This window comes from Aphelocoma coerulescens, chromosome 18 (assembly GCF_041296385.1).
Source record: "Aphelocoma coerulescens isolate FSJ_1873_10779 chromosome 18, UR_Acoe_1.0, whole genome shotgun sequence".
Classification (NCBI taxonomy): Eukaryota; Metazoa; Chordata; class Aves; order Passeriformes; family Corvidae; genus Aphelocoma; species Aphelocoma coerulescens.
Genome location: NC_091031.1, coordinates 10,053,857 through 10,298,855, shown reverse-complemented (window position 1 = coordinate 10,298,855; position 244,999 = coordinate 10,053,857). Strand labels below are relative to the sequence as shown.

At 46.6% G+C, this 244,999-nt stretch overlaps 8 protein-coding genes across 15 annotated transcripts; 4 read left to right on the top strand and 4 right to left on the bottom strand.

The window, feature by feature from the left end:
• The first annotated feature begins 1,591 nt into the window (after window positions 1-1,591).
• Window positions 1,592-28,215, top strand: LOC138120172 (myosin-13). The gene is made up of 39 exons (XM_069032643.1): window positions 1,592-1,795; window positions 1,890-2,033; window positions 2,125-2,281; window positions 2,813-2,840; window positions 2,930-3,041; window positions 5,845-5,937; window positions 6,034-6,097; window positions 6,186-6,284; window positions 6,381-6,484; window positions 6,699-6,837; window positions 7,253-7,371; window positions 7,472-7,621; window positions 7,702-7,872; window positions 8,213-8,522; window positions 9,782-9,861; window positions 10,413-10,500; window positions 11,155-11,272; window positions 12,614-12,737; window positions 13,580-13,716; window positions 15,010-15,265; window positions 15,870-16,112; window positions 16,780-16,956; window positions 17,567-17,712; window positions 17,799-17,889; window positions 18,659-19,048; window positions 19,141-19,267; window positions 19,667-19,785; window positions 20,370-20,566; window positions 21,055-21,238; window positions 22,108-22,273; window positions 23,057-23,181; window positions 23,590-23,898; window positions 23,984-24,187; window positions 24,282-24,407; window positions 25,537-25,707; window positions 26,863-26,967; window positions 27,047-27,142; window positions 27,561-27,695; window positions 28,067-28,215. Exons 1-39 carry the CDS (start codon window positions 1,592-1,594, stop codon window positions 28,079-28,081), a joined length of 5,823 nt encoding a protein of 1,940 aa, XP_068888744.1. The 3' UTR covers window positions 28,082-28,215.
• Window positions 28,216-41,001: 12,786 nt separating this feature from the next.
• On the top strand, window positions 41,002-126,673 carry GAS7 (growth arrest specific 7). Of its 4 annotated transcripts, none has more exons than XM_069032547.1 (14): window positions 41,002-41,228; window positions 73,525-73,645; window positions 86,226-86,297; window positions 87,822-87,907; window positions 91,252-91,305; window positions 98,724-98,813; window positions 100,991-101,106; window positions 105,816-105,890; window positions 108,414-108,492; window positions 111,208-111,336; window positions 113,158-113,281; window positions 115,001-115,080; window positions 117,482-117,580; window positions 118,340-126,673. In XM_069032547.1, the coding sequence occupies exons 1-14, from the start codon at window positions 41,046-41,048 to the stop codon at window positions 118,451-118,453; spliced, it is 1,422 nt and encodes a 473-aa protein (XP_068888648.1). In that variant the 5' UTR covers window positions 41,002-41,045; the 3' UTR covers window positions 118,454-126,673. The 4 variants fall into 4 exon arrangements, with proteins under 4 accessions (XP_068888648.1, XP_068888647.1, XP_068888649.1 ...); XM_069032546.1 differs by having other exon boundaries at window positions 73,522-73,645; XM_069032548.1 differs by having other exon boundaries at window positions 73,522-73,645; window positions 118,344-118,404.
• A 3,606-nt stretch (window positions 126,674-130,279) lies between these two features.
• Window positions 130,280-156,388, bottom strand: GLP2R (glucagon like peptide 2 receptor). Its single transcript, XM_069032601.1, has 13 exons — window positions 156,263-156,388; window positions 150,642-150,735; window positions 148,205-148,309; window positions 146,166-146,287; window positions 143,978-144,084; window positions 143,230-143,386; window positions 142,564-142,723; window positions 140,502-140,562; window positions 139,238-139,307; window positions 138,702-138,790; window positions 137,977-138,115; window positions 134,005-134,046; window positions 130,280-133,037 (listed from the first exon to the last, which is right to left on the bottom strand). The coding sequence occupies exons 1-13, from the start codon at window positions 156,359-156,361 to the stop codon at window positions 132,720-132,722; spliced, it is 1,563 nt and encodes a 520-aa protein (XP_068888702.1). The 5' UTR covers window positions 156,362-156,388; the 3' UTR covers window positions 130,280-132,719.
• Window positions 156,389-158,770: 2,382 nt separating this feature from the next.
• GSG1L2 (GSG1 like 2) lies at window positions 158,771-167,206 on the top strand. Its single transcript, XM_069032604.1, has 5 exons — window positions 158,771-159,080; window positions 160,634-160,681; window positions 163,067-163,219; window positions 165,404-165,515; window positions 166,903-167,206. The coding sequence occupies exons 1-5, from the start codon at window positions 158,771-158,773 to the stop codon at window positions 167,156-167,158; spliced, it is 879 nt and encodes a 292-aa protein (XP_068888705.1). The 3' UTR covers window positions 167,159-167,206.
• A 2,367-nt stretch (window positions 167,207-169,573) lies between these two features.
• On the bottom strand, window positions 169,574-179,126 carry DHRS7C (dehydrogenase/reductase 7C). Of its 2 annotated transcripts, XM_069032602.1 has the most exons (7): window positions 178,969-179,126; window positions 178,313-178,468; window positions 175,484-175,596; window positions 173,437-173,647; window positions 173,064-173,156; window positions 171,109-171,264; window positions 169,590-170,589 (listed from the first exon to the last, which is right to left on the bottom strand). In XM_069032602.1, the coding sequence occupies exons 2-7, from the start codon at window positions 178,464-178,466 to the stop codon at window positions 170,381-170,383; spliced, it is 936 nt and encodes a 311-aa protein (XP_068888703.1). In that variant the 5' UTR covers window positions 178,467-178,468; window positions 178,969-179,126; the 3' UTR covers window positions 169,590-170,380. The 2 variants fall into 2 exon arrangements, with proteins under 2 accessions (XP_068888704.1, XP_068888703.1); XM_069032603.1 differs by lacking the exon at window positions 173,064-173,156 and having other exon boundaries at window positions 169,574-170,589.
• Window positions 179,127-183,263: 4,137 nt separating this feature from the next.
• Window positions 183,264-184,649, top strand: BLOC1S3 (biogenesis of lysosomal organelles complex 1 subunit 3). 2 transcript variants are annotated; one of them, XM_069032382.1, is made up of 2 exons: window positions 183,264-183,315; window positions 183,594-184,649. In XM_069032382.1, the coding sequence occupies exon 2, from the start codon at window positions 183,597-183,599 to the stop codon at window positions 184,071-184,073; it is 477 nt and encodes a 158-aa protein (XP_068888483.1). In that variant the 5' UTR covers window positions 183,264-183,315; window positions 183,594-183,596; the 3' UTR covers window positions 184,074-184,649. The 2 variants fall into 2 exon arrangements, with proteins under 2 accessions (XP_068888483.1, XP_068888482.1); XM_069032381.1 differs by lacking the exon at window positions 183,264-183,315 and adding an exon at window positions 183,412-183,512.
• Window positions 184,650-184,939: 290 nt separating this feature from the next.
• Window positions 184,940-187,899, bottom strand: CCDC61 (coiled-coil domain containing 61). 3 transcript variants are annotated; one of them, XM_069032429.1, is made up of 14 exons: window positions 187,842-187,899; window positions 187,217-187,376; window positions 187,054-187,136; window positions 186,801-186,958; window positions 186,599-186,727; window positions 186,426-186,501; window positions 186,249-186,331; window positions 186,048-186,160; window positions 185,875-185,953; window positions 185,704-185,768; window positions 185,532-185,610; window positions 185,398-185,461; window positions 185,225-185,291; window positions 184,940-185,136 (listed from the first exon to the last, which is right to left on the bottom strand). In XM_069032429.1, exons 2-14 carry the CDS (start codon window positions 187,362-187,364, stop codon window positions 185,039-185,041), a joined length of 1,242 nt encoding a protein of 413 aa, XP_068888530.1. In that variant the 5' UTR covers window positions 187,365-187,376; window positions 187,842-187,899; the 3' UTR covers window positions 184,940-185,038. The 3 variants fall into 3 exon arrangements, with proteins under 3 accessions (XP_068888530.1, XP_068888531.1, XP_068888532.1); XM_069032430.1 differs by having other exon boundaries at window positions 187,877-187,899; XM_069032431.1 differs by having other exon boundaries at window positions 185,398-185,455; window positions 187,217-187,899.
• Window positions 187,900-188,819: 920 nt separating this feature from the next.
• On the bottom strand, window positions 188,820-191,902 carry LOC138120237 (ADP-ribosylhydrolase ARH1-like). The gene is made up of 7 exons (XM_069032735.1): window positions 191,892-191,902; window positions 191,602-191,825; window positions 190,783-190,881; window positions 190,605-190,710; window positions 189,936-190,015; window positions 189,682-189,865; window positions 188,820-189,192 (listed from the first exon to the last, which is right to left on the bottom strand). The coding sequence occupies exons 1-7, from the start codon at window positions 191,900-191,902 to the stop codon at window positions 188,820-188,822; spliced, it is 1,077 nt and encodes a 358-aa protein (XP_068888836.1).
• Window positions 191,903-244,999: the final 53,097 nt, after the last annotated feature.

Below are 244,999 nucleotides of genomic sequence, written 5' to 3'. Positions count from 1 at the left end.
GATATCCCTTTTCTGGTGGCATTTTCTGGTGTTCTGCTTCACTTTTTCATGGACACTCTGAAACAGCTTCTCTCTTTCTTTTCTGTTGCTTCTCTCAAGCCCTTCAGATGCAAGATCACAGAGGCAAAACCCCTGGGCTCTGTATACGCAGAATAATAGTTTCTAAGTAAGCTAAAGGTTCTGGATTTTGTGCTTTGAAATTCCTGGCTGTTAAAAGCTCTTGTGTGAGGCCATCCCTCAAAGTCCTGCAGGGTGCAGATCCCATAGCAGATAGCTCTTGCTGAGAGAGATCAGCACTTCTACTACAAAATGGCCAGGAGAAGCCTTACAAATGCCTTCATACTCCTTTCATCATTTTCTTGCACATAAAACCATTCTATTTTCACTGTTTCAGTACTTTGATACCTTGGATGTACACATCTTGCCTTTTCAATTCTGTCCTTTTCTCTTCTTTACTCTTCACAGTGCATCAGACAGCACACGAAGTAGCAGGAATTTAGAAGTTTTTTATTATTTTTTTCTAGCCTATATATTAGCCTGCCTGGGGAAGAACATTCTATTTATGCTAGTTCCTGCCTACATTATTTCTACTTGTGCTGTTTCCAGATGCTCTTGAATTATCATGACAGTTCTTTTGACCATAGCAAGGAATGGCATTTATTTGTGTTGAAGAATTTTTATTAGATATTTTTAAAAATGCAAATTTAAACAGAGCATAAATCAGTTTTCTCAACTATTTCTACTAGACAAACCCCTAACAATGTCTGGTACATAAGATTTCTCTTTTAATGTTCCATAGCTAATATTACTCTGTATAAAATGTTCAAGCTATAATATGTTCAAGCTATAATTGAAATTCTTTGAAATGTTATATCACATACTTATTTACCAAGATACTATGTTATTTAGCTAATTGGTCTTAATTATTATCTGTAATATATGTTCTATTCCTTTATTGGCTAGTTTTGCAACATAACTGAAAAGATGTTTTATATTTGGCTCATACAATAAACAGGTTTGGCTTTAGACAGGTGATGACTGACATCCACAGTTTGTTCCATTGCTTGGTACAGACAGAAAGTAGTTGAGTCTCCCCTGTTTGGTGTTAATACATCAAAACCAGAGGGTGTTAAACATACCTCCACCTGGAAATCACACGTGGGAGCCAGTCTACATGACTCACAGAGCTTACTTTTGCCTAAATCTTTAGATGTCCAACGAAACGATCTCAGTGGGTTTGTGTATGTGGCTTTGAGAAGGATGTGGCTGTGCAGGTCAGTGAGCAGCAGGTGAAGACAGAGCAGGACCAGCTTTTGAAGACTTGGAGCTTGATATTCTCTTTGCTCTCATTTGGGCACAGAGGCCGATTTAAGGGGGATGTCTCCAAAGGCCATACATCTCTGTCTACAAAAGGAACTTTCTTTATTAGCGCTTCTTCAGTGGATAATTAAAATTGAGGCAGAAGTTAAGTGCCTGATTAGTCCTCCTCTTCCTATTAGTCATTGAGCATGACCACTGTCTGGATAAATGTAAATTACAAATGCACAGACTTTCTGCAACTTTTCTGTATTCCTCCAGAGCAACTGCAGGCATGAGTTCAGATGCAGAGATGGCAATCTTTGGAGAAGCTGCTCCCTATTTAAGGAAGCCAGAGAAGGAGAGAATTGAAGCCCAGAATCGCCCATTTGATGCTAAGTCAGCCTGTTTTGTAGTAGATGATAAGCAAATGTATGTGAAAGGTACCATACAGAGCAAAGAAGGTGGCAAAGTCACCGTTAAAAAACATGATGACACAGTAAGTGATACCAGCTGTTACTCCTATGTGATCATCCACTTCGGGCAGTTCCCTATTTTAGACTTCTCCTGTTGTTCCCTTCCTTTTTTGCCAGACTGTGACTGTAAAGGACGATGAAGTCTTTCCCATGAACCCTCCCAAGTACGATAAAATCGAGGACATGGCCATGATGACCCACCTCCACGAACCCGCTGTGCTGTACAACCTCAAAGAGCGTTACGCAGCCTGGATGATCTACGTAAGTGGCAGCAGCAGCTTCCTTTGGGCAGCGGCAGGAAGTGCTGGGCCAGGCTCAGGGGAAGCCAACGTGCTGTGTCCCTTCCTTGCAGACCTACTCGGGTCTCTTCTGCGTCACCGTCAACCCCTACAAGTGGCTGCCGGTGTACAACCCGGAGGTGGTCACTGGCTACCGAGGCAAGAAGCGCCAGGAGGCCCCTCCACACATCTTCTCCATCTCTGACAACGCCTATCAGTTCATGCTGACTGGTGAGTCATTTGGCAAGAGTGGAAAGCCCTGATATATGTAAGGCTGGCTGGTCAAGGAACACTTGCTAGTTCAGGCATTTTGGGTTCTACTCAGTGGTCCCATGGTCCTAGAGCACAGCGCAAGATCAGACCATGAAAATCTTGATGGTGTCTGGGCTATCAGATAATGAAGTAGCTGGCTGTATGGTTTTGTGCCCCCTTTTAAAGACATGGTAAAGAAACACAGCAAATAATCGGATTACAGTTAAACAATAATTAAGCCAAGGTCTCTACATAAAAGAGAACAAATTGTAAGTGGGAAGCCTTGTAAAGAATCAATGCTTGAAGTTAAATTTTGTGCTATTTCATCCCTGTCTGTACAAAAAAAGTCCAGATTCACAATATTGTATGTTAATGCATCATTTATCTTATCTTGTAAGAAAGTGATAAATACTAATATAGTTCTTTCCCTTGAAGTCAGTTAGTTGTGTCTGAGGAACTGATGCCCTCCACATCTCACTTGAACAGCTCTTTCTCTGATTTTCTTTTCAGACCGACACAACCAGTCAATCCTTATCACGTGAGTATGTTTTGGTACGAGTGACAAAGCTGACAGCAAGTGACCATGTTTCCTGTTTCCTGTAATAATTAACGTTTTTATTTCAACAGCGGAGAATCTGGTGCAGGGAAGACTGTGAACACAAAGCGTGTCATCCAGTACTTTGCAACAATTGCAGTCACTGGTGAGAAAAAGAAAGATCCACAGCCTGGCAAAATGCAGGTATGACATCAGCTCCCCCTTCTAGTATTTGCCCACACTGTGCCTGCTGAAGAGAAAGTACCAATGTGTATTTTGGGGTTGCAGGACTATCTAAAGGCAGAAAGTGTTGTGCAGGTGAGAAGACAGTCAGGATGCACAACCCAAGCACACCTGTGCTCATTTACCCCTGCTGCCCAGCCTCCAAGACCATTTTGTCAATGTAGGAAAGGCCCAAACCTCCATTTACACAGGGGAGTCTTTACCAGAGAGGGGAACATAATGTCAGACAGCAGCGTTCTCTGTGCTGACTGTCCATCTATGTACCTATTCATCAGCATCCTCTGAGATCAGCCACATCCACAGCACCTGACTGGCTGCACGTGAAAAGAGAGCAGTCAGTTCCCACTGGAACATGGATGTGCCATTCCTGGTCCCTGGTTCATTCCTATTGACAGTGGAAGTGCAGGAACTCTGGACTCCAGAATGGCTGTGCTGAAGTTAAAGCATCATTTCATTTGCAGCAGGCAGTAGTTTCCACTGGCTGGTTTTTCTGTCTGTGGTCAACAGAACAGCCCTGAGGGACAGCATGAGAGAAGGGATGGATTTGGGACAGCTGGAACCACTTGCCTGGCAGTCAGAAAGTAACCTCAGAAAGGATCCTTGCAGAAAAGAAAGTGCATGCCTCGATGTCCCTTTGCTGAGCAGCACAGCTGCTGCAATCTGAGCCCACTGGTGCATTTGCAAGGCACAGGCTTCATTCCCCAGCACAGAGCAAGCAACAAACACCCTTGTGGCACAAGTGTGAGGCACCACAGCCTGTGAGATGCTCATCAAAGCGTGTGACATGTGTCAGCATGTTATTTGAGTACCCGAGGGCATAGTGGAGCTTAAGGAGATTCCAAGGCTGAATATTCTTTCACTCAGAGGCAGGTGTCTGTGATTGATGGGTTGTTATGGCCAAGGCAAGTTCATCACAAGCACTCTTTCCATCAGCACCATGTTAGAATCTCCTGGGCTCAGCTTTCATCAGCTGCTCACTACACCAGGACTGATCTCAGAAAAGCTTCAAGATAGCTGAGACATGTACAGACCATGTGTGATAGAAGGAAAATCACCTGGCTCTCAGACTGACAGTAATCTGTTCTGCCCTCTTCTGAGTATTCACAGAATACCCTATTTTTTTAGCATTTCAGTCTCTGTGACAATAGTATGTTCTTCCTTATGAGAGCATTAAATGAAACACTCAGGTTGTTCAGCCCAGCATTCAATGGCAGATACAAGCTGAAATCAGATGCCAGGCAATGGGATAGGAATAAGGGAAACATGTAACAGCATTTCCCCAAAATATGGTCTCAGCCTCCAGCACTTTGTCACCCAGCCTGTAGACAGGACTCCAGAATGAACTTGTGTAAAGAATTGCCATGTCTTCTTCCACACTGTTATCCATGTACAGTGGTACTGTTTTAGTTCCCTGGTTTCAGCTGTGCACTCAAAAGAGGCTTGGTGTTGGTGTAGTCAGCTGCACTGACACACATTCCTCTCCTCTCCTCTCCTCTCCTCTCCTCTCCTCTCCTCTCCTCTCCTCTCCTCTCCTCTCCTCTCCTCTCCTCTCCTCTCCTCTCCTCTCCTCTCCTCTCCTCTCCTCTCCTCTCCTCTCCTCTCCTCTCCTCTCCGAAAGCTGAAAGATACATGTGAGAGGGCATTGTTCTATGGATTTAGGATTTTTTATTTTAAAAAAAAACGATTTAGAGCTCCATACAGTACTGTGTTGCCTTAATTTTAGAGGTCCCCCTTCACGGTGGACTAACAAAAACTAATTTAAACCTGCTGTGCCATCTGCAGACAGTGCTGGGAATGGCAGCCCCTCTCCCCTGCAACGTGCTCAAGGCTGCACTGAGCACTACACACACAGAGACGCAGTAACTGAAACAGTGCCGCTCACCTTTCATCTGATATAAACCAATTTATCTCCTTTTTTCCCCTTATTCTTTGATTTCCATCTGTCTTGGAAATTATCCCTGGCAACACATTCATGCCCTGATTATGTAGGATCAGTCATGACTTTGCTAGAGTCACACTAGTGACTCTGCTTCCTGGACTGTATTGCACCAAAAAGGAGAGACATCATGTCACAGAAGCTTTTCTCCTTCCATATTTTTGTGCCTACCAAGAGAGATACAAGACAGTGTCAAAACTTTACATGTTGATCATTCCTTCTGCAACAATGCAGCGAAAAAAGAAAAAAAAAGAATCTAAGAGTCTGTGTCCTCTGCTTATCTAAGCTTGATATTTGAGCATCAGGCTTTGTCCATGTCCCAGTCTTCAAAGCATGCTGAGAGCTGTATTCCTGCATCCTGAAAGGCTGCTGCTGCTTGAATGCAACTGCAACATTTTACATTCTCCCTTGGTAGGTGTTTCCTACCAAAGTCTGTACTTCTTTCTGTGTGTTGTGGGCTCAAGCAACCTTCAAAAATATTTCCAGAATTCTCAAATTTTCCTTAGCTGCCAAGGCCTTTGTGAACAGGAATGTGGAAACACCTCTCATACAGCCCTGAACTCCACTGCAGTGACTTTGTATGTGATATCCAATATGTGGTATCAGATACAAGAAGCAAGCAAAAGACAGATCTGTCTTTCAGCACACTTCCCTTTGAAACCATTGGCAATATCCGTCAGTGCTGGCTGATGAGTGCTTAAGAGCTCTGTTAATTTTTAGGTGTAAATCACATGTGATATGTAAAAATTATCTGCAATATTCCTTTTGCAATATTTGTTATTTGCTAAGCAGTAAAGTTAGATAAGAAGCATTTTCTTCTGAAACCAGGGAACTCTGGAGGACCAGATCATCCAGGCCAACCCACTGCTGGAGGCTTTTGGCAATGCCAAGACTGTGAGGAACGACAACTCCTCACGCTTTGTGAGTTCATTTCAGATTTGTTGGAATGAAGATATTTAATGCAAATCTCATTCATTGATTGTCATAACCAATGGTTTGATCTGCACTCCTTGATAGGGAAAATTCATCCGGATTCACTTTGGACCTACGGGCAAGCTGGCCTCTGCAGATATTGAAACCTGTGAGTTGGAGCACGTCAGTGCAAGCAGAATGTATGCTATTGCAACCTCAATTTATCAGGAGACTAACAACACCTCTCTTTTGGTTAGATCTCCTGGAGAAATCCAGAGTCACCTTTCAGCTGTCTAGTGAAAGGAGCTATCATATTTTTTACCAGATAATGTCCAACAAGAAGCCAGAGCTCATTGGTGAGTGCCAACAGTGCTGGGCTTGGCTCAGTGAATGCTTTCTCTTCCCACTGTGACCTGCCCCAGTGCCACTAAAGGTGACCCATATACCTGCAGATCTCCTCCTTATCTCCACCAACCCCTATGACTTCCTCTATGTGAGCCAAGGAGAAGTCACGGTTGCCAGCATTGATGACAGCGAGGAGCTGCTGGCAACAGATGTGAGTAGAGCAGAGCAGCCCTGCAGCCAGCCCAGCTGCAGCCAGGGAGGTCTGGCCAGCCAGGCCCAGCACTGGGCTCTGCTGCCCAGTGCCAGGGGACTGGGATGGTGCTGACACACTCAGCACAGGCAGGGACAGAAACCCCACCTGACCCTTGCGCTTCAACTTGCCTGAAGAACTTTGTGCTTTCCCAACCTGCCTGTTGCCTCTGCAGAATGCTGTGGACATCCTGGGCTTCAGCCCTGATGAGAAGGTGGGGATATACAAGCTGACAGGGGCTGTCATGCACTATGGGAACATGAAATTCAAGCAGAAGCAGCGTGAGGAGCAGGCGGAACCAGACGGCACAGAAGGTAGGGCTGATTGCAGAGTTTGCTTGTGAGCTGCACCAGCAGAGAGCAGCAACCCTGCCCCAGAAAGTGCCCAGCACTTTGAAAATTATTTTCCTTTCCAGAAACTAGTTTTTTTTAATGATCGTTTCAAGTTTCACAAGGCCAGTGATTTAATTTATGCTCTACAAGGAAACAGAAAAACATAAAACTTAAGCATTGCTGGAGCCCTCCAGGCACAGACACAGGACTGTGTTGCAGCTGAGACATTGCCTTTGGAGCAGGGGGAATATTCTCCATGAGACTGGAGAGGAGATTCTCTTGACAATAGATCCATTTGAGTTGCACCAAAAATAGGGTCCTTGTAACAGAAACATCCCAGAGGACCAGGACACCTTTCTTTGTCTCTACTGAACTTGTTTGCTGTCTCTGATCCTAGTGGCTGACAAAGCTGGCTACTTGATGGGTCTGAATTCTGCTGATTTGCTCAAGGCTTTATGCTATCCCAGGGTGAAAGTTGGGAATGAATATGTAACCAAAGGACAAAATGTCCAACAGGTACATAAACAGCTCATCAGCTTTTCAATTTCTTCAGAGTGTTCTTTCAACTTTAAAGCTAACCCAGCGTTGGTTACTGCCATGTCTGTGCTTCTTACAGGTGTACAATTCAGTGGGTGCATTGGCTAAATCAGTCTATGAGAAGATGTTCCTGTGGATGGTTCTTCGCATCAACCAACAGCTGGACACAAAACAGCCCAGACAGCATTTCATTGGTGTCCTGGACATTGCTGGCTTTGAGATCTTTGATGTGAGTTCCTGTAGGTACACTTACCCACTGAGGACTGCTTCAAACTAACCGGCATCTTTTTGTGTATTTTGAATTTGTAGTTCAACAGCCTGGAGCAGCTGTGCATCAACTTCACCAATGAGAAACTGCAACAGTTCTTCAACCACCACATGTTCGTGCTGGAGCAGGAGGAGTACAAGAAGGAGGGAATTGAATGGGAGTTCATTGACTTTGGCATGGACCTGGCTGCCTGCATTGAGCTCATTGAGAAGGTAGAAGAAATCTTTTCATTGAAGGAGAGCACATTTCTTTTATGATGATTTATTTTAGTTCATTCATTCTTGATAAAATGACACATTACTGTTGAATTATCTTCTCATATCAAAATAAGCAGCTTATAAAACCAAAGCTTTTGGAGCAATGGGCTGTCTCTGCACAAACAATGGTTTCCTGAACAACATGTCTGGGGTGGAAGGGAGAATGCCTACACAATATTAATCTGATGACTTTAACAACTGCCTGTAACAGTGAGGTGAACCTCAAGTCTTACTCGTGCAGTAATGGCTCCCCTCCCCACCTCTTACTTTCCTTATGTATTCATATTTCTCCCAGCCCATGGGCATCTTCTCCATCCTGGAAGAGGAGTGCATGTTCCCCAAGGCAACTGACACCTCTTTCAAGAACAAGCTCTATGACCAGCACCTGGGCAAGTCCAGCAGCTTCCAGAAGCCCAAGCCTGCCAAAGGCAAGGCTGAGGCCCACTTCTCCCTGGTGCACTATGCTGGCACAGTGGACTACAACATCTCTGGCTGGCTGGACAAGAACAAGGACCCTCTGAATGAAACTGTTGTGGGGTTGTACCAGAAATCATCCTTGAAGCTGCTGTCCTTCCTTTTTTCTAACTATGCTAGTGCAGAAACAGGTAAGTGCTTTTTTGGTGATAACCAATAAGGGAAAAATCAACTAACACCTACTTCTGCTTCTCCTGTCTCTGGCTACCAACCCCTAAGGTGATCCTGTTCTTGTGTGCAACCAGATATGCCAAAAATAAGACACTAACATGCAGAACTGCTGGAAACACCACATTTATGTGCTGCACAGAAGTAAAGCACAGCAAGTCCAAACCCAAGTGACAGGAGGTGTATGTTTCCTGACTGTGTTGGGAATCACCTGCATGCTTACTCAGCCACTAGACGGGGCCAAATAAATGTGCAAAGTGCAAGCATTTTAGTCTTTGTCGACAGAGTTTTGTTTCTGGAGGGGTACTGGAAGAGCTAAAAGGAGACCATGGATCTATTTCATATCCAGCTGAGCAGTCCTGGTGTTATGACAGAAAAACAGAGAGTCAGAGAAAAAATTTAGAAGTCCTCTGTGGGTATCAGAGCGCAGTCCCATCTCTTGCCCTTTTTTGTGTGTGAAGACCATCAAGTTAGACAGTCAGTAGGTCTGCCTTACTGAAAATGGCCACCCAGATTTCTACCAAAAAACCCCAATATTCTGGTAGCCTGGATGCTGGGCAAAAAAGCAGAGGCAGTGTACAGCAGTAGTCTGTGTGACAGACAAGGTGTTTAAGTCTATCAGACTTACAGTTCACAGGGTCTGAGGCTCAAGAGACTCGATTTAATTGGGTTCACAGGTGTAGCAAATATGGAAAGACACTGAGCTGTTTGGACTTGTATTCCCAAGACTAAAATTTGCATCCTGCCATAACTCAGAACAGAGCTGTATTATTCACCTGGAATATTGGATTAGGAGATTTTTTTTTTTTTTATAGAAGACTTCCCTGCACTGATAAATTGATGCCTGGTGCTGAGTCACATTCTTGTGGTCTTCCACCTAATTAATTTTTTTTTTTTTTTAATGGGGATTTGTGTAATAGTGAAAGCAATATGTGACCAGTAGCACAGAGCACACCATCAGGAAACTTACACCAGGCCAAAATGTCCTTCCATACCAGCAAAGCCACATACACCGTAATGCAACGTGAGTCTTGCATTTGAGACCAAGCACACTGCCCTCTGATCAACAACTGCCCAGCAGCACTTCACTAAACTCTCAGGGAGCTGCATGTCAGTATCTAAAATTAAGTATTTTATTGGTCCATAGCCCAAGCAAGGAAGGTGAGGCCTACAAAATGTACTGCTTATTCTAACTGTTCACCTCCCATCTACTTCTTCCAAGGTGATAGTGGTGGTGGTGGTGGCAAGAAGGGTGCTAAGAAGAAGGGGGGCTCTTTCCAGACAGTGTCTGCTGTGTTCAGGGTATGTGAATTTCTTTTTACATGAGCCATGCTTCCACAAAATGATCTGAGGGCTGGAACACCTGTCCTATAAAAAAAAAGCTGAGAGAGTTGGGGTTGCTCAGCCTGGGGAAGAGAAGATTCCAGGGCAACCTTATGCTGGTTTTTCAATATATAAAAGGGGGATTATCAGAAAGACAGAAAAAGACTTTTTACCAGGGCCTGTAGTGACAGGACAAAAGGCAATGATTTTAAACTGGAAGAGGGTAGATCTTAATTGGATATGAGAAAAAAATCTTTTCACTCTGAGGGTGGTGAGGCCCTGGCACAAGTTGCCCAGAGAAGATGCGATTGCCCCGTCCCTGGAAGTGTTTATGGGCAGGTTGGATGGGCCTTGGAGCAACCTGGGACAGTGGAAGGTGCCCCTGCCTAGGACAGGGATGCTGGGCTCGATGACCTTCGAAGGCCTCTTCCAAGCCAAACCATTCTGTGATTCTATAACTCCCTGAAATTAAATAGGAATGCAAAAGCTTTGTAGCTTGAAGCCGAAACCCTTGTTTCATTCTATCACAGGAAAACCTGAACAAATTGATGACTAACCTGAGAAGCACCCATCCTCACTTTGTGCGCTGCCTGATCCCCAACGAGACCAAGACACCTGGTAAGTCCACCATTATATTCTGAAGACATGGGGCTGACAGGAACTGGCCTGTTAAGCTTCCACACCCATTTCCCAAATAGCTCCCTCTGCATGTGAAGTCCTTTTGGGGGTTGGCCTGCAAGACTGTAACAAGGGGAACTTTTTTGTGTTGTCTACTGTGACTGAAAAATTTTGGGCATTACATGGTCCACAAGTTACCTATCCTTGCTTAATGTGTGCTCAGAACTGAAGGTGATAAAGATGTGCTTGATTACAGCTGATATAATTGTCTGTTGTGGGTAACAGCATTAGAAAATCCCTTGTCTGGATGGCACTACACTGTGTCATCTTTGCCTACATCCAGTGAGGAGGCTGATGCTGTTGGAGATTTTCCAGTTGGTCTCCTAAAGCACCATCCTATCATTTTTTGAGAAAAGTGGCCTGATGCCTTTTCACAAGCACTGCTAGCCCTTGCATTCTTAGCAAAGCTCACTGATGCAACTCTCCACAACTTGTATGAACTGAAGGCATGTTCTGTCTGCACTTCCTGCATCTTTAATCATGAGCTGCTTGAATTTAAAAAAAAAAAAAAAAAAGAGATCATTCTGGAATGCTAATACATACGAAGATTCCTTGGAATAAAAACGGAATCATGATGGATGTATTTTGTTTGAGGTGTAATGGACCATTACTTGGTGATGCATCAGCTGCGGTGCAATGGGGTTCTGGAAGGCATCCGAATCTGCAGGAAGGGGTTTCCAAGCAGAATCCTTTATGCAGACTTTAAGCAACGGTAGGTCCCCAGTCACTACTTACTGTCTGTTGAGAAAAGGCCTCAGTAAACACACAGCTCAGGTGACATGCCTGGTGACACCATGGAGAGACACTTTCCCAGTCAGACGAGATTAATGGCATTGGAGGGAACCAAGTCATTAATACTGTTTTGAGGTCACTCCAGTGTTTCCCTCTCTGACCAGACCAGAGATTTCTTGATACATCAGAACCAGTGTAATTTCTAAACAGAAGCCAATGCCTGATGATTCAAAGAGATGCAAAACACTTGCAGTGTAATGAATAAGGTGCCATTGTAGACTAGTCTTTGAAGCCTTCCAGAGTACAGATACAAAGTCAATCCACACAAGCCTCCTCAAAGTGCTCTGTCTCTGGCCTTGATTTCTTCGTCTTTAAAATGGAGACAACTAAACTGGTTCATGTGGGCTCAGTTGCCACAGAATGCTAAACCAGAACTGTCTGCTGTTCTAGTTACATGTAGCACCTCTCATGCTGCACTGGTGTGAAAAGGACCCAAGATCTCTCTGAAGATGTCCTGCAACCTGGTGTTCAGTGAGGGATTAGCTAGTCTCAATTGTCAAATTTTAATTTGAAGTGACAGCTGAAAGAATCCGTCCATAATGGCCATGGTCCAGAACCACAGAGTGCTTTAGGAATGATAATGGAAGCCAAAAATAGAGACAATTATCACTGTCATGATTTTACATACTCTTTTTCAAGGTAGACTTGAGAATAAGTACTCCAGTGTACAGTCACACATCCACATTGCTGTATCAGAAGAAACCCCTTTAGAAGGATTAGATAGTCCTGCCCACAACACAGGATTACCTTATTCATTGAACAAAATGCTAAGATTTCTGTTAGCACTTACACATTAATACCATGTCATTTTCCATCCACTCAAGCATTCAGTGGCACAACTTGTAGAGACTGAGCTGTGCAAGATCTGCATTTGGAATATAGCTGATCTTTGTCAGTAGTTTTAATTAACCTTCAACTCTAATTTGAGTAGCATTCCTCTGATCAATGAGACAAGTTGAGAAGAGGTTGACATGTTCTATGCTCTTCCTAATTTCTGGACCTGCAGACACTCTTTAAGTATGTGCCTTAGATTTGTATGTAGCAGCACACTGTGTTGTTACACAACCAACAGATTCCTCTTAAGAGTAGATGTGTCCCCTTTTCATCATGTTTTGTTCAACCAGGCACCACTGTCTAGATTTTAGATGACATATTCAGCTGCTTTTAGGCAGCTCAGTTTTCATGTATTTTTATGACATACAATGGATCCCATTTTCTTCATCCTCTTTGCAACCAGTTCTTGCAACCTGTCTTACCACAGGTACAAGATCCTTAACGCCTCAGCCATTCCAGAAGGCCAATTCATTGACAGCAAAAAGGCTTCGGAAAAGCTTCTTTCCTCCATTGATGTGGACCACAACCAATATAAATTTGGCCACACCAAGGTAAAGTCCTTGTGGAACAGTAGGTATAATTAAGCAAAATATTTTGTTTGTTGAAAGTGTTTCTTGCATGCTAAATCAGCCTTCATGATGATTATGAACAAAGCACACCACTAGCAAGATGGACTACAGAGAACTTGTGTGGTTCTTGTGTGAGGGGCAGCACTGCCAGCCCTGGGAGCACCATGTTATCAGAATGACCCAGTGTGGCTGCAACTAGATTTTCTGCTGCTTCTTTCTCAAGCCAATGGGACGTATTTATATCAGTGGAGGTTAGATGGGCTCAGACAAGTCCCTCTACTACTCAGGGGATTCAAGAACACCAAGTGTATCTTCCATATCCAAAGCAGTGTTAGGTGAGACACTGTTCTTTGGTCAGCACAACCCAGTCCATGCTATCTCTGGATAAAAAACCAATTGCCTACATTACTGAACAGACATAGAATCATAGAATCACAGGATGGTTTGGGTTGGAAGGGACCTTAAAGATAATCTGGTTCCAACCACTCTGCCACGGGCAGGGACACCTTCCACAATCCCAGGTTGCTCCAAGCCCCATCCAACCTGACCTTGGACACTTCCAGGGATGAGATAAATTTTCCATAAACTACACTGGAGCAGACATCAAATAACACCACAATAATATGGTTAGGTCATGCACAGAGTGAGTTGTCATGAATCACAGGAACACTGAGGATTTAAATACTGACAGAAAATTTCCCTAGCTCTTAAACCCTTCCCCTGCAGGCATTTTTCCTAAACTACCTTGTACTACCCTGCATCAGCTGTCAATGGCCATGTATCTACCTAAGCCTCAAACTGTTTGACCCTTTTTTATGTTCTAGGTGTTCTTCAAGGCAGGTCTCCTGGGACTCCTAGAAGAGATGAGAGATGAGAAGCTTGTGAGCCTCATCACTCATACACAAGCTATATGCAGAGGGTATCTCATGAGAACTGAATTTAAAAAGATGAATGAAAGAAGGTAATATAAGCAAATATGAGCGATTTTACTGTGTCAGACCAAAGCTCCATCGGTGTAGTACATTGCCTCAGGCAAAAAGCTGTCCTTGGGATAGAACCTTAGAAATCATTGGGGAACAGAGCAAGTACAATCAGCTTCCTCTTGAAAAATTCTGGCAGTGTCTGTTCAGCAATGGGACTGTGCAGCTGGACCACAGCACTGAGTTTTTAACAAGGAACCTTTCCTCCAGGAATGCACTTACTGTTTTCAACCTTTAAAGAATCCTGTGGCAGAGACAGCCAACTGAACAAGGGCTAAGGTTTTTCTGTTTTCAGCATGTTGTCTCATCATTTAATTGGATCACATTGATTTTGTAAGGAACGACGTGTAATCACTCTCTGCTCTCCCTTTCTTTAACTTCCTTCCCTGGCTCCATCATCTAAGATGAACAATCCTAGCTTGGACAGAGAAGTACTCCATACTTTCAACTATTCCACATCCCCTTCAGCTTTTCATTCATCCCCTTTGAGATGGGGTGAATCATGCAAAATTTAGAGTTCAGGAGTGACAGCACTGGACAAAACAAGCAAACTTTGTTGTTGGCAAGTGAAAGTTTTAGGGGGAGCAAGGCGTGCATAAATGTACAGGACACTGCCAAATAATTGTTTTTATTTATAATACTCTGCAGCATATATTTAGCTCAGGTGTTTCCTGAGCCAGCCATAGTTTCTAAGAATTCAATAACCCTTACTGGATTTCTCTGCAAGGAATTGTCTAATGTCCCTTTGCACTATGGGCATTAACAATATCCTTTGTATTCAACACCATAAAAGTGTTTCCTTTTTTTTTTTTTTTTTCAGTTTCTGTCTTAATAATTTCTAATATGGTATTTTGAGTGACCCAAAAAGCATCAAGCTGCTGTTCCCACAATTGGCAGTAACTTCCAGCTTTGTAATCTTAGCAGCAGTACTTGAAGGATGTCTGTTTTCACTCTGGTATTTACCTGAGCACTTGCATTTTCCTTGAGACTGAGGAAAGTCTCAGAGAATCCCAGTCAATATGCCAGAGAAGTCTGTCTGTTTTGTATTATTTCCTCCTCATATATTCAGACAATAGATATCAGTCAAGCTACTGAACCAGCCATTCTGCAATAAGAGCCTCAAAATGACTCTTTAATAAAAGCAAGGGAGGTGAGGAAAAAAAGTCTTGTGCAAATGTTCTTGAGGTAAATGCTGATGCCATGTGGCAAATAATCAGAGTATGTTTCCAGCTCAAGTCTCACCACCCTCACAAACTGGTTTCATGTGTTTTCAGAGAATCTATTTATATCATCCAATACAACATTCGTGCATTCATGAATGTCAAACACTGGCCATGGATGAAATTGTACTTCAAGATCAAGCCCTTGCTGAAGAGTGCAGAGTCTGAGAAGGAAATGGCCAACATGAAGGAGGAGTTTGAGAAAACCAAGGAAGAGCTTGCAAAGTCTGAGGCAAAGCGGAAGGAGCTGGAGGAGAAAATGGTGAAGCTTGTGCAGGAGAAAAATGACCTGCAGCTCCAGGTTCAGTCTGTGAGTAACCTCCATCTTCAGATTCACTCCACTTCCTCTGCTGCTCTTTTTCTCCTCTTTTCCATTGTCCTCTATAAACAGGCATGCAATAGGGACAAAGCCTCCCCTGCTTTGTCCCTGGTCGTGTCACTTCCACCTAAGCAAGGTGCAAAGCGTACACCAAATATCAGTAGGAATACAGGAAGTTCCAACGCCCTCACCAGTGGAAGAATCAGACATTCTACAGTATATATAATGTGCTCCTCGTAGTGGTGTCTGATTCAGGATGAAATATAGGCCGTTTCCACATCTGCTGCCATTATAATGCAGAGCCAGGGCAGGAGTGCTTTTCTGTCAGAGGCAGGACTGAAAACTGTGGAATCTGCTTTTCTCTGGAATACTGCTGAAAAGAGACTGAAATTGCACCTGTCAGGTTCTGAAAGATAATAAAATATTACATGGCCAAGAGCAGTCTGGTGCAAGTGGACATGTCACTTGCTGTCTGAAAGCATCCAACTTTCAAAGCAGTCGAGTTTCAAACAAGCCCCTGTATTGTTTCACTCACCAAGGGTGTCTTTTGTCGTTTTTCTGATAAATATAATGCACCTTCAATGTGTTCTGACAGGAGAGTGAAAACCTAGCTGATGCTGAAGAGAGATGTGAAGGACTCATTAAAAGTAAAATTCAACTAGAAGCTAAAATTAAAGAACTAAATGAAAGACTGGAGGATGAAGAAGAGACAAATGCTGAACTGACAGCAAAGAAGAGGAAACTCGAAGATGAGTGCTCGGAGCTGAAGAAAGATATTGATGACCTTGAGATGACTCTGGCCAAAGTGGAAAAGGAGAAGCATGCAACAGAGAATAAGGTGACAGAGGAATCAGGGAATTATTCTTCCCCACACAGCACTCCTATACAGCTTGTCAGTTTTGTGGAAAATTGTAGTCACCTCTAAGTGCTCTGAATAGAAGTGAGATGTGTCCAATGCATAGGAGAGGTATTTTCACTTAATCAATCAGCTGACAGAATTGTTTCTGTTAAGGTTCTTTGTGATGTTATCATAGTTTGTTTCACTTTTATGGAAAACCTAACATATTTTTGGCTATGCTTAGCACTTGATCATCTCTTTTTAAAGAATCTGACTTGCTGAGAATTTACAGCTGTTTTCATAGCAAATATATCCTATGCAGGAAAGATATTCCTTGAGCAAGAGCAGCTCAGAGGGCTTTTGTAAATCCCAATGGGAAAAACTTGCAGAGGCAAATGAAAATCGAGCATGTTTCACTATAAAATTTAGTAGGAGAGGGCTGGGGATCAAAAACAACTAAAGCAGGAATTTCTACCACTGCAGGATCAGAGAGATGAGACTCTCAGCCATGATAAATGCTGCTGCCCTCATTACAATCAATATAAACATTCTGCAGAGAGCATTTGGACTATGTGCATGCAAGGTTTTGCAAAGATGCACTCACTGTGTTCTCAGTCTGCCTTTCTCAAGGCATCCCCTCACGGGATGGATGCTGGCTGTCTAACAGGTAAAGAATCTCACCGAAGAGATGGCAGCTCTGGATGAAAATATTTCTAAACTCACTAAGGAGAAAAAAGCCCTCCAGGAAGCCCACCAGCAGACACTGGATGACTTGCAAGTTGAGGAAGACAAAGTCAGCACCCTTGCCAAAGCCAAGACCAAACTGGAGCAGCAAGTAGATGATGTAAGTAAAACTTTTTGGGCTGTGTGTATGTACACTGTGACAGATTGCAGCAGACTAAAAATCTGTAGTTGGGAGCATAAGCAACACCTAAAGCAGACAAGCCAGCTCTAATAATTTCAGCTAATAAATCGTTGCTAATTGACAGGGAATTGTGGAATCCAGCACATCTTTGATGTTCATCACCAGGTATTTCAGCACCGTAGACTTTTGTGATCTGATTCAACCCATTAGCTGGAGCAGGAGACCTGTGACAGTTCGAAGGCTGCTGCAGAGTTGTTTGTGTGTGCATATACTCCAGGAAGTTATGAATACTGGGAATTTGTCCATATTTAGCAGTCTATATGCTAGAAACTGCAGCTACTGGAAAAATTAAATTTCTGTTTTTTCAAACACTGGTATTTCAACTGTGCACAGCCAAGCTGTGGACAGCTCAATGTCTGAAACTAAATCACCACGGCAGCTCTGGTCCCACGGTGAGAGTGCCACACGGGGAGATGCCCTGATTATTTTCTCTATTCATCAATTTCCAACTTAGTTAGATTTTTAAATCAAGTATAGTTACTTTTGAAGTATAATTCATGTATTTCAAAGTATGTTTTATGTGTTTTAGCTTGAAGCATCTCTGGAACAAGAGAAGAAGCTGCGAATGGACCTTGAGAGAGCAAAGAGAAAGCTGGAGGGTGATCTGAAAATGTCTCAGGATTCCATCATGGATCTGGAGAATGATAAGCAACAAATGGATGACAGGCTAAAGAAGTATTACACGGACTTATTGTGCTCTGAATTCTGAAATTAATGTTTTATCTTAACCATATTGAATTTGCCTTCTTGTTCTTTAACAGAAAGGATTTTGAAATTAGCCAGTTGCAAAGTAAAATTGAAGATGAGCAGGCTCAAAGTTCTCAGCTGCAAAAGAAAATTAAGGAGATTCAGGTAAAGTCTAGGAGTTATTAATAATTTTAGTAGCAAGCACAAATTTATTAGAATTAACTGGTATTTATTCTTAGATCATTCTACAAAAATATTTTCCCTCACATTAATAAAATGATGAATATGGGACTCTGGGTGCTGTTCCCATCTCAGGGCACTTTTACAGAAACTCTGGCCTCTAATCACACATGACTATGTAGGAAATTTCTTAGTGAACATTGTGACAGGCTTTGAAAATGTCACAGATGTGCAGCCACCGAGAATCACTTATCTAAGAAAACAACAGAATGTGACATAATGAGTCATGATCAGGACAAAGATCACCTTCTAAATGCAGAACCAGGAAGAGAGCTCTCTTCAGTGCTATTACCCATGATTGCTCATCTTGAAGTTCCTTCCACCCTGTTTGCTGATGGAGAAAGGACACTGCTTTGTTTTGGCCTGACTTCTGGGAAATTTCTAAGAAATTCACATTCCTTTATATTTTCCAGTGACACTCCCTCTATTTCTTCAGGCAAGGGCAATTCTAAAGCCTTCAAAAAATAATAAATCCATTCTGACCTATAACATAAAATAAAGTATCAGATTTTACATTCACTATTGTTCCAAAACTGAATACTACCTCTCCTAGGACACGATACAGTGAAATTTCCAGTGGTACTTCTCTTTCTATGCCTGTATTAATGGATGTGAATGTTTGCTCCTTATTCCTTAGTGATAATTTTAAACCTGTCCATTTAAAAGTCCTTTTTTAACCAATTAACTCTCACAGGCCCGTATTGAGGAGCTGGAGGAGGAGATTGAGGCAGAGCGAACCTCTCGCGCTAAAGCAGAGAAGCATCGGGCTGACCTGTCGAGGGAGCTGGAGGAGATCAGCGAGCGCCTGGAAGAAGCAGGAGGGGCGACAGCAGCTCAGATTGAGATGAACAAGAAGCGTGAGGCAGAATTCCAGAAGATGCGCCGTGACCTGGAAGAGGCCACGCTGCAGCACGAAGCCACGGCTGCCGCCCTGCGCAAGAAGCACGCGGACAGCACCGCGGAGCTGGGGGAGCAGATCGACAACCTGCAACGCGTGAAGCAGAAGCTGGAGAAGGAGAAGAGTGAGCTGAAGATGGAGATTGATGACTTGGCCAGCAACATGGAGTCTGTCTCCAAGGCCAAGGTCGCTGCACAGGAAGAAGTATTTCTCGTTGTTAGCATTGCTCTTCTGAACAACTAGACGAGCTGAGGGATGTGTTTTCTATCTCTTCACAGAGCAATCTGGAGAAGATGTGCCGAGCTCTTGAAGACCAGTTCAGTGAAGTCAGAGCCAAAGATGATGAACATGTGCGGCTAATTAACGATCTGAACACACAGAAAACACGCCTGCAGACTGAGAACGGTACGTCCCTTGATGAAATACTCCAGTGTCAAGTAATTAAATATGCTGCCTGAATGTCTGTGTGTTTTGTAACATATTCCTCACTTGGTGAGCTGAACAAAACTCAGAATGTAGAATCTCCTCCTGGTGGCAGTCATAGAAACTCTACCCAAGGAAACATACAGCCAAACCAGCAGTGCTGTCAGTCAAAATGAACATGTGAGTTTGTGCTCCCTTCTTTTCTTTGATGCCAGCACAGCATCTCCCTTCAACAGCTTTTCCTATGGGGATGCAATTGCTACTCTCTCTTCAGTTTACCACGTTGTATCTTGTAATCCCTTTCTACGTGGCCAGCTGCTGTCATTCATTTGTTTTATGTCTCATATCTCTGTATTTAAAAAATCAATGTTTTCATGTTAGGTGAACTCACTCGGCAACTGGAGGAGAAGGAGTCCTTGATTTCTCAGTTAACTCGAGGCAAACATACTTTCACTCAGCAGACTGAAGAGCTGAAGAGACAACTAGAGGAAGAAAATAAGGTGACTTGCTTTCAATTGGAGCAACAAATTTTAAAATAAATCAATGCACTAAAAAAATAAATTTGATTTCTCCTCAGAGAAGAGACATCAGAACAGTGAAAATTTTGAACTTTGACTTGGAATACAACACAGAGAGGAGACACTAAAAATTAAATAGGCAAGACAGTTTAAGCCCTTCTCATCATGACTTCTGAACTTCAAAAACCATGAGAGAAGTGAATGAAAGCAGCTCTGTGCTCATACCTAGTGCTGCTACTGGAAATCCCTGAAGCAAAGCAAGGGGAAAAAAAAGGAAATAGAGCAGGAGTGCTTTCACCTTGTCTGTTGGATTTATTTTGCCTCTGCCTGAAACACTTGGTGCAGATGCGTTTGAGAAGTGTTATCCCAGACAAGATGGGCAAGCACCTGACCTTGTTTAACAACATCAAGTCTGAAACACGGAGTCCCTAATGTTACTCATTTTGCTCCTTCTGTTTCCCTAGCAACTACAGCACATGGATAGGGAGATAAGAATATTTTACTGGAAAAATATCCAGTCACAAATTATTAGCGTTCTGACAATTTGTATAATTTTAACTACCAAGGCCAAGAACGCCCTGGCCCACGCCCTGCAGTCCGCTCGCCACGACTGTGACTTGCTCCGGGAACAATATGAGGAGGAGCAGGAGGCCAAGGGGGAGCTGCAGCGCGCCCTGTCCAAGGCCAACAGCGAAGTGGCCCAGTGGAGAACCAAATACGAGACGGACGCGATTCAGCGCACGGAGGAGCTCGAGGAGGCCAAGTACGTGGGGAGATGGCTTGGAGGAAGTAGAAGGATATTTAAGCATAATGAGCAAAGAACTGAAGGAAGCCAGAATATGTTTGTAGTGGGAATATGCAGAGCAGTGTGTTTTGTAACTTATTGGAAGTGAAAAGGGGAGTGAGTAGATATTTAAAGGAGGAGTAGGGGCAGAGGCTTAGGGGTGTCTACATAAAGGAGAATTCCAGTGCATTGAGTTAATCACAGTAGTTGAAAAGGCACATTCTTTACACTGTTGGTACTGAAAGCATATTTCTGGTCCCTCTCCACATTGGTACAGTACATTTCTGGGTACGTATTCTCCCATTCCATGCACCACTTCAGAGTGCTGTGCCACCCCAGGCTCCTGGCACCACAGCATCATCTACTGCTCTCTCTGCCCATCTTTCTCATTCCAAACTCCTTTCATGTCCATTTCTTGAGAAGGTCAGAATTTTCCTTTTCTCAGTGCTGAACGTCCCGTCCTGCAGGAAGAAGCTGGCCCAGCGCCTGCAGGAATCAGAGGAGCAGATTGAGGCTGTCAATGCAAAGTGTGCTTCACTGGAGAAGACAAAGCAGAAGCTGCAGGGGGAAGTGGATGACCTCATGATTGATGTGGAGAGGTCAAATGCAGTCTGTGCAGCATTTGATAAAAAGCAGAGGAATTTTGACAAGGTTTGTTCAAAAGACCATGCCAGATCTAAACATCCTTAGATGTTTGATAGGACAGGACAAATTCTGAAGTTATCAAAGTTTTGCACTCACAGTAAAATAAACTGCATCTTACCCAAAGCAAAGTTATGGTAAGGACCCCATAATGGGACATATGGTAAAGAAAGAGTCACTGTGTAAGTAACCCCAGGTGACCACAGCAAAAAATAAAGTAGCCTTCTGATAGTTTTAAAAAGCATGAAGTCTTCACAAGGGAGACTGGTCAAACAGACTGAGTGAGTACTCACATGCAAGCTAACAAGCCCTGCTGCTAGTCTGCTAGCCTAACCTTGGGGTTAGGCAGAGCCTCAGACTCATGTAAAGTTCTGGCCTTCAACGGCCCTTGCTAACACTTAAAAGAATCTGCACTGTTGGACCAAGTGATGTTGCACAGCCCTGTGTCTTGGCCTACCCCTGTGGGAGTGAAAAGACTGCTAAAAATGGATCTCTCAGGTCTGTGGTATCAAACTCAGGAGAGAATTGGTAGAATATGACCTTTCTTGGTGGGCTTAGTCCAGGACAACTGGCTCCTGCAACACAATGAAGTCTCACACATCCTTTTTTCAGACCAGCCACATGATGTCTGGGCTGGTGTCAAACCAAACTTCTTCCTGATAGCTTGGGACATGCACTAGTGTTGGCTGAAGAGGCAAATTTAAGTAGCTCCCACCAAAACAACCAGAGTATGGATCACAGGGAGTTGATTGTCACAGGCAGAGGACAGTCCAAAGCAAAAGACTGTTAAGATAGGCCAGGCCTCTTGGGTTCTTGTCATATAAAGGTGCAGAGAGGGGAGTGCTTCTGAATGGGCCATTCTTCTCCTGTCCTTCCAGATCCTGGCTGAATGGAAGCAGAAGTACCAGGAGAGCCAGACTGAGCTGGAGGCTGCCCAGAAGGAGTCTCGCTCTCTCAGCACCGAGATCTTCCGGATGAAGAACGCCTATGAAGAAATGCTTGACCAGGCTGAGACTGTCAGACGGGAGAACAAGAACCTCCAGCGTAAGTTCATGAGTCTGTCAGCTTAGATTCACCATGAGCCCTTAGCTGCTTCCACATTTCTGGACTACCAGAGCTCTGCCTCTTCCCAGGGTTTTGCTCTTTATGATTTTCCCGTGAGGATGGTGACTTTCCTTCCTGTGCAGCTGATCATAAAGTCACCTTCAAGCACACGCTTACAGCTCATTACAGCATGCTGCTTCCTCAGGATGTTCCCCCTCCTCCACACTGCTGTAATCCTATGCATGGATAGGGACCAAGTTAACAGAATAGACAGAAATTATGGTGATACTCAGTTTTTTCAGATTTCTTCAGTCACTGCCACTAGAAAAAATCCAGAGGGCTGTTGTGTGTCTCCTGATTATTGGAGGATCATGCAGCTGTGGCACAATGTATTGGCATTTAATAAGCAAACTAATCATATAAAGGAAGTACAACTCAGATCCTTTTTGTGAACTGAATGATCACTGGGGGTTATCTAAGCATAAAGAGATCAATCAAACACGACTGTCTCTGGAGATGTAATTTCACTACCTGGAGGAAGATGACATTATTTTCTGAGCTCACCTTCAGTTGGTCCCTCTCATTTTCAAATTTCACACTGAACTGGGATGTGCAGGTTATCAGAAATAAAGACTGCACACAAGACAAGACGTATTATTTCTTCTCACTGTTACATCCCATTACATCAGAGCCTCTTCTGTCACTCCCGCTGCCAAAGAGCAATTGCAGGTGCCACTGATCACACTATCTGAGAGGAGCTGAGTATGTGTTTTCTGGTTGCAGAGGAAGTTTCTGATCTGACTGAACAGATTGCTGAGTCTGGAAAAGCAAATCATGGGCTGGAGAAAGCAAAGAAGCAAATTGAGCAAGAAAAGTGTGACCTCCAAGCAGCATTAGAAGAAGCAGAGGCAAGTGTCCTCAATAAGGGGCTTTCTTTTAGAGAAACCAAGAATGGAGAAAATTTGGGTGTATGTTTTATATTCCTGCTTATCCTGAAACTGTCCCAAAGGTGCAGTAAGACAGCACAGACAGACCAAAAAGCACAGGGACTGCTCCTCTGCCATGCCAATGTGGCATTCCTTGCTATGCTACCATGCACAAAAAAACCCCCAGTCCTGGTCTAAAATTGAGCTCATTTTGCACCATCTGTTTGAATTTGCTCCCATGGAAAGCTTTTTCAGTGCTTGGTCTTCTCTAAAGGTCCACAGTAAGGTAAATACACCTGCCCTCCCAGCTGCTGAGGGTCACATTTCTGCATGGCCATTTCCCAGCAATGGACACTGCAGAGACAAATGATAACATTTCAACCCTGACAGGGCTCTTTAGAGCACGAAGAGGGGAAAATCCTACGTGTTCAGCTGGAGCTGAACCAGGTGAAGTCAGACATTGATAGAAGGACTGCAGAGAAAGATGAGGAAATTCAACAGCTGAAGAGGAATCACCAGAGGGTACTGGAGTCTATGCAGACCATGCTGGATGCTGAGGTCAGAAGCAGAAATGATGCTTTGAGGCTGAAAAAGAAGATGGAAGGAGATCTGAACGACATGGAAATACAGCTGAGCCATGCCAACTGTCAGGCAGCAGAGACACAGAAGCACCTTAAAGCTGTGCAAGGGCAACTCAAGGTAGGGACCCCAAGGCTACTGTGCCGTGGGTCTTTGCCATTGGCTCTGCTTGCTTCTGGGTCTCACGGTGCTTTCACCTTTTAAGGATTCCCAGCTCCATTTAGATGATGCCTTGAGAGAGAATGATGACCTGAAAGAGCAGCTTGCTATTGTAGAGCGTAGGAACAATCTGATGACAACAGAAATGGAGGAGATGAGAGCTGCCATGGAGCAGACCGAGCGAGCCCGGAAGGTTTCTGAGCAGGAGCTGACAGATGCCAGTGAGAGAGTTCAGCTGCTCCACTCACAGGTATTCGGCATCTCCTGGTACAGGAGATTACTGCAGGCATGTGGGAGTGGCACAAATGGGGTGGGAATGACCTGTCTGCTGACTGTCCCAACAGAACACAAGCCTCCTCAACACCAAGAAGAGACTGGAAGTGGACATAGCTCATTTACAGACTGAAGTTGAAGACAGCATTCAGGAAGCCAGAAATGCAGAGGAGAAAGCAAAGAAAGCAATCACAGATGTGAGTCCTCTTGCTTGCCTCCCTTGCATTTTGTACTGCCACAGTCACTTCTACACTTTAAAAAGGCAGCAGTCAGATGAAAGAGAACCAATTCTTCAACAGAAAATACCTGTGACACACAATCCCTCCCACACGGGCCTCATACAGCTATTTCCCTACTACTTGTCACAGAAGACCCTTTCAGAAAGGGTCCTCATGTCCTGCTAGCTGTCTGTATTGCAGAGGCATTCTCTCTCCCCTTCTCCATACCCATTCACTTTTGCTTCCAGAGTAAATGCAATAGGCAGGATAGGACAGATGGTGGCAAAATTGTAATAGAAAAAGAGTAGATTGAAACAAAGGCCTGTGTAGACACAGCACAGAAAATCAGAAATTAGGACTAAAATCATACACAATTCTATACAAATACTAGTCATGTAAGAAATAAGAAGTGAGAATATAAATGTTTCATTTAAATAAGGCTGCAGGTTCCACCCTATCAGAAGTAACAATACAATGGGAGCATCTAGGAAAGGTATAGGAATATTAAACAGAAAATGGTGACGCTATTGCATCAAGTCCTGGTGCACCAGTGTGTAGTCCTGATTGCCCACCAGCAGCAGTGCTGCAGGATCCCTGACCTCTCTGCTCTGCCACGTTGCTGACAGCCATTTATTTCACATTCTGAGGATCTCAGCAGGCATAAGCTTTTCAGTGCAGTTTGAGGTACTCAGGGTCACCTCATTGGCAAAAACTGCTTAGAAGTCTGACTTTGGCAAATTTAGGCACCAAATAGCCAGATACACAAAATCACTAGGAAACCCAGAGACGCAGAGTGCTAGCTGGTGATACTTCAAGATACTTCAATTTTGACTAACTTAAAAAATAGAACTTTGGTACCAAGCCACTCACGTGCGTTGATTATTTTTTTCTTTCTATCAACCCTGTCTGTTCTCTAAGGTGGAGCAGTTTTAGAAATACAGACCTTGAGAAAGAGTGATCCTGTTTGTATGTCAGAGCCATAGCAAGGCCATGGGCACTGACTGAGAATGTGCAGAGTCACTGACCAGTGTGAAGCTGGGCATTGCTCCCAGGCACACAGAACTGCTGGGATGGGGATATTTGTGACATAACTGTGCACCACAACCAGGCAGCCATGATGGCAGAAGAGCTGAAGAAGGAGCAGGACACCAGTGCCCACCTGGAGAGGATGAAGAAGAACCTGGAACAGACGGTGAAGGACCTGCAGCACCGTCTGGATGAGGCCGAGCAGCTGGCACTGAAGGGAGGGAAGAAACAACTGCAGAAGCTGGAGGCCAGGGTATGGTGAATACTTGGGTAGACTAAGGTGAAGTTTCTGACTGGGCCCTTGGTTGCTGGAACCTCTTGGGAGGGTGAAAGCAGGGAGAACCCCAGGTATTCCCAGCAGGTTTGATGAGAGCTATGCTGAGTAGCCAAACTTTGCACTGTGGGTGAGGAACTTGAGAATGACCTCAAAAAAACTGAGTGGGTAAAAATGGGGGCAGATGGACATCAGGAAGGCATAGATGGTAATTTTGTCTAGGGAAAAATAATTTAAAATATATTTACTTGGGGATGGACTTGGAACTGGTAATGGGCACTTCAGAAGCTGTTAAATGTGCAATAGAAGAAAAAACCTAAAACAGCAAAAAAATTTGGCTTCATTAGGAAAGGCACTGAGAACAAGACAGAGTTGTATGGCAACAATTCTTGCCACTATAATAAATACACCATGTGCAGTTCTGGTCTCGAGAAGGATCTGAAAGACAAAGATTTATGAGTATTGACAAACAAGACTGGGACTCTGCCATTTGGAGACACCAGCACATCTTCAACTTTAAAACAAATAAAAATAAATACTTTACTGAGTAGGCAGTGAAATTCTGAAACCTGCTGCCATGGAAGGCTGTAGAGGCAGCTGGTAAAAGGTTCAAAAAGTGGGTAGAAATCAGCAGGTTTACAGAGGGGCACAGGCACACATAAGCCACCTTACACCTCTGATTTAATGCCTGTGGAAGTTGGACAAGAAGAAAGGGAACAGACAGCAGCCAGGTTTCCATGCTGTCCCTGAATAGTATATGCCACTGACACTCTCAAAGATAACAAATGAAAGATGAAAATGAAACAGATTTTCCCCGTTTACCTGCTGAACATTCATAGAACCCTCCCTTCCTTGTTTCAATTTCCTTTCCTGACAGATTTAAGCCTAATTTTGACCATAAATGCTCTAGGTATGCACAGCTAAGTTCCTTTTATAAACAACTGTGGATTCACACGCTATGTCACCACTAACTTAAGATAGTGAGCATATTTTAGCTAGTCTAGACCCAAGAAGCAGCTGCAGAAGCTGCCCTGCTCTGCCACTTTCTCTGCAGCCTTGGTCCACAGAACCTTGCAGCAGGATCAGCAGCCATTCTGGGCAGCTTGCCATCTTCACTGTGATTCTGTGTTTCAGATTAATGAGTTAGAAAACGAGCTTCATTCCGAGCAGAAACGAGGAATAGAATCCCTGAAAGGAGCTCGCAAGTACGAACGGAGGCTGAAGGAGCTCACTTACCAGGTACTGCAAATCCTCTGCCCTCCTACATGGATCACCTCTGTTCATCTTCCAAGGCTGACTTGAGTTTCACTTCCTACAGTCTGAAGAAGATAAGAAAAATATTCTTCGGCTCCAGGACCTGGTGGACAAGCTGCAGTTAAAAGTGAAAGCGTACAAGAAGCAGGCTGAGGAAGCTGTGAGTGGAGGACTCTTTTCAGTGGGGCCTGGGTAGAGATTTCTGAAAGGTGGGCTCCCTAGATCATTAAAATAATTGAATACTGAGTTTGAAAGGACAGCTATGGCCACTGACTTTGAATATTCTTTACCTTATAAAGACTTATGGCTCACAACAGAGTCGGCATAGCTGTAGCTCTCCCGGAACTGTTGCACTTTTGGAGCCACAAAAGCCAATTTTCCCATTTGGAACTGAGTGGGGTGATTGTTCTGTGCCCCGAGTGGTCGTGCTGTGGATGGTACTGGATATAAACACACAGAGCACTGGCAGTGCAGGGATGTACCTGTGAGGCCAACACGGGTGATGTTACCGTGGCACAGCCACAGGTGTCAGTGGCAGCAGGGCAATCTCATTTATGACAATGCTGTCTGGCTTCCAGGAGGAACAGGCAAACATCAATCTCTCGCGGTGCCGCAAGGTCCAGCACGAGCTGGAAGAGGCAAAAGAACGAGCTGATATTGCCGAAGGTCAGGTTAACAAGCTGCGAGCCAAAAGTCGAGATATTGAAAGCCAGGTGAGTTGGGGGGCTGCAGAGAGGGACCATTCCTGTGCAGGCAGTGTCACAGAGATCACTGCCCTAACGCCCAGAACACAGCCACAGCTGCGTTCCTCACACTCTTTCACCGGAGTGCCCTCATAAAGAAAGGCCAGAAATTGTCACTTACTCAAAACCAGCGTGTTTTGAAAGTCCTTTCGGTGCCTCACAGGAGTCAGACCAAATATGATCAACTCTAAGAATCCAGGTCTTTTCAGCACAATTGGGAGATAGGACTTCTTCATCATAAAATGGCAGAACATTTGCAATAGCCACAGACCTGAAACAAGACCACAAATAATTCAGTTGCTCCAATACCCTCTGCATTATTTTCCTTTTTCTACATTTAGAAATCAGAGAAATGAGGTTCCTGACCAGAGATGCAGCAGGCTCCCTCCTGATAGAGACTTCTGTGTATCCAGCAGATTCCATTACTCTGTTCAAGTAACCCAGTGTGTGTGTGTGTAACTGATATATTTAGCCAACCTTAAGGTAGAAGCTGTGGGAAATTTTATTTATATATACATAAATATATATATATATGTTTATATATATATAAAATAAACCTGAGTGATGCTTTAGCGACTATGTGGACTGTTGATTCGCTATGAGATTGACAAGTGTCTGTCAGTGTTTGTGTATGAGTGTGTGTCTGTTTGTCCGTGTGTCTGTCCGTCCATGTCTGTCTGTCCGTGTCCGTCTGTCCATGTCCGTGTGTCCGTCTCTCAGTCTGTGTGTCCGTGTCTGTCTGTGTGTCCGGATCTGCGTGTCTCTGTCAGTCTGTCCGTGTTCGTATGTCCGTGTGTTCGTGTCTGTGTGTCCGTGTCTGTCCGTGTCCGTGTCTGTCCGTGTCTGTATGTCCGTATGTCCGTGTGTCTGTATGTCCGTATGTCTGTATGTCCGTGTGTCCGTGTGTCCATGTCCGTCCAAGCCTATCTGCCCGTGTCCATCTGTCCGTGTCCGTCTGCCCGTGTCTGTCTCAGTCTCTCTGTCTGTCCGTGTCCGTCTGTCCGTGTCCCGCCGTGCGCTGCCAGGCGCAGCTGCTCCAGTGCGGCACAAGGGGACGCTGTGGCACCGCCGGCCCGAGCGGCTCCGGAGGATGCGGGGTTTGGGGGGTGCGGGAGGGGTGTGCGGAGTGCGGGGCTGCGGAGTGCGGGGGTGCGGGGGATGCGGGGGTGCGGGAGGAGTGTGCGGAGTGCGGGGGTGCGGAGTGCGGGGGTGCGGAGGATGCGGGGGTGCGGAGTGCGGGGGTGCGGAGGATGCGGGCAGTGCGGGAGGGGTGTACGGAGGATGCGGGGGTGTGGAAGATGCGAGGAGCGAGGGAGGGGTGTGCGGGGTGCGGAGTGCGGAGTGCGGGGGATGCGGGCAGTGCGGGAGGGGTGTGCGGAGTGCGGGGGGTGTGGAAGGTGCAGGGGAATCGGGCAGTGCGAAGTGTGAGTTGCGGGGTGCGACAGGTGGGGGGTGCGGGGTGTTCGGGGCGTGGGGAGTGCGAGGTGTGCAGAGGGTACAGGGTGTGCGGGGTGCTGGGGATCGGGGTGTGCGGACTGCGGGGTTCGGTGTGCGGGGGTGTGCTGGGGGTGCGGTGTGCGCGGTGTGCAGGGTGTGGGGTGTGCGGAGTGCGGGGTGTGCAGAGTGCGGGATGCGGTGTGCAAGAGGTGCGGTGTGTGAGGCGTGCAGGCTGTGGGGTGTGCGGTGTGCGCGGTGTGCGCGGTGTGCAGGGTGTGGGCTGTGAGGGGTGCGGTGTGCGGGGTGTGGGCTGTGAGGGGTGCGGGGTGTGCGGTGTGCGGGGTGTGCGGTGTGCGGGGTGTGCGGTGTGCGGTGTGCGGGGTGTGGGCTGTGAGGGGTGTGGGGTGTGCGGTGTGCGGGGTGTGCGGTGTGCGGGGTGTGGGGTGTGCGGTGTGCGGGGTGTGGGCTGTGAGGGGTGCGGGGTGTGCGGGGTGCGGGGGGTGTGGGATGCGGTGTGCCCCACATACACCTTTGCTGAGCTGCTCCTTATTGTCCGGGAGAGGACGCGGTGTTCAGAGCACGCTGTCAGCTCCAGGGGCTCACTGTAGTGTCCCTGGAAACGCTCCTGCACTGAGACAGGTGACCCTACACTGCATCCTCCCTGCTGCTGGCCAGTGTGCCACGGCACAGCTCGTGCTGGCTCCTGGGCCGTGCTCCTGCTGGGCTGTGCTGGGTGGCTGTGCTCAGCCGGGTGGCCCAAGTGACAGCCAGTGGCTCTGGCTGCTCTCCTCAGCCCCACTTTTGTCTCCAGGCACCAGTGCCATCACCCCACACCTGCTGGTCACCCCAGCCAAGGCTCCTGCCTCCTCCCATGCACATGCAGCACTCTGTGTCCCTTCCTCCCATGTCATTCCTTTCTCCTCTACTGTGTATTCATCTGCTTAAATTGCTCCCGTATGTTGTTTTCCATTTAGGTTTCTGTCTTTCTCGTCCTGTGTTCTGTCACACCATCGCAGCTGGCTGTTACCCATGCTTCCTGACTGGCCACTCACCCTCCTGTTCATATTTGGGGTCCTTTGTGCCAGCTGAAACTCTCTGGCATGTTGCTTGCTGACGCCCCGCTGGACAGTGGTCTGCCATCAAGCAATGGTCTGTCTGTCAAAGCTGACAAAAATCCCCTCATTGTTTCATCCCCCAGCTCCATGGCTACCTGCCATCGCTGGCTCTGGCTGGCCTGCCCTCCAGCATGGCACGGTCTGCTGTCAGAGATGGATGGGGACAGCCTGATCACAAACACAGCAGTCTGTGACTTGAACAGTTGCTGTGTCCAGCCCCGCCGAGCAGCAGGTCCTGCCCACACTCTCACATGACACGGTGCAGTTTTCAGTGCACAGCTGTGCACATTAGGACTGCGTCTGCCCCAGCCAACAAACAGTGCTGTGATAAGCACGGGGCTAGCTGACAAATCAGTAGATTAGCAGGGTTTATCCTTTTGTTAAATGCAAACCTATTTGTACATAAAGGAAGTAAAAAAACTGAACGAATGAGAAATAGCTCTTGCATGGGAGTTTAGTTCTGCAGGGGTGTTCTCAGGGGTATTTTTTGCTCTGTTATGATGATGGCTGAAAACATATTTATAAAGCTGAAAGAAAAGCCTTTGTCTGAACATTGCTTTGCATTCCCAGAAGCTTCCTGATGTGCTTTTGTAGTTGTCATGGAATCTATAAAGCCCTCTGAGTCCTTTGCTTGTCCCTCAAAAAAAGTGTGGAAGGCTGGAAGGATGTTGAAATGAGATAAGTGCTAGGTTTTCAAAATGAACTTTATTTATTTATTTAAGAACAAGAAAAGTACTATTTTTCATTTAGTCAAACCAGAGGTAACATGAAATACAGTTATCTCCTGTACTAGGAAATAAAAAAAAAGGACAAGACTGTTTATTTTAGAAGAGTAACAAAGTAGCTGACTAAGAGCGATGGAGCTGTGTCCTACCTCAGTGTATAGAAAGGATAATTCTCGCTAGTTTGCCTATCTGCAAAGTCAAAAAGAGGATTAAAATGCTGATTTAAAACCACACCATGCACACACGGAGCTCATCCCCTCTAGGCATGGTGCCTGCTCCTCCTTTGAGGTCCTGGGGAAATGGATACAAGTGGGATTCTTTCCAGTGGCCTACAAGATTCTCTTTCAAGCCTGTAGGAGAAGGGTAATTTGTGCTGAGATTTAACAGCCCCTTTCCTTAAGTCTGTGACTGACATCAGAACTTTCTGCAGAAAACCGAGATTTCTCAGGTTGAAATGGTGCTCCCCTGTGCCACTGCTGATCTCTGCTTGTATTAGCATCACCCTCAGCACAAGAGGACTCAGGGCTTGACCATTTTCAATCACATGATAAATTTGCTCTAATTCACCTCATATATTTGTTCTAATTCTGTGAAAAATACCTGGGACAAAACAACTCCATGTATTAGTGCAGACTGGGGATTTACTGTAGAGTGCAGCCCTGCAGTAAAGGCCTTGGGATTCTCATGGAAAACAAGTTGGACCTGTGTCAGCAGTGCTCCCCTGCAGCAACAACACCCACCAGTCACGGGATTGCATTAGTAAGTGGTCAGCAAGTGCAGGGATGTGGTTATTCCCTTCTGCCTGGCTCTGGTGAGGCTGCATCTGCAATACTCTGTGCAGTTTTTAAACACACACACACCCTCGTATGGGAGATGCTGACATTCTGGAGAGGCTCCAACACAGCCCAGGATCAGTCAGGAGGAGCATGTACCCTGTGAGGAGATGCAATGGGAATCAGGTTGGTTTGGCTGGCAGAAGGGAAGGCTGGGGGATCTCACTGCAGAGTCACTGCTGCAAAGGGCAGGGATAAGAATTCCAAGGCAAGAATTCCAAGCTTTTCCTGCAAGTGCTCAGGAACAGGACAACAGGCAGTGGTCTCGTGTTGCCAACCAGGGAAATCCCTTTCCAACAAAGGGAGCACCTTATTTACCACGAGAGTGCTGCAGCCTCGGGACAGGCTGCCCGAAGAGGCTGTAGAATCTCCATCCTTGGGATTTCCAGGATGCATGTGGACAAGGCCTTGGAGTGACTTTATCCAGCTTGGAAGTTAGCCCTGCTTGGAGTAGGAGATGGGATTTCAATGCACATTTTTCATAGATTCAGCTTCACTCACTAATCTAGCAGGAAGCAAGTTGCATTCTGCAGTTTGAGGACTGATCAATTCACTGGAAAGGTTGAGAAGCACAGACCTGGTACCTAGAGAAATTTCAAAATCTAAGAATAAAATTTCTAATTAAATTCTAGTCTAACTGAAAAACTGTTTATTCTGTGTATTTTTTGTATGTATGGTTTACATATCTGGAATTTTCTTATGAGGATATGTCACCATTTGTTTTCAACTTTCTTGATCATCCTAATCTACATTTCTCAGACAGTTTCCTTTTTGGGTCACTGGAATATAAGAACCCTGCAATCTTCTCTTTCTATGGTGTTGGACAAGGTGCCACAAATCAGAACCTTCCCCACTAGTCAGAGGAGCTCGCTTGATCTTCAGAAACTCTCCTTTCTGCATTCATTCTGGCCACAGGAGACTGTCTGACAAAATCCTCTGGGTATTTCCTTGCTTTCAGCTCTTTTCCTGAGCACCCAAACCTGGCTAGACATTTGAAGTGAAGACTGTTGTGATTTTTTGATACCAGTACAGATCCCTACCCCAGATAGTCCCTACAGCCTTCAGAGACTTTTGGGCAGCTCCAGGTCCAGGTGAAGCTTGCAGGGGGTCAGGAATAGTGACCCTACTTTTTCCCACTCACCAACTGCTGTTGGCAGAAGAGTAGAGTAGCCTGGAAATACAAGAAAAGGGACTGGAGAGAACAACCTGTGGGAACTCAGAAGAATATGGGAGATGGAAGAGCCACTAGTAGAATCCTCGCTGGAAAATGGAGTGAGAGAAAGTTGCTCCCAGTGAGCAGGGCTTCAGAGGCCAGTGGTGGATATGTGATGCCCACTTGAGAGACAGTTTGCTGCCAACCTGCTGTTTGGAAACGTGTGTCAGCAACAGCAGATTTTAAAGATTAAAGCTGTCAAGGCAAAACTAACGCTGAGTTTCCAAGAGTTTACGGGATTGGATCCTCATCTTCAATACTCCTCAGGATGAACATAGTTCTTGCCTAATTCTTCGAGACTTTCCTGTATGAGTCATTGTTCATGACAGAATAGCAGCTTTATACACAGATGGTTGTAGAACAGAGGCACCATTGAGAGGCAAACACTGAGACATCTATGTCCTGCAGATACCGGCACACACACACACAGATCAACAACTTCATCCACAGAAAGCAGTCAGTCCTGCTCAGTGTGTTCAGGCAGAATCTCTACTCTTTCATGACAGAAGAAATCCCTGATGGAATTCAAGTAATGAGCAATTCATGCTGAAGAGGAAAGCTCAGTGTCAGGGAAATATCAATGTCCAAACTAGCACACCCGGAGGGAGTTTGGCCGGAGGGCTGCCTAGCTGGATTGTTCTTCTTAGCTGGCCAGAAGCCTGGTTCTCCATGAGCTCAAAAGAGAAGATCAGACGCTCTGGGATCCAGCAAGCTGTTGTAGATTATCTGGCAAGCCCAAATCATACCACTAAGATTGATACTAAGCCAGAGAGAAGGACATTTGAAAGAAAGTTTGGGTGCTTTCCTCAGAGTCCTCTTGGGATGTTTTCCTGCTTTTCCAGTGCCTCTCCATGTAATCTTGGACAAGTCTCTTATGAGCCTTAACGTTGGTTCAAGCCCACATCTCCATGTGCAGGTAAATTTCAGTTTAATGGTTTGGGTTTGGACTCCAGTGCAGCTCTTAGGGAATAAAGGTCACTGAGGGTGGGTTGAGCCTATGACTGTGGGCCAGCACAAGCCTCAAACAAAACAGGCAAGGAACAGGTTCCAAAATACCATGCCTGCACTGGAAACCCTTGCTACAGAATGTTATGGACGCCAAAAGTTTGCATGGACTCAAAAAAATGACTACCTTAAATAATGGAATGATGTGATACCACCTCTAACTGGGGAAGGCATGAGCTGTCACTTGTTGGAAATGAAAAGGGTGTTTTCAGAAGTGTCTTCCTCAACCTGAGCTTTTCCCTAAATTTCTGCTGTAAGATACTGCTGGAGACAAGTCAGATCCAGAACTATTTGTGTTATGTTGTTGTCTAACACTTAGAAGCTGAGATCCAAGTAGTCACACCTTGCTTGTTATCAATACTGTAATTATATGATTTATGGACAATGCCTTTCTTCCTTTCAGTGGCCTTCCCATTCAGCATGAAATAGTTAAACCCAATAACTGGGTTTATTATTTGGGTCAATAAACCCCAAAACATTAAACATTTAATGACCTAGTGTTTATAGAGCTGGAAGAAGAGAGGATAAGGCTACAGTGTCTGCTTCAACAAATATAAATGCTTAGGAACCATTGAGGTGGTCTAAAATGAGGGCTATCCTCTCTTTGTGAGCATACTGGCCACAAGTGAAGTGTGAAGCGCCCTGGATGCCCCGAATGTTTAGTTTGCAGCAAGAGAAACAGCAGCAAGACAGAGGGAAACTCACATTTGAAATTCTGCAGCCATCTAATAGGAGCACACAGCTGTGAGTGAGGCTTTTCAGAGCCCCAAGAAGTCAGAGATGAACACTGAACTGCTGGAGAGAAGGCTTGGCATCACCCTTTCAAACAGAGGTTTGTGACAACTGGCTGCTGCAGACACCTAACTCTGAGGCAAAGTGTCAGGGTTATGAGTCACATTTCTATGACCAATTACGTGCCTGTCATGTAACAGGGTGGGGCCTGCCCTGCCTCTCAGTAGGAAATATGTTGACTGGAAATAGGCTGATGTTATCGGAACAGTTTGTTATTCTCAGCCTGCTTCCAAGAAAGGAAGTGAATGGAAGCAGTCATCTCTCCAGGTGAATTATCCTGGCAGAAGAATCCAGTTTATTCTCATGTGAATCACCACAAGCTGTTTGTTCATGTAATATCACTGTCCATTTATAGACAGAGAATACGTTTATGTCTGACTCTAAAATAGTAGATACAGCTCTGGGCACTGCTAAGACAAGGATGACTAAACCTGCCCTGGAACATCATGAAGTTTTACTATGACCACAGCCAGGCAGGGCACTGCACATGTGATTTCATTTTCAGAGTTGATCTTGCACAAGGGGGGGTTCCAAGGTCAGCAGAGACATCTGAAAAACTCCTAAAAGCAGAAATCAAAGGTAAAGCCATGCTTTTGTCCTTCAGTGCTTCTTTTAATTCATGTTTGAATCACATATTTGATCAGATGAACATGACTCATAAATCCAAGTCCTCTGCTTGGAACCTCTGAAGTCCTGGATGCCTACATTTCCAGTTGTGATGCTCAAGAATAATCTGGTCTAGGAAATTCATTCTCTGTGAGTTGCTGACCAAAAGGAGAATTTTTTTTTTGGGAGCTCCTGTATCTGTTCTGGTATTTTGGCTGTTTAAAGCACTGACAATTGCCCCTTCCACCAAAAAATAGTGCTTTTAAGCATTTTAACAACTGAAAAGATCTTCTGTGTACACACTCAGAACATTTCCTTTCCAAAAACTGAATTAATTCCTGCCAGTCATTTAGACATCACAGGTCATTTAAAGATCCAGTGCTACCTGTGGTTTCTTTTCAATCTCCTTCTTTCCTGGTTCCTGGCCTCAGGAGACCTGGTGGTGCTGTCTCTTGAGAACAGGTATGGCAAATCAATTATTCACATGCATCTCCAATCCACCATGGTTATAAAGCTCTCCCACACACCTCTGATAACCCATTCTCATTGTGAACTCTGCAGGATCTCTTCAGTGAAGACAGCTGGAGTAATTTAGATCTTTTTCACGGGCTAGACAGATTGTCAAATACTGCCTTAAACAAAAAAAATATTGACCATGTTTCTCCTGCAGCTGTCAGGTGTGAACTTCTTCTGGTACTCCCAAGGTGTTCTTAGGTCTCTCTTCAGGGAATCTACCCATCTGTGCAGGACTTGTTTTAGTGGTGTCATTTTAAGGCCCAAGCACAAGCTGTGAAATCGTGGAATGAGCTCTCTCACTGACTGGATGACCATAGTGGAGGCTTTCTGCAGCATTATATGAAGTTGGTTCTTTCTCATTCAAAGATAGCATTTCTTGACACTAAGACTTGTTAAAAAGCTGGCCAGGACTTAGGTCTTCACCCTAGGCTCTTTGGTGGCAGCCAAGAAAAAAAGGTGTCCTTTCAAGATCTCACACTAACACAGAACATGTGCATGTGATACTAATTCAGAATTGGTTTCTCATTGCTAAGTGGCATACCCTGCTAGAAGAACAGATGGCAGAGTGAGTATGACAGTTGTGATGGCTCAGGAAATACAGGCAGATCTTACAGCCAGAGGGACAGTTTTGAACATTCAGTCAGACCTGCTGTGTATTGCCCAGGAAACACCTGCATGCAGCTGAGATGCTTTAGCTGAGCTGGGACAGATGGTAGGAAAAAAGGCTGAGACTGAAAGCTGACCAGTTCATCCCAGTGCCGGGCACCCCTGAAGTGGCAAATCTGCATGTTTCTGGGATGGCTTCTGTATCTCACCGTTACTTTGGCTCTGATATCTTATGCTAGATAAAAAGGATGCCTTTGCTCAGAAATCATTTTCCTCACACAGCAAACTCGTCCCCCTTTAATGTCCTTCACAATACAGACATTACATGATGCAAAAGCAAGCACAAGTCCAACCAAGCCTTTGGCAAGAGCTGCTCTCTGTTCAGGAAGTAAATCCATCCTGCAAGGTGAGGAGAAGGACTAGACACAACTCAAGAGAAACCAACCTGCTAATTATCTGCACAGCAAAAAGAGGATTATTTATGGAACTGGTCAAGGGATATTTACCCCTAGTTACTAAAAGGCATCCTCTGACAGGAACAGAGCCCTTCTGTTTACAGACTGGACATTTGTACACATGCCAACGTCCAGTCGTAGCAACAGGCTTAGAAAGAAATTTTAAAATAAAAATTAGGCAAGTGTTTGCATTTGGGCTTGCCTGCTAAGAAGCTGAAGTTTGCAATTGCTTCAGGAAGGAGACAACCCTAGGACTGAAACCTGGCTAGAGGCTTTTCCACCAAGACAGTTCATGCAAAGAAGAACAGGAGCATGCAAAAATATCAGAAAGGGAGATAGTGAGAAAAAACAAGTTGGAAGTAGAGGAAAAAAATATCAGAGAATACACCAAAGAAAATACAGAAGCATTCTGTCAACAAACATCAGAAAAGCAAAATTTAAACCAAAATTAATTATTTTACATGAAAACTCAGAACTATTTGGATCTGAGTTGCAACATGGAAAAGCTGGGTTTGAATACGCTGAAGAAAAATACAGGATTTTGTTTTGATTTCAGTTCTTGCCATCTACAAATGGCAGTATTAGAGAATACTGCTGATAGATGTACCTGGATGTGTGCCATGGTATCAGGTCTGTGGGGTTTTGCCAAGCAAGGCACAGCTGGTGTGATAATACCACATAATGGATCATAGATCAGTAGTTACCAGCTTAAATACTTAGCAAAAGGGGGTGATTTTAAGCAATTTACCACAATTCAGAGAATCAAAAATAGAACTGTGAAAAGTAGGCTGGAAATTGTTGAAAGAATCCTAAGAAAAAACCCTGAAGAGCTCAGCTCCGATGAGTGCTGTCTAAATGAAGGACAGGTCCATTGAAAGTCACCTTCTGAAAGGTCTAGGAGAAAGGCTACAGACAGGCTACCTGAGTGCTCACTCAAAAAACAAGGTGGTGTAAATTTCTAAAACTTCAGGAAGAGAGGGAGAGAGAGAAAACTTCATTAAAATGTCACATTAATTTCCCTGTACAGGCCAGGGAAACACACAGTGTCTCCTGTGATGATAGTACATTATGGGCACAAGGGTGGTAGTTGTTCTGAACTTGCACCTCACTAGTGATTGCAAAGCAAGAACAAATTAGAAGGAAAAATGAGAGACTCTTCCTCCATGAAAAAAGATGGAAGAGAAAGAAATCTGAACCTTAGAAACAGGACAGGTCCTATAGGAGGTAGTACCCATAGGGGGTCTGTGAAAAGGACTGATCTCCCAAGCAAATTGTGGAGAACTCGTGGAATGGCTCATAGAGGCAGTCAACAGAGTGAGCCTCAGAGGAGACATGGACATGTCTGCTAGGCATGTTTGGCTCCCCTCAGCCAGCAGGGTGAGGGACCCACTCATCTCAGTGTTGTCTGACCCCAGCATCAGGTTTGTGCCCTTCCTTCCCCTCTCCATTAACTGCCTACAAATGGATGATGGGCGGCAGGCAGATCCAGCGCCTTCGGCCTCATCCCTGTCACACACATGCTGCTGTGACTCTTGCACACAGAGAAGTGAGCCTCTCCCTTTTCTCCACATGCCACACACACCACTGATGGGTCCCACATGTGCAGGTCACCCTGCAGAGGTTGCACAAACACGGGTAAGACCCTGACGCACGCCTGTGACGCAGTGAGGCACACCAGTCACTAATTGTTACAGGTGCTCTGGGATGAGTGTCTCACGCACAGGTGTACACAGGCACACACAGAGCCAGCTTACACGCAGCTGTTGTCCCACAAGCACACATCCAGGTCAGTCTCCTGTATGAGCACGGCCTGCCCATTCAGGGCAGGTTACACACACACATGGCACAGGTGTGACTCTCAGACAGCTCAGCCTCAAGGTGTGTGCTCACATCAGTCACATTCACAGGTGAGTCTCTAACACGCACGCAGGTGTCTCCTTCCACAAGCATAGGTACACTTTCATACAGGGCTGAGTGTCTCACACACACAGTTTTGGGAGAGTCTCATACACAAACACACAGGTACTTATCCCATAAGCACACCAGAGGTAGCACAGTCGCTCAGCTATGCATGCCCTGCCTTTCAGGTGAATGCAAGTGTGAAGACCTCAAGTACTCTGTGGGCAAATCTCATGCTCCCTTGCAAGTGGAGGGGGTCAGGCAGCTGACCCTGAAGTGAGTCACATGTATTTGTACCTGGGTTTCACATACACACAGCCACACCTGTGCTTGTACACACACAGGCAGGTGTATGTTACATATGTGCAGCGAGTCAGGCGTGCATACCTGGACAGAGACACACACACACGTTCATACACACCAAAATACAGGACTGGCAAAGAGAAAAGTCAGGACCTCCATACACAGACAGATGTGACTTACCCAGACAAACACACAAGTCACACACTTGCTGCAGAGTGAGGCAGACAGGCACACCAAGAGCAGGCTGTGCACAAAGTGGGTACTCACAAACAAAACACAGGCTGGTGATTCACACACACACATATGTACAAGCGTCACCCAGATGAGAGCATTGCACAGACAGCGCATCTCTCACATACACAAGAGGTGTTGAACAGACCGAAGTGCCACACAAAGGTGCAATTCACACACATGCTACAGTCAGACACACACATGAAGCAAGGTGTGCACTCAGACAAGTGTTGCAGAGATACACGCACTTGAGGATGTGCCACACACGCTGCATATGTGCTTAAGCGTGTCACATAATGTCTTTCAGGAAAAATGGATCTCACACCTTTGGTTGTGTGTAACAAATGCACACCCAGTGCCCCAGACACACAGAGATGTCTCACACTCACGCAGACACGAGTCTCTCCAAATGCAGGCACGGTGTCTCGGACACAGAGGGTCATACATGTAGGTGTTAGACATGCACAGTGCTTCACCCACCCTCTCACAGACACACAGGTGTGTTGCACACACACAGGTGACAAACAGTGTCTCGCACACTCAGTGTCTCACCTGGTGCCTTTCACGGACACACACACGGGTGTCCCGTTATCACAAACGCGGTGACTCTCATATACACGGCTGCCTCTCACCGACCTACACGTGGGCATCACTAACGCACCCACGGGGTGACACAGCGTCTGTCCCCCCACACACGGCGTCCCTCACACACAGACACACACACAGAGGGGCATCAAGGACACAGAGCATCCCTCGGAACAGTGTCTGTCACACACACACACACAGGGGTGTCGAGCGCACAGAGCATCCCTCGGAACAGTGTCACACACAGAGGGGTGTCGAGCGCCCAGAGTGTCCCTCGGAACAGTGTCTGTCACACACACACAGAGGGGTGTAGAGCCCACAGAGTGTCCCTCGGAACAGTGTCTGTCACACACACACACAGGGGTGTTGAGCACACAGAGCATCCCTCGGAACAGTGTTACACACAGAGGGGTGTAGAGCACACAGGCATCACACAGAGCGTCCCTGGAAACAGTGTCTGTCACACACAGACACAGGGACATCGAGCACACAGGCATCGCACAGAGCGTCCCTCGGAACAGTGTCTGTCACACACACACAGAGGGGTGTAGAGCACACAGAGCGTCCCTGGGAACAGTGTGTGTCCCACACAGACACACAACCGGTGCTCCCCGTGCACTCGCACACGCGCTGTCCCCCCGCCTTGCCTCTCAGGGTCACTCACACGCGGTCCCTCTCGCCGTCCGGCCGACACGAGCGCCACACGCGCAGCCCGCCCCGCGCACCCGCACGGCCGCTCCTCCCGCCGCTTCCTCCCCCTCTCCCGCTCTCCCCCTCCTCTCACCACTCCTCCTCCCGCTCTCCCCCTCCTCCCCTCGCCCTCCCCGTCCCGCCTCTCCCGCCCCACCCCGAGCCGGCGGTGCCCGTGGGCGCCCGGCGCCGGGGCTGCTCGGCTCCCGCTGCCCGCGCTGCCCGCGCCTGGCGCGGCCCCGGCCCGGAGCGGGGCCCCCTCAGCGGAGCGGGGCGGGCGCGGAGCGGCGGCGGCTGCGGCCAGGAGGGATGTCGGGGACCCGCTGCCAGGCGTTGTACCCCTTCTCCGGGGAGCGGCACCGGCAGGGGCTGCGCTTCGCGGCGGGAGAGCTGATCACGGTGCTGCAGGTGCCAGACGGCGGCTGGTGGGAAGGGCAGAAGGAGGACGGGCTGCGCGGCTGGTTCCCGGCCAGCTACGTCCAGCTGCTGGAGGTAGGACCGGGGCCGGGGCCGGGGCCGGGCCGGGCCGAGCGGGGGACGGGAGGGGCCGGGCCGGGGATGTCCCGCGGGGGCACCGGCGGTCCCGGGGGGGACACGGCGCCGTCGCGGCGCTGCTGGTGGGGACCCCCCTCGGCATCGCTGTGCCCCTGCCCCGGGCAGTGCCCCGGCACCCCGGGCTGAGGCTGCCGGGTGCTGTAGGAATCCGCTTGCCCTGCCTCGCCTCGGCAGCCAGAGCCTTTGGTGCTTGTAGTTGTAACCATGGAGCGGCAGAGCTCAGGTGCGCGACGAGCTGCGGACTGCTCCGGACGCTTGGGTTTTCGCAGTCGCTGAACTGCAGCAGAAGTCAGTGTCTGCGGTGATGCAGCCCTTGTCAGTCACTCACGAGGGCCAGATGCTGGGCAAGTTCCGCTCCCTCCTCTCTCCCTCGCCCCCTCCCACTCGCTGTCATTTCCTTTCCCTGAACGTGTCATGGCTTTATGTTGTGGACGAGGTAATTCAGGTACAGAATCATGGAATCACAGAATGGTTTGGGTTGGAAGGGACCTTAGAGATCATCCCATTACACCCACTCTGCCATGAGCAAGGACATCTTCCACGAGACCAGGTTGCTCCAAGTCCCATTCAACCTGACCTTGGACACTTCCAGGGATGGAGAAGCCACAGGTTTTCTGGGCATCCTGTGCCAGGACCTCACCACCCTCACAAAGGAGAGTTTTTTTCCTAATACCTAATGTAAATCTGCCCTTCTTCATCTTGAAGCCATTGCCCGTTGTCCTGTCACTCCATGCCCCTGTCCAAAGTCCCTCTCCAGTACCTGTGGGTACTGGATGATTCTCTTGAGTTCTCCCTGGAGCCTTCTCCTTCTTGCAGCAGCTCCCCAGCTAGCTGCAGACACCTCGCTGCCATACCTGTGCCATGGCTCAGGGAGCCCCAGCAGGGTTAAGGCTGGTTGTGCAGACCCAAAGGCCATGGACCTTCTGTCAGGACGCTGAGAAGTTCTGTCAGCTTCAATCATTTTCAGGGCCCTGACAGCTGGGGTGACAGTTGGATTCCCACCTCGGGACTGCTTGTGCCTGAATGTGTTTATTGCTTCCAGTCCGTGCAAACAAGACACAATGTGAGGGTAAAAAATATGTCCATGAAGAGAGCCTTCACAATCTCTACATGTGAATTCTGAAACATCTTGTGCACTAAAGCAAGAACTTGCCACGACCCCATCAGTCTTCTCCTCACTGGCCATGCCCTGTTCTCATTTGGAGCTTACACTGAGGCTGTGGGCATGGCAATGGTCCCTGAGAGCATCTCCCTGCCGTGACTGGGCTGCAGCCGTTCGCAGCCTGTTGCTCAGGTCAGCCTCTGTTTTTCCTCCACCCTAAGGGGAATCAGCCAGCCTGCTTTGCTTATGTGCAAGGCAGGCAATGCCCATCCCAGGTTTTCCATGCACACCCTCCAGGGAACCCAGAGAGGCAGGAAGCAGAGTCCTGAGCAAAACTTGTCCACCAGCTGCATGTAGAGCAGTGTTCTGTGAGCCAAAGATTCTGTGCAAAAGGACATTTTGCCCACAGATCTGGTGCTGCCTTTTCATTTCTTCTGTCCAAATAAATTTTAAAAATCTATGATGTTTCCATTGACTTCCTGTTTCTTATTTTTACGTGGAAAGACAGGAAAGTCAAAGCAAGAGTTGCCCACGTGCTAAAAGTGGTGAGGCTACAAGAGTGCTACAAGAGTGAGGCCACGGACTTTCCTACAAGTGCTACCAGAGTGAGGCCACGGACTTTCCTGTGAAACTGACACACTTGGGATTTCTTTTGTTAGTTTTAGAATGTTGGAGTCCTATTGCTTGTCAGTTTTGTCACCTACAAGATCTTTTATTGAGATGTGTGAATGTTTGTGGTTTCACAAATTGCTAAATGTTTACATATCTAGGAATTTAGGAATCGTTTGAGGAAAAATGTGTCATGAGATGTGAAAGATTCTGCTCAGCAAAGGCAGTGGGGAATTGCTTCAAAATACCGTAACTTCGCTTTCCTGTCATCTCCTTCTCAGAAACTCTCCTTTTCCCTCTTAAGTCTGAGGAAGTTCCACTGTGTTTGGATCAGTGCCCACAGCCCCACAGATGTGCCTTTCTGACCCTTGGCTCGTGTACCACTGACAGCTTTGATGGAGACTGCTTGTCCACACAGCCTGGCCCCCTTTGCCCTCTCTTGGGCAAACCTTCAGAAAGAAGGCAAGAAAAATGGCAAGGGCTGCGTGTGTTTACTCTGACATGTTTTTTCCTTTTCTCCAGAGATGGTACCTAATAAGGACTATGAGCCAGAGTTAAAAAATATGTCAAATGAGAGCTAATTAACCAAATCCATGGGATCACAAGTTCTTGGCACACATCACAGTAGATGTGTGAGAAGGAAGAAGCTCTGTGTGTGTCTGTCTCTCATGGCTCTGTTCAGGGAGCCTTTCCCTTCTCTCTAGGTAGCTTATCCCTTGTGTGCAGGTAAGCAGCTTGCTCAGGGACCTGATCTAACTGAAAGGCACCACAACAGAAATACTCTCCTTCCCTGCTCTTTGATCCAAGTCCCTGCTCAGCTACACTGACATCCAAGCTGATATCAGGGAGGTGGTCACAGTGCATGTCCAGGTGGGGCCATGGACATGAGTCTCCTTTCTGTACCAGCCAGCCCTTCCTTCCATGGGCTTTGGGTGGCCCTGGCCCTGCAGCTCTCAGTAAGGTTCAGTGCTCTGTCCTCAGCTGAACTTGGCCACACACTGTTGTTTAAAGAGGATGATGTTACCCTCTCTCACTGTCCTGCCCTTGTTTCCCTGTGCCCAGTGTACCCCAGCAACTACTTGTACTCTCTCTGGAGCCTGAAGGAGATCTGGCTGCATTTTCTGCCACAGCAGTGACTGAAGATGGCTCATGGCATCTCCCGAGGCATGCCAGGGCTGGCAGCATTTGCCCTCCACAGCACACACCCTTTCTTCTCTCAGAAAAGTCTGTTGGGTGGCTTGGAGCTGCCAGAAGGAGGTGGCCTTCTTCTGAAGCCTTTGTGGCTTGAAGCCTGCACCACGTTTAGACAGGAAGGCTGGATTTTCTCATTCTCTTCACATTTACCAGCACTGGGATCTCCTCTGACAGCACTGGTTCGAAAGTCTGTGCTGAGTTTTGATCCTAAGCTCAAAGAGGGAAGTGAGAAAGGTGTGAAGAACAGCAGAGAGGGGAAGCTCTCCCACCCTTGAGAGGTGGTTGAGCAACCAGTCTGTGGTGTGCTGGTTCCTGACAGATGAAGCAAAAATGTGCTTTCAATTCATTCATCACAGAACGTCAAGGAAAGGACCAAAACTGTGGTAAATGTGGGGCAAGAGAGACACAGAGAGGTAAAGAGATAAAGACATTTGGCATGCTTTGTTTCCTGCTCCTGTGGCTGCTGCAAGCACACAGTGGAGGGTTAGAGGTAAGCAGTGATGGCTGGAGGTTCCTGCTCAAGGCAGTGATGGAAGCAATGAGAGCTGGAGGAGGACTGGAGGAGCTCATGGTAGGGACAAGCCAGAAACGACACGTCTCTGTGAGCTCTGGAGAGGATACTGCTGTCATAGAGCAAAAGTGGTAGCATAAACCAAAAACACTATGAAAAGCAGAGAGCAAAGGGAGAAAGGGAGGGTATCGGCTTCGTGGTGGGGTTCCAGATGGATTCCCTGAGGCTGGGCTGGTTGGGAGCAGTTGAGGAGGCTGCTGGGTTGGAAGGGACCTTTGGAGATCAGCCAGTCTGGTTTGCCTGGCTACGTCTGTCAGGTTTTGAATGTGTGCAAGGGTGGACACCACAACTGCTCTGGACAATGTATTCCAGTGTTTAACTGCCCTCACAGTTTTTTGTTGTGTCCATTAAAGGAATTTGTGTCCCTTTGAAGGGATTTTCCGTGTTTTAGTTTGGGCCCATTGTATCTCATCCTTGCACTGAGTATCACTGAGAACAGTCTATCTAGGCTTTTTTTACTGTCCCACCCCCCCAGATTTTTATTCACATTGATAACATCCCTCTCAAGCCTTCTTGTCTTGATGCTAAACAGTCCCAGTTCTTTCAGCCTTTCTTTCTATGACAGATGCTCCAGTCCCTTAATCATCCTCGTGGCCGTTGCTGGACTCTCTCCAGCGTGTCCTTGTCTTCCTTATGTTGGAAAACCAAGTACAATTTCTTACACTGTTGTAGTTAGTAGGTTAATGGAGAAATGGTTCTTAAGCTGTATTTCCTGAGCATGGGAATCCATGGACACCAGAGGAATCCTGAAGACTGCTGTCAGATTCATGTGGTTTTGCTTTGGCTGAGCTTGGTCTATGAGCAAGCAGCACCCTTCTGCAAGCTGAAGGGCTTGGGGAAGGAGGATGTTGTTGCTTGGCATCCATATCCTATTGAGTAGATACCATCAGCTTCAACCCTCACCCCTCCTTTGGTGATTAATAGCTATGGCAGGCATGAGACCTGAAAGTCGGGGATTTTCTGATGCTTCCCTCCCTCCTGTGTGCTTTATATTTTTGCCTGACCTTTTGGCCATTGAGCAGAGCCCTCCAGGGCCCCTCGGTACCAGACTGTCACAGCCCCAGGTTAAGCAATTGGCCTTCCCAGCCTGGAGCAAGAGGGAATCTGTGCAGATGCAGGTGAGGAGGTGGTGTACACAGCTATAGAGCCAATGGAATGCGGTGTGTGATACACCGAGGGATTTCTCAACAGCTCATGTTTCTTATCCCGAGGCTGGCTGCCTCCTCCCCCCACCTGCATCAGGGATGCTTGGGGTGATGATGTCTGTAGAAAGATTTGTACAGCTCCAGACGTAAGAGCAACCTGGCACAAGGCTCAGGTGCTCCAGTTTGTGACAATCTTTATGGCACACAGACGTTGAGAAAGTGGGATGGTGTTAGACCTCAGGGGTGTGTATTCCAGGAGGTGCTTTGCATGGGACCCTCTGGAGAAATCTCTGTTGCGTCTGGTTTTTCTAGACAAGTGATTTTGGGAGGGCTGGAGAGATGTGTCATTCAGTCACATTTGCAAGTGGTTTCTTTTGAAATCTATTTTGGGCCTTGATTTTTGTATTTGTAGTTAACTAGAAATCACTTATATAAGCAGCAGCAGCAGCAACATATGCAAATTTGCTGGAAATTGTCAGCACTTTTTATAGCTTCAGTCATCCCACAGATGTAAGTCTCTGTATGAAGCACAGCGTGTGCTTCCAGAATGGATGGAGGTGGCTCTGGAATCTGACTGAGCGGGCTGGACTGAGTAGGACTGCGAGCTGCCACTGATCTTATCTGCACTCTCCACAGCTTGATTTACCAGAACTGTGAGGCACTTAGGAAGGAAGGAATGGTGTGCTTCTCCCTGGTGCAGGCTTCACCTGCAAGTGTGGGACAGATGGTTCATTGCTTCCACTGTTGGGAAATACTCAGTGGGTAACTCACCTCACCTAACCCAACCTGGGGCAGCTGCCACGTGGACATGGAGATGTGCAAACAGCTGAGCCTGGAGGTTGTTGCACATCCAGCTGCAGGAGGCATGGCATGGCATGGCATGGCATGGCATGGCATGGCATGGCATGGCATGGCATGGCATGGCGTGGCGTGGTGTGGCACAGACTGCTTCCTTCGTGGTGCCTGGGGAGTCATAAAGAAAAAGGATGGAAGGAATACACAGAAATTAAAATGCCTTTTATTTATTTTGTAACAACACAGAATGTGTAGAGGATTCCTGTGCCAAACTGCTCTCTGCCATCATGGGAGCTGTATGATGTGTATGATATGTAGAAATGATATCCTAGAAGAGAGGATGTGTTGGTACAGGGCTTTTCCTGATGCACAAAGGAGAGTAAGGTTGTGTATGCCCCTGGGTGGCTGTGTGTGTGCCTGAGCCCGGGGCTGTTTGTACGTGGTGCTCGTATCTCCTGCACACAGCAGTGGTGCTTTGCTTTCTCAGAAGGTTCTTCCACATCCTTGGAGTTTGTTATCTCACTCTCTCTCGTTCCTCCATCTCCCCACACAAAAATCAGCTTAACATAAAATTCATGAAGAGCCACAAGAACCGAGGGGATGTGTGAGGATGTTGGGTATAGATGTGACTGCTGCCACTGCTTTTTTTCTAAGGATATTCTGTGGAGCACGTAATGCTCCAATCTGTAGTCTTGGGTGATGAGGAAGAACCTGGTCTTTAATGTGGTGTGGTAAGGCTGTGGGTGCTGAACCAAAAGAGTGGATGGCATCACTGCCAGGCTGGGAGTAGTATTCTCATCTCCTGCCCAGGGGTGCTTGTGACACCATCCTGAGTGTTCTGGCCATTCTGCTGCCCCTGGGAGGTGTTGCTGGGGCAGCAACCAGAGCTGAAGTGGGTATGGCATTTCCTCAGGTGTACAAGGTTGGTTTTCGTTCTTTTGGTGCAGAGAAAATGTCTGTGCATGGTCTCAGGGAAAAGGTGAAGTTTTCAAAGTTCAGTGCTCACAGGCGCTGAGGCTGGTCTGCTCTGCAGGATTCAACAGCAAACTGTTGTCCAAAGTGAGGTATTCATGAGAGGAGTGACAATGAGAATCCTGCAGTATTGCCTTGAGGTTTAAGTTTCACAGCGTCTTTTTTCTATCTCTGGCTTTCTGTAACTGTATTTTTTAAGAGTTGAAACTTGTGATCATCTGACCACTGATATTTCTGGCAAATGGTGAATGAAATCAAATATAAAAGGGTGAGGAAATTAAGTTTTGCTGCCAGAAAATCACTCTTTAATGAAGGTTCTGAGGGAATTTAAAGCCCCAGGAGAATGTGAAGAGGATGTGATGCTGCAGTTCACAATCCCTCTCCTGTGAGAGTTGTGTCTGTTATCCATCTAGTGATTGTCTTGCACTGTTGAAGTTACAGATGAAATGTAAAAGCTGAATAGTGCCCTAAATAAGCAAGATTTTGAAGGGAAGGGTCTTACTGTGGCATTTTTTGTGAGCTCTTCCATCCCCTGCACAAGTTGCAGAAGCTGGGCTCAGAGGTGCTGCTTCTGTAGCAGGTGAGAACAGTCGCACTGTTGGCCTTGGACAAAAATGGCATAGGACAGATGTGTTTCCTTTATGCTTAACTAAAAGATTAAAAAGTGCCATGGAAGGCTTAAAGTGGAGTATCTCTTATGGCCCATGGATTACAGAGAGAGTCTCAAAACAGTCTCCCTGCAGACATCTGCCTCCTAGATGTGAAAGATTAAATCAGTTGCTGTGCACCTGCACGGTAAGGGTGGATATAGAGCAACCATGAAAAATGTGGATCATTTAAAGACTCACTTGAAGATTGCTTAGTTCCCTAAAGAATTTCCAGCTCATTCTGTGCTCTGAATGGGGCACGTGTCCTGTAGAAAAATACAAGACTGATTTCTGCAGCAGTAAACATGGGGAACTCAAGTCTCCCTTTCCAGCTTGGGTGCAAAATGCACCTTCAGTGCCTTGAGTGTTGTGCCACATACACCGGTGCTTAATGCACTGCACAGCACTTTATACTGAGTGTAGTTTAAAAAAGACACAGCAGGAATAATGAGAAGATGCCAGATACTTATTTTCTAAAAACAAAGCTTTACTTTGGTGTGCAAAATGGAAAATTTGGTTCCGTAATCAAGACCAGAAAATTCTGGCAGCTTCAGTGGGATTTGGTTTTTTCTACTTCTTTCACTTTTACTTGTGGGATAATAAATGACTAGGTAGAATTAACCAGTCATTTAACTAACCAGATTAAATCTGTGCACACATGGCAGGTTTGCTGGAAGCCTTTCAGAAGCTGGGGCTGGAGTGCAGTGGCTGCTCCCTGTGTGCTCATTTCCAGTAACCTCCACAGCTCTGTGCTTGCAGACAGGGACAGAGGACCTGGAGAAACCTGAAAGCAGCACAATGGAATTGGTGGTCCCCACACTGTGCTTTGCACACTGTCATCAGTTCATGTCACTTCAAAGTGTCATTTGCCATATTTAATTACATGTCACATTCCCTTCTATTGGTATGAGCCCTTGAGTATGCAGAACAGCGTGAAACCAGGGCCAACAGTTTGCTCAGCCACTGTTTTCCAAGAGCAGTGTGCTTCAACTGGTGTTTGTCTTGAAAAATATAAATATGCTTTAGCGTATTTGGAATTTTTTATGTCACGCCACTGTGTAAAACGTTACCTGTTGAGAGGACCTGCTGCACAGGGTTGGTATGTGGCAGGGCTGTCGATGGGTTTGCACTGTACCTGCAGAGCAGGTGAGCAGGCTGAGTCCCTGCAACACGGGGTTAGGCATGGGAGAGCCCCTTGCATACCTGCCATAGCTGCACAAGTGCACTTGTGCTTGAGAGGGAGAGCAGGCTGTACATTTCCTGGGATACAAACTCCCTAACAGCACCCTGCCTGCCCTGGTACCTTCTCTGTACCTGCAGTGGTGACTGCCCTGGGAAGCAATCCTTTTACAGGCATATGGAACAACAGAGAAAGCTTTTTGCTTGTACTAGTAATCCAGTTTTCCACATCACGCTATCAAAATAGCTTTTGTACTAGCCTAGTACATCTGTGGTTTGCTTGTTTGCTGGCACATTCCAGAAAGGGGTACCATGGGTTACTCAGGAGCTGCCACTCTGCATTTTGTAGAGTATATCTGGCAGCAGAACAGGCCAGCATCTTTTAACACACACTTTTGTCAGCATTTGTGAGCAGTCCCCTCGGTACTCAGTCATCAGCATGAGGCACTTTGGAGTTAATTTAGGCTGACTGACAGATGACTTTGGTCACTAATCTTTGAGCTCCTCAACAGGTGCAGATGCAAAGGTTGAAAATCTTCCTTTGACATCGTTTGAGACCTGTCTGGCATTTTTCCTACATTCATGGTTGGTAAGAGTAGACCGTGCAGGCTGTTCTTGAGCCGCAGATATTCCCACTGTGATGCTGGCAGCAAAAGCACTGTGGTCTTCCAGTGTTTGTTTGAGCACTGAGTTTGTTTACTGCACAGATCTCTCAGGGCTTTCCCAGCTCTGTGGCACTTGGAATGGCCTCTGCTGCCGCAGCCTCCAGGAACAAAATCATTGCAACTTTAACTCCTTTGCTGGCTATCCCTTCATACACCCATATCCATCAGTTCTGTGCCTCTCTTTGCACAGTGGAAAAAGCCCTCGATAACAGGTAGTTAGAAGTAATAAGCCTTGGGAACACCTGGGGATTTGTATCATAAAATGGATCAGATAAGGAAGGGGTGTGATGTTTTACAGAGTGCTCCGAGGAGATATTCCATGATTTTCAGCAAAGAAGGGACGCAGCTGACGTGAAAGCTGCAGAGGATCTGCCCTGCCCAGCGTTGCCAAGGCAGGGGCAAGCTGCAAGGCTCTGGCCCATCACAGAGAGAAAGCAGGAGCTCATCTGGGCTGGAAATGAAGTCTGGAATAATCAGGCTGTCCCATAAGTACTGAATTTTCCTCTTTGAAATGCTCTTTCACTCTCAGCAAGTCCAGCAGTGGATAAAAGGGAGAAAGGTGTGAAAGTGGGGAGGGATCAGAGGCACAAAATTCAAAGTCTCAAGCCGTTCATTTGGTCTTCCCAAACTTGCCCCTATGTTTTACTTGGAATCACGATAAAAGCTTCCTTGACATCTGTCAGCTGAGGGTCAATTGTCATTTTTTTACTGCACCTGCAGTGTCCTTCCTGGAAGTTCAGCACTGTTTGTGGCTCCTGTTCACCCTCTCACAGCCCTTCAGCCAGGGACAGGCCAAGCAGCTCTGAGACTGCGTGAGAAAAATGCAGCAGTGGAATGGGGAGCATGGAAGGGGTTAACATGAAGCAGCTCCCTGGGCTGCTAAAAGACCAGCTTTTGTGAAAGACTGAGGGAAGGAGCAAGGATCTTTGCACTTGATATTGTTTGGGACATGAGAAGTACAATAGGATTCCAGTTATTACCTCCATATGTAATACTTTGCATTTATTCCTAGTGTATTTTGTTTCCTGTGTTGTTGCCTGTTCTTTGGAGACTTACCAGAGCTCATGTAAACAATTGTGTATAACTTCACCATATTTACAACACATTTCTCACTTTTCCTGAGCTGTCTGAGGAGTGACTGGCATCATCACTCCTCAGACACATAACCAGACCTTTGTGGCTCACCTTTGATTTGAGGAAGACTCACTCTTTTTGCTTCTACTCTTTGCCTTCTGGTTTATCTATTTCTTATTTTATATAGTAGTTTTTTCACTCCTTGGCTGCTTCTTTTCTCCTGAAAGTCTTCATAGAAAGGAGTTTATGCTTTCACAAGCATACCTGGGATAGTTGGTCTAACAGCAGATATCAGCACTCCCGAGAGTACCACACACAGATGCTTGTGCCACGATGGCTACAACATTGCTGTTGAGTTTATTCTGTCATTCTGCTCAGTTTCACTGTGGTCATCTATAAGCACTTTCAGAATGTTCTTTTAAATTGGCTGGCTGGATCTGCTTTGTCTTCCTGATCCTTTCTAATTCACTTATTTCGCCCTTTGTTCATGTTTCCAGAATGAAACCCTGCAGTTGCCGTGCGCTGAAATGCTCCTCCTTGAGCCATTGCCACAAAACCACAAAGCCAGACCTGCAGTGACAAGCTAGTGCAGTACAGGAGCAGTTCCAGTTGCTACAGAAGTGAAATTTGGTTGTAGAAGAGGCAGAGCTGGCAAGCTTTTGGTAGTGGGGTAGAAGGAATAATTGGTACAGAGGAGTTTGGAGGAGAAAAATGGAGATGAGGAGTGACAGAGTTTGCAAGGGGTGACAGAGAATGAAGAATTAACAGAGTTTGGATTTGATACAGATATGGCAAAGTGCCATGTAGAAATTGCACAGAAGAGGAATTGTATTTCCAAGGGGTGAGCAAATGCTTAACCCAGAAAGGAACAGACAGAAACTGGTTTGATAGATGTAGTTTGTTTTGTAGTCCTGAAGAACTGTGTGCAGAATTCAGTTCAAAAATGCTGCTGAGGGCTGTGTGTGCAGCACACAGCTGAGCAGTTCCAGCCCTGCCCATGTAATGAGCTGCCTGAGCAGCAGATTAGCTTCTACCGTGCCAGCTGCTGTATAATAGGACTAATTCATTACCCAAGGCCAAGTAATCACTCTCAGTAGCAAGATTTAGAGGAGAGCCTATGACTTGTCTCTTTGCGCTGCAGACTGCTGATGATCAGAGTGATAACTGGGACCAAAGGAAGACTGGAAATAACCTCAGTCTCTTACGGGATGAAGAATAGAACTTCAGGTATTTCCAAAAAGAAATCATGCTTAAATCATCTGTGGATTCCTTCTGGAAAATAATTTTGCAACAAACCTGAGTCAGCGAACCCCTGTGCACAGTTCCTCTGAGCTGCATTGCCCCAGGGTTTGGGGACTCCCTCACTCCAGCTGCCTCCTCTGCTCTTGGCCAGCACCATTTACTAAGGCTGAATGTGAATCTTTGGTGAGGGACAAAGCTTCCTCTCAGTGCTTGCCAGAAACATAATCATGGGCCAGAAACATAATTCATCTCTGGGATGGGACCGTGGCAAATTCTGCTGTGCAACTTGAAGTGTTGAGGGGGAGATTTTGCTGGTGCAAATCACTGTTCCCAGCACGTTGTGATCGCTGTGGCCAGTGCCCTGTGCTGCCTGCTGGGCACCAAGCAGGGTGCTGCCTGCCCATCACTGCAGGAGGCAGGATGGAGCAGAGCATCTTCCAGCATGTCTCTGATACCCTCCTCGGGAGCCTTGTCAGTTTGGAGGTGGGATCTGCCACATCTCAGAGGTGGGACCCTGCTGGAGTAGGACAGGAGGTCTTCTGGCCACCTTGCAGCCCCACAGACAGGGAGCCCACAGATAGAGACCACCAACTGCAAGTAGCACGTGGAAGGGGAAGGGAGCTGAGAACTACTGAATGCTTCAACTCTGGCTGCATTTTTTACTCAGTTAGGTCAGAGAACTTGATCACAGGGCTCCACCCGGTGATACTCAGCAAGGCCTTTATATCACAGTCTTACAAGCTTGCACACAGTGATTTTGGTGACACGTGGAAGGAAGCTGGCTGCACTGAGCAAAGCAGCTTTTTTCCTGGGCAAGATGTGAATCTCTGGAAATGCCTCTTTTGTGATTCTAGAATCAGAAATACATGAGCAGGACTGGCTGTAGTCCCTGTGTTAGCACTGATTAGTGCTCTGTGTATGTGTCCCTGATGTATGCAATGGTGTTAGAGCTGCAGGGCTGAACCCCCTCCTCCCTTCTGTGCCTTCTGCAGCAGGAGCTCCAGTGTCCTCGCTGGGGTCAGGGTGTGTGCCCTGGCAGCCTGTGAAGAGCCACTCAGAAGCTACAGCCTGTTTCCAACCCAGAGTCTGGCCCTGGAACGAACAAATCCCAGCATTCACTTCTGTGGTAGGGAATTTGCTTTTGCTTTCAGTGCTGGAGGATCCAGTGTTTGCCTGTGGTTAGAGGAAAGTGAGGCTGAAAACCCTTTACTCCTTCCTCCCCATGGCAGGGAGGTGTTCTGGGGTGGTTAATGTGACTTGCTATGCTCAGGCCTTCCCCTGCCTGTGCTGGGGTGGGATGTTTGCTCCTCACCACCAAGAGAGAGCCTCATACAGCCTTCTGCTCTTCTCTTAGCTCTGAGGATTCACACTTCAACCACCGTGCACCTTCATCCTCTCACATCCCACCTTTGGAAGAGTCAAAATCAATCTGAGCCGTTGGTCCTTTACTTGAAAATAGCAGTGATGGTGGCTACTGAGCTTTGCCTTGCTCTGTGTGAGGGAGGTCTTGGGGCTGCTCCTTTCAGCATCTCTGGGTGGTACCTGCTTGGGGTGCACACCTGTAGCTCCCCAGAGGAGCACCAGCACCAGCAGACAGCTGCCCTGAGGGGTTCTGCCTGTCAGGGATGGCACCAGTCTGGTTTTAGGTCTTGGTTTGTCACTGTCTCTCTGATTTGGTGACATGCTCAAAGGGCAGGTGCCATCCAACTTCTTCTGGTTTGTAATGCAGTGCAGCTAAAATCCTTACAAATACTTTTCCCTTGTTTTTACTTATTTTAACAAATAAGGTTACAGCTTGGCTTTTGATAGCCTGTACACCTAAGATGTCTCATTCTGCTCTGTGGGCAGTAACAACTGTCCCTCTCTATCTCATAATGTGTAACTACCTCAGTTGCCTTATCAGAATATTTCCAAGGATTGAATTACTGTTCACCACAATTTTTTCCTCTCTCGTGAGATTTTTCTTTTATTTGTGATGCTGCCTTCCTTGACAACTTCCATGTTTTCTTCTCAAGGTGAGAAATTAATTTATATCTAAATAAAATACATGCATTTATAAATGTATAAATTCTTCATGGTTGTTCATTTTCCCCTCTCTCTGCTAGGCTGCAGCTCCAGCAGTAGTGAGGCAGTATCTTCAGCTGAAGGAGTTAAGTATATCACCCCAGAAAGGAGCAAGCTAGATCTGAAAGCTATTCCTGTAACACTAATTTTGATCTCGGCCCTGTTTCCTGTCTAAAGACTTTTCTCTTTCAGTGGAAATCATGAAATGTTACATTTACTACTTTTGCTCAGAGCATGCTGAGGAAGTATCTTTCAGCTCCAGAGGTTCCCTCTCACAGGAGCACAGCCTGAGGAACAACCACCACAAGTTACAGTGTAGTTTCAGTTCTCTATATTATTAAATAACATTATTCTGAAGAAAATAATACACTGTAGTGTGCTGCCATTGTTTAGCAGAGTGTGATTAATTAGGCACTACATTCAATATGTTTAAGCATGCAAGACAACTACTAGAGTCAGGCCAAAACTAAGATAACCTCTCAGATTTCCCTCAAATAAAACAGGTTTTATTTTTCTTCACATGGTGAGATCCTGCAGCTGTGCAAAATTCACCAAAAAAATTCCTTCTGTAATCCTACCGACTTTTTTCCCTTAACCCAGTCAATTACAGAAACTTGGAATGAACAGCACAGAGCTGCTGCAGCAGGAGAAGCACTGCACTGCTGACCCCTCTGAAGTGCCAGTGGGTGCCAGGACACAGACACTGGTCCTTGGGGGCTGCACAGGAGGGCAGCGTGTGCACAGATGCCCAGGCACAGCCATCCTGCAGATCCCAGGCTGCTGGGAAGCTTTGACTGTTCCAATTCAGCAGCATGCACAGAAACATTTAGAGTGGTGTGAAGGATGTTTGGGCTGTGACAGGTGAAGAGCTATGGCAGTGCTGGTGACCTGAGCTGCTCTGTCCTCCCCTTAAACCCTCTTCTGCCTCTGTAACTCCATCTGCACTCAGCAGCAGCCCCTGAGGGCCCTCTTGAGCCTCCCTCCATGCACTGGTCCAGCTCTCAGCACTGATGTTTTGCTGGGGCTGCTTCTGTGTGGCGTGAGCTGACGAGGCCATCGAGCACCAGAACCTGTTCAGGGTGGATGCTGAGGGTGGGCAGAGGGGCCAGACCCTGCTTTCAGCCACCTCAGTGCCTCCCCTGGGGTTTTCCCCTGTGGCTGCAGCAGCCTGGTCTCCAGGAATGCTGAGTGTGTCCCATGCTTCTCTGGATGGGGGCTGGAGCAGTTTGAGCACACAGATGGGAAGGTGTTGCAGATGGCAGCAGAGCCAGAGCTGGGCCTGGTCACTGACATGTAGGTGTGCTACTCAGGCAGGTTATCTCCACCTCATGAGAGAGGTGTCCAGCCCTTCTGTACAAGTGATGCAAGAGGTGCTGGTTTCTCCAAAGGGGATGAGTGTTGGTTTATGCCTGGCAGGAGCTGCCCAGAGCTCACCAGTGGAAAACTCCTGGGATGGTGTGAGTGAGGGCTCCTCCTAGCAGCCTCTGTGCCTGATGGGGGCTGTGTGTGTTTGGTGTCCACTGGCTCATTTATGGTCTCCAGGAGAGGAGGATTAACCTCTCACAACCTCCTGAAGCAGGTGAGCAGCTCAAGGGAAGAAACTGATAGACATGGCTTCAGTTTCTTCTTCTCTGCGTGGAGTCAAGCACCACATGCTTCCTCAGGGAACTGCTCTGCTGTGCTGTGACCGTCCTGCTGCCCCAGAGAGCCATCAGAAGTGCCAGCACATGGTGTCCAGGGAGATGGCAGGTTTCTCATAAGCTTCAAGGATTGTTTTTGCTGTGATGTTCCAGCATGGACAGGTGAGAAGCCTTGGGGCAGGAACTTCTCAGTCCTGCAGACAATGAAGAACTCAAGTTCATCCTTATTTCAAAAAGACAAAACACTCAGATTCTGTATAGCCAACTGAGGAAGAGAAACTCCTGAGGTCGGACTCTCCCAGTGCTTTTTCAGATGTCCAGGCTGAAGGAGCTGGGTTGTCTTTTCCTCCCTGGTGATCAGAGAGCACTGACTTGGCTGTGTGCACCTGCTCAGCTGAGGTCTGCAGTCCTGAGTGGAGGCAAGAGCACTGAGCAGCTCTGCCTGGGGATGTGCTCAAACAGGCTGTATGGCAATCCCACAAGGAACTGCACTGAGATGTAGTTGTCATGTCTTGCCAAGCTGTTCTTCTCTTGCTAAGTCAGAGCAGGAGCCTGAGGGTGTTGTTATCAATCTGTAGTTTGAATTCAGCATCTGTTCTGCATTGTCCTGCTTCTTTCCTGGGCACGAGGCCAAGGTTTGGTGTCCAGGAGGTGGGACCTGCCTGCAAATGCAGGGCTGTGCTTAGGCTCCCCGTTCCTTCCTCCACAACCAAGGCTGCTGCAGCAGAGCAGGAGGGTGCAGATACGATTTTTACAGCCAGAAAGTGGCTCTTGGGTTTGAATTAAATCTTCCCAGAATTAAATACTCTTTTTTTCCCCCACCTTGCATCTCTCTGAGCCCAGCAAGTGTTCAGGCAGCTGGGTGCAGCACCACAGGTGTCACAGAGAGGTTGGGACTTCACTGGAAGTCTCAGAAGGGAAGTAGCACAGGCAGTGAGGTGCCCTGAGCAAGACAAGCTCCTAACAGGGGACCCTGCAGGGGCTTGGTGCTTTGGGTAATACCAAGAGTGTTTCCATGACTCCTGGATTAGCTGTACCAAAAGCTGTGCTGCAATGCTTGTTTTTTCCTGCTCTCCACAGGGTAGCAGCTTGTTGTCTGGAAATTTATGACCATTTATTTTTATATTAAGTCTAGATTAAAAATGGAATTCTACCCTTTTCACCAAAGCATCTGACTTAAAAACCCCATGGCCTTAAAAATCCCATCTAAAGTAGTGGAATAGGATCAGCAGACTCAACAGAACTTTCTTGTTTCGCCTAGGTTTAATTTTGTTTTTGCAGTCCCAGGCTTCAAAATACCTCAGCAGCAAATACTACCGTGCTTCACATGCAAAAGCTTGCAGAGGTTCATGTGGAGAGGGTTTATAGGCTAGGAATGATTTCTTCATGCCTCTTTGAGGTGATGATGTCCAGATAGTGCAGGGTGGCCAGACAGCACCTTTGCTGTGATAATACTATGAAAGGTTTCATTGTGAATGCTGTCAGAAAGATTGTATCATCCCCACCCCAATTCTTAACTTTCAGCTCCAAGTGTTGATCTTTGCTAAGTAGCATGTCCTTATTAGATTGTTAGATTATTTCGGTTAGATTTTATTTTCTTTCTAATACATGATGTCATACTTTAAATAATATTTCTATTTTCGTATCAAATGTGTCCATTCCAAGCCACCTCACAGAGGAATGTCAGCATAGTGTAATCTTTGGACACAGCTGCCGAGGATACATATGTGTACCTCATACTCCAGTCACAGGCATACTCCTTTGCTTCAGAAAGGCTGAATAATACCTACATCATTTCTTATAAATAGTTATTTGGTATTTTCCTCAAGAAGTTCAGCCTTTACTGTGGCTTCAATACCACCTCCATCCTGAACCTTCCCTTCTGCAAGTTAAATTCATTTTTCTCCTGTGAGGGATGGGAAAATAAGCCACCCTTTTTCTTTTCAGTAGATTGATGGCATAGCTGAGACACTCCCCTTTCATTCATTCCTACCCTGTATTAAACTACTTCTTTCTTTTTCTATTCGGGTCATTTTTTCTAGATCTCTGCTTTTTACTCTCTTTTGCATTAGATTTTCTGTGAATTCTCCAAGAAGGTTAGCAAATGCTCTGAGATTTTTGAGCCAGTTCTTCAAAAGTCTATAAATCTCAGGGTTCTCCATCTTATTCTTTCCCTACTGCAGGCTGAAATCTTTGTTGTTCGTATTAACTGTGACAGCCACTTGATGATGGATGACTTCTTTATTAACAAATGACATTTTGTTGAATATCCTGAACATGGTCATTCAAGGGTGGCTCTCCTCTGCTGAGCTGCAACTTATTCTTTTACTTGGTCTTCCTCTTAATATACATTTATAAAGTATTTCCTGTTACTGTTAGTACTTTTCTGCTGATTTTATCTACTTTTGCACCTACACTTCTGTACTTGTCATGGGAATAGCTGGCAGCTTTTTTTTAATTTAAAAGCAGTCTAAAAGGTTCATTCCCTTACATGCCTAGTATGAAGTACAAAGGCTTTCCAGTCCCAGTGACTTCTGATGTTTCCATATTACAATTATTCAAATTCACTGATGATGTAATGGGTAATTATGTGCTGTAATGGACATAAGAGGAAGACAGATACTGAAATGCCCAGTTCCATAAACAAGATTAACTTGCTAGGTGTAGAGCAATCAAACCAATATATTTTTTTTAATCTGATTTGAGAGTGTGGTTTGATGAATCTGGAGCATGCAGCAGGTCGTAGTGTCTGGACCATGTTGGAAGTGCATCCTCCTGGCAGGATAGTCCCAGGGACTGAGGTGCCAGGCAGTTTTAAAATGGCCAGTTTATTCATCATCATCTTTAAATCAGCGTTAGGGGGACAGGAGACTGACTGGGAAAAGCGAGAGGGTGGAGGGGACCCAGTGACATTCATTGTGTTCTTCTGAGGATGCTCAGTTACTGCACTGGGCCAATTAAAATTCATCAGTAACTGTTTCCAGGGATTTCCTCCCTGCTGGCTGTTTTTTTTGGGCTGTTTTCTCCTACTTTCATTTTTTCTGAGCTGAATATTGAATTGATATTTCCTGTGTGTTTCTGCCTCCTCCATTTTTCTGCACACGTCTGACCAATCTGCAGTTGGTCATCTCCCACCAGCAGGTCTCCTGCTCAGCTGCCACTGCTGTCTCCCAGCACTTTCCTTGAGGTCTGCCTTTGCTGTCCCTCGTCTCTGCAGTCCTCCCCACCAGTGTGCTGCCTTAAATGTTATTCTTGCATATGGACTGGGACTGAATGACTTTCACTGCACAAATGCGGTGATCTGGGTATTCTTCTTCTCAGATGAAATGTTTGTATGGTGGAGTTTCATTAAAAAGAGCTAAACCAGGCAAATGAGATCTGATGTCCCCTCAGTGTGTAGAAGGCCAGGAGCAGCAGCTATGAGGACAAGAAACAGGTTTTTTACCTCAGACGTAGGCCACTAATTAGAAGGTGAACGTGAAGAAACCCTTTAATTTCAGCCAGAGATAAGAGGCATTCACTTCCCCAAGGACTGCTCTAGTGAAATGGCTGCTCACATTACAGTCCTGGGAAGCTTGCATGTGGGAGAAACACACAGGTGTCCTGTGCTTGTGTCCTCCAAATCATAAAGGCCAGAAGAAGGAGCAGAGCCACTGTGCAGGAATGCTGAAGAGGGGACAGTAGCTGCAGAGAGCTGCTGGTGCTGCTGAATCGATGAGAACCAGCTCGGTCCTTTCCAGGAGCACAGGGAAGAGGGGACCAGTCAGCTCTTGCAGAGCGCTGGAGACCCTCTGCTGCTCTGCCCACCGAGGGCTTCTTCAGGATCCTGCATTACCTGGATGTCACACACTGGCTGGCCTTGATCTTAGGCATGCTTTGGTGCCAGCAAACAGCTCTGATGTGGCTGCCCAGACCTTCCTGGGGGAGAGGATTGAGGCAGCCAGGCAGAGATACCTGTGGTCATGCTCAGCATGTCCCGCCTGAGCAACCTCCAGGGTAGCTGAGCCTGGTGGAGAAGGAGGATTTTCCTGAGAGACATCTCAGTCTTCTGTCAGGGTACAAAGGCAGCCTCACACTTGGCACACTTAGAGAAGGGGCCCCTGGAAAAAACGCTGCAGATGCAGTAATTGGTGTCACTGGGGCTCTCCCTGCCTGCTGAGCCTGGCAGGAGTCTGTGTCCCAGCTGCGAGGGGCACCAAGCATTCTGCACTGCACCTAAAGTCCTACCTGCACCCCCCTGACCTGCCAGCAGACGTGGGCATATGGCCCTGCTCTCAGAGCAGCCTGTTCATCTGCCTGTTTGTCTGCCTGGCTGCTTGTCTGTCCGTCTGTCTGGCCACGGCAGCAGGCAGGGTGAGCTCTGGCTCCGTGCGGGGGCTCCTGCAGCCTCGTTCAGGCTTGCCAAGTTGTGAGAATGGCCTTCCTCCCATGCCTTATTCTGTTGTTTGTTTGTTTGCTCAGTTATTAAGATCTGTAGCAGCAGCAAAAATAAAAAAATAGAGGTGGTGTGTCTGTGTGAGTGCATTGTGCTCTGGAGTTACAGGCACAACAGTCACATTCCCCACGCCTGAGAGAGATTACAAGGGAGGGCGCAGGAATGTGCATCTGGCAGCACTTTGTATCTTGGCCATTTCATTGCTTTCTCTGCATCTGAGGTTCCCAAAGTTTTGGTCACGGAGGGCCATTTAATCCAGGGAACAGATTTCCTCTGCAGGGAAACACCGTTCAAGAAAAATTGAGGGTGTTTGTAAATAAAAGATTTCCATCCCGGCTGCATGCAAAAGTAGTGAGGTGTGTTATGTGGGGATCTGCCCAACCACAGCAACAGGGGGAAGCAAATTTCATTTTAAAGTAGAGGGAAGTGTAGTTATAATATGCCGAAAGATTGCATAAGGCCTTGGGCCAGGAACATAATCTGAGCTAACTATTCCAATTTTGTTTAATTTAGTGGGTTTTGAGATAGTACTTATAACAAAATTATCAGAAATGCAGCTCATTAAACATAAGGTTCTCAGGCACCTTGTCCAACATTCTTCCTAAAAGAGAGAAGATTAGTTAAAGTCTTTTCAAAAGTAGTTAAAGATGAATAAATAAATGCCCCATCCCTGGCAGTGTCCACGGCCAGGTTGCACAGGGCTCGGAGCAGCCTGGTCTGGTGGAAGCTGTCCCTGCCCATGGCAGTGAGTTGGAATGGGATGAACTTTAACGTCCCTTCCAACCCAAAGTATTTGGCAATTCTGTGATAAATACAGGCAACTAACTGAGATTATTCTTTGGACACTCTCAGAATGTCCTTTGGTTAACTTCTCATGAGAAGGAGAGTACACTAGCTCTGGAGATCAGACCAGATCTCCAGAAACTCACCTACAATGCTTTTACTTGCTTTTCTAACTTATAGATACGTTACTTGCTCCAAAATGTTTCTGTAAATAGATGTTTTTGGCAGATGACTGCAGCAAGCTTTGAGCTTGCTGTGCCTTAGCTCTGCTTGTGTGTGCATATGGGAGAGTCTCTATATTTTAAGGGAGAATCCCTTCCTTCCTGGAGGGACACTGATTATTAGTTGTTATCAAGTGATTTTATTGTGTCTGGGAAACTGCAGAACACAGCTGTAGAATGGGGCTTGTTAAAACCCTGGTGATGTATGAGGAATGAAGCACGTGAAGGCATGCCCTGGCACAGACAGGAGAGAGGATGCTGGAATTGCATTGTTTGGAATTGCATCCAGCTGCTGGAATTGCAGAGGATGCTGCAGGAAGACAGCAACGCAGGTAGAGAGAGCGCTCAGCCAGGCTGAGCTTCCTGCAGTGCACAGGCTGGAGGCCCCACATTAAAACATTTGGCATTATTCCCAGATGTTCCATTTCTCCAAACCCAGCTGCACTCACAGGCACAGGAATTCCGGAAGGCAGCCACACTGCCCAGCTCTTTGTTTGCCCTCAAGCCTGCTGAGGGTGACTTTTCTACCCCCCTTTTTCATGCCCCAGCCCAGAGAGAGGGGTCAGACAGTGAATTTAAGTCTGTGGGAAGTTTCTTTTTTTAACTGCTTCCAGTCACCCTTCCAGGGCAGAGCACCTGGAGCAAGCAGCGTGCCCTCAGCTCCCTGGCTGCCTCTCGGGTCTCTGACCATCTAAGCTGGTGTGCCACGCTCTGCAGTCACTCAGAGAGGGACTTGTCCCCACAGCAGGTCATTTCAAACTGGAGACAAGCAGTAATGCTGCAGCTGGCTTGATCTGGACTTGTGACTCTCTGTGCTTCTGGGGGTGACTCTGACAGTACAAGGTTTGCTCAACAATGGCCCTGTTGTCCCTGGATGCCCAGAACAACACAGCCCTTCAGAGTACTTGGCCCTGGTGCTCTGCCTCGTACCAGATGCTGGTGTCAGAGACAGAGTGGCACATCCCTCCTGAGACGGGTGAGGCTTGTGAACAAACTTCTCTACTCCAGGTTTCCCACAACAGAGTGTCAGGCATCAAATTTTGGGGAAAAAAATAACTTAATAATTGAGTGGTACAGCAGCAGAAACAGCCCTGGGGAGAGACCTTGAACAAAGGAATCCCACAGGGGTCTCCAAGCTCACGTGTTGATGCCAAGGTCTGCCTCTTTCCTCTTCAGTACCCGGTTTCTTACACAGGACAGACTGCAGTCATCAGTCAGGGCATGGACAGACAAATGTGATCACCAGCTGCCTGTTTGACTGGTTCCTTGAATCCTCTTACCCTTCGCTGGTTTCATCCCTTCCCCCACCTTTGTTTTTTCCTCTAACCATCCACCCCTAATCATCCTTTGTCTTCTATAGTACCTCTTTCCCTGCATCCCGCCATCAGTCTGTTCCACGGTCTGGGAAACCTTTCCTGTGACTCATTGTGATGGTTTTCACCCCAAACCAAGGGCCTGATGGCTCTCACCACAAGGGTGACTACACAGAGTGCTGTGTTTGTGGGATTAGGTTATCTCAGCTCCCATCACTGTCCCTCTGTGTTCTGTTACCGTTCCTCTGTGCTCTGTTGTGTGGAGTTGGGCCCTCCATAGAATCACCTAAGGATGGAAAAGCCCTCTGAGACCATCGAGTCCAGCCTTTAACCCAAAGCTGCCAAGTCCAGCACTAACCCATGTCCCTTAGCACCACATCTGCACATTTTCTGAGCACTTCCAGGGACAGCAACTTGCCTTGACAGCCTCTTCTAAAGCCTGACCACCCTTTTGGTGAAGAAATTTTTCCTAATACCACAGCAGTCTGTCTAGATGTCCCCTCATTGGCCATCCAAGGCCGTGCTGTAGAAGCTTCACCCAGCAGTGCCAACTCCTTGCTGCTGCTCAGTGTGGCCACCCACAGCTTTTTTCCTGTCCAGTGTCAGTCTGTCCATCACCTGTCCATGCATGGCTCAGCTGGATACAGGAGAGGGACTGCTCAAAGGGAATTGCACAGATTTGTCCATTAAGTGATTTGTTGTCTATTAGCACAGAAAGGAAGAACAACCATGTGTTTTCCTGGGGGTGATTCCTGAGCTCCCTGCAGGTGCATTATCCTTGCAGGGAGGCCATGTGCATGCAGCTGTTGGTCACTGTCTTCTAGATGGGCTTTCTCAGAACAGACACTACTCCCATCTGGCTTTCCATGGTCCTTGGCACCTGGTGAGAGGCTGGTACTTCATTTCCCCTTTCTTGGTTGCTCTTCAGTGCCAGATCTCTGCACCCTTGTCAGAAAGTGCTGCATGCTGTCACCCCCTGAGAGCACACAGAAAAATGAGCACAGGAAAGGGAGCACAGCTCAGGCAGAGGAAGAAGCGAGAAGACTGACAGCTGGGCTGTCCTCTGCAGACTGCTGTCACCCTCCTGCACACTTGCCACTCCCCAAATCCCTGCTGTCAAAGGCTTTTCATTGTCTTTCTTGCTAACCACTCTCCTCAAATCAAGGCCCCACTCCCATGCTCTTTTCCCACACTGAACCTCAACCCTGCCATCTTTCTTATGCTTCCTACTTCTCACACCTGCCTACCTTCCCTCCTCAGCCAAAACCCACTGACAGCTATTGCCAAGCACTCCCTGAGCTGCTGCTTTGCCAGGGAGTGAGCATCGTCTGTGGTGGGATCTGGACCAGCCCTGGTGCCAGGAGTCCCACATGACCCACCACAGGGGCCAGGCTCAGCTGCAGCTCAGGGCTGTGAGTTCTCCCAGTCTGGCACATGGCTCTGTGCACCAGGCACATGTTGGGAAGGAAGGGAGAGGGCTGAGCTGCACTGGAGTTACTCAGATTTTTCACTTCTGGTTTGACAGCCCCTATTTTGAAGGGGTCAGGATGGGATTCACAGGTCAGAGCATTTCTCTTCCCACACATTTTGGTCTCTCACACAGCACCAAGGCAGAAAACATCACCCAGTCTGTCTCTGTGGGTCATGCATCCTTCAGAAACAGTTTGGTTTTCCCTTATTTATGGTACTGACAGAGAAAAGTGTACTATTCCCAGAAGGCTCATCCTCTGCTAGCACAGTGCTTTTCATGTATATTACATTAAAGCAAAGTCCTGGGCACATGCCTGTGCCACAGCCAGGGACCTGGGCGGGTGAGAAGGGAGGCTTTTGGCAGCTGTGGATCTGGCTGGAGACCAGGCAGAGCTGGTGGGAAGCATGCACACTGTGTTCCAGAGCCAAACGAGAAAGAGAGGAGTGCAGAGATATGGGAGAGCTGGCCACCACCTGGTCACAGCCACCGTTGGCTGGTGGGAAGGTGGCAGAGATGGCATCCGAGGAAACAGCAGCTGCATGGAGATGCAGAAATCATTTAGGACGAAGAAGGAGTGAAGCAGAGTGGAATGGCACAGAGGAAACTTATTAGCACAAGGAGATTTTTAAAACTGGGAAAAATGAGAGCTGCCCAGCTAAACTGGAATGTGGGTATGTGCTGGGCATAGTTCAGCCCTTAGCTTCAACCTGCCAGCACTCTGAGATGCTCAACTCTCAGCACAGGCAAGGGGTTTGTCCTCTGTGGGGACGAGGGCTGGTGGCACAGGAGGCTGGAGCCAAGGCCAGTGCCCAGAGCAGAGGACTGGCACTGCAGGGCAGTGGCACGGGCAGGGCCACCCAGGGAGGGTGACTTGTCCCCAGCAGAATGTGCCATCCTATTCAGCCCAAGGGGAGCTGTGCTGGTTGCCGTGACAACCAAGACCAATCATATGACCCGTTCCACTTTCTATATATAAATCTGTTTCACACAGTGTATGTGACTCCATGGAAACCAAATGTTGAGCAAGAAAGATTGCATAAAAATGAACAAAATACAGAATGACTCAAAGTACGAGGCAGAGAGAGGCTGTGGGTAGTGCCGAGGGGTTTGTGGGTGCCCCAAGCCTTCTCCTGAGCCAGGGCACAGGCTGGTACAGGCATCAAACACAGACCCCTGTTCTTTAACTACACCATACAGCACCTTTCTGTACCCAAAGGGGCTCAAGGACAGCTAGAGAGGGACTTTGGACAAGGGCCTGGAGTGATAGAAAGCAGGTTTTGATTAGCTTTTAGGAAGAAATTCTTCCCTCTAAGGGTGGGGAAGCCCTGGCACAGGTTGCCCATGGAAGCTGTGGCTGCCCCATGCCTGAAAGTGTCCAGGGCCAGGTTGGACGGGGCTTGGAACAACCTGGGATAGTGGAAGCTGTCCCTACCCATGGCAGGGGCTTGGAATGAGATGAGCTTTGAGGTCCTTTCCAGCCCAAACCATTCTATGATTCTGTGGCTCTGCCTTTTCTGCGCCATACCCTAGGACTGACACACAGCTTTTCCAGGTTCAGTGGTCATACAGACTGCAGTTAGACAGAAACATAAGCTCAGTATTGTCAGTGCAGAACAAGCCATTCCCCCCAGGACAGAGGCTGTTCTGGGGCAGATTCATGCTGTGTCCTTGCATTGCTCCTTGCAGGGAGTTTCCCCTGCGTAGTTTGCATCTTTCTGTTACCAGTGATCTTCCAGCTGTGGGAAGGGCACTGCAGGGCAACTTCTTGTTTGGGCACTGTGGCCTTCCCTTGTGCTGCTGGGTCTGCAAGTGTGACTGGACAGGTGGCAGCAGCAGGTGAGTGTGCTGATGCTGCCCTCCAGCCCGTTCCCACAGCCCGAGGCTCCTCTTCTCCAAGGCTGCATGCTCTGCTGAAATAGGATCATAAAATCACAGAAGAATTTCAGTTGGAAGGGACTTTTGAAGGTCTCTGGTCCAACCCCTTGTTCAGAGTTAGATCAGGTTGCTCAAGGCGTGAACTTGTGGGTTTGGGATTGTTTTGCTTTCCTTTCCCTGGGGTTGTGTGTTGGGAATTGCTCCTGGTCTGAGCTCTGCTGGAGCACGGTGCAAGCCAACACATCTTCAGGGAGCTCAGGCTTGTCAACGCACAGATGTTTCCTCCCCAGGATCTCTCTTTGAAGGAGAATGGGGATTTCCTGCAGTTTGAAAATGGGAAGTCATTTTCCTCTATTGAGCAAGGCAGAACTTGCCTCGGGGTCAAGCCATCATGAATTGAACTGATGTGTGTTACTCCCTGTTGCCTCACTTTGCTGCATAAAACCCTTTTTGGGTTTTTTTCCACTACTGGGAGGGAATCACAATACCAAGTGCTCTTCCAAAGGAGCAGAATGAGCTGGGCTGCTGCTAACTTGATCAAGAAGACCAAGAAAGAAAAGAAAAAGAAAACAGTCAGAAAGTCAGAAAAGGTGGAGTGGGAGAGGCACGTACCACCTCCCTGCTGGCCGTGCTGCTCTGTTGTGAGCTGGCCCAGGCAGACAGAAAGTGCCAGGTCTCCAATGGACAGGCCCTGGCTGCTGCTCTTCTTCACATAAAGCATCCAGGCTGTCTGACCCAGCTGTGCTTCTCTTCAGACATGCTTCTAGACCATCTGTCTATAGCAGTACCCAGATGAAATAGTATTTCCTGGTCAGGGTTGTGATGCTGTGGGGGTGGCTCTCTGGCCCACACAGGTTGTCCTCTTCTTGGCATTCCTGGCCCAGTGCCCATGGATGCAGGGGAAGAAGCACAGATGATGGTCAGGTTTGTGTGCTCTGACCTAAACAGCAAATCCCTCTGCCTCTTGTCAGTGCTTCTGTCCTGGATTAGGTGAGTTAACCCCATAGATCTGTTCTTATTCCACGTGCTTGCCTTTGCCACCTCTCTATCATGTCGTTTGGTGCTGAAGAGCTCCAGTGCCCTTTCTGCTTTGAGATGTCTTCTGCATTTGCTGCTCATTTCTGTTTCCTCTCTGCTGTGCATTTATCAGGAGAATTCCATCTCTGTGTTTCTGCAGACAAAAACCATCGCTTGTCATGTAGAACAAGACCTGTTGGGTGGCTGGCTCATGTATGTGCCCCTGCTACACAAAATTCTGATCCTAGGAAATCTCATGCGAGAGAAGTGCTTCTGCACAGTGGGTTTTAATGTTTTGAGAGACGCTTTGATCCCTTTTCCAGGCATCAAATACAGATGGAGGAGGATTTCACTGGGGTCACACATTCTTTGCTCACATTGTTCAGGTTTCCTGTTTCCTAGACAATGTGTTGCAGACATCCTTTCTGGGTCCAGATTTGCCTGTCCACCACCATGGTGACAGCAGCTGGTGACACTTCCAGAAGTGACAGTGAGGGGAGTGGCCTGAACATTTCTGAGCTCAAAGGCACCGTGGGACTTGGAAGGTTCAGAAAGCAGAAGGGACTGCAAGCCCAACCAGCGTGAGCTGGGGCAGGGGTGTCAGGGTCCCGGGTTTTTCTCTTATTGGAATAGAGCAGAACTTCTAGAAAGAGGCACTTAATCTTGATGGAAGAACCACGAGAAGTGCACAGCTCCCTGGTAAGCCTTGATACTTATCCTCATGACTGGCAAATTTTTTTCAAGCTGAGCTTGTCTTCAACTTCCAGTCCCTGCCTGCTGCTCTCTCTTTGCTGGTTTGCAATGCTCTCTGCTGACAGGGAACCTCTTCTCCATGCAGACATCCTCTGTTGTGATTTACCGTTCTCAGAAATTGTCCTGGCAATAATTCTGCTAAAATAGGAACAAGAAATCAAAGTAATAGTCTAGTTTTGCTGATCTGTCTGAGGAAGGGGTGCATCTACACATGGGTACCTCTAAGAACTTTCCTTGCTCTGTGTGGCTGGGCACAGGGTGTGCCCTGGTTGGAGCTGGCTTTGGGAGAGCTCTGAAGCCTGTCTGTGGGTGCTGTGCCAGATGTGGAGCTGTGCCACATGTGGAGCTGGCCCCTTGGAACACTGTCTGCCAGTCACCTCTGCTCCCTGTGCAGTCCCGTGGCCCTGTCCTTGCTGTGTCCCAGCAGCAGGATTGCCTGTTGTCACATGCCACAGTAACCAAAACTTCTCCCATACAGGTGTGCAAACATGGTCCCTGTTTAACCATGCTGATGCAAGAAGAAGGGACTGCAGATGGCCTGGCTGGGACAGGGTTGTGTCTGCCAAGGAAAATAGAGCAAGAAAATATCTCCTTTTCTTTAGATCTCCTGTTTTGGCAGAAAAGGGAGATGTGCTACCCACTATGGTCTCTCTGGCACTCTCATTTCTGAAAGGATGGGTTGCTGAGTGTACCAAAACAATGAGGTACTTAATCCATGGTGCATTATAATGCCCAGGCAGGCCCATGTGCATCTATACCAGATCCCATCATCCCACACTATCTGTGCCAGAGCATCCTGGGCTCTCACATGATGAGTATAGGGCTTGTAGTGATACGGCAAAGGGGATTGGCTTTAAACTGAGAGAGAGCAGGTTTAGATTGGACATTAAGAAGTTCTGTACTGTGCTGAGGCCCTGGCACAGGGTGCCCAGAGAAGCTGTGGCTGCCCCTGGATCCCTGGAAGTGTCTAAGGCCAGGTTGGACAGGGCTTGGAGCAACCTGGGATAATGGAAGGTGTCCCTGCCCATGGTGGGGGGGATGAATGAGATGAGCTTTGATGTCCCTTCCAACCCAAACCAGTCAGTGATTCTGTGAGGGCAAGGTGGTGAGGAAACCTGTATGAAGTCAAGTTTTGTTTCATCTCCAGCTCCTCCTCTATGCCATTTTCAGTTCCTTTTCCCCCATAAAGCTGCTATAGGAGTCGGGAGTCCAAGTGTTGTGGGGAGGGGATTGCACTGGGACCAGTTAGGGGCTCTAACACAGCAGTGGTCTCAGGATTCAGTGGATATTCCTCTGCAGTCTCTGCTGGAGGGTAAGTCCTGCCTAATAGTGAGCTGAATCACATTCTTTCCTAAAACAAAGCAAAGAGATCCACACACACTCCATGCCCTCTTGGTTGCAGCTGAGACAGAGTTAGTTTTCTTCCCAGTAGCTGGTAGAGTGCCGAGTTTGGATCCAGTGTGAGGATAATGCTGATAACACCCTGATGTTTTAGTTGGTGCTCAGTAGTACTCGCTCTAAATGGAGGAGTTTTCAATGTCCTGTGCTGGGCCAGCAAGGAGCTGCAGAAGGAGCCAGGAGGGAGCAAGGCCAGGACAGCTGGCCCAAACTGTCCAAAAGGATATTCCACACCACAGAACATCATTCCCAGTGTATAAACTGGGGGAGCTGGCTAGGAGGGGCTGAATGCTGCTCAAGGAAGGGCTGGGCATGCAGCAGCAAATGGTGTTCAATTGTACTGTGCATCACTTGTCTTGGGTTTTATTCCTCTCTCTTTTTGTTATCTCCCATTTCTTTGTTATTATCATCATTATCACTATTATTATCATTATCTTTTACTTTATTTCAATGATTAAATTGTTCTTCTCTCATGAATTTTACTTTTTTTTTTTCTAATTCTCCTCCCCATCCCAGGGGTGGGAGGCAGTGAGTGGGTGGCTGTGTGGTGCTGAGTTGCTGGCTGGAGTTAAACCACAATACACGCACATAAACTGTTTCCCCATTATTTACAAGAACTTCAGATTTGGCAGTGCTGAGATTTCCTCTTGACTATCATTGATAGAGACCACTCTGCTCACAGCACTTCTTGATTGCAAAATCAGAAGCAAAGGTAGAAATATTAGTAACCAAAAAAATAGAATGATTAACTGCAAAACATAATGCTTGTATGCTTTTTGAAGTGATACACATCTTGGCAGGGACTACAGCTGAAGCCCTGGGTTAACTTTGCTTTTTATACTGTTTCCATCCACCATTTGCTGGTGTTCACTGTATACCATCCACATCTGTCTCTTGGCATGCCTTTGTTTAAGAATGCAGCCATGGCACTCACCTGTGAAAGACCCCTGTTTTTCCTGCAGTCCATCAGGGAGACTTGAAACAACACTGAAAATGTGACTGAAAGGATGTTGGGGCAATTTAGAGCTTCCCTTAAGCAAGCTGGTAATGTCTGTCTTTGCAGGGCACTGGTGCTGACTGTGCAAAGTGGAGGAGTACCATGGGCCCCTAAAGTGACCTGAGTTTAATTGTGACTTGCTTGGCACATGGAATCACTGCAGGATCACGTGAAGAAGTAGGGGTAGTGGGAATGAAGGGACTTCAGTTCCTGAAGGGAAAGAAGGTGTTAAGTACAGAAACAGCGAGCATGCAGCAAAAATGTGTGAAATCTGGATCTTCTGAAACAGAACCCAGGGCTGGATTACCCCAGATTCCTCTTTACGAGGTTTTCATGCACAGCACAGATAGTCTGGTGTATCTTTGTTATTTTCAAGGCCAGATATCCGTGAAGGGAGTACAAGGGACCCAACCTGCTGCCGTATTCTTCTGAAGCTGCTGCACTCCCACACTGCAGAGTTTGCTTTTGCTCAGTGTGCTTTTGCAAACAATAACAGGGGACCATTCATCCCCTGCTGGAGGAGCTGTCCCAGGATTTGTTCCAGTACTCTGTGCTATCTAACGGAGCATACTGGGAGAGAGTCTGGTTTTGTGGTTCAAAAAATAGCCTGGAGCTATCCTGTGTTCCCTTCTGATCTGACTTCCTCTGCCTATGTTAGCAGCCTGGAGAAGAGATGGACGTAATTCTGGCCTTCCAGTACCTGAAGGGAACTACAAGAAAGATGGAGAGAGACTTTACAAGAGCGTGGAGTGACAGGACAATGGTGAAAGGCTTTAAACTGAAAGAGCACAGGTTTAGATTGGATATTAGGAAGCAATTCTTTACTGTGGGGGTGGTGAGTTCCCAGAGCAGCTGTGGCTGCCCCAGGATCCCTGGCAGTGTCCAAGGCCAGGGTAGGAGCACCCTGGGATAGTGGAAGGTGTCCCTGCCCATGGCAGGGGGTGGAATGAGATGGTCTGTACAAACCCTTCTAACCCAAACCATTCCATGATTCTGAACCCCTGAATGCCTTTTAGCCCTGGCCTTCTCACCATTCTCCTGCCTGTGCACCGGGACCGTGTTGGGTAAGATGTGAGGACAGAGATAAGAAAAAAATCAATCAGTAACATAAATTGTGAAAGCTACTGCTTTCTCACACATACAGCAGGGTGAGGAGAGCTGTAAATTGGTTTGATTAAACCTAGAGAGTAGAAACATGGGGGATAGGGATAGATGGCAGAGATCCTACTGATGAACCCTGCATGCCACCCTGCCATCAGCATGCAGGCCATGAGATTGGATCTTACACCTGGGAGAGTCCCTCCAGATCTCCTGAGGGAGCTGGTTCTGTTGATGCTGGGCCAGCTGAGTTTCCCAGTATCCCAGTATATTTCTCCTCAAGGAGAGGAGCTAAAATCTGACCCAGCACAGGCTCCATCTGTGGTGCAGTGGTGAGACAGATTCACCTCCTGTTGGCCTTGTGTCCATCTGGCTGCCTTGTACCTGTGACCTGTTTGTGCCAAGTACTCTTGATGAGGCACAAATCCAACATCATTCTCCAGCTCAGTGCCTCAAGAGCCATTGTGATAAGAATTTTCTGAAACTGAAAAGAAACATAAAGTAGGCTGTTGGCTCCTAAATCATTAAATGTGCCTTTTATTCTGGGTTGGGACAAAGTTGGAATTTCACTCGGAGGCTGGGTGTGCAGAAGGACACATCACAAATTTCTGACTAATGATGCTGTTCTTACAGCTCTCAGTGTCTGAACAGTATGTGCAGCAGATGCTGAAAGTCCCCTGGATGTGGCTGCTTGTGAATCCAGTGCAGTTATTTCAGACCTGCTCCCCACCATGTCAGAAGGCATTTCCTGGATAAGGATTAGCTTCCGTGGGATAAATAGTTCCCATTTCACACATTTTTCTTTGTTCTTCTGCATTTCTTCCTTTGAAGACAATTAAAACAGAGACAAAAGTGAGTGCCTTGAATGCCTTAGGGAATGTGGAAAGGCAAACTGGAGCTCTCTGGGTGCGAGCCAGGAGCAGGCTGCTGGCTCCGTAGCTGCAGCCCTGGCGAGTTGTGACTGGCGATCTTTGGCCATGCATCTTATCTCCCTACATTCAGCATTCCAGGGTGAAGGGACCAGAGGGTGTTCATGCCTCCTTTGAGGTGAATCCCTCTTTGCCCATCTCACATCAAGCTGTAAATCCCAAGCTACCAAGAAACCAGCAAAACTGGTAATAGCAAAACTATTTGTAAGAGGGAATAGTCCAGGTGATGCAAGGTAGTACAGACAATTACATGCACTTCAGTTTCACCTCTTTCTTCTTCCACACCCTGAAGCTTCACTGAGGCTTGCAGCTGAGTTGGTGAAGAGATGTATAGCTGAGATGTGGCACCTGAACCCTGATAGCAGTCCTCTGTGTGTGCCTGGAGAGCAGGTGACAGCCTGGTGCTCATCTCCTGCTGTTCCTAATTATCTGGATCACTCTTATTAATCTGGATCCTAATGATCTTGTATTTGGACAGTATGGATCCAGACTGTGTGTAGATCAGTAATGTCTGCATTTCTAATTACATGCATTATCTGTATAATCAGCATCCTAATAAAGTTACTTCAGCACGTGGCTCCTGTAGGCAACATGGCTCTGCAGTCTTGGAACTGTCTGAAGGTGGTGGTGCCCCTGTAAAATTGTGACAGCACCTCCATGATCAGTGCTTTGACCCACTGGTATATCCACAGGAAGGTACATGAGGGCCAGATGCCTGCCTCTTTCTCAGACCCTTGATCATTTTATGCTTTGCATTTTATTGCTTAACAGGAGTCATTTTCTTGGACAGGTCCAGGTGCTCTTGGGACATTAAATACAGAGGGGTTCATTTCTGTCCCAATGGGTGATTTCTTCAAGGCAGTGTTGCTTCATGTTCTGGATGAATCTAGGACAGATGAAGGGAGAAATGGATTGAAAGTCTTTGGGTGTATTGGAATCTCTAGAATGCCAAACCACTTAATTTCTTTCCAGCTGTGTCTGGTTAGACTTTACATTATCTAGATATTGATTTAATAGTTCTGTTTCTTTTTCTTTTCTCAGCAGAAACCCCGGAAGGCAACTCCTCAGCCAGGAGAAGATACCTTGAACGGCCACCTTCCCCCTGGCTGGCAGAGCTACATGTCTCCCCAGGGTCGCAGGTACTATGTGAACACCTTCACAAATGGTAAGTGGGGGTGGCTTTCCAGTAAATATTTCACCATACCAGCAGAGATCTGTTTCAGGAAATCATCTTGCTAGTCTGTTTTAATAACAAATTAGCTGCAGAGCCAAAGTAGTTAATATGATCCTGACATCATATGAAAGAAAATACAGGAAGATTTAGTTTTATGATCCTCTGTCATCTGAATTCTGACCATCAGAAGACTTCTGAAACGTTTACAAAAGACAAAGAATGTAAAATAGAAATGCCCCTCTCATAAATGTTTTAGAATATGAAATACCGTTAAAGATAAAATTTTTACCACATTCCCTATTTCCTTTACTTGGAGGTATTTATGTCTATGCAGATACATACATGTAAAGTAGTTTGATAGAACATCAGATATCACTAAAGCACCATTGAGGAAAACAGAAACAGTGAACTCAGCTTGCCCATGGAGACAAGGAAAGAAAAACAGATGTAATGGGACAGCACAGACAAAGCTTTCAGTCTATATTTGTGTGTTCTATTCACTGTCGTGTTGGTAGAGGAGCAGACTTAACTCATGATCTTATCACTTGCTCCAGACCTGTCAGACTTGTACCACCTCTGGGTTACCTAAGGCTGTGTCTGCCTGCTCTTCTCATCATGAGCTCACAGCAGCATTGCAAAACAGGGTCTTGTGACCAGCAAATCCCCATTTCTTTAGCAAAAAGAATGCCAGAGTGACATGAAGGAGAGGCCAGCAGGAGGTAACCTTGTTCACATGGAAGTTGCAGCCATCAGGAATGACCCCTGGCATTCCTTTATCTCACTCACAAGGAGAGCCACGGGCTGTCCCAAGGCACCTCATGGTCTGTTCAGGGACTGATGTGTTTTATTTCAGAAGGCTTTGGCCTAGGACTTTGCCAAGCCATTATTTACTGGGGTTTGATGCACTCACATCTTAGAGGACACTCCCTCAGAAGGTACATCTGCAGAAGGTACATTTCCATCTAGCCCTGCCTCCATGTTCAAGCATGATTTGCTCTGGCCGATGGGCAGCATCCCCTGCACAGCTGGGGAGATCAGCAGGAGTTTGGTACCCCATCCCCACTGCAAGTCAAATGTGTATGAGGAGGTGATTATACTCAGTGCTGAGCCATCCCTGTGATGGACCCATACTCGCTGGGTTGAGGCCAGATAAAACCAGTAAGAGGCAGAGGCTGTTTCTTTTGTGATAAGAGCTCTTGTCACAGGGACCCTGCCTCAGAAAGGTGGGTGGCTGGGACTAAGTTTCTCCATAATGTCAGGCAGTTTTGTACTCCCCTCACAAAAGTTGCAAGTAGTATAACAAGGGCCAGTAGCCATCTCCTGCTTGGGAGCTCAGGCCAGAAATCAGGAAACTTCTATTCCTCTAGGAAGGGAGGATAACTTTGGCACAGGATGGCCAGGGAGGCGGGGGAATCTCTGTCCTTGGAAAATCTCAGAAACTGGCTAGACATAGCTGTGGCTGATCTGTTGTTAGCAGTGATCCTGCTCAGAGTAGCTGGGTTGAAGACTTCCAGAGGTCACTTCCAACCAGTCTTTCTCAGGAGAATGCCCAAACCACTTATGGTGGTGCTCTCAGCTGTTACAGCGCTGTGTGGTTCTCAGATTGTCAGCATGTAAGAGAGGGTAGAAGTGGGGTTTCTGTGTCCTGAGCCTTGCTTTAGGGAGCACTTATTCAAGTTCTGTTCAGATGAGAATCTCCTCACCAGACTAATCCTAAGCCCAGTCGGCTTTGAAGTTAGGCTTGCTCTTCTTTCCTATGCTGGACTCAAGAATCCTGCATTTCTGAGCCTCCCATAGTTCTGTGAGGTCTGTAGCATTTTGTAGGACAACAGGAATTTCCTGCAGCATGTACAGGGGCACTCTGACCCCTCAACTACCTCCAGCTGAGTTGGTGTTCCTGGCAAGCTCAGCTTGTCTCAGCCTGCTCAGTTAGAATATGCTGCTGCCTCAAAGTCTTCCAGCTGCATAGAGACTGTGTGGTAGTTTGTCAGCTGGGTGATATTGCTGGAGAGTATTTTTGGTCTGGCTGGGCTGTATTGCATGGTCAGACTCAGATCTCAAATGCCTGTGCTTCCTCAAAGTGGCTCATGTGCCAAAAAAGTGTCACCTGTGGTGTCATCTAGGCTTCAGACAATGCAGAATGCAACCTCCAGGCCTTTTGGCTGAAGTGTGTGGTGAAGCTTTGTCCAGGCCTGGCATGAGCACCTGTCTGGACACAGTTTTGATTTAATCTGACTAATTGGCTTTGACCTTTGATCCCGCAAAACTTGTAGTTCAGAACCAGCCATAGGCTCATGTTGGCCCAGTTTCATGTTGATATACTTTCTTCCTTGGCTGTGCTGCAGAGCTGGACCTGCTGAGCCAAGCAGCCACCATAAAGTCACATTTGACATGTGGGACTCGCTCCTACCAGTGGAACTGCACTTTGAGTAGGATGTATTCTCTGGGTTTGAGCCATAGGATAAGTCAAAGACAATATGCTATAAGCCTTAAACCTGCAGTCCCCATCTTTCCTGTGGTAGAGCTGCGTTGGCATGGGTAATGTTTACTGCCAGTCTCACAGACTGGACAGCTCAGTGCTGACTTGTCTGAACTGCTTATTTGTCCTGTCACTGCTGCAGCTGCTGCTGGGAGTACTGAGATGAACACTGGCAATGTTTGTCATGAGGACATGGTGCTGGCACACATCTCTGTCACAGGGCTCCACGGGCCTCTGTCCTGCTTGGCCTCCTTAGCACCATTGTTTCAGGAGCCAGGTCTCTTCTCCATCAAGGTGCAGATGTACTTCTAGGCCGCTCTCAGTTTACCATTTGCCAGATGATGAAACTATGCTGAAGCATTTGAGAGAGGTGTCACTGTTTAATGCACACACATGGGAACTCAGAGGTCAGTGGAAGACAGCTGGCTGGCCTTCAGTGGCCTTCATAGATCACTCCAGCCTTCAGTGAACTGTGTAATTAAAGGTCTCCTACTCATCATTACCCACCAACAGCAGTTGCTGCAAAACTCTTGGTGTGTAAGGTCACGGCCACTTCTCTGATCTCCCAGGGACCAGGAATCTCTTTATGGAGAGGGTTGAGAAGGAAGGAAGCAAGAAAGGAAGGAAGGGCTCCTCTCCATGGCACAGAGCATCCAGCAGTATCCCCAGCTCTCCTCAGCTGGAGCCCTCCCAGCAGTTCCTTGGAGCTCTGCGTTGCCCATGCTGTGTGCACCCAAGGGATCCTGTCCAGCTGCTTCCATCCAAGGGTTCTCCATCCAGGGATGCTGCTGCTGGGACCCTGACAACAGCACCCTACTGCAGGCCACCTCTGATCCCACTTCTCCAGGGCTCAGAGGGATGCAGTCTTGGCCTGCCACTAAAGGCAGTTAATTGCTGGAGTGCTCCACTCTGGCTTTTCCTTCAGGCCTGGTGTTAGACAGCAAATGTAGCACTGCATTTTAGGCTGAACAGCGCTCTGTGAGGTCTCTTGGAGCCTGGGGCACACAGATCCATACTCTTGCTTTCTTTTGGCACACGTCCCTGAGGCACTGCTATCCTGCAGCCTCCCTTTGGTTGCCCCTTCCATCACAGGTCTCTCATGCTTGAGGTGGAAGAGAGTCACCCAGCAGTGTGGTGAGCATACTGTGGAAGCTCCAGGCATTGGGTTCACTGTCTGTTCATATAAATGTTATATTTGGACATCCTCAGAGTGGCTTGTCCTTCACTTGCAGCACTCCAGCTGTCCTGGGTGTCCAACCAGTTGCCTTGCCAGTCAGTGGGGGACAGATTGCTGGGCAGAGAGAGGGGATTCATCCAGCTCAGGGGTGTGGCTGAGCCCCAGGTCAGGTACAGAGCATCCTTCTGGCCCACTCTGGGGCCTTGCTGGCACCCACTGCCTTTCTAAGGGGGAATGCTATCAAGAGCAGGTCTTTCTTGGCAGGTCTGTGGCAGTTTTAGCATTTCCATCATTGAAAAGCACTGGTATGGGCCCTCTCGTGGGGTAGGACTGTGGCTAAACATTTATCCAGCATCCAGGCAGGGGCTGTGGGTAGGGGACCTGTGCAAAGGAAAGGCAATTCATTGATGGGAAAACAGGTCTTAAAAGCAGCAAAGGCAGTCTGAAAGCTGACTGAAGGGAAAACAAAGCGGGGACCATAGTTAAATTACAGTAAGCTGCTGCAAAACTGTTTGGCAGCTCGTCCTCAGAGCATGGCCATCAATGGTCCCTTGTCAAAGGGGAGTTTGTACTGAAGGGAATCCTGCAGTGATCTGCCCGAGAATTCATTCTAGGCAGTATTTCCAGTGAAGACTGGCATGTTGACATTGAGAGCACTTATTCAAACAATAACTTTTAACTGGAGCTGGGAGAGAACACGGCGTTCTCTCCTGCGCAGAACAGGCTCAGAATTCACAATCACCCTGGAATAGGAGGATGCTGTTCAGGAAAGATGCATTTAAGATCAGAGATTTCATCAGAAATAATTAAGTGGCAAAGACAGGCAATGGAACAGCTTACAGATGAAGACATTGGGGCTCTGGAGGATCTAAAGCTGAGTGAGAGCCAGCAGTGTTGTGCTAGTACAAACCAGCCAGCATTTTCCATTGTATAAATAGGAGTGTTGTCTGTGAGGCATGAAGTAAGCTTCCAACTTTACAAGGAAATTATAAAGCCTCAGCTGGAATATTTTATCTTGTTTGGACTCTACACTTCAGGAAATAATGTGAGTCAGCTGGATAAAGCCCAGAAAAGAGTAGCAAAAGTGATGGAAGATGTGGAAAACATAGCCTGTGGGTAAATGCTGAGAAATTCGGGGTGTCTGCCCTTAGAAAGCAAAGATGTGGACAGGGTCATGAAAGTAGGCTTAAATTGCATAAATGCCATTAGGGAGAAGACTTTCCAATGCCTGTCATCACTAGAAGATACAGTAACACATTTCAATTGCAACCAGGACAACTAACCCTTCCAAGCTCTCTTGGAAGTGAAGTGTGGGAGTACAGGGTTGCCTGGGAGTCTGTAGCACTGGAGCAGGTTATGCAAAACCATGCAGATTCACACTGGCCTTGCTCTGAGGTAGGGAGCAGGGACAGTGTGACTTCCTGAAAGCCCTGTCAGGCCTGCTTTTTCAGTCTGTAAAGCCTAAACTACAGGAAAAATATTTATCACTGTAGAAAACGACAAATGCCCAGGAGTCAGTGGAAGTCATTCTTTATTTGGTGGCAACGCAAGTATCCACTCCCATTCCTGGGAGGGGAAATGGGATTTTAGGGGTGAGTAACATCTTGATTCTTCTGAGCCTTCAAAATACAACAGATGCCTCCCTTCTTGTGAGGCATTACTATTACTGTCACCACTGTTTCCAGTGGTTAGTGTCCTTCCAGACTGGGATTATCTACCTTTGTTGTACTTCTCGACCCTGAGATGAGCTCAGTTGGTCAGAGCAGGGTGCTAATAATGCCAGGGTTGTGGGTTTGATCCCCATATGGGCCATTCACTTAAGGGTTTGACTCCGTGATCCTTCTGGGTCCCTTCCAACTCAGACTATTTTATGATTTCATGATCATATCTGACCGTAACAGTATTTCCACCATGTGTTGTTGTGTGGTCTAATTTTCATTGTCTTTACAGGAAAAACACAAGGAGTTGGTTCTTTACTAGAAAGAAATACAATATATGAGACAGTGTTCTTATGTGGAAGGAAGATGTTAGGAAAATGAGTAATGAAGGAATTGGGGTGACCCTGAAACAAACAGATGTGCAGAGGTAAATGAGCCAGATGACAAACAGCACATTCCTGTCTGTCTCCACTTGATGGTCCCACCAGAAAAACACTCCCCATTTACCATCCTTTGAAACAGGTTCAATCCTGAAAAATTGTAAAGGCCTGAAATCCTGAAAATTGTAAAGGCCTCTGAGCTGTATATGATCTACACAATGAAGCCCAAGACAATTTCAATATACCTAAGGTTTTCTCAGCATGGCCTTGCCACAGGAAGGCTGAGTCTGCACCAGTGACATTAGAGGTGGATGCCTGGAATCTGCCTTGTGCAACCTCGCTTGTCATGCCAAAACACCAGAAAGAGTGCCCAGAATGAACAGCCACTATGTGGTTAACGAGTTGCTCAGTGTCTGTGGGAGGGGTTTACAATTGTGTGTGGGTGGTAGATTCAGCAGGAAAATATTTCATTGTGCTGAAGAAACTCTCTGATGGGCTGCAGCTGCAATACCTCTTGCATTAGTCAAACAATTGCACTCCAGCTACCTTGCCCATCACATTAAATATTACTTATGTACTTATGACACCAGTGTTTGTGTGGCTTACTGCCACCTTGCTTTCACAGCTGAGGTCAACCTTACATGGTGTGTTTCTTATTTCCAGCCTTTTCTTGTCTTTGATGTAAGGTCCTTCCCATTTACTAAACAGCATTTTATCTCCTGGAAAGCAGGAATCCTGCTTTCGTGTAATCTTGATTCTAATTAAGGTCCATTTATTCTTATCATCACAAACATCATTAGTAAAGTGCCACCTGCACCAGTAAGTTCTGGGGCAGTCCTGAAATGTGTGGTTGAAAGTGGTCATTTCCTTGAAAGGTCTCTGAGTTGAGGGTTTTTTTTTCATGCCTCACCAGCTACAGTCAACTCCAGCTAAACTTACAAACTGCAGCTCAAAGAGTAAGTAATCTATGGAGACACCAAAGAGATGTCAAGCATTTTTATTACATGTTTTTTCTCATACAGTTAAAACGTTTCAGTGACAATTTCCCTCTGCTACAGGATGCCCTAGCTAAAGGGTGGTATAGGAGCCTGCCTTGGTAAAGTGGCCTAAAACCTAGAGAAACAAAGCATGTCTCAGAAAGTGCTGGAAATAGCATTATTACCACTGCTAAGCCTGCGGTGAAGGGCTTGCTTTTGTCACGTGGTGTTTGCAAAAGGAGGGGCAGGGTAGATATCCCAGGAATCATTTTGAAAGATCAAGTGAGAGCTCTTGTCCGCAGCTTTTCCCATGCTGTGGAGGTGGCAACGAGCACCTCTCCATCCAGCACGTGGACAGAACAATTCAGGAACTCCTGGATGGTGCCTGTCTCCGTGGTGTGTCTTTCAAGATTGAGGTCAAAAGCTGTTTGGCAGCCTCAGTCTCTCTTTTATTGAACTGTCTGGGATGGAAGTGGATTTTAGTTCTGACACCGCAGCTCCTGCTGAACCAGTCCCTGTCCTACCCGGTATTCTGCTTTCAGCACTTGTGTGCTTGACTCTCATGTTTGATGCAGGTGCAGAGAGATCACTTCTGCCTGCTTTTTTTGTCTCTTTTTATTAGGTATGAGGAGGGAGGTAAAGGCCACAGTCCTGGGAGGCCCATGGAGGAGTGTGAGGTCACTGCAGACAACGGTGTTGCAGTTCAGAGGCTCTTGCCTGAACTGGTGGTTTGGGCCTTTTGAACTGATACTGATCCAGGTGACCCATACAGGGTTCAGTACTGCAGGGCTCAATGGACCACAGTGTGGGAGCACAAAGATGAAGAAGCTGCTGTGTTGAATCAGGAGAGTCCACAGCCTTTGGTCTGCAGGTCAGGGCTGGTCTGAGTCAGTTCTGTGAACTGATGCAGAGGGAACACCTCCTCATTCCAATGAAACAAAATCTCCTTGTGCTATACATCCTCTGTGGAAAAGAAGGGAAGATGTGTTCATTGCACTCTAATTCGCACACTCCTTCTACTTCAAAAGTTTTGAATGGTTCACACCAGTCTCCGGGCATTGTGAGTGATGTTCCCTCCTTACATGCCCAAACCCCCACACTACCTTGGCCATTCCTTTGGGCTTTTTTTCTACCACACACAATATCAAGAAATGAAGTGCCATGAAACCTTTGCCAGTTCATCACAAATGTGGGGAAGCTCTTAGCCAGAAAGGGGGACATGAGGGGCAAGACCCGTGACAATTCTCTGCTCCTGGCTGGTGAGGTGAGGTTCAGAGCGTGCTGGCTCCGGGCAGATGTGAGGTTTGGGCTGGGAGTGCAGTACTGTGCTGTTCAAGGAAACCCGTTTCCAAAGCAGGGCTGTTTGCCCACCCTCTGAGTCACAGGGCCAACCAAACTTTACCCTTTGGGGAGCCATGGACAGGCCACAAACCTTTCTGAGAGCCTATGGAGATGCAGAGGACAAGCAGGGAAAGGTTATAGAGGGTTTGCAAACTGTCTGCAAGGTGTTTCCTGCCTGCCATTGGCAAGAGTAAAGTGAATCCAAAAGGGAGGAGTTTAGACTGGGTGGGCCTGTTTTACCCTTCTGCAAATGTGACTTCTAGTTCTGCTTGTTTTCAGGACCAGTTTGGGAGAAGTTTGCAGGGTTTCTTCTTGTGGCATTGAGGGGGGACGTGTTCTGCTGCTGTTCTTCATCCATGTCTGTGCACCTTCATCCTTGGGCTGTGCAGCCTGCACAGTTTCAGGTTATCCAGGGCAGAAACTGGGTTTGGAGCTGCTCAGCATCACAGATTTATTGCTGTTAAAGCCAAAATAAACTCCAAATCTATTTATAAAGATGTGAGTTAGCACCATTAGCTGGGTGACACATGGCAGGTGCTACAGATCCGTAACACCAGGAAAGGTTTCTGCACAGTAAGCAGACCCAGAGGTCTGCCAGCTTGATCTGCCCCATTCTTGTAGTTTAGACAATGAAACTATGGAGCATTTAGCTCCTAAAATAGAACTACACATGACACCGTGCTGAGGTACTAAATCCATTCCTGAAAGGAATATAAGCACACTCATGAGGGATTGTGCTGGTACATAAAACCCTGACGTTTGGCTGATGTTGTAAGTTCAAACTGGAAAGCAGCTCCTTCAGGCTCAGAGTGCTACTGGATTCATGGAAGAGGGACCAACAATTCATTCTTCAGCTGCTACAGTGTGATCACAGAAATCCTCTGCTTCAGAATGTCCTCAGAAGTTGTGTTTCTTGACTAGCACAACATCCCAGAGTGTGTGGCTCTCTGAAGGCCTGACACATCATGTCATTTCTCGTTCTGCCAAACAGAAGTGACCTTTCTTCCCCCAAACACCACAGGTTTCCACTTTCCTTTGGTAGGAAATGTTTCACCACTTCTGTGAAAACCCTCTCTGGTTCCGTTGCCTGGTGTGTAGCTTGGACCTTGTAACTATTTTTCCTTTCACTGCGTCATTTCAGTTTTAACAAGTGGTTTTCTCCTGCCTCACTGTTCAGTAACCAAATTGCACAGAACCACGGAATGGTTTGGATTGGAAGGGACCTTGTGCCAGCTCCCTGCAGGGGACATGTTCCACTAGACCAAATGGCTCCTAGCCCTGACCTTGGGTATCTCCCAGGGCTGCAGTACTTCTTTTTGTTCACAATCCTCCTTCACAGTCGAGAATTGTCTGTAAGTTCACTGGTTTTCTTCACAGAGAGAGCCCCTGTAATGCATCTGCCTTTGCTGAGCCCTGGGCTGGCACCTGGGATTTCAGGGACACGGTGAGGTGTGCTGGGCAGGAGCTCCAGGAACATGCCAGTCTAGCCAAATTACTGGGTCATCTCTCTCAAAGAAGCCACTGGATTTTCCTTCCCCACACTGCCTAAATGGTCTAATTAACATGTGGCTGATAAGAGAGGACAGAACTTGTTGGTGTTGGTCTGCCAGTGCTAAACTGCACTCAGAGTACAAGGCTTTAGCTTGACTGGAACATCCTCTGGGGAAAATTGTGTGGGATATAAAATCTAGGCCAGTATGGAATCTATTCCTAATAGCCATGATCACTGTTTTACCTCAGGGTTACAAGTAGTCTTTGGATTTTCCAAGCGCCAGGATCAAAGGCTCCATGTGGTACTCCCAGACAAGACTCTGCTGTATCAGACAGTGCATTATCTCCCAGCAAGCCTTCTCTGTGTCTCTGTAAAAAAAGTCATCCCCCCACTCACTTCTAATCCCCACTCTCACTTCTTATCATGACTAAGCTGCAGAGAAATTGGTAATGTTACAGTTTTACCTTGGTAAATGTAGTTGCTTCCAGTAGATGGCATTCCAGCAGTGCAGTCCTGATCCAGATTAGTTCCTATCTTCCTACTTGAGCTGCCAGAATAATCCCTGCACAGAAGTGAACTTTTTTTTCTCCTAATGCTCAAAATAAATGGAGTTAAAACACTCTTGTTCATTTCCTACCCAATTAAAGATGTTTTTTTCTGTTTTATGCATTTTATAGCATTGGGGATTTTTTATTTTTCAATGTGCTTAACTCCAAAGTCATTTTATTTTGGAAAATTTGTTGAGACACTGAGTGGTTTGGATTGGATTCACAAATCTGCTAACCACTGGGCACTGCTCTTTCATGTGTGAATTTTCTGCCCTCAAGTTATGTGTCTGGGTCCTCTGTGTGGCAGAGAATGAGGCACTGCACAGCAGCTCCACAGCAGCCAGCAGGCAAAGCAGAGACCGGTTACAAGAAGCAGCTGGTAATTTTCACAGCATCACAGAATATTCTGAGCTGGAAGGGACCCATAAGGATTATGGAGTCCAAGTCTTGAGTGAATGGCCCACATGGGGATCAAACCCACAACCTTCATGTTAGCACCATGCTCTGGCCAACTGAGCTATGTCTCTTTAACCAATTAATTACATTTCATATCTATTTGGTAGGTTTTTAGGTATATTCCTCTGTAGGGTCTCAAAAATGCAAAAATCCTGGAGACAGATATGCTTGTGTAAAACCCCCAAAAAGCCCCCCAAATGAAGGTAACTCGCTTTACTGCTAATGTCAGTCAGTGCTGACAAAAACCCATTACTTCATTGACTGCACTGGGGTGCAGCATCAGAGGGCATCACATCCCCTCCCCACAGATCTCATCTCACACTATTAATTTATCAACTATTTATAATAAAAAAAAATCTACATGACACGTGGGTACTGTATTGTTTACCTTTGCCTTACAGTAAATGTAAATTAGAATTTGTCTTTATTTAACCATTTAACTTGTGGATTGTAAGCCAAGACAAGCTGACTCATAAAAGACAACTCTTTGCATTTCATTTTGCTTCTGTTTAGTTAAAATACTTCTCAATGCTTCTTTATTGACCTAGCGTGGAATTAATTTACTTACTACCCAGTTCACAAAAAACAGACTAAAATTTAAATATTCCCCCGTGATTCAGCAAAGCTTCTAGTTCATCTGGTTTTGCACTTGTAAGGGAAGAAACAGCTCAAAGTATTTTTCTTTGCAAGCAAAAGCATGCTGTGACTTGGGGAGGGGGTGAGGGGGGAAGGATAGGGAGGGGCAGGGCGTGTATCTCAGGGACATTACAGGTGTGGGGGATGGCACCTGCTTCCATCTGGGATCTGTAATCCTGAGTTCTTTCCTGAAATAAGGGACCTAATGCACCCCTCGAGGACATCCCTGTGCATATACACACACACACACACACACACACAGACACACACATCTGTATGCATGTGTGCATGAATGTGTACATAAAGATAGGCCTTTTATGGTTCTTGAAGCTGCTTGATGTCCAAATAAGCACTGACCCAGGACAGGAGGCCTTATGTGCCCTGAGGGAAGTGCTCACTGCCAACCCTAAACTGTTAATCCTTAAAGGCTTTCCTCCATCACTGCTTGACCATGGTCATCCACAATACTGACACAGATGCAGGATTTCAGGCATTGGCAGAATTAGATGGTTGTTGATTGGGATTTTGGAAACAGCAGTTTCAAATAAAGCAACCAAAACAATCCTTGGAACTGATTACAGTGACTTGCTTATTTTCTTATTTGATACATCTGGCAATCAGTGTTGTTTAGTTGATTTGGAACTGATGTGCATTCAAAAGGAATGGTGTCTTGGGCTTTCTAGCTGGACTTGTGTGGAAGTCACAAGTGCCCTCACTCCACTGTCTTCTGTTCACAACTTTTAAAAAAAATGTTTTGCACTTAAATCTTCTGTCTTCAGCATGTGGTCAAAAAGAATTTTCCATTTAGTGAGAAAATGAGCAGAATGGTTAAACTTCAGAGGCAGCTGAGGGGGGAAAGCAGCAGTAGTCTTTGGAGTGTCACAGCTTGTGGGACAGACATTTGCATATTCCAGCTGCTAAGTGACCTGGGTGGAAAAAAGGAGATTTTCCAGGGAAGTAGTTTTTTGGGGGGAAAAGGGTGCTACGCTTGTGCATATGTCACTGAAACCACATCTGTGAGTCACTGCCAGCTGCCTTTCATGGAGGGAGCAGGGGCAGAGGCACTGCCAGGGCTTGGTGCCTGTCCCAGGCTGAGCACCACGGCTGGCACGTGGCGATGCCTGCAGTGGGCTGCACTTCACCCCACCTGGAAAGGTGGTCAGTGCAGGTGAGGTGAGTGTCCCCAGGCAGTGATCTGGAAGAACCAGTGATGCAGCTTCCAGTCTGCTCCGTCTCCACCCATCCCAGCTGGCAGCTATAGCAGGAAGAGATGAGGGAAGAGAGGGAGTGCAGGCATCTTCCTCACAGGGTAAGAACCTGGTTCAGAGGACGGTGAGGGTCAGACCCACTGGTTTATGTGTAAAAGTTGTAACTGGTATGTGTGCAAAAGCCTCCATCACCCTCACACTGATGTTTCCCTTCAACAGAAACGACGTGGGAGCGGCCGAGCAGTGTCCCTGGGACTCCAAAGAGCCCTGTGTCACAGAAGAGTTCTGCAGGTACTGTTTGGTGCTGTGCCTGGCCACTGCACGGGGTCAGTCTGCTGCTCTACCATTAAGTGCTGTGATATAGTGGAATACAGACTTGCTGTGCTATAGAATCACAGAATGGTTCAGGCTGGAAGGGGCCTTAAAGATCACCTTGTTCCACCCCCCTTCCAGTGTCCCAGGTTGCTCCAAGCCCTGTCCAGCCTGGCCTTGAACACTTCCAGGGCTGGGACAGCCACAGCTTCTCTGGGCAACCTGTGCCAGGTCCTCCCCAACTCTCACAGATTTTCTCCTTATTTCTGATCTCAGTCTACCCCTCCTGCAGCTTAAAACAGTTGCCCCTTGTCCTGTCACTCCAGACTCTTGCTTGATGTCCCTTGCTATCTCTCCTGTAGCCCCTTTAGACACTGGAAGGGGTTCTGAGGTCTCCCCAGACCCTTCTCTTCTCCAGGCTACACAGTCATGAGAGTGTAGCAGAGCAAACGTGGTGGGGCTTTCCCTTCTGACCCATCTTCTGGGCTTTGGTTTCCCTGCCAGTCCATCTTCTGTCTGGGTGCCTGAAGTGTCCGCTCAAGAGCTGGGGCAGCTCCTTCTGGGAGCACAGAGGCCAAAAGTGGCCCAACAAGCACTTTCTCAGTTCTGCTGTCTGACAGGGCAGGGAAATCAAAGAGCTGCAGATGCACATGGGCTGGCTGATGCTCTTCCACGCAGAACATATGCACAGTGAAGCGTTTTAGCATCTGATGGCTACAGGGGTGACCATATGTATCATCTCTGTCTCGACCTGAGGTTGCAGGGAAGCAAGTAACAGAGTCAGATGCATAACTGTACTGAAAAGCACTGGGTACTGCAGAATGACAAAGCAAAGCAAAAATTACTCTGGAATAAAAAGTGTTAAATGTAAAGGCCATTGCTGCCAGCTGACTGTAAATAACGCAGGCTGGAGGATGTTTTCTGTAGAAATTTTCGGATGGATGTCCCTCTTTATTGCCAGAGCTGAGTTGGTAGTCTGCGTGAAGATTGTGCATTTCGTTGTGACCAAAGGATTTATAATGTAGTTGAGTATCTTGTTTTAACACTACTTTGAGCATTATTCCTTGCTCAGTATATTAAAAAAAAAAGGCAATTTATAGTTCCATGCATGAACCATAAACATCTTACAAGGCTTGCCTTCTTGACATGAAAACTCAACTCCCTTAGACCAGTATTTTTTGGATGCCAGGTGCCCAGCAAGCCACTCCATCACTCTCCTCCTCAGGTGAACGGGGGAGAAAACTCCCAACAAAAGGCTCGTGGGTTGGGATAAGGGCAGGGAAAGATCACTCACTGATTATGGTCATGTGCAAAACAGACTCCACTCAGGAAAATGTTTCATCCGTTACCAAGCAGATCAGACTAGGGTAACGAGAAATAAAACTGTCTTAAAACAATGTGATCTATACCTGCATATTCAGTTATGGGATTAGTGTTTAAATTTGTGCAATTTTTCATTTGTTATTGGCAGCAGGCCCGCTAACTCTCCATCTGTTCTTACAGTGAATGGCTACTACATCTCTGGGTCCCCAGTACACCAGCTCGACTCGGGGCATATGAGCCTCCGAAAAACCAGCGGGGACCCCCAGGTAAGTTTTTGGGAAAAAGCCAAACAGCAGAATCTAAGAATAAATGGGTTTCTATTTAAGTTGTTTAGGAATCCACCCAGAGCAGGAAGTCAAGAAGTCATTTTCTTTTAGAAAGTCTCAGATCAGACAGATTTGTTGCATGCAGAATAGTTAGTCTTTGTGTCCAGCTGGTAAAACAGTAAAAAAATGTCAAGATCCTTTGGATTTTTTTTGTCCTATCACTCCTTTCTGGCCACTTCAGTCACTATTAACAACCCCATGAATTTTCCTGCCACTCCAGCCTGAAGCCTGGGCCTGTGTCCAGCACAGTCCTCTCTTTACACTTGCACATCCGCCCATGTCTGTATCTCATTGTGTTTTCCTGCAGCTCCAGCTTTCCCTCCCAAAGAGAGTATTCACAAAGAATTCATCCAAAGCTTTTTTCTCAATGACTTCATCCACTCCAGCCTGTCCTTTCACAGCCCCTCCTCAGTGCCTCACCCAGCACATCACCCCGAGTTAACCTATAGGATGCTGACCTGTGGACAGTTGGCCTCCCCCGCCTTTGTCCAAATGTCCAGTAAATATCTCTGCACTTTTTCTTGCAGCACATCCATATTCCTGGGAAAGTCTTCCCCACAGGTCTGCAGATGCAGCACAGGGCCCTCTTCCAGCTCCTCCCATGAAACTCTTTGCTCCCTGCCAAAACATCACCATATGACCACATGACTGCCACAGCTGGTGGATCACACTCCATTTGGGATGTGCTTCCCCACCCTCTGGCGTTTCCCCCCACTGGTCCCAGACCTGAGTTTTCTGTTTCATTTCTCTGTGAAAGGGGTGAGTCCTTTTGCAGTGCAACTCCTTAAATCCCCCTGGGGAAATGCGTGTTTCATTGGTGTGCTGCTGCCATGTGAACCTGGCTTGTCTGGTGCTCTCAGTGTCTCCCTGACATTCTCTGTTTCTTGGTTTAAATTTTGTGTTCTCTGACAGCTTGTCCCACTTTGCCTCAACCCTCTTTCTCACGTGCTGCCTAAGTAGTTCCCTTCAGCCTTTCCCTCAGGTGGTCTGTTTCACCTAGGTCAGTATTTCTGGTTTAGATTCATGGCATTTCTCATGATACAGTGCAGCACTTTGCATTCCCTATTTCTTCTACATCAAACATCTTGTACTAACTCCCCGTGCTGCTGTTTCTCTGAGCAATTTGCCCAGGCTGGAGACAGTGAGCACCTAAACTCGGTCAAAAGCATTTTAGAATCTTATGTAGTGCATTACCAGACACCCCTGTCCACACATCTGCTGTGAATTCCTCAGAGAACCCAAATAAACTTGTAGGCTGTGACTTCCTTCAAAAAAACCCAAGTGAATCCTTATGCCAAAAAAAAAAAATTTCTCAAGGTATCTGACTCCCATGTTTTTGTAGTTGGCTTGGAACATGTCAGATTAACTAACTTCTGCAGAACTTCCTTTGTAGCAACATTTGCCACCTTCTGCTTTCACAGTGCTGAGTCTTACTCAAATTCATAGAGACCTTTTCAGTCAAATTCACATCTGAGATACCTGAGGAGTTAAAGAGTCACAGAATGGTTTCATCTGGAAGAGACTACAGACCATCCTGTCCCCTTGCCATGTGCAGGGACACCTTCCACTATCCCAGGTTGCTCTGAGCCCCATCCAACCTGGCCTTGGACACTTCCAGGGATGGGACAGCCACAGCTTCTCTGGGCAACCTGTGCCAGGGCCTGCCCACCCTCACAGGGAACGATTTCTTCCTACTATCTACTCTAACCCTGCCCTCTGTCAGTGTGAAGCCATTCCCCCTCTTTTTCTATCACTCCAGGCCCTTGTCCACAATCTCTCTCCAGCCTTTTGTAGGCTGACTTCAGGTACTGAAAGTTTGCACTAAGGTCTTTCTGGAGCCTTCTCTTCTCCAGGCTCTCTCAGCCTTTCGGTGCCATGCACTGCTTTGGAGCCTGTCAGAAATCCCTGTCATGACTTTTCTCATTCCCTTCATCGCCTCCATGATACTTTCTTTCCATTGCTCCTTTATTACAGGTTTTTCCAAATTGAAGTCCTGGCTTCACCCCCTGCTTTGAACTAGTTCTGAATCTCTATCCGGCTGCTGGTGGCATTAATTCTCAGAACAGCTTGTGTCTGTGCCTGTTTGGGAAGCTGCTTTTCCTGGGAGCTGTGGCAGCTTTTGCAGAAGAGTCCTTAGTAAGGAAAGCATCTGACCATAAACTCGTGGTTGCAAGAAGCTGTTCTGCACACCCTCAGAGTCTTTTTGGCCTGTCTCTTTATCTTCTTGTGTGTCTTGGGCCATCCTGAGCTGCTTTGCTCTGACTGCCTCCTTGTCTGTTCTGGCACAGGCTGTCTCCCACTGTGGAGCAGCTCCATGGCATTGGCCAGGATGCTTTCTTAGACCTGGGCAGCAGCCACCCTGCAAACAAATGCTGGCAAGATCTCTCCAGCAAGCTCAGCCACATTTCTTGGAAACAGGTCAGGGGGTGGGGGGAAAAGCCACAACTGGGAACAACACAGAGCTATGCTGTGCTGGGCACAGGGCCAGACCTTGTTTATGGCTTCCTAGAGAGCAGCTAAACCCTGCCCGTTCAGGTTGTCACAACTGCCACCAAGGGGACAGCAGAACAGCCGTGGAACTGCACGTGTGTGGTGCTCGGCACGGTGCTGCTGCTGCTGCTGGGTGTTGAGTCCCAGGATGAGCACTGGGTGCCCGGGTAGTGGGATTTGGGGTGGGAGTCCTGGCAAAGCCCAGTAATGATGCCAAGAGCGATTCACACGCAGTGGGATTTGGGGTGGGAGTCCTGGCAAAGCCCAGTAATGATGCCAAGAGCTGTCACAGCATCTGAGCCCCACCAGTGACCCTGCGACAGGTACAGGGGGCACTGCCAGCCTGGGGGGACTGTGGGACGCATCTGTGTCCGTGACCCCAGGGGGACACGGTGCCCCCCTTCCAGAGACAGGCAGGAACGGTCCGATGGCAGGACACTGCCACCATCGCTGCCCCCAGCAGTGGATGTCACCGTCCCCGTCCCTCTTCTCGTACCCAGCAGGGCAAAGTGCCACCCCGTGGGACACCAAGACTCCTGTCGCTGTCCTCAGGGGGGTGTGACGCCCTCGTCCCACCCCCGCCGTCCCACGGCGCTGCACGCCCCGGCCCCGGCTCGGTGCGGCGGAGGCGAGAGAGGCGGAGCAGCCAACTCCCGCAGCTCCCCCTCCCTCCATCCCTGCCTGCCGAGCCGAGCCGAGCCGAGCCGTGCCATGGGACCCGCCTCTCCCCGCCCCGCGCAGCCATGCTGGGCTCCGAGAGCGGCCGCGATGATGCGCTCCGCTTCCCTCCGCAGAGCCCGGGCTCCCCGGCGGCGCCGCGGCGACAGAGCAAGGAGAGCAGCCTGACGGTGAGTGCGGGCGGAGCGGGGCGGGGATCCGCGGGGGATCCGCGGGGGATCCGCGCCGAGCACCCCGCGCCGGAGCATCCTCCGGTTTCAGTGTTCAAACGCTGCTAAAGCCAGCGAGGCGCTGGGATCGCTGCCCTGCGCGGTTTTCCGCGGAATAAAGGGTGGTTCCGGGATGAGCAGGAGGGAGGGAACGCGGTAAGAGGTAGCTCGGACTGTGAACCAGGTGTCCTGAAAAAACTTCCTCATCTGATCCTCTTCCCCCCCACAACAGCGTCTGTACTGGGAGAAGTACTGAAGAGTTAGAGAAAGACAGACAGACAGACAGACAGTAGACCTGGATCGTTGCTCTGCCGGGGCAGGATCTTTTTTTTCCTCCATCTGTATTTGAGGTGCCAAGAAGGTTTCTTGTGCCAGAGTGTCCAAGTGAAGATTTCTGATGGAAAGTGTAGGCAAAGGTTTTATATTTCAGTATGAAGTTAATATTACATTTACTTTTAGTCTTTATAATTTAACTGACTCTCTTTATAATTTAACTGACTTAATGAAGAGACTTTTTACAAGAACATGTAGTGGCAGGGCAAGGGACAGTGGTTTTAAATTGAAAGAAAGGAGATTTAGATTAGATATTAGGAAGAAATTCTTGCCTGTGAGGGTGGGGAGGCCTTGGCACAGGTTGCCCAGAGAAGCTGTGGCTGCCCCCTGGATCCCTGGAAGTGTCCAAGGCCAGGTTGGATGGGGCTTAGAGCAACCTGGGATAGTGGAAGGTGTCCCTGCACATGGCAGGGGAGTGGAAAGAGATGGGCTTTAAGGTCCCTTCCAACCCAAACCTTTCTGTGATTCTGTGTTATGAATGAAAATGTTCTCAGTTGTATGATGTATCTCATTTTACAGACATTTGTGTGCTTGGTGACCTCAGCTGGAACACAATTAGCACTTACAGGCTCTTCAGTGCAGGACACAGGATTAAAAACAGAAAGGAAATCGAAACAGATGAATGAAAGTGGCTAGTAATAGAAAGCTTTATTTAAATGGAAATCAGAAAAAATGAGCAGATAAATTAATTACAGTGATAAAGGAGAGGCAATAACCATGCTTGCAGCTGCAAGTATTGGCAGGGTATCAAATCCCTGAGAACAAAAGGAATAGTTTAATATTATACATCCTTAATGGTACTACGAGGAGGAGATTGTTGTCTGCACAGTCACATAGTCATTACTGGGCTGGGTTGCTGGTGACAGAGAGCAGGGTTGGAAAGGAGCACACACAGGTGTCTCTGACTGAGATGTGGGTCAGCCACTGCCATGCAGGTACAGTGTTCTGGGGCAGGAGGGGGAAATCTTCAACAGTTTTTGAAAAAAAACCACTTCAGTCAGTGATTTTAGTTCTTAAAATCGCTTGTGACCAATGTTAATACTGTTAAATGGTATATTGAGAGTGTGCTATGCTTTGAAGTAAGGGTAAATCTGTATGTTAGGACATTTTTGCAGATGTCTGGAAGAATCAGCTGTTGCAGGGCCGGGGCAGGAGACGTGTCCCAGCCCCTGAATGCAGCCCCTGCCTGCTCAGGCTGGGGGGTTGAAATAAACCATGGGCTGAGCATCATGCCCAGAGGGACTAGACATGGCCACAGGGTGGGTTGCACTGGGCTGCATGGCACAGCACAAGAGCAGGAGTGCTTGTTTTTCTGCAATCCCTGCTGCTTATAGGGCTGAGGACTCAGGCTGTTCTCTGAGGGTGGTTTTCCATATTTGCTGGCCCCTGTGCCATCAGGTAACATCTGCAAAGCAAGAAACTGTTTGTTATGTCGGGGTCACTGGGTGTGCATTTCTCCAGCAGAAGCCCAAAGCTTTTAAAGTAGGATGAATCAGATAGCCAAAAATAAGCTAATTTTAACAGCTGTTTGCTCCAAGCCATTGCCTCCATCAAGGCAGCATTGTGAAAAATAAATCTCATATGGAGTGTAAACTGTAAAGCAGTGTAAGTGTTTTGCTGTCTCCTAGGAGGTTCTCTTTGCTCAGTGCCACTCAAGCTGACGTGGGGATGTTCTAGTTAGCAGAGCTGCAGGGCATGTCCTTAGCTTGCTGTCAGATGCTTTTCCTTGGTCTGTAGCTGTGCTCAGGCAGAACCTCTTCTTGCAGAGGGGAATTCTGTGATTTGCTTTGCAGTTCTTGGTCCGGGAAACCTCCCTTCAAAGCAAAATCCTGTGGCACACAAGCTGCAGACATCAGGTGATGTCCAGCCAAGCTGTTGCTGCATCATTGCCTTCAGCAGAGGAGTGGGAGCATCTTCCTCAGGATGCATCTGCCTCCTCTGCATCCAAGAAGCATTAAGTAGCCCAGCTTCTGGAAACCCTGAAGGCAGGTGGAGCTGGAGTATTTCCCATCTGCGTGCACCCAACAAGAATAATCTGGTGGTTTCTCTTTGGTCAGTGAATGGCCTTCCATTTTCTTTGGACATGGCCTTCCATTTTCTTTGGAAGAGAAACTCCAGCTGGGTGTATCCTAGGCTGTTATGAAACTGCAGATGTGTGGTCTGTGCTGGTTTTACAATGAGTTTCAAGGTGCACTCACCTTTTTAAGGCTGGATGGTTTGCTGGCTGATTCCTGAAGTCTCTGGCCATGAGTTGACTGTGGAAGCTGGAGATCATTTACAATAGGTAAGGGAGAGTTAAATGGAGAATGTACAGGGGGATGTCACCCGAGGAACAGAGCTGTGTCCTACTTGGAAGAGCAAGAAAGCTGCCTGATTATAAGGTATTTCTGACTGTGGGTTTCTTTCTTAAAAATTCTCTAATGCCTTGTCAGGACAGTGCAGGACTTGGAAAACCAGTGCAGGCTGGTGTTTGGATCGCAGTGTTGGACACATTGATGAACACGTGCTGCAGATGGGAAGATGGGCAGCCTGTGCACAGGAACTTGGGATTTCCTGCTGCTGTGCTCTGTGTCTAACACAGTGGGACAAACACAGGGTTGTGAGGAGCACAGGATGAGGCTGCATGTTCAGCACAGTTCCCCCCTCTGCCCTGGGGATGACTGCATGGTAGATAGTGTCAGAAAAGCCCTGGTTTGGCAGGGGCCTGAATAATCTCTGAACCTTTCTACAGATAGACCGAGTAAAGAGGGCTCCTGCACACTTTTGGAAAATCTTCCCTTTGAAATAGGAAGGAATCAGTGGATTTGTTAACAGTGAGGACTTGAGTTGTCTGTTCTTACCAGAGCTTCTTACCCTGCCAGCACTAAAACCCCAGGCAAACTCATGGTGGTGAATAGCCTAGGCATTTCTGGGCTTCCCTGTCTGGGGAGAGTTCAAGCTGCCCAAGCCTGAGGCTGTGCCCAAGCTTTTCTGAGATGTTCCCCAGCCTTTGCATTTGGCTGTTTTACCCAGATGGTTCCATTTGCCACATTAACTCACTTAATGGAGTTGGATGTTGTACTTTTTTGGTCTCAGCTGAAACTGTAAAGAAGATACTGAAGTGAGGCAAACTGGCACATCTGTTCTATGTTTAAGGTGCTGTGAATGTGTAGAAATCAGAAAAAAACCTGCATTTTTAAGTTGAAGAAATAAGCAAAACTATTGCCCTGCTTATTCGCTTTAGCATGGCACAGTAAGTTCGCCCTCTCTCTGCTCATTTATTTATGTTGTGTCTGATGTAGTAAACATGTAGTTGATTATCTACACTTTGATCAAATTATTCTTGTTTTATTCATGTTGCTTGGCAATGTCTCATTTACTGGTGAGTGGTGGCAGTGACTTCAAAGCCTGTAGAGACTCTGAAATCCAGGAGATTAATGTGCATGTCCAACCCAACAAAGTTTGTTACTCTTGTGCAAATCCAGTGCATTCACCTGGCTCCCTGGATCTTTTCCTCTTCTGTCACCCTTTTGTGTCTCAGACATAATGAAGAGTCACCCACAACACAAACAGCTCATTTTGCCATGACTGCCAATGTACTCATGGGAAATAGGAGCTGGAATATTCAGCTGTTGAGAGTATAATTGCATTTGCTCATGATCAGTACACAGGCAAAAGTATTTTAATCCACTGAGTTTGGCACACAGCTGTCAAGAGAAACGCATCAATTTGTGCTGCTTCTCTGATCCCCTGTGTGTGTCCTCCACCAAGCTTTGTTGTCACCATGTATTTTTCCTTCTCTGACTGTACCTCCTGTCCTCTGTGATCCAGTGGCTCTCAGACAGGTTTTCTGGTGCCACTCCTGACCAGTGGCAGCCGGAAAGACAAGCTGCTGTCCTCTGGCAGGTTTGCTCAGCTCTTCCTTGGGGTTTCTCCCTGCTAGTGTCTTTGTTAATAATTTTGCTTTGTTGCAAGCTGACGACAGCCATTATGTTGACAAAGAGGCTGTGTAAGAACTTAATATCATGGTGAGGCTGATTATCACCTCAGCTGTCCCAGTGGAGCTTGTGAGAACTTTAATGCAGGTCATCACACCTTGTTTTCATGTTCTGTGATTCCATCATTACCTGAGAGACGTGTTATAATTTGTTTTGTTTCTGGCTGGCAATTACAGCTGTAATAGTCACCTTCTGCAAGCTTTTGTTAGGCCTTGCTGGCAGGTCAGCAGAGTGAAGATATTCACACTGCCACAAGTTTGGATTTGGAGCTTGCATGGAACCTAGCCAGCTCTCAGGGATGTGAGCCAAGTGTGCTCTCTCAAAATTAGTGAGGGCAGTGGTCCTTTGCATGGAGGGAGTGTCACTGTCCATGGGACTGATGGAGCTCTTTAGTGCTGTCAGACATCAGGACATCATCACGAGGTGCTTTGGCTGACTTTAGCATCAGTCAGCTCATCAGTGGGACTAAGCTGGTGAAGCAGAGTGCTTTTTTTTTCAGCTCTCTTTGCTTTTAGAAGCAAGAAAAGGAGCATTTCAGAGGGAGGATTGAGAGGGGGGAATGCCACACTGTTATGCCACTACTGTTCAGTGCCAGCCTGGCGTTCCCCTCCTGCTGGGAAATCCTGAAGAGGTTTTAGAAGTAGTAGGAAATACCAGTCCAGGAGCTCTTTTTTAAGTATAAGAAATCTGTGGTAATGAAGGAAAGATCACAGGATTACCTATGTAGTCATATGTAATTTTTAGTAATATTTCTAGAGTTTTGAATATTTTCATGCCCCCTGCTGGGACTTGGTGTAAAAAGCTGTGAGTTCTGTTAAGTCCTGTTTACCATGATTTTTTTTTTTTAAGATTGCAAAAGCTTATGCATTTTAGCTTTTTAATTCTGGCACCAGTTCCCTTTTAAAAGTGACCAAATGGCCTCATGACTCTTTCCAGACAATTCAGTCTTCTGGGAAGTGAAGAATACTTGATTTATTCCTAAAACTTTGAGCCTGATGATCACTCTTTGAGAAACACGTGAATTAACCCTACTCTCATCACCTGCTGACATGCATACCCACTGTTCCTCTTCCTGCTGCATTCCTGGAGTTCTATCCACTGCAGTGGGATGCTGTCACCAGTCCAGCCTAGGCATTTCCAGTGGTTGTTGCTTCAGGACATTGAGACTCACTGTCACATCTCTAGTCAGCAGCTCCCAACTGACACAGATTAAGTTTTTGTGAAACAGGCACTGCCTTTAGCAGGGAATAGGAATTCCCCATGCTGTTTCTCTTTGCAGATTTTTAAGCTGAAGGGTACAACTCCTGTGCCCCCCACTGCAGATCCCCTCCCTGTCCTGGTGCGCAGTGCCACGGTGCAGTGATCCAACTCGAGATATTCTGTGTTTCTCTGATTCTGTGATGCCCAGTCTTCTGTTAAAGGTTGTAGAATACCCTTAGGAGGTGCAGTGGTTAGAGCATGGCCATCCTGCTCTGAACTGAGCTGAGTTCTGTAACTCCTGAGGCGTGACTTCTGACAGGGAGCACAAGGCAGCCGGGAAGGTGTTTGCAGTGCTGTCTGTGGTTGGGACCCTGTGGCTGGTGGAGGCTGGCACTGTCTGGAGATACTGGCTCTGTTTGGAGGTGCTGACTCTGACTGGACATTCTGGCTCTGACTGGAGGTGATGCTGGCTCCTGGTTGGAGGTGCAGGGTCACCAGTACGTGGCCACTGCCTGCAAAGCCCAGATCTCTGACCTGCAGATCAGTTTGGAGCCTGATGGGAGCTGGAAAGGACAAGGTGTGGTTTAGGATCTAGCTGATGTGACAGCTGAAAGCACCATTGATACAGGGTCCTCAGCCTGCTCTGAGATGGACTTGGCAAGCTCTGGGCAGAGTGATTTAAGTGGAGCAAGCCCTTGCACTATTACAGGACAGCTGCAGAACCTCCAGCCTGGGTTCCAGCAGAACCAGTGTGGGTTTGTAGGAGCAGCCTTGTATCAGCTAAAGGTTTTGTCTGCTTTGCTCTGGCATGGTGAGTTTGCACTGTGTCAGCACCCACATCCTCTCTGATCCTCTCTGAGTAGCCCAAAGGCAGATTCACTGTGTGTAAGCACTGCTTTTGGGTCTGCCCGTGCAGCTGTGCTAACCCGACCCACAGATTTGTGTATGGATTTCCTGTGAGCATTAACTGATCCAAACAAACCCCCACACAGTTACCTCTGTGGGTCTGATTAATACCCAAATGCTCTTAATGTTCCCATGACCCTGTGGGTGCACTGAGAAGGGCTGATTTAGGGTACCTGCCCAGCAGGGATTTGGGGTGAGAATACAAACTGGCACTGAGCTCTGACTCTCGCTCTTGCTTCCTCTGGAAGGCTTGGCTGTGTCCAGGGTTGTTCTGCAGTAGCTGTCATGCTCATTGCCTTCACTGTGCTGCTTTCAGTCTGAATGTTCCACCGTGATAACTTCATGAGCACTTGGGCTTTTTTATGCTGTTGTTTAATGACCGTGTGATGAGTCCTGTCTGGCAGATCGCTGTGCTTTCTGCACGCTGAAGGTTCACTGACTTCAGAGAGCCCCTGCTCCTTTCTACAGAGAGCATCACTTCCATCTGAAAAGGTCTTTGAGATAGATGGAAGGGCTGTGTGCTGAAAAAATAATTCCTTTTTTTGTCATCCTGTAGGAGACTGGCATAGCCAAGGGTGTTTTGCAGCGATAGTGCCTGCAGTGCTCTCTGATGGTCACTGTGTTTCTGCGCTCAGGGTGTTTCACATCAGGTTTTTTACCACAGTTTTTAGGGATCTGGGAGAACTCCCTGCATGGTGCTTTCCAAATCCAGTAGGTTTTCCTCACATGAAATGGGTAGTTTATTTCCCTCTGAGCTGACACTCCTGCTTGCAGAGAGTAGCTTCTGGGAATACTTAGCTGCTGTTTCCATGCAACAACCAATTTTTCTTCACTTCCATGCATTCACTGCGGATTTTCTGATGGGAAGCATGTGGATATAACTTTTTATTTACATATTTCTCATTAACAGCTAAATTTCTTTACTGTCTAACTCTCCTTTTTTTTTTGCCTTTTTTTTAACAGATCAACTGTGTGACTTTCCCCCACCCTGACGTAATGCCAGAGCAGCAGTTGCTGAAACCTTCAGAGTGGAGCTACTGTGATTATTTCTGGGTAAGTAGGCAGCCAGCCACATGCCACATGCAGCTCCAGAGCTTCCAAGAAACTGGAATAAACAGATTGATTTGTGGTACAAGGTAAAGAAGAATTTGGGCTGAGATACACTATGTTCAGAGAGTACCAGGGAGACTGGGGATGCCAGTGAAGATCTCCTGGAAACATCTGACCACTCTGATGTTATCAGAGGAGTGTCCAGAAGGGCAAGGACAGTTCTCAGGAGATGGATTTGGTCAGGAAATAAGGAGGATGTCGAGAAGCCACGTGTCTCCAAATACCACAGGCAAAAGGGCAGTGCAGCCAGAGGGGGATAAAATCCCAGAATCCCAGACTGGTTTGGGTTGGAAAGGATCTTAAAGCCCATCCTGTCCCACCCAGTGCCACGGGCAGGGACACCTCCCACTGTCCCAGGCTGCTCCAAGCCCCAATGTCCAGCCTGGCCTTGGGCACTGCCAGGGATCCAGGGGCAGCCCCAGCTGCTCTGGGCACCCTGTGCCAGGGCCTGCCCACCCTCCCAGGGAAGGATTTCTTCCTCATATCCCATCTCTCCCTGCCCTCTGGCACTGGGAAGCCATTCCCTGTGTCCTCTCCCTCCACCCCTTGTCCCCAGTCCCTCTCCAGCTCTCCTGGAGCCCCTTCAGGCACTGGAAGGAGCTCTAAGGTCTCCCCAGAGCCTTCTCTTTTCCAGGCTGAACAGCCCCAACTTTCTCAGCCTGTGGCTCCAGCTTAGTGGCCTCCTTTGGACTCCAAGAGATCCACAGGTCATAGGATAGCAAGGTGGCTGACAGGGAATGTGATTTCAGAGGATTTTTCTGGATGGTGAGAGGAATACTATGATGGAATCCACAAATAACTACAAAAGGAGTCAGAAATGAAGGTTTTAGGAGTCTTATGTGTGTTTTTAGTAGCTATTGAAGCGTTTCCATCTTAAAAAGTGTCAGCCTTGGAGGCCCAGCAGCATGTCCCCTTGTGCTTGCTCAGTGCTGATGGCCGGGACTTGCTAAAATACACATTTGAAAATGGTCACGTTATCACCAGTTTTCTTCCGTTTCTTCCAGTTTTCTGATCCCCATGAGCCCTAAATCATTAATGGCATACAGACTGATTTTCTGCATGTGTCTTACAGAGGTTCCTGCCCTGTTTGGTTCTCCCCATTTGGGCTCAGCCACTGTTTGGTTCCATGGGTTGGTCACGTCTTGCTTTCAGTGGAACTCTAGTTAAAGCTGCCTTTCTTCTTGCAGACTTTCCTCCTCCCGTAACTCTGCTCCCAGGAATTTCCTCTTTGGCCTTGTCATCCATGGTCTGCCCACAGCTCTCTCACCTTCTTCCATCATCTCCACTTCTCCCACTGTCTTGGCCTGCTGGTGCCTGGCAGGGCATCCTGCCAGTCTCCTGCTTTGATTAATCTGGCATTTCTCTTTGGCTAGTTGTGCAGCACGTGGGGGATCAGAGCAGAATCCGCAGCGCTTAGGGAAATGTTCTCAGAGAATCTGTTTGTTGGAAGAGGGTAGGAAATGAAATTGGGAAACAGGAGAGAGAAAAGAGGCAGCAGAGGTAAAACTGTGTTGGTCCTTGCAGTGGAGCAAAGGGCTGTGTAAGAAACAGACAGTGAAGAATGGGGTGTAATCTGTGGGACAGGTTGCTGGTTTGCCTTGTTTTACAGCAGATCCGTGCAGACTGGCTCTGTTTTTCTCAGTACAAGTCAGAGTTGACCTTGGCAGTCTGTTAAAGGTCTTCCAGGGCTGCACTGCCCCTGGAAAGAGCAGCACTATCCTCCCCTCTGCCCCAGGAATTCCCTTGTGCTGGCTCCAGGATTCCTTCTCTTGGCAGGCTGAGCCCTTGGGGCTGAGAGCCCTTGGGGCTGACACTTAGCACTGGTGTTACCAGCTGTGAAGGGTCATGGGCAGAAATGACAGCAGGGCTGCTGCTTTGGCCCCCACATCATCCTTTGCTGGCCAAAGAGAATTGTAAAGCTTCCCTTTTTAAATTAAAAAAAAACAAAAAGGAAGTAGGAGGAACAGGAGAGTGCTGGGCTATTTCTTTGAGAGGGGCTGAGGTGCTGTAGCCATCAGCTGCTCTCAGGGGAGGTTTCCTCAGGCACCACTGCTAGGAACCAGCTCTCTGTGGGTTTGGCCTCCAAAGCTTTTTGTTGAACTTCCTTTTATTTCTTTCAGGCAGATAAGAAGGACTCACAAGGGAACAATACAGTGTCGGGATTTGAAATTCTTCTTCAAAAGCAACTTAAAGGGAAACAAATGCAGAAAGAAATGGCAGAGTTTGTTCGAGAAAGGTAACGAGCACTTTGTTATCAAAGTAAATATTTGTTGAGATTGTTTTTTCCCCAGTTTAGATGTTCCTTAAATACATTAATGCTTAATGCTTAAACTGCATAAAAGGTATGCTACAAATTCTTGGTGAACATTTAATATTCCTTTAATGTTCATCCACACTCTCCAGTCTTCTCCAGCTCTCACTTGTCTCTTGTGCTCTGAGTTGTATTGCACAAAGGCTGTCTGTTTAGAGGGAGCCAAGAAGGTTTGAAGCTGCAGATTCAAGGAAAAAGCATAAACAGGAGAGAGGCAGAGTGGAGATGATATTTAGAAGGGAAGTATTTTGTCTGAAAATTACAGGAGCAATTTGTTCACATGGAGCGTAGGCACAGTTTCCTAGAGGAAGATGTAAAAAGACATCACTTTGGACTTCAGCTTGGTTATAGAATCATGGGATGGTTTGGGATGGAAGGGACATAAAGATCGTCTCATTCCAGCCCCTTGCCATCTACATGTCTAGGGACACCTCCCAGTGTCCCAGGCTATTCCAAGCCCCATCCAGCCTGGCCTTGGGCACTGCCAGGGATCCAGGGGCAGCCACAGCTGCTCTGGGCACCCTCTGCCAGGGCCTGCCCACCCTCACTTTCTGGTTTCTGTAGCCTTTGACATAAGGCAGTCCAAGAGACAGCTCCAGTGTGACCAGAGGTAGAAGAAGGGGCCACCTGGCACATTAAAAATACAATTGAAAATAGGCTTGCTAAGGGAGAGGATGGGAAGGCAAGCAGAATTGTGATAGCCAGGGAAAAGAGGGGGAAGCTGCTTCAAAGGAAGTAATACATAATGAAATTTGACAGAAATAAAGGCAAGATGCATTCAAGAGGAAGGGAATGTTGGTGTGAGATTAGAGAGAGCAGGGAGAGCAGCTCTGACACTGTGGGGAGGTGTGTCTGTGTCCTCAGCAGAGGAGGCAGCAGGCATGCTAGAGAGGAAAGACAGAAAAGATTCACTGAGTGCTGGAAACAAAAAAAGGTTGGGAGTTGAGTGTGAAGAGGTTCTAGATGGGAGTTACAGAAAGATTAATACATTTTTCATCTGTTTGTAACAAAGGATCAGGATTGTTACTTGTGGAAAAGGAGGAGGATGGTGTTGAGGTTATTCATGGAAATATTGCTCAGGCCATCAGGGGAACCTCTACATTCCCAGCTAAGAGGGCTGAAATATTGATAAAGTTTTCATGATGACCATCAGGTGCCTTGGGGACCACAAAATCACATTTAACTGTGAATTTTCATGTCCAGAAAAATTCTCTTTGTACCAATCAGCCTGCTGGAGGTGAGATTCAGACAGCTAATAAAAACAATAGGAAGCTGGTATAAGACATGATAACCAGATTTCTTCATCAAATATCCAACAAGAGGGAAGCTAACTGAAATTTAGTTTATCAAGTAGATGCTTTTACAGGAGCTTCTGGTATAAAGCAGTCTTAGACTGAGCAATTATTTGTTCACTCAGTTCTTGTTGACAGAGGTAGGGTTATAAAAGTCAAATAGTCTCAGAATTTTGACTTTAGTAAGACAGACCTCAAGAAAGGGAGGAAAGTGATTAATAAATAAACCGAACTGAAGAATCCAGGGTGTGGGTGTGAAAGAAGGAGTTACTTTAAATCAGAAGTAAAAATCAAGTCCAGCATTTGCATTCAGGGAAGGACTCCAAAACAGCCAAAAAAATCTGCAGACTGCCCTGAGAAGCACCAGGTATAAGAAGTAGTGTTTCCATCAGCAAAGGAGCACTGTCTTAATCACTTTTTAATTAAACTGTGGTATGTTTAAAAAACTTAAGTTAAATAGCAGATTATTTAGCTTCCACCATGTTCAGCAGATATCTGTATGCACCTTTCACTGTTTGTCTGCCACAATTTGTGGAAGACTTCTGCAGTCTCTTCACTAAGGAAAAGTAATTATGCTTCTGTTGTCTGATAATTTCATGGTTCCCTCCTAATCTGGAGAAACAGTGTAAAGAGACTCACAGTCAGTCTTCCCACAGTGACAGTTGTGTAACTGTCTGCCAGATATCCTCCACCACCTTTCCTCCCTGTTCCCCCTGTTGTCTTAATCTATTTAGTTTCTTCTTGCATGGCAGTCACATCAGATCATCTTTGCCTCCCTTTGTAGCTCTCTAGTTTTGCTTCATCCTCTATAGTATGTCATGGCTGAAACTGTTTGAGTGTGGGCACACAAAGTACTTCTTTCCAAAAAAAAAAAAAAAAGAAGTAAAAAGGGAACAAGAAATAAACATCCAAACATCAACTAGAACTAATAAAGTCAGAACAGTATGGGTCAAAATGCACTTAAGATCTGTAATGCTTCTGACTATACAGGGAGTGAAATCCTGAAAGTTTTCAAACAAGTTAGTGGAAACAAGACTTTGAAGCTTTTTTTTTTGTTAGGAAGGTGGAATTACTTCCAAACAGCCACGTGGATTTCTGGAAAAGGACTCAGGACTTCCGGCATGTTTGTGTTTCACGGTCACCACAATCCAGAGTTTGCAGTGTGTTTGTATCAGGCAGGGTCAAGAGGCAGATTTTTGCCCCTCTTTGAGGTTTATCTTGGTTTTTAGCCCCTTTTGGCCACAGATGGTGACAGGAAGCCAGGCTGGGGTAGAATAATTTATTTCTTATATGCGGGCTCTACAGCTGTAGACATTTCACCTTTTTATATTTATCTTTTCTTGATATTCCTCCTTGCCAGGCAGGCTGCCCTTTTCGTAGTGCCATCCATTTGCAGTACAAGTAACACTTGAAATCCCTGAGAAAATCTTGGGGTCTAGGCCAAAGCTGGAACCAGTGAGGAGCACTTCCATCAAAGCCAGTGGCTTTGCTTGCCTGGTACCACCTTGAGGACAGGCAGTGATGGCAGCAGACATAGTGTGTCTGATGTGTGATTGTGAAATCATGAGAATCATGGAATCACAGAATGGTTTGGGTTGGAAAGGACCTTAAAGCTCATCCAGTTTCACCCCTCCCAGTGCCAAATTCCAGCAGGAATGTAGTTCACGAGGAAGGCTGTAGACTAGAGCTTTGGCTGGTAACTGAGCCCAAAGAGTGAGCCTTGGCTCTGTGGAGAGACATTTGCACCTGCATTATTGCTGACCTGTTCTCTCTTTCCAGTCCACAGGAATTGTCACTTCTGAGACAAGATTAGTCTCATCCTGAAGTAGGTCTTTACAGTGTGTTCAGTGAAATGTGCCTGGATAAAGCCCTTTTCATAGTGAGGTCCTAACCCAGTGTAGCCTTAGATGCTGGACAGCTGTGTTTGTTGGTCTTGTTAGAGCAGGTGTGGGGGGCTGGCTGGTTTTGTCCTCCTGGGAGGGGGAAGAAGAGGACCCCCAGCTCCTGGCTAAGGTCTGTAGAACTGTGTCACACCAAGCTGGGTATCATCCTGGGCCTCAGCCAGCTGCATCCCAAGCACTTGCTGGAAGTGACATCCCAATCAATGGCTTTGCTGTGGAGCTGTCAGCTGCGGGACCCAGACCTGCTCCCTCCCCTGAACTCCTGTGAGAGTAATGACAGAGTGGCACTTCCCCTCCCACACATCCACCAGGATATTTTCAGCAGCCCAGAGCGTCAGATCTCTCTCAGCTGTCTCAGGGGACCCCTTTTAGCTGAAGTGTGCCCCACAAAAGTGCGCTTGCTCAACTGGCTACTGCAAATGGGCATGCCAGAAATACCCCACCTTCTGATGTCTTTGTGGACAGACACTTCAAAGCAGGTTTTGTCCCTGCTTGTGCATAGTTGGCACAGAATCAGGAGTTGTTCTACCTGGGGGCCACACAGCTCTCTCAGAAATGCTCTGTTGAGCAAGCTGTGTTGAAAACCAGCGAACAGATAACTGTTTGCTCTGCCTGGGAGCTTGGGCACCTTGAAATTGTTTCATTGGGAGCAGAACTCAGGGAGGACAGAGATGGGTTTGAGGCATGATGCCCATCACCTCTGCACCAGCAGCTGCTCATTCCTCCCTGCTGGGCAGTCAGCACCTTGTCCCTTTACCCCACAGCTGCACTCCTTCTTCTCCCTGCAGTCATTCCCTTCTCTCTTCTGCCCCTCACCACTGGCAAGCTCAGCTCCTGTTCCTGGTGTGGTGAAGACAAGGACAGGGCAGTGAGTGGGGCCAATGAGAGGAAGGGGTTGCACCGGCCACATGCTGGTGACAGAAGCCCCGTCACACCTCTGCCATGTCACCTTTGCTTTGTCACCCGTAGCAGAGAGCAGGAAGCAGTTGGTGTCCCTAAGAGAGGTGCAGCCCAGCACCCCAAATCTCATTTGCATTTTTCCTGGATCGCCGCATTCCTTCATCTTTGCCTCAAGGATGTGCAGCCTCACATTTCACAGCAGACTGAACCACGTGCTTCTGGCTTTGCAGACAGCCCATGTTGCACAGCAGAAACACTCTGTCCTTGTTATTTGCTCTCCAGAACTGTAGCTTCTTCATCTAATTTTGTCTCACATGCCATCCTGCATATAGCCCTGCTCTTGCCACTGCATTTTTAGCATATGGGGGGAGAAGACGGCTCATCAAACCAGTGCTGCCAAGCCCTGGAGACTGAAAGGAAAATTCCTGTGGCAAAATCTGTTAAAATGCAGAGAATTTCTTCAAATTATGTGTGTGGGTTTCTGCCTTAAAGCTTACTTACGCTGTCTTTTTATTTTCTCTCTGTGTGTATGTGAGTGTAGGATAAAGATTGAGGAGGAATATGCTAAGAACCTGTCCAAACTGTCTCAGAATTCCTTGGCTGCTCAGGAAGAAGGGTAAGTGTGTCTCTGTGACTTTCACAGAAGACAAATTTTAACATAAAAGGCATTTCTCCCACGCAGGTACATGTAATTTTCCCCAGCTCTCCCATTAAGTAGAGGTTTATTTAGATTAGCACCCTGGGTGTGTTGGGGAAGATGGAATTGCTTCGGAGTTGTTTGGTTGGTTGGTTTTTTTTTAAGTTGTTAATGAGAAATTTTTTAGGAATATGTGTATAAAATGTCACCTTTCCAGTCAGGTTTGTATGCTGTCCTTGTTGTAGCCAGGACTAGTTCCTTCCAGGATTAGCATGTATATGTACTAAACTACTTTGAAAATGGAAGAACATGTAGAATATATATACTACTGAGAGTAGATGTGTAAGGTCAATGCCAGTACAATCAGAGCAGCACAGAAAAGAGGGAGGATGAAGAACCAGAACCCTTCTCATCAGGGTTCTGGCCCTTGAAGAAAAGCAGCAGACTGCCCCTTATTTACAACATTTTTACGCTTTGGAAGTTTTAAGAAGACATTAGGCAATGCAATTCAGACTAAATTGCAGTTCTTCAGTGATAATGAAAAGGCACCACTCCTGAGGGATCAGAACTTGGTAGCTCTGTCTGTTTCAACACAAACCCTCTAAGCACTGAAAGCCAGAGCTGGAAATGACTGTCCTCACCATAGCTTTGACACAGTGGTTTTCTGCCAGCACTGAAGCTCCATGAGGTGTTTTGCTCAGCTTCCAGGAGGCAAGGACAGAAGTTGCAGGAGGCTGACTGGGCTGTTACTGCTCTAAGCACCTACAATGACAATGGTTTCTGTCCTCCTTTCTCCTCAGGGGTGGATGCTCAGCTGATCCTAGCAAAGCTAAAACCACTTTACATCTTCCTTCTACTTTCTGTTACCCCCAATAGGAGAATGAGAGAATGAGTGATAAAATGAAGGGGAAGGAAACTAGGGGAGAGTAGGTGAAAAGAAAGGGAATGAGTACCCAAGCCTAAGTGTCAGTAAGAACTGGGCAGTGGGAGAGGATCTCAGGGTGGGTCTAGGGAAGGAGAAATGTTGGGAGCACTTCCCTGGGTGTATCTAAGTTGTTTAGGTGATGAGCACCGTATTTGAGGACTCCAGTCCTTGGAGCAGTGTCAGAGGTGACAGATCATTAGTTTGAAATTGCAGATGACAGGGGATTTTTCAGGCTATCAGGAAGAGTCAAATCTCATTATTGTTGAAAAGGGGATGGGGAGGAGATAGAAGGAGCCAGGAACTCTAGATCACTCAGCTTTATTTAACCTTTGCAGAGGGGTAGAATAAACCATCAAACTTACACTTAGTGGAAAACTAAGGTGATGAGCAATTGTTGTAGATGCATAAAGAAAAATGCCAAGCCAACCTAAATTCCTTCACCGATGGAGTAAGAGAGTAGGTCAAGCATCATAGCTCTTAATTTAGTATTGCTTTTTGCAGTGGGAGATTCTCGTAGGCAGACAGGAGAAATGGTGGCCTAAATAAAGCCTAATGTGCAAAAAACTAGGTAAGAAAAACCCACTACTTACAGAAACTAAACTGCAGAAAGCAGCTATGGGTGGGTTTTTCCTAAGTCCAGGGGGTTTTAAAATGTTTCTGTAATGAACGACCTATGATAGAAGAAAGAATGGATTTCCTGTAATCAGAGATGTGCCAGAGCTAGGAGGGTTGGTATGTATAATTTGAAGAAAAGGTTGCAATTCAGAATTCTTGTGTTTAAAATGGAGAAATTAACTGAAAGAAAATAAGATGCATTTTAATGAGGACAAAGCTCTGCGTTTTTTACTTTCACAGGATGTGAAAGATACAGTTACATAACAGTTTGTGGGAGAAGGATCTGGCTATAGTGAATCACAAGCTTATTCATCAACAACTTCATGCTGTTGTCTAAAAAGGCAATCATATTGAAATATGCAGAAGAAAGAGTGTCTGATACAAAATAATCTGTTACCAGTTTAGCAACTGGAGTTGTACTGTACTGTACTGGGGACATAGAGATTTGGTTATGATGCTTTCAGAGGAGTCTAGGCTGTCGTGGAGGGTCTGGAGGAGTGTGCCTCAGCTGCCATTGTCTTGGAAATGTTCTGTCCAAAAGAAAAAGATAAATGGAGAAATTTTCAAGTGCAGAGAAGCTTCTCTGGGGCTTTTCACCTGACGTGAAAATCTGTTCTCTAAAGTAGGGTGGGAAGTAGAAGAGGCAATGGAAAAACTGCATTGGTGGAAACTTTGTTATGGTAAGGGTAAGAAACTGAGGGATCTTGCTGATGGAGGCTCTGGCGTCTCTGTACGTGGAGATCATCATGAACTTTGTTTTCAAAGATCTGCTGCACACAGTGCCAGTAGAATTCTGCCTCGGTCACAAAGGTTGGTTGTTTTCTCTGGCTTCTGTCACCCTTTTCCATGATTTTGCTGATCAAGATCTGGTACAAAGTGTTGTGTCAGGTTTGTGTGACAGATCCCACGAGGGAGGATGGGCAAGGGATGGGGCACTGGTCATTGTCCTTCTCTTCTTCCAGCACACTGGGAGAAGCTTGGGCTCAGCTCAAGAAGAGTCTAGCTGATGAAGCAGAGGTTCATCTCAAATTTTCTTCAAAGGTAAATAGTTCTTCCTTTTCTAAAGATTTTTGCCCTGAATTGGTGGGCCTCTCCCTTCAGTGCGTGTTAGTGGGGGAAATATGCATATAATATGCATGAAATATGCATGCCTATGGTACAAATTTGGAAGAATTAATAAGTTGGTGACCAAATGTACTGAAACTGTCCAATGTTCCTCCCCGAATCAGTTTATTTAGTCTACCTGATGTGTAAATAAAAGCACATCTAATTTTTCATAAAAAAGAAGTGAAACTGATTCTCGAGGTTGTTCACCTGGGCCCTACGTTCCAGCCAGTAAATTTAACTGGTGCTTGTATGCTTCACTTCTGCAAAGGAAGAGATGAAAAGTAATATTTGGCTTCTCAACAAGAATCTACTCTACCTGTCTGGAAGGAAGAGAACCAGGACTCTGGCTTTTTTGTATCATTAGCCTTTCTGAAAAGTGTACTGGGAACATCATGTTATTTTTGGGCTTTCTCTCAAGTGATGCCCAAGGAGGTTTCTTCTACAAATTATGGTATTTAACTGGGTTTTTTCCACCTCATGTGACATGCTCTTGAATCCTGTTACATTATGTTAACCTCTGTGGGTGTTCAAGTTCAATACAGTGGCAGGTATCTCAGCACAACAGCCATGTTCTGGAGGAAAATTATAGCTCTGCACCATTTGTAAGTAATTCAGCAGAGGTTACTCAGGCAACCAGCTGCTGCCTTGGTAACCTGCTGCTCTGCCTCAAACTTCGACACCAGGGCTGTAATTAGTGAAATACTTTTTGCTCCCCATTGTCCTCTTGTATTGTTTTCCAAGAGGAAAAAATGCACCCTGGATGTGTGCATGTAGGCAGGCCAGGTAGAGGGGCTTTTCCATTATTTTACTTCTCCTTAAACTCTGCACAAAAAACTCCTGCAGCATCCTCTGAATCCTTCCCAGTGTTTGTGTGTAAAAAATGTGGATGTGGCACTTCAGGGCCATGGTTTAGTGGTGGACCTGGCAGGCCTGGGTTAATGATGGGACTTGATGATCTTGAAGGTTTTTTCCAACCATAATCACTTATGATTCTGTGTTCTCATACCTGCTTGGGAGTTTCTACTTTCGTCTTCCTTTTATTAACATAATACGTTTTTCAATATATTGATGATCTTTAATGAAAGCACAAACAACTCCCAGTCAGGGCAGGACTGTCACCCACAGGGGATCAAGTCAGCTACACCTCTGCCTGGCTGAGCCTTGGGTATCTCTAAAGACAGAGATTTCACAATCTGGTCAACCTTCTCCAGTGCCCAGCCACCATTCTAGTGATTCCTTTTGAATTTGGTTTTTTGAATTATATTAAACCTGAACCTCCCAGAACTCAGTTGTCTGTTGTGTCTTCGTCTGGCCCTGCAAAGATGGATTTGGTTCAGTTACCCTTGCATCTGACCTTCCCACAGCTGTAGTTAGATCACCAAGGTGCCAGTCTGCACCTGCCTATACAGACTCTGCTTCAGGCTTGTTTCACCTTTCTAGGATATGTGCTGTAGAGTCTTGGCTGATTTTGTTGCCTCCCTCCAATAAAAGACTGTACTGAGCTTAGATAAAGTTTCCTTCTCCATTAAAATAATGCTGGAGAAAGGCTGCAAATACTTGTTTTCAGGGACTATTTTCTACTGCTCCACTGTAGGCTGTGTTAACTGATTACAGACCCAGCTCACCTGCATTGATGGAGTGCAGTATCCCCACAGGAGTGACAATAGAGAGCAGCTTCAGGGGAGGTGAAATACCTGTATCCCTCCAGAGCTCATTTTTTAGATGCCAAAACTGTGTATCAGAAGGCCAAAACGATGCAAACTCTTATCAGAGTCGAGTATTAGCAGCTGTCAAGATAAGTCATGTGTCTGCTCTTGATGGATTTGTCCTCAGTTCATTCCAGAGGTTTCTTGCTACTACTTAGAAGAGCTTCAACTGAGTAATCAGACTTCTCTTTAGGCTCCCTTACACTTGACAGAAATAAATAAAATGTGGCCTTCTTGGCTCTCACTTCACCATTACTAGAAATGCAGCTGTGACACCACAGTCCTCTGACTCACCCCACTGCAGTTCAGGTTCGTGGCTTTAGTTGGGTACTTTGGGAGGTTTTAAACAAGTTGCCATCAGTTAGGCCAGAATCAGAGCCCTGATAGTGCTCTGAATATTTCCTGTAGTTCGATTTTCTGTGTAAAAAGAGAGATGATCTGTCAGAGAGAGGGGAAGACGAGATTTCTGTCCTTTTGCTCTCTTCAGTTAATATTCCCTAAACACAACTCTCCTGAGTTTTGTAGTAGCTTAATTCAGAGCATTCTTGGGCAAGAGAAGTCTGGCATTGCCTTTGGCTGCAGTGTGTGAATTGTTTTCTCTGTCTTGAGCTCTTCTCAGAAGAAGGAAATGGTCTCAAATTGCACCAGGGGAGGCTAAGATTAGATACTAGGAAAAAAATTTCACAGAAATGGTTTTAAAGCATTGCAACAGGCTGCCCAGGGCAATGGTGGAGTCACCATCCCTGGAAGTGTTCAAAAAATGTGGATATGGCACTTGAGGACGTGGTTTAGTAGTGAGCACAGTGGTGGGGCTGGGTTGGCAGTTGGACTTGATGATCTTGGAAGTCTTTTCCAGCTTAACAATTCTGTGGTTCTGTGAAGAGCCAGGAATTGCTGCCTGGCTCCTCATTACTGCCATTTCTTCCTTTGTTTTCTTCACCAGCTTCAGAGCGAGGTAGAGAAACCCCTGCTCAACTTCAGAGAGAACTTCAAGAAGGACATGAAGAAGTGTGACCACCACATCGCGGACTTACGGAAGCACCTGGCCAGCCGCTACACAGCCGTGGAGAAGGTGGGAGCAGGGAGCAAACTGGAGGGTTTGTGAGGCACTGCTGGTTGGAGTAGAACAGCAGCTGCCCCACGAAGAGTTTCTGTTCTGCCACAAAGGACCACAGCTGTTCCTGCTGGGGGCTTTTGCTGTTAGCTGTGCTTTGCCCAGCCCCAGGCATAGTTGTTGCTGTTTAGCTGAGATCTTACTGCTGAACTGGCTTTTTGTTTCATCTTCCCCTTCCCAATTTGGGGCAATAAATTTCTCATACATTTGATGCAAACATTTCTTATTTGTGTGCATCTACTGTCCTCTAGATTTAAAACACCTCGCCCTAGAATGGCAGCAGGGTCAGTGGCCAAAAGCAGATGGCCGAGGAGGGCAGCTCGACCCTGGTGTGGCAAGCCAGAAACCCTTCACAAGAAACATCCTCACTGAAAAAATCCAGACAGCAGCAGGACCCAGTAATGGGCTGATGGGACATGAACCAGGAGGTATCTGAGGTTGTGGTGCAGGGAGTTAGACCCACAGAATGTGATCTCCCAGCAGCAGCTGGCAGAAATGGGGATGCTTGTGCCTCAGCTGCCAAATTGTATCCTCATGAGGTTTGCTTTTGGGTGTAAATTAGAAAGGAAAATACCATACCCAGTCATCCCCGAAGTTGTTTGTGATTTCATTAAAGATCAGCAGGAGTTCACCCAGGGACAGAATTGTTGCAGGATACACAAGGTCATTAGGCTGAGTGTATGCAAGGAAGGCATTTTTCTGCAAAACGCCGAGTTCTTCACACTCATAGCTGCAAAGAAACTCGGTAGCAATATTGGGAAGAGTGAATTATGAGTGAAGAAGGAATCAGAGCAAGGCAGAGCCGTGACTGCAGTGCCTGCCCAGCACTGGGCCCCTCATGGACTGCTCTCCTGCAGCTCCCTCTTGAGACCTGCAGGACCCAGCCGGGGCCTCGGAACTGCACATGGAAAAAATTCCAGGAGTGCTTCAAGAGTGCTGTAAGAGTTAGGCTGGTGTGACTGTAAAAAACTGCGAGGTGCTAAGAAAATACAATCGTGCCAATTTAGCTTGAAACACTAGTACAGTATAAAGAATAGTTGTGACATGTTTTATAACAAATCCATGCAAAACAAGTTACTTTTATGTATTTATCAGCCTGCATGTAACAATGTTGATTTGTTAAGGTACTTTAATAATTTGCCTGTATAAGATATGTTTGTACTGATAAATCAGGTTTTAACAGCTTGAAGAACTTTTAAGTAAGGTAATTCAAGTAATCAGTTATAACCAGACCTCAGGTTCTTGATTTCTGCTGTTGGCATGAACCTGAATAAGTTTTTCTGAAATAAGTTTCTATTGTTAGAGTTTCTGAGAGGTGTGCACTGAGTCTAGAACATACTTAAAGACAAATTCTGTAAGATACTTGAAATTACTTCAACAATTCAGATCCTAAGAAAAGTGAATGGAAGAGGTGGCTTGGTAATGATGCTGTTTAAGATGTTTGAAAGAGGCTCCAGCTCTCCTTTCTTCCAGAAATAATGAGAAAGCTGTTGAGAAACAGGAGAGCCTGATGATGCCGTTAGTCCTTTTCCTTTCCAAGACCTAGGAAGAGTTCAGATGCATTTTTGATTTGTTGGTGGTGACTTCTCTGTGGTCATAGGACACCTCTGTGAGCTCCACGTGGTGTTGTAAGAACCTGAATCACAGTTAGGACCCAGTTTCATGCAAAGTCGCTGACTTCTTCCTGAGAAACACTTGTGTGGAGGAGTCCTGGATGGCTGAAAGCAGCTGCCAGCTCTTTTTCTCTTTAACAACAGACTCTTCTTTAATTACTCCCAGGCTCGGAAAGCCTTGACAGAGAGACAGAAGGATCTGGAAATGAAAACACAGCAGCTGGAGGTGAAACTCAGCAACAAGACAGAAGAGGAAATCAAGAAGGCGAGGCGGAAGTCCACTCAGGCAGGTGAGTACCTGTGTCCATCAGCACATGGCAGAACAAGGGGGGATGCACCTGCCCAGCCATCCACGTGGTTCTTGGTTTTTAATACTCTAGCTACAAAGTGAACCACGCCACAAATCACTGTGATGTTAAATCCTCTGAAGAAACAAGCCTAGTTTTTCCAACTCAGATGTCACAAATGATTGATAACTCAGGTGAGAACAACAAAAGTAGGGTGAGTTATCTTCCTGTTTGATGAAAGTGTCCTTAGATTACTGAATGTTTGGGGAACTTCCAAAGTCAGATTCAGAGAAGCTTAGCTGAGGGTGTTTCTTCCATAAATCATAGTTCTTTCCTTGGTTCTTTCCTAAATCACACTCACCCACAACTTTGTGGGTGCCTATTACACTTACTATTACTGTCTCTTTCCTTGAAAGTGATTTTTTTGTTTTTTCTCCACTGCTACTCAGTGACTAAAATAATTTCTCTGCTAGGAGTACTGAGGATATAGTAGTGTGTGCTATACTGTACTGAGGATACAGCAACGTGCTGTGACCTGTGCATATTTTACAGAGGCTCAAGCCACATCTGCAGCATCCATCAGGAACTTTTTTGAGCTCTGCAAAGCTGATACATGCAGCTCAGTTAGTACCTTTGCTGAAAATAAGTTTTAACTAGGGCTTCCATGTTTCCTCCCTTCAACAAGGGCTCCTCCTTGGCAGAGTTGTCCTTCAGAGTTCTGAGGTTTTTAAAACTTCAGGATAGATGTCTGGGTTTTAAGGAGCCTGGGAAGAGTCATTGGCAGTGTGACCATGTGTACAGGCAATCATTTGAGGAGAAAGAAAAGTTATGATTTAACACCAGGAGGCTTCATGGGACATGGTCTTTATTCACCTGAAAATTCAGAGTCTTTCTTTGTTCCTTGGGTCTTTAGAAATTGTTTATAATAGGTTTTTATTGAACAAGCAAGGGAGAGCTGAAGATCAGAGAGAGAAAGAGAAACTGAGCCTCATTTAAAGAACGAAGAGAATTTCCTAGCTGGGGAGCAGCAGTCTCTGAGAATTGTTTTCCAAATTTGCCACCCACCTTTCCCTCTCCATCAGTGCAGAGTCCTGCAACAAAGGAAAAAAATGGAAAGAACTGCAGCTTCTTGTGTTACTGCCCTGAACACAGAAGGAGCTGGAGCTCAGCTGGAATTGGGCATCTCCAGAGGTGGAGAATGCATGAGACTGCAGATAAGCATCCCTTCATCCAACAGCTGGAGCCTGATGCATCACTTCTCCTTGAGACAGAGACCTCTTAGGCTGCAGTCTCACCTACAGAGTGCTGTCCTGCAGTTCCATAACTCATCATTATTGATTGCCCATTTTAATTACTTCATTTTTCAAATATAACTTTCCATCTATGGCTTTTTTTTTTAACTAAAATAGCTTGCCTTTTTATAATTTTGGGCATTTTGTGAAATACTACTTAAAGCTCATATTTTCCTTTCAAAATCTTGTCTTTTCCCCTCATTCATTCTCACCCCAATCACCTGCTTTTCTTGCCATGCATCAAGAGCATGCATTTAGTTGAAATGTTGGTATGTGTGACAAATACCACGCAACAGAACTGCTGTGAGCCCCACCAGGGCTGATCTTCAAATCCTTGGGATCTGTGTACAAAACCTGACCTGCACTTTCCTTCTAAGCTCTGGAGAAGGTTCTAGAGAAGACTGATGTGTTGCTGTCTTGACTCTTTCAGGGGATGACCTGATGCGCTGTGTGGATCTTTACAATCAAGCCCAGTCCAAGTGGTTTGAGGAGATGGTGACCACCACTCTGGTATGTAGCACCTGAAACTACCCTTGCAAAGTTGTAGTAGCCTACAGTATTCATCATTCACAGCCAGTGCAGTGCAAAGCAGTGGGGAAGATTGAGTGATAAATCCCACATTGTATTTCCCATTCTCAGTCCTGAGAAAACCTCATCATCAGGGGATAAGAAGAAATAATTGTTTCTTTGCAGAAGGCCTTAAACCTGTTCAGGGCTGCTGAGGGGCCAGAACACTGGAATTGTCCTTAGGAAGGGTGAAGTACTGCACAAGAAAAATACACAATAAATCACCAAGTCCATTCATACATTAATGAATTTTTCTATTCCAAGATTTCACAATTTTTTTTGGAGTCTCCCCAGAGACATCTCTTCTGCAGACTTAACAGCCCCTGTTGTCTCAGCCTGACTTGCTACAAGCTGCCTTGGAGCATCTCTGTGGCCTCCTCTGGACTCAGTTCAGAAGCTGCACATCCTTCATGTGCTGCCACCCCCAGACCTGGCTGCAGTGCTCCAGGTGGGATCTCCCCAGGGCAGAGGGGGAGGATCACCTCCATCTACTGAACACGTGCTCTGTGTCTTTGCCCCTGGAGAAGCACAACCTGCAAGTGCACTTGGCTCAAGAAGGCAGCCAGAGCCTGCAGCTGCACAGCAGGTTTGTCAGTGCTAGAGCTGGGGCTGATGAACATTTGCAGGCAAGTCTCAGTACACATGAATATAAAACCAGAACTGAAAGCAGCCTGTGCCTGCTCAGCCCAGGTGCAGATTAGTTCATACAGAATGATGCCAAGCTGAGAGGGTCGAGGTCTGAAGGTTTTTGGTTGTGTGTATACCTTCCTCCCTGAAGTTCCTGGTGCAGGTACAGTGGCTGTTCTGCAGGTGGCACGCTGGGTTTGGCGTTCTGGTCTTGCACATTTGTGCCCTAAGAGGGAGTGGGCTGTTTATTTCTGTAAGGGCAGTACCTCAGCTGGCAACAGCAGTAGGAGCTCAGTCTATTTCAGCCCTATCCATGCCATAAGCTCCTTTGCTCATCTTCCTCCCCAGGCTGATAATCTGCCACCTGAGATTTTTTTTGCTGGAATGAAGAATGTTTCAGAGTTGCAGATAGCACAGGGAAGGCCAGGTAGCAGTCTGCCAGCTTGGATAAGCTTTGGTTGCACTCCCCCTTGATGCTCAGTGAGTGAGCACCAGAAATGCCTGCTGAGGACAGGTTTCACAAGGTTTGGCCCCGGTGATGTGTGTGTGAATGCCAAACTTTCTGTTGAACAGCAAAGGCCATTGCAGTGATGTCTGTAAAGGCAGACTTCCACAGGGTGCTGCTGCTGCTGCTCAGATCATGGAATCACAGAATATCCTGAGTTGGAAGGGACTCATCAGGATCACTGAGTCCAACTCCTGGCCCTGCACAGGACACCCCAACAATCCTACCATTGGGCCTTAGTGTGTTGTTCAGATGCTCCTTGAACTCAGACAGGATTGGACCTGTGCCACTTCCCTGTTCCAGTGCCTGAGCACCCTCTGGGTGAAGAACCTTTTCCTAATACCCAACCTAAACCTCCCCCACCTCAGCTCCAGCCATTCCCTTGGGTTCTGACACTGATCGTGGGAGTGAAGAGATCAGTGCTTCCTCTCTGCTGTCCCTCATGAGGATGTTGAAGACCACAATGAGTCTCTCTTCAGTCTCCTCCAGGCTGATCAAACCAAGTGACCTCAGCTGCCTCCCATAAGGCTTCCCCTCCAGACCCTTTATGATTCTTGTGGCCCTGCTTTGGACACTCTTAACAGCCTGATGTCTTTTTTACATTGTGGCACACAGTACTCGAGGTGAGGCCACACCAGAAGGACTAAATGCAGATTTTGGGGTATAATATCAGAATCCAGAGGAAAAGGGAGGTAGAAAATATCAGGAGGAAAGACAGAAATCACCTGCCTTTCCAACTAAAATGTTGCTGGGTTCTGCTTACTGCCAGCTGAGCAAGGTGGAAACTTGTCCTAGCTCATCATCTGGTGAACTGTGCTCTGACAGGTATCTGGTTGGAAGGGGGGGTGGTCTGAGCCATACACCCCAACGTGCTTTCTGCTGCCCCAGGGAATCCCTGTAATTTCTGTAGCTAGCGATAAAGCACGCGAAACTTCTTGCAGGAAACAGATTCCCTCTTGCTTGCAGCATCTCTGAAGGCAGTGGCTCCACTCTCTGCCTTGGTTTTCTCAGTTTTGGAACCTTTTGGGAAGGTTTGACCTTCTTTTCAGTTGCTAGGCTCAGGCTGAGATGACTGCTGTCGCTTGCCCAGCTCCAAAGCATGACCCTGGGGCAGTATCGCACCTACTGGCAGCTTTTTGTCTCTCATCCTTTCTCTGGGCCTCCAAGCTCAGGTTCTAGTAAAAATGTGGACTTGTTTTTCTTCATGTCCAGGAGCTTGAGAGACTAGAAGTTGAAAGGGTGGAGATGATTCGGCAGCATCTGTGCCAGTACACACAGCTGCGGCATGAGACAGACATGTTCAACCAAAGTGTGAGTGTGCTTTTTGTTTGATCTCCGTGGTCCTCACTGCCCTTCAGCTGAGCAGGATGGTCCCTCCTGACCTGCTCTGACTGGCTTTTGTCAAAGGACATGGGAGAAGTGTCTGCAGGCAGCTTGTTAGTCTGCAGCAGTGCTGTGCTGCCTCCCTGCAGTCCTGCTCCTCCAGGACTCTGATCCTGGTCTCATTTCATAGTGCTGGGTCACAGCTCTTTGCTGGGGGGGACACAACCAACTGAAGCCCATGTGGCCAGTGTGAGCCATTATTAGCTCTCCCAGCATGGTGCACTATTCCTTGAGGTCTTCTGTTTGTGCAGGGAAGATGCTGAATTGTTTCACTGTTGGAAAAGGGAGTAAATACATTTTCCTTATTAAAAACTGGCTATTTATTTTGATATTAAAATATGGGGGATGCATGCTGATATGGGATACACATCATATCGTCACCCCAAGACACCTCAGTACAGATTTATTTGGTGTAAGGTGCAGATTGCAGGACAGGAGTCAGAGGCTGCCTGGCTGCTGCCTGGCACAGGAAGCCTTTCTCTGCTTCATGTTAAGTCTCCCTCTTCCCTGCTTACCACAAGGCTGCACGTTCAGACCTGTCTTGTCCATCAAGGCTCATGTACATGCAGCTCTCACTTGTCTGCTGATGCAGTGTGGGCATGCCCACAGCTGCTCTGCGTGTCAGAGCAATGACTCTCTGCTTGAAATGTGCCCTTGACATTTGGATTCTTGTTTTCTTCCTTTCAGACAGTAGAACTTGTGGATCAGTTGCTTCGGAAAGTGGATCCTGCCAAAGACAGGGAACTGTGGGTAAAAGAACACAAAACTGGAGATATCCGACCTGTGGACATGGAAATATAGACTGATCTGTAGTTGGATGCGATGAGTCCACTGAATTAAGCAGGCTAACGTTTGTTTGTAAGGGTCAAAAGAGCATAGGGAAAAGGTTGTTTCACTACCAGACACCTTGTAATTTATGCCTGTATGGGCTATCTCTGTTCCATTTAGTCATTACAATGGTCCTCGTTGTGCTAAGCCTTAAGCACCAGACATTCCAGGGTGAAAAAAACAGATGTGTGCTTCCCACCAGAGGTTCCCAATTGCACGCAGCTTCCAGGAGAAATCTGCTTTCTGGTACAGAAAGTGCTCTGTTCTTCAGTGACTTTGTGCTCCACCCCTTGCATGACTATCTCTATACAGTATGTTAGAACAACCATGCAGTGAGCCTCTGGCCAGCAAGTAGATAACTGAAAATGATGCAGGAGGCAAGGACGTCCTGATCATGAGTCCCAGGTCTATCACTGACTGCTTTCATGGCCACAGGCAAGTCAATTAACTCTCCTGGCTCCCCCATCTCTAAAATAAGTGTATCTTGCAGCAATGTTGTGTGAATACATTGATTCCATATACCACTGTCTTTCACCACGGCAGTGAAGTGATGGCCCTTCTCCCAAAATCCGGGGAGAAGATTCCTGTTCTTCCTGTTTTATACTCCCTCTCAGGGATACATAAACCCATTTTCATGATTTCTGTTGTAGGCCAATCGATAAGTTTGAAAGTGTTGCCATCACAATTCTTTATCAAGAAAGACTTGGTTGTACTATACCTACCTCATTAGCTGTCAGAGTGCCCTCAATGACAGAAGGAGGTTATATTCCAAGGAATAAATGAGATGTTAAAAATCTTTCCTGCTCATGCAAGGTGTTTTTCCACAGAATCTCCTTAAAGACAGTCCTCTAACAGTTTACTTGGGATTCAGGTTTAAATTTCCTTTGTTGGTTTCTTCAGATGAATATCACAGACCTTAGGTATTTTTAATTACTGAGTTTGTCCAGCTAAATTTTGGCTTTTATCTTTTTGGAGCCTGATTTTCAAAGGTGCCATGAATATGTCATGCTAGATTGCATTCAGTGTAGATGTAGGTGCCCAGCACTTCTGTGCCATCAGAGTCCTAACCTGAGTTGTTTTCTATGTTACCCTTACTGCAAACCACCAAAAATTCAACACTGCTCTTAGCAAATTGTGTTACATAGTTTGGAGACTGGTTTTGAAAAGGTATTTATTTTCTTCTGCTGTTACTTCTGATTGATTATTCAGTGTTGCTGTTAATATATTTTTTCAGCATTTCATACAATGCAAAGATTTCTTCAGATTCTTGCTTTAGATCCAGGAGAAACCTTGATTCTCACCACTGTGGCCTTTACTCAGTGTTTACTGTGGTCTTAGCTACAATTTCCCAAACCATGCTATTTCATTTGACCCACAGTTAGGCTCCATTTTGTCTCACTGTTACTTTTTCTCCCCAGCCCCAGAACTGCATCCTTCCTTTGTTCTATTGCCATTCCAGGTTTTTGTTCACCATCCTCCCAAGTGCTGTAATTAGATCACTGGGAGTCAATATTCCTCTTTACAAATACAAACTGAGACACAGAAAAGTCTTATCTGAAGCATGTTTTTAACATTGCTGCAGTGGTTCTTTTTCTGGTTTATTATTTCAGACTGAATTCTCTTGCACTTTTCTATTGCTGCCTTTTTCTTAACCATCCCTTTACCAGTTCAGGTTCGTTCCTGCCTTGCAGATGCCTTCACAACCCACTCCTCTGCTGCTTCATAACCTTTATAAACCTTTTGCATGTTGGCAGTTGTAGTGTCATGACTACTGCATGCTCAGGATCACCGTTCCTGTGTGACACCTCCTGTGCTGCACTTTCCCTGCACACTTGGGAATTTGGACTACTATTTTATTCTTGGTGTTGGAAGAGCACACTGTGATGTGAGCCTCACCTCAGTTCCTGCAGAGACCATTGCAACACCAGTTGAAGTGTTTGGTTTGCCTGAGTGTCCTTGAGCTTAGTTAGAGCCTCCCTGGAATCCTTTTCTCCTTCCCTTCTTCCCTCAAGCAGGGCAGTGATGATCTCTCCTTTTCAGTCTCTCTACTGATTCACTTGCTGTCTTGCTAATTTTTTGGGCATACCAGTGTATACTTTTCCTAACTCTTACCTTGCACTTCAGAGGACAGGCACTTTTTTATTTTTTAAGCCACAAGTGCAGGTTGAACTTTCAGAACTTCAGTGGCCAAAATAACATGAAGACGTGTAAGCTGCATTTCAGGTTGCCCCCTCTTCTAGGCTGTATTGTAAATTGAAATGAGCAGTCTTGACAATGCCTCAGAACATTCTTGTTTTGATTGCAAAACAAAGCTAGTTGTGCACTTTATACAGTATTCTCCTTAATAAATACCTGAAATAATCTGTTAGCAATTACATGTTATTTTTCCTCTTTCTTTAAAGATGTTTGTTATATTACCTGTTTTGGACTGGAAATAGTGTCCATTAGCACAGCTTTCTCTGGGGACTGCAATGTGTTTTGGTTCCTGTACTAAAGTGTATTTATGCTGCTCTAAATTCTTAGTTGGGGGCTGGGTTTTTTGTTGTTTTTGTTTGTTTGGGGTTTTTTGGTTTTGTTTTTGTTTTTACTTTGGGTTTTATTTCTGGACAGTTTTCCTGCTTCTAGTTCTTGGTCCATTTAAAATGTTTTAGGGATGTGATTTGCCCCGAACAGTAATTCTCTTGGTGGAGTTTGTATCTCTTTGTCACTTCAATAAGCAGAGGAGAGCACAGGTACCTGGCTGCTGATCTTTCCCAGCCCCAGGAGGCTCTGGGTTCTGCTCCACGGTGGGTGAGATGCTTCGTCCACAACAACACTTCCATCTGTATTCAGTGGAAGTTTTGCTGTTGCCTGTAAACAGTTCCCAGCTTACTTCTTTCAAAAGATGATATTCCTTTTTGATCCAACACTGCAGATCAGTGTCACCTGGCTCGTTCCCTTCTGTGACTGGTGCATTCTGCACAGTGAGATGTCTTACAGGTCAGGGCATGCTGGAGTTCCAGTGCTTCTAACAGGCAGCATCTTGAAAGAGGGTAGTGGCATGTTTGAAGGAAAGCATGGATTCCTGCTCTCATGTTTGTTCCTAAGAAGGTAACTTGGGGAGTTTCAGCATTGCTCTGTTTGTCTTCCACTGAGTTTCAGAGATGCAGTGGAACTCAGTATCTCTTCATGCTCCTCCTAAACAGCTGCTTCTCCAGAGCAAGATCAAGCTTGGTGTTTTATTAAAATCCTAGCATCCATGGGTGCTGCATGATGATGCTGCAGTGTGACTAATAGAATACCAAAGTAAGTCTCTTACCTCCATACGTACTGAGCTTAGGCATCGTCTCATTTCATCTGGCAGCTCCCACGCTTGGTGTGAGTTTTTGCTGGTTTAGTCACTGTGGGTATCAGGTTGGCAGGGCTGTCTCCATCTTCCTATGCTCTGAGGTCACAGAGCAGGTCAGTTCTCAGTTAACACTGTTTGCTTTCACTGGCAGAGGTAGCACAAGTGGGAGTTTTCCTCTGGTCCTTAGCAGGTAGCTCTGCTTGTCCAGATCTGTTGAAGCCACCTGTGTTTTGGGAGTGCTGCCACACCTGTGGAGCTCCCTCTTGGTCTGAGCGATGCTGTCACACACTTGTCCTATTCTGGAGGGCTCTCTGGCAGTCTCCATTTCAGCCAGAGCCTTTTGGCCCTTGTCTTAGCAAAAGGGCTTCCTGAATTCCTTCAGGAATTCAGGTCTGTTGAGTGTCCTGACACCAGTGCCAGAGCTGGTGAGGTGCTTGTACCCTCAGCTGCCATACAGAATGAGAACTTCTTATTCATCATCCATACCTCCCTGCCTGTGTCTTCAAAGCCATCTTCTGGCACAGTTGAAATTCTTTCTCTCTAAGGTATTTTTTCAGCTTGTTTCCTACCAGAACTCATTCTGGATCCAGTGCTGTTGGCTGATTCCTGCTGGAATTTATGAGCTGAAAGCAGTGAGTCCTTCACCCCATGGGCCAAAGGCACTCTTCTCCCATTAGAGGCAAGATTCCAGTTTCTTTCTTGGAGCAATAGCCAAAAAAGGCCTAATTCAGATTTCCAACTTGCTCCAGATTCAGTCATCTCTGTAACTCACACTTGTTCATCACTCCTATGGGTTGGACAGCTTTTGAAAGACTTTGGTTGCTCCCTTATAGGGACGTTAGTTCATTATTGGACACTGGAATTTTAGAAGATTGCTTTAATTTTTTTTTTTTTTTTAATTTTAAAACACTGTAACAGCAGTGAAAATCATACAGAAATCCCTGTTATGTTTCTAGACTCCCTTTCCTCCTGTGCAGCCCTTTCTGAGCTGCTGGGGGCAGCTGTGCTCCCCCTTATGTTGCACAGGTAAACACTGAAATCACACTTCCTTGAGTGCCTAACAGGCAAACTTGTGCACTGCTTCTTTTTCCCTTTATGCAGCTTTTTTTTTCTTTGCTTAGGTTGGGTTTTTTTTTTTTTTTCCCTCACAGGAATTTTCTGTGAGGCATTCACAGGAAACTTCTACATGCTCGTAGCAGTTGTCATTTCTCAGGCTTTGTCAGAACCTCCTTAAAATTTCCCCTGTTTTTAATGTCATTATTTAAGTACTTGCTGCAAGTTAGGCTTGTTACATACAAATGTGCATTCTTCACCTGTTCTTTGGAAGTGCTCAGCACTCAGAGATTTCTTGGAATGCAACAGGGAGCTAAGAGGTGAGAGTCTTTGAAAATCAGGCTAACAAACAGAAATGCACAAGCCTCTTTTTTCCTTATTTGTACTCAAGTACACGGATAAAGTAAATACTGAGAAACGAGAAATACTTAATATATGAGATGTAGTTGCTCTCTGTGCAGCTCCCAGCAGCTCCAGTAATGTTCTTGTGTCTGGCTGCAGTCAGAACACACCTCTGGAGCATGGACCACCAGGTCACCTACTGATGCAGCTGTAAAAAATCCATAATTCAGTGGCAAAGTAGCTCTGCCCGTCTATTTCTTCAGTCACACACAGGGAGGGAAAGGGCACTGCTTACCCAGGAGGGTCCTTCACTACCAAGCACCTTAAGAAATCCAGACGAGCACTTTGAAGGTCCCCCTGGAATGAGTAGATGTGACTTCTTGATGTGATTATTTGATTGTTTCCTTCTGGACTGAAAACAGATTTACTATTTAATAGTATCTCGTGTGCTCTTGTCCACTAGTGCAGCCTGCTGTGTCTGTTCCCAGAGGTGGCAGGCAGAGTCCAGTGTCCTGGGGGCAGTCCTGGTCCCCCTGACATTCCTCTCATTTGGCAAGAACTACGTCTTCAAAAGACAGTGTCAGCAAAGCAGTTTTCAAAACAGTGAGCTTTTCAGTTCACAGTCCTTTCTGGAAGACCTGAAGGCTTTTTGCTACCCCGTGTGTGTTGAAGCAGGAGAGAGACGTGGCAGAGGTTGCTGAAGTGTTGGCTCTGAGGGGGTTCTTGCTGTGTGGACATTGCTCCCATCCTGGCACAGGGGTGGGGAACGGCCCACAGGCATCCTGTGTGCACCAGAGGAGCCTGCTGGTCAAATCTATCTTAAACCAGGTGGGCAAGAGTCACAGGTAAATTCAGATTAAAAAACAGACACGTCGGGCAGGAAGATCATTTCTTCTGTGGCATCTCTGTCAGACCCTGATGGGAAACGAGCAGTGATGAGTAAGTGGCCCATCATTCTCCCCATTCTGCTCAGCACTTGAAAATCAGTGATGAAGTGTTCCATTGTGTCTGTTGCTGATAACAGAGCTCTCCAGCTCACACCTTGTTGCCCCCGTGGAAGAGCAGTAAGGTGCCAGTGCTGCCCTGGGGACTGGAGCAGGGGCTCTGGCATTTGGCTGCCCCACACCAGGTCAGGTGTGCTGAGCCTTCTGTGCTTCAGGAGCCCGGAGCACACAGCCCTGCTGTTGCACAGTGGGAATGAAGTCTTTCCTGGCAGCAAATCCTTGTCTTTTCCCGAGAAGCGTTGTTGTATAAATAACACCCATTACTTTGTCTTATAGTAGATTTTATTCATATGAGTGGTGTGTCTTTCAGCTCTTATTTTTCCCTCTCTGTTGTTACTGTAGCCAGCCCTTCATCAATGAAATACAGCACTTTTCAGGACCTTGTCTTTAATGTTGCAGTTCCATAGGATGTATCTGTTATTTCGACGTGCTGACCAAACTTCATGCTTTTGGGTGTTTTCTGAGAGTTTTAAGAGCTTTTTTGGAGAGGTTATTTTGGTTTTTACTTTGGATTTTTCCTATCAGCCACCAGGTTTGGAAGTGTAATAACTCCTTTTTGTGCTAGCCACAGTTTCTTTTTTCTTCCTGGACATTTTTTTCTGAAGGGAACAACACATAGCACAATTCAACTTAAATTTCTAATCCCATGCATTCCTCAAGGCAGAAACCTTTTGTGCCTAATGATGCATCTGAGTCTAAGAACTGTATGTGGATAAAATATTTCATAGACCAATTTAAAAAAAAAAAAAGTCTTAGGTTAACCACATAATAATTACAGAAAAAAATACATATAGATTTGAGACATTCAAATTTAATTCCCTCAACTTACATTAAGTTGAACTATTTCAGGTGTGTCATAAGAGACAAACTCAGTGGATATTCAGAACAAAAGCTTTCCAGCTGCTCTATCCAGGTTCAGTGAGTGGACAGGACTATAATTTTGAATATATGCAGTCTTTTAGGGCTACTGATTTAACAAGTAACTGAGTAATGGCTTGTATCACAACCCTATTAAAATTCTGCTAGTAGATCCCCTTGAAGTGCCTCTTTAAATAGTATCAGCTACAAAAAAAATACGTAAAAAATACACAAATTCACCCTACAAATTGCCAAATCTCAGGAGCAGCCATTGTGCACAAAGCTGTGCAGGATTCTCAGCCCCCTTCCTTGCTCTGAACTGTGCACCCTTTTAGGACACCCACATCTCCAGGAGACCTGCCTTTGTCTCTGATAATTTACTGTCCAGCTCAGGCATCCTAAGTTCTCAGTGCTTAAAATGGAATAGAAAAAATTAGACTTAAAAGCAACTGCATTGAAGCCAATCTTTGGACCCATCCTTCAGTGTAGGGGTCTCAGTAGAATAAGCAGGGAATTCTGCATAAAAATAGTATGCAGTGATAATTTTGCATAGAAGAGTTATGATACTTTACTGTGTAAAATTAATAATAATAAATAATAATAATAATAAAACCCCACAGCTTTTTTTTTTTACAGCAGTTGCTGAGAAGAAATGTTCTGGTCCTGGAACTCAAAAGCTGAATGGGATTTCAGGGATCTCACATCTGCTAACATAATAATCATAGTCATGTTAATCCCAGAATTTGGGAATGGTTGACCTGAAATCCGTTGTTCCTTTGGAGTTTTTTGATGGAATGGCTGAGGTTATCAGAACAGCCTAAGGAATTTGGATGTTCATACTCTTGCAGATCAAAAGCACTCCTTAGGGACAGCAGTCTCTATCCATTATGAAAACAGCAGGCACTAGTGATGGAGAAATACTTTCTTCTCCTTAGATGATTTCCTTGTTTTCTGCAACGCAGGACAGTGTGAGAATTCCACTGGGCAGTTCTGCAGACTCTGTAGCAGCAGGGATTCACAGGCAGGCCAGATTACCAGTCATACACTAAACCAGAGTTTTCTACCAAAATAAAGTTGCTTATTTGGTCCTTTTTTTGTGTAAGTTTTCCTAAATACTTCTAAATTTCTAGGAAAGTTGTCTTTTGCCAGTACTAATGACTTGTTTTTAAAGATGCTTAACCAAAATTTTGTAACTTCCCATAAATTTTGGCTGACTAGACCCCTTAAATAGTTTATTTATCATACAGCCTCTGTCTGGGTTACTAGTAAATCTTGGATCATTGTGGAAATTACAGGATGGCTTTTGTTCCCTAAGGATAGATGAAGGAATCACTTACTGAACTTAAGTTGAATGAAGAAAAGATTTAAGGGGCAGATCTTCAGCTCGGGTAAACTGGCAGGGTTCAGTGGAAGCTCCTTGATGTTGGCTGTGGATCTTGTCCTTCAGTGTTGAAGGCATTTCCTCTATGTAATTTTTCTGTCTTACTGTAAAACGATTTCATATGGTTAAACTGTATTTTCCTATATTGTTCTGCAAGTTTATATACACCATAGTGCTCATCTCATCTCCTGTAAAATAAACTGTACAGAGACACATTGAGCATGGAACTGTCTTTACCCCGTTGCTTTTTCTTCTCCCACAGCCCCACACACACCCTGCGAGTGCAGTTTGATCAAAGACACCCTGTGGGGTGCCACATGGACTTTGTTGATACGAGCTTAGTGCAGCTTGAATTTGCAGCCACATCACGGGGGTGCAATCTGTTTGTGCTTACCCTTTTCAGATCTTCACATCATTTTCAGACACATATGGTTCCTACAATTTTTTTTTTTTTTTCCCCCAGACATCAATTCAAGTAGCACCTGTGGTTAAGTGGTTCTTAAGCAAGCAAGCTGACCATGAGCAGGCTGAGAGCAGCTGCCATGGAATGGGTGTGCTTTCATGTTTTAGGTGATCTGGAGGCCTTCCCCACCCAGTCAGTCCTTTACCCTCATGTTTTACATGCAGCTTGAAGCTCAGTTAAAAACACTGCTGTAAAGTGCTCTTAATAAATTGTTCTCCTTTCAGTATTTGAGTTAACATGCATGCTGACAGGTTTCCTGACAAAGTTAAAATCAGGCCTGCTAAAATCCTGTCTAACCCAACACCTGCCTGTGTAAGGGGGCTCAGAGCACCCAGGGGTCACAGTTGTGCAGAACACAAGCCCACCTTCCAGCAGGGTGTGACTCCTGGAGGCAGCACATCCATACATCTCAGAAACCACAGTGGAGACTCCTTCTAAGAATTTTTTCAGTTTTGAACTGATGTTAGAATTGGTTTCTGCGACCCCCTGCGCTCATACTTGTGCATGGAGGTGGGAAGGGGTGGCAGAGGTCTGCATGCTCTCCTTGGAAAGGAGAAGACACTGAAAGTGAGACATAGAAAAAGTTCCCAGGTGGAAGCTTGGTTTTCACAGCAGTGTCTTTGCATCTTGTCCTAATAGATTTTTTAAATCTATTAAAAAAATCTCAGAACGCCGTTTCAGATTCAGGCCTGAACTTCAGCAGTGCTCCTGGTCCCGTGGGCCAGCCCTCAGGCAGGTGAGTCCCGTGGGTGCTCTTGGGGTCTGACAGTGTTGATCCTGTTGGATCTGTCTTCGTCTGTGTTGGCTGCTGTACACACAAAGAGACAACTCTGCCTTGCAGGGCTTGGGATGGACAGCCAGCCAGCCTGCAGAAGGTCACAGGTGCTTATTTGCAGTGTTCAGGGAAGGAGTCACATAAGGCCATTGAAATACTGCTGTCAGTCAGTTGAAAAAGTTAAACTTATTCTACAAGGTGAATGGGCTGACATGAGATTTTAAACCTTCAGAGGTCAGTGTGACCCATGTTCTGCACGAGGCCCTTAGAAATAAAGCTGCGTGTAAAGTAAAAGTAAAGCTATGTGTACAGCAACTGGTTTAACTCAGATCTTGTAATCTTTCCTGGTTTGCTCCACCACCACCATTTCTGTCGTGTGGTTTCAGTGAACACAGTGGCAGTTCCCGAGCTGATGGTCAAAGGGTCCAGGGAGTGCTATTTGCACAGCTTCCTTTGAGCTTACCTCACACACAAAGGAAGTTTCAGCAGCCGTGATCTTCTGGCTTCACTCAAACCACAGAAATACTCACATCCTATTTCTTACTTGGGGAAGTTACTGTCTTGGTCCTTATACAAATGAAAAAAAAATACAAACATGCACTAGTGAATTATTTATTGTAGGAACAAACAGTCCAACCTCAGTGGTCTGTGCTGCAGGCTGTTTGCACTGTTTTCACAAGTCCCTGAAAGCAGAGGATGAAAACCACCAGCTCTGATTTGATTTTGACTTCCTGTTTTACAAAGTACAAAACCAAACACTCAAGTCTCACAGAGCTATAGCATAAGTTACAGTCTTTTTATTTACAGAGCTACGATTTTTTTTTTCTTTTTTTTTTAGATTTAGCAAATGTTTTAAGACTGTGTCATTTGGTTCTTTGCTCGAAGAGACCGGGACTGGTTTTATACATCAGCTTCTTGGATTTATTTAAGCTGAGTCCTAGAGTGCCAGTCAGCTCCGCTCACAGGCTTCAGGGGCTCTTCCCACTGCCTTTTCACTTCCTGCAAGTCTGTGTAAAAGGGAGGAAGGCTGCTGGATGGCACTGGGATGGAATGGGGAAATGAGGGGGTTAAGTCCAGACACCTTCCTGGCACTGCTCACGGTTCTCAGGGATCTTTCATGTGGGCTCACATTATCATGAAAATGCCTGCAAATTGTGTGCAGCTGTGTGTCCAAGAGCAGTTAACAGCCTGGGTGCTGTGCTGCTTACATACATTACAGGCACATGTCTGCTCAATGCCTTTTTGACCTTTCTTGCTTTATGCTTTCCCTCTGTTGCTGCAACAAATTCATTTCTTACCTCCCAAGTCTGTGGCAAGTAAAACTCTGGATTAAGCCAAAGGTCCATGTAGTCAAGTGTCCTGGCATGACAGTGACTAGTAAGCACCCCTTTCACAGGGAAAGGTGGGAGAAGAAAGCTTTGTAATGAATTACATGAAATACATTGTGATTCAGCCCTTGATTGCACTTTGATCTCTGCTCAGGGACTCTCTTCCCCAGGAGTGTCAGTGTTGTAGTTAAATGGCACTCGACAGATTTTTTGCCTCCCTAGAGATAAATAGATTGATAGACTGTTTAGTCAGTGATTGATAATTGATCTTCTCTGATACCTTTCTCAAATAATGTTTAATAAGTCCACTCCTTTCCTCCCCTGAAAGACAAAGGAGAAAGGAAAAAGCTGAAGAATTCTTCCTGGTGCGTTTTTGATCCTTTCCTTCGTTCTGCTGGGTGGTGGTTTGCACCCTCTTGGCTAAGCCAGCGTGATGAACATGATACACAAGGAAACAGCCTTGGAGCCTTTGAGGGGTGGTTATGTGGCAGCTGAACTTCAGTTTCCTGGAGCTAATTGCAATGACGAAGCTCACAAGCAGCTGCTCCTCACTGGAGTTGTGTGTGGCTCCAGGAATGACTGCAGAGGTATCTAAACACGAGGTGACATTTAGCACAGCAGAGAGTTTGTGAGATTTGAAATGGCAGGTGGAAAAAAATAGTTAAAAATCCAGAAGTGTGGTTGCTATCGAAGCTGGAAAAGATGATGTCAGCAAAATAACATCATGAAGAATTTTACAGATCACAGAATTTTCCTTAATGGGAGCTCAGACTGATGGGAAAAGGAAAGAAAATCCGAGAATCAAATGAAAAGAAGCTGTATCCTGAAAGGAAGGAGGAGTATTATCGATTCCAAGGCATAACTGACAGAGCTTTCCAGAATGAATGCTTGTGCTTTACTATTTGAGCCTCTGAGGCACAGACTCTGGCATGTAGAAGCAATATATTTAACAAAGAATGTAAGTGCACATGAATAATTAGCATAGAGTTGACATCTCTGGCTGTAGGAGGAGCCACCGTGTCTGGAAGGGTGTGCTCTAGGTGTAGTAAAATACAAAAGATTTATAGCATGTCTCACAACAGATTACTGAGATGGAATAAACCTTATTTGTACATATCAGATCAGTTATCACACCACATCTAATGGCAAAGCTCTTCTGAACCCCACAAGCTATTCTGGGCTTGGAATGCAATTTTTTTTCTTTTTTTTTGTCATGCAAGTTTTGACAGAAAAAAAAAAATCCTTTGCAAAGACAACTCCAAAGCTGTGGGAGTCAGGTTTTGGCGTGGGTTGTCTCTGATGTCCTAAGCATTCATATGCCACCTTGTCCTACTGAATGGGTTGACTCAGCAGAGCCCAAACTCCCAGGACTGTGGGAGGAGGATGGGCTCTCTCACCAAGAGGGAAGGAGCCTTTATCTCACTCCAGGCTTTCTCATAAGGCAGCAGAAATCCGGGGACTAAAGGTGAGCAACCAATTGATAAAGAGAAAATGCCTGTTACCATGTCTACACAAGCATAAAACCCTGGGGGAATGTAAAACGTTCTGTTGCCTGATAATTAGTCGATGTGCAGATTAGATACATCATTTACATAAAATACCACTTCAAACACCAGTTTAGGTCAGTCAATCTCCTCCACTCTTGTTTTGTCAGAACAAGATCCTATTTCTTGTCCTTCAGCTGTTTCTGTGTGTCCACTCTGTGCACTTGGAGGATCCCTGGCTGCTACAGATGGTTTTATCAGCTCATGGGGCTGCAGTGTCCCTCCAGGGGCTCCACAAAGGCTGGAAAGAAAATCCCAGGAGGATTCCTGGCTGCAGACCTTCAGGTTCCCAGGAGGACAGTCAGCTATTCCTACCACTCCCTCTTAACTATGTGTGAATTGTGAGGTTCGCTGCCGTCTTCTAGAAATAGTTTGTTTAGAAACAAGGAGCTTGGAATGATTCTGTAAAATAAATAATGCTATATTCTTAGGATGAAACCTGCTGTTATCAACTTAGAAACGTGCTTTCTGAAGGAATCCATGTGATGGTTGTTTTTATCAGACCTCAGGCCAACAGGGCCTGCTTATATAACAACAGTTATATCAACAACAGTTGATCTTTATAAACTGAAAGAAGCAAAAAGCCCAAACACATAATAGAGAGGAGAAAATGCAGCTAGAGGAACTGCTGTTAGGAGAACTGAAAACTGGTTTCTTGACCATATGAAACTCTCTAAAATGCAATTAAAAAGTAAACTATTTCACTGAGATACCATAAAGTCTTACAATTTTGACGTTTTTAACACCTAAATAAAACACATTCTAAATCACTTCAAGCTCTTTAATGTCTTAAACAAAGGCTGTGGAAGAAATCAGTCTGTTTTAAATTGAGGAAGACACTATAAATGTATGTGTGGTGTCTGGTGTTTCCAGTGGCTGCTGAGGAAATCCATTGCAGTAAAATTCTATGTAAGCAGAATGCACATTCTAGTAAAAAAACCTTTAAAAACTGCAGATAATATTATTTTAAAATGGATCAAACATTTACAGTTTATTAATATATTACTGAAATATACAACTTTGTATTGATTAAATAGGTTAACACATATAGGACTGTAAAATAAATACTTTTTTAAAGTGCCAGAAGTATGTTCTTGAACTAGTGCTAGTCAATGAATTGATCTGTTCTTTGCAACAAAAGAGTATATCATAACTGCCAAAGGCTAAACCTTTGTAGCCTGATAAATAATCCTAAAAGCACTGGTAAGTTATATAAGCTGGATCATAGAATATTAACAAACTCAATTGCATTTCACAGGTCTCTGGATGAGTTTGTATTTGAGAAATGAAACTTCACCATGGCTCTTGTCAAATGGTGGAAGAAGGATTTCACAATATTCTTTTGGTGCTGTCACAATCCCATGTCTTTATCCACTTTGGGTCCCCTGGGAGGAAGGTGGAGGCAGCACTTACCTCTGAGCTGCTTTGTCATTAAGGACACATGTAGGGCAAACCAGAAGTCACAGTGGCTTGTGTCAAAAGCAGTAACAGAAAAAAAATAAGGTAACAAAAATTGTAACAGAACATTTCATTTGGGCACATTCCATGGAAATATTCTGGGTTTTCATCTCATAATGACATTTATTTCCAGCACTAAACTTTAGGTGAAGATGCTCAAAAATGTAAGCAAAAGTTTGCTTCTTCCCAAGTTTGTTTTTGGGGTTTTATATATATATATATATATATATATTTGGTCTGGTTTGGTCTAAAATTGGGGTGGTTTTCTTGAGATGGGGTATGATTTCAGTCTGTGAAGAAAGGAGTCTGCCACACACATCTCTCTATTTATGAACCACTCCTGTGAGAAACTAACAGCTTCTCATTGCGTGACTCGAAGGGCAGTCACATGTGGATGTGGATGAAGCTGCTGGGACACAACGTGTCTCCAGAGCCTCCTTATTTCCAGAGTCCATCCTGCTGCCTGGTGTACGTCATGAAAGCAGAAATGTCAGCTCAAAGCAGAAGTGATCCATCCAGATGACCTCTTCTACCCAGCCACACAGGTTAGCAACATCCAGAAAACGTTTTCCTCAGATCAAGAAACCTGGAACGTCTGGGATATCAACGGCTTCGTCCTTGCACTGCACATTCCAGGGCTCAGAACAGTCTGGAGGTGAAAGATCTTTCCAAACCCTGGCTGCTGGGGGATGCTGTCCCAGCTCTCTAAATTTCACTTTCCTCAAAGACTTCCTCGGTTGTCTCTCCGGTGGTGACCTCTCCCTCGCTGCTGTCGGACATGCTCATCTGGGGGGGTCCTGGGCTGGGCTCTGGCCTCTGCCTCCTCAGCACCTGCTGCAGCTGCATGTCCCAGGGCTTGCTCACCTCCAGGCAGAAGTGGTGTTTGCTGCTGAGGTGCTGTTTTTTCCGTTTCTGTGAACATTTCCTGAGGTACTTTATGTTTTCCCCGAGAAAGCAGAGTTTGCAGCCGAAGGGATCTGCCAGCAGGAAACGGGACCACTGCTTCTGGAGCTCTGCTTTCACCTGAGGGGAGGAGAAAATAGTCTGGTCATGCTGATGGCATGTGGCCACCTTGTAGTTCACTAGCACAAGTGCTAGTTGTATCTAACACTCCACTAGTTGTGAAGTGCTGAGCTTCCTGCCCCTTTGGGGTTCACCTTGCACCTCTTGGGGTCCTTGTAGGGTAGGAACAGCCTTGTTTGCTAAATCAATCTGAAGAGTCCAACCTCTTCACTCTGACTTGGGAAAGCTTTTCCTCTGTAAATCTGATGTGTGTGAGAGCTCAAGTGACTCCTGTTTACAGTCTGCTGGAGTGAGGAGGAGGAGGAGGAAGGCCCAGGGGCTGAGGAAATGAGGACCACGCAGCTTTGCCCAAGTGTTGTGGTGGTGTAGCTGGCTTGTTTTGTTAAAGCCTTTTATCTGGCAGCCTGATGGAAATTCTCTGCACTGAGTGTCCCGCTGCCTGCACCTCAGGAGCCAGCACTGCAGAGGAGGACAGGCTCTAGCCCCGTGTGGAGCAGTGGGGCTTCCCCTGGCTCTGAGCAGCAGCACTTTGGCCTGAGAGTTCAGCTGGACCAGGTGGTAGAAGGCCAAAAGAGCAACTTTCAGCTGCTGATGAGAGCTGCTGGCAATTCTGTGCCCTTCACAAATGTCAAACAAGCAGTTCTCTACTGCAGACAAGTGCCAGCTCTCTTTTTTATTTAAGTAGTTCTGAAATTACTGCAGAAAGTCTGGGGTTTCAGCTGAGTAAAGGACTGGGTTTTAGGGTGGGTGACCATAAACCTCTAGTGGTATTTCAGGCTTCAATGGAAATACTTTGCATTTGAGTCCAAACCTGTGGTAGTTCATGCTGTTCTCTTCACATGGAACAATTTTACCAGCTCAAAAGAACCCTCAATCAGCAGAGCTGGTCAGCCTGTTCATCCTTCTTGGTGTCATTAAGATACTTTACTAATGAGCTAAAAACTCCTCTGGCAGCACTGTGTCTTACCTCTCCATTAGCAAAGCAATAGAGAACTGCTACCAAAAAACCCTGCAAGAGAAAGGGAGTGAGAGGAAAAAGTCAGTGTGCAGGAAATACCTGAAGCTTTAATTTAAAGATGACATTAGAGTTAAAACCATAAATATAAACAGTGCTCCTTAATTTTCAGTAAGGAAACCAGCTGCCAGCATTTTGTTATTAATGAAGTACCCAGTCTCTTGTTTTTGTGCAGTTCCTTGGCAAGTGCAGGGCACATTTTGTGGAGATGCTGAAGAACAGACTATAAAATCCAGTTTTATCCTCATTTTGCTACCACATAGTACTTTTTTCCCAAGCTATTGCTGTTATACTGTGACTGCTGCTATTTCCAAAGGTGGTAAAATAAAAAAAAAAAATGCAGCTTGGTTTCTCATATTATCTGTGTTCTTGTTTGGGTTTGTGAATGAGTCTACTGAGTCAGATCTCATTTGGGTGCTTCTTACAAATTATTTCTATATTAAGTGATTAGTGTTAGTTCAAAGTTAACCTATATTGAGTGTTTTGACCATTTTGAATTGCTGTTTTTCCTTTGAAACCGATTTCGATAAACACCTTAAAAAACCCTGGAGATACAACTTGTTTTAAACCAACCCCAAAATTATTCTTTCCATTTGCCTCTCTCTATGTTTGATGTCAGACTAAAGCAGCTTACAGGCTGCATCCCAGCCCCACAGGCTGGCACAGACATGCAGATTTATTCCCACTGCTTCAGGAAATGTCCTTTTTTGGTGTGTTTAAAGGCAGCTGTGACACAAGTTCTGATAAAGAGAATAAACACTCTGAGTCCCAGGACAATGTTTGTATCACAGCTACAAAGGTGCAACTCAGCTGACAGCATTCAATTGTTCCCACACGGATACTTTTCCAGAAATGCTTCTGCTTTTCTCAGACAAAAGTTTAAAAAGAAATTCACATACACAGAAGCTTCAACCTAGCATGAACCAATAGCATTCTGAGCCTGCTGTTAATTTTCTAGCAGTCCTGAAATATTTGGAGTCATTAATTCCTTCAGTGTATGTGCAGTAAGTATGAAAAGAAGGAGTTTATCTGCAACACCAGTGGAAATGGGGACAGGAGAAAGAGCAAACAGAATTGCTTTTTAAAATACAAAAAATTGTATTTTATTTCTATCCTTTTTCATGCTTCGTCTGGGTTATGGTAGGAAGATAGAATTCACTAGAGTTAATAATAGATGATATTAAGTACAAATTGTAACATCATCATTACCTTGCATAAATATAATGTATTATCATCTAATATTTTAAATATTTAAATATATTACAATATATTATATTAAATACAAATCTGCTAGCTTAAAAAGCAACTTTTTATGCAGAGTTTCTCCTGCTCCTGGATGCAGTTCTCTTTTTTTTTGGGGGGGGTAGAAAGTTCATGACTCTGCTGGGTATGAACTCCAAATTTGGCCTCACAGGCACCACAAGCAGAAATAGGATTTGAACTACACAGCAGTGCTGAGTCCTGTGCCTGCTAAGCCTGGTGACAGCCAGTGTGAGAAAGGCAGAGACTCACCAGATTAGGAGCTGCCTGTGGGAACATCCCTGGGCTGATTTCAGCTTGTGAAAACCTCTGTGAATCTCGTTCACTGCTGCAGGATCAGAGCATGCAGTGACAAGCAGAAGCACTGTAAAATCACACCAGAAGGTGGAAGACTTCGCTGATTATTTATATTTGATGTTCACTTTATACCCTGGTTTCTTTAGTGCTTACTCATTTTTCTCCCAATAAATTGATTTTCACGCTTAGAAACCTTCCCGATATGTTGTGACTTCTCAAACACATTTCCAGAATTATCCCAGTGCAAGTGGAAAATGAAGAATCAGAAATTCAGAAGAATGGTTCATTAGCAGGAACACCAATAGGAAAGGACAGATGCACATGCAAGCCTCACAATTGTTCTTCAGTTCTATTGACAATGGCAACATGATAAATTACCCATCACATCACTGAGTTCTCTCCACCAGACACCAGTGGTTTTTCCTGAGGGTAACAGTTCCCATGCCCAAGAGAGCCAAGATGTTTAGATTGCTCCACTTTCTAAAGCAAAGCAGCACCGTACCTACAGCAGAACTCCTATTTAGAATTTAATTTTGTGCTCCTAGAAAATGTTTGAGTTAAACCTTCAGCTGAGATCCCAGGGATAATTGTTTTTCTTTAACAAAACAGTTTAACTGCCTTTTAAAACTACTGAGAAGATTTACAGACTAAACAAACGTAATTGTGTACAGTTTATGTGCTTTTTGGCTAATCCCTTCATAAATAATGCTGCAGCTAAAAAAGAGAATCTGCAATAAACATTGGCTAAGATCTTTGGGTATTTTTTAATGGATCTTTGCTTCTGAAGCAGGACATGCTGCCAAGCACATGCATGTTTCTCTAAAAGGAATGAAGTTTGTGTTCTTTAGCAAGGATGAGTAAGCTGGTTTATATATCAGATTTCTTTGCACAAGCCAGTAAATAAAATCCTCACTTAGAATGATTTTGGGCTTTTAAAATAAAATCTAGCCACTGCAACCTCTCCAAGTAAGGATATGTCTAACCAAGGAACTTATACTCCAGCATTAAGGTCCCTTCCAACCCAAATAATTCCGTGATCCTGTGAACACCATGTCAACAGGCTCCTTGGGGTTGTGGCTCTGCAGGAATTCTCTGCTGCCACTCAGGACAATTTTCCCCTCAAGCTGCAGTGGAAACTTTAAAGCATAGCCTCAATAAGAGTGTCAAAACACTGATGCATACTTACACCAGAGCACAGGTGCATTTATGCAAAGGTTAAACCCAAGGATCATCAGAAATCGTGGGGAAAGTGCAGCAGTGCTCCGATGGCTTCATGCCTCAGGCTGCAGCAGTGTCAGAGCAGCGAATTACTGAGGAGCAGCCACTTGGAGCCAGCAAGATCACTGGGGTTTTGCAGCAAATAAAGATCTGGGAATTGCTGTCCTGTTGCCCCAGGAAGATCAAGGCAGGAAGATACAGGTAAAGGACAGCTTTGCTGAGCAGGTTCATTAGTACTATCTGAAAAATTCATTACTTAGCAGGGCTGCAGAACTCAGACAAGGCTTTGTGCCAGTGTCCAGTTCTTTGGCTTGGCAAACTGGAGAGCAAATAGTTATTTGGGAAGCACACCCTGTGCCTGTGCATGAGTGGCCATCTGAGAATCACCACTGAGGTCCAGTAACAACTCACTTTGGAATGTGGACTGCTTAGAGCTGGCTGTTTTCCTGGAGTGTGGCTCTTGTACCCCTTCAGTGTTGCAGCTGAGATCTGAGCGCAAGGAGCTGCCACAGTCACACTCCCTTCCTCACCTCAGGTTTCTGCCTACTCACACGGAACTGAGTCAGGCTGATTGAAGGTGAGCACCTGTAAAACACTCCTGGCTGTATGGGTGAGAAACTGCTTTTCCACCTGCAGATGCTGGTCCATTTGTCTGTTCCATCCGTGGGAGGGCTCTGACAAATTTTCTCCTTAAACTAACTGAAAATTGATGCACGTGTACAGCACTTTTGTGAGGGCACACGTAGGAGTCCCCAGGGTCACTTTGCAGATGAGGTGAACAAACACATCCTTTAGGGAAATGGAGCCCAAACCTTGGATGAGGCAAACATTGTTATGATTTTGGCTGGGAGTGTTTTAAATGGACCATTTTAATCCTGTTTCCAGGGGTTTGTGATGAGCTGTTAACTATTACCAGGGAGCAGAGGACACCTTGTTCCTGAAAAGGTCAGACTCCTTTTTCTTTGATGTTTGGGACTATCATATTTGATATGCAGTTTGTGAGAGGTTTATCTTGTTACTGCAATAGTGTATTTAGAGACATTGTAGGTTGGGGCATAATATTAAATCAGAATTCACTGTAACTGTGGTGAGCAGCAGATGCACTTGGATCTATGACCCCTAAAATAATGCTTGCAAAACAGTACTTACATGAAATGAGCTCATTGTCAGCTGAATGAAAAGTCTTATATGTCTTGAAAGTCCTTCCACCTGCTCATCAGTGATGAAGGTAAATACAAATTCGTGGATCCCTAGCAATGGAATCAGCACAAGTGTAGATCTTGCCAGTCTTAAAAAGAAAATATTTGATTGCTGTATTTTTTAAACATCCTTGGTGCCAAAATCAAAAACTCAGAGACAAAGAAATTATTCCAAAAATATGCCCTTAATATTCTAACTGCTAGCAGTTTTGTGATGTGGAGAATAATGTGTGTATAAACCTGCAGAAAGTCTAGTTAAAAGGCATGGGTAAATGGAATGTTTTCCATGGCACAATAAAGTGATGCCTGATTCTCTAGCAGGCTACAAACATAGTGCTAGAGGGTTTTTCTTCTTCTTCTTGAATTTTGGTGACAAAGGGAGAAATGTGTCACAGCAGCAGAGGCCAGAGGTGTGAGAGAAGAAACCTGAGAGCAGAGCTCTCACTGCACTGAAAAGGCTTTGTGAAAATGCCCACGAAACTCAGCACACAGGTGCTGACCTGCCTTTGCCTCTCAGATAAGGAAATGTCTGGGGAGCCGCTTTTCCTACATCATATTCTGAATATCCATTACACCTGGTGGTGGTAGGTAAATCTTTAAGGGCAAACTGGCAAGTTTTTGATGTGACAAAAGTTTTAAAAAGGGGCCAGGACTTCTGTGTCATTTACTACATACCTGTATTTGTAGTCGTGAAAGGTCATTTGCTGAGCTTTCAGTTTGGAAATCAGCATTCTGAGGATTTTTAAGAAGATGCCAAAGTTAACCTTGAAGGAAAATACATATGGTTTACTTAAAATAAATTTTATGACACTAATCAGTTAACTACTAAATAAATGTATAATTGATATTAAACACTTGCAAAACCTGCCACCAAGTAACTGGAATGCAGTTGTGATGAGGCTGGAATACAAGCAGGTTATTGTCACATACTAAATATGCAAAGCTGAGTAACTTAGCATCACCTTATTCAGCCTGACAGGTCATTTGATACATGATCTCCCAGTATAAAATTACATCTCAATTTTTTAATACAGAACCCTGCTTCCTCATTTTTTGAACAAAACTTCATCCATTCTGTCATTTTACGTCCCCCTTGAAATTTCTGTAGTAGGAAACTGTATCTTAATTATTCCAAAATTTTGAAGGACAAAAATGGCACTAATTACAAAGACCGAGGAGGGGAAAAAAAATACAGGTTATACAATTCTTACTGCAATGGAAAACAGCATTGGTCCTCGGATGATCCACCAGATCCCCATGTGTTCATTTGTTCCCCAGCACCTGGAGAGTAATTTAAAGTATAATTCTTTTCATAGAAATAAAAAAAAAAGAATGCTCACATAACTTGTATATCTATTTCAAAAGGAACTTGATGAAGTTCAACTTTTTCAGGTGGCCCCCTAAAGAACTGGAATTAAACTAGGAAGAGTTCCACCAACAACTCTAAGTGTATTTATTCTGAAGATCTTTCCACATGAATGTTGATAAAGGTTTTCCTAGACCATAAAGCTCAGAACTATCTGGAAAACTCAGTCTTTGAATCCACAAAACAACTGTACACGACACCAAAAATTCATAATGAAATTCATCCTCCTTAAATTATCTATCTGAAACTGGAGACTGGAAATGAGTAAACCAGGAATTGTGACCATGCTTCTTGATCTGCTGAAAGGGATGCTTACTGTTTCCTTGAAGCTGTCTCTCTTTCTCCTGCTTTACCCTTCTAATTTGTCCTGTGCATGTGTCTCCTCTTGCTAATTGGCCTGAGGTTCTGTAGGATCTTGGCTTGTCATTTACAATTTACATGACATCTAATGCTGTAAGACCATAATTATGAATTGGATATTGCTTATGATCCACATTGGCATTCCAAATAAAATTCCCAGGAAACCACAAAAAATAAGAGGAGAACAAAAGATACTGTACCTAAACCACAGAGTTTTATGATGTCACCAACAGCACCACTGAAGACCAGGAACTGATGCTTACTAGTGCATGTTACTGTCACTGATGCCCTCACCAAACACCAGCTTTCAGTGACTATCAGGTTTTGTCATTAGCCTCCACTACAATTTATTTATTTTTTTTACAAAGTGGCAGTGAATTCTAATTAAACTCAAAGTGTAGATGGTCTCCAAGGAAAGCACTGGTCTCCTTTTCACACTGACAGGATGCTCTCCATGAAGATGCTGATGCACAGAGTTTGCTTCACGTGAATGGATGAACATTGGCCCCAATAGTTTTCACTTCAGGAGCAGTGAAAGTTCATTCTACTCCTTGCTTTATGCATAAGTAAATCTGAGGATTCCTAGAAGCAGTTTGATGTAAAAGTACTAAAGGGAACCTTGAAAATATAACAAGTATCAATAGGTGCTGTGTAATCTTATAATTTTCTTGTGTCAAGTACTGCCCAGGGCTTTCAGCTAAGCAAACAGAAATCCAGCATTCCAAGGCACATTTTATTTAGCAACCTACCCAGTGTTCTCCAGTTTGGATCTGGTTATTCCCCAAGGGCCCACAAACAGGATTGGAACAACTGAAAAGGAAAGAAGAGTCAATCACAGCCAAGCTTGTGGAAGTGTGTGGTGCAAAGATTTGTGCTTTTCAGTCTTCTATTGAGAATTGCACAGAAATCAACTTCACCCTGGCTTTCCCCATTTGTAGTTCAAATACGAAATGACGTTTCATGGTGTAGTTGCATCTTGCCTTTTCAGACTGATAAATACATTTGCACACAAACACACTGCTGATCTGCTGAAATCTTCTAAATTTCTGACCCTGAGAATTCGAAGTAATTGGCACACGAGGCCTCACGGACTGCATCAGGCAGCAGTTGTTGAACCTGAAAGGAGTTTTCAGTCAAGGTGTGGAATGCTGCCTGGTTAATTAAAAGAGCTGACAAAGGATTGTTGTCCTGGACCCCTTCAAGAGAATCCCCATCCCTTATTGTTGCCCCCACCCCTTCCTGGAGATCACAGACTGCAGGCTGAAAAAAAAAAAACAAACTAAAATAAAGGATTGCTGCACTATTCCAATGGACTACGAGTGTGCAAACACAGGTCTCAAATCATGAGCTACAACAAGCAGGTGTTCCACTGGATTTTTAGCCCAGTAACACACAGGAGATTTTTCTGATGGATGTGGCAGAAATTAAAGGAGGTGTGGGACACTGGGACCAGAACAGGGACTATTCAGGATCCTGAGACACTAGCTAAGGTCATGGAGAAAGCTGGAGTGTGGCAACACAGAGAAAGGACCAGAAACAAAATACTTTCCAAGAGAATAGATTTCTGAGTAGGTAAAAGGGGGAAAGAGATAAAAGGAGTCTCACTTGGGTGGGAGGTGGTATTGGTGCAACAAGAGGGTCTGCAAGAACAACTGGGGCATGGAGCACTTGGGAACAGAACTATAGATCCAGGGGAATACGAGGTGGTCTCATGAGGAAAGGTGACACCCGGGATGATGAGGTGATGTTTTCAAAGGCAGTTCCTGTGCAGCAGCTGAGGAAGTGTCAGTGTGAGCCCTGGTTCAGCCCTGCTGCCTCAGCAGCAGTGGTACTACAAATATCTGTAAGACAGGTGCCAGATGTCCCATCTTAGCAGTGATTGTAATAAATATAAATAAAAAAATAAGCTAATTAGTGGGGAAAGCCTTTAGAAAATTGGTGAATATGATGCAGGTGTGCAACCAATGGAAGAGGACCAGCAGGTAAATTATCAATTTTATTAATACTCTTATAGTAGGGAGCAAATTTCCTAACAGACTTGTCCATTGCAATCTGAACAAGGAATGAAACGACTAATCCCTATTCCAACAAGCTGGTGATCAAAGCAACAAAGGGATTTAGAGAGGTAGGAAGCATGATGAAAGAATGAAACAACATTCATAACCAGCATGAAAGACAGTGGTCTAGGAGCACCAGCAAGCTGTGTGCTCAGAGAGCCAAGGTAGCACAGGGGTCTTTTAAAGAGGAACGTGAGAGGAAACAGGGAAATCAAGGCGTGGATGGTGAGAAAGACCCCCCAAAGTAACTACCTTTAAATTGTCTTTATTTCATGGATAATGCCTGAATTATAAGACCTGACTCGTGCAGTGTTTCAGATTGTCCCCTGACTTAAAGCACACCTTAGAGCTTCCAGGTGAGCTGAGAGGGGCAACATCTCAATGAAAATTCCTGATCTGTTGGCATTTTCGCTGTAGAGGTGCTCTATTACAAAGGAAGGAAATGAAGTTGCTGGCGGTACCATAATATTCAGTGATGGCAATATACAGTCAAATACAAGGAAATTTCTTCTTGTTCTGCCCACCAGGCACCTGTTTTCTTATGAAACCATTCCCTGATTTCCTGCACCTGCAGGTAAAACCAAACTGCATCCAATGTACCACTGCTGACATATCTTCATTTGCAGTCGCTGTCTTCAAAACTAACAAATAAAACAGAATTCAGATTTTTTTTTTTTTTCTTCTTTACAAAATATCCTCCACTGACTCAGCAAAGCACCACATAATCAGGACTTGGAAACAGGTACAGACTTACCCCATCCTATCACAATGTATGTCTGCAGCAGTCGTCTTTCAGAGAGTACCACAGTTATCAATAACGTGTGCAGATAAATTCCCTCTACCAATAGCCAGAAGTAATTTGCCCCAACAAAGTAATGCATGAAAAACTGGGCAGTCCTGCAAATGACTACAATCTGTGGGAACAAGAGACCAGGAATAATTGTAAATATAGATGTCGTGGTCTGCATGTGAGAATTTTTACTGACGAGCTATTAAAGTAATGGTCATCATTAACATCTGGCAGATAATATTCCTTGTTGACATGGGCAACTTCTATTCCTACAACATCAAACAAGAATAATTTATTCACAGTTGTCACAAATGAGATGTTGTTAAATAAGTGCCAAAAAAATGCAGAGATTTCTTTCTAAGAGCTACAAGGTGTGAGTTGCCTTGCTTAAGTGGCTGTTTCTAAATATTACAATTAATTGATATGTTCTTTCTATACAAGCCTTCACATAAAATAAATCTATTACAATCAGGATTTTATCTTGATTACCCCAGCTTTTATCAACAAAATTTCAGCATCCAAATCTCAACTAACAAACACCTCAAAATTTGATGCTGTAGGGCCAACTTCAAAAACTGTAACTGTTATGACCACTAGAAGCACACATTTACTATTAGCTATGAACATTACCTCTGGACTGAGGTAGAATATCCATCCAGTTTCATCATTTGGTCTTTTTGAGTAAATCTTGTAGTAGACATTGTCCTTTATAAGAACTGCTGCAGCACGCAGGATAAAAGATGCAAATAAATTCATGTGGATGTAGTTTCTTGTGCAGTGAAGTTTTCTGTGGGAGAAAAAACAATAAGGTATGAATCCTCTGGAATAGATCTAATTTGCAGAAATAAGATTTTTAAAAATCAACAAAAACCCAGCAAAGCAACTGTTGTATTCATGTTGTTGCCATCAATGGATTTTGCTTGGAAATTGCATTTTATCACTCATTAGAAAAATACAAGTTATTTACATGGAATCACCAGAATGGTTCAGGTTGGAAAGGATTTTAATGCCCATCTCATTCTATGCCCCCTGCCCTGGGCAGGGACACCTTCCACTATCCCAGGTTGCTCCAAGGCCCATCCAACCTGGCCTTAAACACGTCCAGAACAGTTTCTCTGCATGACCTGTGCCAGGGCCTCACAGTAAAGAATTTCTCCTAATATCTGATCTAAACCTACCAGCTTGAAGTCATTCCCCCTTGTCCTATCACTCTGCCTTTGTCCAAAGCTCATCCCCAGCCTTTTTGTAGCCCCTTCAGGTACTGGAAGGCTGGAAGGTACTGGAATATTGGAAACTAAATAATAACTGCAATTTCATAAAAAGAAGAATATGAGAGCAGAGCTCTGTCCTTTTAAAATGCATGTGAATTTATACTAACCTGAGTAAAGAAAGTATAAGCAGAGCCAATACCAGTGAGATGAGAGAAAAGTAATACCCTATAGTGTATAACAGCTGTAGTGTGGTAAGTAGTTTATGTTCTTCTTCCTGGGAACAAAGAAGACAAATATGTTATGTAGGCAGGGGGACAGAGCAGAAACACAGCTCAGAAACTTTGGGGTTCACCTTCTTTGAGTTGCAAGGAGCCAGGGGAGGATTCTGATCCCTGCTCTCTGCACTGCCTTTTGAAATCGGGGTCTGACAAAGACACTTGCACCCAGACTTAGTTTCTTTTTAGACACAAAGGCACTCACAGACTACTCCCAGACTTCTCCCCCACAAACACCATTTGCAGTCCAAATCACAGCTAAATATTGCAGTGATTCCATGCACCAAACAGCTCCTGGTGGGTGCACAGCTGCAGAGATCCTCTCACTGAACCTGCACACAGAGGTGCACTGCTGTGTGTGTGGCCTGGAGACAGAGTTACTGATCAGCTGTGTCTGTACAAACCTGAGTCAGCTCTGTCTAGAGATATTGAAACAGACTGACTTCCATCTTGTGTTCAAAGAAAAAAAAAAAATTATTAAATTAGAGGTATCTTGAATGTCTCTGAATGACAAATGGGACCTCGGAGGAGGAAGGGAACCACTCACACTTTCACAGATGATCACAGAACATCCTGGGTTCAAAGGTACCCACAAGGATTGTTGAAGTCTAACTCCTGGCCCTGCACACATTTCCTTTCAGTTTGCCTAATTTAACACTTCTTTTTCCTAAGTTTTTTCTATTTTAGCTGCTTATGTCTACCTCTCCTCTAGTCACACTTCTGGCCCAAGGAAAGCCTCTCTGAAGAGGGAATGTGAGATACAGGATATGGGACTTTCATAATCCATACTTGGCCTGCAGAGGTTTTCTTGGAACCTGTGTCTTTTCCTCAGGGAGTTTGCTGTTTTTCTTGTTCTACTACTCAGCACCAGGGGCTTTAGCACTGTCTTCCTGCCAGTAGTTTTCTCTAACAATTTTATGCTAGTGAGCCACGCCTCTCTTGAAGAGGGTGAAAGGGCCCAGGGAAAGCAGTGTGGGTGCAGGAGATTCCCAGCCATCAGTCACTCTGTTCCATGGAAACATTCCAGCAGGCAAGAACCCTGTAAAATGCTCCAGTTATCACCTTGACTATTTCAATTTTGCAACACCAAAGCACATGCAACCAAGCAGATTCCTCTGATGTGTGCAGATACCAGCTCTGGGTTATTTCTAACATCTTGGGGGGGTTCCATTAAATAAAACAAACAGGTACAAAATCACCTTTAGTGTTGGTAGGAAAGCCAGTTAAAGCTTTCAGAGAAATTGTCTGCTGTCACACAAGATGAGATAATACGTCTTGCAGAAACAAATTTGCTATCCAGAATGGGCAACAAACCCTGGAAAACACTGGGAACTTACGAATATTTATTGCATTTGAAAGTTTGGAAATTCATGTACTTACTATATGAAGAGCTTAGTAAAAACATAGTAATACATAGAGGTACTGAACTAATCATGTTTCATGACTAATCAGTAAAGCAGTGTTACTTGATAGAGTAAGAAACAGCACTCAGTCAGTATTAAAAAGTAAAAAATAGTGGTAATAGTGCTTACCTAAAAGACCTAATTTGGACATCTGCTAAGCTGAACTCCGTGGCAAAAGAAGTTTGGCTGACAAAGTCCAGCCCCTGGGCTGATGCAGTATGAGAAATACAGGAAGGATGGCATTAGATTAGGGTGAATCCTCCAGTCTCTGACCAGCTAACTTTGAAATAACCAATTAACAGCTCATTAAATGCTAAAAGGCTCTTTAAATGCTGGAAGGATCAGAAGGGAAGTTGCCTGACTTTGATAGACTAAAGTGATTTGGGGAGATGCTCCCTTGCTTGAAAAATTGCAGTTTTCTTCTATTTTATTAGGAGAAAATCAGCACACGTGAGCACTGGACTCCAAACAGAAAATGACTTGTGGCATCTAAAGCAGGAATCCCCTTCTTTAATATTTTCTCTTCTGCCTCTTATAAATAAAATTACAGCTTTCCATTTGGTAATTTAAATGAAATCTGAAGATCCTTTGCAGGTATTAGATGGAAATGTTTTGCCAGTTACTCAAGAAAGGTTTAAGAAGATTAAAGTATTAACCGTAATATAAAATATACTTACATTTTTTTGGAAATGATTTTTCTCAGAACATTCTGAACTATCCCGCCAAATGTCTGTGGAATTTTCCTTTGTTTGCCAAATCCCTTCATCCAAGCAGACTCTGTATACATGTCCTACACTTCCTGAAAGTAAACAGAGTTTTAGTTGGAAAGGTCAAAATAGAGATTTCATTTTTCATACACGTTTGAAAGATTTCTGCCTTATACCTCCACAATAGAGTCCACACCACCCATACTCAAAAAAAAAAAGAATAAACCCCACTTTTCTTTTGTCTTTGTCAATGCATTTTTCATATTTACATGGGACAAAGTCGGAACGTAATCTAGCAGAAATAAATTCCCAGAATGTACCTGGTTTTTACAAGAAAACCCACACAGTGCATCCAAAAGAAAAGCCTACTTCTCACTTTATTCATTTTTCCTCATTAAGCTCATGAATGGGTAATTATTGACCAGGTTGTGCAGTCAAAAGTGCACAAGGATTTGACTGGGGAATGATCTTCCTCTGTAACACCTGATGTTGCAGGCTGGTGTTTTATTTCTGTGCTCTGGGGCCCTTTCAGCACGTGGGGTGAACTGATGAAATTTTCTTGGTTTTCACTGCATCATCCTAGTTTATATTAATTAAGAATTAGCATCAGAGGAATGGTATGGGGACCCTGGTTAGTGTTTGTTTGATGTTGTCCTTAACAGCTGCCATCCATTTATTTCTAATCAGACCCGAGCTTTTTTGATCATTTTCGAGTTGAAAGTGTTTAAGGGTGGCAGCAACAACCAGAACATCTCGTTTAGCTCAGGGTAACTGGTGCTGACAGAATTGCTTTGGGAGCAGTTTGTTGTGATGGAGCAGGAGCTCTGTATGAATACTAGACACTGAGAAAAACCTTAAACCATCCATGAAATGGGACCAGAAATCTTGCTTTTGTAGAAGTTCAGACAAGAAAAAAGAGTCTCCACTCCACGGAGACATGATGCTTTTGTTTATTACAGAGAGCTGGGTTTGTTTTAAATGGTTGGCAGAAGCAGTTTGGGAGACTAGATAGAAGCTTGGTCTCTTACTGCTTATCAGCATCAAAAAAGGACAAATTATATTAAAGAATAAACCATGTGTGGCTTGGCCTGGAGAAAGCTGGGATGAGCAGCTGGTAGCAGTCTCCCATAAATTAAAGGACTCAGGCAGAATTGGTCCCTCTAAGTGGTGTGAGAAAAGCAGCTAAGAAAGGCTGTTTAGCAGCATGCAGAAATGCTGTCTGTGGCAGTGCCCTTTCATTTCTTTAGGAGAAAAGGAATGTTGTTTGGTCTTCAACAGTTTTGCTGCTGAAGATGTTTGGTGGGGTTTTTTTGACAAGTTGCAGTTTTTTTCTATTTTGTTAGGAGAAAATCAGCACACGTGAGCACTGGACTCCAAACAGAAAATGACTTGTGGCATCTAAAGCAGGAATCCCCTTCTTCAATATTTTCTCTTTTGCCTCTTATAAATAAAATTACAGCTTTCCATTTGGTAATTTAAATGAAATCTGAAGATCCTTTGCAGGTATTCCCCCCGTTCCTGAGCCTCCCTGCTGCATTCCCTGCAGGAAAAGGCTGCTTGGAAGGCTGGTTTGCTCACCACACCACTTGCTGGTGGTGTGCTGCAGCCCACCGGAGGGCTGACACCTCGGAATGCCGCTGAGTTTGCCTCGTCCAGGTTTCTGGGAGAGAGCTTCGTGTCTGGGATCAGTGGGGACCCCAGAAGCTGAACCCCAGAAGCTGAACCCTGAATCTGTTACTACCAATAAAGCCCTGGCAGGATGGTTACATGACCTGGCAAATGTTGCTTTATTGCAGACAATACAGAGCTGTGGTGAGCACAGATGGAAAAAAAGAGCAAACAAACATCAAAAATGATTTTGTGCCTCAGTTCAGAAGCAGCAGAAAGAGGTGAGAGTCCTTCTCACTCATCCACTTCAGAGGACACTGGGGCAAGATAGACAAGCACCACCTGCCCTCCAGCTGAATTCCTGGCACACAATCCAAGACAAGTTAGCACTTTCACGTTACCATTTTCCAGCCATGGCAAATATGAAGGACAAGGAACAGAGACGTTTCCTGGGGGTGAGTATGGCCAGCAAACAAACTGGTCAAACGTCCCATTGCAATGTACTCCTGGGGAGAGAAGCAAATACAAGTTTTACAAAGAGTTGTCCAGGCAATGGGCAGTCATGGAAACCATTCTGTACTGTTCCAAGTAACCTGCAAGCTACTCCAGAGCAACAAGATGCTGCAGATAAATGTTGTGTATTCACTGTGCAATGCTCCATGCTCAGAGCAGAAACGGGTGCTGCCCTTCTTCCCCGAGTCCTGAAGGCTTTACACTCTTCACTGTGAGAGAAGTTTATTGCTTAAAATCACGAGGAGGCTGAGGCCAGACCTCACCAGGGTCTGCAGCTTCCTCTCGAGGGACAGAGCAGGGGCAGCTCCGATCTCTGCTCCCTGTGACCGGGAAAGAACCCAAGGAACGGCTGGAGCTGTGTCAGGGGAATTTAGGTTGGATATTAGGGAAAGGTTCTTCCCCCAGAGGGTGCTGGGCACTGCCCAGGCTCCCCAGGGAATGGGCACGGCCCCGAGGCTGCCAGAGCTCCAGGAGTGTTTGGACAGCGCTCTCAGGGATGCCCAGGGTGGGGTTGTTGGGGGGTCTGGGCAGGGCCAGGGGATGCACTGGGTGATCCTGTGGGGCCCTTCCAGCTCAGGATGCTCTATGATTCTGTGATTTTATAACTGTGTGATCCTGAGGCCTCTGTGGTCCAAATGTAACAGTCAGATCCCATCCATGTTACCCCTCACTGGTTTGGGTACATGCAGCAGACTGGTAAATGGAAGCCATTCCACCTTTCCCACCCCCTGTGACACCAGTTCTCAGCTCAGACCACTCTGTCAGTGACTCCTCTTAGCCTTTGGGCAATATCTCTCATTCCCAGAGATAATACCAGAGGTTATATCTCTGGTAACATCTCAGACTAACTCAGTTTTAATCTTCACAGGTATCACATCACACACAGGACTTAAGGTTAAGATAAAACTTTTGATGATGCCAAATTGAAATGGTGCAGTCAGGTGACAGCAACATAAAATAAAATGCATTAATGTCTTGGTTAATTTCTGTCTTTCTTTTAGGATAAAGCCAAAGTTCTTCTCTCTTAACTTTAATGGATTTGCTCCTCCTGAATGGTTTTGCAGAAGAGTATATCCTGCTTTATTTGCCATAGCACTTAGCAATACTTGGAGAAACTTGTGTGGGAAGAACACAGGGAGCAAGAAAGATAGCTCTGTGCTATCTCACCAGCATTTTTGGAGTGTTTCTGCTGAAATACAGAGCACAGGATGTGCATTCTTACTTACTCTGCTGCACCTTTGAGGCTAAGCATCGGTGTTATGACCCATGTAGCTGTTAACATTTATAGCTGCACCTTTATTGTTCCTTTCCCCAATTTCTGATCAAGGTTTGCTCAAGCGTGGGTTGGGGAGATTATCAGGAGAAAAATACCTTTTTTTTCCAATTTCATGGAAGCTGAAGTTCTGAGTCCCTGTAGTTCTCTTGATCCCCTACTACAAACTACTGCCCTCTGATATCTTGCTGGGGTCATCTGGCTTAGTTCTGATTGCCACCAAAGCCATCATTCATTCTTTGCTTTCCTGGGAAAATACAGTCTTCTTTTGCATCATGCTAATGTTTTCTGCACACCAGGCTATTGACTTCTAGATGCTCACTAATGTTCCTCCTTCTTTCCTGTCAGCATTAGTTCTCTGCTTTGCTTTCCCTGCTTTCCACAAAGTCTTTTGTCCCCCTTGCAGTTCTCATCAGTGTCTCCTTGCCTCCTTGACTGTAGTGACATAGTAACTTATGGAAACTTATTTTCTCTGGTTTTCTGTGTTTTCTCCTTCCTTATTTTCCACAAACAGCTCTGACTTCTGACACCTCCCACCTTGGAGTCACCAACAGATTTGGTGAGGGTGCTTTCAGTACCTGCCTACAGCCAGTGAGTACAAAACAGGGAGCACAGATCCACTTTTCATCTCTCCTTGGTGACCAGCAGTCATCTCTCTCCCAGCTACATCCTGGACTTCTCCAACTACTCAAACCAAACCCGTGCCATCCTTTCCTGAAGACAGACACCTAGCTGAGCAGAGTTTATACATTTAGGAGTGAAATAATGACAGATTGTGAAGTTCCCTTTTGCCAAACAGCGTAAAACTTTGAGCACCCAGTCAAAGGTGAGAGACATGGATTCAGGAGAAGACACTGCAGGTATGCTGCTCTTCATCTAAGAATCCAAAAGCCACAGAGAGAGGAGAATAAACAAGGGACTTCAGGCCAATGCTTGTGCCAGGTGAATTGTTCTACATTTAGAACTTAGGAACAGACATACACTTGTGCGAAGCAAGCAAGACAGTATTTGCAGTGTTACTCAATACATCTCTTCATTGTTTCATTCCTTACCACCATCCACAGATGATTCCTCCAGCATTTTCAAGCATTCCTGTTTATATTTGTTCCATCCAGTAGTGGTTTTCTCCAGCAGAGACCCTTTGGCCTGGGAGTGAAAATACTGTACATGAGAAAAATCAGGTAGAACCTTTTAGACCTTAATGGCAAGTTTCCTTCTGAGGAGAGGAGAGGAGAGGAGAGGAGAGGAGAGGAGAGGAGAGGAGAGGAGAGGAGAGGAGAGGAGAGGAGAGGAGAGGAGAGGAGAGGAGAGGAGAGGAGAGGAGAGGAGAGGAGAGGAGAGGAGAGGAGAGGAGAGGAGAGGAGAGGAGAGGAGAGGAGAGGAGAGGAGAGGAGAGGAGAGGAGAGGAGAGGAGAGGAGAGGAGAGGAGAGGAGAGGAGAGGAGAGGAGAGGAGAGGAGAGGAGAGGAGAGGAGAGGAGAGGAGAGGAGAGGAGAGGAGAGGAGAGGAGAGGAGAGGAGAGGAGAGGAGAGGAGAGGAGAGGAGAGGAGAGGAGAGGAGAGGAGAGGAGAGGAGAGGAGAGGAGAGGAGAGGAGAGGAGAGGAGAGGAGGTATGGAGGAATGGAGGAATGGAGGAATGGAGGAATGGAGGAATGGAGGAATGGAACTCTTACTTCTCCAGGCGTCACAGAACCACAGAAACACAGAAAGCTTTGGGTTGGAAGGAAGATGAAAGATTATCTCATTCCAACCTGCCACCATGGGCAGGGACACCTTCCACTGTCCCAGGTTTAGCAATGGCTAAAACCAGAAGAATTAAATGCAGAAATGCTTGGTGGTTTGGGCTGGTGAAGAAATGCCCAATTAGGAGCAAAGTGGTTCAGAAAGGATAATGGGAGCTGCTGCTTCTGGCTCAGTATTGGCATGATGACTTGATCATTATTTCCCCATAGAAAAGAACACCAACCTAAGCACTCTCTGTGCAATAAGCCCCCATGTCTCCTGAAACCAGGGCTTTGAGAGGCCAGAGGCAGGCCAGCAGTCAAAGATCACTGTTACTAGAAGTCACCAAAAATGAGAAATTCATTACTGGTTGAAAATGTTGCCAATTGCAATGAGCAAATTTTGGAGAGCAAACAAAATCTAAGTTTTCTAAAACAATCTTTCTACTAAAAGATGCCTTTCAATTCTCCAGGAAAAGTCAATTTCTTTTTGTCTGGACTTTTCTTTGAACCTGCCTTTAACACATCTGTGCTTGTCCTGATGTTGTCTGAGCGTGGTGATGTGCCAAGGGCTGAGATGTACAACCAGAACAATATATGGCTGTGAACTTCACCTTTGTTCCTTTAAACCTACGGTTCATTGGCTTTTTTAAATAAAGAAAATAATATTTATTTACTTTCAAAACAAGAACAGTGTTCTTGTGAGCTAGCTTTTACGCAGGATCACTGCTTCATGCACGTTTTTACTGTGTAAAATGTTGCCAGCTCAATACTCTGCTTTTAGTCTCTCAGCTAATTTCCAGACACCCCAGTGTAAGTTAGAGGGAGTAGAAAGACTACAATCATTCTTCCATGGATGGGCTTGCAAGATAAGGAGAGAATATTTACAGCAGCCATGAGAAAGGAATGCATGTTTCCAAAATAAAAAGCATCTTGGCATTTCCCTCATGTAGGCCTCAAAATGCTGGGAGCCAGGGGAGATTCTTCAGATACTCAGGGGTCAGTGAACCTCATTTGAAGAGGCAGAGACATGGAGATGACGCATTTGTAGAGAGGACTGCTTGGTTTAAGGAAGAACACTTCAATTTCTAATAAACAAATGTGTTAAACAGCCAAGGAAATACAAAGGAAACCTCACAGTGGCTACCTGGCAGCTTGTTTGGTTCCATTCCTGGAGATGAGGCTGATACACAGTCATGAAGAAGTTCACTCAACAAGAGTGAGGAGCAGTTTGGGCCTAAACAACAGTTCCACATCACTTCCTTGTGGAATTGTCCATTTCCTCAAATCTGCAGGCACGGTCAGATAGCCAATGCCTGGTCACTGTTGATGCCAATACTCGTGAGATAAATTTGTTTTCTGCCATCAAACTTTCTGGTGAAAAAAATCAAGTCTACATAAAATCAGAGCTGCAGCTGACAAAAAAACAGTTAAGAGCTGTCAGCTGACCTGAAAAATTAATTTTAAATACAGTTAGAAGGACATATAAAAAAAATTACCTAATCAAAATGAAACATTTCACAGAGTAGCTGTGGCTGTCCTTAATGGTTGATCTAAAAGACTAAGAAATCACCTTTGGTTAATGATTCCAAAGAAATAATAAACAGATATTCAACAGCAGACCATGATGACTTGAATGGCAGCAACTTGTGAATTGGTCATCAGATACTTACACAGGGACTACCAATAAAAATAGGCTAAAAAAAGCAAACCTGCTGTTTGTACACAGCTATTCAGTGTGCAGGGGCCTCCACTCGGGGAAAAGAACATAAATATAGAGAAAGGCTGAAGAATGCTGGCAGTGCCTGGGAATGAGGAAAATCAGCTTTTGTTCCCTTCTTGGTTTGAGAGAGTTTGATGCAGGTGCCCCAGGGAGAAGATTTCAGTCTTTTCCGCAGTGGGACCTCCTGTTAAGCCTTTTCTGTATGAACTGAATTAGAGAGTTGTTTACTGTCCTGTGAGAATCCGAGGATGTCCCGAGATGCAATGGATACACAAGGATCGTTCAAGTCCAGCTCCTGGCCCTGCCCAGACACCCCAGCAATCCCACCCTGACCCTGAGAGCGCTGTCCAAACACTCCTGGAGCTCTGGCAGCCTCGGGGCCGTGCCCATTCCCTGGGGAGCCTGGGCAGTGCCCAGCACCTTCTGGATGAAAAACTTTTCCTGATATCCACCCTAAACCTCCCCCGACCCGGCCTCCTGCTGTTCACCTCGAGTTCTGTCGCTGGTCATGAGAGTGAAGAACCTTTTCCTAATATCAAACACAAACATCCCCTGACCCATTCATGCCATTCCCCCTGGGACCTGGGGCACAAGAACGGGAATGTTGCACGGTGCCTCTAAGCTGCCACCAGAAGGCAAAGCGAGTAGGCTGGGAATAAAGGAACAGCCTTCAGAGGGAAGGCAAAATGAAGGGAGACACCTTGATGTTCTGTGTTTAACTGTGTGAAAAGGAGCCAACCAAAAGCCAGAGACAGGCTTGCCTCTGTGTCCTGGCATCCACGTCCCCGTGGTTCTTCAGAGAGCGGGGCAGGCTCCCTCAGGAGGAGGATGGTCTCCAGTCTGGGTCAAGGTGAGGAGCACAGCAATCACTGCTGAGATTGTGGAGGCTTTTTCTGGTTTTGTCATGTGGGAGGAGACAGCTCAAAGAACAACAGAATTGCACAATGGTTTGGGTTGGAAGGGACCTTAAAGACCATCTTGCTCCAGCCCCCTGCCACGGGCAGGGAACCTTCCACTGTCCCAGGCTGCTCCAAGCCCTGTCCAACCTGGCCTTGGGCACTGTCAGGGATGGGGTGTGGGTCCTGTGGCTATATTCTGAGCAGACCCAGCAAATACCTCCCTGCAGCTGGTACGGCTCATGATTACAAATCCCAGGAAGGCTTTATTATGATCTAAATTTTGGGTTACATACAGTGCAAGCTCCATGCAAGTTCACACAAACCTTCAGGTACATTTCCCCTGATCTCAGCCAGTGGAAACTCAGCTTTTGATCTGTTGCATGTTTCAGTTGCCATTCAGCCACTGCTTTTAACCAGGACTTCTGACTCAGGAAAATTAAACTCCAGGGTCCAACAAAGAAGCTCAGAAAGTCCATGACCTTCTGCCCTATGCTGGACATGATTTCAGGTTGTCTGAAATTTTTTTGCTGACAAAGGAACTGCCTCAGCCCTCAAGCCTCACCCCCACTCGTGCTGAAGCTCACCCATAAGGAAATTTAATCAAAATTCCCTGGAAGTGTCTGGCCATTTATTTAGATTGCACCAAGAAGACACCACTCTTTAGAAACACGTTGGATGCAGAAGAAAATGCTGCCTGAAGGTTTCATTTAGGAAATGGATTACATATGGTTGCAGACTGGTTTAAATTTAAATTTTTCATAACTGACCACAGTACAGTCAAGATTTTACCCTTTTAAATTTTTTATACTAAGCTAGCAATGCAATGAAATATTTCTGTTTATTCAGACTACCCTCTTACGGACAGAAAAAAAACCCCTTCAATTTAGGCATAAACTAAAAATAAAAGCTGAAAAATATTTACTCATTCTTTCAGCCATGATCCAGGTTTAGTCTGATGGATATTTTTCCTATCTATAGAGGTTTTTGCTAGAAAATACAGATATAGTGATTTACGACTGTTGTTCCTTTAAATGTTTCTTTCTTATGAAATAAAATATAAAGAAACACAGCACGCACTTCTTTGAACAAGTTGCAAGATTAATTAATTCACTGTGATTAGTCTAGCAAAGCTTTCATCTCACAGAAGTGCTTGGGAGATTTTCTGTCAGCATTGATGGAACCAGTGCTTTGGCCGAGGTGTCTCACAAATCTGGGAGTTGTTTCAGGGCTATAAACAGAAGCTCTAAGCAGAGAAGCTCTGGATTTGAATGATACAAAAATATTAGGAATATTTTCTTAAAAAAAAAAAAAAGGATTTGTCTCCTGGTAACTTTTTCTTTATAAAAATGTTAGGAACACAGATATGGGCTCTACAGCACACACAGCTGCAAACCCACTTTCTTAGAAATCCAAGAAAATGAGGATAAGTGGATATAAATACCATATTACCTTCAGTTTAAAGTAAGTCTGTTTATTGCCCTAATGCCCATACTCTGCATAGAAATGTACCCTAAATATATGTGTGAATTTTATTACGTTAAATTGAAATTTACCAAATATCAGTAGCTGTTTTAAAAACTTATTCAAATCTAGATTGATATTAATAAATAAATAATAATTACTAAAAACCTACATGAAAATTTCCTTGAAGTGAATTCCACTGAGATGTTTTGTCATTAAATACCTAAACCCCCTCCAAATTATAAGGCAATATGGAAAAAAGAAGTAAGCATTTAGAATTTTGTATAGATTTGGTGAAAAATCCAAAATGGCTTAGTGGATCTGTGCAAGAAATAAAGGCAGAAATCTCATACAGATTTATTTGCTTTCTGTAGGAATGTAAGGTGCAGAATGAAACCAGTAATGCCAGTTTTCACAAACTGGAGATTCAATGCTCACCCTTCACACCAAGGCTAAAAGGCTAAAAGGTAGTGCCAGAAACAAATCAAAGCTGGGTTTAGAACAGAGAAAAAACAGTAGAAAATAAAAATGATCCATGATAGTGTCATTATCTGGTAGGAAAACTGAAAACCAAATATAATTCAATACCGATCAATATTGGTATGAAAAGTGATCGTGTGAATGGCTGTAAACACCATTTATTCACTTTATGAATGAGGATTGAGAGAATAAAATTGTAATGAATGACCTGGTCAGGGAGAGTAAATATAAAACTCTACAGCTTTGCAGCCATTATTTCTCATGGCAAATTTGTAATAAAAAGAAATTGTTACGTCGGAAGGATTTTTGATACAAACACGCTGCTTGTGGCAGTTAAAATGCTATGTGCTAGGAATTCACTGTCCCTTATTAATTATTGAATTAGCTTACCTGTTTCACAAGAAACAATATCATGATAGAGCTGGCAGATGTTGGAGGTATCCTGGACCAGAGTCCCATGCTGGAATAGAGAGCAAAAAGTGTCCCCATGCCCGTTTGAATAAATTTGTTCCCAAAATGCTGCTATTTCACTCTATTACAGATCAATTATATCAAAAAAAAAAAAAAAAAAAAAAAAGAAAAAGAGAGAGAAGTGAAAAGGTCTTCTTTTAAGAATGCCACTGTTCCACGAATCTTCTTTACAAGTAAGTGAGGAAGTCTCCTGAAGTGCTTTGCCTTGCTAGACTCCAACTACGTCTTGGTTTTTCTGATTAAAGGCAGAGAGAGCTTAGTCTAAACTTCACAGCAACTCTGCTTACTGTAGCCTGTCCATTAGCCAATAAGAAGTCAGAAAGCTATTAAAACATTAAAGGGCTGCTCCTGTTCCTTGAAGCTCCACAGGAATTTTGCCAGTGATTTTTCCAGAATGCAATCCAGCTCCACAAAAACACACAGATGTATTTACACACACCTCATGAAACCAATAAACGACACCTTAGGGCACAGAAAAGCTTTCTGTAGGAAGCTCGCTGGCTCTGGTTGTCTGTCAGAAAGGAGCTGGATAATAGTTGGTTTTTATGCTTTTTGATGGTATTTTGTCAAATATGCACAGCCAGTGCAGGATCAGGGAGAATCTCTACGTGAAAAAACTTATGTTGCCAGCAGTTAAAGTTTTGCTACAATTCAGTGATATTCAGTGTTTCCTCAAAGCCTCAGTTGCCAGGTGGATCGTGGCTGCCTTGGTGTTACCTGCATGTATTCGGTTTATTCCAGCAAAACTCACTGCAGATAACACTTGGCTTGAAGGAAGTTGCAGCTAATCTATTTGCTCCTCTCTTATTTTCTTTCTTTTTTTCACAGTTTGACAGAACTAACCAATAAATGCTCGTGCAATACATTTCTCCTATGAAACAGAGCATTCTTACATGAAAAATTTGACTTGAAAGTTGTGGCACCAGCAGAAAACTGTCTGTGAAACATCTCAGTTGTCAACCAGAAGGTATCAACGGTTTCACAGGCCTCAAAATATGTTTAAATAAAGCCATATGCAGATTACTCATAGGAGTAGAAACACAGATAAGTGGTTAATCCTTAGAAGGATTTCCCTCCCTTCCTCCCTCGCGCTCCTCCTGTTCTCACACTTGCTCCCACTCCTGCTCTCTCAAGTGCTGCACCCCTGTGAAAATGCAGCGAGGATAAAGTTGTAGGAAATAAGAACTCCTGGCTCAAGCTACGTGTGACCTTTGGGTTGTGAGGTCTGCTCTGCCTTTGTAGCCCAGACCTGCTTGGTGTTCCACTCTGCTGCTGGCCAGCTCTGTAAGCTGAGCTCCTCATAACAGCCTAAGGCTGGCATTTATCCTGCTCCTTTGAGTTTCATGCTGGGGCACATCCAGCCAACTGCTTCTCCAGCTCTGACATCTTTGGGTAGAGAGTTGCCTTGAAAATCCAAATTATTTTCATTAGAAGATACAAATGTGACTTCAGAGTCTGTCCTGTGGTACCATTCTCCTCCAAGGGCACATGTTTTGACTTTACAGTTTTAAAATGAAGCAGTGAATTACTAACACCCCAGCTCCTTTTGGTTCTCTGCATAACTTACTTGCATCATCAAACAGGCAGAAAAAACAATGTATATATAACACATCAAGGTGGGAAATGTTTCCTAGATGAAGGAAAAAGAAATGCAATTTCACAGAGTGAGAAGATGCACATATAAAATTAGGATAATTCAGCATTTTCTCCAGTGTTTCACCTAACCTGGGCAAAACTTGTGTTACGTGTTCGTGGAGGCAGACTGGACAGTGCCCAGGAAACCATCAACAGCAAACACAGGCAATTTATGACTTTCATTTGTCACTGGGGGAACTCTGAACACATGCAGTCACCTTTTAGTGTTCTTGGGCAGTGCTGCATGCTGTGAAATTCCATAGCTGACCAACCAGTTTTAGCTCCTGACGAGTTTCTTTATAGTAAGAGTCACAATGTGTTCAATTTAAACAGCGTTCAGTGTTACAGGAGCATTTGGACCTGCGAGATTTTATTTATTCCTTAGCTAAGAAACAGAGATATTCCATCAGTCTGACTCCACCTCTGATCAAGGTAAATATTTTGTTTGTATAAATAAAACTTTAGTGGTTGCACACTGGGGTACTTCCAATGCTTCTGTATTCGGTGTATGATTCATGAGGAAAATTACAATTTATTGTCACACTTCCTCATATTTCTTTCACAGTACATTGCTGCCAAGCAACACTGTCCTTTATTCTTAATCTCCCCTGCCACATGATTTCTGGTCATGCCCAGATCTCTGCTCTCCGTCTTAAACTCCTAAGCTAGTACAATTTTCTGAGAGGGATGAAGAATGGGATGGCAAATACAGGCAGGTGTTTCACTGGGCAGATAGCTGCATGAATTTCTAAAAGGGACTTCCTAGAATAATTGCTAGCGCCGTTCTAGAGGATGCCAGCCTCAATCCCAGAGGCAGACAGACGGCACAGAGCCTCAGCAGCATTTTCTCTCAGTTTCCTCTCTTTAGTCTTCTCTATCACAGCATTCAGTAGCAGCCACTGGTGTGAAGGGACGAGGAAAGTGGCCAAACCTTTCTGTAAAGGAGACAGCAAAGGGGATCTGTGCATCCGCTTCAACAGCCCCGATGGCAACAGCAGCCAGGCTGTGCAGTACATCTGGGAGACGGGAGATGACAAGTTTGTGGAGAGAAATTTTCATGCTGGGATTTGGTATTCCTGTGAAGAAATGATAAATGAAGAAGGTGAGTAAACCCATGGAAATTTACTTAAGGAAGTAATCACAGTTATCCCGAGTTATTTGGTGTCCCCTTCCCCTCTGCTTCACCATGGCGTGTGTCTTTTATTGTGTTTGTATCCTTAAAAAGTTGCTCTTCTCTGGCAAAAAGGACCTTAGTGGGTACCTCCTAATGAATTCTGCAAAGAACATTAGCGTGCCAGGTTGTGTTTTTGATTTGGGTGACAAGTTGTGGTACAGATGAAGATTATTTGGTTTTTATTCTTCTAACCATAACAGCAAGTCAAATTACTTTAACAGGAAAGTGTTCAGTTTTTCCAGTGTTTTCATTCCATTAGTCAAAAATGAACATACCTGCTTTAAATGATTGCTTCTGATCCCTTATGGCAACATAAAAAGCACAAACTGACTCTTTTTTTTTTTTAAAATCATTTTCACTAATAAATCTGTGGGATCTAAATCAGTTCCTGGATTCCCTCTTGAGCACAAATATTTCTACTTTCTTACTGTGATCTCACCTTCCATAAATCAAAGCAGAAGAGGATTCTTTTCACCCTGCTAAAACAGGATAGGGAGACTTACTAGTCCTAAGTGGTGGCATTTAACTGGGTCTCACTCTGAATATGTAAATATTGGTAGAATGAAATTAGCTTGCCATTACAGAAACTTCCTAGTCAATTTTGGATTTTTGTATAATGCTGGTTCAAGAATTCAAGCCTTTACTATAAAACCAGATCAACACTAAGTTTTTCCCCCTGATTGTCCTGATCAGTTTGCAAATGGCAACCAGAACAGAACTTCAGCAGCTGTTACCTATGCCATAAAATGCAAATATTTTCGCAGTCACCTGTCCTGAAGGTCCAGTTCTACCCGAAGGTCTTGTAATTTACGCAGTTTTAAGGGGTAAATGTCAAAGATCAGAGCAAACTACGTGTCCAAAAGATGCCTTTTATCCATGCTGTGAGTACCAGGGTTGTGTAATTTGAGCATCTGCTATGGAAGCTCGTGTTTTCCCACTTGGGGCAGTTAGGAGCTGGAAAAAAACACCCAGCATTTCTACATCAGAGCAGAATTAATTCCGAGAGCTCTGTTCACAGCATCTGTGTGGGGGTCAGGAGGTCGAATGGGTTTGAAAATCAAAGCTTACAGAAAGAAATTGGAATGAAGCTTAGAGGGAATTTGTGTGAGCAGCAGCCTTGCTGCTGTAAGGAGAGCAGCTCTGCCCTAACAGGGACAATTGCATCCAGGCTGCCAGTTTTGCAAAGGAATTTTCCTATCCTGGCTTTCCCAGCTAGCGCCTCATGGAAATCAATTCACAGCCTTTCTCTAAGTCTTCCAGGCTCTGGTTCTACCTTCAAAAAGTCTGTAAGGACTCTCTAGCTAAGCCCGAGGAGAAGGTTGATGTAGCAGGGGCTTTGTGTACATCAAGAAGAGCTTCTGATCCTCTCACTTTCTGCTTATATGATAGATTTTGTGTTTTCTTCTTTCTGTTAATCTATTTCTTTAAATCATTACAGAATACAAAATAATCCTGAATTTGATTTAATTTTGTTTTTTTAGGTGAGAAATGCAGAAGCTTTATCAGTCTGACTCCAGCTTCTGATCGAGGTAGATATGCATATTTTATTTCTGTAATCAAAACTTTCCTGATCACACTTACCAATATAAATATTCTGCATTAAATTAAATCAATTAATTTCAGAAATGCTTGCTTTAATGCCAAATAGTTCTTTTGTCCTTTATTTAGTTTTCCAACTTCAAAATGAAGTTCATATGACTTATGATATCAATCTCTATCTTTCTGAAGACACACCACTTGAATATGAATGGCTTTTGAAATTACTTGAAATATGGGTACTGGAAGTCAAAATCTGTACGTTTTTGCCCTCTCTCTCCTCATACCTCCCTATTTGCAGACAGGAATTCTGTGGCCTGCACCACACCCTGAGAAGGCAGAGGGACAGGCAGCATGTGAACATTCACCCAGGAGGGTTGCACGCTGAGGGGATTGAGGGAGATGTGCTATGCACCAAACCAGCCTCGGTGGCACTCTGAATCCCCTCCCTGTGCCTCATGCAGAGCTCTGAGGAGACATTTCCATCCTCTTCTTTCAAAGAAGGACTCATGTTTTTATGAAACATTCCCGCAGATGCTGCTAAGTGCCCTCCTCTTGCCTGATCCCCAGTATAAAAACATCAGTCCATCACTGATCTGATTAGACCAATCACTTTACAAGTGGCTGATCCAGAAAAAAAAAAAATCTTTCTTTCTGGCATGCTGGGACTGGAGTATTTTCCTGGATATGCAATTTCAGACCCCTGGAGAAGGAGAAACACTCAGTCTCTGAATGCTAATCTTCCTTTTAACTGTTGCAGCTTGTCACAGTGCCTCAATAGCATAGAAGAGTTTTGTAGCATGAGAAAAAACATATAAATGAGATGTGGGTGTAGTCATACAGCCACGGTCCTCAGAAATGAGGGGTGTGTTCTGGGCCCTGCCTTGAGAGTTCCTCCCAAGGAAAACTACTGGGGGACATGGTGCTGAAACTAACTCTGAACAGCATCAGCAAATGCCACGGGCACTGGCAGGCCAGACTGAGACAGCCAAGAAGCATCGAGGTACCTAAAAACCAAAAATTTCTCCCTGGGCAGTGAAATCCTGTGTGGAAATAGGCTCCTGCCCTGCACAGAAGAAGGGGTTTGTGTTCTGCACATGCCTGTGGCTGCTATGTGATCCAAACTCAGGGTGCAGCAGGCTCACCCTTCCCGAATTCATCACCCCTGGGTCTCACACACAGGGGTGACCACCCTTGTTCAGTGCATTTGTTATAATGGCTCACTGACCAAAAATGTTCAGATGCAAACTCTCACAGCTGGAGCAGCCAAAACTGTTGGGCAATGCAACATCTGGAGTTCCTAATGTAAAACACCATTTTTTAGTGAGACGGAGTTTCTGGAGAAACAAACCAAGTCCAAGAACACCCACACATAGCCTGGCCCAAGAATTTAATGTCTAAATGGCCCATGAATCAGAGAAGCCCCACAGACATTGTCAAAGCCAGCAGCTGGGGTTATGCACCACACAAACGTTGTCTCCTGTCCTAGGTGGTGTTTAGTAATCAAGGACATGTCTCAGCAATGTCTCGATTTTTAAGTTATGATTGTGCATGTCTTCACGTGAAATCACTGTTTGAATCTATAACCAGGTGTCTCAGGACACGTTTATTTTTAAAAGAGTTTGGGGAAGGCCATTTGCCAGATCTTGCTGCAGTGAATTTGGACACAAGAAGGCCTCCTGCTCCTGGCTGGGGGACATTAGCACGCTACAGGTCAAACAGCAGGCTGAGAGACTTTAATGGGAGGATTAACTTCTTGCATAAGATGTAATTACCAGATATCCAAAAAGAGAGGAATTAGCAGATAACTAGAGAAATGAATCTCAGCGAAACCTGGAGACTGTCTGGGCTCATGAAGGCTTCTCTGTCCAAAAAAATCAAGATCCTGTTTGGTTGAAAGTTAAGCCTGTGGGGAGGATTTTATTTAATGACTAGACCCACGGGCAGTGTAGGTGTGTGCATGGCCTCCAGTTTGTTAGCTGGGTCTGCTGCTCCAGTGTGCTCCTCTCTGCACCCAGAACCACGACATCAGCAGTGAGATAACTGGGCAGTTCTTTTTATATTCACTTTGGTTCTTCTCTTTGTATTAACTTTGGTTCCTGGTGATTTCAGGGTAGCTACTGAGTATAAAACCACACTGTCCCAGAAGCACAGTCAGCTTCTAAGTGTACAGCAGGAACATGCAGCTCCTCTTCTGATAATTATAATTTTGGGTGTCCATTGACACTGAAGCCTTCCAGAGGTGTTATCATTATCACAGCATCCCCACAGCCTTCATGCTTCTGTTCAATGTCGTATGAACAACACAAATGAAGAAGGAAATGGTGACAATACCAAATGATTGCTTATAATATCAGTGCTCTTCATTTGGTTTCCAGGGGTTTTATGGCTGTCTATTGGAGCAGAGCTTCTCTACATCGTTTTGCTTCTGATTGGAAACATTCTTATGTCAGTAGAAATATTCTACTACAGCTCTGTCATTGATGGGCTAAAGATCAATGCCTTCTCTGCAGTGGTCACCGTGTTGGCAGGTACAGTTAAGTATCTCCATTGATTACATGCAGAATAGTCTGAAAATTAATGACAGCATCCAAGTTTCAAAACTGTTACAGTACCTATGGGGATGCTAACAATACAAAGTGATGCAAAATTGTATGGGGAAATATTGTTTTCAATTAATTATTTCTTAATGTGGTTTGTTTTTAATTTTATGTTTATGGCTTTTGCTACTTTTAACTTAATTATTTTAATTTTGTCATTTTTCATTTCATTGTCAGGTTGGTCGTCAAAGATTAAAGTGCAACATACTCTTCCAAGTAACTTGATTTTTTAATTCTGACACACTAAATACAAAATCAGCGACAGCCAAACTCAAATAGCACTTTTAAGAGGGAATAGAATGTACTTGGATAATTGCTAGTAGAGAATTGTCATTAAAATTTTCTTTCATTTTCTGCACATTGTTTCATAATCCGGTGGTATTTAATTCTAGGATTTCAGGCAAACTAATTTTGGAAGCAGTCCAATCTGAGGAATCTGGTCTGAATTGTCTGTTTATAGCCTGTCGAGCAGGAGGAGGTTGCACTAGAGATTTCTGAAGGCACCTTATAGCCTGAAAGATTCAATCTATATTACAGAATTTTCACGGGGGAATGTTGCAGGAAAGCATTTACAGTTAATTTATTTACTATAATTTCTTGTGGAACACATGCCTCTCTGCTTCACATGTTCAGGACTGTTCAGTGTTCAAAGTGATTTATACTTGGTGATAGCATACCTTTAAGAATGACATTTAATTGCAAGTCAGGCAGCTGGCAGATGGCAAAAAATTAATCTCAAGATTGTATTTCTCTGTCAAAATTTTTGGCCTGGATCCTGATCCTGATGTTTCTGGATTTAACGTTCATGCATTTCTGCCTTTTCTTATGAAGTAAAGGTTTTTTTGTAATACTTTTCATCTTAAACATAATCACATATTTAGTTCATTCACCAATCTCTTTTTTGGGGGTGAATAAATGAAGTTCATTAAACATCTGACCATGATAATGGGGAAGAAATAGAGCAGATAATTCCTTTTCTTTGTGGTTAACTTTCACACACGTGAAGATGGCTCTTTCAGCTCCTCGTTGTCCAGAGTGCAGTAGCCAACCTCTGCTGCCTGTGATCTCTTAACCTGCTGGATTATCTCCTTTCTTCTTAATGACTTCCCTGAAAGATGTCCAAGCAGTTAAAAATCTCTACTATCACCAGTTCCATTAATTGGAACTCAAAAAAGCCCCATTTCTCCTGTATCTGACCAAACCTCATGATCCACCATCATGTCTATTTTCAAAGAAAGAGTTGTGAGCTTCATTCAACTCCTCAGGCAGTTTTGCCAACTATTAGCAGCTTTCCCCTCTCCCAATAATCATGAATATTCACTTTTATTAATATTTTTTCATTTTGGGCCTGTACAGTATTAAGCAGGCTTAGACAGGAAGCAGCAAGTTTATCCTGGACATTCTGTTTACACGAAGGAGTAAAATTTCTTGAAACACTAAAAAATGGAAGAACACTTGTCTTAGCTGTTAAATTTGTGTATGAATCATTTGCAGACATAACCCAAATCTCGTTGCCCTAATCTGTAACGATGATGCAAAATTTCTTGTGCAAACATACTCTTGGTTCTATTTGAGCAATGCAAATTAAATTATTGAATATCAGCCTCTGTCACAGCCTAGATTTTCAGTACTTTCTAGTGTTTGCCCACATTTTCATTCACCTTCATACCTGATAAATCTGGCTGCATTTACAGCAGTGGGAGAGGGCATCCACCTGCATGGCTTTGAAAATCTTCCCACTCAATGACAGGAAACTGGGAAATGTGTCCCGTGCAATGCAACTGAGCAACACTTTCCTGCAGTAACTCGGGATTATATTGCCAAGATATTTTCAGAGGATGAGAACCAACCAGTTCTCCTCCTCTGGAAACCAGCAGGTTGCCTTTTGAAATCTATGGGCTGCATGTCCCAGGGCTCCCTCAGATTCCTCTGGCATACAGAGGGGCAAATACACAGCACGTTAAATACAAATAGATGATAATGTCCAATATTTTTGAATGCTTTGTAGAATTCAGATACTTCACAAAATATTCTCCAGGAGTTCAGGGGACAACTACAAAGAAGAACACCCTCATTTTACATTTTCTAATATTATTATAATATTGTATTTTTTAGGTCTTCTGGGCATGGTTGCTCACATGATGTACACGACCGTATTTCAAATGACTGTAAATCTTGGTCCTGAAGACTGGAGACCTCACACTTGGGATTATGGCTGGTCCTATGGGTACTTACTGGTTTATATTTGGTTCTTCCATTACATTTTGGTCACTTCACCCTCTGTTCAAGGAGAGTATACCTAATTTATAACCAGTGGCTTTACTCATTTCTCTTCTGAGGATGCAGTTCAGTAACCAGGTGATGTTCTTGAAATTCAGCTGCCTTAGATTATTGCCCAGAATGTATAAACTTGCAAGTTTTGTATTTGCCATCTGTCAGAGAGTACAGAGAGGTCCAGAGGACCTGCATGAAGCAGAGGTTCTTCTCCATACACATCAGAGCCAGGTTAGGTATCCTCATCTCCCAGGACAATTGTCTTGCCTAAGTTGTTTAAAACTCTTCCAGCTTTAGTAACTTAGGTTGACATTTTCCTATCACATACATGCTTCAGATTGTTGTATCTGGAACATGTCACAGAATCACAGAGTAAACTAGGTTGGGAAAGACCTTTGATATCATCAAATCCAACCTGTGACCTAACATTACCTTATCAGCTAAACCATGGCACTGAGTGCCACATCCAGTCTTTGTTAAACACCTCCAGGGTCGGTGACTCCACCACCTCCCTGGGAAACCCATTCCAATTTATTGGAAGGATTCATTTAAAAATGTAAATGGTTTGTTGAATCACATCAAGGATGTGGTCACAAACAGCTCTGAGGAAGAGGTGAGGTAAACAGGAGTCTATCTGAGACTGATTTCTCCACCAAAGCACATTTCATTTGATAATTGTGACCTTGCCATGTTAAGAGAGCTACTGATGAGCAAGCTCTTGCACTGTGAGCTCCCATTCATGCTCATGTAGCCATATTTTTACATGCTGCTTTTAATGTCATGCATTTTTAACAAATTGTACCTCAATATTTTTTTACTTCTGTTTCCTTAGGGCTTTACTTTTAACGTTTCAGAGTTGATGTCCTTTTCTCTCTGCTTACTCATGACACGCATTTCAGTGCTCTGAACCTCCTTTAGCCAGATATTTAACAGTGCCTTCTCCGTTCTTTTTGACACTTTTGGGTAACTCACATTTTTCTCAGTGTCCCCTGTGAGGTTTATACTCTTAATAACTGCACTTTTAACTTTTTATGCATTCCTCATTTTTTTATAAAACCCCTTTCTGCTATTAAGCTCTAACCAGAGTAAATAGAGAAACTGGAGGTAGGGTTTCATTAAACAGGTCTGTTAAATGTAAATATTACAACAAATGTACAAGGTCAACTCTTCAAGTCAGGTCTGTAAATGGTCCTTAACCAAGAGTATTTCTTCCTCACCCAGCCTGTTCATCTCTCCCTAATACAACCACACGTATGCAGTGTTCTCAAAAATAAAATTGAAGGACTTGAATATGGAAATGTCCTCCTAACTTCTGATGATTTTTTTTCTTTTGCTCACAGCCTCGCATGGACTTCCTTCGCTTGCTGCATGGCTGCAGCTGTCACCACTATTAACAAATACACAAAAACTATTTTGGAATTCAAGCACAAAAGAAAAAAGCTGGAAAGGAGCTTTAGGATTCAATACAACTTTCCTGACCACACAGCTCCAGAGAAAGTTTGCAATGTGTATGTGAACTCTTTCCAAAACACCACGGATGACCCCGCACATGCAATAAGAAGCTTGCGTCACCTGGCCACTATTTCAGTCCTGTAAAGCTGAACCAGATCTCAAGGCATCCTGTAAATTATAATCCTAGATCCAAACGAAACAGTGTTAATGAATAAAATGTATCATTGTGTAGTATTATTTATTTTTCTTAATAAAGGAATTCTATTTCTGTGGAAGCTTCAAGGAAGTCTTGGTGCTGGAAAAGAAGGTTCAGGTGTCTCTGTTCAGATAACAACACTGACACAGGTTCCCCACTGTTCTAGTTTTTAAGCAGATCCAGGCTTTGGAAAAATCCCTTCATATTTTTATCCAGGCAATAAATATAGCTTGAGCTTGTTATGCCAGCAAGATCCATAACAGGTCAGGTTATGGCCAGTGATAAGGTGGAGCTGATAACAGAGAAGCATCATTAAGTCAGAAGAAAACCATTAGTGGTAAGAGAGGAGAGTTTTTGTGTATATATTGAATATATTCAAGAAATGAGAGTTTCTGACCTTGTTGGCAACAGGTCCCAATGCTTCACTGCTGCAATTGTAGAAAAAGCATTTCCTAATATCAGATCAGAACGTTCTGTGTTCCAGTTTGTGTCTTTTACCTTTTTTCCTTATACTGTGCACCTTTGAGAAGAACCTGGCTCCATATTCCCTACACCATCCTACTGGGTAGCTGCAGATAGCTAGATAGATTCCTCTTTAATCTTGAGAAAAGTCTGTCTTTATCCTTTACAGTGCTCTGAAACTGCCACCTTCAGTTCAGCAGGGGAACAAAGCAGCTGCTCGAGGGCTGGGTGCCCTCTCTGTTAGAAGCAGTCTCACTCCCTTGACCAAAACACAAGATCCTGATTCCTTCCACTGGTTTCAGGCATTTCTTCCTGACGGGTATGTTTCTAACACCTTCACTGACAGAGGAATTATTCCTGATTCCGTCTGACTTTCTGCTTTTTGTCACTTGTAAAAGCTCTTTTTACAACAGATCTTTACCCATCTCATGTTGTTCCTGGGTGAAGAATTTCCACCTCATCCAGGAACGTACTTGGTTGGTGCCTAAAAGTCCTTTGAAAAATCCAATTTGAGCAAGTGCCTCATTTTTTTTCTTAGCCTGGAGTTTACTAACACAGGCTGACAGTCTCTGCCATGTGCTGTTTCCTCAGGATTGTTTCTTACAGTGGTTTGCATGCACATAATGTGCTGCATGTGGGCAAGGGCTTTTTAAATAATTGTGCAGTAAGAATCCGTCCAGATCAATTCTTAAATCTCAAACTGTCTGTTTTTCTCATGCTAACCATTCAAGAAGCTATATGGCTTCTGCTGGATATCTGGTAAATCAATTCACCTGATGAAATGCAAGATTTCTTATCCCTATTTGTAAGCCATGATTTCATATTCTGGCCCTTATTTTAACTTTTGACTCCCAGTAAGTCCTGGAACCACATTATTTGAAAACAGAGGAAAAACACCTGCAGCATTTTTATTCTGATTCATTGGATCCCATCAATCTTGAGGAATATGGCATCTCAGAAAACTTCAGATACCTGTGGCACAACAGACCTTCAATAGTGCTGGTTACCACTGCAAGTTAATGAGAGAAATAGGCACCTCTGGGATGCAATTCCTGTTATCCTGAACTCATCTTAATATTTCTTTTTGTTATCATTGTATTTTTATGTGCAACATATATCCACAGGTGAGACAGCGAAACAGAGATCAACAAATGAAATAGAAAACTCCAGATTAAATAATAGATTTCCCCAGAGGAAAAAAAAAAAAGATATTGCTTCTGAAATACCAGTGGAGAAACCCTGTCTTCAAGATGAGAAAAACCCACTGAATTAGAGAAAAGTGTGACCCATTTAAAAGGTCATCTAATCCTTCTTTTCTTCTAGGCAGGATAAACTAAAGCTACATTGCTTTTTTACAGATGTTTCATTAATCTCTTCTTTAAAGCTTCCAAAGACAGGCATTTGAAAATTTCTGTGGCAATTTATCCTTTGTGCTTAACTATTCTTAGCAGAAAAATGCTGTCCCTGTAAATCTCCTTTGCAGTAATTTTAGCACATTGTCCTGCTCCAGCAGAAATGGAGAACATTTCTGTTCTACCTTCTCCACAGTACCTTTTAGGAATTTGAAAATCATTAAGATACAACTTTCTTCTACTCTCTAGATTAAAATACATCTGTTTTTTGAAAGTTTCTTGGTAGGTTACAGGTGTCACTCCACCATTTTTACTCTCACTGCCTTTTACTGTGGCTCCCTGAACTGCTCACTGTTTTGAAGTGAAATTGTATGGAGAAGTTCTGCTGATCTCTAGAACGTGCAAAATGGAGCAGAAGGATCACTCAGCTTATTTTAACATGTAATCCACTTGTTTTTACAACAGAAAAAGACAATAATAGAAATCATAGAAATCACAGAATGGTTTGGGTTGGAAAGGACCTTAAAGATCATTTATCTCATTCCAACCCACTGCCATGGGCAGGGACACCTTCCACCAGACCAGATTGCTCCAAGCCCCATCCAACCTGGCCATGAACACTTCCAGGGATGGGGCAGTCACTAACAATGTTGATTCATGTTCAGCTGTGATGTCCTGTGGTGCCTGATCCTTTTCTGATGAAATTGTGCTTATTCTGCATCTTGCTCTTGTGGAAATGTGGAGGACTTGGCTGTTGCTGAGGTACAGGAACAAACACAACTGAGATCACAGCAAATGCCCATTGGTTTGAAGGAGAAGAGTTCTGCTGAGGACCAAGAAAATTTTGAACAAAGTGATTGTTTGGCTACAATCTCTCACACTACAATAAAACCCCGGTGCTACAACAGAAAACAGATGGAGCTCCAGCAGGTACTGCAGGAACTGACCCCTTCATCCCAGCAGTGAGCTCCCTCCATGAGTCAGGTTTCTTGAAGCCAGAGCAATTGAATCAGAGATACAGCAAAGGGTTAATGTCCCTTCAAGATGACATAATGTTTCTTTGCTCTGAAAATTCCTCTCATGTTTGGTGATTCCACCAATGACTGAAGTATATCAATGAGTTGGTGCTGAAAGTTATATGAGCAATGGGACTTGTAGCATCAAGAGCAGTTTGGTTCCAATGGCATATTGTCATATTCCCTAAAACCAGAAGAGTAGAAGCTTTATAGTTGAATGTGTGTGGCAGTGCTAGTGGCTTTATTCTACCCACAGAAAGCAGCAGAAATCACTGACATTTAAAACAGAAACCTTTTTTTTTTTTTTCAGGTCAACAGCAAGGAAAATAACTGAACAAAATCAATTTTCCTCTTCTGTCTTCAGCTTTTCCCTAATCCCTGAGGCAACGATGGCAAAAAAGAGCTCAGGGAAGAAGGTTCGAATGTAAACTGCTGCTCTGGGGATGGGATTGGCCATAAGCACCTCCTGCTTCTTCCTGCTCACTGTGCGCAGGACTTCCTCTGCCACCTCCACTGGGTGCACGCCGTAGGACACCTTCCTGAAAAAGACTGTGAATGGGACAGGAGTGAGAGCTACAGACAGACAGACAGACAGGCAGGCAGGCAGGCAGATACTCTGAGGGAATGGTGTTAAAAAGACACACAAGTAATGCATCCATCAAATCAGTTTAACTTCCACGCACTTTCGGTCCCTTCCCCACTCCGCTCTCCTCACCAGTAGGTCGCCAAGATCTTTTTATAATGTTGAGGTAAAAGCCTTACTTGAGGTAAAAAGCCTCCCTAAGAGAAGGAGCAACCTGAGTGCAGTGCAATTCTCCCTTTGGACCTTTCATGCCCTCCTCCACCTCCATTCCTGATGCCCTGGTGTATTTATTTTCACACATAATGTTGCCTCATTCCATGTTCCTTCTCTTTTCACCAGGCTTATATTACCTCTCCAATACCTCTTTTCTTTTGCTCCTCATTCCTGTTCATCATTTCTGTCATTCCCATTATTTTTCCTTTCATTTACCCTGGAAAAGCCTCCCTCCTGCTATATGTTCCTCATCTTCATCCACCCAAACTTACATTTCCAAATAGACGCCTCCCAGTTGCCTGGTGTTGGTTGGCGATGGTATGAACAGATGAAGGTTGGATTCACAGTGCTGACAGAAATACCAAATTCCTCCATTTCAGCTCGAAGACAATCAAAAAAGCCTACAGCAGCATGCTTGGATGCAGCATCTAAAAGAAAAAAAGCCCACGTATGCATGTGTAGATGTATGATTGCATGGAAGCAGATGTATAATAAAGCATCAGTGTTTGGGAAAACGAGCATGGAATGATCAGCCAAAAAGCAAAACAACAGCGAATTCTTTCACCCAGTGAAATTATCATATGACATAATTAAAACAAGCAATAAGAAATTATCTATCCAGGACAATTGTGCATGGAGTGTCTCGGATGGGTCAAACAGCATTTCCCAGTCAGAAGCAGCACATCCTGGGTGAGGGAATAACAATTCTATTATCTCTACAGTTCAAAAATGTCTTTGGTGAATGGAATTGTCCCTGAGGTGAGTCCCCACACCTTGTGTTTCTGCAGTTTGTGACACATCCATACAATGCAGTGAAATACATGTCCACTGCTGGAATGCAGTGCTGCTCACGCTTTGTGAACTGATTAGGACATTGCCCCGAAGAAGCAATCTGAGATACTGCTAATGTTAAAGTGAATTTTAAAGTAACTGAGTGTCAAGGCTTTTTTAGCTGCTTTTAGTGTCTTTTTATTGAGAATAGTATGAATAAGACGATAGTGTGTGAAACCTGACCAGCAAACAGAACTGGGTGTTCAGTGCAGCAGAGCTGCAAAGTGCTCAATCACCTTTTATTTGACTCAGTTTACAGTGAAAATCAACCTGTGCATATCTAGACAATGGCAGGTGGGCTCTGGGAATGCAGAGATGCCTCTCCATGCATCCATTTTGACACTCCTTCTTCTGGCAGCTTCATTTCGTGCGACAGAAATCTTGGTAGGGGCATTGTAAAAACTCTCTCAGTTGGCTCTTCTGCTTCTTATGGTTTTATACACATACAATGTATCTTGACACAAATGTCTACATCCTAGATGGAAAGTATTCCAGATGTCACATCAATGTGCTGTTTCCTTTTTGAGCCTTTTTTCTGTAGTTCTTATACTTCTTTTGAGACAGGAGACCAGAATAGCCCACTATGTTCAAGATGTGGGCACTGCGTATTTACGCATAAATTTACAAAGACAGAAAGACATGTTTTAATTTATTTTCTCTGCTGCTTCCCTTACAGCTTCTGTCACTGTAATTTGCTTTCATGGAACTCTAAGTCACATTTCTGAGGTCTCGCAGACTTTTTAATTCAGAGCCCATCACTCACCCTGACTTTCTGCCAAGTTACAAATGTCTGTTTACATCTGTTCCAAGTTAAAAATGCCTATTTACATCTCTCCTATATTTTCTGTCCCCTAATTTCGTATTTTATTAATGCAAAGACCTTCCATTATAATTCAGAACAGCCTCGTTCCCTTAGGAGCTTTGGATGAAAGACCTTGAAAATTTTCTGGAAAGCCAAGCAGAAAGCAATTACTACATCTCCTTTTAAACTCCCACACCCAAATACATTAAGGGCATGGGGCTTCCTTCACAGAGCAGTAGCTCTTATCTACTCATACTTTATATTTACACACTATTCTTCATGAAGGTTTCTTCCAATATGCACAAGTACAGATTAGATACAGATTTTAACTGTACAACATATATTTATATATATTTAAAATTTGCTGTCACATTTTTTATCATCTTATTCTCAAGTACCCTAGGCAGCAGTTACATTTCAAAGGCAGCATTTTAACTATTTCTAATTGAGTTCCAATTTGAAAAAAATTCAGCCAAATAAAGCAGTAATACCAAATTTGGATGCAAATTAGCACTTTTAACAACCTATTATGATTGTCATGGACTACTCACAAGCTGTGCATTAGAATGGGTGGTTTTGCTATGTGTAACTTACAAGCTGCACGAAATGGGATTCCTATTTTCCCTTGGATGCTATTAATTAGAACAATTTGACCAGTTCTTCTTGAGATCATGTTAGGAAGAATGGCTGCGAAAAGAGAAATACAAGAAAAAGCCACGTAAGTAAAAGAGCCGAGTGCATTTAGTGAAAAGGAGTGACAGCAGAAGTGTAAACACCACAACTTCAGTGAAGGTTGACTCAATACTGCAGGCAAAAGTATCACAAAACCCAATAGGTGGAAATTAGGTGTCTTCTAGACTTCACCTGAATTCTACATGCAGAGCTGGTTGCAGTATTAACCCATTTAATTGTCAATCTGCTTTAAGTGGTTACAGCAAAAAAAAAGAAAAAAAGAAAATTAAAATACCTTTGGTTAATGTTATAGGTCCAAAATAGTTGGCATCCATTATCTTTTTATCAAGTTCCAGTGAAATGCTCTGCACTGCTCCCTTCACCTTCATGCTTGCATTGTTGATCAGTATATCCACACAGCCATAGCAATTCAGGATTTCCTTAGCTACGTCTCGAATGCAGCTGATGTCTGAGATATCCAGGAGCATGAGCTTTGGGGCATATGTCTGACAGACAAAAGACTCATTTCAACGGGACTTGTTATATCCAAAGTGTATTTCTACCTACTTGTCTTGTAAACGAATTTACCTTGATACTCCAAGTGTTTTTATCATTCTCACATAAGGTTTTTTATATTAACTTGCTCTAGAAAGAAGATAGCTCAGCAATGAGAGATGGGTTTGATATTAACTCACTCTAGAAAGAAGATAGCTCAGCAATGAGAGATGGGTTTGATATTAACTCACTCTAGAAAGAAGATAGCTCAGCAGTGAGAGATGGGTTTGTTCAGCCCGGAGAAGGCTCTGGGGAACCTTAATGCTCCTTCCAGAGCCTAAAAGGGGTCCAAGAAAGCTGGAGAGGGACTTGAGACAAGGGCTTGCAGTGACAGGACAAGGGGGAATGGCTTCCCACTGCCAGAGGGCAGGAATAGATGGGATATTGGGAAGGAATTGTTCCCTGTGAGGGTGGGCAGGCCCTAGCACAGGGTGCCCAGAGCAGCTGGGGCTGCCCCTGGATCCCTGGCAGTGCCCAAGGCCAGGCTGGACATTGGGGCTGGGAGCAACCTGGGATAGTGGGAGGTGTCCCTGCCCGTGGCAGGGGTGGCACTGGGTGGTGTTTAAGATCCCTTCCAATCCAACCCACTCTGTGATTGGTTCTGTGATTCCATGATAATGGCTATTCACAGACACTGAACTTCAGATGAAGCAGAACACCACGGGAAGGGTAAGCTGGACTAGCTCCTCGTGAGTCTTGTCTCTCTTGTAATCAGTGGAGACAGAAAATAGACACAAGGGTGACTCCTACCAGTTCAAGTCATGGTCTTTGTGGGAACAACCCTTTGCTGACAACAGAGACCAGGGTATAGTGCTTTGATAGATAAGCTACATAAACATGGGGACAGATGGAAGGTAGGAATGGTTTGTTTTGCTATAGCTTATCCAAATGGAGTTTACATTTGCATGATTTCTGCAAAAACAGATTTTATCAGCTGTGGGACAGAGGAATGAACTTGAAGTTGTTTCTCTTACTGTACTACTTAAACAATGTAATGCAGAACCCTTAGTCATACTTAGTAATTTTTCCGAGTTGAATCTGTGCAGTCTAACATGAACCTTTGTGGTTATCTGTGCAGATGAACGAAGCTCACTGCAAAAAAACCCCACAAATATCTGTTGGTCTGATGAACAACGGCTGTAAAATTTATGTGATGCCTTCAGGAGCACCTGTGCCCTGGAGTTGGTCAACTGCATGTTGGTCCCAGAAGGGAAGCGTTCCCGTGAGCCTCAACAAACACCTGCCAAAGAGCTGGAGAAGGGGCAGTCCTGCATGTCTACTGTCAGGGTGACCCAGCCAGTGGCCATGAGGAAAAGACAGTGTTATTTTTTTACTCCCAATCCCTTCTGCCTGGGACTTTTCCTCAAATAGTGGAGAAGCTCAAAATTAACTTGATCTTTAGACCCATCTCGCACTCCTTGAGCATGCTAATTATATGAAAAACTGATGGCATGTCCTGTCATTAAATGAAGCACTTGGATCCCTTTCATCCAAATTAGCAGGCAAATTCCTCTGCTGAGGATTTCTGGCTGGGTGGCTTGTTCAGAATGCAGGAGCACTCAGATGCTTCACAGGATTAGCTCAAGAGAGCAGGATTTTGGCATTATGCTCCAAAGACCTTCAGAGGGGTTTCTCTCTCTGTCTCTCTGGACTGTGTTCGTGGTATTACCTGGGTGACCACAGCCACCACTGACAGAAATCACGTTTCTTCTCCATTGTTTTACTGGATCTAAAAAGACATTGTGCACCCAAGGGTGCAAGGTTTATCCCAGGCCATGAATACATACCGTGCTGGGGTCTGTCACGCTAATTAAGGCATCATACAAGGCTTCTAACTTCTCCCATGTCCTGCCACACAACACAAGCCTTGCTCCCCCTGCGTGAAACACACGAGAACATTCTAGGAAAGAAACACATCCAGAAGAAAGAATTACAATAATGACAAATTGATTTTGTTTATTTTGCTTGAAATGGGATGCTGGTTCTGCTAAAGATGCTGAATCCATGCTTTAAAATTCATAAAGTTTGAAATAATATGAGTAAAACAGAAAGCATTGAATTGTGATGCTACATAGGTGAGGAAAAAATTAAATTTATTGTGATGGTATGATGCCTAGTTAATGGTACAACACAATGCCACTGTTTAGTAAAGGGATTTATTAAAAATTACTTAAGAAAAGAACACCATGTCTGTTAATGGATGATGAGATTGAGTTAGAAAAATTTTTGTGTATATCCTTCCCAGACACACTTGCTATAAATAAAACTACATATAAAAATACACCTAAGGTGGTTACAATACAAACTGCATCTTTTGCAAACCTTCATGTCTGCTGCACTATAAAGAAACCAGCCAAGCCCAGCAAGCAGTAACACCAGCTCACTCTGTGTGCTACCTGCATGAAACTCTTGGCAACACAGAACTCATCTACAACTTTGAAAAAGAGTAATACAGGCCAACTTACTCAAACTGGCCCGCTGGTGAAGCACCCATGAGACAGCCCTTTCTCCTACAGACCCTCCCCTCCAGATGTAATCCATCCCAAGACCTTTACCTCCCGAGTCCTAATCCTTCCCAGCAGTCAGCAGAGGCATCAGGGACCAGCTTGCTCAGCTCCATTCCCTGATGCCTTCCTGAAAAAAGCACCAAAAAGCTTCTGGGAATTCTGGGCTGGCACTGCATTTTCTTCATTCAGACATATTCTAAGCTGGGGGTTTACCCCAATTTAAGATAGGTCTCAGAGGAGATTTCTCCTCCCTTTTTTCCACAAGTGAGCTATGGTAGTGCACTTCTGGAAGTGGGGACTCAAGTAACAGTAGGACCTGGCAATCAGTGTCACCCACCACCCCCTCCTGGCACTGGCTACGAGACTGCAAAGACTCATTGTGCAGCTCTTCATGGGGGTGTGTGACCAACTCGAGCCAAATTATGAAACACAAGGCTGGAGCACCTTTATGGATCCATTCTTGTAGTTTTGCAAACCTGTGCAGCTGGAAGCTTTTATTTAAGCAATCTTTTTAAGCAATTTACAACAGTAATTTTCTTTTTTTTTTTTCCTAGCATAGAAGGATTTTTAATTTAATCCCCAAAAGATTATTTGCCCGAACAATTATAGCAGTATTTTCCTTATAAACAACAGTTGAGACAATCTGGTGAAAAGAAAAAAAAAAAAGAGAAAAAGACTACTTTGTGAACAGCAATAAAGGTGAAAAAGGGAAACCAATGTTCTCCTCTAGAACTTCCCTGTACTTTTCCGAGTTACAGCACTCAGAAGAAACAGGAACTATGTTTCAATAACAACCATAAACCATTGAAAACATCTTCAATCATCACAGATTTGTTTCTCTTTTTTAACTTTGATGAATGTTGCCTTTAGTCCGGAAATTCTGGCATGTAGGAAAAGAATTTGGCTGTTTCCTTAGAGCCCACATACACAGCAGCTGGCCACACAGCTGGTATTTTAAAGCTTTGAATGAATGCATGAGTGGACTGCAGAGTTAATTTTGCATTATTTGGAATCATTCAAGCCTGCAAATAACATCCTGGTGTCAACCTGTGGGATACTGGTCATAGACATGTTTAGGATAATAAAATAAAAGTGCTTTGAGTTACCTCATTTTTCATCTATATGAAAAGGAGTGTGGGGGCACCACACACACACAATTGCCTTTCTAGCCTCAAGAGACAGGTGACAGCTAGTCACAGAAAAAATAAAAAAAAAAGAAAAAAGAGGAAGAAAGGTTAATAAGGAAACTGAAGTTAGGAAAATATTCCCCAGGGGTCACGCAGTGCTGGAGAAAGACAGCTGGAGAAATGTTAAATTATAAATTTTCTTTATTCTTGGAGGATTCCAAGATTTGGCTTGAAGCCACAGCCAAACAAATCCAGCACTGGTGATATTTCTGCTCCAAGTGAGGTTTTTGTCTAGAAACCCAGACACCATCCAATTCTGCAATACCTCCAATCTCAGTGGAAGTACTCTAAACCATGCCTCCCCAAAATCAATCTGAAACATAACTGTCCTGGTTCTGGCCAGAACAGGGTTAACTCTTGCAGCAGCCAGAAGGGGCAGGGTCAGGACCCTGGGGTTATTCAATCCCACCTCACCCAAGGGGGCTGAGGAGTCAGAGGGGGGCCACAATCACAGAACCCCACAGGGACCATCGGGTCCAGCTCCCAGACAGAGGGGTGAGCATTGCTGTTTACAAGCAGCAGGAACTGTTCAAGCCTCTAAGGGCTGAAAAGGAACATGCAAAGAATAAGATGACACCTGTTTCTATGCAGCTACCCCGCACTGACAGCCTCTGTAATGGGATCTTACAGTAGCAACATGCTAAAAATAGCACTCAGCGTTCTTATAAATCCTCTCATTCTATTGAATTAAATAAATACAAAGCTCTGCAGCTCCTTCAAGTCTACCAACAGTTCCTGTGGCTGAGCCTAAAAATATGCATTTAAAAATCACGGGACTTGTTTATAAAGATATTTATTAACTTCTGCTTCACCCAGCCAGTTATGAATAGGTACAAGGCAATGTGTGCATGTTCTATCACCCAGAGGGTTGCTCTCTGGCTGTTTCTGTTCTCTGACACTGAGAAGAAAGGAGAAAACTCACCCTTGCCTAGTCCAGAGATGGCATCCGTGATCACCACTACCTTGTTCTGCACCGCTGACTTGGACAAGAGCCACCTGACTGACTGGTAAATATAAATAATTCCACTGATCCCTAAGAGGAGCAATGGTAGAGCAAGTACAGAAAAGATACCCATGTCTGTGGGAAACAAAAGACCATATGAGAGTACAGTAATCATAATACACATACATTATTTTTCAATTAAAAACCCAGTGTTTTCATATATAGAAAATCCAGTGATCAGCATGCCAAAGCAGCCACTTGAAGTAGTAGGAAGGTTGTTTTCCAGTCAGTGGCGTAACATTGTTTTGTAATGAACAGGGTAATATTGTTCCTTTGTTTTCCTCATCTTTGTATGGTCTAGGCAAATCTGGATTCCTTTTATGCAAAATTACTGTATGGTGGCAAGACCATAATAGCATACACACACACACATACATCTATATACTATATATATATGTATGTATGCATATTCTATTATGCTTTGAGGCAAAACATAGGCTAAAAAAAACCACTGAACTTTTAAATACATTGCTATTATTAGAAAACAGAGAAAAAGCTTTAAATCCAAATTGCAGGTAAAACTCACAGTAGAAGTCTTTTCTGTCCTAAAAGATAGAGAAAATACAATCACTTACTATGGCTACGAAGACTCCAGATACAGACAGAGCATCCTGTTGTATTTTTGTAAACCTCTGTATTACAGGTTTAGATAAGATCCTTTAGCAGCTTCACAGAGAACGGGTTTGTTGAGGCTGCTTGCCCTGAATGAGAGTGGCTATGTATGGCCCGGTGACAGAGGCACTGCCAGAGTAAATATAGCATGCACAGTGTGATCTGCATGCCTGACCTATCAGCCCCAACAGCCTGGGCACTCACAGAAAAGTTCTCAGTACAGTATCCATCCCCCTGTATGAAGAACCACCTCTCCTTCTGCCTTGTGTTCAGCTGCAGTTGTTCCCAGTGCCTCAATTTCTTGTGCTTTGCCTCCAAGAGACTTCACACACCAAAACATTTGTGTAAATGCCACAACAATAGGTCTTCAAAACCAAGCAAAAGGTACCACGAAGAAGTTGCCACTTGAAATAATCACAGTTCAGCAATATGAGTGATGTAGGAATGTGTCAGGAGAAGGTCTCTGAGCAAGCTGGCTGGGGAGTCAGTGCCTCACACAGAGCTGCTGCAGGCAGCTGAGTGCTGGAAAACAGACGAGGCTGGCATCCTGTGCTCCCACTCTTGGTGTCTGCAAGACAGATCTGTCTCTTTCCCAGCAATTTTAAGACCATTCCAACTTAAGACAGGTGATCTACGTTTTACCTTTTTACATTTACATCTATTTTACATTTCCTACAGAGACGTTATCTGTTCACAGAATCACAGAATCACAGAATCACAGAATCACAGAGTGCTTTGGGTTGGAGGGAACCTTAAATCTCATCTTATCCCACTCCCGTGCCATGGGCAGGGACACCTCCCACTTGACCAGGTTGGTCCAAGCCCCCTCCAATCCCCACCCAGGTTCAAGGCTCCAAGCCTTGAACACTTTGAGGGATGGAGCAGCCACAACCTCTCTGGGCAACCTGTGACAGTGCCTCACCAAACTCTGGGTAAAGAATATGTTCCTAATATCTAATCTGAACCTATCCTCTCTTAGTTTAACGCTGTACCTCTTTGTCCTGTCACTATTTACCCAAATAAAAAGCTTCTCTCCTTGGTTTTTTGTAACCCCCTTTCAAGTACTGGAAGGCAACAATGAGGTCTCCCCAGAGTTTTCTCTTTTCTAGGCTGAAGACCTCCAGCTTTCCCAGCCTGTCTCCAGAGCAGAGGGGCTCCAGCCCTCAGAAGATCTTCTGGACTCACTCCAAAGTCCTTCGTGTGCTAAGAGCCTCAGACCTGGATGCAGTATTCCAGGTGAGCTCTCCCAAGGGCAGGGAAGCTGGGATTGTTAACCTGACAATCACACATACTGACTGACCTTTAGACTAGGGAGAAGAATGGTTTACCATAAATCATCCCTGTTTTGCTTCTTTAAAAAAAAAAAAACATATTACTGTCTTAAAACTGCAATCTGACAACCAGACTCCTAGTTCTGTTTGTGCTGTGTAACTGGTCATCTAAACTCTAATTTTCATCTTCAATGTGAGACTGCAATTCTACAAATGAGAGAGTCGTTGATGTTGGAGATTTCTAACAAAGAACAAGGACTTCACGGCTAGTTTTGCAGGTACCAGGACAGTGGTCACTTTCAATGAGTGGAAATGGATAGAAGATTATTTAAGTGGGTATAGGAGGGGACTTTCAGACATATTTTGTAAACTTAACTTGCTCTAGAAGCTAATGGCTTCAAGAACCAAGATGTGTACTCTTGCCTCTGAAAGCTGAAGTTGTCTACCAAAGAACCCATGGTTTAAGGTTTCCAAATCTCAGAATTCTATAATGTGTCAACATTTGAAATGCTGCATGCATTTCTAGGTAAAAAAGACATGAATGACAGGTATGAATAAATACCTGTTTTTCAGTGCAAAATGGTCACAGTGTCCTGTAATGTACATCAGTTTCTGCAAGTGAATGTAAAAACATTAAGTCACGCCAAGCCACCTGCAGCAACAGAGAGGAAATCCAATTTTCCATCATTCCTAAAGCCCCAGCCATCTTCTCTTACTTTTAAAACATCAGCTTTCAACAAACAAATGTGCAGCTCCTATCAGCAACTGAGCTGGTTTGCTCTTTTTATGGAACATGATGTGTTGTTTGTTTAATTCATCCGGGGTTCTGGAAACAATTTTCCTGGCAAGTTGAAACATAAAAAAAAAAAGCACACGCTAGAGATAGAGGACTTTATGTGAGTTCTAAGTGATTTTTTTCCAAATGAACCAGAATAAAGGTACAAGAAATGTAAAAACCCAAGACTAGGAAAAAAATCAATTGAAATAACTAGATAGCCCACAGTGTGTAAGACTGTAAAGATAAAATGTTATCGTGTCTATTAATATAACGAAAAATTTTAAAGGAAAACTGCCAGAGTCATCTGGGGAAATACAGTGACTGCAATAACCAAAACACCCAGATCTTCTGAAGCACAGAAATCTCAGTCTGGTGAAATAGCACAGCAATGGATTATGCACTGCCACCTTCAGAGCAGCGCTGGGAACACCAGTGCAACAGGGATATTTCAAAACTCTTCTAGAGGCCAGTTCCCAGGAAAGGGGTAAATTATCTACAGAGAAACTTGAACAGAAGTGAGGTTTCCTCCCTCCTTCAGCTGGCTCTGAAAGTCTCTGTCGCCAGCAATAGCAGCACCGCCTGCCAACAGCACTGCTGTCCTCGTGGCAGCGAGCAGGGACCTCATGGTGGCACCTGTGCCCCGCCTTGGCAGCGTGCTCACCATCAGCATCGTCGCAGTGACCTGACAAGGGTGTGGTTATGGGACACTCCCGCTTCTGGTCCCAGTCCCGGTCACCACCTTGGTCCTGATTGTGGTCCAGATTCTGGCACAGGCACAGGGCTCCCACGGCGCTCTGGAGCCCCGACACTCACTGCTCCCCATGAAAGTGGAGTTGAGCCTGAAGGCAGGAGAGGGGGGGTGGCAGTTTGGCACCACGGCAGCTGCCAGGGCACAGCCCCAGGCACCCACACAGGCCACTCAGCGTCCCACCCTTTGTTCCCCCCTGGTGCCACCAAAGCCCACCCAGCCTCACCTCTCCCACCAGCAGTGACATCTGCCACACTCCCTGTGCCTTACAGATAGGAGGGACCTCTACACCCTCCCCCAAAGCCCCAGACCCCCGCAGATCACTGCAGCCCCGGTGCCCTGTAGTCATCATGGCCCCTTCCCCAGCCCCTGTGGGCTCCTGTAGGCCCTCCGCCAGCTCCCCAGCTTGGAGATGAGGATGCCATGTGGGACCACGCCAAAGGATTACAGCAGTCTAGGGAGGTGACAGTGCCCAGTCTTCCCTGTCACAGGTGGCCACCAGATTGGTCACACCGCGCTTGCCGCGCTGGCTGGCTCGGGTCACCTCCCCACTGCCATGAGCCCCGTTCCATCTGCATCTTGGTTCTCCTCATCCTCTCCCTGTGCTCCTCTCAGGCTACAAGTCCCTGCTGCCCGGCTTGATTCCTTCCCCAGGGGGATGGAGAGCTTTTGCACTGAAGTGGCCTGTCTTGGGGTGACGTTATGATGTGTATCCCATATCGCTGCCCTACGCCCAGAAATTAATTCTTGTGCCTTTCTATGCCTTTAAACTGAGCCTGAGAGGGGGAAGGAAAAACTGAGCAAAACTTTCTCAAAGCAGTTTGCAGCTTGTTCAAGGTCACACAGAGATAGCAGGGTTTCTTCCAGCTGTGGCAGGGAAGAGAGGAAGCACCTGGCTGGCTGCTCCCGGGGCAGTTTTTGGCCAGTTTCAGCTTCTTTTTATCCGGAGAGAGACTGAGAGTTGAACTGGTTTTCCTTCCCTGGAATTTTGGATTTTCTCTCTTTTCTACTGGACTGCTTCAACCTCAGAGCACATCGGGAGGACTTTCCACCGGGCACAGAGGGCCTGGCCCTGGGCCAAGCCCCAGCTCCGAGGAGACCAAAGGGAGGACTCTGACACTTTCCCAGGTTTTGCTTCCACAGTGAGAGATTTTATTATTTAGCATTATTTTCCTTTTCCCGTGTGTTTGTTAAATAAATAGTTTTTATCTCCTTCACTTTCCTTCGAGGAAAACTTATTTTTCCCGAACCTGGTGGGGGAGGAGTGGTGACCTGCCTTCTCTCAGAGGACATATTTCTAAATTTGGCCAAACCGGAACACGGCCTCAAACAGCTGTCGGCTGGCCGGCTCCTGTGCGTTTCAGGCCAGTTCCCCGGGGATCTCATCCCCGAGTTCTTCAATCAACGCGGCAGCGGCCCGCGGCCCGCGGCCCGCCATGCTGGGCACCGGCACTTCCGGGAGGCGGTCACGTGGGCAGCGCGTCATGTGACCCGCGGCGGCGGCGGGCCGGAGGTGGGAGATTCCCATGGGATCGGGGGGAGCCCGGGAGTGGGGATCTGGGATCGCTGGGGGGCCGCGGGACCGCCTGGGAGCGCTGGGAGGCCGCGGCACCTCCTGGGAGCGCTGCCGGGGCCGCGGCACCCCCTGAGATCGCTGCTGGGGCCGCGGAACCCCCTGGGATCGCCGGGACGCCGCGCGGGTCTAGAGAGGTCTGAGCGCCGGGGGAGCGGGGCAGGGATTCCGCAGGGATGAGCCCCCCGCCCTCCTGACCCGCCCCTGTCCCCCTGCAGGCCATGGCCGCCCCCCGCCCCCCCCGCGTGGTGCCGGGCGAAGCCTCCGAGAGCGACTCGGAGCCGGAGCTGCTGGTGGGGACGGCAGGGGAGGCCCCCGGGGCCGGGCTGAAGGTGCCGGGCGAAGCCTCCGAGACCGAAGAGGAGGAGGAGGAGGAGGAGCAGAGGCCGAAGACGCCGCCAGTGCTGGCGGAGGAGCCGGCGGCGGTTTGGGGGGGCGGCCCCTCGCTGCTGCAGCAGCGGCTGCGGGAGGGCACGGGGCGGCTGCGGGGGGCGGTGGGCAGCGCCCTTCGGCAGAGCTACGGCAGCGCTGCCCGGAGCCTGGGGGGGCTCGGCGGGGCCCTGGGCCGGGCGCAGGTCACCGCCGCCGCGGCCGCCCACTGCCTGCGCCTGGCCCGCCGCGATCTGCGCGCCGTGGCCGACACCATCGACATCGTCACGGCCTGTCACCTCCTGCCCGACATCCGCGGGCAGCTCTGACCGGCGCCGGGATGTGGCACGGCGTTCACCATCCCCACTGCGGCTGTCACCGCCGGCGGCGGCACCAACACCTGGCAGACATCTGCGGGCAGCTGCCAGCATCACTGTTGGCCTCTCGGCATCACCAGTGCCACATCTGCCGTGGCAGGGTCATCACCGGCAGGATCATCACCAGAGTGTCCTGCGGAGGATGGAGTTGTGCTGGCACCGAGTCATGTTTGGAATGGCAGGGTCATCACCGGCACGATCGTCACCACAGTGTCCTGCGGAGGATGGAGTTGTGCTGGCACCGAGTCATGTTTGGAGCACCCCACACTGACTCTGAAGACCTCCTCACCACAGTGGCATCATCACCAGTGTAGCCACAGTGACACCAAACAGTGGCTTTGGTAAAGAGACTGCTGGCCTGGCGCCCCAGGACCTCCATGCTTTGGTGACACCATCGCTGCTGGCCTCCTGGCCAGCTGCCACCATCCCTGAACTGCAGCCTGGTGCTGGCTCATCACCATTGTCCCCAAATGCCACTGTTTTATGTGACATGGAGCTGAATAAAGCCGTGATGGCGTCAGAGCCATAGTGGGGAGTTTGGCCAGTGCTGTGAGGACGGTAGTGTTGCAGGAAGGGGGACAGGGACACCCTGGGGTGCAGGGACGGGGTAGGGTGACATGGGTGCTGGTGTCACACTGCAGTGACCTTGGAGTTCACTGGTAGCCCAGGGGACAAGACTGGTGGCCTGGGCTGTATCCCCACACGTGCCCAAGCACTGGCACTGTCACCCTCTTGTGATGTCCCTGGTGCCCCCACACCCAAACACTGTCCCTCCCAGGGGACACCGCCCTCACCTCCATCCCAAGAAGGACACACTCTGGGGCCTCACAAGGGTTTATTTGGGGGGACACTTGCACCACACCACCACTGTTCACCCCCTGAGGGCACAGGGAGAGGGTGTGTGTCCCTGGAGGGGGTCACATGCGGGTGTTGAGGCTGTCCATGTACTCCTGCAGAGCCTGCAGCCGGGCATCGATCTCAGCCAGTTCAGCTGAGGGCTCCTTGGAGTGGTTCTCTGGGGAGGCCAGTGCAGGAAAAAAGGGTTAACAAAGGCCTGAACTGGGGTATCTCTCAAATATCGAGGGGCTCAGATGGGGCCTCACCTTTACCAGGGCGCTTGCCACCAGTCCTGCATGCCGGCAGCTTGTGGCTGGCAGCTGGGTGAGGCACCTGGGGGGGAGGTTGGGGGTCACCAGTGACCTCGTGCTCACCCTGCTTTGGGATGCAGGGGGAGACCCCAGAGGGGTGGGGGAACCCCAGAGGGGCAACCACTCACCATACAGGGGCCATTGCAGGATGAGGTGCTCAGGGGTCTCCGTGTACGGGTCACTCTCCTGTCCCTGCCCAAGGTGGGGGGGTTAAAGCGTGCTAGAAGGGATGCCCAAGCATCCTGCCCCACCCCAGCATTACCTGCAGGGCACGGGCTCGGGGCGCTCATTGGCTTTGCTGCCAGAGCTCACTCCCAAGCGCCAGCTCCGGGAGCTTTCGGCTGCAGGGAGAAATGGGGATGGGGGGGAAGTTAAGGAAGGAGCCCCAGCACACAGAGGGTGTGCCCTCAGCCCTTTTCATGCTCCCTACTCACCCGATGAGCTGCGCCTGTGGCTCCTCGCCGGGCTGGTGCTGCCAGAAGCCACTGCACGCCGCTGGCTGCACCCAAGGGAGATGGCAGTAAGGGGGATAGGGGTGTGAGGGGGGGAGGAGATCCCCCAAGTGCCAGGGAGGGAAGCTGACAAGCTCAGTCACCACCACTCACTTTCTGAGCTCAGCTTCCTTCTGCCGGCGCTGCCGGGCCCTGACAAAGGCAGTGGGGTCAAAGCGTGGTGGGCGGGAGCCTGGCAGGGGGAGGCAGAGGAGGGGGTCAGGGTGAGGAGGGGGGAGCCATGTCCTGTCTCCACTCCTGGGCATGGGTCCCCAAGTGTCCCACACCTGCAGGCGACAGGGACCGTGGCGAGGGGTGGCCCCGGCTGCTCCTGTGGCTCTCCAGGGATGCTGAGCGTCGCTCCGGGGGGCGCAGGGCCGGGCTGGCAGATTTCTGGCGGCTGCCAAGAGGACCAGTGCCATAAGGTGGGGACAGAAGGACACCCCATGGTCATGAGGGTCCTCTTGCAGGGTTCACCCCGGCCTCACCCCCTCCTGTAGGAGGCCAGTTCAGCTGTCAGGTTCTTCACCCGCAGCTGCAGCCTCTGCTCCGACGCCTTTGCCTGGGCCAGCTGTGAGGGGGAGAGAAAAAGTTCGCTGTGCATCCAACAGCCCCTGTCCCTACCAAGAGCAGCTCCCATCCTTCCTGCCCCCCTCCCAGCCCACCTCTGCAGCCAGCTGCTGGTACTCGCGCTGGTGCCGGGCCTCTGCCGCCCGCTTCTCCTCCAGTGCCCGCCACAGCCTGGGGGGGATGGCAGGGAGATGGTCTGGGGGTTCCTTCCTCACCCTGTGAGACAGGAACCCCCCAAACCCTTCCGGATGCGACCGGTCCCACTCACACATCCCGCAAGTGCTGGGTCTCATCCAGGCGCTGGGCCCGGAGCTGCGCCAGCTGCTCCTGCAGCTCCCGCACCAGTGCCACAAGGTCTGGCCGACCCGCATAGGGCAGTGGCAGTGGGTAATGGATCCTGGAGGAGAGCACGTGGAGGAGGTGAGGCTGGAGTCACTCCCCTGTGACCCCTGCCTGGTGTCCCCTGTCACCTATCGAACTCCACAGAGTAGATGAGGATGAGGTAGCGCTTGGTGTTGAGGGGGGAAGAGGAGGAAGGGGGAGGCCGGGTGATTGCCCCCACTTTCCGGCTATGCAGGGTTTCCAAGTCGGTGTAGGTGAGGAGCTCCAGGCTGACGGACTCGCTGCTCTGCAGAAAGTTTGAAAAGCAGGAGGGCTCGGTGGGACACACAACCCACCCCATGTAGCCCCAAAACGCCGTGTGGAGGAGGGGCACGGCCACACCTGCGTCAGTGCCGACTCCAGCATGCTGCAGAAAATGCCAAACTGCTTGAAATTCCCCGTTTTGCGGGTCAGGTCCTCGATGACTGCGAGGAGGGGAGTACTTCGGTCAGTGCCAGTCGTGCGAAGCCCCCTCATCCCACCACGAACTCCCTCCGGCACTCACAGGTGGCATCGAACTCGCCTCTCCACAGGTCGGCGGTGCCGTGAGCCTCCACCTCCACCCGCAAGGTAGTGCGGGCCAGGGTCACCCGCACCGTGTGTGCCCCGGGCCGGAAAGCGCAGTCCGCCTGCAGGTACCGCGGCTCGCCCATGGTGCGAGGGGGCTGTGGGGAGGGGACACCCTTGGGAGACAGGGGTCTGTGCCCCAGGAGTACAGAGGGCACCCCAGGAGTAAAGCGAGGGGACCCTCGGAAAGGGGGGGAGGGCTCGGGACAGGTGAGCTGGGGTGGATTCTGGGGGCTCCGAGCGGGAGCAGAATTGATGGGCGCGCACTGACGGGGTAAGAAGAAAGGGAAACTACAACACCAGGGGAGGTGACCAGAGAGGACCACAGCGCTTTTGGTAACTTGGGCCCTGCTGGGGGCGGGCGCAGTTTCAAGGGGTGGAGAGACTACAGAGGAACACGGGGAGACCCGTAGGCTTGGGCCTGCTGCCTGGAGAACAGCGGGAAGCGCAGGGCTTGGGGGGCCTGTTCTGGGGGTACCGAGGGAAGGGAACTGGGGGGTCTGCTTTGGGAGCAGCGGGACGAGGGTGGCCCGGGCCCGCGGTTATGCTCAGCCGACAGGTACCGGGAGCAGCCGCGCCGCAGTCGGAGGACGCTCACCGCCCGCCGCGATCCGCCGCGCCTCAGCCGCGCCCCGCCCCCCGAGCCCGCCCCGCCTCATTGGCCGGCCGCAGCCCCACCCTGCCCACCCCGCGCTGTCTCATTGGCTGGCTACACGCCGCTCCGCCGCTCATTGGCTGCTGGCGCCGCCCATCATGGCGATGCCGTTACTGCTCTGCCCGCCCCTGCTGCCCTCCAGCCTCCCGCTGCCATTGGCTGTCAGGCGAAGCCCGCGCCCCATCTCACGGCACCATTGGTCACTGCGGCTGTCAGTCATTCCCGGGAAAGGGGAGGAGCCGCGCCTGCCTGTGGCAGGCCCCGCCCTTTCCCCTGCTTCCCGCCCGCCTCTGAGCGTGGCCTCGTCCGGCTCCGTTGCCCGGAGGCTCTGAACTTGAAAAACATAAACCTTGGAATGCATAAATGTGGTTTTGCAGCATGAAAGTGTCGGTTTGCACCTTAAATCGACTATGTGGCTTCCCAAGTGTAGGCTTTGCTGGTTTAAAGGTGATGCTGTTTTCTCTACTTTTGAGGTTTGCGTTATACAAATTCGGGTTTGCACTTGGAGAACTTGGGGTTGAACCTGAAGAATGACGCTTTGGACCTTAAACACTGGCAGAGGCAGGACAAGAGGCGCAGGGCACAAATCCAGACCCAGAGTGGCTTGGGAGGAGACGTTCTTTAGTGTGGGGGTGACTGAGGCTCCTTGGGCGGGTTTTGGGGTCTCTACCTGGGGAGGACTAAAAGGCCAACTGGACACAGCTGTGGTGGGCTTTCCTTGGACCCTACCACACCTTGGAGGACCCTGCTTCACCCAAGGGTCTCCCAGGCCCGTTAACTCCCCAGCCCCGCTGTGACCCCACGCTGGTCCCCGCTGTGCCCTGGGCAAGCCACAGGAGCTTCCCTTGGAGAGGGACAGCGGGTGATACCAGGGACGGAGGGGCGGTCATCGTCCCCGCCAGGCCAGCGCGTGCAGCTGGCGGGCAGCATGGCACAGCCGCCCGCGGTGCTCGAGGCGGCAGTGCAGCCCCGGGGGGACGGATGCCAGCCCGCCCCGCAGCCCCCAGCACCCAGCAGCAATGGTCCCCGTGGAATCGCTGTCCCCGCCGTGCAGCACTGCCCTGGCACACAGCTCTTCCCAGCACCCACCAGCAGCCAGCAGGGCCTCCAGGGCCACCATGGGTGCGTCATGGCCGCTACGGCCTGGCCACCCTTCCAGTGCCCAGCCTAGGTACTCCGTGTCCCGCTCGGCCGGGGATGGGAGGGATGGCACCCGTGGCGGGCCACGGCCCTCCAGAAGCCCACGGGAGTCCAGGTACCTGCAGAGACATGGGGACACTGAGGTCACTGGGGCCACTGGTGTCACTGACACTGGCGGTCACTGGGCTGTGGCTCTCCAGCAGCCCCTGGGACCCCAGGTAGCTGCGGGGACAGTGGGGACAATCAGGAAACTTGGGGGGCAGCATGGCACTGGACGCAGTGGGGACACCAGTAACACCAAGAAAACCCAGTGCCCCAGGAACCCCAGAGACACAGAGGTTCCTGTCACTGAGGATGGCACCTCTGGCCGGGACATGAGGGACACTGGGTGCAGCAGGGACAGGATGGGCACTGCCAGCCCTGTGAACAGACTGGGCAATAGGGTCAGCAGTGGCACCAGTGACACCTCTGCGATGCGCTGCCAGGACTGGCAGAGAGCTTGGCTGGCACCAGTGGCGCTAATGGACCCCTGAACCCTTCACAGTGTCCTTCCCAGCCCCTCCTTGTGCTCCCAGTGTCCCCCCAGAACCCTCACAGTGCCCCCTCACCGGTGCCACGCCTCCCCAAAGAATGGCCAGGCAGCAGCATTGTCCTCCACGGCCACCCCGGTGCCCTCCACGTAGTCCCATGCCAGGGGCAGGACCCGCAGCAGCTCAGCCCCCCAGCGCTCTGGGGGCTCCCCCCGACTCCCCAGTGCCCCAAAGAGGGCCACTGCCAGTGCTCCAAGGTACCCTGTGGGGACAGGGGCTTCAGGGGAGTCCTGGTATCCCCTGCTGCCCTCCCCCGCCGGTCTGGAGCTCACCAGTGGGGTGGTGGTGGGTCATGCGCCCGCTCTCGATGCTCACCCGGATCAGAGTCGGCAGCTCCCAGGCATGTGGGTACCTGCACTGGCATCAGACCAGTCCCCACTCCCCTGGTCCTGTATTTCCGGCCTCATCCCCGTTCCCATAGCACCACTCTTGTCCTGCTGTCCCCGCTGTGCCCATTCTCCTAGCCCCATCACTTCCATGTCCCACTCTCAGCTGCTCTGTGACCTGCATCCCTCTTCCCTCTTGCTGTTCCCATGTTCTCTGTCCCAAACCTCCCAGCTCCAGCACCACATGTCCCCAAGCCCTGTGCCTTGTCCTCTCCAGCTCCACCAACCCCCTGTCCCCACCCCACTCTGTGTCCCCATTCCTCTCCCTGTGACATCCTCATGTCCCTCTTACCCTACTCCCATCCCTTCATGTCCCCTTCCCTCCAGCTCTGACACCCCCATTTCCCCAGCCCAAACATCCTCATGTCCCTGCTCCCCCAGCTCTGACACCCCCTTATCCCCATCCCATGTCCCCGGTGTCCCTGTCCCTTCCCATGTCCCCCATTCCACCCATTCTGACACCCCCCACATCCCCGTCCCCACCCTGTCGCCATCCCCCCGGCTCTGATACCTCCATCCCTGTCCCCACATGTCCCCCAGTGTCCCTGTCCCCACCTGAGGCCGATGGCCAGGCTGCGCATGGCGGCCCCGCAGCCGGTGCCGCGGGGGTTGAAGGGGATGCGATAGCCCTCGGGCTCCCCTGGCCGCAGCTGCGAGGTGCCTGGGAGGACACGGGGGCGTGAGGCTCCCTGAGCCCCCCCTGCCTCTCCCCGCATCCTTGGTCTCTGCTCACCTAGGATGCTGCTGGGTCCGGGTTTGCGTCCCTCCATGTCTCCCATGGCAGCCACATAGCGGCGGGCCAGCTCCTGCAGGAGGGCTTCCCCCTCCAGGCCTGTGCAGGGGTGTGAAAACCCATGTGGGTTACCCAGGCTGGCAGGGAGAGGCCCCATGCACCCCCCAAAACTGAAGGGGAAGGAGAAGAACCCCATTGCACCACCCTCGAAAATGTGGGGAAAGGGAACACTGCCCCACAGACCCCCCCCAGGGGGGAAGCAGGACAAGTTTAGTGGAGAAATGGGGAATCCTTCTGAGCACTCCAAATTCAGCGACAAAGGGGTGCCCTGCCAGGTTCCCAAAGTGGGAGGGAGAAGTGTCCCTGTCTCCAGCACCCGGTACGGGAGGAAAAGGCACATAAATGAGGAAAACCACACGGACACAGACAGACACACACTGCCCCTGCCACCCCCACCCAGAGGAAACGAGGATACACATCCCCCCAAGCCTCACTGGAAACCCTTAAAAGTGGGGGGGGGGTGGGGGAAGCAGAATTAAGATGCCCCAAAGTCCCCTCCAGAGCTGGACAAAGCCCCCCCAAAGCCCCTCCCAGCGTAATGGGGACCTCCCTGGCATACCCCAGGGCTGTAAGGGGACACCCAGCGCACCCCCAAACACCCACCCACCATGCAGCCCAAGGAACAGAACAGGGACCCCTCCCACCCCTAGGGGATCTAATGAGGACACCCCCCCTCCCGTGCCAGCCTGGGGCACAACGGGGACCCCAACCCCAGGGACCCCTCCCTTGCGTCAGTGGGGTGTCGCCGAGTCCCCGCACCTGTGGCCAGGCCCTCGGCGGTGGCAAGGTGCAGGACGGTGTCATCGCTGACGGGCCACTCGGGGGGCTCCAGGGTGATGGCTGCCAGCCCGCCCAGCTCGGCCAGCTCGGCGTGGATCTGGGGGCCCGAGGTGCAGTATTCCCAGCGGCCTGCCCGGTACCCCAGTGCATCCCCCACCCCGCTCAGCACCATGGCCGCCTCGTAGGTTTCCACCGAGGGCACCCTAGGGGAACAGAGGGTTCAGGGGGTGCTGGCGGCAGAGGGGCCCCAGGGACCCCGGTGCACTCACGTCTCCTCCATGGTTCAGCAGCTGGGGATGCCTGTCAGGCTCAGGGCATGGGGCCAGTGCTGGCCAGGGGCCCTTAAGGGGACCAGAACACTCCAGGGATGTGGGGTACAGGGCTGCTGCCCCCACAGAGAGGGGGAGAAGCAGGGAGGGGATCCAGGGGCATCCTGGGTGGGGGAGGCAGAGGGAAGAGAGGCTCCAGGGGGCCCCAAAGGACAGCAAGGGCTTTTTAAGATCCAAACCCTCTTCTGGAGGGTCCAAAGCCCTCTTTCACCACTCAGAGCTTGCACTGGAGTGCCTGAAGCCCTCTAGTCAGCACTGCTTGCGGCCAGAGAGGTTCACCTCCATTGCAGGGTCCACAAGGTCATTTGTAGCATCTCAGCTACTAATTTTTTTCATGCCTAAAGCCTCCATTTTTGGTCCAAAATCCTATTTTTGGGCTCTCAACCTGTCTTTTATTACCTGTGGCTATTTTTAGGGCACAGAGTTTCATCTGTTGGGTCCAAACCCTCATTTGTCATACAGAAATCCTGCTTAGGCTACAAATCGACATTGAAATGGTCCTAAACCTCATGTTTTCTTCCCAAGGTCTTAGTTCTGGCTTCCTAATCAGCTCTTTTTAGGCTACAAAGTCTCATTTTTAGTGTCCAAAGAATCTGTTTCAGTTCACAAATTCTGTTTTTGTGAGTTCCAAGCAGGGTTTTTCCTCTCCAAAGCCTTCTTTTCAGGCAATTTGGCTCTTGTCCCAGTTTAAAAAAAAAAATCAGACAACTAAACCCCTGTTCTTTCTTGTTTGGTCACACTCTACAGAAATTAAAGTGCCAGCTCAGACAGGGTTTGGTTCTGAAGGCAACTTTACTGTTCGAATGGTAACCTCCAGGCTGATGATCGTGAAATAAGAGAATTCTCAATAATTGGTGAAACCAGGAGGGGCACCAGCTAAACTTCCACACTGGGCTTCCGAAGGGCAGACCTCAGCCTTCTCAAGAAGCTGATTTGGAAAGTTCCTTGGGAAAGAGCCCTTAAAAACAAAGGGTTCCGGAAGGATGGACGTACTTCAAGAAAGAAACCTCGAAGGCACAGCAGTGGGCTGTCCCTACGTGCCAAAAGACGAGCCATCGGGGATGACTGGCCTGGATGAGCAAGGAACTTCTGAAGGAACTTCTGTTCTCCGTGTCCAAGCCTCATTGTGGATGAGTGACCAGCTGGCAGAGCTGTCCCAGTTCCTGCAGTGTCTCCCTGGGTGCTTCCTTCTTCGAGGTGGCACTCCGAGGAGAGTCAGGGCAGTCTGCTGGTGCTTTGTGCGAGCTGGTCCCTACCAGGGACACTTTTGGTACTTCCTGCACTCCTCTTCTTCCTCTCTGGCACTGCAGAAGTCAGATCCTCTGCTCCCCCCTTATCCAGGCTGACAATCTGCCCTTGTCATCGCTGTAGTGGCGTTGAGTCCCCTCGCCTCAGCACCCCTCCTCTGCCAGCTTGCTGAGCGTTCTCTCTGCCCCAGCAGCCAGCCCATTAGTTAAGAAAGACATTAAACTGGAGCAGTCCCTGGCCCTTGGGAGACACTGTTTGTTCCTGGCTCTGTGCTTGTCTTGCTGCTGAGCAGCACCCTCAGGGCCTGGCCATCCAGCTCTTTTCAGTCACTATTGGCACATCCAGCCCACGTCCCTTCTGGAGCTGGGTTTGCAAGACAAAGCCAAAGAGAAAGAGGAAGAAGAGCCAGGGGGGCCAATTGGTTTCCTTTTATAGTTAACTGGGTGAGTGCCTCCTACAAAGACTGAATGTTTTGAGCTGGTTTTGTTCATGCATGCACAGCCATCTCTTCTGGCCCTCGCCTAGGAAGTGAGCATGGGTGTCAAAGCAGAGCAGGAATTTGGCTCTCAGCAGTGCTGCCCCATCTCCGCAGGACTGTCTCCTCCCGTGACCTTTCCTATTGTAACAGAGTCGGAATGCTTGAGACAAAACATGCTTAAGTCTGGTCCTCCACAGGCCAACAAAGGGTTTTAATTCTGGGTTAGGCTTTTCCTCCTGTTGATTCCAACCAGGTGGGTTTTTGTTCATTTCAGATGCTGCACTGCTGCATCATCCGGGCTGAAAGTCTGCCTTCATCAAGCTGTGTTTGTCTGACATCTGACATCTCTGGGCTGCTCAGACCCCCTCACTGACCAGTAAGAGTTTGTGATCTCCACAAGCTGACTGCAGAGCCCATAGTCCTGCCATGAGGATCTGCCCAGCTCTCTCTGTACTGGCAAGGTTTGCACCCAAGCAAGCCTTGGTACAGGCGCCTGCTGGCAGATCCTGTTGTAGGGCCCTGGAGCTGTGGCATCCCTGGGAGCATGGTCATGGCCAAATGGACTAGTTCTCTTCCTCCTCCTTCCTGTTAAATTGCTGTCGTTGGTGCTGTTCACGACCCAGCTGCAGAGATCATTGCCCCACTGTGGGGACCTGCTCCGGGCCCTCTCCCTGGCACGGTTCCTCTGACTGTGCATCACCTTAATCCTGCCAGGGAGACCTTGTGGAACTGAGGAACCTGCCTGCTGGTGGCTGGCCCCTCCCTGGCCCAGCATGGCATGGGCATATGATGGTGCTGGTGAGGAAGCCGCCATTTCTCTCATTTTCAAATCCGAGCACCTGGAGGAAAAAAGAGTTATCTCTGTTTCAGGCATTCCTTGTAGACTCCTCTGGGATTCAGTTGTTTTCTTGGAGCAACAGAGAGAAGACTTCACCAAGGTCACTAATGGTAAATTTAACTAGGGTCTTCCCACCAGGTCTGCCACTGTCAGAGCAAGTCCTCATCTTTTTACCCCCTATGGCCTCCACTTCACAGAATCCTAGAATTTGGATGAGAGAAATCTCATTCCAACCCCCATGCCATGGGCAGGGACACCTTCCACTGTCCCAGGTTGCTCCAAGCCCCATTCAGCCTGGCTTTGAACACTTCCAGGTGTGGGGCAGCCACAGCTTCTCTGGGCACCCTGTGCCAGGGCCTCCCCACCCGCACAGGGAAGAATTTCTTCCTAATATCTAATCGAAATCTTCCCTCTTTAAAATCATTACCCCTTGCCCCATCACTACACTCCCTGATAAGGAGTCCCTCCCCACCTTTAAGTCCTCTTCTCTACATGAGCCAGCTTCAGAGAGCAGACAAGTGGCAGTTTACACAGGGCAGCACCCTAGAGCCCAGCAGGGAAAGAGGAGGACTGGAGTGAGGTAGTTCAGAACTGGCAGCCCTGAAGGATGCAGGAAGGAATTGTCTCCTATGGCAGAAACACTCAGGAGGATGAGAAGACAAACAGCTAAGACAGGAAATGGAAATGTTTTCTGAACACATGATGCAGGTTATTACCTGGCATAAAACAGCAAGTAGGCTTGCTGCCCCAGAACTGTGTGGGTGTCACAACTATCCACAAACTCATCGTCCATCTTGTACCACAGCCCATTGCTGGCCTGCAGAGAAAGGCATCCAGTTCTGGAGAGGAACTGCAGGGTTTCTCCACCACAGGCAGAAAACTGCCAAGCCAGGAGTACACAAAAACAAATCCAGTTGAGCCCTGGAGGAGACCTTCTCCCCAAACCCTTGGCTGCCAGTAACACTGGTGGGAAAGTTTGTCTTTCCCAACACACATTTCTCCCTGTCAGGAGGGAAGTTGCTCTTACCTTTATGTAGCACAAGAAGTGTCCTTCAAGACAGGTGTCACCACTGTGAACCACGATGGCATATAGGGAGCAGAGGAGGGGTTCTCCAGCTGTGTCAGACATGTATGGCCGAAGATCCAAGTATTCGGGATACTCCACAAACTAGAGAGAGGCCAAGAGGGCTCAGAAATTATCCTTAGCTACCACATTAAATAGACTTCAGCACGTAATGGCTTGGGGGACAGGAAACTGTTCTCAGCCACAGCATCTCTGTCAGAGCAGAGTCCAGACCCGTCTGTTCATGGGAATTCTCCTCTCCCCAGAAGGGAACACAAAAATCCCGACATGAGCATCTTGTGACAGAGTTTTGGGGAATCCTCTGCTTTAGAAAGAGAAAGTTGCACACACACCTTGCTGATCTTTGTGCCAGTCCATTGGTCAGCCCTTTCCAGACACAGCGTGAGGACTCTGGGTGCACGATGGACTGTGACCCTCTTGGAGGCAGCAGCCTTCTTCTTACACCTTGAAACCAGGCACACAGCCAAGTGCTGAAATGCACCCGATCTTCCCCCAGGAAGGCCAGGCAACCTATGCCCTGTCTCACACATCCTTACTAAGGTTATTTTAAGGTTATTCAGAGGCATATTAAAAAAGTTGTGTCTCATTATTGTGCATTAAGCCTCCTTGAGAAGATGACTTCTGTTCAACGACATGCAGCCCCTCACGCAGGATCTGGTGTTGCTGTGTTTGGAATCATCTTACTTGGTACATCTGAAGCACTCTTTCTGATCCAGCTCCTTGGATGTCACACAGTCCTCCAGAACTGTGGTGAGGGATGAGGCTGCCTGGAGGAGTGAGAAAGGAGCTGCAGGAAACGCCCTCACCCAAACACTTCCCAGGAGCTGACAAGAAGTCCCAGGCAGCTGACGCTGAGGACTCCACCATGACCCCGCGGGCAGTGTTTGTAAGGAGACAGAAACGGGGTGTGATGCTGAACATCTCCCTCATGTCCCAGGGGCTCCCGGAGTCATCAAGAGCTCCCTCTGCGTGCCACCACTCAGTTCAGCTACCAATGGCACGCAGGGGCATCAGTAGTGAAAACTGATCCTACCCATCAGCCTGGGAGCCAGACGGGGGTTGAGGGAGGGCAAAGGGAAGGGGGAGGAGAGTATGTCAAGGGTGCAGAGGGGGTAGTGCTTGCTAGTCCAGCCTAAAGCCAGCACCACGGTGCCATGGGCTCTGCAGGAGGACACTGAGGACACTGTGCTTTCCCCTTCCCACTCACCACCAAGCTCCCTTGTGCTCGCAGTATAGGTTTTTAAGACAAGTGCTTTGTTTCTGCAAAACTACAGGGGCCTTGGGATATCTTGAAGCTCAGTTGCAAACCTCTTACTCTGATATCCAAAGAGATATCCAGGAAGGCCTTGTAGGAATCAACAACTGCTTGGCAGCTCAAGCATGTGACTGGAAGGAAAATCAAAATGCTGAGTGAAGCTAATTGACTGTGCTGGTTTATGCTCATGGGTTCTCCTACACCAGTCATCACAGGACCAGCTGCTTGTCACAGGCACACAGAAGGGCACAGACAAACCAAGTAAAGCAGTAGTTGTGGAAACATACCTCTAGATTTCATAAAGCCCCCAAATATTTGATGGATGATGGTAGTTTCTTGTGAAGAGATGTCCAGGCTGCAAATAAACGGCAAGGCAGAGAGTTACCTCCTCCAAGAGTTTAGCATTGAAAGCCCTGGTCGTCAGTTTTCCTTGATGGGAGCACATCAAGGAGTCCAATGGGTTGAGGAACATTAAAACTTGCAATTTGCTTGTGCTTACTCGTGGCGTGCACTCAGACAAGCTCTCTGCATGGCACTGAGAGTACAGCGTAAGAACTCGTAGGCGTTTTCCTGCCTGCCATATTCAAACTCCTCTCCTATGACTAAGAAAGAATTTAGTAGCTCTCCCCTAAAAGAGGGGAAGACAAAGAGGAAAACCTGTCGAAGCACCTGAAACAACTTACATTTGAGGTCCCTGAGGACAGCTCCAGGCAGGATGGCACTGGCTGGGGAACACAGGACCTTCCTGACATGCTCTTCCATGGTGCACATCATGCAGAAGCCTTGCTGTTGACCTGAAGAGGAAAGGAGGGAGGGAGCAAGGAAGGGAGGGACAGAAGCTTCTCAGGGTAGCAAAACATCTCGGTTTCTTGGGAAACCTAATGGAGATCTTGAAGTTCTAAGAACAGTCTCCACTTCTTTACTCCCAAACTGCCAATGTCCCAGCAAGCCCAGGACATTTTAGTGCACAGAAAACATATTTCAGAGGGAGGCTAAACGGGCAGAGGTGTTCTGTGCGATAAGCCAAGAGAGTTCAACTTGCAGGGATAGAAACTTGGGGCTAGAAAGAGGTGTTCTTCTGAAGATGAGTGCACCTTGATAGGACAAGCATCTTTTAGCTGATGTTCAAAGAACATAAGCCCATGGGGCTGACAAAGAAGGGCTTGCTGTTCTCCTAAACCTGATTCCAGGTTCTGGGAATCCTTGGGATGTGCCCAAGAGATTTACAAGATGTCCCTAAAAGTACTCACACGACTGGCTGTGCTCATAAGAGAGCAGGTAGTTGGCCAGAGGGGGTGTGTATGTCAGGCACTGCAGGATAACATTGATGTAGCAAGTATTGCCCAGGTTGAAGAGTCCCGCTCCAGGTCTCTGTCTTTGCTTCCAGTCCATGCAAATCTTCTCTGGGGGAAAGACGATCCTTTGTGGCAGAGCCCTTCCCTCGGCAATGTCTGCAGGGCAACGACGTTTGAAAAGAGGTGAGACAGTGTTGTTACTCGAAAGCATATCCAAGTGTTGAGTTCTCTAACAGGAGCACCAAGGACAACAGCTCTAGTCAGCAGCTCAGAAACATCGGGGCAAGCCTAACACCCTGCTGACATCTACTGGTAGGGAAGCAGTTTTGGAAAACTGTCTGTTCCCCTGTGTACTCTGCCAGAAGTCCAACAAACCCACTCTGATTTCTGGGCCTCAGGCCACCACCCTTTCCCTCTAGAGTCTTGTATTTCCAGGACTCACAGGAGTTGCTCCCCCTTGCAGCCATCGCTCCTCTTAGGAACAGAGGGGAGATCTTTGGATGACAAAGCTCCTGAAAGATCTCCTCCAAAAAGATCAGGTGAGCACCAATCCCATCACTTGAAGGGAAAGGAAATAATTGTAGCTCAACAAAATTATTTAGAAACCCCAAACATGACTCACAAAGCACCTTCAGCTATCAAAAGAATTTTGGTGGTGCTTATAGCTGTTATCAAGCATGAAGAATGCTTGGAAAAAGGCAGGCATGCAATGGAAGGAGCCTAGATATCCTGAAGGCCAGCTCAGCCCAGCTAGCTTTCAGTGGCTCACTCCTCAGGATGCCAGGCATTGGGCAGGTGAGCTCACAATTGCTGAACCAGGGCCATATCTCTGCCCCTTTGTGACATGAGGCCACCACATGGGGTCATGTCTTTTTGAGGCCACAGAACCCCACGGATGTCACAGCCCAGGCACCTCTCACAGCTGAAAGTCACTGGACCGGGTGCTGTGGACAAAGGGCTGTTTGCCTGCCAGCAGAGCTCCTTCCTCTTCCAGGAGCTCCAGCAGCCAGAGCAGTCAAAGGCTGCTGCAGGCTGTAAATGAGCCTGGTCACAGCTTTGGCTGGCACACTTGGAGTGCTGGAGGTTTCTGTTCCACTGTTCCCAGCTTCTTCCAGGCTTATAAGCCCCTAAAGATCTCTTTTTAGGAGGAAAAGCCTTTGGTCATGGCAGCGAAGCATCCTCTGAGGGCACAAAACCGAACTTCAAGGCCCTCATTTTCATTTCCAAAGGCCCATTTTTAGTTCTCACAGACCCAGTTTGAAGACCCAAAACCCCTTTTAGAGGGTCCAAAGACCTCTTTTACAGCTCAAAGCTTCCACTAGAAGGCCTAAAGCCCTTTATTCAGCATCAAAGCTTTGTTTCTTGAGGCCAGAGAGGAACCAGAAAGTTCACCTAAAGTTTGTAGACGAACTCTGCGAGAGTGAAAACATTTCTTACCGCAAATGAATTCATGCTGCCCTTTGGGTGTGGTGCAAATAAGAGTTTGTACTTAGAAGGGGAAGGTCAGTGCAAACTTTCTGTCCTGACACGGTTGATTTGAGAGCGGGGACGTTTCCAACTTGGCTCTGCGCTTCCTTGGGGTGCGTTTCCTTCTTCTGCAAGTCGGCAGCGCTATCGTGTGGTTGTTCTGGTGAGCGCTGACAGTGCCCAGGGAAAAGCCAAGAGCTTCTCTGGCCCGGCCCCATTCGTGTGGGAACAGTCAGAGTGAGAGCTCCGCTGTGCCTCCTGCCTCTTGGAGTCTGGAAGAATAAGATCCTGCATAGAGCTGGGAAGGAAGAGGAATCGTCTCGTTGTTGGTTCTGCAGTTTATAGGCTGCAAAAGAAACGTGAATTCCAGCACTGCCTCTTTCTTCCAGAACATTTCGTGTGGGACCAGCTGTTGAACATTCTTAGTTTTGTCACTGGACTCGGTGAGACTGAAATTGCAGGAAGGTGCCCAGAGCTGTGCCGGGCCAGAGAAGCGCTTGGCTTTTCCCTGGGCACTGTCAGCGCTCACCAGAACAACCACACGATAGCGCTGCCGACTTGCAGAAGAAGGACACGCACCCCAAGGAAGCGCAGAGCCAAGTTGGAAACGTCCCCGCTCTCAAGTAACCTTTGTCGGGACAGAAAGTTTTCCCCTTCTAAGTACAAACTCTTATTTGTATCACACCCAAAGGGTGTGTGATGCAACTTGAATTCCTTTGCGCTAAGAAGTCTTTTCACTCTCGCAGAGTCCGGCTGCGAACTTGAACACACCCGGCAAAAGCAGAGCTCGCAGAAGTGCCAGCTGAGAAAGTTCTTGCTGCCTGCAGCTTCAGCTGCACCCATCGAGCTACCGGCACACACCCTGGTGTCTGCACTTTCCTTCTCAGCTCCCTGTCCCATCCTAATCCTTCAGTCTCAGAGAGTCAGGGTCTGAATGGAACAGCAGCAGGGACTGCTGACACACTAAAGGTACCAGGACTAAAAGCCTGGCTTTTGCATTCCCGCTGTAACAGCTCAACAGGTCTAGCTGATAGGAATGCTTACTAGGAAAAGCAATTAAATTCACCAAGTGAATTCAATGTGTGGAATCAAAACTGGTTTCTTTGCTGAAGAGAGGAACTATAAGGCCATCCCCAAAGAAATGGGATTCCCTCCTCCAAAATAGAAAACATCTGGGAACTGATCCCATACAAAGGTGCCAGAACAGTGTTACTGGGCATTACCTCCCCTGGTAGGCCAGGCAAGGACAGGAAGGGGTAGGCAGGAAGGGCCAGAGAAGAAAGGGCCAGGCAAGTCAAGGCAGGGAATTTGTACACAAGGCCCTGCAAGGCAAGGGACGGGCAGTCAAAGCGAGGTGAGAACACAGAGGGGTCAGAAAGGCAAGGCAAGGAAAGAAGAGGAGGGCAAAGCATGTCAAGGCAAGACATGGGAAGGAAGGAGTAGGCAGTTAAAGGTGGGGGATAGGTATGAAAGGCAATACAAAGCCAGACATGTGTAGGCAAGGCACGACAAAGTAGGGGATGGAAAGGAATGTCAAGGAAAAGCAAGGTTTGGTAGGAATGGCAAGGCAAGGCAGTAGACTGACAGGCAAGAGAAAGGCCAGAAGTTTTAGGAAAGGCAGAGCAGAGGAAGGCAAGTCCAGTGATGGGTAGGCAAGGCAAATCAATGGCAGGGTAGAGACAGCAAGGCAAGGACAGGCAGGAAAGGGGTAGGCAAGTCATGGCGGGTCATGGTCTCAGAAGGGAAAGTGAGATTTCTTTACCACAGGAAAGAAATTGTGTAACCTCAGTGTTCCAGGTGCAGGTGAGAGGGGGCCCAGGGCAGGTCAAGGGCAGCCAGACCCATCTCTACGGGCAGCTTTCATCTAGGAGCAATCCTTGGATATATTGAATTTTGGAGGTGCAATAAAAATTTTGGCCATGGGCTCCCGGATAAGAATGAGGGTTCCTTACCCCAGGAAGGAAAGAACATAGCCCCAGGGTTTCACGTGCAGGGGAGAGGCAACCCATGGGAGGTTAGGGTTAGGTGGTTAGGGTTAGGATTACATTTATGCAAGGATTAGGGTTAGGGTTAAATGAGGGTTAGGGTTAGGTTTATAGAAGGGTTAGGGTTTGGGCTAGGGTTAGGGGTAGCTTTGGGGTTCAGATTGGTTATGTAATGGTTAGATTTAGGGTTGTTTAAGGGTTATTTTTAGGGTTATGTCAGGCTTGGGGTTATGGTTAGTGTTGGGTTTAATGTTCTTTTACATTCTGAGTGAGGGTTAGGTTTAATCTTCGGATTTGGGATTGGTTTAGGTGTGGGTTTACGGTTGGGCTTTTGTAATGAATCAGGATAGGGTCAGTGTTAGTGTTAGGTTTAGGATGATTTTTTTGTTATTGTTAGGTTTACATTTTTCCAAGTTTTAGGGTTTGGGTCAATTCTTTGTTTAGGTTATGGGTTATGGTTGTGTTTTGGTTTAGCGTTCGTTTTGGGGTTATGGAAGGTTTTGGGCTAGGATTATGTGAAGTTTACAGTTTTGGTTAGGTTTAGGGTAAGTTTAGGCTTAGGCCTCGGCTTAGCATCAGTGTTATGATTATGTTTGGAGTTAGATTAATGGTTAGGGTGAAGTTTAGTGTTAGGTCTGGTGTTAGGGTTAGGTTTATGCTCTCAGTTCTGGAGAGTTGAGGTGTTATGGCTAGAAAACAAAAAGTAAACTCAAAATTGTACAAATCACCTTGGATGGGAAGAATAGGAAGAGCTGGGTAGGTGAGCTGGCTCATTAATTAACTTGTTCCCTCGTTAGCTTCCAGGGAGTCTGGCACTGCTGTTTGAAACGTGTATACAAAAATAAAGGGCCACTTGGAACAAATGCCCGTGGCCCGCTTGTGGCTGGAGCTGGGCGTGTGCTGGTGCCACACAGGAGCAGCTGCTCCAGCTGAAACCCGGGCAGGGCACAACCTTTGCAGGGTGACATCCCACCCAGCACCTCTCCACGGCTTCCAACAGCCTCTTCCACCCTTGGGGGTAGCACTCGAGTCAGAGCTCCCAACTTTGGGTGAAGATATGGGGGGACATGCACCTGTGCTGGCCAGGGCTCCTTCCTCACTGCAGGACTGCTTTTCAACCAGCCTCTGCAGCTCTTTTGGATTTTTGCACGTGGCTTAAAGCATTTTTGGACAACGTGGGGCTGATGGAGTTCAGCATCTCACCAGCAAGTGCTAAACAGCAGCAGAACATCCTGGGCCAGGGACTGAGGAGGGCTCGGGCTCCAGCAGGACGAGCAGGCGCTGTGCAGCCTCTTGCCGGGCCACCCCTTCCCCTCAGCAAATATTTATGCTTTAAGCTTTCTTGCTTAAAGGCCTAATTGGAGTCTAGGTGAGCTGGCACACTAGAAGAGAGCCTAATAGAGACATTGCAGTGCTATTAGCACAGATGGTTGTCATATGTATGCAAATGAGGAGCAAATTGAATTTGGTGTCCCCTCTCACCAGCTGTCCTATCAGCACTGGCTCCTGCAGCAGCAAAAGGCACTGCCGCTGCTCTGCTAATCTGTCATCGCAGATTAATTACAACTAACACATTAATCTTCATTTGTTTCCCCATACAAAGGAAGTATCCTGTTCTTTCAAGTACACTCTGATGGGATGGGGTGCTCCAACCTGGGAAAAGAAAAAAGAAAGGGAAGGAGGGCCAGCCAGCTTCATTAGTGCCAGCCCCGGGGGCTGGGGCTGCTGCAGCCTTAGTGGGGCTTTCGTGCTCCTTCTGGCAAACCAGACCCCACTGGGGGCACTGGGAGCCTCAGCCACCTGCCGGGAGCTCCTGGGACGTACACTTTGCTCTGTGGTCCTTCCTGGGACACGTTTCCCTGCTTGGCTTTGTCCTAAAGTGACAGTGTCACTCCTTCCCCAAGCTGGCGGCTTCCAAGGCAGTGGTTGGTGCTAGCACAGCCGTTTGCTGCTTCCCAGTAAAGCGGCTGTAATGGGTGTGCTGGGCCAGGGAGGCCCTTCAGGATGCTGCCACCCTTCAGGCAGGGGCACCTTTACTGCTGCCTGGGGTGGGAAGAGAACTCGTTGCTTCAGTCTCACCACTAATTTTGACATCTTGATGAAAGGCAGAATAATTCTTTCTATTTGGTTTGGTTTTTGTTTATTTTTCCCAAGTGAAAATTTTGCAGCTGAAACGTTTTGCAGACTTCTGGAGTTAGCACCCACTATGTTTTTGGGTAGAAGTCTAGTCTCTAACTTTTTTCTCCCTATTTTCTGTTGTTTATTGGAGTAACCCGCAGTTCTCCTCAGTTCTCCATTAGCTTAGTGTTTGGGCTGCTGTGTGCTCCACGTGTGGTCTCTAATACTGTGATCTGAAGTGTACTGATGACAAATGTTAATGATGTCTATTTAATCAGTCTTAGAAGCTCAAATCCCTTGTATCCCATGGGCTGGAGAGATGCTAACGGAGCCAAGGTGAACAACTTCCAGCCAGCTCAAGACAGCAGGAGCTCCCTTCCAGGCAGCAGTAACAGACAAACAAGCACTTTCAGCCATCCTGGAGGTGTTTTCATGTGTCCTTTTGATCCTAAAACCTATTCCCCTTGCTGGGCTGCTCTATCCAGGATTCACCATCCCCTTTGAGTGCATCTGCCAATAACCCACACTGGGTGGATTACTGAAATGAAATTAAATGAAAGCCTTGTGAAGGCATCACCTCATTTCTGAACCTGGTCCTGTATGAGCAGAGAGACCGGGTTGTTACTCTGCCCCAGCCCTGCTCCGAGAGCCAGCCAAGTGTCCCCATTCCCTTCTTTTTGGGCCATGGAGCTGCTGCTGTACAGGGAGAAGGAAAGACTTGGCACCTTCCCACCTCACAGCAACACTTGCTTTATTCTCTGCCTTCCTGATGGCACTTTTGTGAGGTTTGGTAGAGGTAACACTAACACCAGGACGATTCTGCTGCAGAGATTGTCTGTCAAGGTGCTAAACCCAACTGCAGAGCAATTCCCAGGCAAGAAAACCCAGGAAGGTGGAGTTGCATTTGTGGGAGTGGGTCAGGAACTTGTGGGTGATGACCATTACTGAGGTGTGATCACTCCTAACCAGGCATAACCAACAACAGGGGTTCAAAGACACAGCACAGTCACCCTTTCTGTGTAACCTTCAGAAGGAAGCAAACCCACTTCTGTGAGAAGGGTTAGCAAGGACAGAAACAGCTGCAGAATTTGGCAGCAACATGAAATATTTTGCAGAAATAAATGGAAGCAAACAATACACTTTTATTGTTCTGAAATCTAATGTTTTGCACTGTTCCAATGATGTTTAAGTCATCGGACATTGCGTTTCCTGCTGTTCTGATTGGCATGCCTTGCTCCCAGAGAGCTGGAGGTGACCTAGATGGCAATGGAAGGGAGAAGGCTGTGTGGAGCATGCTACTGGTAGCTGGAGAGATCAAACCCAGTCACTCAGTGCTTTAAAACTCCTCATGGGAAAGTTGAACAAAAATGTTGATTACCAAGAAATGGAAATTCTAATACCTAAACGTCTTTTTGCTGGAAATTTTCCGTGATACCTAAACCACAAAGTTTGTTCTGAACACTGATAATGTATTTGTTTGGCCAAAGCACAGCCGTGTCTCTTGCCAGACTGATTTCCTGCCACGTGCTGCTTGGGATGAGCAGCGTCATGTCCCAGTGCCGTGGTGACCTGAGGCCACAGCTGGCCCTGGCCTGGTGGTGAGCCCCAGGAGCCCTGTGCCACACTGCTGAGCTGGGCAGAACGAGGGGGCCCATGGCATGTGTGGCCAGCTGTGGGGTTTGGGGACAGGGACATCCCCAGTCCTTGTTGAGCAATGCAGAACAATGCATTTCTGAATGCTTCTAGAGTAGGTTAATGATGTGTTCAGTGCTGAATTGGGCAGGAATGCTGGATTTGGGGTTCATTTCTGGTCAGGGTACAGAAGATATTTTTTTTAAGCTTGTATAAAGTGCTTGTGTCAATACCAGCAGGACCAGGGCAGCCCATTTCTGTCCCAATCTCCCGCTGCAGGTGAGTGGTGCTGTGCCGTGAAGGAGCTGCTCGATGTGGGGTGTGTGCAGTGGGAATCAGACCCACCAAAATGTGAATGCCCACGTCATTTTGGGATCACCAGGAGTAGTCTCTGGGGTGATGTGGCCCTGCATGTATTGGAAAAAGGTCAGGAAAGGCAGAGCAGAGTTCAGCAGAGCACACTTCAGTGTCTTCAGAGGCACCCTGTGCATGCAGCTGCAGCAGTTTTTTGGAGCTGAATTTTGTGGTGCTCTGCTATTAAACTTAACTGACATTTGCCTTTCTTTAGAGATAGGGTTTAACTCTGAATTTCTGCTGCTTTTCAGAGAAGGTGTCGCATTCTCAGAGGGATCAGAGGGTCAGTGCAAAGACACCTGGAGAGCTGTGCTTCAGGGCCTCTGCAACAAGGAGCCATGTCCTGTGTCTTTGATCAGGACAGATCAGTGAGACAAGAAACCTCAGACCTGTCTGGGAGCTTTAAACCTCTGCTCCTGACGTGCCTGTCTGCCACCTGACAGCTCCAGCACTACCTGTGTCCATGCTCAGACTGGTGATTCAGCTCCTTGCAGATGACTGATAATGGGATTATCCTCCAGCACCCACAGCAGGACAACTGGAACCACATCCTTTAATGAAAGAAATGTTTGTCACTGGTTGGCATGTTTGCTTCTGTCAGGTTGAGCTCTTTATCTTCCAGCTGACAGAGTGGACCCCATGCAAGCAGAAATCAAAGGGGCAGCAGAGATAACCTTGGACAGCCAAAATGGATGTTTCCAGCAAATTTCTTGCACAATAAGTTGCACTTCAGGCTGATGTGACTGCTGCAAGTAGTCACATTTTGCCTGCTCCCTGAGAAGTGCATCCCTCCAGCACACAGAGTGTTTTCTCTGCTTACAGTGTGGAAACTCAGATATTCCTTCTGTCTAACAGGGTCTGGAGCTGTCTGAAGTTGGGAGTGTTTCTGTTAACTGCAGTCTTCATATCCAGCTCTTAATTCATGCTGGGCTGGCAGGATGCGTGGGGGGAGTGCCTGGGATGAGGGCACGATTTGGGGTGTCCCTGAAATTTGTATACTTTGGCTGCAGCTTGCTTGTGGGCAGAAAAGGCTTTTGGGGCGTGAGGCTTAAAAGGGTCTTTGAGTAGTTGTGCTCAGTACTCTGTGAGCTATGTAAGGGTTATGCTAAAGTGTCCCTTTTCTTGTCAAATATGTGTCTAGACAGCAAATTCTTAGTCGTGGCCGAAATGTTTCCCTCCTGGCCTCATAAAAACATACCATCACCTTTAAAACATCACGCGCCCGTAGAAAAATTTTCTGCTCTGGAGTTACAAGAAGCACTTGAGCATCCCTGCAAGTGGAAAAACAGAGGAAAAAACAGCGTCTGGTTTTCCAGGGAAGTTTTGGGCAGCACGTTGGGCATCATCACATTTACCAGAGGCACATCCTGGTTGTTCTTTACAATTATTCATATTTTATGTCAGTGTGTTCCTCCCTTTCCAGAGGAGAGGGCAGGTACCACGTACTGTCCATCAATCCAGAGCTCCAGCAAAACCACATTTCTCCCCTTTACCCTGTTCCCTGCTGCAGGGGCCTCACCATAGCAGGAAGAGCTGGTTCACCCTCGTCACCTCCTCCTCCGGTTTGCATAGGCAAAGAAACGCAAAGCACATCCCAGGAAGGCTGCAATGCCTTGGTGACACCCCTGGCACAGGCTTGCCAGGTGACAGCGTTATTGCAGCATCGGCAGCTCCCTGCTTTTGTCCCCGAGGACCGGCGTCACTTTGTTTGCATTCCAGCCGCGATGCCGGGGCGATTGGCGCTGCTTGGAATTTATTTGGGATGCAAACACAACAATGCAGGTTGCCGTGACCGGTGCCCGAGCCCTGCTGTCTGCATAAACAAAACTCGTATTTTGGCTCCAGCTCCACCTGTGCCCACTGCGTGTGGTGGTGAATGAATGGTGCGGGGAGGGGAGGCAGCTGGAAATTCAAGGCTTTTCAGTGATCCCCAGCAGTGTCTGGATGCTGCCCAAATCTCTGCTAATTGGCCCCGGGAGACCCCCCCCATTTGCTGCACCCTCATCAGTTTTCTGAGCCTGAGGGGGGGAAAAAAAAATCCCTGGATGGAGAGCGTGGGGGTAGCACTTTGTATTCCTGGTCAAATATCACAGGTTTGGGTACCAGCAAGCACCTCCTGAACCTCCACCTGATGCTGACAGCTCCCAGTTTGCTCCAGCACGGACAAAAGGATGGGACTTGCACCCAGGGCTGCGTTTTGCCCGGTGTTTTCCAGGCAGAGCTGGGAATGGGGAGCAGGTGGGAGGAATTGTAGCTGGCCCTGGGTATTTTTGACAGTGAGTAATAAAGAATCACGGTTTGAAAGAGTGAGATTTGGGGCTTCCATGCTGTTGCATGACAATGACCTGCCAGCCCCGAGGTGGGCAAGAGGGGCCTGGAAGTCTGGGCTTATTTTCTAACAATTTGTAGCTTATCAAAACTTCACCAGCAGGAACAACTCCCCTTAGAGCAAATGTTGGAGACAGGGCCTGTGCAAACTGCTGCCTTTTTATTCCATAGGACCACCCTCTTCCCAAGATAAGATTCATTCTGAGTTTATCTTAAATTTTTTCCCCACAAGGAAACTTAAAATATGTATTTTTAAGGGTTTTGTGGTTTTTTTTTTTTTTTTTTTTTTTTTTTTTTGTTTGGTTTTTTTTTGTTTGTTTGTTTGGTTTGGTTTGGGGTTTTTTTATTATTTTTTGTTGGTTTTGTTTGTTTGTTTTGGGGGGTCAGGAAAACATTTTGTTTGTCTCAGCTTGCTGTATTTGATTAGTTTTGTTTCCTCCTTTTTAATTATTAAACATGAGTATCTTTTGAAACAGAGCTTGGTTGCCAAATGAAATGTCAAAAAGTTTGCCTTGAAAATACCAAGGAAAATGTGTTTTGGTATTTTCCATTTTGGTATATTCCTCTGGAATATACCAATATTTCCATTTGGTATGTCCCATTTTGCTTCCTGATTTTGCTGCCAAATAACCCAATTAATTTAATGTGAGTTTGCCATTAGTTTCAGTCAATTGTAATTCAATTTTTTTTTAAAAAAAGAAATGCTTTCCCTTGGAAACAGAGGAAGAGGGGGGAAAATGATGCTTGTGGCAGAGCAGGATTTTGAGTATTGCCTTCTGACAGCACAGAACAGTTTATGGAAGGTGGAAACTAGAGTTGTAAATATGAAAAACCCTCTCATCTCTAACCAGGCAACAGTTTCTCCCAGGCAAATCATAGAGATCTTACCAAGACCCCAGGAAGTAGCTGGAAATGTTCCCACTCCACAAATACACTTGACATCTGCCATTGAACAGTCTGTTGTGTGAAATGGAGCCAAATTCATGAATTGTATATCTATTTCCTACTTTGCAATGCTCTGTGTTCACTTGCTGCTTTCTTCCAATTTTTTAATGCTTTCTTTTTGTATCTTTGCTCCAACTGGTGCTCCAGTGATCTTGTGTCCAAGGAAAGGTGCTGCTGCCACAGCTGTGCTGAGGAGTTTTGTCAGAGCTGCTGGAGGCTGCCAAACTTTGTGGTTTCTGCTGCCTCCCAGAGTGACAAACAACTTCTCCAAAGTCTTGTGGCACCTTCTGTGCCCTGGATGAGAAGTTGGGGATGTGGCTCCTTCCTTCTCGATGCAGATGTGAAAGGATGTCACAGAACCTCCTCTCAGACTTGAGACCTGAGGTTTAATGGCCTTTCAAGTGTCTATTGTTTTCTGGTTTGTTCTCTTTGTGCTCAGCACCTGGCATGTAGAAAATGTGCTTCCAAGGGCAAATAAATCACTCTGATCATTGTGAGAGTCACAATAAATCACACAGGCCATGAGGGTTGCTCCCAAAGAGCCTGTGGGAGCTGGGTGTCAGGTTTTGTTTTGGCCAGACCCTCAGTTCAAGGCAGATCCCCGCCAGGTTCTGGTGCTTTACGCCAAGAGCTGATCCCTTTCCCGTGGGTCAGGGTGGGATGAGGCAGAAGCTCAGGGTGGGTCCATCAGCTTTGGCCTTGCTGCCCCAGCAGCTCCCAGGCAAGAGCCACCGGGTCCCCAGCAGGTGTGGTGTGGGTGGTGGAGACAGGACATGTGAAAACAGCCAGCTTGGGTTTTTCTACTCCTAGTGAGGGCAGAAAGTAAATGAATGGACTAAATAACAGAGCAGAGTTGCCCATCCAAGTGACTGAGAACTGTGAACCAGAGGGGAAAAAAAGATTTAAAACTCATGCTGTTTTTGAGAAACTGATAACACAAGATTTCCATTTGGCTCTTGTCTCTTGAGCCTGTTCTGCTTGGGATTTTTTGTTCAACCTGCCTAGAAACCCATTATTTTGTTTAAATGAAAGATGATCCTGATACCTGGCTGAGGAAGCCATTGCAAAACCAACCTGCCAGCTTGCACAAGAGAATTGCAACACTGGCAAAGAGCAGCTAAAGTTTAAAAATATTTCTCATCCAATGACCCAAAGCTGTTCTTAAGCACCCACACGTAAGAGGGAAAGCAGTCCACAGCTCTCACTTCTAAAGTGCCTCATGAATAGGAATGCTATTACCATTACAAGTTTTCATTTCAGCAATTCCTTCTTTGTGCACAGAAGCCTCATTAAACCATGGTCAGCCGCCTGTCCTGTTGGACTTGTTTGCTACAGGCCTCTGCCTTGCTGGGACAGTTTTGGGAAGCGTTTGCCAGGTGCTTGGTTTGCAGCATCAAGGTGTTTGCTCTGGGCAAGGTTGGATCTCTGTGGTGGGTGGATGTGAGAAAGAGGAGCGACAGGGAAGTGACTTGTCTTGTGGCAGCAGAATCAAGTCTGGATAAAAGGCAGCAGAGGACAAATGAAAACACTTGACTCCCCTGCTCTGTGCTTCCTAGGAGCATTTTCTTTTAATTGAGTGGGCCATTGTTTGCCGAGCATAACCTCTTGCTTCCCTTTTTAAGAGTGCTACCCACTTTAATTAAGAGGGATCAAAATGGGATATTCCATCTTGCAGAGGGACAGGAAGGGATGCAGCTGAGGCTGCTCTCTCCAGTACAGCTCTGCACAGCTTGACACAATCAGCTGCATCATTCACACTCACCGTGTAGCATAATATGGGGTGGGCAGCAGTTGCACTGGCTTAAAACAGCCCCAGGATGGCCATTCTAGAATCATGGAATGGTTGAGTTGGAAAGGACCCTAAAGACCATCTTGTTCCAGGCAGGGACACCTTCCACTAGAGCAGGTCGCTCAGTTTCTACGAGGCAGATTCCTCTGGGCTGCACAAGCTTGGCTCAGGTCAAACCCTGGCCCTTGGATGCAGAATGAGCTGATACCCTTTGGCTGCAGACCCATGGAGAAAGCCAGCACAGGGCTGAACATCAGCCTGTGGCTGTGGGAGTGCGAGTGGGGACGTTCAGTAGCTTCCTGGTTGAGATGATTGGGTGGTAAGTTGAAATGCAAAAGGCAGTACAAGCCTTTTGTTAACAATACCTTGTTAAGGAGGATGCTGCCCATCCTGGACTGGGATTGATGCCTAAGGATTTTTGTCTTTTTTCTTTTATGTATTCTCTGTACTCTTTGCACATATATTTGGAGCTCTGTAGCCTATTATTGCATTCCTAGCTAGTTTTCAGTGTTTTTCCCTGCCCTGATAGGCAGAAAGACAAAACATATTCCAAAGCCCCTGTCCTGTCTTGGTTGTCCCTGGGAACCAAGGCTGAAAAACAGCTCTTCGAGACACATTTTCATCAGCAAAGTGCAGACCCATCTGAGGGGGCAAGGATTTAGAAGGGGCTTAGACTGGGGGGGAAATTGCATCAGCACTTGTGCTCCTAATTGGTGCTTTTTGTCAATTATGCTAATTTACTAAACTTATAAAACTCTATTCAGCCCCATGGGGGGGAGTGGACTTTTGTGGACATTTTCCATATCTGCCCCTGGAGGCCTCCAACAAAGACCAGGCTTTATATTACCTCCTATACTAACACTATCTCGAAAGTGTGTGTGTTGCTTCATTTTTAGGTTTGTTAAGGCATCAGGATGAACCCCTGAGCAGTGCACCTGCACCAAGGGGAGCCAGGGGGATGTGGAACAACACCCACACGTGAGCCCTTCAGTTCCTGTCTGCAGTGCTGTGCACTAAACAGTTAAACTGCCCATGTCACCGAGGTTTCTGCTGGCCCTGGCTTCTTGGAGGATTGATGTGTTTGGCACATGCACACCTCCCTCCAGATAGTGCACGAAAACAGTGAGCTGCTTTGTGTGCCTGTACGTGTGCGCCGAGGATTAAAGTCACCTTTGTGCTGAGGGTGAACATATGGTTTATGTATTTCAGAGAAGGGAACGGGAGATTGAAGCTTGATGTGTGCTGCACAGGGGTGAAACCGTTTCAGAGCTCAGTGTCTGGGTTGTTGGTCCTCCAGAGCTGGCAAGAAATGGGGAGATGCATCAAACTGGGTATTATCGTGTGTCATCTGTGTTGTTCACCTTCGCATTTTTTCTTCGTGGCGTGGTCAGAATCTGGCAGGGAAGGGATCAAAGCCCTTGTTCGGGGTCTCCTTTGAGTCCTGCTCATGTTAAACCCTAAAAACTCAAACACAGGCACAGTGATGAATGCTGAGCAAGTGGCTTCCCACCCCTTCCAGTGGCATCCCCTTCCCCTTCACAGAAGCTGAGGGGACAGGAGTCCTGCAGGGCAAGACATGGGATGAGAAGATAGTTAGGGTTTGGGTTTTGGCTCAGTTCCTACTGTTCTAAGGACCAGGTCCAGAAACTAAAGTTAAGATTCCTATTGTGATTAATGGACTTCACACCTGATTTTGATTTAACTTCAAGCCAATTCTCAGGACAGGAGCTAATATGGACTTCATATAACATGCAGGGTATTTTCACTAGTATTGATGGGTAACAAGCCGAAACCACTGAGTTGGGTCTTTGGAAATCACATCTAGATATTTAAAAATACCCAGACTTGGAAAGGAGCTTTTTTGCTTCCTGCTGGCCCATTCTTCCTGTATTGCAGAAATCATGGAGGAGATGCAGGTGGAAAAGTCTGGCAGTCTACAGGAACAATAATTTTGCTGTCCCAGACTCTCTGAGGATTGCAGTAGATCTTCAAGGCACTACCAGACACTGCTTTTGCCTTTGTGTTTTTCATTAGTTCTCTGATGGCCTTTCAAAGGGAAGAAACACTCTGAATATGGGCTGTACAACTGCGCTCTTTTCCATCTGGAGAGAGGAACTGATATTTTTTAATGCCTGTGATTAGTCTGCAGTAATTTGTTTGTTTGCCTGTTTGCTTTTTTTTTTCCCCTCCCCAGAATGAAAACCCAGAAAATTTTTGTTTTGCTACAGCCTGAAATGCAACCTTTTGTTTTCACGCCTCAGTAATTGAAGGTTTACGTTATTGCCGCTACAGCCTTTTCCCCCACATTAAATCAGTAATTAATGCTCTGCTGCCTGACTGTTAGCAGGTTTGAGCTCTGGTCTGTAGGAGAGTTTCTCCATCAACATATGAGAGAGAGACCTTTTGGTCCTTTTTTGCTGTGACATCTCTTGCATGGGCTATTTCAGAACCCACTCAGCTGGAAAGTGAGCATACGGCGGGTTCTGCAGCCCGGTGCTTAGGGTGTGCTTTTGGGAACGAGAATCGCTCCGTTCCAGCCCTTGCTCCAATGAACCTGACACTGAAATGCTGGCAATGAAAGCAGCTTTATTAATATTGCCATCTCAAAGCGTTCAGAAATCATGTGTCAATCTTGTAAGTGTTGAGATGGTGGGAAATACAGCTGAATCTTTGGCTAGTTTTTATTTCCCTTTTGGTTTGTAGCTTTTGAGGGATAAGTTTTCAAACTCATGACCATGACCAGGGCTAGGAAAAGCTGTGTGCATAAACTCTTCCCTTCCCTTCCCAGTAATCCTCTTGGAGGGAGTTTTTCCTCCTTGTTTTATTTTATCAGCACCTTTGTAGCCCTCAGCAGAGGGAACAACCTTTTAGTGAAGGCACTTCAAACGCCAGGGCAAAAGAACCATCTCCTCCCCAAAATCCCTGCCTCCAAAGGGGATATTCACACCTCCCTTTTACACTGGTGCTGACTTCAATTCACCAATTTTGAAAGAAATAACCTTGAGATGTCTCTCAGCACTATTCCAGACTGAGATGATTGCTCATCTTTAGTTTGCAGCAGAGCCTGGCCAGATTTGCTCCCAGCGACCTCGTTTGAGCATCATTGTCAGGTTATTTTTCCTGCTTCCTCTCTGTATATCAATATTGAATCAACAACTTGCCATTCAACAAACAGGTCCCTGTTGATCTAGAATTTAAATTTCAACCTTAACCCATTGCTTGGAAAGATTCAGCAAGACTTCTCAATAAAAAAATAATCTTCAGTTTCCTCTGCCTTTAGCTGACCTGACTCTCTCCTGAAGTTTCCCAGGGGTGCTCTGGTCTTGTACTGGAGGTTGCAGACACGGGAGAGGGGCTCCTTCAGGTGCTTCTCTCCCACGTGCCCTGATCCAAATGCCAGGTCTGAGCCTGAGGATGTCCCTAGGAGCTTTGTGCAGGGTGTGTGGGCTCATCACTGCACAGGGGGCTGAGGAGATGATGTGGGGAAAATGCCACTTTCCTCACTCCCCAGTTCTGCCATTCATGTTAGAGAAATGGGGTCTTGCAGGCAGTTAAGTGAGCATTTAAAAAATTTATCAGCAAAATGACCAGCCTTTCCAAAAGCAGCAGGGCATCTCCATTTATTTAGAAAGCATGCGTGAACTGCAAGGAGCCTTTGCAACTTGTGGTGCCAAAATAATGGGGTGAACTGGGTTAGAAGAGTGAAGTGGTTAATAGTAATCTTGCTTTTAAATTCACCACATTTGAAGAAGTCCTTAAAGAATTCCTACAGATGCCCTAGTGACTGATTTTAAGCTACCTTCAGTAAAAAACATAACGAGGGACCGACACCATTTGTTCTTATTTCGAGTTCCTATCCATAATAGGGTCATGTTCTAGAAATGAGACCACCCTAAGAGGCATGACTGCAATTTCAGAAAATAATTCCCTTTTCCTAAACTGAATGTTTCTGTCTTTTCAGGCTCAAAACACGGGAAGAAAATGAAAGAGTCTTTAAGCAGCAGCCACACGCTCACCTATGGCTTCCTACATCCCCAGCTGTAACCTTCACAATGTTTTACTGTTATTCCTCACATGGATATTTTAAAGATTGGTCATGCCCATTAATACCTTTGTTCCAGCCCATGTCTTGCTGAATGGTGTGATATGATACAAACCATGATTCATAAAGGTTTCTTGGAAGTGGCTCAAGAGAGATTTGGTGTTTTCAAACAGCTTTTTGAAATGTTAATGGCAGTTTAAGAGCAGCAGCCAGCAATTTCAGCTGGGGATGATTCAGCTGAGGAAGCTCTTGAAGCAAGTTTGTAGGAGTCAGAGGGACTCAGAGAAAATAGGAAAACTGGCATTTTGCTTAAAAAGTTCAGAGTGGGAATTGCAGCTTCTTTAGAAGGAAAAATATTCCAGTACATTAAAAAACACTTTAAAAATCAAGAGACTTTCCTGAGACCAGAAACTTTCCAAAGTTACACGCTTGTACATAAGCAGGATGGGAGCAGTGGCTGGAGGTGCTCCAGCTTTATCCCTTCGAAAGAGGAAAGGATTCCCTGGTGGTTGGGCTGCCTTTGGGAGTCCCATCACAGGCTCTGATAGAAAAGAGGGTTTGTACCTGTATTTTGTTACCCTGCTTGATCCAGCTGCTTGTGCTGGTACTGGGTTGCAGTGGAGTCCAGATTCCTGTTCAGGCACCAGCTGGAAAGGCTGAGTTCCTGCTGCTGGGGAGGACTTGGATTCTCACTCGAGACCTTGGGCGAGTCACTTCATCTGTGCAATGGGGATAATCATGTTTCTTGTCAGAGAATTGCACAGTTAGGCACACTAAGATCATGAAACTGAGGAAAGGGATCTATAATACCAGACCTATATAGAGTACTGACCCCTGTGGTCATAACATTCCTGACCTGGTTAGCTTTGTGTATTCTCCAGTGCTTTGCCTTAACCAGCAGCTTAACTCAAGCTAGCTCACATAACACATCTCCATGTCCTAATCCAGAGAAAGCATTCCGAATGGGAAATCCAGATTCCTGAATTTCAGCCTGGAAAGGATCATCCCATTTAGGAAAACTGACAGGAATTGGCCGTGTAGTTGAAAGTGACCTTTCAAATGGTGATGTGGCCCTGGCTTTCTCTCCTTCAGCACCACTAAAGTGTAGCTGGAAAGAAAGGCACTCAAACCATTTCTCTTGTGATTAAAGTTGCAGCTTATTAAGGTCGGACTTGCAGCTCTAGTCCTGAGAACAAGCTGGCGATTAAGAGGAGACTCTGGCGTGTCAGAGCGATGCCATCTTGACTTTTGCCTTTTTTTCTTTGATATATTCTCTGTATTCTTTACACATCCATTTGTAGCTTTGTGGTCTATTATTGTAACTCAGCTTCAGTATTTTCCTAGGCAGGAAGACAAAACACATTCCAGGACCCCTGTGCTATCTTGGTTCTCCTTAGAAACCAAGGTTGAGAGCAGCTCTTCGCGACGTATTTTTATAAACAGGGCTTAGTCCTCATCTGAGGGGGGAGGATTTAGAAGGTGCTAGAGATGGGGGGATTACCTCATCAGGCATGCTTCTAACTGGGGGCTCTTGTCAGATATGCTAATTTGCAGAATCTATAAAAGGGGCACACGCACTATGCGGGGTGTGCATCTTCGGCGCTTTCCACCTGGCGAATTGTGCGCCCAAGGATCCTCACATAAAAATACCCCTCTCTAACACCCTAAATGTGTCTGGCTCATATTTCTAGGACCAAAGGAAAAAGGCATCAAGAGCAAGAGGGCTGTGTGGAGGAGGGAGCCTCGCTCCTGAAGGATCTGTGCAGCCCTCAGCATTCCCTGCGTGGAGGTCGCTTTGCCGTGGTTGTGCCCGCCTGGCACGTGGCTCGTTGCCGACGGAACAAGCCTTCCCAGAAGGAAACACCTTGTGAGTGGCCAAGACCCAGCTGTAAAGTTTTCCAAGGCCACCACTGCGTAAATAACGCCTTGCAAAGGCTCCATTTAAAGCCTGGAGGGTCATAGATGTTCCTCAAGGCCGGAAAGCAAAGAGAGGCAAGGTTGGGGCACAGTTTGTTTCACAGGACCGGGAAGTCTGGGCTGTATTTACCCAGCTGGAAGCAGCCTTCACGTCTATTTATGCCCACGTTTTGCCTCAGGTGCATACTCTCCCATTAGGTTTAAGTGGCTGGAAAAGGCCAAACACGTCTGAGGTCACTTTTGGCTAATTAATATGGCAACAAGTGCTGATTAATTAGTTTGGGCCTGAAATTAGCTGAGATAATTTTTTTGCGATGGCGTAGGCCACAGATTTATGAGCGCTTCTTCTCCAAGACAAACAATACTCTGAAAATGTTGGTTTTGGGGTGCATTCGCCCTGAAAATTACTACCTGGATTTCTCAGAACTTCAACAGTAACCATTTTATTTCGTTTAAATGCATGTTTTCATTTCTTTTTACCTGATGGAAAATCTTACCACACACAGCATCCGGTGACAATCACTTGCCTTATCATGATGCCCTCTGCTTGATGTGTACCTGTATGTCAGAGCAAGGAAAAAAACCTTTGGGATTGAGGTCCAGATTTTCAGATCAGCTGGACATCATAGCAGGCAAAAGGTGCTGAGGTCTCAGTGAAAAACGTGGTGTCCTCTGGTCATCAACATGCTTAATACCCAGACTTGCTGACTTTAACAACTTGGTCAGTGAACTACCAATTTTGGTGATGACTTACTGCTGTATGATGTGGGTTGTGGTGTGTCTGACTCGTGGACATCCAGAATTGGACGTCAAAAATGACAGGGAAAATTCCCCTTACACCTACAGAGAGAAACTCTGCTCTGTGCAGTGTATATGCCATAGGAGTGGATGGCAAAGACATTGTCAGATTAATAATTCTGAAGTTGATGTGGGCATGGATAGTGATGCTTAAGAAATGTTGGACTCTTGCTCCCAGATTGCCATAGCAGAAGTGCCCACCCACCCCTGTGTCTGGCTCAGGGATTCCCTGCACAAGAGATTGAAATTGAGTTTGGCTTCACCCATCCCACTGCAACCACTTTGGAAATACAAATTTGTACCAGGGAGTGGCTGCCTGTGCCCCACTGAGGGCTCAGCTCTGCTGCTGCTGCTGTCACAGCAGGTCAAGAAGCAGGATTTCCTTTGCATGGGACTCTTCTAGCTTTAACTTTTCTTTCAGTCCAAATCAGGATGAAACCATGAGTGTTGACATTTCTCGTGTGCTGGATGTTGCCACCACGCACGATGAAGAAAATATCTGCTATTAAAAGAAAAATTCACGGAACAGCTACAAATGGCTGCCAGTTTTCAAATCCAGAACTAACCCTGGGACAACTGGAGTCCCCAGAGTGAAAGATCACTCAGGTGTGAACCCAGCAAACCACATCAAACCCAAGGTGCTTTGAATATTTAGGTATAGATGTCATGTCGCTTTGCCATTGCATAGGGAGTTCTTTATAACTCTGCTCCGTCCATCCATCCATCCATCCATCCATCCATCCATCCATCCATCCATCCATCCATCCCAGGTAACTCTCCCCCTCTCAAGGGGAGTGATTATCAAATTTTAAGAGAGAGACCCAATCATATTTCCTCTGAAGCACATTTTTGCCACTAGAGCCTCTTCAGCTGCAAGTTTTTCTCCTCCTCCTCTTCTTTACCTTTAAGCTGGTAGGTCTGACTGTTGCCCAGAGCCAGGAACCATTAGAACCAGTCTGGCAGGAGGCTTCTCTGCCTTGATAGGACTCTTCTCACATGAAAATTCATGTGAATTTGCAGGGCCTTCATTAAGTGAGTCTCATGATTAGGTGTGAAAAGGGGTGTATTGCAGAGGCTCTGTTATTCCAGAGGTGACAGAAGCCAGAGTCCCGTCGCTGTCACGCAGAAACAATCCTACAGGAGATCATGCAGACGGAAACTTCAGAGAAGACTTCTGCAACCCAAAGTCCTTTGGGGTTTTTTTTGCCAAAGATGAAGTCAGTAATGTTGATGCACCCCTTCATTCCACTTAATTTCATTTCTGGGAACTGACTGCACATCCCTGGCCTCGTGTGGTCCCATGGGAGCAGCGCTCACAGGGCAGCAGTTCCGTGCCACGGGCCCACGCTGAGCGTGTTATTGGCTTTACAGCCTGCTGTATCCTTTCTGCACCACTGTCATGAGCTGCCAAGTGGCTGCATTGTGTCGTACCCAGCCAGGAACGGGATCTTCAGACTTCAGATTGTTATCTGAAGAGTTTTGTTGGGAGGTAAAGCAGACCGGAGTCTTCTGCTTGGATTTCCATTGCCGGGTGACTGCCCCAACCTCCAGGCTGTGCTTTGTAGTCCTGTTATCCCAGAGCTGCTTCACAGCATCTTGTCCCACAAGTCTCCTTCCAACCCATGTTCTTGCAGCTTGTCAAGTTCTTCTTTGCCACTTTCTCCTACACTACCTTTTCCCTTTTTTGTTATTTCTGAGCTCTCTGAGCTGCTTTTACATGCAACCACAACCAAATGCCTCCCTAGGCTTCATCATCCATTCTGCTGCTTCTGCTCTATTTCCTGGGAAGTTTGAGCTGGTTTTCTCACTAAATATATTGTCCAAGTATTTAACAGCACCTATTTCTTCTCAGCTGCACACTTGAAGGAAACCCTTAAATTTCAATGTTTCTCTTCACCGTCCTGCTGCATGCCAAGACAGTCTGAACAAACAAAAATGGTTGTGTGAAATTGACTCTTTGCATTATTGGAACCCAAACTGCCCTGTGCAGCTTAGCAGAGGCTGATGGAGTCAATTGGTCATTTATTTTCCTTCATTCAGTTGTGAAAAGGGTTATCCAGAGAGCAATTCACTCCAAATAGTTTAGGTCTGGATGAAACACTATTTGAAAAGTGCTTATTTCTCTTCAGCTTCTGCTATTTCCAGCCTGCTGGGACTTAAAAATTCAGTGTAATGTTCAAACATAGACACCTCTATTTGACATATTCCTGGACATTATGAGCTGCACTTAGAATAGTGATGTTAATAGTGATAACATCTTGCTAACTCTTAATTAAGACTAGACAAGACAGCAATGCTGCATTTAGGCTGATCACAAGCTGATCTGATCAGGTGATCATATCAATTTAGTCTGGTCAGATCAGAAGCTCAGGCTTTTGAGAGGGACTGGAAAGTTGTGTTACCTGGTAGGCATTTCTTCCCTGGTTATGCCATGCAAAATTCACTGTCAATACCATCAGCATATCTATCTTCATTTGACATTTGCATCTGGTCATGCAAACAGTGTTTAAACCCTTTCTGGCTCTTTAAACCCTGCTGCTCTGGCCAGGCATTTGTCAGTGGAAAGTCCTTCAGTGGCCTCTGAGCTCCACACCTTGCAAGTAGGACGCAGCAGAAATAACAGATTGCTGCATGTTTTGCTTGGTTTGTGGTTAATACACCCTGGAACTGGGAAATTAAGGAGACCTATAAATAGCAGGTCTTATATACACACCTGAGCCTCCTGGGCACCAGACCACCTGCCAGGAAACCAGAGCTGGAGCTCTGAACACCTCCAGTCCCTCTGACTGTGAGCAGGGCAAAGCGGTCAGACCTCCCTCCTTCATTCCAAAGGGACAGAGCTGAATGTGCCCTCCGTGGGCAGGCAGGAGCTGGGCACTGCCTGTCAGGATGCAGCTGCTGGCAGCATCTCCCAGCCAGGAGGAGGTGCAGAGAGATGTGCAGAGGCTGAAAAGGGGCTCAGTGACAGCTCCTGTGCTGCTGGTCCCACCGTGATGCTCTGGAGTAGTTCTGGGCTGCCCCAGCTTGTCATTGCTGCCAGACCCTCAGGGTGAAGCAGAAGTGAAGCTACTGCTGGGGCAGGCAGGGAGCTCTCCTGCATCAGCCCTTTCTCAAACTGAGGGCAGGAACAAGGGTTGTCTGAAATCAGCATTTCCTGGGTGGAGGGCAGAGGATACAATCATTCTGGTTTTGAACTGGGAGAACAGGAGCTGTTGGAGCTGCTGATGTGAGCCTGCCTTTGTAACCACAGCCCACCAGGACCCAGCCTGGGCTCCAGTGGCTGTGAAAGGGGAGAAGGGAAGAGGAGCTTTGAAGGTTGAAAGCCAGGGATCAACGTGTCAGATGGAAGGAGGAAGCTGACTTTGCAGGGAAGGAGGAAGAGGGGGTGTAACAAAGGTGTGAGGGCACCAGCAGCTGGTCCTCAGGGCACTGGGACTCGGGCCATGTGGTGGGCTGTGGCTCCATGGAGATGGACGGGCTCCAGCAGGCTTGCCAGGTCCATCACAGGGTGTGCTCTGCTGGCCCACACCAGCCCAGGGTTCACTTTCTTCTGCTTCCATCTGGAAAGAAAACCACTGAATGCAGTTTGGATGGTGATGGGCTGGAGAGAGGCAAGTGACAGATGATCAAAGCATCATGCACAGATGCTTTGGTTCATGAGGAGGTGCAGGTTCTGGGTGAAACTTTCTCTGGGGCACCTCTTTCATGGCAGCTCCCTGCCAGGAGGGCTGAGTTTCTCTTGTGTGTTTCCCTCTCCAACTCAGCCACTTGGTATTGCAGAACTGGTGGGAGCTGTGTACCTGGAGCAGCAATGGCCTGGTCCAGTCTGGAATAGGTGATGGCCCAGAAATGGGGAGGAGACATCCACACACAGAGCAAAGCTCATGATCTTCATCCTCTTCAGAATCCAGGATGAAAAGACGTGGAGGAAAGGTTCAAAGCTTTGTCAAACAGAGCTTAATGGTGATGCTGTTCCAGAGGAGTGAGCACATCATATTGCATATTTACATGTTTAAATCAGTCACAACCTCTCTGCCTTCCCCACGTGTAGATCCCATCAATAGCAGCTTTATGCAGGCAGGAACATAACCTGGGGACTGCAGCACCAACACAGTGTCAGGGGAAGTTGGTACAAATTGCTCCATCGGCTGGACATTAAAGCAAGGAGTGATATCACTCTTAAAATAAGAAACCTAATGTAATGTGCTTTAATAGCTGAATAATTGCTGTGAGGGAAGAAAGAGGCTTTTGTGAAGGAGGATCAGTGAGACCAGGAGTGAGAGCTCATGACATCACGGCAGCACACAAGAGGAACTTTATTCTCACGGCTCCACAAGAACAGCTCGTCGAGCTGCCAGTCCCAGATAACTCGGTGGGAGACATTAGAGAAGAGTTAATAAAATGATTGATTTACAGCTGGAAAAAATTAGGCCCTGAAAATTGGCAGGCTGACATTGTTTGAAAGATGCACTGGAAGCCTCCCCTGCTTTTTTTTTTTTTGAGAAGAAGGTCATTTGCACCTAAATTTGGAGCTTGCAGCATTTGAACAGGTATTTTGGGGGACTCACTGTCAGTTACCCTTCATGGGAAACAGTTGTGAAACTACTATCATCCTAATTTAGCTGTGTAAAAATAGATCTTAAAAGCCTGTACCTTCTTATGGGAAGGAGCGGGTTTAAAATATTTTATTTTAATTTTACCAGCTGTGGATCAGACCCAAAACCTTTATGCAACTCTTGCATTTCTTACTGCTGGGTTTGAGTGCAGCGTGTTTTCTTTACTTGTTAGGAAAAACTGTCAACTTTGTCTCAACTCTGTATATATTTTTACGGTGGTTTACAAGCACAAGGCAAACTAAGGGTCCTTTCACAACTTTTGGAGCTGGTCCATCACTCTTTTTTTTTGAGAATTTACTTTGTAAAAATACTTCTTAAGATTGAAACACACGATTTACTGTTGATAGAAACAAAATCCCGTGGACACTGCATTGTGTCTTTGCAAAGAAATAGGCTTTGTTTTTAAAATGGAATTTCTCAGGCGCAGTGGTAGAGGCAGCTCCAGGAGCCATTTGCACCCCAGTGGTCTGCAGCAAAAGGCAAAGGCATCCATAAAAAGTAGAGGTTGAGAGACAACAATTTTATGCTTTCAATCTTCAACCACTCATTTAAAAACAGATTTTTATTTTTGGTGTCAATATGTTTGATCCATCAGCTATACAGCTAGAAAAGGGACAAGTCTGGCTTTCAAAAATCTTTCATGGGTTTCCAAAGATGCAAGAAAACTTGCTGCAGACTGAATTTGACTCACACTAGAGGTGAAAAAAACCACCTTTGCAAATGCTTGTGAGACTTGAGGGTAATCATGAAGGATGCAATGAACAGAAATAAGGAGGGCATGGTGTTTATTGCAGATAAAGAGGAAAGAAAGGAAAATAAGGCCAAACATCAGCAATGGGCACTTTGAGGCAACCACAAACACGGTGACACTATGTCCAAAGCTCCTCTCTGTTATTGAAGCCACTTAAGGAAGTCAGTGCCTGAAAAAGAGCAACGCTGATGAACTTTAGTTTCCCTCAGGAAAAAATGTAGACTCTGTGTTGGCTTTTGCATGAGATAAGTATCAAGCTGTTTGTGTTTTTAGAGAAGAATAGAAAGGACCAAGGTAAACTACAGAGGGAGAGCAGCTGAAGAGGTCTAAAAATTTTCTGGTCTTTGAGTCTGATGGACTCTGAAATCAGATGAGTTTTACCAAGAACTGATATCTTTATTTAAGGCATATTTAGATCTTATCTTCATCAGATAAAATCACTGGTATATCAACAGTCTGTTATCACAACTTTTGGAGTCTTGTCAAGTAAATCTACTTAAGGAGTTGTACTTCCATGCTAAAAACCTCCTGAACAACTCAACAACTCTCCCACGCTAAAAATAGCCCTCAGTTTTACCTAAATGTATGCTGACATGTCAAATTAATTTCATTTCCTCCTTGGAAATGAGAGCCAAGCGATGGCTTTTGAATAAGGAGGCTTTTGACCGTGTTTGGATTGATGCTCTCATACCTTAGGGCAGTGCTGTCTGGAGGAAAACACCAAGTGAAAGATGTAATTTCAATATACACTTGGTTGAAAACACCCTGTGAGAACAAAAATTATCTTAACAAGCCATGTAGCTGATGGGGAGCCCAGCAATGTAACGTTCAGTGAGAACTGTAAAACGGGACATTTTAGAAGAATACAAATGCACAAGTACCACATCAAAGCTAATTGACTGAAAAATGGTCTGGCATAAAAATGGATCACAAGTTAAACACGGGCCAAAATCGCATTATATTGCAAATTCTCAGTCCAATCTCATTCAGGGATGTAGGAAGATAACTTCTTTGCTTTCTTAGTGTGTTTGAGGACTTGTCCAACACACCACGTCCCACTTTGAATCCAGTACAGCTGAAAGAGAGACGAGTTACAGGCTGAAGGTCAGGAGAGTGTTGTGAAGTGCAGGAGGGAGCAGCTGCAGAGAGCAGCTGAGGAAGGTTGAGGTGTTTGGTTCAGGGGAGAGGGGCAGGAGGCGACTCTGTGACAGCAGAGGAGTGCTGTGGGGGGTCAGTGACCGAGCGGGTCCTTCACGCTGCAGGAAGAACCCATTAGCATTGCTGGGGGTTCTGCAGCCTGATGGAGGAGTTGAGTGGCTAAATCTCGTCTCTTTCTCTGGAAAACTTCTTGGAAAAGCTCATTATGAAGTTTACCACCAGTGCCATTTGCCAGGTGGGCAGCAGGGAGGAGGTGTGGGGATGCTGGTCCTGGCTCTGGCCCCGGCAGCAGCGAGGTCCCAGCATGGGCTGTGAAGTGCCACCACTTAAGGATTCTGTGATTCTAGGAGTCTTCATGTGGAGCATTTTCATCATTCAAATTGATTTTTAGTGCAAATGTTTGTATCTTTGTCATAGTGTTATTTCTTATTGAATGTTTTCTAACCACAATGAAACTTTTTCTTTCCTTTTGTACTGCTTGGGTCTTAATGTTTCCCATTTCTGGGGAGGTGAGGTACAGTGATTAGCAGAGCAGGCAGTCAGGCAATCATTTAAAATGCCAGACTGATTTTTTTTCTTTAAATTAAACCCCCAACTGAAACAGAAACCAGCAGCTCAGGGGTGGAGGCCACGGGAAGATTATTGTTAAGAAGAGAAGAACAGAAGGATAAAATGTGTAGCTTTTGAAAAGTCCTTTCTGTAATGACACAGCTCTCTCTGTTTGCAGATGACAGAATAAATTAAAACTATTTCTGCCAGTCTAGAGATACTGATTTAGGAAGCCAAGGTTGCCTAATGGACTGGAATATCATCTCCATGTTTTCAATTTCCTCCATTTTACCCAAATCATTCACTTCAATAATTAAGGGATAATGAACCGAACAGCTTTCCCCTTTATAACCAACTCTCTCTGGATAGAGATTCAAAATAATAATTAAAAATAAAAAGGAATCCTGTCTGCAGAACATGCCTGCAGATAATGGGAATATCCTTCACTTTCTCTCTCCTGGGGTTTCCTGGCTGCCCTCTATCAGCTGCCATTCCTCGGGATGCTATTAGGGACCAACGAGGAGGCTGCCCTCGTTCAGGATGATCTATCAAGACCCACATTCCTCACACAGATACATTCTCCTTCCTAGAAAACGGGTTTGTGTCCATCCACACAGAGAACCTCATCGATTAGGCAGAAAGAAAAATGGGCTAATCTTAATTACAGCACTTCTTAAACTTCTCTTGACCTCTCCCCGACGCTGTCACTTCTCGGATCCACTTCCTTGCCCAGTCCATGACAAGGATCAGGGAAAGGCAGGGCTGCCCTTAGCCAAGAAGTTGTGCAGGAAAGGGGATTTCCCACAAAATCTGCATTTCTTGCATTTTAAAAAATCCAGTGGGAAAGCAGTAGAAACACTGACCACTTCACGCAGGCAAGCATTCCTGAATCTTTACATTCAAGTGCAGCTGGATGGATTTGCACCACCTAGATGTAGGCATTTCCCTGGCCATGGGCATGACCTCCACTCCCTGTCCCCAGCAGGGACATGTAGAAGTCCCCAGCAGGGAGCTCAGTGGTTTTCCAGGGGTTCCCAGCCTTGGGCAAGCAGCAGCTCTCCTGGCCCGTGATCAGCACTCAACTCTCTCCTACAAGGAGACTGAGCCCCTTCAAACATCTCATAGACAAGTCTTGGGCCTTCCCAGGATCAGGAATTTTTTAAGTGGTTTGTGTAACAAAAGTGTCAGTTGAGGCAGATCAACATTTGATATTTTTAAGGGAGCAAAATTCTTTCTGCTTTTTTTTCCCTGAAACCCACCTCATGCCCATTGCCTTCCCTCATCACAGTCTGCTGCCTCTGACCACCAGGGGAATTAATAAATTAGTTATGAGATTTCCCAAGCACTAAACGTTCTTCTTTGGAAAGAAAAAAGAAAAAAGGAAAAAGAAAAAAGAAAGAAAAAAGAAACAGCAGTATCTAAGAGCTTTCCGTGCTGGAATTTGGGAGCTTTTCAGAGCCATAAAGTATTTATTTTAGGGTTTTTTTTTTCCATGAGGTCCTAATTCTCAATATTTTATAAGAAGTTAAATTATCCAGGAGAACTGAGTGTTCATTTCTGGGGAAAATAAAAATCCCAAAAGGCATTTTCCTAATTAGAAAATGACCATCAAGCAGAGAGTGCAAAGAGCATTTTGGATGGAGAGAACTGAGCACAGAAGGAACCAAGTGCACACTTAAAAAACCAGAACTGTTTATTTTTCCTTCAAAGAGGATCAGTTTTAAGAACTGAGCAGACTGCAGTTCATTTAGACTCCTTTATATTTTGCCCCAATAGCAAAGCAGTGCTTTTTATCCCTTCCTTTCAGTACCATTTCCTTCTCTGGGCCCTGTTTACTGGACCAGACCCCTCCTGGCTCCCCATGAGCCTTCATCCCCCCATGCTCCCCACAGCATTCCTCTGCCCCATGTCCTGAATGTTCAGCCCAGGGCAAGTAAGAATTTGAGGACCCCCGTTCAGACTGTAATCCTAGGACTGTCTCTCCAGAATTTGCAGACCCCAAACCACTATTTTTGTGTAATGTAAAAGCTCAGAAAGCTCTGTCTATGCCAGAGCATCCAGGCTCCTGCCCCAAGTCCTCTGGGGAGCTCCAGATCTCTTGGCTCAGGCAGAAGGGAGGGGAAGAGGGGCTGAGAGAAAGGGGACGTGTTTCATCAGAGTGAAGGCACCATAAAACAGGTAAAGCACCCATTCCAGGTGTTGTGACAAATCAGTTTGGCTGGAGCACGTTGTGGTCTGCCTTGGCACAAGTGTAACTTCTGGGCAGACAACAGAGAGACATTTCCACACCAGGAAAAGGGAAGGGGTGACAGGCACAGGCTGTGGCCCAGATGTGGATATAGGGGACACCAGTGCCTGAGTGGGAGCAGGTGGCCCTTGGGCACCCATCTGAATAGTGAGAATGTACAGATTTATGTCAGACTGAACACTGCCAGGGGAAACCCAACTTTGGCTTATTTCAGACCCTGTCTAAGCACAAAAAAATTTCTCCCGTGACCCACTTCTGTATCAGAACTCGTTGGCCTCTCTGCTGACACATCCAAGGCATCACAGTGTCACGAGATGTCACAATTGTCCTCACAGAGCTTTGTGCCTGCCCTGTTGCCCGTGCAGAGGCTGGAGAGCTGCAGCCCAGGCAGCAGCACTCAGCACAACGTGGCTAAGGGCCCACGAACGCTGTGACAGTGCAGCATGGGGGGGTTGGGATTTGCCATAGCTTTTCTCATTTATTACACTCAAAGGTTGTTAATTATGAACTCACTTGTTGACATTAAGCTGTTTTACTGTCTAAGAGGCAAAGCTGGGTTGGACACAAAGAGCTGGAGGTTTGGCCTTCCCTCTGATGAACCAGCCACCTTCTCTCAACACTATCTCAGTCTCACCCCCTCGTCGTCCCCCAAAGCAGGAAAGAATTTGCATTATTCCTCTGAAAGCGTTAATTGAGAGGAGAACAAATGGAGTTCCAGGCAATAGGAAGAAGCCTCATTACTGACTGAGGGCTTGTTTTGAACCAATGTCCATCAAAACAACAATTGCACTGCCCTGGCCCAACACCAAAACTGTACTGGGAGGGCTGGGACAGGGAGAGACAGGGTTTTGTTCTCCAGGAGACAGTTGTGCACCCCTAATGATGACCATTGCAGCCAGCTCCTGGCTGATTGCTGCACAGTCCAGTGCATCCTTTCCAGCATTAAACCCTTATTATCCAGCAGCAGGATGAAATCCAGGGCCCGGGCCACGCCGGCCCCTGCGCCGCTGCCCACCGTGCAGTGGCTCCCAGACAATGTCACACTTCTCTGCCTGGAGACCACCCGCAGCAGGAGGTGCCACCTCCAATTAGGATGTGGGTTTGTTCTGCTTTGCCTGACTTTGTCCCAGCTGGAGGAGAGCTCCAGCCTGGGCCAGAGCGAGCTGTGAATGCTTTGAAGAGAGCTGAAAGGGACCTTCTGCTGCTCTGCACAGGAAGGGGGCACAGGGAAGGCTGCATAGGTTTTCAGCTGGGCTCTGCAACAGCTCCTGTGGCTTTTTTATTTTTCTCTTTCTTCTTGCTTCTCTCCTTTCCTTTTGGCCCAAATTCCCATCTTCAGTCACTTTTAAGTTCATTGGATGGGATGACTTCTTCTATCTCCAGGCTTGTCAGGTGTCTAAGAGAGGTACAAATGTCAGTGTGGAAACATGGGAGCTTAAGACAGGGTTAAGGGTGTTCCTGCCTCTCTCCATTACCCTTAAGGACATCAACCCATTGACTTCCCTTCTCCATAACTCACTGCCTTAAGCTGCTGCATTATCCTGAGTTGGCTGGTAATTCTTGAATGGGTGAGAAGGATGTAAAGGATGGAAAGAGAAGAGTCTTTTTCAGCATCATTCAAGGCTGCTTGGACCCAGAGGTTTTGCTTTCAGCCCACTTGCACTTTCTGGGTGAGCAGTATAAGGGCTATGAGCAGTATAAGGGCTGTGAGCAGTAGAAGGGCTGTGAGCAGTATAAGGGTGAGCAGTATGAGCTGCCCTTTGGACCAGCAAACTTCCCCCTGGTGCTGGACAAGCTCTGTGGGAGGATCACAGAATTCAGACAGCACTTAGAGATATCCTTGTCAGGGGTAAAGGCAAGCATTTTAACAGCTTGCTTTGTGTTTGCTCTTTGTAACTGGTGCTGAAACACCAGAGTGAGAGGAAAGGAGCAGTGCTGAGCCTGCTTGGGATAAAAGCTTTGATATCCTGTGCTGTACATATGCAGCTCATCACCACCACGGTCCTCCTGCAAGTGCCCAGCTGATTCAAAGTGGTCCTCGAACAATCCAATAGTAACTGTTTTCTCTAAACATTTACAACCAACAAAATGTGCCTGTGTACATTCAGCAGAGAGCCAAAGAGAAAAACGGCAGCTGCTCCCCGCATTCCTGCTGGGGCTTGTATATATTCCAGTGCTTTTTAAAGCATCTATTTACATTTTCAATTTTGGATACCTCTTCACTTCCTGAGAAGACTTGGCCAACTCCAGTCCTGGTGCAAAGAGGGTGCATTGCCCTGACAGGGGCACAACCACACTCCTCTCTGCCAGGCAGAGGGATACCCTGATGTCTTTTTCCATGACACACACATGGGCTTCCTGCTTTGCTTGTGATGCCCTGTTGATTTTTGCCTTTTCTTTTATTTTTTCTTTTATTTTTTCTTTATCTCTGTATTCTTTACACATATATTTGTGGCTCTGCAGTCTATTACTTTAGCTTAGCTTCGGTATTTTCCTAGGCAGAAAGACAAAACACATTCCAAAACCCCTATCCTATCTTGGTTCTCCTTAGAAACCAAGGTTGAGAGCAGCTCTTCGAGACAGATTTTTTATAAACAACATTTAGTCCTCATCTGAGGGGGGAGGATTTCGAAGGTACTAGAATTGGGGGATGGCTTCACCGAGTGTGCTTCTAACTGGGGGCTCTTGTCAGAGATGCTAATTTGAAAAAGTTATAAAAATTGTATAAATATTTATGTGGGGTGTGCATCTTTGGTGTTTCCCACCTGATGAATTGTGCACCTGAGGATCCTTTTATAAATGCCTTTTATCACCCTAACTGTGTCTGGCTCATCATTCTAGGACCAGCAAAAAAGGCATCACTTGTCCTTATGAAAAAAGGCACTGGCACCTGGCAGCCTTACTGAAGTGTCCAGGCTATGGTCTGTGCTGGACTGGTATCTTGAGGCCACTCATGGCACCCCCTGAGGTCCCTGGGACTTCCCCACCTCTTGCCCCAGCAGGCAGGGATGCTGCAGAGGGAATATTGCACATCATGGAAGTGGGGCAGCTCAAGGCTGAGAGCCTTGGGAAACCACCTTGGACGTTCCAGTTTCACCTGCAAACCAGCATGGCAGCACTACAGCTCCTCTGCTTTCAAACTGGAGCACAGCCACTCACAGGAAGTTCAGAGTCTTTTATAGCTGGATTAATTGTGTTGGCTTCAGCAACGAGCATCAACCCATCAGGAAGGGATGCAGGAAACAGCCTGGCTCTCTGCTCAGCAGGAGCCATGGTTCTCACCAGCTCCTTCAGGGAAATGATGAAGCTACCAAAGGCTGTGAGGAGAGAAAGTGCCATCCAGCCCATGCTGGGCTCTGGAGAACTGTATTTTTATCAGACAGCATGTGATAATTTCAGTCTTTCCCTCCTTAATGATGTCTTGGAGCAGCACAATCCCCATCTCATTCCCTACTAGCTGTTTGTTCAGATGAGGTCTTATTGCCCAGAGAAGCAATTCTGCCAAGAGAGCAAAAGCACAGGCAGCTGTGTGTGTCCTCCTAGGATAACGCTCCCCTTGGGAAGGCTGCACACCACCAGGATTAGTGGCCCTGCTCCTCCACGGGGGACATTGCTGGGAGAGGTGTCTGCAGCCATCTCACTCCTCCTGGCATCAGGTGAACCTTGTGTTAGGATTGCCCAGGGGTGCTGTTGATAGGAAGGCAGCATGGCAGCGTCCCCTCTCTGGAAAAGTGCTGCTGGATGGGCCAGTCCGGGTTCTGCTGGAGCATGGGGACCAAAGAGCTCTCAGAGCATCGCCCCAGAGCAGCAGAATCCCTCAGCCACATCCTGAGGGGCACAGCCCTTGCTGGAGCAGGGACACAGTGCCAAGGGACAGACAGACAGACAGACAGATGGCTGTCAGCTCTCAGGGGGATTTGATGGGAAATTCTCCCGAGTTCTGACCCACAGTGCTGTGTCATGTCAAGGATTAAATTCCTTCTGAAAGACAAACCTCATGAAGCTCATGGGTGTGGGTTGTGAGGAGGTATGAATGCTGTCTACAAGGTTAACACTTTGCTCATTACAAAATATAAAATACCTGAGACTTCTGAGGCTGGCTTTGGAACCTCAGAGCTTTCTGATTTCTGCTAACAACATGCCTTGAAGCTGCAGGTAATTGAGAAGGTCAGGGGAAGAGGAAAAGGGCACTCTGGGCTTACATCTGGTGCCTCCCTTTCCTTCCCTCCTCTTTTCCCTGCCTTTGCATGGAGGGGTCCTCAAAGCAAAAGATTTACATTTCTATTTGTTTCATTAAAGATGTTTTTTTCTTTGGATGGAAAGATAAAAAACCTTTTTCATATAGCAAGACACAAGTGATCTTACATATTAAACAAAATGCTGCAGGGGGATGTATTTAAGGCCAAAACCATCCAGGGTGGATTTTCAGAGCATTGCCCTAGGAGCAGAAGGGAATTGGAATATCCTGTGCAATGTGATAAAATATCCTGTAACTCCTTCTGCAGGGCATGATCCCATAAACCCAGATGTTCCCCTGGTACAACACAGGGACCTCCTTCTCTCCCCCAAGCTGCCTCCCATTCACTTTAATTATCTGCTGCACCACAGCAGGTATCTTGCACGGTTGGTCACCTTTAATGGCTCCTCAACAGGAGAGATTTAATTAAATTAGCAGGTTCAAAAACAAACGTGGAAACGAAGAGAAAATAGGCCTGGCATGTTAAACATAAAATACTTCATCACTTAACAGTGACATTAACAAATGATGTTCACTACTAATTTTCCAAATGACCAGGTCTGGTATCTGATGGAGATATAGGGAATTCTGGTAATTCTCTTTTAATCATTTCCCTTTACATGATGGAAGATGGGAACTGCTCGCCAGTAACACGGTGCTGGGCCCAAGAGGAGAGGCAATTCTTTATGGAAGATGAGTGCAGGTTTTGTCTTGGTGCAGCATCAATGTGACCAGAGACCGAGACAGAGGCAGAGCAAAGTACAGCGGGGTTTTAATCAGGGAGCAGGTTTTGATTCCCAGGCTCACACGAGCTGGCTGATCAGCTTTGCTTCCATGTGGCAGCACCTCCAGAGAGGACATAAAGACCTGAGTGGTGTAAAGCACTGCAATTTCATAGCAGTGAACAGCCAGAGACCATAAAAGCTTCGTTGCGTTTTGCTTTAGCCCGCCCTTGAGGATCCATCCTTCTCGTGCCTACGTGAATCTCCGATGAATTCCTAAAAGCCGTGAGTTTATTTATATTTCTGTGCTGCTCAATCCTCTTTGCTCGTCCCCTGTTAGCTGCCACCATCTGCTTTCACCTCTCTGAGTTGTGCTGCGCATCCCATCTTGGACTCTGCCTTCATTCCCCGATTTCACAAATAAACCTTGCAGAAAAGGCAGTGGGAACTGACGCTGACTACAACGTCCCCCTCCCTCGGTGTTTGACGTGGAGGAGCTTTGCACTCCTACAGGAGCTTTATTTTCTCCTTGCTCACCTTTCAGAGCAGCTGTCCCTGTGTGTTTTTCCCTCTGCACAGTGCCTGTGGCTGATTCAGAGGCCGCAGAGGTGTTTGCTTCTGAAGGCAGATGTGCTTTAGGGAGAACACGTGTGTGCTTGTGTGGGACGTGACAGGACACGCTGTGCCACAGCCCGAGTGCAGAACAGCTGCTGGGTTTGCCTGGTTTTGTGCTGTCGTTGCTGTGGGGGTTGGACAACCCCTGCCCATGGTGGGAGGTGGCTCTGCCTGTCCTGTGGTCCTCATTTCTGCATCACAGCCCTGGCCACACCGCTCAGGCAGAAATGACTTTTAGACATTGCTCATGATTGTGAAGTGTACATCGTACTGCCTGTAAAGGCCTTGTCCTCCTGAGTCCTCCACCTCTGAAAAAGGCAACCTCAGCTCCAAAGAGTTTGCAGTAATACCTGGCAGTGCCTTCCCACAGTGGTTACAGACAATTAAACCTGCAGCAGGTAATGGAATAGTGCATGGAGCATCCCAACCCAGAGACAGGTAGGGCAGGCACAGCTGTGATGTGCTGCTGAGACTGGAAACAGCACTTCAGGCACGTGGGGTGGCTCTGCTTCCTGGGGTGTATTTCATAGAATCACAGAACAGCTGGGTTTGGATGGGACCTTTAAAGGCCATGGGCAGGGACACCTTCCACCAGACCAGGTTGCTCAGAGCCCCATTCAGCCTGGCATTGAAAGTTTCCAGCAATGGGACTTCTTGTGCCTTATTTCCTGCTGGAAATCAGAGCACTTTTCTGTCACCCAGGTGTAGCTCAGGAGATATCCACAGAGTACAGGAGCTGCTGGCAGTGTGAGTGGCACAGCCCCCAGCTGTGGGGAGCTCAGGCTGGTTGCACCATTTATGGTGATGTTCAGCCCCCAGCAGTTGTGTAGGGGCTGTCTGGACTTCCCCCAGAGGCAGGAGGGATCTCCTGTCCTAACAATATCAGAGTGTTATAGCTTGGCAGTCTGAGGGGAGCAGGAGTGGGACAGTTAATGTGGAGGGTTAATTTTTTCTTAAATTCCTGAAAATAGACAAATGTCTTTCAAATACTCTGTTTCAGCTGAGCTCAGAAGAGAAACCAGCACCAAGGAGTTGATCAAAACCTGTGGTGATTTCTGTGCTGTCCCAGACAACATGTTCAGCTCTGATCCAGGAAACTGTCATTGCAAAATCCTTCCAGCCCTTTTGTGCAAGGCTTGGCAGTGGGTTTCTCTAAAGCTCGGGTGCACATAGATTTTGGGAGAGGGTGAAGAGTGCCAAGGACACTCTTGCTGTTGTAATGACCACTGGGCAGCTGAAAGGTTGTTAACACCAAGTGTGAGACACGGCAGTGGCCCAGCACAAAGTAATCCTAAACGACTTAGCTTTGGGGTGTGATAAAAACCATTTTGTGCTCTTCAGCCAGCCTGGTTGATGTGCTCACTCCGTGTGGTCCATGCAGTTATCTCTGCTCTACGTCAGGGAAACTGAGGCACAACCACGGCTGCACGCTGCTCCACGGAGCTCGGAGCACCCCCAGGTAACAACCCCCAGATTATTTAAAATGGAAAGAACACAGCCAAACTCTCTGGCTCTTTAAAGGAGAGGCCTCTGTTGTGTACCCAGGGCTAACAGGAAGCAGGGACTTGTGCACTTTGCATTCTTTGTTAGGATTCAGGGACATCCCAGGCAAGCTCAGAAGTTCCCAAAAGGTCCTGGAGAGGACAACGGGCTCTTGGCTGCCCTGGGTTTGCTAGGAGGACACTGTGACCCCTTGTGAACACCAAACCAGAGCAAGCAGGAGCGAGTGCCTTCCTCCTCCAGCTGCCATTAGTGCTGTCCTCAGCTCCAGGAAGGTCTGTGCCACCAGGGTAGTTAATTTATGAAATTAATTTATGAAAACCCCAGCTCAGGTCCATGTGCTGCCTGCCACAGAGCCCCGGTGCCGCTCACAGCTGGGGCAGTTGCTGCTCAAAGCCTCGATTTGATTTAGTTTAGGTTTCAAAGGCAACATATAAACATTCCCAGTGAAGACACTTCTTCCGAGGGGCTCAGCCAAGTGGGGTTTCCTTCTTCTTGTTTATGGGAAAGCATTTTGTTTAGATAGAAAAGCAAATAAGCAAATCCCCACATTCCTCTCTGGCACATCTCAGCCAGCTCGGCAGCCTCCGGGATGGAGATTTAGCACAAACTCAAGGGAAATTTGCATTAATAGTCCTTTAGTAACCCCCTGGCAGTGTGTTTGTGGGACAGAGGCACCACAGCCTGGTTTAGGTGCTGGCAGAGGGTGGAAACACCACTGGTAATGCAGCCTGCAAACCAAGAGTTACCCTGAGGTCCATTACAGCAGAAAATGCCTCTTCTAAGGACTCTTCTTGCCTGTGACTCAAACCCACAGCCTACCTACAGCCCAGGAAGGTTAGAAAAGCTGATATTGCTTGCACTGTGTCCTTGAGAACTGCAAAATAAGAAAGAGTTTCCAGTTTTGCCCTTCAGGGCAGGTTGAAAATTCACCTCTATATGAACACCAGAAAAAAAGATTTACACCCATGTAATACCACTCAAAATAGGCTTCAAGTGAGAATTAATTGGTATCTATACCTCTGAGCAGGGTGAATTTCCCCTGGGCCTGAATGAGTTCTGCCTAAGCCTTTTGTGGAGTTATTATTTCTTTCATTAAAGGGGTAAAAGAAGGGATGAAAATCTCCACTGAGAACAGCTGGCTAATTTTTGCTCTTTATTTATAACAACTCAGGTCAGGATCTGATTTCTGGCAAGCACAGCCCCAACATCTGCAGGAGGAGAGGCCTCTGGCCCCCCCAGCTTGCTGGAATTTTCCAGCTAATGGGAACTATTTCCCCAGTTAAGGAGAGTGTCTGTCGAGGTAGGGATGCAGTGACCAGGTGGTCATTTTTTGGATGCACAGCTGGGTATCACAGGGCAAGTGATTGAGGGAAAACCCATCCTCATGCAGAGGCAGACTCCACAATCACACTCCAAGGGGCCAGGTTTTCTTTCTGGGTCTGCTTTAAGCAGCAGGAGCCTCCTAATCTCGTGCTGGCCTCGCCCAGTTTGCTCCCTGGTTTGTGGGACCAGTATGAGGGAAGGGTCTGATGTCACTCCCATGTCCCCACCAGCCTCCAAAGATCTACCATCAGTCCATACACACTGATCTCAGCAAGCTTCCAAGAGCTTTATGCAGCAGGTAAATAAAGCTGTTTATCCCCACACCTGGGGAAAACAGGGTCCAGTGCTGAGGAGTGGCTTCTCCAGCTCATCCATTCAGCACCACGACTGCCTTCTTAAAGGCTGGTCCTTCACCTCCCTACCCTTAGGATTTGACTCCAAAGGCCTCCAAAAGTCATTTTATAGCTGGTCAGTGGCATCAGCATGACACGAGACAGCGGGATGCACCCAGGGAACCTGCAGAGCATTGCCTGCTTTTCCACTGATATTCACAGGACGGGCACTGGGGGCGAAGGTGAGGAGGGAAAGCATCAGGACTGACCTCACCTTCAACTGTGATCAAGGTGAAACCCCCAGACAGAGGCGTGGGAAGGCCCAAAATTCGTTAAAATCAATCTGAGAGACTCATTGGAGCAGTGATCTGGCAGCTCACACCTCTAAGCCCCCAAACCCCCTCCATCCTCAAAGTTCAACCACAAAACAAAGGGAGCCAGTTCCTGGCTGGGGACACGCTGGGCATCCACAGGAAGGAGGCAGTGCAGGGGTTAAGGCTCTTGGCAGCATTTCAGTGGTACGATGCAATAAAATATTTTATGACATTTTTACAATATTGTGCAATGGGATTTCGAGACCTCAAAAGAAAACACTGCTGAAGTAAGATGCAGCTGAGTGCAGCAAGCCCAGCAGGTGAGGGTTTATCTCTTTCTCTCCCCTCTCTTCACCCCTCCCTCCCCCCTGGCTGCAGGCACAGGCACTTGCTCCCCATGCCACGGGCCAGCCCAGCTTCCCTGGTGCTTCCCAGCACATCTGTGCTGGGTTTGTGTGCGTGCCACATACTTCCACAGTGAGCACATCGTGCATGTTGCTGCAAACAGCCCCAATAAACATCAGAGCCAAGCGTGCCTAAATATTGCACCACGTTAAACACCCTTCATCCCAATCCATAACCTTGTAATCGGTGTGAAAGGAACATCTCCTCCTGAAATGGGGTTCCTTGGCTGGTGTTGTCCAGCAGGCTGATCACCGAGGCTGTGTGAGCATCCTGGGGAAGAGCACCTGCCCCAGACACAGGACACGGGGCTGGCTCAGGACCAGAGGGTTGTTCTGATGATCTTCTGACACCGCTCCAGAAATGATGTTCCCCTTTGAATGCAGAAAATTTGGCTGCAATTCCAAGGCAAATTTGACCAGGATTGTTTCTGATTCCTGGGGATCAGAGGACGCTACTCACAACATGCAGGATCTTTAACATTAATCCCCAAAGCTGAGTGGGGAAAGAGGCGTCTTCAGCTCTCCCAAGCACGATCTTCCTTCCCCATTTCAACCCTTCTGGTAACAATGTGGGGCAGGAATGTACTTTTATAGCCGAGCCAGCAAGGAGGCTCTTCTGTAATCACTTTATTCCAGGAACTGGCACTCTAAGAAAAATCTCAAACATCACAAAGCTTGGCATAAAATTGTACAAATTGGCAACACTACATTCAGAGTGAGGCAAGCTAAGAAAAGCCTAATCCAATCTTATGCTTTAGAGTAACAGCATCGTGGCAACAGATTGCCTGGGGTGGCTGGGGAAGAAAGGCTTGTCCCAGCATGGGATGTGTCCAGCTTTCAGCAGAGCAGAGAGATTCACAGAGGAAGCCCCAGTGTCTGAACCTCGGCAGGCAGAGACATCTCCCTCCATGGCTGATTTGTCTGATCAAACAGAGCAAATCCCTCGCTCTGATCTCGCTGATGGCTCTAAATTGCTTTAACCATTGTGAAATGAGCCACACAGTACATTTTCAGTGGAAGCAAATTTTTTTTTTCACCTTCTTAACAGCTCTTTGGCCTGACTTCAGGAGGAGGTTCAGCTCCCTTGGAAGGTGCTGCTGAGGAACTGGTGTGTGTGAAGACTCACCTGAAGTGCTTGTACTCTTTTGTTTCCTCCTCTGGATTACCAATGTGTCTTTTATTCCATATTTCAGCTGTGCCCAGAGATTCCTTGCTGTGGCTGCGGGACACACTCACATGAAGGCACCTTTGTTTGGAAGGGTATAATTACAGCCTCGTTAGGCAAGAGGGAAAAGGATGAGCTGAGTGGGGTCAGATGCCACACTGGGGCTGGACACCTCCTCTGAAGGCATCTGGCTCTTCCCAAAACAGGGTCCCCCTTGGCTGCCTGATGGAAAATGTTGGGAGTTGTCACCTGTCCTGTAAATCCTGGTTGTTTCAGCTCCTGCTTCTCTGCAGCACCACTTCTCAGTGCCAGAGCAGCTCCACGGGTAGAAGCAACGAGAAGAGCTGCATGTTGAATTACATGGAAACACCAGCACATTTGTTACTCGCAGAGTTTTCCTCACCCCTTCCAGTTTTGAATGTCCCCTGTGCCCTTAGAGTTCACATTTTTTACATTGCTTTTAGCATTGGGTCAAACCTGGTAAAAATTTCAATATCAAAAGTTTGAGCAAAATTAAAATGACAGCGTTTGTCAACCACAATGAATTCTTTGCTGCTGGGAAAGATATTATTTGAAAGCCTAAAATTTTCTCACAGTGTGAATTTTCCAGTCAGATGATTCCCAGTTCACATTTTTCATGAGATGTCAAACAAACAAACAAAAAAAATCCTAGCCATGCCTAGCCATATTTCCCTTAAAATGATGGATTTCTCTGCTTTTCAAGTCGAAGTTGAGGAAATTACCTCTGATTGGAAAATCCTAGAGGAACGTTCTGCTGGGAAATAGAGCCCTCCCTGGCAGAGGTGCTTCCCAAAGTGACACCTCAGGCTGTGACTCCTCACAAGCCAAAGCACCATTTCCCTGGGGAGCTGCTGCTGGTCTGATGTTGCTTTGCTGGGGGCCCTGGGCATTATCCTGCTCACACACAGAAATCCTGGATACCTGTGGGTGTCACGGGTGACCTGGGCACTGAAGTGTCTCAGTGTTCATCCATCCTTAGCACGATCTGCCTCTCGCTCTGGGATTTCCCATCCAGTTTTTTGGTGAAGCTCTATCAGAGCTTCAGAGGCTTCCTGAAGAACTCTGGGGGGAAAGCAGGAGCCCTGCAAAGGGACAGGGTACGTGCTGAAGCTCACCTGCACCAGGGACAATGCTGGCTGGTGACAGAAGGTGACAAATGTCCTTACCATGACCTTCTTGAGGCTTCTTCTTGCCTGTTTGCAAAGCCCTGTAAATCCACAAAGCTCAACCCTTTAAAAAATGAGGAAGCAAAAAAAAAAAATGTTGGCTTAGAGGGAAGAGAAGGTTTTACAAGTGATGGTAGGAGGGGAAGTTGTGTCTCCTCTGAAGCAGCTGTGACTCCACCACTGAGCATGTCCACACTCACAACTGATGCTCCTTTGAGCTCCTGCAGTCCCAGTGAGCAGTGCCAAACCCCTCCCTTTTGCTTGTGGATTTACCCAAGCCTCCCCAGCACCTCACAGAGTGTCCATCATCACCTCCCAGTGGTTTTTCTTACGACTTGAGGCTTTTGATGCCCAGCTTGGGCTCCCAAAGCACCTGCAGCTCACCTTGAACACTTCTTCCTTCAAGGATCCTTGCAAAGCATCTGCTGGTGGCAGCGGCCTCCCTGGGAGAGCTGAGACTGCGCCTGGACACCCCTCTGGGCACCCTGGCTTCGGGGCCAGCTGCTATCAATGGCACCAGAACTTGGATTACATCGATTCTTGTGACATCGCCCAACTGAAACCCTGCTCCCTGAGGGAGGCTCAGCTTAATTGACTGGGGTTATTAATATTGTATTATTGGCAGCCAGATGGCCCAGAGACAGGGAGTTTTCATCCATTTTACCGATATACTTCAGTGGAAAATTATTTCCACTTATCTTTCATCCTCACGTGCTTCAGCTGGAACAAAGTGTTAACAGCAGCACCCTCCACCACAAGCCAAGTCACCACGGGGAAGTGCCTGGCTGGCAAACAGATGTGAAGAGGTGTCTGTGCTGGGTTCAATTAAAACAGCTTCATGGGATGGCTGGGGGAGTAGGATGAGGTGGTGGGTCCTTCCTGCCAAGCCTGGAAAACACCTGGAGTGGCACTGCTGGAAAGGATCTTCTCTTTGTTCCTTTTGTTGCTCTGTTCCTGACTTTTGGAGTGCCACTCGAAGAGCTTGCAGTGGTGGGTGCTCCAAAACACAAAGCCCCCAGAAGCATCACTGAAAGCTTTACAGATGAAGCCTCCAAACACACAGAGATGGGATCTACACAAGTTTCTGAGCCCATCAAAGTCTAAAGCTCAGGGGAAGTTTAGGTCGGACATCAGGAAAAAAATTCTTCACAGAAGGAGTGATTGGGCATGGGATGGGCTGCCCAGGGAGGGAGTGGAGTCACCGTCCCTGGAAGTGTTTAAGAAAAGCCTGGATGTGGCACTCAGTGCCGTGGTTTGGTTGATGAGGAGGTGTTGGGTCACAGGCTGGACTTGATGATCTCAAAGGTCTTTTCCAACCTGGTTCATTCTGTGGTTCTGTGATAGTCCTGCGTAGAAAAGGGAGAGGTTCTTCAGGGAGGTTTTTAACCAAGAGGTTTCATGGCTCTCAGAGGAGATTCAGTCCTAGGAATGGCCAGATGGGCACCTCTTCATAGGTCATTTCACTTGATCCGAGTTCAGCCACTGCCCATTACCTCCTTCTACCCGTGAGATGGTTGAGATAAACAGAAAGGAGATCCTGGGCTTTGTACTGCCCGAGAAAAAACCTTGGTGCTTGGCCATTATTTCACTGCCTTACCCAAGCCTCAAGCAGCTCATCCTTCCAATATTTGCCTCTTGGATAAAGTTTCCCCTCCTCTTCTGACCATGTGAAGAAGAGAGCTAGTTAAAAGCAGTTTCTGTGAAAGAAACCAGCCCCAGGCTCAGCTGAAACCTTGGTAAAGCCAGTGCTGCCTGCTCAGCCTCAGACACCTCATCCTGGGTGATGCTTCTCATGTGTCTGCACTGGCCCAGGGCCATGCTGCCAGGCAGCAGCTGGGACCTGCTCGAGGATGGAGCAGCTGAGCCCTGGTTTATTTTATTTTCCTGCTGATCCACCAGCGATGCCCACTGCTGCCACGGCTGGCACGTGCTCCCCAGGTCAGCCACTCACCGGGAACATCACCAGCAAAACAGCAAACAGATGTCATCCAAGATCATTCATAAATATTTTATAGCGGCCCGTGAGCCCTTTGGTGAAAGACAGGGACCTCAGCCTGGCTCCAAGCTAATTACTGAATGCCGACAAATGCTTCTAATTGGGTCGGCGGCAGTGACAATGTTATTGACAGCAACGAGGGAACAACCCACTGGTGTTTATTTGCTTTGCTGAGGATACCCGTGGTAATAAAATGTAAATTGAGGGTGATGCATAAGGCTTGGTAGAGAGCTTCTGTTCTGCCTTGTTGAATTAACACAGAAACCTCAGGAAAGAGGGAGATGTGAGGGGATGCAGGCAAGCTGCTTAGAGGACACAGGCAGGAGTCACTTGGCATTCAGTGTTTTTTTCAGCCAAGCAGGAGCCATGGAATGGGGAAGGGGATATTTCCCAGGAATCTAACCCGTTTGCTGTCAGATTGAACATCCTGAAACCACCAGGCTGCATGTGGACACTGCAAACAGGGTGTTTTCTGAAAAGGATCCTGCTGCAACCAGAGCAAAAATCCTGTTTTCTCAACTCCTTCCCAGTGACAGAGATCTCAGGGAATAGGAGATATGAAATGAAGTGGGAGAGGGTGCAGGATTCAAAGAGGCTTCTGTTCCTGGGCTGCCATGTATTTGCCACGCACCACTCATTTCTCAGAGGCGGCAGCGCTGTCCCCATGTCACCAGGGATGATGTGACACTTGATTTGTTGCTGTTTCCAGAGCATTTTGAGGTCTTTGTTTGAAAGGAGCTTTTATTAAACTTCCTGCATGCTAAGAAGTGCCTAGAACTAATAAACAGGGTTTAAGGAAAGTAATTTGGGGACATGACAGCAGCTTGGTTCTGTGTGCTCTTGGGCGCGTAATCGTGTGTTTGTGTGTGCGTACGAGGGCCTGCAGCTCACAAATTCTCTTGAGAACCCCCTCCTTTTGGAAGCAAAAGACTCCCATATGAACATAAGTCTTGAAATGGCAATATTTTATATGCGAGTATTAATCCTCTCTTCAAGCAGCCCGTTTATTAAAACTCGGCAAGTTTCATTTTTGAAGCTGGTTTCTCAAGATGTCATTATCCTCCTGCTGCAGCAGATTAGCGGATTGCTAGGAGGATGCAATTTGAGCTCAATTAATTCTGCTTCAAGTCCCAATTCAGTGTTGCTAAATAGCTCTCAAACCTTCTCATCAGGCTCTCCAGCACTCCGCTGCCTCAGGAATGCTGCCTTGGGACTGGGTTTCTGCCCCATGCCAGGCACTGGTCCTGTTTGCACCATCACTCCCTCTTTTCCAAAGGAATTCTGCAAGATTTTTTACTTAGTCACTCAACCTTGTGTCCAGGGAGCAAATACTGAGCTGGTCTTGCAAAATACCAACCTCAGCATTCAGTTTTTCCTTTTTTTTTTTTGTATCACTTCCCTCAAGTCAGTTAAACTGTTGGCGCAGTCATTTCCATGTCTGCTTGGATACAGTGATGAGAGGGAATGGCAGAGCTAAGCAGATCAACTGTAAAGCAGTGAAATAAAAGTAGCCACTTCACAAGCAGGGCTTGGTTTGTTGTTTTTTATTCCTTGGGTAAGACTTTTCTTGGCTGACATAAGCAGGATTAAGCCAGAGCCTTGACTTAACCTGCCGTGCCCAGAGCCTGCGAATCCTCGCCCGTGTGGTTGGGTTTATGTGAGTAGAAATTGGGGTCCTGGCATGTGTGAAGTGAAGACTGTATAAATCACAGCTCATTCTCCCAGGCAGGAATTGTCATTTCTTTTTATGTCTTTGCAAAACCTGTAAAGCTGGGCCTGGAGCCAAGACTACCCAAATCATTATTAATCTTGACCTAGTTTACAAACAGGTATCAAGTCCATTTCCTTCGCTCCTGTCCTTCCTCTCTCTTCCTTCCTTGCTCTCCCTCTTGTGCTCACAAATACATACTGCACATCCTCTCTCCTGCTTCCAGCCAGCATCTCTTACAATGAGCCCACCTTATTTATTTCTTTAATATGAATTCAGGCCTTACTGGGATATTCAGCAGTCTCCCAATCTGATGGATCTATTTTCACTGGATGCTTGGGAGAGGAGAGTTTGGGCACCAGGAGGCCATCCAAAGCATCACCATCAGCATGAATATGGAGTAGGTGACTCTGGTAGCTGCTTTATTTTTGAACAAGGAGGATTTCTGAAAGGCAGGCCATCTGAAGGAGAAAGAACAGGGGCAGGTGGGGGGATGGAGCTGTTTTCCTGGCAAGAGACATGCAGTGCACAGGGTGTTTCCAGCAGTTATGCAGAGACAGGTAAGGACTCATGGCAGCTGCAGACCCATCACCCTCAGCCTCCTCTCTCCAAATGCCCAAAGTGCACCGTGACAAATCCACAGTGATAAAACACAGGCACTGGTTTCCTGGAGAAGCCGTGGCTGCCCCATTGCTGGGTGTGCTCAAGGCCAGGCTGGACTTGGAGCAACCTGGTCTAAAGGAAGGTGTCTCTGCCCATGGCAGGGGGTGGGACTGGGTGATCTTTAAAAGTTCTCTTTCAACTCAAACTGTTCTGTGATTGTATAAAAATAAACTCTGAATTGTCAGGTGGGACCACAGAGCCCAAGCAACAAAAGTGTTTGCTCTGAGCTCTAAGGCACCAGTTAAAATGCCTCTGTTGCTCTCTTCTTCCTTGCAGTCTTCTGGATGTCTCAGGGCTTATTTCTCTGCTACCACACACCTGCTCACGTCCTGTGGCATCACAAGGTGCCCATGCACAAATCCTGTGGCAGGCACAAAGATGCAGATGCTGACACTTCCATGCCCTGAGCTTGATGCTGTCCTTGACGACTCTGCCCACAAACCTTTGGGGCTGGCAATGCTTTGCACATGAGCCAAGGACTGTCTTGTTATTAACAAGAATGATCTTGTTATTAACAAGATTAGATATAAGGAAAACATTTTTCAGGCAGAGGGTGCTCAGGCCCTGGAACAGGCTCCCCAGGGCAGTAGTCACAACACCACGCCTGACAGACTTCAAGAAGCTTTTGGACAACAATCTCAGGCATAGGGCCAGGAGTTGGATTCGAGGGCCAGTTGTGTCCTGCATAGGGCCAGGAGTTGGATTCGATGGTCCCTTCTAACTCAGCATATTCTCTGACTCTGTGATTCTATGAGTGTTCAGAGCACTGGCGTTGCAGACGAGCCTTTCTGAACACATCTCCCCAGTGAAAGGCAAAAAATGCAGCTCAGTGAGAAAGTCAGCTTCAAAGGGATTCCCCTGGCACATTCCAGGCCTTTAGCCCATCAAACAGGAGCCTGAAAAAACACTTGGTCCCTAAAGGTCAGCCGGTGTCACAGCGGTGGCCCAGCTGGGGAGTGAAGGGCACAGCTGAGGGATGTGCTGGGAAGGTCCTGCCACCAGCCACAGGTGCCACAAACCAGCAGTCCCCCAAAACACCTCTGCTGCCTCAGCATCCTCTGTTTTCACTCCCCTTTGTGCTTGAGCTGGGACAGAAAGCCTTGTCCTTGTCCCAGCTGCACACCCACATCTGCCAGTGAGACCCAGCCTGTGGAGCAGAGCTGCCTCTGAGTGAGAGAGTGCTGATGGCAGTGAGACCTTGATCTCTGTGATGCATGGGGTAGCCTTGGGAGAGATGCCACTGCCTTCGTGGTGGGTGTCTGAGTGCCATGGACCCGCTGTCCTGAGCCTTGAGGGGTGGACCACAGCCAGCACTGTCTGCACTCGATGAGCCCTGGCTGTGACAGGGAGATGACCTGCACCCTGTGCTGTCCCCTCTCGCCTGCACAGCCAGCAGATATGCTCTCTTCTAAAATCGTCTCATTCCCTGCTATAAACCTTGTGTAGTCAATGCCAGTTGCCCTCTTGCCTGTCCTACCTCTTCCAGCTGAACACACGTGTGGGTTGCTTGGCTTACCCGATGCTGTCCTTCAGGCATGGGGTGCTGAAGTGTGGGAGTGCTCACAGGGATGTGCTCTCAACCCCCAGGGCTTTGCTCTGTCCCACTTGTTCCGCTGTGCCCTGTGGAGGTGATATCCAACACAGGAAATCTGCACCACCCGTGTCCTGCAGCACATCCCTGGCTCCTGGGGGTCTGCAGTGCTGGGCTGGGTGGCTCTGCCTGGTGGCATGAAAGCTGAGTCTGTGCTCCGTCTCCTCTGCCCAGATCACAGCTCTGCTGGTGGAGACGCTCCTGTGATGCTGAGGGCACCCATCTCTGCTGGCAGCACCCCTGAACTGGCAGGGACTGGGGCTGTCTGTGTCCTGCTCACTGTCTTGCCCCAGGGCATCACCCACGGCTGCTGGGGTTTGGCTGCAGGTGAGGACAGAGCTGGGGGAGCAGCACAGGGCCAGTCCTTCAGCTGTTGTTTGTTCTATCCCTGGT

Bases quoted from the DNA above. Each gene is read 5' to 3' on its own strand.
- LOC138120172 (XM_069032643.1), top strand. From the start codon at position 1,592: ATGAGTTCAGATGCAGAGATGGCAATCTTTGGAGAAGCTGCTCCCTAT. The intron at 5,938-6,033 runs GTGAGTTCATTT...ACTCCTTGATAG, and splicing joins ACGACAACTCCTCACGCTTT to GGAAAATTCATCCGGATTCA. The intron at 19,268-19,666 runs GTACGTCCCTTG...TTTTCATGTTAG, and splicing joins ACGCCTGCAGACTGAGAACG to GTGAACTCACTCGGCAACTG.
- GAS7 (XM_069032546.1), top strand. From the start codon at position 41,046: ATGTCGGGGACCCGCTGCCAGGCGTTGTACCCCTTCTCCGGGGAGCGG. The intron at 87,908-91,251 runs GTAAGTTTTTGG...TTCCCTCCGCAG, and splicing joins AAACCAGCGGGGACCCCCAG to AGCCCGGGCTCCCCGGCGGC. The intron at 113,282-115,000 runs GTGAGTACCTGT...TGACTCTTTCAG, and splicing joins GCGGAAGTCCACTCAGGCAG to GGGATGACCTGATGCGCTGT.
- GLP2R (XM_069032601.1), bottom strand. From the start codon at position 156,361: ATGGGGACACTTTTTGCTCTCTATTCCAGCATGGGACTCTGGTCCAGG. The intron at 144,085-146,165 runs GTAAGTATATTT...CTTTGTTCCCAG, and splicing joins AAAATCATTTCCAAAAAAAT to GAAGAAGAACATAAACTACT. The intron at 139,308-140,501 runs GTAGGTTGCTAA...ATTACTCTCCAG, and splicing joins TCCAAACTGGAGAACACTGG to GTGCTGGGGAACAAATGAAC.
- GSG1L2 (XM_069032604.1), top strand. From the start codon at position 158,771: ATGCCAGCCTCAATCCCAGAGGCAGACAGACGGCACAGAGCCTCAGCA. The intron at 159,081-160,633 runs GTGAGTAAACCC...TTGTTTTTTTAG, and splicing joins AGAAATGATAAATGAAGAAG to GTGAGAAATGCAGAAGCTTT. The intron at 163,220-165,403 runs GTACAGTTAAGT...TGTATTTTTTAG, and splicing joins AGTGGTCACCGTGTTGGCAG to GTCTTCTGGGCATGGTTGCT.
- DHRS7C (XM_069032602.1), bottom strand. From the start codon at position 178,466: ATGGGTATCTTTTCTGTACTTGCTCTACCATTGCTCCTCTTAGGGATC. The intron at 173,157-173,436 runs GTATTTTAATTT...CTCTTTTCGCAG, and splicing joins ACCTATAACATTAACCAAAG to CCATTCTTCCTAACATGATC. The intron at 170,590-171,108 runs GTAAGTTTGGGT...TCCCATTCACAG, and splicing joins GGAGGCGTCTATTTGGAAAT to TCTTTTTCAGGAAGGTGTCC.
- BLOC1S3 (XM_069032382.1), top strand. From the start codon at position 183,597: ATGGCCGCCCCCCGCCCCCCCCGCGTGGTGCCGGGCGAAGCCTCCGAG.
- CCDC61 (XM_069032429.1), bottom strand. From the start codon at position 187,364: ATGGGCGAGCCGCGGTACCTGCAGGCGGACTGCGCTTTCCGGCCCGGG. The intron at 187,137-187,216 runs GTGAGTGCCGGA...CCCTCCTCGCAG, and splicing joins AGGCGAGTTCGATGCCACCT to TCATCGAGGACCTGACCCGC. The intron at 186,332-186,425 runs GTGGGCTGGGAG...TCCCCCTCACAG, and splicing joins ACCAGCAGCTGGCTGCAGAG to CTGGCCCAGGCAAAGGCGTC.
- LOC138120237 (XM_069032735.1), bottom strand. The intron at 190,882-191,601 runs GTGCGGGGACTC...ACCCCTGCACAG, and splicing joins CGCCGAGGGCCTGGCCACAG to GCCTGGAGGGGGAAGCCCTC. The intron at 190,711-190,782 runs GTGAGCAGAGAC...GTGTCCTCCCAG, and splicing joins CGGACCCAGCAGCATCCTAG to GCACCTCGCAGCTGCGGCCA.